Genomic DNA, 239,906 nt, shown 5'->3' with positions numbered 1-239,906 from the left:
GAAGACCTGTTGGTGACCTTCTGCTGCTGTTTTTTTCTTTGGTCGGGTTGTTGTCTCTTTGACACATTCCCCATTTCCATTCTCAATTTTATTATATTTTTAATATTTTTCCGAAACAATAAAAAAATACAATGTTTTGCTAACAAATAGGTGTGAACCTAAAGTTTTAATAAATTACAATAATGTTTATATTGTCTGCTGTTTTGTCGAGTTGTTGTCTTTTTGACATATTCCCCATGCCATTCTCAATTTTATGACTACTTTTATCAATGTTATTTTCTATCAAATAAATAAGAATTGACCGTCACAATGTTTTACATCCCTGTCACACGTTACTGGATAGCACGAACGAAATCGGATGACTAACGGATGAAAATAAAAGTTTTCCGTTGACAAAATTGTTATCCGTTGGGAGTCCATTGATGTAGTGACCAAAAAACGGGAACGTACCGGAACAGAACGGATGTCGAACGTATGTTGACTTCAAACGGGCGAGTATCGCATAAAACGGACACCTAACGGAAGCGTACCGGATAAAACGGATGAATAAGATGTACGGAAAAATTGAAGGCGACCATAATAATACATGTAAATTGGCATTTATCAAATTTCAGATTTGTTCATCATCCGTTATACGTCCAGTGGAAGTCCGTTTCCCATTCGTTCAACATCCGTTTTATCCATTTAACGTTCGGTAGAAGTCCGTTGGCGAATTTTTCTACCAGACCTTCTAACGGATACAAAACGGAAACGAAACGGACGAGTATCGTACTAAACGGACGCTTTATCCGTTGGAAGTCCGTTCAAAGTTTTGAACATGTTTTGAACGGACGTCGACGGATAAAACGTACGCTAAACGGACATTAAAAGGATGTGAACGGCCGTTAAACGGATAAGAACGGACGTCTTACGGACATGAACGGATTGAGAAAAAAAGTTATCCGAAAAGCCTCGGTCACACCTTACCGGATAAGACGAACAGCCGACTAACGGATGAAAATAAAAGTTGTCCGTTGACTAATTTGTTATCCGTTGGGAGTCCGTTGATGTACTGACCAAATAAAACGGAAACTAAAACGAATGCGTAACGGACATGCAACGGATATGCAACGTACGAGAAACAGAAACGTACCGGACAGAACGGATGCCGAACGTACATCTAACGGACAAGTACCGCATATAACGGGCACCTAAATAAAGCGTACCGGATAAAACGAATGAACAAGATACACGGAAAAATTAAATGCGACAATAATAATACATGTAAATTGCATTAATATTCAAAATTTTCTGTGTAACTGGTTTTGGTTTTTTCTTCATAATGCCGCCAAAGGGCAGTGTCTGGCCTGAATAAAAGCTGATTGATTGTGAAGACGCGCCCTTACTCTAAGATCGATTATGAATAATAAGAAGTCATGAACCTTAAGCAATCTAATTAGCATTTCTGACGCAAAATTTTTAATTGGCATTTATCCGTTTTAAATCTCTTGATCGTCCGTTTTATCCGTTATACGTCCGGTAGAAGTTCGTTTCATGCACATTCGTTCAACATCAGTTTCATCCGTTAGACGTCCGTTAGCAGTCCATTGGTGACTTTATCTGCCAGACCTCCAGCGGATGTATAACGGACAGGTAACGGATACAAAACGGAAACGAAACGGACGCCTACCAGACGTTCAACGGACACTTCATCCGTTGGATGTCCGTTCAAAGTTTCGAATATGCTCAAAATGTTCCATCAGAGAGAACAGACGTCGACGGATAAAACGTACGCTTAACGGACATGCAACGAATAAAACGTACGCTTAGCGGACATGCAACGAATAAAACGTACGCTTAACGGACATGCAACGGATATGGACGGACGTCTTAAACGGGTAAGAACGGACGTCTAACGGATAAGAACGGACGTCTAACGGACATTAACGGATTGAAAAACAGTTATCCGTTAGGCATTCGTTCGAGCTATCCGTTTAGGTGTGACCGAGGCTTTAGGCATCCGTTCGAGATATCCGTGAAGGTGTGATCGAGGATTAACAGTTAAAACAGTGCACTGTTAATTTGTGGGTTTGTTTTCGTATCAAATGAATACGTTTCGCTTCCCCCTTCTTTACAACATCCCTGTATTCAACACTTTTCATAAAGTATTTGTCATTGACAATACATAAGGAGCTGCTTAAGAAAATAAATGTCTTACAGTTCCCGTGCACATTATTTTGATGCGGCTTTAGTGTTTCTATGTTATTGATCATTAAGTCTTTTTTAATTTGTCAGTTCATGTCGTTGTGCGTGCTGTACACGTATGTGTTTCTTCTATCATTTTTTTTCAATATCTCTGTAAGTATCTTCTTGGTTTTTTTCCATTTTAAGATTACCAAACAAATTGTTTTCAATGTTGTTGGTTTTATTTTTGCAGTTTTCGAAAGTATCTACATTTTAATGATAATGATGTTTCAAATGTTCCCATCACTGAAAATAAGAAAACAATATAATACAGTTAAAGTTTCTTGTTTTTGTTTAAATTCGATGTTTTTAAATTCGTTTTGTTTTTCAACACTGTTTTTTTAGACATACATTCAATTTGTTTTTGAAATGTGTTTTAACGATTAAAATAGTCATTACATGTACCTTTAATACTGAGTAAAAGACTTGTTTTCTTCTTCCCTATTCTAAATATAAAATACTTGTATGTTTCTCTTTCAATACTATTTTTTTATATACATATACATGTATCATAAAAAATAATGTCCTTCGTCATATTGATTACAAATATTTAGTATTTCTGTTTAATTTATTCACCATTGATGCGTAGTTTAAAACATTATTTATTGTATAAACACGTGTCCGTTTTTCTCAAATTATTTTGAGTATGTGTGTGTTTTAACCTTTAGATGTGGCTTGAATTGTGTCGTTTGGTCGCTACCGTATTGATATAAATCACATATTCATACCTACATGTAAGTATGCTATACAGCAGTTTGAACTTTCGTGACATGCTGTTTATATTTATCTAATAGGTTTTGTAAATATTACAATGTACACAATAATGTGAACTATAGATAACATCTGTTGACAAATATAACTTTCTCGTTAACAATAGTCATTGATAGTTGATAGATTAATGAAGTTATGAGGCAGAATAAGTGACATATCAATAATAATGATAAAAGATAAATTAGCACTTAACATTTAATCTGTGATATACTCCAAAAAGCTTTGTTGGTTATACATGCAATATGTGTTTACTGATATTTATCAAATCTTTACTGTTCTATAATTATTTGACAAACTGTCTCGCCTCAATAACGTAATAATAAAGTCAATATTGCGATCTTTAAGTGGTACTTAACAAGTAAGGGACGTGCATACGATGGTACATGACCCTGGTTGGTGTTACAATTAAAGTATATGATCGGATGGGGTGGATCTGATTGATATAACTGGAAACAAATATGAATTGCTGTAGTATATAATTGACAGTAATGATTACAATCAGATTGATATTACACGTAACGTATTTATTCTGGTGCTGTTCTGATTGGTCACAAAAAACGTATTTGTTCTGATGCTGTTCTAATTTGTAACACGTAACGCATTTGATCTGATATTGTTCTGATTGGTAACAAGTAAAGCATTTGTTCTGGTATTGTTTTAATTGGTAACAAGTAACGCATTTGTTCTGTTATTGTTCTCATTGGTAACAAGTAACGCATTTGTTCTTGTGTAGTTCTGATTGGTAACACGTTACGCATTTGATCTGATATTGTTCTAATTGGTAACAAGTAACGCATTCGATCTGCTGTTGTTCTGATTGATAACAAGTAACGCATTCGATCCGCTGTTGTTCTGATTGATAACAAGTAACGCATTTGTTCTGGTATTGTTCTAATTGTTAACAAGTAACGCATTTGTTCTGGTATTGTTCTAATTGGTAACAAGTAACGCATTTGATCTGATATTGTTCTTATTCGTAACAAGTATCGCATTTGTTTTTGTGTAGTTCTGATTGGTAACACGTAACGCATTTGATCTGATATTGTTCTAATTGATAACAAGGAAAGCATTCGATCTGCTGTTGTTCTGATTGATAACAAGTAACGCATTTGTTCTGGTATTGTTCTAATTGGTAACAAGTAACGCATTTGTTCTGGTATTGTTCTAATTGGTAACAAGTAACGCATTTGATCTGATATTGTTCTAATTTGTAACAAGTAACGCATTTGTTCTTGTGTAGTTATGATTGGTAACACGTAACGCATTTGATCTGATATTGTTCTAATTGGTAACAAGTAACGCATTCGATCTGCTGTTGTTCTGATTGATAACAAGTAACGCATTCGATCTGCTGTTGTTCTGATTGATAACAAGTAAAGCATTTGTTCTGATATTGTTCTAATTGGTTACAAGTAACGCATTTGATCAGATATTGTTCTAATTGATAACAAGTAACGCATTTGATCTGATATTGTTCTAATTGATAACAAGTAACACATTCGATCTGCTGTTGTTCTGATTGATAACAAGTAACGCATTCGATCTGGTGTTATTATGATTGGTATAACAAGTAATGCATTTGTTCTGGTGTTGTTCTGGTTGGTTACCGTTTGTAACATGTAAAGAAACTCATCATAGATACCAGGACTACATTTTGTATTTACGCTAGACGCGCGTTCCGTCTACAAAAGACTCATAATTGACACTCGAATCCAAAAAGTTAAAAGGTCCAAATAAAGTACGAAGTGGAAGAGCAGTACGGACCAAAGTAACGCATTTAATCTGGTGCTGTTCTTATCGGTTACAAGTGACGCAAATCATCTTGGTTGGTTCCAATTGCTATTACATATTTGATGTTGTTCTGATTGATATAATAGAGAACACACGTACATAGTCTGTTACTGATATAGTTTATAATACAGGTTATACATATGCTCTGTAGTGGCTCTAAAAAAAATATAACAGGTAACATAGTAATGATCATAATGTTGTGGTTCTAAATTTTAATTCTTATCACATGTGATACATATAATATTTTTCAGTTACATAGTGTACTAAAGGGACCTAATACGATATATATGGGGTCAGTAAATTTGGTATAAGGATGAGAGCTAAGTTTAAATCTCTATATGCAATTAATAGACCCATATATATCGTATTGGGTAGCTATATCAATGTGTAACGAATTTATCCAACCTTCATTTTAAACTAACATGTGGTATTTTGATTAGAAAGTAGCTAACATGCAATTAAATTAGTATATAAACTGTAAAAGATTGAATCAACAACAACTAAAAAGCAATTGAATCAGAAGAAAACATTCCGCCTTTTCTTTGACAATTCAATGACTACGTGTTTTTGATCATCACGTGACCAAGCATGAAGGTGGTGTGTTTTCCAACAGGGACAGGAAAACTCGATGTTATGACTTATTTTGTATTTATTACTGAGTGTTTGTGGAGTTAAACATATTCATGAGTTCCAGTAACGTTTGTAACATCAGTATTTTACACGTAAAGTTGATATAACACTGTAGTAATGGTTTGTGGTTTGTTGTGAATAGTAATAGTAATAAACATTCGAGTACACCCAACCACGACAGTACCTGGTTTGTTTGTTTACATTGTGTCTCATTTGAAATTACTTTACACAGTCTTGCTAAAGATAAATACGATAGAGATTAATATTGAACTTTAAATGATGACTAGGAAGAAGACGAAACCAAGCACAAAACGCAAGCTTATGGATTCGTCACAGAATACCGATTCTTCGTTCGATTTAACTTCCAAACAGCCATACAAGAAATCAAATAAAAAACAAAATAAACAACAAAAGGCTAGTAATTCAGTCGATTATAGTGAACAAGGAAATATTTCGTCCCAGATGACACCTGACAATTTCATACAAAACCAAAAACAGCAAAGCAGCACACCATATCCGTATCCGTTCCCTCCCCCTTTTTCTGGACCCCAACCTGTGCATTTTAGCCAATTTACACCGCCCGTTGCGGATAGTAGTATTCTCAGTCATATTATGTACAGCATCAGTTCTATTGATTCTAGATTGAGTAAACTTGAAAGTATGGATAAAAAACTGGATAAATTTGACGGTCTTTGTGAGGCAGTTGATAGTTTATTCACCAGGGTTAAAACATCCGAATCTGATGTTAAAAAACTCACTACTCAAGTATCTGAATTAAATAATACGTGTGACAGTTTTAATATCAAACTTGACGAATTAAATGCAGAAAAGGATAGTTTGTGGATTGCACAGGCATCTGGGGGTTCTGGTAGTCCAGGAAAGGGGTCGAAATTAAAGAAAGAAATAGCTGAAATACATAAACAAAACAGCGAGTTAAAGTCTACCGTGTCCGATTTGCAATATGAGGCTACAAAAAACAATCTAATATTCTACGGTATTGTGGACATGCCAGGTGAGGATGTCCAACATCTGCTTAGTGGTTTCGTTCGCGATGAAATGGATGTTAAGACAAATATCAATTTCCGCAGCGTTCGACGTATGAATAGCAAATACAAGCCAAGGCCAATAATTGCAACTTTTGACAATTTTAAACAGCGTAAGGTAGTGAAGTCATCTGCTTACAAATTGAAGAGCTCTCCGTTCGGTCTCAGTGTACAGTATACACCAGCTGTTCTCGCTAAAAGAAAACAATTGCTCCCAATTCAAAGAGAAGCTCGTGCTCAACAAGCTAAAGCAGTGATGATCAGAGATAAACTGTATATAAATCACGAGCTTTTCGATCAGATTAAGCACAAACAATTCTTACCGAAAACGGAAACTCAGATACCGAATGAGAAGATCGATGTAGATACATGTACTGACAAGACAACTCATCAAACTGACGAGAAGCAGGCTACTACCAAAGAAGACTAGGATAGCGTTGGAGGTTTTGTGTCTCATTCAAAAAACTATGACAATTTGAAAGTAATTTCTTGGAACGTGAATGGTGGTATTCAAAATAAACTTGATAACATTGCATTTTTGAATTTTATTTGCACATATGATATAGTTTTTCTTACAGAATGTTGGTTTAAAAATGATTTTAGTTTTTCTATTCCTGGTTATGATTGTTTTTTGTATGCTAGACGCAAGTCTAAATCTACTCAAGGAGGAGGTATTGTAGTTTTAATAAAAGAGTGTTTTTCTAATAAAATTTCTATTGAAACATGTATTCATGATACAATTATATGGTTGAATATTGAAAAGGATATTGTTACAAGTGATAAAAACTTATTTATTGCCTGCGTTTATATACCCCCTGTCAAATCGAATTTTTATAAACTTTATAATTGTGATTTATTTGTTGATTTAGAAAATAGTATTGAACTTTACTCTTCACTTGGTGATGTTATACTTTTGGGTGATACAAACAGCCGAACTGGGGCAATAGATGACTTTGTGAGTAACGATAGTATTCATACTACTATAAGGAGTAGACTTGATGATATTTTTGATTATTCTGCTGATATAGAACTCAATGTAAGAAATAATCCTGACAACAATACGAACTGCTATGGTCCGAAACTTATCTCGCTATGTAAAGCCTCGGGTTTGAGAATATTGAATGGCCGGCATAAAAATGGTTTTGCGAATGATTTTACATTTTGTGGTGCGAATGGAATGAGCGTTATAGACTACCTATTAGTCCCAGTGTCACTTTTCCCGATAGTACGTCAACTTATTGTGTCTAATTTTACAACTTTTTCCGACCACGCATTTCTACATATACAACTTTCATTACTGTGTAACAAACAAAATTCAACACTGTATCCGGATGATGAAACCAGAGAGAATCTGTCGCAGGACAAATTTAAATGGAATGATGAATTAAAAGAACAATGTAGAGATTGTTTACTGAATAATATGGAAAAGATAAATATGTGTCGTGAACGCATTGACTTTGATGGGCAGCAATTACTCGACAATTCGTTGGCCGAATTCACTAGTACGTTAAATGACATTATGGCACCATTTTTTAAAAAGAGGTCAAACAATTATAAATCTGACAGATCTAATATTTGTGATGATAAACCTTGGTTTAACGCCCAGTGTAAAGACCTTCATCGCCGCTATATAAAATGTTTAAATATATTTAATAGACTAAAATCACAACTGAACCATAGTAATTTAATCCGAGCGAAAAAGGACTATAAAACACTAGAACGTCGCCTGAAACGAGAGTATATGCGCACCGAAGGAAACATGTTAGACATAATGAGACTTACAAACCCAAAATTGTTTTACAAGAAATTTAAAAGGAAAGCGTCTCCTAAACATGCTGTACCATTAAAGTTGTTCCATGAACATTTTAAGTCATTGTGCTCATCAGACACAGATGCTGTACTGGACGACAGCCAATTTGATAACACTGATGGTGAATGCGTCTATGAGGAACTTGATAGAGAAATTACAGAAAATGACATTTTGAAAGCTAGTCGTAACCTTAAACGTGATAAAAGTCATGGAGTTGATGGAATTCTTAACGAATATTTTATTGAATACAAAGATGTGTTTATGCCTGTATTACTGTACATTTTTAATGGAATTTTACAGTCCGGAATTTTCCCTACGGACTGGGCTAAAGCCATACTTATACCTATATTCAAGAAGGGTAATGTGCTTGATCCGAACAACTACAGAGGGATTAGTTTAGTCAGTAATTTTGGAAAGTTATTTACGTCCGTTCTCAATCAACGTTTAATAGACTGGTCAGAAACGTTTGATATTGTGACCGATGCCCAGTTCGGCTTTCGCCCCGGTCTGGGTACAGTAGATGCTATTTTTGCTCTTACATCATTAATTTTCAAATCTTTGTCAGCCAAAAATCGTTTTTATTGTTGTTTTGTAGACTACACAAAAGCTTTTGACACTGTTCAAAGATATATGTTATGGTATAAACTATCAAAAATTGGAATACAAGGTAAATTTTTAATGGTTATCAAAGCAATGTATTCTAATGTAACTTCTTGTGTAAGTGTTGATGGGTTCAATTCTGATTATTTTACTAATGAAGTAGGTTTGATGCAAGGTGAAGTCTTATCACCGATATTTTTTTCTATGCATGTCAATGATTGTGAAATGGCTTTTATAAATAGTGACTCTATTCCTTATGAGATGAAGGAACTAAATTTATTTTTACTAATGTACGCTGACGATATGGTTATTTTTTCAGAAACTGTATCTGGGTTACAAACATTACTTGATACTTTGTATGATTATACCTCCAAATGGTCACTTAGTGTAAATATAGCAAAAACGAAAATTGTTGTTTTTAGAAAGGGTGGTAAAATACATGACAATGAAAAATGGTATTATAATAACCAGGAAATAGAAGTTGTAGATAAGTTTAGTTATCTTGGTATTTTGTTAAATTTTAATGGTTAATATAATGTGTTACAGCAGAAACTCTCAGAACAGGGTAGAAAAGCTGTGTTTGCTGTAAGGAGAAATGTAAAAGATATATATTTGAATTTTGTAACTTTACTTTCACTTTTTGATACTTATATAAACAATGTACTTTGTTATGGTTGTGAAATTTGGGGTGCTCACAAGGCACCAGCTATAGAAAGGATACATCTGGGCTATTGTAAAAATATTATGAAAGTAAAAAGCTCCACTAGTAATGTCATGGTGTACTATGAGCTAGGTAGATTACCATTATTGCACACCAGAAAATGTCGAATGTTTAAATACTGGTTTAAGCTGTTATGTACTACAAACTGTATTTTGAAAAACTGTTACTTTTTTTTATATGACGATTTACAAAAATGTCCAAATAATAAGACAAATTGGTTGTTTTTTTATTAAAAATGAGTTGCTCAGCATAGGTTTAGGTGATATTTGGTATAATCAAGGTTTATTTTTAGATAGTAAGCTCTCCAGTAGTTTTTACTTGATAATTAAACAACGCCTGTTTGATTGTCTGAAGCAAGATTTTGACAGCCAAATGAATAATTTAATCAAATGTACAAGTTATAGATATATGGTTCAAAATTTTTGTTTACAAAATTATTTATGTAAACCAATACCAGTTATTTATAAGACATGTATTACCAAAATAAGACTTAGTAGTCATGATTTAGCTATAGAATGTGGTCGCTATTCTGCAATTCCAAGAAGTAATAGAATATGTAGTTTTTGTAAAAACGACATTGAAGATGAGATGCATTTTATTTTAAAATGTCCTACTTATCAAGGTCTTAGATCTTATTTTATAAAACCATATTATTGGAGAAAACCTTCTATGTATAAATATATACAATTAATGAGTTCTAATAATCTTAAAGAATTATGTAATTTGGGTAAATTTATATTTCGTGCACAAAAATTAAGATCTAACATGATGTAATATGTTTAACACATTACCTTCTGCTATCTATGTATACTTGTGTAGTTTATATGTTGTATGCCTATAGTTGTTATGACTTTGGTAAATAAAGATATATAATTAATCGCGTTAGTAACCAATGAATTTTGAAAAGGATTTTATCATTCAATTAACACACCATTGATTCTAAGAATGCAATTTTCATCAAAAGAAATTACGGCTTTACATATAACCCATCCCTTCATCTACTTTTTTATATAATTCAAAGGCACTAAATTGACACCATTCTGATAAAATTTTAAATTCAAAGATTTATTCTATACGAATAAAAACTAAAATAACAAATATAATTCGTCATTAGATATATCATTTCTTTTAAACTATTGTAGATAAATTGATATCGTGTTCTTAATTTATTATAAATCTTTTACGACACAACGAAGGAGTGAACTAACGAACTAACGAAGTTATAACGAAGTGGAATAATACAGATGACAAACTTATTTTTTTACTTCAAAAAGTAAACTGTAGAATTTGTAATTATACATTATCTTTATTTTTTTTGTCAGATCAGTTCTGCATTATAATTCAGTTTATTATATTATTTTCTTTTGTTGTTATTATTGTTATTATTAGCCTTTTTCGTAATCTAGATCAGTCGTGCTAGTCTTCTATCCATTTTTTTTCCGCTTCACATAAAGTAAATCTGAATATATGTATACAGGGACATTACCTCAACAGTCAGCTTACACCACTGTACAAACAAACCCAGCCTAATATGTAAGGCCTTTTCACAAACAGCCTGCATTCACTTTATAGATTTATTCTTTATGCAATTACAATTTTATGCCAATCTGTTTTACAAGAAGTTTTATCAATAACGATATGATAAAGAGACAATTAATACATTTACATCTATAATTGCTTATCATCGTTAATAGAAATTGAAATATTGCGAAAATTAACAGAAACCAGTATTTAATGTTTAGTTTCATTCATGATTATTTAACATCATTAACTAAACAGAATAAAAGTACAGAACAGATTATCCCCTTCATTGCTTGAACGGGATTTTATGCACTTTTGTTTCGTGACATTAAAGTGAAGATGAATGTGTAATCAATTATTTTTGCTATTTTTAATATCAAAGATACACTTTTATTATTTGTTTTGATTTGTTAAAGTGTCATTGTAATATTTGTTTTGATTTGTTAAAGTGTCATTGCAATATTTGTTTTGATTTTTTAAAGTGTCATTGCAGTATTTGTTTTGATTTGTTAAAGTGTCATTGCAATATTTGTTTTGATTTTTTAAAGTGTCATTGCAGTATTTGTCATCATTATATAATTGTTCCATATTCTGTATTTTGTGCAATATGTATCATTTTTCAGTAGCTTAATTAACGATTCCACATTATTGATCATTAATATACAATTATGTTTTTAAAACGACTGAAAATACATTTATTTATGCCTTTCTAAACAACTGCTAAAGGACAAGAAATAACAGTGATGATAAAAGAACTGTTATGTATCTTTCCTCTACTAATTATGCATTTATGTTGGTTTATGAAGGCTGGTGGTATCAAAAGAAGTACTCTTCATCTTTCCTTTTACAATGGCTCTTTTTATATCTGATCCAGTTTTGTTGAATTCATTAAGGTATTTTACTGTTCATTGTATTTATACTAAATATAAGCTTTGGCAGTTGCTAACATTTTTAAGTTAAAATATTCAGTCCATAAAAATCGCTATAATAAATACACAACTAAAAAAAGAAGAAGAAAAACGAGCATTTGCATGAGGTCTTAAACCTACAACATTAACGTTGCCTTGGAAATTAAATGTTTACGTACACGATTAACTTCTCGTGATTTTTCCCGCAGTGAATATAATGTTTTATCCAGAAAGATTACCTTTGCTATTTGCCAATGAGAACAAAGAAAAATTATAGCAGCATGGCCATATAATAAAGCCTTTTACATTTTATGTCTGTTTTTTTTGTTTACTACATATTAGATGACCTATATAAACATATTTATTTGTTTTACTCATAAAGGAAAGACGTATGTAGTAATAAAAACCTTAATTATATATAAGAAGATTTCCTGGTACTGTCTATGTTATATATTATAGGATTGCAATTCAATTCGTGTATTGTTTCCACTCCTGTTGAGATCTGTCTCGAAAGACGCATCACTTGTTTGTCAATCCTGTTTCCGTGCTTTTACTGTGTTGAAATTTGAAGTCGTAGGTACTGTATGGATGCTTTGACCATTTACTAATTGAATTCACTTATATTGAAATAAATTTCAAAATATGTAACTTTGAATGTTTTTAACTCATCATTTTGTTCTTATTATCTCATTTATATTTCAATGGGCCTGATTATTCAGTTAGAAAAGTACTCTAAGATTTTGTTATTTCAAGTTTGCAATATTCATACACGCACACACCTTATTGCAATTCGTCCGCCATTACTTGACATTACTGGGTTTCGGTAAAATTTTGACGTGATAACAGGAAATGTGTAACCTCCCAAAAAAAGGGATTGGTGTGTGACGTCAAACGTTCAAGTGTTGTAAATTATCGGGTCAGTTGTCGTGGATTCCTAAAAGGCAGTAAGTTCTATCTGGCTCTGCATGTACACTGAAATAATTGATGACGATCATAACATGTATGACATCGATATATTTATCAATTTTTTATATTATTTTCTCATCAATTCATTTAAATTAAGCACAGTGTGCCATTGTGACTTTCTTAAAATATGTCCTTGGGATAAATGGAACGGACAATTCTTGCCCAAAACGACATGCTTAATTCTAGACAACAACCCATTAGTATAAGTATGATAATATGTATAGATTATCGGGTTTTCTGCACATTGATATCATAAAATATCAGCCGCGAGCCACAATGTGAACCTTTTTGGCGAGTGAGCGCAGCGAACGTGCTAATAAGTTTCACATTGTGCCTAGAGACTGATATTTAACAATATCTATACAAAGAAAACCGGATTATTTCTTTATCGTTCTATTACTAGTCTTTTTCTCTTCCTTAGACAGTTTTACGCTTGACGGAAGCAAGCTTGATACCATCTCCTCTTGCAGTGTGACGTCGCTGATAACTTCCCCTCTAACATTGTGACGTCGCTGATAATGCCTGATCTCGTTTTGAAGTCTTAATACGAGAATTACGGAGCGACAGAGTAGGGTGATATAGGCTTAGGGAAGGACGGGAAATTCATGTAACAGGTACATAATACCATCAGTTCTAGTTGATGTAGCTTTCCATTTATTTAAATATATAATATATTACAAACAAAGTTGGAATGTGTTGTTAAATCTGTAGTTGTTTTATCACGCGTACGTTACAGTCAAGATTCAAATATTAAGATCTTCTTGTTTGCCATCATGTGTTTTGGGCTCTGCTTTTCTTTTATAAAAGTAATATTTGATAGGAAATACATGCACGTTGTATGTATTTGTAAGGTTTCCTAAAATGATATATTACTACCCTAATTTTAAAATTCTTAACATCGTCTTAAATTACTCTAAATAATTAACTTTTTTTTAGATAATAACCATTTTTATAATCAAATTTTTACAGATGTTGCTGTTAATTGTGTTTATATACCAATTGTGTTAAACTAACTGAAGTTATTGCAACAAGAATAGCATATTTTGGCGAACAAGTCTTGAACTACAATTCAGACGACCTTGAACTGCCATTGAAAGTCACAATAGCCATCTTTATTGTTCACCTTATTTATTGTGCCTTTTAGTACAATATATCCTCTGCCAAGTTATGAAAACAATTGTTCAAACATCGATACAACACGGAACCTTTTCAACATGTTCATTTAATGAACAACATTGATGTTAAATCAACTTTTTGGTACTTAAAAGATTTGTTTTTGCCCTTTTTGTTCTTAGATTGTTTGCCTCTATTTCTTTGTTTGGCGTAATCTATTTAGGTCATAGTAAAAATTAACTGTCAAAACTTGTTTCAGATTCAGGAAGTAATTGTCGTTTCTATTAGTCTTTAAAATACAATTTGATTTCAAAGTTTCTGCGATTTTCCATACTAATGCCGGTTTTCTGTTTAATTGATCGTTAGACATAATTTACCATTCCAATTGAAACTTTCCTCTACTGTTTGACAAGAACGGACAAAGACCTTGCATAATAATGAAAGATTCTAAAATACTATCTCTTTCCTCATTAATACCATAAAATTTACAATATTTATAGCATGTTTTTGCCGTTTTCAATATATAAAATTAGTTGTAGTCGTACTTATACCAAATGCACTTCCTTTACTTTGTCAATTTCTGTCATTCCCAGAAATTAAAATATTTTGTCTAATTAATTTCAAGGTTCTTGGTTTTCTTTTGATGGTGTATTACGACGCAAAGTTGTTTCAGTCACGGAAATCCTTAGTATAAAATGTGTCCTTTGAGCTTTAAAACTTAAAACAACAAGGTATTTAAACACTGCTCATGATTTTATCTGCATTTTTTATTGGAAATTTTTGATATACGGGAGTAGTTAAACATGATATTAAACATGGGCTACATATTGTAAAAATTATACTTTCTATCAGACCACTAACAACAACAACACATAACGATATTTCTCGACCAATATTTTTTCAAATAAAAAAGCACTTCTGGTTTTGGTAAATTGATACGCATTTTGTTTTTGTTTTTTATGTGATACAGATTATAACACAATGTTGACTGCTGTACCCCTATTTTTCTTTATATTTGAACCTATTGTGTCTATTTGTTTTGTTCACGCCTCATTTTCAATATAATGGAATTTGATGCGACTGTCATGCTAGTGAATGGTTAAGCTAGCTATAAAACCAGGTTCAATCAACCGTTTTTTACATACGAAAATGCCTGTTTCAAGTCAGAAATATAGCAGTTATTATATTTTCGTTTGATGTGTTTTATCTTTTGATTTTGCCATTTGATTAGGGACATTTTCCTCGGAGTTCAGTATATTTTGTGATTTTAAATTAACACATTACTACATTTGAACGTATATTAGAAGTAACATTAATGTCCTTGCCTCCTTTCGCTCTGAATTATAAAGGGTTTAGTTAGCATTGTACCCAATATACATGTTAAATACTGCTGCTTCAAATTTGTCGTCGTCGTCCGTAAAAACATATTGAACGTAAATTAGCTAAACTCATTTTTGTATTAAAAAGAAATGAAATTTTCATTTATCTCATGTTTATGCAATAGTTTTTTAACAATGTCAATACATCGGTGTTTAAAATATAATTACTAACAACCGATAGGTTTGATATCAACAAACATGTTTTTTCACATTGATAATTTATATAAGACGATTTTGTATGAATGCCAACGAGACAACTCTCCATCTAAATCATAATTTGTAAAAGTTAACCATTTTAGATAAAAGTACGGGCTTCAAAAGGGGCTTTGGCACACACCAAACAGCAAGCTTTAAGGGGTCACAAAAAAACTAGTGTAAAACCCTTCAAACGGGAAAATAAACCTTTATTTGATAGATAAATAATAAAAATGTCAAGTTACGATATCAAATTATGTTGCACTGGTTACTCTAAAGGGTATAAGGATTAATTATTGGAAGCTGGCTAGAAAAAAACAAATAGCACAATCAAATTCAAGCATTTTGTCATAACTATACAAAGAAATACACTAAAGCAAATGTTCATATCAAAATTTCCAACTTTAAGTTAGCTCACATTGATTAAACAAATACGATCAAGTATCAAATTGCAAAGATTTATTTTATAATCTCAGCCATGCACATGTTACGAAATGCGTTATACCAATAAAAATCACCAAAACATAACATATCTATATCAAGGTTATAAGATGTCTCAATAGATTTCTCATATCCACTTATTATCCAAAGTCGTATAATCATCTTAAAGAAAAAAGCAATGCAAGGAGACAAATATTTTTCATTGATTGGATCAAAACATTTCCAGCTTATAACACATTCGTATCTGCCTTGTGATATTGCCATGAATACTATGAAGTAACAAAGATCAACATTATAGAATGTAACAACTCTAATGGCAAAACAATTATTAAAGAAACCAGGATGAGCGTTTCGACCTCATAAGATCCATTGGCGACGTTATGCTTAAAACAGTTGAAAGCCAAATCAAAAACGAACTTGACGAGCACTTTTTACATTTAACTAGTTAACAATAAAATAGCAGATCACCTTTTACAAACATTATTTCAACTGCTCCAACGTGAAAATCAGTTGTATAAGTAGGATGCTTGGAATCTAGATTTAAAAAAAATCGTTTTAACAAAAAAGAAGTGCCTGAATCACGTTCTTGAATATGGAAGGTTATTTAGGCCGACATGTCGTGTTTTCTCGTGATTTTATTAATAATGAACCTTAGTTTTACACACAATAGAAGACTAATTAGTCCACATATGTTACTTCTGTTTTTCAAGAAATATCACAAGTCTGCTGAAATTCATGGGGGAAAATCACAGCGAAATATTTAAAGAGCATAAAAAGTACATACAAAGGGGAACAAGGACTTTAGTTTCGGTAAAATAAAATATAAATTTAGATTGTTTATGAATAGATATGAGATACATACAAAATGCGTTAATTCAGAAAAGTACCAAACAAGGCAAACATAAACGTTTGTTATTTATGAAAAGATTGAATTTTATTGAACCTGAATAAATAAGTTATTTTAATAACATTTGAATAACTCTTGGAAACAATAGTCAACTGACTAAATTTAGTTAAGTGTCAGCTGTACTGACAACTCGTAAGTTTTACAGCATGATGTCTGATCTGATGTAATTGTGATATTTTTTCTGTGCTTAGTGCTCTTTTTTGCTGTGACGTCATTTTTTTTTATTATCATGGTCTTTAATGCATAGTTGTTAAAACTCCCTTGGTACTTTTTTTTTATTTATAACATAAATAGCAAACATAGAAATAATGATTTTCAATCTTGAAACAGACTTTGAGCACTTCTTCTGTTGTAATTATCCACTCGGATTACAGAGTTTGTCAAGTATTTAGAAACTGCACTGTCAAAATGTCCAAAGGAACAAATCTGTAAAAAGTAAAACAAATGTCGATTAATCAGGTGCCTGTTATCTTAATTATATTTCTGATTTTGGATCGAATTTTAGCGGGGGACAATTATAACATTCCATCAAATATGTAAAACATAGAAATCTTACCTTGAAGAAAGAAGATAATGCTTTTTTTATGTAAGAGAAAAAAGGTGCTGTTTTGTATAATATACATATAATTGTAATACAGGAATATCGTCTTTCATGACGAAATACGTAAGATGAACGGATATGGAAGTGTAGTTTCTTAATACGTCCATGTATTCTGTTTTAACAGAAATAAGACATGAGACATAAAGCTTTCTTAGAGTTGGTCTAAGCAATACAATTTAAAACATACGCTCTGAGCTTTTAAATCCGACAGAACAAAAGAAGGCCAATAAAACACAAATAGCAAGTCATACATAGATACACATAAACATAGAGAGCAAATTAAAGTACATTTTAATATGTATACGTGTAACTTAACAAAATGCTTGAACAAAAAAAACATTTTAAACAGACCACTAAAGCATGCACTTGAGGTTGGCATGTTTTGTAGTGGGAGTTGAGAGACGAAAACAAGTACATTGATATATGCGAATGTAGAAATGTTAAGAAAGCTTGAAGCAAATTTACGATCAAAACAAAAGTTATATTGTACCGCGAATTTTAATTAGTCTTGTAACGTACATAGTTAAACAAATTGCATATGCTGGTTTTTTAGGGGAGGTAATTAAAAAGATTCTTATTTTACATGTTTTATGACTATAAATTATCTAGAAAAAGCAGTAAATATCTTATGGATAGGTTTATGTTGCCTATTAGAGTTGATTAACGTTTGAATCATGGCTTTGGTACTTCAATTTCATTTTTAATTTGCCGTAAGATGACGGCTTATAGGTGTAAAACAATTATTTCAATATATAAACACAAGTTGATGATAACCCACACAGAAAAATAATAAATAAACACACACACAAAATACGAAAAATTCTACTAAACTATAAATTTTACTAGCTTGCTCGATTGCTAATTATAATTCTCCAAAAAGATTGATATGACGAGCGATTTATCTTTTGCAAATAATTTGAAACCCTTTCGTTGCATCACTCACTAATAATGTATGACCTGGTGTCGACAAAAAAAACTTCATTCTGCTATTCTCTATAGTTAAAAGCCACATCTTTTTATCCAATTTTTGGTCGATTCCACCTTAATTAAATTTGCTTGATATAACGATAAGATCAACGTAGTATAAGGAACAGTAAATGGGCTATGTCATAGATTTTGGTATAAAGTTGCATACAATTTTGGCTCATTGAAATAAAACTGAACATCGAAAAAATAATGCTTTTATCTTGCCTTGTCTGAATTCTTTTTGATTTTATGTTTTTACAATACTAGGAGGTGAACATTTGTATATTCTTTTACAATACTAGGAGGTAAACATTTGTATACTAGTATTCTTTCACAATACTAGAAGGTAAACATTTGTATATTCTTTTACAATACTAGAAGGCAAACATTTGTATATTCTTTTACAATACTAGAAGGTAAACATTTGTATATTCTTTTACAATACTAGGAGGTAAAAATTTGTATATTTTTTTTACAAAACTAGGAGGTAAACATTTGTTTATATATTTTTACAAAACTGGGAGGTTAACATTTAAATATTCTTTTACAATACTAGGAGGTAAACATTTGTTAACTAGTATTCTTTTACAATACTAGAAGGTAAACAGTTGTATATTCTTTTACAATACTAGGAGGTAAACATTTGTATATTATTTTACAATACTAGGAGGTAAACATTTGTATATTCTTTTACAATACTAGAAGGTAAACATTTGTAAAGAATGCACATAATATAAGCAAAAACAATGTTTTGTATATTGCAAGAATTACAGATATTCCCCCAGAGACCAAGTGACGGAAATGTAAGTCACAGTAAGCAGTTATCAAAGGTACCAGGATTATAATTTAATGCACCAGAATCGCGTTTTGTCTACATAAATAAGACACGAAAAGGCCACCAACAATCAGTAAACCCATACTGTACAGTGAGCCAAATAAGCACTCACATGACAAAATGTTACGTGAAAACAAGTAAACCAACTACATAATAAATGTACAAAATATTATAATCTGGATCAATTATACCTTTGCAGATTCATATGGCTTTGAAAAGGTAATTGGAAATAAACACCAATCCTCAATTCAGAATATCATCTATTGAATGCTGACAATATACTCAAGGATTAGCAGCACAACAATATGTCAAATGAAGATAATGAAAATCAAGTTTTGTTCAATGACCTCAAAACTTGTGACAAATAATGTAAACTGGATAATGACCAATTACCGATTATCTACGAAATGGTGAATAAAAAATACGCTGATTAATAACCTCATGATATAAGGAAATCAATATGCATATATTCACGCTAGTTTTTATCCTGTAAAACGGCCATTTTAAGAGCAATTTGCATTAGGTGTCATAGTCTTTACTTGGTACCGAAAACAAATAACCTGAATAGTAGTGGTGATGTGACGACCCGGATGGTTTTGTGGTTAAAACGTATTCTCCAATAGAAAAATGCTGCTTTATTTGTTATAACTATCTAATTTTTAATGACGGGTTTTATATGTTGAAATCTTTGAAGATAGGTAAACACCAGACGGAGTAAATGAAATAAATAATATGTTATTGAAATATAATATTGTCTATCGATTGAAGCCAATCCATGATTCATGTATAAATTATTGCATAAAAGAAAATGTATGCGCACGACATTTACCATTTTTTAAATTGCAGTTCTTTCGAATGCAAGAACTTTTAAAACAAATTAACCTCATATATACCAGGTTTGAAATTTGCCAGATGTGTATTCCTTCTTTACAAGTCTCATTAGTGACACTCAAATAAAGGTTAAAAAGCCAAAATAAAGTGACCGTGTTATGTACATGTTTATGCTCCGTTTTCAAAGTCGCATTGTAACATTGAGATGATGGTATTTCTTCTTGACTGTTACGTTATTGTGCTGCAAATCCTTGCAAAAATTGGTTCCCGATTCTTTAGCTCAAGACACCAGAATGGTCATCTGATCTTTAAATTTAACGAATGTCTCAAATTCTCGGATCCGCGTTTGACCTATTGGAAAGATTCTAAACAGGATTTCTGTTTAGAAAAATACCAAACTCCGAGGTAAATTCAAAAAGTGGATATTCCTAAACATTATACCAAAAAATAACGTTAAACTATTTCAGGTAAAGGAAAGAATGGTAAACAACCGTTATCTCTGATTTCACAAATGCGTTTCAATATCTATTGCAAAGAATTTATAGATAATATCGTTCTCTTTTCTATTTCATAAGGTACGCTTTATGTCGTAAAATTGGACAGAAAGCTCTGAAAAGCATTGATTCATTATGAAGTCATTTAGGTCAACCTTGTCTGAGAAACTTGGCGAGATTTGTTTAAAGTACACATCCACAATTTCAACTAGACACTTTGAGGCAAAATGAATAATTCTAATCAAGGTGAAGTAAGATTTGGCATTAAATCAGAAATAGGATCTAATCATTAAAATAAAACACTAGCTTCGAGATGTATCATGTGAGATTGCAAGTCCATCAGCAGTTTTTACTCCTCTCATCTTAAATATAATTTTTTTAAAAAATCCTCCACCGACACCCAATTGCAACGACAGTGTCAATTTGTTGTAAATTTGACCATTGATTCATATTAGCGGAAACGTACTTAACTCAAGCTAAGTTACTTTATGTTTCTGTCTTTTTTTCGAGTAATATATATAATATATGGTTCTATCTGTTTAAATTTCAAAAAAAAGAAAACAATTCTATTAATGTGATTTTATCAACGTGTCCATTAATTTTTAAAGGCTAGGTAGGACCTTCGTTCTGCTAGAAGTGATATGTGACAGTTAACAACATCAATCGTAGAAATGAAAATAGGAATCACAATACCAAGGTGGCGACGAAAACCAATAAATAGAAGAAAGATAGACAACTTTCTAGAACGGCAAATGTAAAACGTTATACAGTCCATACTACATAAAAAAAACTAAAGATTAAGCGACAATAACTCAACTTAAAAAAAGCATGACCGCGTGTGCTTCTGAAAATCAGCGGTTAGTGCCAAATAAAAACATAGACTACTACTTGAGCATTCATAAGAAAAACATTGTAGTGCTTAACTTCCAAGATGGCACTATGAAAACAGTCCAAAATTCTAAAATACATGTCTGAAGGGTTTTAAAAAATTATTTTCAAGGATTACTGCCACTGTCATCCAATGCTTTATGTATTTTTTTCTAAGATTTAGATAAAAAAAAATGACCTTGGTTTTGATTTCAGACCTGTTGGTGACCTTCTGCTGTTATTATTGTTTTTTATATGGGCGGGTTGTTGTCTCTTTGACACATTCCCCATTCCCATTCTCAATTTTATAACATGATAAAACGGCATATTGAAATAATAATTGGCGATTAAAAGTCATTTCAAGTTCAAATTGGTCAAATAATCTCAAAAGCATCGTTTTAAGAATTATAAGTCAATAAGTCGACCTCATTTGAATCGATTTTTATCTAACCTTATTAATATAACATTTGATTGGTTATGCACGTGCCCAGCATGTTCAGTGATTGAAACGAATGTCAGCTGAACAAAATAAACTACCGAAGCCAAGTTAACTTCATATATGGTAATAATTTAGCCATCTTCATTGTGGAATAATATACATTATAATGTACGTCTACATTTCAAAATTATATTGAGATGTAAAGTTGTGCTCAATTATGTTTTCTGAAAATATACTCAGACTGTGTCACTGACTTACAAATCTAAATATATAACTAGGAAGAAATTATAGATCCACAATTATTTTCATTATCAACAAATTGTACGGAAAGAACTTTCTATTTTTGCAATGATACCTAAAATAGTTTGTGTATGATGAGTAATCATCTGGTACAATTCAGTGTATGTAAACTGGAGTATCATGGCGAGTATCACTACTTGTCGTTGAGCTATAACTGCTGACTCTTTGAGGGCACGTGAATAAACAGAATGATAAAAAACTTAAGCTATTTTGAATTTCATTGATTCTATATGACAATTTGCTTTCATCACAACTACATTATCATTATACAAAAACTCCAATTCGAACGTCACTGAGTACTAAATTCCAATCTTAGTATCTTGGTTAAGTTTATTTGCATGTTTTTATACATCTTACATTCTTTTGGCATTTATTTTACTATTGGATTGGTACTGGAGTTGTTTAAATATCTGACCCAAAAGCTTTGTCATCCAAGTCGCCAGTGCTCATGCACCAGTACAATTTAGATGATATTGTTGCATATACATTTTAAATGAATAAGATACCAAGATGATAGTGGATTCTCTTGGTCTATCAAACACACTAGTCTACATCATAGCCAAACATTAAAACGAGTAACAGCCAAACAAACACAAAGACACATTAAACATAAACCAACATATATTGAAACCCTAAGAAAACGAGGGCTAAATTAGTTCATTTAATTACATCATTTAGTCGAATTGACTTCAAAAGATTTTAAGCTATTTTCTAAGTCAGTTTTTTAGCATAAACAATTTGCTATCCAAACGTTTGGTGAAGGGCGTTTTTGATCAAGATAGTTCGTGAGAAACCTGTTTGGTGCTGTGTGAACGAATATCAGTTGAAACATACCATTGTGGTTTGTAGCAAATTGTAGAAAAGCTGTCGTGTGTATTTCTTACCATTTATTCATATATTGTGTCAAATTTTGTATTATTAATTTTATAAACATTTTTAATACAATTTTGTTATAAATTTGTGCGCACCAATGTTTTTTTTAAATAAAACAAGACTGTGTCACCGACTTACAATTATAAGCACACGAGGAAGTAATTGATCCATAATTATTGTCATTTTCCAACAAATTGTACGAAAAGAACTTTCTAAGTATGCAATTATTACCAAAGTAGTTGTATATCTGAATTGTATTTCAGGTTTATTTTTAAATTTGATTTCAACAATTTACACGCGTCATTAAGATTTTTAATATTCTTTTAACTAAATCTCATGGAAAATTATTAGACGTCAGCACATTCTAATTTAAGTGTTATATATAAGATAAAAAAAAAAGAATCCAGGAAAATAGTTAATGCGGTCATTACATGTATTACAAGATCGACACATTTGATTTACGAATAATGACGTTACATTTTGTAAGCATACTCAGGCATGACAAATGAATGCATATACCTCTACAACTCTGACTGATGGCTATACTCTAATTATTTACAAAGTCCCATCATTGAACTTTATTTTAATAAAATCCAATCTACAAATAATTATGTTGCTAAATATAGCTAAGGTTATCTATTCTGGGATTAGCTAGTCCTTAGTATTTCTAAAAATTCAAAGTTTTATAAACAGACAAGTTTTAATTTTGACCATATGAATGATAACTTATTCTAACATAGATGTGCTGACTACTGGTTTGGTAATACCCTCGGGAAGGGGTTTCAACCAGTACTGTTATTTACCTTGTGGTTTTAAATAATCTCATAAACGATACCTGGATAAAAGTTTGGTAAATAGTTATCAAAGGTACCAGGATTATGCCAGACGCGGGTTTTGTCGTAACCAAAATCATCAATGATGCTCAATTAAAACATATTTCAACAGGTCAAACATCTTCGGTTTTATGTGGTCATTTTTATAAATTTCCTAAACATAAAACTTTGAATTTTCGAAAAACTACGGATTTTCTTACCCCAGGAAAAGATTACCTTATGCGTATTTGGCACAACTTTTTGGAATTTTGGATCCTCAATGCTCTTCAACTTCGTACTTGTTTGACTTTATAAATATTTTGATATGAGCGTCACTGATGAGTCTTGTGTAGACGAAACGCGTGTCTGACGTACTAAATTATAATCCTGGTACCTTTAAGAACTATTTGGGGTATTTTTCTTTAACTGGATCGGAACTGATACTTGATGATTATCTGTTACAAGAGCGTATTTATTTAGGTATTTATTATACCCCCGATAAAAAAGGGGGTATACTGTTTAACCTCTGTCTGTTCATCCATCCATTCTCCCGTCAGTCCCATGAATATATTTCGTCGCATTTTTCTCAGGAACTACAATACAAGAATTTCTGAAATTTGGTTTCAGGGTTTATATAAGTTAGCTATACCGTGTGATGCGTTTTCAGATCATTCAACAACTTCCTGTTTACCGAACACTTGTATGATTTTACACATGATAGCCAAGTTGAAAATTTTCGTCACATTTTTCTCAGGAACTACAATACAAGGATTTCTGAAATTTTGTTTCAGGGTTAATATAAGTTAGCTATACCCTGTGATGCGTTTTTCGATCCATCACTCGACAACTCAATTTTATACTGTTATTATCATTCACCTGCGGCGGGGGTATCATTGGTGAGTAGTAGCTCGCAGTTTCACTTGTTGTTCCTGTACTGGTATATTTTAGATGAAACATTTTCCCCATGACTGTAAAATTTATGAAGAGAGATAATATACCAAGTTGGCAATGCATTTTCTGTCAATAAAATAGACAACACTATAGATAGAAATGTGAAACAAAATAATGAAATATTATACAGACAACAACAATGAATAGCGACAAAAACCTAAGAAAACGAAGGTTAGTTTATTCATGTGTTTTAATAACATCAATAAGTCCAATATATGATGTTACAAGCGACGTCAACATACGTATTTGTATGTTTTCAGCTTTTTTTATCACATATCTACTTCATTTACTTTAACAATTACATATTTTTGACACCAAACTTATGGATATGGAAATATTTTTCTTTTAGAAGCAGATTGTGAAAATCATATGGGTTTTTTGTTTGTTTTGTGTGGTGTTATTTTGTTATAAGTTTATTTGCCAGCTTGCGGCAACTTGTTTATTTGAACAAACAATAGCAAGAAAAACTAAGCTAAGAAAAATTATTATAGGTCAGTGTTTTCGTTTGTTTAAAAAAGCTTTAGATATCACATGAGGGAGTAACATTGTCTTTTTTTGTTCGTTGACCTGACCTTTTAAAGTGTGACGATGCCTTACGATGGCTAGATTAATATTTAGGACTTCATGTGCCTGAGGGAACTGGAATTGAAATATAATTAGTTTTCCTATTTTTCAATGAAATCATGATTTTAAGCCGAGCAGTAATTATTGAATGTTGTCCAAGTTATTTACCTTATACAGCTTCTTTCAATACTGTTTGACAAAGTATATGGGGACAACCGGAAGTGCTCAGATGAAGACATTACAGAATTAGTACACAAAAAGAATGTATTAGGATATCTAAACATAGATGGTTAAACAAGATTGCTTTATATCAAGATAGTTCCTCGCGGATCTGTGAGCAATGAAATTAAATTTTTCAGGTAATTGGGTAACTTTTTCAACATGATCAAGGTTAATTCCTTCAATGTAAACTGTAATTTCCCGTCTTTTACTATCTAGTATTTATCCAATGCCAGTGCGATTTACACAGCACTTCCTTAATGCTGAGAGGATAGAGTGTTGGTTTGCGTGTGTAACAATTTTTATGGCGAGGTGTATTTTTCGTTTTCTGATGAATTCAAAGCTTTAAGCAAATTGTCTAATGACTTAATGTAAGGAAGGATGTAAAGTCTAAGTGTTATCAGATAGTTATCTTAGTCTAAAATTGACATATTTGCACTTATAAAACAACAAGAAATTCTTTATTTTCCAACATGACCGCCACCATTTAACCGTATTTTTCATACATATAGACATTTATTCATATAATAACAGATATCACTATAATTAACAAATCGACGGAATCCTTACATTTCCCCAATGAAAACGCTTGGGGATATCACAAAAAACGATGTGGTATAAATAGTCTATGATTATGGTTTTATAACCAGGTTTAATCCACCATTTTCTACATTTGAAAATGCCTGCACCATGTGATTATGGACTTTCCTAATTGATTTTCCTCTGAGTTCATTATTTTTGTGATTTTACTTTTTATAATATAGAATTTAGTATTACCTGACCCAGGCCTAGCTTTTTTTTTTAATAATCTTTCAAAATGTTTCATATGTTGTCAACATAACTTGTTCACAATTTTCCACTTTCAAATCAAAATTAATTTAAAGGAAAAACAATAACCACGATGATGCACATTTATGTATCAAGTCAGGAATATGACAGTTGTTGTCCATTCGTTTGATGAGTTTTGTCATTTGATTTTGCCATTGGATCATGGTCTTTCCGATTGAATTTTCCTCTGAGTTCAGTATTTTGGTGATTTTACTTTCCATGGAGAACAGTAATATTAATTGTGCAATTGCAATAGAATCTACTAGAAGCTATGTCATATAACTATAAAGGTAAAAAAAATCCCTTTAATCGTTTACGTCGACTTTGTCAAAAACAAATGTTGCTAGGGCTTATAAAATTCACCATCTGAGATCATTTTAATCAGTAAAGTGTGGATAACTTTATCAACATGCTCAAGGTTAAACCCTTCATAGTATATTGACACTGGATGTAATTTACTATTTGATATTTGTATAATGTTAGTACAACCTTCCTGTATGCAGAAAGGAAAGAGTGTGTTTTTGCGTGTGTGACAATTTTTTACGGTCATGTATTTTTCGTTTTCCGATGATTTCAAAGCTTTCAGATAATCGTCTAATGACTTGATTAAAGCAAGGAAGTGTAGTATTGTATTTAATTTTCTATTTTAGTTCAACTTATAAAACAACAAAAAATCTTTCAATTGCAATATGACCTCCTCTCTTTAACCGTATAGAGAGAGAGACATTTACTTGAAACAAGTGTCATTCTACGTACAAATCGACGGACTCTTTATATTACCCAAAGAAACGAATACACCTTGACTAAAATAGCCAATGATTTAGGCTTCATTTCAAAGAACTGTGTACGACCTCACCGTGCCCTCTCTTTGAAAATTAAAAACCCGTTTAAATCAACTTTGTTCAAGGAATGTTAAAATATTGTTGATTTCAATGCATGGTAGTTAAGTTCTCTAAGGAAACTTTAAGTCACTTAGAGTATTTGTTGTGTTTGAATGCAGTAAAACTATTTTTATCCCAAAATTAATTACAAGGTTTTTTCAGGCGACAATAGTTTACCGATATTTAAAAAGTAAAATCACAAAAATACTGAACTTAGAGGAAAATCTAATAAAAAAAAAGTCCATAACAGTTATCAAAAGTACCAGGATTATTATTTAAAACGCAAGACGCGCGTTTCGTCTACATAAGACTCAACAGTGACGCTCTGATAAAAATGTTAAAAAGCCAAACAAATACAAAGTTGAAGAGCATTGAGGACCCAAAATTCCAAAAAGTTGTGCCAAATACGGCTAAGGTAATCTACTCCTGGGCTAAAAAAATCCTTAGTTTTTCAAAAAATTTAAAGTTTTGTTAACAGAAAATTTATAAAAATGACCATATAATTGATATTCATGTCAACACCGAAGTGCTGACTACTGGGCTGGTGATACCCTCGGGGACGAAACGTCCACCAGCAGTGGCATCGACCCAGTGGTGTAAATAGTTATCCAAAGTACCAGGATTATAATTTAAAACGCAAGACGCGCGTTTCGTCTACATAAGACTCATCAGTGACGCTCAGATCAAAATGTTAAAAAGCCAAACAAATACAAAGTTGAAGAGCATTGAGGACCCAAAATTCCAAAGAGTTGTGCCAAATACGGCTAAGGTAATCTATTCCTGGGGTAAGAAAATCCTTAGTTTTTTGAAAAATTTAAAGTTTTGTAAACAGAAAATTTATAAAAATGACCATATAATTGATATTCGGTGACGAAACGTCATAATCACATGGCAAAATCAAATGACAAAACACATCAAAAACGAATGGACCAAAACTGTCATATCCCTGACTTGGTACAGGCATTTTCAAATGTACAAAATGGTGGATTTAACCTGGTTTTATAGCGCTAAACTGCAAATTTCGGATATTGATAAAGAAGAGACAAAACAAGGAAACAAACAAGGGAATTCAATAACTCAAAAATGTCTGAGACCGGATGCATTGCTAGCGTAATGTTTGAATGCATATATACCAACAAGCATGCAAAGCCATCCTCAATCAAAATGATACAATGTGGAGTCAAAAGAATGTCATACCTTTTAGACTTTGAATATAATAATTTATACTGTACATTAATGACAAAACCACTGATTGTAAATGAAATTTTATTGTGTTTTTGCAAATGACTCTCAAATGAATAACAAAATTCAAAATGTACGTCACGAAAAGATTTAAAAGGATTTAAAAAAAATAAATCCACCTATTAAGCAAGTAATGCCAGTATGTAAGCTGGAGGGATCAGATGGAATTAAAAATGTTTTGTGGTGAAATACTTTTAAACGCGACACAGCTTTTGCATATATTCTAAAAAGGAACTTTTAGTTAAAATGAATTAGAATTTTCAAAGAACAACATACTGTAACTGAGGTTAAATTATGATTTTCGACTTTTCCATTTTTATTATTCCCTTCGTATTCCATCCTTTTTATTGTGTCTTTTTTGTTTGTTGATTTTAGTAACAGGTTACGTTAACATGATATAGATGCTTAGTTCTTTTGCAAAAATAAACTCAAATGTGTATTTTTTGTTGATGTTTTAATCACAAGTTTCGATATTATGATTTTCTCTTGGTATCCCATCTGGTTAATTATGTCCTTTTTCTTTCGGTCATTTAGTAAAAAGGGTACGGGTTTTTTTCAAAAATAAGCTAAAATATCTACTAAAAGAATTTCATTCTCAGTAAGAAAACAATTAATTTTCTCTAGAACTTCCAAAAACTTTTCCTCGCCCGTCAAAACTAGAAGGTTCAAGACGTTTTGTTTTATTGATGTATAAGATTTATGAATAATTTGCAAATTCACCTCTTCAGACTTTTTACTGTTTCCATATAAGATAATCTTAAGGATGTTTACCTCTGTGGAGCAGAAAATTTCTAGAATTTAACTATTTTCATCAACCTGATTATTAGGTTTATAAGAGTGTTAAAGAATAGTTGGTGAAGAAAAATCATATGGTGGAGCACTTCTTTTTTTATATTACCCTTTAAAAGTACCAAATTTTTATGAATTTCTCATTTTCATCAATTTTTACCCATTTTTGAGCTATTGTCGTGAAAAAAATCACAGTTCCACAATTAAACTTTTTTCCATACTTCTAAATAAAGGCAACAGTAGTATACCACTGTTCAAAACTCATAAATCCATGGACAAAAAACAAAATCGGGGTAACAAACTAAAACCGAGGGAAACGCATTAAATGTAAGAGGAGAACAACGACATAACACCGAAACGTAACACACACTAAAACGGACCAAGCATCAGATAAAAACACCACGAGAATAAAAAATATAACATGAAAACCAAATACATGAATTTGGGATAGACAAGTACCGTGCCACGTCTTATCTCAATATCTCAAAAATAAGAGAAAACACAAACGACTCAACGTTAAAATGCAACACACACATAAACGAACAATAATATAACAATGGCCATCTTCCTGACTTGGTACAGGACTCTTTTAAAGGGGAATAAAAGTGGTGGGTTGAACCTGGTTTTGTGGCATGCCAAACCTCGCACTTTAACGGCAAAGTTAAATATAACATTTAGGTGACAACATAATATTACAGGACTACAATACAAATAAATAGGAGAACATATTACACAAAGAAAAACATGATTAATAGATAACAAAAAGCATCAGGTTTAAAATTCAATACGCCAAAAACTCACCTTGTCCAATCAAAAATCAACAGTGACGCCCAGATATAAAAGATTGAAAGTGAAAAAAGTACAAAGTTGTACAGCACTGAAGATCAAAAGTTGAAAAGGTTTCGCCAAATACGGCATTGTTTTTATGCCCGGGATAAGAACATTCTTATTATATAGAACAATTCATGCTATTGCAAACAGTAAATTTTATCAAATGTATATGAAAGAGTTAACATAAAGAAACTAAAGTATTAACTAATTACACAAAACTAAACCCGAATACATAACGCCAAGATATAAAAGATCGAAAGTGAAAAAGGTACAAAGTTGTACAGCACTGAAGATCAAAAGTTGAAAAGGTTTTGCCAAATACGGCATTGTTTTTATGCCCGGGATAAGAACATCCTTATTATATAGAACAATTCATGCTATCGAAAACAGTAAATTTTAACAAATGAAAATGAAAGAGATATACATAATGAAACTGAAGTATTAACTTATTACAGAAAATTGAACCCGAATACATAATGCTATTAAAGTTTAACACAGAAAAGACACACCCGAATCAGTCCAGGCGTCAACGTAATTAAAAAAATGTGACCACACATACGATGACGAAACGGCAAAAACGTTATGCCACATTTGAATTTATGAAATTTAGAAACAGCATGACGTCACATATGAAAAACTGTCAAAGTGAGATAGAATTAGGATTGATTTAAGATTATATTAGAACTAAATACTGATAATTCATTTAAACAAAATGCATATTGCAATACTTATTAAAAAAACTTATTGCAATACTTATTCTAAAAACAATGAAGTGGATAAATCTGAATAAATTTAAGTTACAAAAAATATCGGTAGGTGTAAATATAAGGAAGTTTTATCATATTTTGAAGCTATTTTTGTGATAATTTCACAATTCTGTCAATTTTGTTAATTTGTGATTTTCCTCTGTTTTCAGAACAAAATGCATATTATTTCTACTTCTTTGTTATAAATGATTGAAAAAATACGTAAATAAGAAATTTGGAAAGAAAATAGTGGTATGGGATGTTTATGTTTCTGGTGAATTCATTTATTGTGTCCCTTACCCATTTTCTCAAAATTTTGGCTAAAAAAAACTAACTTGATTGGTAATAAAACTTAGTATTTAATACTCAAAAACTAATAATTGAAAATGCATAATTTGTGCACAGAGTTAAGTTTTTTTATTGCATTTTTTTATTTCATTGCTATTTTTCTTTTTGTCAGATATTTTGGAATGAAATCTAAAACGAGATTTCAATGAGACTGAACCGTCAGAAGAATACATCCTTAAGATTACGATTAAAACAAAAGATTAAGGCTTTAAACATGATATTGGTATCAACATTAGCAGTGTTTGCTTCAATTGTCAACACGATTGAAATATATGAATATCGATTTTTAGAAACAGAAAAATACCTTTCTTGCTGTTCAAAGGTCAAGCAAAAGGGCTGCGTCAAGATTACACGGTTTCTGGTTTGTAAAATTTGTGTCAAACTCATTTGATAAAAATTCGAAATAATGTCTGTGTACATCTATATTCGAAAATGCAGTAATAATAGAACAAATTTATAGATAACAAGCATTGTTTATCGATACTTGAGTTGTGGTTATTAATTTTTTAACTGAAGTTCGATTATTTAATGAGTTTCTGTTTCTTTTCAAATATCTTTCGATTATTTATTCAAAATATGGATAAAATAGTTTTGCCTCCAGTTTGAATAAGCATTAAATATTCTGATTATGTTGATATTATCTAAAGGAATTCAGGCACTAAAATGAAAAGATGCACAGTTTAGAAGTATAATTATGTGCATGTCATTCGTTGTATTCTAAATCTAAATTTGTTCTGTTAAACTTAGTTTTTGTGGCGAATCACGACAAACTGTATAAAATTGAACAATACTATATGCCAGTGTTACGGCTGCTGTTTGCGTTAAGAATTGATAGTTAGCTTTTAAAGGAGGACATCATTTAATGAAATTTCTTATACAGTCGGTTGCCAATTGATATGCGAACGTCGCTTCCATGTGATCTAGATATCGATGTAATTAGATGATCTATTATCAACAGTGTGTTGTCTAGCAATAATTGATGTAGATAAAATTTGTCAGCTTCCAACGTCAGTTAAAACACACCTAAAAGATAAAGATTAATCGAAAGGCTATTCAACTTATTGTTTTGTTCCAATCTGCGTGCCCATGTTAAGTTATTGATACTAAATTTGACATTTATATCTCGTTTGGGATTCCATAAAATCCTGAAAAGTATCATAATATCGACATATTTATCTGATGCAGCAAAACAAAACAGTTTACATTCCACTTTCTTATGGTTAATTTTAATATAGATCTCAACGGATTGTTAAAATACGGACTTTCATGTCAAATCTTATCAAAATTTATATTTCCTATTCTCTTAACTTATATTTTTATTCCAGATTATCTTGATTTTTAAATGATAACTTACAATTGAGAACACAAAAACAGAAGCAGTCATTGAGAAATCAGCTAGTCATACTCTTGTTAGCACTTTCAAAGATCACATTAAATACATACGGTAAGGTTTAACATGTGTGACAATAAGGATTGTCCTTGGCTGCATATATATTGTATCACAAACATCAGTTAGCACCCTTTACAATACAATAAAATATTTACAAGTAGCATTTCAAAGTTTACATGTACCAATATTTATTGTATAAATCAAACATTTACTTGTTTACCGATGTTCAAAATCTCGACAAATTTACATAGCAAATACAAATTAGGAGGAATCGCATGAATTCCCAAACGCGCGGTACCGATAAAACTGTCAGGGTCATCTGCAATGTAGGCATCACCCGATTTGCGAATTTTCACTCAGTCAAAATGTCAAAATTGGGAAAAAACACATTCGGTAACAGATCAGGCGGTTTTGCTGATTTAAAAAAAAATCTTTTCAAAGACAAACAAGTAAAGCATGCATATAGTATCGTACAGCGGGTTATTTTCGCAGATAGAACATAATAACTAACATAAATTCCGCCTATTTTAAAAACAAACCCGCTATACGCTCGTACGGTACTATATGCATGTTTTACTTGTTTGTCTTTGGACAAGATTCGTATGATTTCTGCTTCGAGTCAATTAGAAGTGGTGTATAATCAGTTCTCATTGAAAGACAAAGGTTCTAACAATACACACAACTCGAAAAAAATAGTACGATTCGATATTTGTAAAACCGAAACACGTTTCGTCTCCAAAAGACTGCATGATCCTCGAAGCATCATCAGTGAAACTCGACTTAGATAAATCAGGTACATTTTGCATCATTAGAACACTTACATGCTGTACTTTATGAACAATAATGTCGTTCATTTTTTTCCATTAAAGTGAACAGAATGCTAACATGGCGATGCCCACTTTGTAAGACAGTTGTATTCACCAATACATTAGATGTGCATAATAATTAATAAAATTATACTTTATCTGCAAAGCACATACAGCTTAAAGGATAGATTCATTAAAAATGATAAATATTTTAAATGCACAAAATATTCTTCAGGTTACAAACTATAAAAACAGAAAAGTGTACAATTTAATACAATATACAATTTGCGAGAAAAATATGATATTCTGAAAAGAACACAATAAGTGAAAATACATATTGTACTACATACATGCAATAAAAATGACTGATGATTTTCAAAATATATGCAAATTATTTTTTTTTTCAATAGTTGACACAGATAGCAATTTGAATAGTTTGTATGCTGGTTGATTTTTCCAAACCTGCTTGTTAAATATTACTCTCTGATCTAGCTTTCAAAGTATAAATTGATAATTATCTTCAATAAAGCTAGTGTTACAGTTTGTACATACATGTAATCTGCTAATTGTATTAACATTTAAGGTAGCACGGCATAATTTAGGTTGCTATTTTGTGTACCCTACTAAAGTCAATGTATCTGAACAGTGTGATAGGACACAAAATATGTATCAACTGAACATAGTTTCTCAAACTGTGGGATGGATCAGGTGTAGAAAAATATGTAATAATTCTAAATACAGATAAAATTGTTTTAGAAGAAAAAAACATTTTGTATTCACTGAACGATAAAAGACCTAAACGCACTAGTGGCATTAGGTTTTTAAAGATAGCAAAAAAGTAAATGGCCATGTCAACTATACAAATTCATTTCTCAGTTGTAAAATGAACTTACTTTAGTTAACTGTGAATATAGAATTTTTGACAGTGTTAGAAAGTGATGAAAATTCTAAGAAGGCTACTACCGTGCAATCTATAATACCTGTTAAATAACATTATAATATCGTCCTATTTAATTAACTTTTTTAATCATGAGCTCATGAGCTTACTGTCTACATGTATATCGGTTGTATGTTTAGTATAGCAGATACACTATTGTTTCAGTTAAGTGTGAAGGTTGGTACCTAGTAAAACGCGTTTGCACCATTCCTAAGTCAGGTCCCTAATTTTCAGTAGTAGTTGTTGTTTTAATTGATTCTTGTTTCTCGTTTATTATATTAATTAGACCTCTGGTTTTCCCGTTTGAATGGTTTTTTATTTATCAATTTTGGGGCCTTTATAGCTTGCTGTTCGTTGTGAGCCATGGCTCCTTGTTGCATAACTTACTCTTACCTATCATGGTTTGCTTTTACAAATTGTGACTTGGATGAAGAGATGTCGCATTGGCACTCATGTAACATCTTCTTATATCTATACATAAATTAAAAAAACAAAGCCTATGTCCTAAACATGTATCTTTAGATATTACATAATCTAGTACATTATTATAGACGCAGACATAAGTAAATTCATAATCCAAACATGTCTCATCTTAAAACCAATTATGTTTATCATCCAATCGTCTTTCCATTATCTCATCATAGAACTCCTTATTATAAAATTGCCTGTAGGCATAATTTTCAACTAATATTGTAACAGTCTATATTGCCTTTCAATAAACATAGTCAATATACTCAATCCACAATAAATCATATCAGTTTCATTTCATTTGCGACTTAAGGAATACAGATAATCGTTTTCGATATTTGTTACCATATCAAATCATAATAGGTCAGAGCAGTTATTATGATTTTTACATTAAAATCAAATAGAGACAACAAATTTGTTTAATAAGTAACGTTATAATAATGTTTTTGATTAGATAGGCTTATGTAGCTTTTTTATCGTGTTCTGAAAGCTTTTCTTGTTATTTGCAAAATTGCGACGTACATTGTATTATTGTATATTTGTTGAATATTCCAATAAAGTATCCACTAAGATACAATTAGTCTTCCGGTCATGTAGAAAACAACATACTTTTTTTTTATCAAAATTTAAATATAAATCATTCTTAGTTGTGGCGAGTTTTAAACAGGTAGTCTGTTCCAAGTCAGGAGTCTCTGGCTTTTGTTAGTCTTGTATTATTTTAATTTTAGTTTCTTGTGTATACAATTTGGAAATTAGTATGGCTTTCATTATCACTGAACTAGTAGGGGCCAGCTGAAGGACGCCTCCGGGTGCGAAGTTTCTCGATACATTGAAGACCTTTTGGTGACCTTCTGCTGTAGTTTTTTTCTACGGTCGGGTTGTTGTCTCTTTGACACATTCCCCATTTCCATTCTCAATCTTAGTATCAAGTATCAGCTATACATTCAGTGAATACGACCAATATCATCATAACAATTACGAAATAATAATTCAATTTAACATTTAAAGTTCATATTTTTTTTTTGGCATTTTGTTTTTAATTTAAAAACAAGTTTATTTAATCGTAGTCTATTTTAGTTGATATTTTAAAATGTCCTTTTTAAAGGAAACCGACGGGTGCAGCGCTAAAGCAAAATTTATCTATATACACATTAAGTATTTAAAAAGTGGGAACAGTTATTCGTGTGCATATCTTTTTAATAAAGATTTCATGGTAAATGAATTACCCTCATTCCCCACATTTTGTAAAAGTTCAAATCGAGATAACCTTGTTAAGCAGTTATGAAACTTAGATTTCGTGACTACACAAACAATCGTTACTAACATTTTAGCAACTGTCATAAAGTATTATTGTTTTTTGAATGAAAATCACAAAATAGACCAACATTGACGTACATAAATCAAAAAATGTAATGTACATAATGATTTAAGTAGATATTTTTCCTTTACTTGCACTATAAAATTGTGTCATATTTAGGTCTCATTAATTTTATGATTTTTCGTGGAAAACATTGACTATCTCATTACAGAAATGAAACAATCAAATTCGTTTCTGACAATTTCCCTGAAGAAAGAACCACGTCTCGATACTACTAGATGTAAACAAAGTGAAATGTAATAAATGTTATATCTAGATACCTAATAACATATAATATATCAATATTCTTCATTGCAGGCCATTCACCGAGATTTATAGACAATTTCCGATAAATATATGATACGGAATCAAATGGTCAACAGACAAAATGATATACTAACAGCCGTAATGACACTCTTGATAGCTATAAGGCGATAATGAGGCTTGCTTTCTGACCATCAGAACAAGAATGTAATTTGATTTTGGAACCCGTTCTGTGAAGCATTAACGGTATACATTAATGTAAATTGAATATTTATTCGTTTATCGACTATTCCCTGATTCCATGTAAACCAAAATAAGAACAAAACAAGATATTTTTCTCTTTGTTTAAAGGTAAAGAAAACAAAAGCTATGATAATGAAGATTAAAAACATGTTATAACAGTGATTGCTTTTAAATTTGTCCATCGCAGTGTGTCATACACCCTTAAAATCTCCGCTGTCTTTACCAAAACCATAAAATAATCTTCAACTAAGAAAATAACAAAAGAAACATTCTAGGATATCTTACTTCGTTTTTGTAATTTGAAGATATCGTCTTCAAGGACAATTCATACTTTTGAATGGTATGATCTTAAACGTAAACCATTTCACATTTAAAACATGAATGTGTTGAAGTCAATTTATTCAATTAACTCTGGTCAGTTTGCAAACATGGATATACCGTTGGCATAATCAGTTCATTTCGATCTCCACCGAATCTCAATGTCAAATTCTAGATAATTACTCAAATAATTAAGCAGACTTAAAATATTTGTTGTACTCTAATTCATTCAACACAGCCACCAAAAAATATATTGTGGGAGGACATCTTCATTGCGGAATGTAACGTTACAGGATAATGCTCTCGGGTTTTTTCCTGAGAAGTCGAATGTTTATTGCAAAAGGAAGGAGACTTATATTATACTCCAACAGTTCATAGTTTATTTAAGTATCCACTTCTGATTTATAACAACCATTTTTACAAAAAGTCTGAAACCAATCTTTAATTCCAAATAAAACTGATGTTAATTGTTTGGAAGAGGTTCGTGGAGCAATTTGAAGACCCAGTAGTATACAGTGTTAAGAGAGAACACTTTATCCTTTGTCGAATTTTCAAATAAAATTAACGGTACCAGTTTTCTTGCACCAGATGCGCATTTCGACAATACATGTCTCTTCAGTGATGCTCGTGGCCAAAATATTTGAAATCCAAAGCTTATATAAAAGATGAAGAGCTATAATCCAAAAGGCCAAAAAGTATAGCCAAATCAGTGAAAGGAATCAGAGCTTTGCATGAGGGAGATACATTCCTTAATTTCTAATATTTTGTAACAACAAATTTTAATAACACAAAAAATCCGTATTTTCATGCCAGTACCGAAGTACTGGCTACTGGGCTGGTGATACCCTCGGGGACTAATAGTCCACCAGCAGAGGCATTCAAAGGCACATGGAACCGAGCAATGGTTGGTCAGGACTTTATGTTGTTATGTAATTAATGATTTACTTTAACGGGTCATTATCTGAAAGAAAAAACTTTAATTCCATGTTTTACTGTTACACAATACAAGACAGAAAAACACTTTATATAACAATAAGTTTTTTAAACTGAGGGCAGAGTTCTCATTTTAACATGGCTTTTGAATATTGTAATATTGTAAATCGGTCATCTAGATTAATTCGTTGTTGTAATCTGTTTTGTTCTTATTTACATTTTTAATGGGTTTTTTTCAATTATAATTGCCTATATATACTGTAAATGTTTAATGACAATAAAATTAATTTGATTTATATCATGACATGCAACATACCAATTTTAATTAGAAAAACCTCGACCTTTGAAGAAAGTGATTTCCAAGAACTTTTGAATTTCCAGTTTTCATAGTGAATTTAACATCATAAAAATATAATGACAAAATACAATGAAATCTACAAAAGTGTTGAGCTTCAAAGAACATAATTGTTTGAATAATATTTATGATACCATATATCTCACTATTATTATATTCAGGGCATGCTAATAATTTTCCAGAAAAATATGAATATTTCTAAGTTCTGAGAATTATTATCAGTACTAAAAATATCTGACGAAAGTTTTTAAAAGTACTTTAATGTACCATTGAAGGTTTTTGTGTAATGTACAGGGTGGATATTTGTCAGTTCATCACAAGTGTAAGAAACACAAGTATTTAAAATTTGGACAATGCCAGAATGTAGAACTGTCAACATACAAAAGTCAGTACAAACATGAGAGAGCTGATACATGTTTATTATACTTAGAGTAATATTTTCTATAGACATCTTTAAAAAAAATAGTTTTTTTTCAATTTGTAGGAAGTTTGAATGTCGACATGTTTTAATGTATGTATTAACTTGAGACTTCTATACCCTTTGGTTTGTCTTCTGGATAATCACCACTTTCATCACGATGGATTGAATCACCTCAAGGGTTTGGGTAAAGATCAAAATAGCAAATCAATAGAAAACTTATGTACAACTTTTTTCTAATTTCTCTTCAACTAATGCTGTTTGGTCGCACAATAAAGTTTGTTTATTTATAAACAATGCTACTCAAAGATACCAAGATTGTAATTCGGTATGCCGGACGCCCGTTCCGTCTACGTGTTTACTCCTTCCGTCTATATGACATGACTCAAACTGCTTGGTATATATATGTAAATATTGACAATTATCTCAGAAACCAAAGAGTTACTCCAATTGTACTTACTTCGAGCAAATTTTGTTTTTGTTTTTTGATATAAACATGTTTTATATCTAGAGGTGGCGTGAATTAGATGTGGATACTTAAAAATTCCAAAGATCTTTTAGAGTACATACAATATAATTCTCTTTCATCTTGTAACAGTATAAAAACATTTGACTTTTCTACTCTTTACACAAGTATTCCACATTCTAAACTAAAAGACAAATTGAAATAGTTGGTATTACTTAGCTTCATAAAAAAGAATGGCCAACGTAGATATAAGTAGCTTGTCTTGGGAAAGAATAAATCCTACTTTGTAAAGGATCACTCTGATTCAAACAAAAAACGTCTCTGAAACTGAAATTACCAAGATGCTTGATTTTTTGATTGACAACATCTTTGTTACGTTTGAAGGACGTGTTTTTCAACAGACTGTCGGCATTCCAATGGGAACAAACTGTGCCCCTCTACTTGCCGAATTATTTCTTTATTATAATGAGGCTGACTTCATGCAGGAACTTCTTAGAAAGAAAGATAAGAAGTTAGCAATATCCTTTAACTCTACTTTCCGCTATATAGATGATGTTCTTTCACTAAATAATTCAAAATTTGGTGACTATGTGGAACGCATCTATCCCATTGAACAAGAGATAAAGAATACTACAGATACAGTTAAGTCGGCTTCGTTCTTGAGGGTCGGTTGAAAACAAAACTTTACGACAAAAGAGATGATTTCAGCTTTCCAATTATGAACTTTCCATTTCTAAGTAGCAAAATTCCAGCAGCACCTGCATACGGGGTATAGATCTCCCAATTGATACGATATTCCCGTGCTTGCATTTCCTATCATGATTTTCTTGATAGAGGGTTGCTGCTCACATGGAAGCTATTAAACCAATAGTTTCAAATGGTGAAGTTGAAATCATCCCTTTGTAAATTTTACGGACGCCATCACGAGTTGGTTAACCGTTATGGAATAACCGTTTCACAAATGATATTAGATATGTTTCTTACGTCGTAACTGCTATCCCCTTCCCTTTAATGAATGTGACCTACCGAATTATACTATTTACCTGATTTGATATCACATAAGCAACACGACGGGTGCCACATGTAGAGCAGGATTTTCTTACCCTTCCGGAGCACCTGAGATCACCCCTAGTTTTTGGTGGGATTCGTGTTGTTTATTCTTTGGTTTTCTATGTTGTGTCATGTGTACTATTGTTTGTCTGTTTGTCTTTCTCAATTTTAGCCATGGCGTTGTCAGTTTGTTCTAGATTTATGAGTTTGACTGTCCCTTTGGTATCTTTCGTCCCTCTTCTATACCAAGTCAGGAAAAGGGCCATTGTTATATTATAGTTCGTTTCTGTGTGTGTTTCATTTTAATGTTGTGTTTCTGTTGTGTCGTATTTTTCTTAAAGTTGATGCGTTTACCTCAGTTTTAGTTTGTTTTGTGTTTTTTAATGTGCTGTACGGCTTACTATCGACATATATATAGGAACTTCTTATCAACTTGTCCAAGACAAACTTGATACTAACCATGTTTCAAGAATTATCCTTCAGTTTCACGTACCGCTTTATAAAAAGTGTCTTTTCTTTGGATAATTTTTAATTACTATGTCAATCGATTATATCTTATTGAACTTGAAATAAATATTATAAAATGTAATGAGGTTAGATTCATATCTTGATTCACAAATTGATATGACAGATATAATTGTTTGAAAAGATTATCTACCTCACAATCACAAAGTACTCCAGGATGTTACTTTATATCACGATTCCCTTTAAAGAGAATTGAAGACCCCTTCCACATCATTGGTGGTAGTAATTACATTTAATTTTAAATTTGTGTGTTCAATGATTTAAAGTTCTTTATTTATCTAACATAACAGCTGTTTGGTTCCACCGCTAGTGAAGGTTTTGGGTTGTAAAGACGAAACGGAGTCTAGCGTAATACAATATATGCTTAAAGTATAATGCTATATATATATCTATGACATTTAAACAGCGGTATACTACTGTTGTCTTTAGGTCTACAACAGGGTTTTTTTCCGTTTGTGTTGAGCAGCAGTATCTAACTATGAGATGTAGTCCCTTTAACGAGATGCATGTACTAATGAACACATTTTGTTCTTAATAACATCATCATAGATACCAGGATTGAAAGATTCATTTTTCTTTCTCAATTGTGTGTTGCATTTGTTTATTTATGAAGTTCCACTGGCTTGAATGAGTAACAAAATGAGTTACACGCCAGGAAGGCAGATGAAAGTATATACGGATGATCTGACAGTATAGGAATTCGAGTCCAGATCGTTGTATCAGAAAACTTTTTTAAAAAAAATTATAGAAAATCTAAAACTACTGAAAATTTAAATACCATAAAAAGTACACGAAAAAAAAAGGAAACAAACAACTTTAATAGTTCACCGTCCTGCCTTTTTGCCAAACTAAAACTTAGGAGATTTAACTTTACCACTTGTTTTGATAGGCGAAAGGAAAGAAGAGTACGTAAACATGTGTAAATATGCTTTTCTTTGTTCTTGTCGAAGACTATTTTTTTGTTTTGTTGTTCGTCCGAATTTTTATGTGTTTCAGGTAGAGAGTCTTATATTGGGGTATATCGGTATGTGACTCTTGCATTGTGTGGTGTTTTTGGCGATTCCTGATATCCCTTTTATGTATTGAAGATAAAAATGCACGTGATAATCTTTCCGTTAATAAGATCAATATCATCATATTTTTAATAGAAAATGAAACAAAAAACGTTTGACCGTTTATGTTTTCATTTTGTCCTGACTTTGGAATCTTTCTTAAAATAACAATTTGTTTGCTCTTTGTTTTTCAATCTTTTTTTAGTTCGCGCACAAATTCATATTTAAGAAAACATTAAGGCTATTATTGAAATCAATTCGTAACATTTACTCGTTCGACTTTATTTTGTTTATCCCACCTACAATTTTACTCAATTAGTAGTTCCTTCCATCTTATTAAACACACCTTATAACTATCAAGTCACCAACCATAAGTGCAGAACAATCAGTTGTCAATTAGCATAAGGTCAAATATTCGGAAGCATTGCAGTGTACTTTCTTTGAGAATAAATACTTCATTTGGAATACAGAGCAATTGTTTGTCATTGTTTGATAAATTGAATTTCGGATGAATTCAATTTTGATGTTTCACAATTATTTAAATTATGTAATAGATTTTAATATCGAAGATGTCAATTTCCTGTTTGGAAAACTCCATCCCACCAAGACATGGTTGTATCTTTTTAGCAAGGGGCTCGATGGGGTTTACAGATCAGATAATAATAGGCAAAACACTAAAGAAGAGACAAAAAAGGTGCTAAAGAAAAGAGAATTAAAGGGTGCTAAACTATAACGAATAGGAAAATAATGGCTACAAAATATAGGGAATATTAAAAAATGACTTAAACATTTAAAGAATACAGATGATGAATGATCCCCATTCACACCCTCTTTTATATTGTCATGTTTTTTGCACTTGACATGTTTAAGCATGCAAAGATGAAATTAACATCGCTTCAATTAGCACATCTTTCTACGAATTTCGTAATTTCAGTAGTTATGTAATTATCCACTGTCAGAATGCCACATCACTTTGCAATATCTGGAAATCAATTTAGTTTTGTTTACAATATTTCTTTTGATATGCAAACATTTTTTTATCAGAAATTTAATTATAACATTATAAATGGTCTATTTTCTTGGAACATTTTCAGGTTCTTAGTTTTAAAAACTATGTCATGTCATATTGACCTTTAAGTGATATCTTATTTGCCTTCATTCATAGTTTCTTCCGCATTTTCAACAAATGTTAACATCTAAATTGACTGATAATTTCAAAACAATTATCCGCAAATGGTAAAGTACATTAAAGATAAAGTTAAAGTTCTAATACAATTCAAAGAATCAAAACCGGCAAAAACGGGTGTTTGATATAGCCACATACAAAATTAATGTATGTTTGAATCCATGAAATTAAAAATTAAAAAGTAAAAAGTATTTTACATCCTTCAATCATGGGGACAGTACCATTTTTTGTGCCCTCACCGTTTTTCTGTATTAGACGACCTGTTTTGTTTTTGATGGGGTTCGATTTGCTAGTCTTAAGTTCGTTTTCTAATATGTTGTGTTTTGTGCACTGTTTTTCTGTCTTTTCATAGTTTTTCGTGTTTTATCATGGCATTGTCAGTTTGTTTTCAACTTCAAGATCCTTTTTGTATCATTCGCCACTCTATAACTTAAGTAGTTCGTACCATGGCGTTAAATATTTTTTAAACTCGTGTTACATATATTAACATTTTAGAATTGCATAGCAAGTGAAATAACAATATTATTATGAATATTAACTATCAAATCTAAAACAGAGGGATTGCACCATCTTTTATATCGAATAGTGTCCTTTTTATTGTCAACTAATCTTGAAAACTGAAAGTGTTGCAATATAATCAAATCAGAAACATTTTACCTTAAAAATATTTTTATAACTATTGCAAGGAAAGTATATACTATTTCTGTATAATAACTGAATCTCCATAAGTGGATAATGCAATCGAAAGAAATAAAATGGAAAGGACTTGAGGTAAAATGACAAAGACATGAACATCTTTGCATTTCGGAGGTCAGAGATTCAATAGAAATCTATTCGTTTTATTAAATTCACAAATTTCACTTTCAATTTCTCTAATGCGTCTCTAGTCCTATTATTTTATTTATTTTACATCCATATTTGTCTATTTCTACAATTGAATTCCCTTATGGCACTCTCGTTCAATCTGCTTTTAAATTTGGTACAAAATCAAATCATAGTTTTGTGACATACATTTTTACCTCAAAGGCTAGCGTACATACCAGAATATCCCAGGGTAAATAGATTTGTCTTGTTTATATATATTTAAATACTAGTATATTATAATACTTTTTTAAATATAAATTCACTAGATTTTTTTTTAAGAATTAAGTTCTTGAGTCCAGACTTATCCCCATAAAAATCCGTAACGGATTATATTCTATATAGTTTCAAGAAAATGATTCTCATGTTTTGAATAGCGTAGGATTTTGTACGGAAACAATGCATACTTATCACATAGCCCTTTGTTATATAGTTCAACATTGTATCAAATGCAGAAAGCATGCATCTGAACACATTTAAGAAATGTACATAATTTTTATCTTACCCCGCCACATTATTTTCGTATGTGCCTGTCCCAAGTCAGGAGCCTATCATTCTGTGGTTGTCGTTTGTTGATGTCTTGCATATTTGCTTTCGTTCATTGTTACATGTATGTACATTAATTAGGCCGTTAGTGTTCTCGTTTGAATTGCTTTACATCTGTGATTTCGGGGTCTTTTACAGCTGACTATGCGGTATAGGCTTTGTTCATTGTTGAAGGCCCTACGGTGACATTTAGCTGTTAATTTGGTCTCTCGTAAATAGTTGTCTCATTGATTGGCAATCATTCCACATCTTTTATATAAATTACCCATTCCCTTTTCATATAAGAACAAATATTCAACATATTTTCGCAAAGTAAATTTATAAAGCATTTATTTGCTGAAACCTTCATGTTAACCGTTTCACATCCATGATCATGTTTTCAAATAGTCGTTTAGACCATACAAGTGTTACGTAAAGTAGGTTCATTCTTTAGATTTACGTTCTGCACCAAGTCAACTTCAATCTCAAATGTCTTGGCAAGGATGGGAAAACATTGAACTGAAAACGTATGTAAAATTACATAACCTCAAAACGAGGTAAACCGGATACACAGACATCTTAAGCATAAGATATGTCTGACAAGCATGTTATAAATCATGTATATACCGAAGTATTGACTACTGTTCTGTTGATGTATACACTCGCGGTGACTTACAATTCCGTCTAATATCCAGGAAAAACTTAATTGTGGGATTTTTTCCACATTTCCCCTACAAAAGATAGTATGAATAAAATAAATGTACAATATGTTTAAGATTGTCTGAATTTGTATATCCATTAATCATCATGGCTGGTAAGGTTAACGCTAAACATAAGCTGCAAGTAGTTGCAATATATTAGAAAGTATAACATATAGAACTATTTGACGTAAAAAAAAAGGTGCACTAGTATATCCTGTCTTAAATAATTGAATCTGTTCAGATGTTACAGCAGGGGTACAACATCAAATACAGGTTTTTATCAACAAATGCCTGCGCAAAATTTGTAAATTTTGGTGGCCAGAATTAGTAACAAATGCTTATGGGAAAGAACCAACCAGGAACCAGCAACTAAACAACTATAGAGGAGAACTTGGCAATGGATTGGGCATACTTTGAGGAAACCTGTAGGTACCATCACTAGACAGGCATTAGAATGGAATCCCCAAGGACATCGGAGACTGGGAAGACCATTTCACAGCTGGAGAAGATCAATGCACAAAGAGCTGGAGGAAATTGGATATACCTGGACCGAAGCAAAAGAATAGCCCAAAATAGAGTAAGATGGAAAGCGACTGTAGCAGCCCTATGTTCCACAAGGAGCGAAGAGGATTAAGTCAAGTAAGGCAAGATGTTACATTTAATATGTATGTTGGTTAGCGGACAGGTTTCTTCAATGAACTTGGCTATATCGTTGCGGCAGTATTGTTTAAATGCATGAGGACGGAGAGTATGTGTCGTAGTCCGTGTCGGCGTGAACCACCGACGTTGACACCTTAATTCGACAGGAAATTTCAGATTTAAAGATTTTCACTAGACTAAGTGTAATATTCTGAATTTTATCTTAAATAATGATAATAAGCTAAAATAAATTATAAAATTTGATTTAATTTTTGTAAATTTGTAAACTATTGTGAATAAACCTTTGGTTGAATTTCGATAAAAAAAAATATTGTTGATCTCATCCATGCAGAACATATTTGTGAAAATAGCAATACTAATAAAAAAAACAAGAAAATTACTTTTGGAAAGTGAAATATTTGAATAAAAAATTACACCTAATAGCAGTGGCGGAACCCCCCCCCCCCCCTCCCCACCACCTTTTTGACGATCAATGCATTTGAATAGGGACATGTAGTTGGAACCCCCACACCCTTTTTGTCCTGTTTTATGAACCCCCCTTTTTAAATGTCTGGATCCGCCACTGAACATATGGTTTTTTTTTGGTGATATGAATGTATGGAAAAGCATATTGTATGGTATTCAGATATTTTTGCAAAATAATTATACGTTGAACATGTTGAAGTTTTCTATTTTGTAAAGTTCATTCGTACACGTTTATTTGTATATAATGTACTTTGTATATCTCAACAATGTAAGTAATTCTTAAATGTCGCTTCTCTATGAGACGAGACCTTTTAGTTTTGAAAATAAACATGTAACTGGTTACTGAAAAGTCCTTTCAGCATGACCATCTTCACATCTAGCTCGGCAGAACGGAACTGCTAAGTGATAACGAAATAGACAGCTGTCTGTTTCAAACATTAAATTCGCCATGGACAAATAGCTGCTAAATAAGAATCAATGTTGATTTCATGTTCGTTTCATCAAATGTCCATTTCCCGTTATCAGACCATATATATTAAACTGTCGAAAGTAAATTACTGAGATTTTATTACCACAAATCACTGACAGTTTTGCCTATTTTAATCCGAAGCTAAAAGCTTGAAACCTATTACGTAGAAATGCAGTTTATGATCACGTAAATCAAATTGTTAGGCTTTGTTACAAAATAAAAGTTGTATTTAGATTGCTTATGATTAACAGTGATCGACATTACAATGATTCTACACTGCTGTGCATTTGTTTGTGTAAAACATTTAATTTCTATAGATTTGATATATTTTTTTAAGATTAATTAATGGTTAACCAAACTCCGAACTTTAATCTCACGTCCCTTGTTGTCAATTCTCTTGCTAGGTCTTATGAAGGATTATTTGTGTTATAAGTCCTTCGGTTTTTTTCTTTTTTTCATCATAAAAATGATAACATGTTCAAGGTCAACGAAATATCATAGTTAAATATTTGCGTTAAATCAGATTTACTCATTTATTAAATGTGACGAGACCAACTGAAGGTCAAAATCAAAACCATAAGAAAGACCGATAATAACGTGTACAAAAGATATAGACAAACAAATTAAATACAAGACCACCATGCTTGTAGTGAGTTATGTTTTGTATTACATGTAACTATGCCGTTGGTTTCTCTTTTGAATTAGTTCAAATTTTCTCATATCGTGACCTTTTATAGTTATTGCTGATACGAGTTTTGTTCATTGTTGAAGGTTGTGCGATGATCAGCAGTTGTTTTGCGTCATTTAGTATTCGGTAGATGGTAAATATCTTAATAATATTTTTTCATACACGACAATAAACAAGATATCTAGTGATCATTTACAAGTGATAAATACGATGAGTCCACTGTTCTATGTGACAAGTAACACATCATGTGATATACATGTAACGTTCAAAACAGAAAAATCAAAAATGGTTACAACACAGGAATCCGAATCTTGTTCAAAATGTATTTTTTTCAAGTATAATACAGTTTGTGTTGTCTTTTACATAAGTTCAAATGTTATATCATGCAATCATAAGATAAATTTGCATTAAATTGACACAAAATCTTGAATTCGGAATTTTACGGGTCAATTGGGAAAATTTTAGATATTTCCTGATTGGAAATAGGGCTAAAATAAAGACAGAAAATTACTATAAGTTATGAGAGACATGTTCGCTGTTTATATACCAAACATGATTTATATGGCGTCATTTTTCTTACAACTTGGGTTTGAAAATGGCAGATAAATGAAATAGATAGTTAGGAATTTCATTAAAATCCTTTGGCTGGAAATGAGAAGAGTTTAGTTAAATGCGATGTTGTAGATTTAATTCATTTAGTAAATGAAATATCGCTGACACAGACTGTTATTACATCTAACGTCTGTATAAAGGCATGTGTCCCTGACGCTGCTATTTTTCCTTGACCTTGAGAAAGAGTCTGAAAGTCATACACACAATATTTACCTACTGTCAATAATAAAAGCAGTAATAAATTCCAGGAGACATATGATGGACAAGTCTAAAATGATTCATTACTTTATCGGGACTAGTGATCAGGGAGCATCTTAAGATTATTGAACTTAATATTATGTGTATAAGGTTGATAAAGTGATACATCTTAAAACCCTGGCATCAGGCAGCACGTCATTTTCGCACAAACATTTGGAATGCTGTGTGATAGTGTTATTATGACGTGAGTTAACATTTGCCCTCCAAAACCATGAACTTGATCATAGGTACGCTCATAGTTAAACTTTATTAACTGACTGAAATATGCAAAGTGAGAAGTCGTATGGTATAGTAAAGTAGGAAAACACATAATCCTTAAAACATAATCATACGTGAAAATGAGACCAACAGCATATGACATATCAAAAACGAATGAATATAGAATTTAAAAATTAATAAAATTATTTGGAGGTCAAACATTATTGAAACGTCAGCCCATCGAAACAAAAAGACCAAAACAAATATAGATTCCAGAGTCTAGAAATCGTAAACCAACGTTTCAGAAACACCGAGTTATCTTAAGGAGAAAACTTATGAGAATATACCCTAGGATGTCTTAGACTCTGTACACCGACCAGTTTATATATCAAGTATTTTCGTATATCATACATATTTTTTAAGAAGCTATAAACCTTATACTTCTGCTAAATTCTAAAGTTTTAACAAGACTACTTGAACGTGCATTTGTCGCCTTGACCATACGACCCCGGGCATACGACGTACTTGCGCTGTCTTTATTCTAACCGTATCGTGTACAGGTACGAACAAACATTCTAGATACAAAGAAATCCTGATATATTAACGTGTTCACTGGAAAGAGATGACTTGTAATGCATTGAGCCAACTATTGATTTTAGCTTACCTTTTTTTGCTTGTCATGCATGCTAGAAATGGTATGAAATACGGCTCACTAAATAAAATGTCATTGTAAAAAAGGAAATACTGGCGACCAAAAGACATCAAAAGGTCATTTGAAGGTCTTCAACAAAAGACTTGAGTCTTGATGGTCTTTACCAATAGATTCTTATATTATAGAGAGAGATATATTTAAAATGCCAATTTTGTCGTACAAAGCGGCATAACTCTAGACTTTACTGGGGATTGTTAGAACGAATTTATGATATTCAAGGAGATACCAAAGAAGAAACCAAAACTCGTAAGTCGAAAAAAAGACCGACAAAATCATGGCAATGGGAAACGACGAAAATACAAAAATGTCTACAATACAATTTATTTAATACAAAAAGCTTACTAATAACTGGCGTCAGGTGTTCCGTTTGAGTAAGCTTATTACTACCTTAAGTTATCCATATTTTTAAAACACCAATCTTTAATTTGCTCATCGTAAACTCAGACTCGCTCTTTTGGTGTTGTCAAATGTACCACGTATAGTTTGAGCAATAGTTTCTTTTCTTTGTTTCGATGACGATATAACATATAATTTAACTACATGATATATCTCAATAATAAATGATCGTGCGGTCAGTCATTACACAATATATCAAAGATACCTTACAAGGTGCTGTTCAATATCGCAATGATGTGTTTAAATGACAATAATAAAAATTAAAAAAAAAAAAAAATTCCTTTGTAGGTTACCAAAACATTCGATTGATCGATTATGGTTTGCTTTACATCCGGTGGCAATGATCGATTATTGTTTGCTTTACATCCAGTGGCGATGACCGATTATTGTTTGCTTTACATCCAGTGGCAATGATCTATTATTGTTTGCTTTACATCCAGTGGCAATGATCGATTATTGTTTGCTTTACATCCAGTGGCAATGATCGATTATTGTTTGCTTTACATCCAGTGGCAACATTTCCATTCATGTTCGGACGATTCCGAACCATTGAAGCGTACAATAAGAGAAATACAAAGTTATTATGACGCGTTTAACAGAACTTTTCAATTCACAACTTATCTAAATGGCGTCGACCTAGCACGTATAGTTACCGAAGAATGAGCTAATTGAGGAATGTCCTTATTTAGATGCGTCTGTGGTTAAGGCCATGTTCCTAATCGACATACACCATTCCAAACAATTAACATATCAACAGTATTATATTGCATTGCTTTTTTGTGTCCATATTAGGAGGAGGGTTGGAGCAAAGACACTAGTATTACTCCGCCATAAATGATGTGCCTGTCCCAAGTCAGAAGTCTGAAATTCGTTGGTCGGCGTTTGTTGCTGTGTCACTTTGTTTTTCTTTAATTTAGTTTTTTCATTTGATTTTTTTACATTTATCTTTTCGGAGACTTTTATATTTATGGTATCTATGTGGTATGGGCCTTTCTCATTGTTCAAGACCGGAAGGTTACCTATAATTGTTTCATTTGGCATCATATCACATTTTATTTGTATATAAAAAGTAATTAAATCACAGATCTCTGGAACGGGAAAATGAGTTTGAGGTTATATTACATGTAGTATGTACTGCATCACATATGCCATTAAACCTATAAATAACCTCAGTACTGCGACTGCGGTACAAATACAATCTTGAAAACTCAGTCTATCTAATTGATAGGAAAAATTAGTTAAAGATAATGTGAAATGAGCAACCACCTGTATATATGGTTTTACCTACAAGAATGTAAACTTCAAGATTTGATATTAAATGCCAATCTACTTTTAAGAATCACAATGGTGAAATCTTAACAAACAAAAACCAACTCAAGTTTACATTTTTTTAAGTTCAAAATGTATTAAGGTGCACGAATATAACATTTATTTACTCCTCTAATTTGATATTTCAAGATATAATTTGGTTGAAATGCACTTAAAAATATTAATTATGGGGAGCTAACTCTACAATGTTCTATCATTCTAACCAATGGTCAACTCGAAAATAATTACCAGAAATTATGCAGAAAAAAAACATGCCATTTTATACTCAGTACGAGGGTAACTTCAAACTATTATGGGTTAATGTCGGCAGGTTTTTTCTGTTTTGAAATTCTTCTGATTGCCTTACATAGACCAACCCCTAATGTAATTTGTCTTATGATACTACTAAAGAAAAAGATAAATTTCATTTAGCCGAAACTCCTTTGAAAACATACACAGTAGTAAATGTTTGTGAATTGACGTATAAATGTAGTGTTTTGTACTTCCTAAATTTGTTTTTCAGACCATCTTTTTTCCACAGAAAACCATTATCGATCCGTGTCTTATACGTTTTCGTTTCATTAAGACACCAACAACAACAAAAATAACCATATGATTACACTTTTATTAAGAGAGGAGAAAGATACCAGAGGGACATTCAAACTCATAAGTAGAAAACAAACTGACCATTGGTTTTCCCGTTTGAATGGTTTTACACTGTAATTTTGGGGCCCATATAGCTTGTTGTTTGGTGTGAGCCAAGGCTCCGTGTTGAAGGCCGTACATTGACCTATAAGTGTTAATTTTTTTAAATTGTTATTTGGATGGAGAAATGTTTTATTAGCACTCACACCACATCTTCCTATATCTATTGACGACGCCATGGGTTAAAAATAAGAAAGAAAAAAGACAGACAGACAAACAATAGTACACAAATCAGAATTAAAAAACTAAAGACTAAGCAACACGAACCCCGTCAATAAAGGGGGAGATCTCAGGTGCTCTAGAAAGGGTAAGCAGATCCTGCTCCACATGCAGCACATGTTACGTTGATGAGTATTATTCTTCCATATCTGATGCAGTTCGAGGAAAATGAAGAAGAAAATGAAACCTGTGGTGAACTATTTACTCCTACGAATGTGTGCGCAAAGAAAAAGTTTGTCAATATGATTTTTTTTAATATACGTTAGAGATATTTATAAACAATTTTCAAATATAATATTGAATATCAAAATATGTACACATGACGAACTTCATATGGCATCTGAAACCTATAAATCTTAACTACAAAACAAAGTCATCATTTAACATACGAAATATTATTAAATTGACAGTGATTAATTTTAGTTAATAATTATATTTTTGTTCATATTTGACATTTAAGAATGTTCAAGCAAATCCTAATATACCAATGAATGGTGTTGTGAAATACGAAGCTTGCCTAGCATAGTGCTATATCAAACCTAAAATCAATTTGGTTAACATGGAAATCCTTATTGATTTATATTAGAAAAAAAAACATTAGTTTTAAAAAAAGAAACTGACTCTTTAATTCGCTTTTTTCGTAATTTTGCTGTAATTGTTTTCTTATGCGCACATTTTAGAGAAGCTCAAACAGTTGTAATGCAAAAAGATCCTATCAACTTATGCTAAGGTACACTGACAAATGACTTATTAAACACGACCTTACATAGTACCATCTCAAACTTCAGCAGATTCATCAATTAGTTTGCATAGTTAAATAGAAATACTGAAAACGAAACCATAACAGTCATTATAAACGCGATAATGGAATGTATTAATATATATTTATATAAATGTTGTACTATGTAATGTATACATGTTTTGTCAATGTAGTTATTTTGATGTCTGAAAAAGACTAGAATTATTAGTACATTGCCCATTGTTGACCTTGAGCTGGCGGTTTATCAGAATCGTCAAATGTCGGCTGAATATATCCAGACGAAGCCCCGGATGAAGATGATTCGGAATCGGATTCTGAATCATAACTACTACTGTTGTCGCTAGGTCTCTCCGTTCCGAAATTGATTACTCCAGTAACAGTTTCATATTGTAGCGATTTCTTCTCACTATTAGATTTTCGTTTGCTACTTTTTCGTTTTCCTTTTTTAGTATCAATTACTTGCTTGCTATATTCGTACGATGGAGGACCGTGTGATGGCATTTGTATCACACGTTCAATCATTTCTCCTTCAGGCATGGATCCTCTTACAATTTGAGATTGACTCAATGGTCTACCATGAACGCTCGGTCGATCGACAACACGAGTTACGGTAGGATAAGCATGTCTCTCTCGTACTACGGTAGGTCTTTCGACCATTTGTGTAACGATTGGTTGATCATGCTGGATGCTTCGAATGACAGGTTTATCAACTACCTTAGTTGAAGTTGGATATTTATGAAGCTCTTTTGCGACAAATGGTCGTTCCTGGACATTAGTTACAATTGGCTCGCCATGTTCAACAGTTCGAACAAGGGGCTGTTGTACGACCTTTGTTGACGTTGGATATTTATGTAGTTCCTTCATTACTACAGGCCTTTCTTGATAATCAGTAACAACTGGTTCCCTGTGCTCGATTGTTTTAATGACTGGTTTTTCGACTACTCTGGTAGCCGTTGGGTATCTGTGAACCTCCCTAGCAACGACTTCCCTCTGCTGAACATCTGTCACTAAGGGTTGATCATGTTCTACTGTTCTGATGACTGGCTTTTCTATTACTTGTCTAGAAGTTGGATATTTATGAAGTTCCTTTGTAATCACTTGTCTTTCTTGGTATTCAGTTACTATTGGCTGGTCATGCTCTACTTCTTTTACGACAGGAACGTCAACCTGTTTGGTGATTACTTTTTCAGGGTGTGTAACTTCTGCAATAACTGGTTCTTCGACAACTTGGGTGGCAGTGGGATATTTATGAATAATTTTCACAATGACTGGTTGCTTTTCAATCTGTGTAATGACTGGTTGATCGTGTGTTATTTCTTGTATAACTGGTATCATTTCTCTCTGAATGAGTTGTTGTGGTTGTTTTCTAACCATTTGTTGTTGCATTATTGGAACTATTTGTTTTTCATCGTATTCGATCTCACTTGGGGAGGTCACTTTGTATTTCCCGTCGCCGTCTTCATCTCCAAAATTTATCATTTTTCCCTAAACGAAATAAACAGTTCATTAATAGTTTTAAGAATCTTTAAGAGAGCAAACTAATACAATCCCACTCCCCATGTGGAACACTCTAAACTGGAAAAGCTTACTAGTAATTCTTATACTGTTGGGGTTTTTTGGTGTTTTTTTGTGGTGTACCTTTGAATTACAGTATGAATGCAAACAGCATGAAGGAAATTTTCTAAATCAAAGTGCTAGATAGAACCTGTGGAAAGATTGGAAGAGTAGTTTGAATAATTTCATATTAAGGTATTGGGGAGGGGGAGAAATAACATTAATAAAACAGTATTGCATAAACAGCAGGGTTCTAGCAGGAATAAAAGTGCTTTTCCAGTATGAAGATAAAATGAGCTCAAATTGAATAATATGGGTCTCTCTTAAAACTGCAGTTTATATCTTATCCAAATAATGGTGCCTGTTTTGAACGTTTAAAAAAAATGCAAATCAAAACTTCTTCTAGTAAATATTACCAATTCCTTGTAAGACAAGTTCTAGACCAACAGCTCAAAACTTTAAAGTGTCAACAAACATACTCTAACTAGAGACTCTTTAGAGCCTGTGTCGCTCACCTTGGTCTATGTGAATATCAATCAAAGGACACACATGGATTCATGACAAAATTGTGTTTTGGTGATGGTGATGTGTTTGTAGATCTTATTTTACTGAATATTCTTGCTGCTTACAATTATTTCTATTTATAATGAACTTGGCCCAGTAGTTACAATGGAAAATGTTCGTAAAGTTTTCAAATTTTATGAAAATTATTAAAAATTGACTATAAAGGGCAATAACTCCTTAGGAGTTCAATTGACCAGTTTGGTCATGTTGACTTATTTTTAGTTAGTTTGCTGTACATTATCGCTGTTTACTGTTTATCTCTATCTACAAAAATATTGAAGATAATAACCAAAACAGCAAAATTTCCTTAAATAACCAATTAAGGGGCAGCAACCTATCAACGGGTTGTCCGATTCATCTGAGAATTGCAGGACAGACAGATCTTGACCTGATAAACAATGTGCCCAATGTCAGATTTGCTCTCAAACTTTGGTTTTTGAGATATGATCCAAAACTGCATGTTATCCCTATGTTCTATTTTTAGCCATGGCGGTTATCTTGGTTGGTTGGCCGGGTCACCGGACACATTTTTTAAACTAGATACCCTAATGATGATTAGACTTTTGTTTAATTTGGCCCAGAAGTTATGGAGGAGAAGATTTTTGTAAAAGTTAACGACGACGGACGACGGACGACGGATGCAAAGAGATGAGAAAAGCTCACTTGGCCCTTCGGGTCCAGGTGAGCTAAAAATGTTGTTTGTGGCATTTTAGTTAGTTGAAACATAGGTTATATGACATTGAAGATTAAAAGTTGTAGAGTGCCTTTTGATCAATTTATAAAGTATTTATTCAGCACAAGGCATTGAAAATGTACTTTTTCAACGTAAACAAATTAAAAAACTTATTTTTGAAATGCAGATTTTTCTTGATATCAAGAATATATATTCACTTCTTATAAAAATTCAAATGACTAAAATAGACATAATGATTAATGGGGAATAAATTAATAAAAAAAAAATGGTTTGTTATAAATAAAGATTATAAAATTTTAAACTGTTTCAAGCCAATTTCTGATAAAAAAAAAAAAAAAGAAAAAGAAAAAGAAGTGAACTAACCTAAATTGTTGACTTATTACAGATGATTATATGAAATTTATCAAGTAAATTATAGGCCTAACTTGAATACCTTTTATATATTCATATTTATATTTATATTTATTTTTTTTAAAGATCGTGTTAATCCTTATTAAATTAATAATTTATCTTTCAGACATAAGTTACAGAATCACTTTAAGATAAGATAATTTTTATTAACCAATCATGGTGCCCAAAATTTGAGCTATACAATCAAATGAATGAATTACAAAATAAAGCACAGAAAATGATTAGAATGATTAAAGTACATTTAGATAACAAAAAACAAAAACAACACATGAATACACATTTACACTAATTAACTTGATATAAACCAAGTTATTGACAAAACATAGTTATGGGTGCCACTGTGACCTGGAGAAATAACATAATTCTTTATAGTACTTTATGTAATGTACATCAAAAGTAATAGGCAATAAATAAATCTATCATCCTTATATATCAAACATCTAATATATACATTTGTGTATTCTATATGAGGTCAAATATTTGTGTATTGAGATGTTTATTTGGTCTGTACAATTATGTAACACTGATGTTGATTAGTAATGTGGTCAATTTGATTGACAGTTTAGGAGGTGGGGCATTGTAATTTAAGGTCGACCTTGTCCCTGATTGTTTGGTGATAATGACAGTTGTCAATCATACTAGTATTGTATCAATACTCAATTACCTAATCAAAATGCTTTAAAAAAAAAGCCTGCACATCAACACACCTTAATTACATACATTCTTGAATGAACTGCTCCAAAAATATACCCATTTTTCACAGTTTATATGTGTATTATGTGCACATGTACATACATGAGAACTGTAGGGAACTATATTTTAATGTGAATACATGCAGTAAAAGTAGCTAACCTGTCGTGTTGTTAGGGAGGCCAGTGCCTAAGGAAAGATTTAGAACAAGTTCCAATCTTTCCAAAAACATATAAACATTGGGAGTTATATAGGTTCAAAATAGTAGCACATTCCTATTCTATGTAAAAATGAGAGCCTTGTGTATTCTGTGTAATCTGACCTACCTTTTCTTCATATCGAGGCACATCCAACATTTGTACTTGTCTATTGAATGAGGGCCTGGAAGCAGAAATGATGACAATGACTGCAGTGTATTTGCAAAATCAATTTTAAATGTTCTGCTAGATACAATTCTTCTTTTGCTATGTGTAACTGACTCTTTCTTGGTTATTTAAATTTTCTGTTTAAAGGTAGAAAACATTTAAACCCGCTGCATTCTTATGCCTGTCTTAAGGATATACTTAGTTGAGGTTTTGTATCAAATGTTCGGACTCCTTGGTGTTTTTCCATACAATATACAATGTAAAATATTTTGCCCCATAACACCCATTTATTTTTTCATATAAGACTAAATAGCTCATGAAACGCCATTAACCAATATTTAAGAAGATTCTTGATTTTCTTTCTTTTGTTTTGAGACCCAAATAATAACAATGTAAATATAAGGTAAAAGTCCGAGTCACCCTTTTCCCGCCATATTTTAAATCTCAAATATCTCGAAAAGGAGTTCCATGACCTATCAATATTTTTAGCTTATCTTTATCCTTAACTGATGCTCTACCAGCTTAAAGTATCAGTTTCAATTTCTTAATTTCTTAATTTTTACCTACCCTCACCGAAGTACAGCCTGTTGCTTTGTGGTTTGTATGTGTTTAACGTTTATCGCCCTTAATTTAAACATATTCATTTATAGTGGATTGGGAAACAAATTATTGAATCCCTTTCCACTTTGCGGGTGCGGGTGCAGGTGTTGCAATGCAGCAGCATTAACCTGCTCTCTTTTGATATCTATAAGGGTGTTTTACGTGCAAGAGATAACACTCTCTCTTATGACTGGTCAGCCATTTATCGTCCCATTCCGACGACTATCATCGTTTCCTCAAGATCATACTCGCGAATGATGTCAAGGGAGAGCCGAAAATTAAGACCCTGAATTTATTTCCCCATATGTATAGGGGTTTGGAACCAGGAACCATTGTGTTAGTAGTCCGATGCACTAACCACTACACCACAGGGCTCCTTTCTCGCCTTTAATATAGATTAGAACACTGGTTTTCCTGTTTAAATTGTTTTGCACTAGTCATTTCATTCACCAACATGAGCAGATGTATTCCTTATATAGTTAGATGCATGTTATGCAAGACAAGGACACAAATTCAAATTAATCGTGTGATTAAACTAAAATTTAGCCCTTTTTAAAGTAAACTCTACTTACCCAATTGTATTAATATCTGGGAAAAAAATAAAAGTCACCATTAAAAAAAAATATTATTATGTTTATCAGTTATAAAGTACAGTACCTAAAAAATTAATCTATTTAATATTATGTATACTGTGTTAAAACCAAACATAATGCAATTTGCCCTCTATAGATAAAGTAAAACTTATTGTGAATTTTTTTTTGATTCTTTCTATGGATGGAAATGGCTGAATCAGTTCGTTCATTGTTCAGTTTATAAAAAAAAGTTTCTAGTAAGTAAAAGTGGGCACTTTTTTTGAATGATCAAAATTTATCCAAAGACTGAATACATTAATGTATATTAACTCATATTGAAATTGTACACCACCTTTTAATATGAAGTTTGCTTTATTAACAGTATTCCTGGCGCATCTGAACCATAAATAATGTTTAGTTAATGTATTAACTCGGATCTGCATATTTTCGATCTTTACACAATTTAGTTGAGAACTTTCAAGTAAATAAATGATGTATTTTAAAATATTTCTTTTTCATTTTTTTAAACGAAAAAAAACCAATCATATTCTATTTTATTCATTTTACTACAGGTCTTATATAAATGACATGGACATCTGGATTGTATTATAATATTTTATTTGATGTCTAATTGATATTTGCTAAAACCGTGTGTAAAATAAATAAACTCATCATAGATACCAGGACTAAATTTAGGAAATATGCCAGACGCGCGTTTCGTCTTCAAAAGACTCATCAGTGACGCTCGAATCCAAAAAAGTTAAAAAGGCCAAACAAAGTACGAAGTTGTTTTATTTCTTGTATTGAAGTGTTTTCTCGGCTTTACAAAATTATTATATATAAATTAATGTGTATACGCTTATACACGATTTATTCTGAACTTTTTTACTATTTTCATGTTTATTTATTTATTTTCTGCTCATATCTGATAATATCCTTACCTCTTAACTGAATAGTGTCAGGGTTGTACATTCTAGGAGTATGATTATGTATTGATGAGGGCGCTTTGGAAACTCTCGAAATAACAGATTTTTCATCTTCCAAACGTTCATGTTCGATTTCTGATCTGTCAACTTTGTGTTTCCCACGAAGCCATTGACGTTTTGGAAACCAGTCGTTCCTATAAAAGAGAGAAAAAAAGTGTTTAATACTTGCTTATATTCCAACTTATACAATTGTGGTGAATCGAATACCTATTTTATTTCATCATGGTCTCTTCATAAAAATAAAGAGAAGATGTGGTATTATTGCCAATTAGACAACTCTCCATGGCCATCAGAAACAAAAAGAGCTATAGGTCACACTACGGCCTTCAACAATGAGCAAAGCCCATATCTTCAAAATCTTGTCAAGCTTGACTAGCTCATAGTATATATATAATAATGAGTACAAGATATATGATTGTTGTCGTAAGCTGTTTCGAGTTGTTTGTTAAAATGTTTAACATGATCTTCATCATGACTTGTAAATCTTTTCGTCTAGCAAGCCTTCGAGTTGTAGTCTTTACTGGTAGCGAACTTAAATTGTCATATTTTTTACTCCACAATTTATACATAAATACAAAGCCTCAGAGGTAAAAACCGTGAACACAATATCACTATACGTACCACACAAGTCCCAGCATACACACTACTAAAGCACCAATCAAAATAAAGAAAGCAATAACAGCAGCCACCACTAAACCAACCACTGGATCAGGATTTGACTCAGCCATCACATCTGTTATAGAATGTTAACATGTTAAATAGTGAAGACATTTAATTTAAATTACACACTCATCACAGCTATCAACAATTATCAACAAAAAACATTTCTTTAGTAGCTTTTGTTAATTTGTTTGTTATGTTGTTTTTCGCCGTTATTATTATTATTCTCTTGTATAAGATATGAACCAGAGTGCACACGCTGAAATGTCTCGCCTTCTTTACAACTCATTGATATTATATTGATAGTCCTAAATATAAAGCTTTATTACAACTGTCACATTAACTTAACATTAACCGAGAAAACTGAACATTGACCAATGAACCATTAAAATGAGCACAAGGTCAGATGAACCATGCCAGGCAAACATGTGCAGCTAACAATTCTTTCATACAAAATATAGTTGACCTATTGCTTATAGTTTAAGAAAAACAAACCAAAACACAAAAACTTTTTACTGAGCAATGAACGGTGAAAATGAGGACAAGGTCAAATCAAATAAAACCTGCGCGACTGACATATAGATCATAAAATATTTCCATACACCAAATATAGTTGACCAATTGCATTAAGTATTAGAAAAAAAGACAAAAACTAAAAAAAATAACTTTGACCACTACACCATGAAAATGAGGTCAAAGTCAGATGACACATTGCCAGCTAGACATGTGCACCTTACAATCATTTCATACACCAAATATGGAAGACCTATTGCATACTGTACCGTACATTGACCTACAATGGTTTACCTTTTCTTTAATTGTTATTTGGATGGAGAGTTGTCTCATTGGCACTCACTCCACATCTTCCTTTATCTATGTATAAGAAAAACAGAACAAAACACAAAAACTTACTATAACCACTGAAGTTTTGGGGAGATATAAATCCAGAAAAGTGGAAGACACCCATTTTTTTTTAATTGGTGCGTACAACAACAACCAGAAAATAGAAGAAAGTAGTTTGACGACAGAATTTCACAGCTTTTTATTATTCGTGATGTACTCGTGATGTACACCCCCTAGACCAAAAGTGAAGTAAAGAAAATCCGTGATTTCCTTTGATTTGCATGTTAAAACTAATATTTAGAACCTACAAGCCATTCTTTTTTCTTCTTTTTTTGAAAAGGGATGTCAGAAAACAGAGACAACTGTTACTTCAAGTGATACAAAGTCTCAGTTGAAAGTAAGATAAAAGTAAAGAGCGCACGAGTTGTAAACTTTAAATAATACAACTATTATAACGTAGACAAAGTATATGTGTAGTTTTTTTTTGATACTATACGCTTAGGGACGACATCAAAAGATCAATGTAAGATAAAAAATTTAAAAAAAAAACATAATTCAAAGTTTGGGGTGAAAAAGGTGGGGGTGAACTACTGCAAGATTTGGTTATCCGACCTTGATTTTTACATATATCCTTATGAGTCAATCAATTTTTCCAAAATTAAGTTAAGAGTGGGGTCAGTGAAAAAACTAAGTGAATTAAGTCTTCTTCTTCTTCTTTAGTTTCAGAAAACCATCAACATACAGATGTTTACTCTCCGGCGCATGCCTGGTAAAATTTTTCAAATTTATATATTTATAAATATAGTTATTAAAACATCAATTTTTTTTTGTATTCCATATTTTTGTAAATATTTGTAATATTATTATTTTTTTACAATTTTTTCTTTGCATTTAGGTTTTTCGTTTTTATTTTTATTTTTCTTATATTACATTTTTTATTTTTATTTTTAATTTAAGATTAAAACATGGTTGCCTGATTACTTCAGGTGTGGATATGTATCAAGGAGCACATCGTGCGTGAGTGCACCTTTGAATGTTTCTGTGGTAGTGTTTTTTTGTTATGACTGAGGATAGCTGTTCCATTCTTTAATTGTTTGACAAAAGAAGGAAAATTTGTAGCTGTCTTTGTTACATTGGATTCGTCTGTAAGCATCTTTGTTGGTGGATCTTGTGATGGATCCGGACTGACTCTTTTGTAATAGATTTTGGGAAGGAATGGCAGTATTTTCGTTTGCAATTTTGTGACACATTGTTAGCCTTGTTGTAAGTAGGCGTTCTTCAGGTTTGTCATTTCATGGTGTCTAGCAGCTCAGACACATTGCTGGTATTGTGATGTCTGTAACATGCATACATTGCCGCTTGTCTCTGTACTTTTTCTAATGATCGTATGTTTTCGTTTGTATAGGGGTCCCATACAGAACAGCAGTATTCTAATTTGGGGCAGGAGGATTTGTTTTCGATCGGTTATTTATTTTTGCAAACTAAGAGGACAGATAATTAATTTTCTGCACTATATTGAAGCAAGATTTTTCATTCTCATTATAGCAAGGGACCGATTTTTCATTTTCACAACTATATTTTTGATATTCGAAAATATACAATTTTTAAATTATTTGTTAATTATAAATAATACATATAGTATACATGGAATAGCCAAGTCATTATGTACCATTTAATTAGATTAACCACCCCCTCTGCAGAAATGAATCTTTTAAAATTCTCAACTGCATATACATGTATTGCATGCATACATAGTATTAAAGTTTAGTTATAACTAGGCACTTTTAAATGTATTGGCAAACATACTACGCCGAGCGGATCGAGGCAAAATAAAATTTGAAGGGTTTTGGAGCCACTGAAGGACCAAGAAGCTAAACAAATGATGCAAAAATCATGCTTGCTGGGTGTTGGTGTTACGAAATACCCTTTCATAATCTGAAAATGAAGTTTTGTTTTAATATTTTTTGACAATATTTTGGTCTCAAAGCAAAATGTATAAATTCAGTGTAAGACTGAAGTTTCTAGGGACATCAAAAGATCAATGTGCATGATGAAGCAAAAATGGAATTCACATAGTTAAGGGTGTGGCTGCTGGGGTTTTTTAAACTCATAATCAAATTCATAACAAAATTACTAGATTACAAAAGGAATGCAAAACTAACAGAATACAGGAGGACAATCAATGAACAAAAGACAAATAAATAAGAAACATTGATCCCGAAAACTCAAGGCTATAAGTCTAAGGGAAAACAGAACTTTCTTCTTGCAAGGCCGTGAACACAATTTGATATGGAGACAAGCGGTTGGTTTTGAAATTTCCTACATGTAGTTAACGGCCCTGTAAAAATAAAACTGATGTAAGGTTTCCTGAGACAATAAACCTCAAGTTAAATGAAACCAATTTTCAGACATTTCAAGTATATTCAAATAATATTCATACTTTTGTTATTAAAAAAATTGGGAAGTGTTTCCCGATTTTGTTAGGAAAAAAAGATGATTTATGAAGAATCTGGTGCCATCTCATACTTTCGATTAGATCTGCTGAGTTATTTATTTTCTATACATTGCAAGTCAGGTTATTTATTTTCAAACTACCACAGAACAAACCATTTATTTTTGTGTTTAGTAATTTATTTTCAAAATCTCCACCCCCCGCCCCCACCCCCAGAATATCAAATGGTCGTCCGATAATGATTTTTTTTAAGGAATATAATATTCTTTTTGATAGACTTTTGGATGTTTTTTATCCTTCATTGAACTTTTTATGTCGTCCCTTACAACATAAAGTAAATGTATGTGTGATGCAAACATATAAATTGGTACATACATTTTGAAAAGAAATTACAATAATTGTACATATTTATTTTCCAATAATAAAAATATATAATAATACAGACAAATCTCGAATTTAAGTACCGTTAAATGCAAACACTTATTTTTAAATTTAGAAATATTTAAATTGAAACTAAATACATATACTGAATCACCTTCAAAATCAAAAACCGGTTACTACCTTTAAAGCGTTGTAATGGTACGCCGATACATTGGAACCGTTGAAGTGAAACAAATCGACTATTTGTGAGGGGAAATCTCAAAATTGACAATACATTATGCTTTAATGTTCAGTCGATTTATATATAGCAGTTCATCCGTTATAACTTAGAAACAAATCATATTCCTTTAGTAAGTACAAGAATGTCAGAATGCTTTGGAGCACGTTTTCTTTAATTCTTTCTTCTTCTTTTTTTGCCACAAATCATAATATTGAAGAAGGTATTAAATTTAATTTATTTATAATATCACATGAAAAATGTCTTTGAAAGGATTGGTCAAATAACCCAAAGGTCATAAAATAGACTGTAAAGATCCAAGATGGAATTTTATATATAACTGTCTCTAATGTCATGATACACAAACTTCGTAGAAAGTTAACAATTAAAAAGTAACAAATATTGATCTCTTTTTTTTAATTAAAAACTTATTTACAATTAAAATTTGATAGCCGACGAAAATTATTTAGAAATGAGTAATTTTCAGAAGAAGAAAAAGTAAAATAAAAAATTAACAAAATAATAGAAAAACAGAAAAACAGTATTACATGATGTACATGATAGATTCAATATCAAATGTTGTATTACTGATATATGGCATATTGTTGTTATTTCATCTAGTACGCAATTTGAGTTTAACTTATGCTTTCTTCTTGATTAACAGAAAGGTATTTAGGGTAAATCAAGAAAATAATGTATTGGCTGTATACTTAAAGTTTTTCTAGGTAGCTCTAGCTGTTTAATCTTTTGAAACGTACCAAGTGAGATCAAGTGACAGTCTAGGTGTAAAATTACACAGTAATTATTTTCCTCTCTCTCTTTTTCTGTATATAATGACACTACCTTATACAGTTCAACGATAACTGTATATCTATAGCTACAACAAAACACAAGAAAACAAGAGAGGTCCTATATTTACCTCCAATAATTTTCAATTAGAGAACAGGAAGGGTCCAGCTCACCATGACGATATTTCAGAAACCCAGACTTGAATTCTCAGAAATGAAAATCATAGAATGTGTTATCAGTATTGTACAATGTAACACAATTTTGACAATTGAACATTCAACCCATGAAAAAAGCCAAAGACATTATATATATATATATCTAAGCAGTGCCATTAATTTTATAAATTCAAAAAGGTTAATTGCAAATCTATTTACCCGTGACTTACCTGGTAAAATAAGTAAAATCAATACACAAGAAAGAAAATTTGCTGTTGCCATTTTGATTTCGATTTCAAGTCAATACGTCCCAGGTAATCTATTCCTAATAAATGTACATTTCACTGCAACTAATTTCCTGAAATGATACCGTCCAGTCTCTAAGACTTTGATGTAAAAGGCCAGCAGGAAGTTACACCCAATTTTCAACTGTCCATTCTTTTCACGGTGACGAGTTTTAACACAATATACCCGTATTTAACCCGAAACCAATTATTCGTTCTATTGTTGTCCATTAGGGGAACATCTCAAACTACGTTTTAAAGGCTATTAGATATAAGTTGACTCAATTTCTTCTGGCTATTTGACTATTTGGCTATAATATTTGATTTAAATATATAGTAATTTAAAGTTAGAAAATACACCATTAGTATATACGACTTTTCCTTTATGTATCAAGTATCTCTCTATAATATGTGTTATTCAGGTTGATTTGCACCTCGGTCGTCATAAATTACATGGTATATATGCATATTTGATATATATAATTACATGTTACATTTTACATGAACATGGTATATTTCTAATACAATATCAATTGTACAACTTATAAATATCATTTTCATTAACGATTCATTTGATATGAAGTTTCGATATAAAGTATTCATGCACATAATTTTGAATGATTATTTTAAACTTCTATTTAAAAATGTAAGAATTTCAGTTATTTAACTAAAAACGATCTCAATTATATGCTCTACGATTTCGTCAGTCGGGAAACGCCTGGTTAAGGATAGGTTTTTAATTTACAAGTAATTTGATCTATTTATCTCATAATTATATTTGTTTCTGACATATGATACTTTTTATTTATGCTTTATCCAGTAGGCTATTTTCAATTAATAAAGTACAAAGGACTGGTAAAACATCACCAAGGGAACGACCATAAATATTCTGATTCCCAAATTGTGAAAAAAAACCAATTCTGTTCAAGCAGAGAAAAAAATAAAATATTCTGAATCTAGATTTTAGCAATACCTTACAGTGTCAAAAAAAAAGATTGATAGCGTTGAAAAAGTAAATGACATTGTTCGTGACATGTGCGGTAAAACAAAATAAGTTGATTCAAACTACAAACAATACCCCCTCCCCTTCATGGCAAATGCCGAGTGGCTCTTTAATTCAAGATTCGAAGACCAATACATTAGTTGCCTAAAATTATCTCAAAACTGAGCAGGACGGACCAGAAGTTAGGATGGAAGCGTTCAACCTCGTGAACGGGCGACAATTTAGTTGAGTTTCATTTTACACCCCACTATTCTTTTAGGGAATAAATAAACAGATATTTTTGATAAGTGTCTCCTTATCTGAAAAACATGGGTCTTCCACTAACACTCATACCAAAAGTAAAAACATAAATAAGCAAGAAAATACTGGTGTTTTTTGTATTGGCCCCTCGTTGACAAACGATATATAACCAAATCAAACAGTATTTCAGAGCGAGAAAACTTATGTTGAAGGCAAAGTTGTTAAAAGCCCATAAACAAAATCAGTGTTAATTATTTGTTCAGATATCACTATGCATATGGCATCCGAACTTTATATCTTGCTCAAATTTGCATTCATTATTTATTCATATACATAATTATATTATTTCAAAGTTGATACCCAGACCTACATGTGTGCATTGGTGGATCCAGGGGGAGGGGGCTCCGGGGGTTGGAACCCCCTTCTTTTGTGCCAATCAATGCATTTGAATGGGTACATATAGTTGGAATCCCCCCTTTTTGTCCTAGGTTGGGGAACCCCCCCCCCCCCTTTTTAAAATGGCTGGATCCGCCACTGTGTGGGTACATTTCATCTAGCATGTTTAAATTTAATAGTGCACACACACATTATAAGGAACATATATCACTGGGAGTTTAAAGTCCGGTTATAATAACTCAAGTTATTCCCAGGACCTAAACTACAATGGAATACATAGCTACATTGTATAAATCATAATACCTGTAGGAGAAAGTTACAGTATCTATAGAAAAGGATTAATATGACTTGTCTAACGAATTAACTTGTTATTGTCAAGGTGGTTTCAAATACGCAGACACACGTTTTAACAATAGAATTAATTATAAGCACAGTGAAATGTAAAAGATAAGATTTATGTATAAATTTTCACTTTAGCACTACAAATACGATTGTCTGACGTTAATGTATTCTATGCAGTTGTCCAAATCGTCCGGATTATAGATACACAATTCCTTTATTTTATAACACGACCAATCAACTACAAGATAAATTAAGCTAATCCACATGAAATATCATGATATATCAACAAACATTGATGTAAAGATATATTAATGAATGCGTGCAATTGATTGAAAAAAGAATCGTAGCCGCCCAAAGTCTTCTAAATCTTAAGCTTTTTGCTGAAGGATATTTATAAATAAGATAACAAATTCAGAGTATCATTCGCTCGGCTGTTGTTCATACACATAAGACCAGCGGTTTACATTGGTGGAAGACAGCATATACATATACAATGTTTTCATACAAGTTACATTTAATCTTTGAGCTACCATATATTTGTGGGTCTAAATAAACTTTTTAAAGGCAATAAGCTACACATGATCTATCTAGATTTCACTGCATTTAGCAAAATCTGATGCATAAATGGCATTCTCCGCTCAAGTGAATATTTTCTCTTATGGTGACACTTTTTATTTTTACAAACAAAAAATGTGTTCATCAATTCAAAAAATTTTAAATAATGTTTTATCAGGCGAGATAACTCAGATATTTTTGTTTCATGAAGGAAATTTAATTTACAATAAACTTGATGTGCAGCAAAAACGAGTATGGTGACCCATTTATATTTAAAAAAAACAATTCTGTGCTATCTTCTTATATTTTTGATTCTAATGTTTAGATTTCTTGATATAATCCTTACACAATCTAACAAAACAAAGGTTGATGGAAGTTTGTAACGACATTGACTGGCTATACAGCCCTAGCATGGGAAAAGGGGGGGGGCGGCTATCATTGGCGATCGGTCGCAACAAAACTGAACTTACTGTCTTTATCATGTGTTAATGTATATTTCTAATGGAATTTAAAGACGCTTTTAAAAAGAGAAGATACTATTATAAGTCAACACGTTATTGTGAGGAGCCCATATGTAAGAATATTGTGACCAACATTTTCATAGAACTCTTAGTCTGTAAGGCCTTGTTCAGAAGACGACATTTTTTCTCGTTTTAATTTGATAAATAATCCTAAAAGTAACATGTAGGTACATCTATATCAGCTAAATGAAATATGCACATTATATCCAACAAATTGTTCACTGCTATGCCGGATGTTATCTAAGGTTCAAATTCCATATTATATTTTGACCTATATTTCTATCGGTTCCTTATCATAGTAATTCCTAAATATGGCCATTTTGTTTACATCGTTGGTTTGTTGTGTTCTTATTATTTCAATATATCTGGGTAAGACATATGGAACTTTTCACGTTACCGACAGAAAGAAGACATTAATGCAAATAAAACGTCAAATTACAACTGTTAAAAAAACTGATAGGGAGGATAAAATCACGACATATCACACATCTAGTTTGTGATTTAACATGAAATACCGTTCATGCGGTCAATTTTGTTTTTACTGTTAATAAAATTTTACAAATTTATATTTGTACATCCCCAGGCATAGATGGTCTGATTATGTTTTCAATGCTTTTTAAACTTATCATTGATTTGTGCCACTGCTGATTCTTTATACATGTATGTTTACATCATGTTTATAACCAAGGTGTCTTTGGGAAATTGTTACCAATGACACTTCCTAGATGTGTTAAGTTTATTTTTTTCAACCATTAGCTCATTAGACAACAGTTGAGGGGGAGGACAGGGGTAAGGGAGACAGGGAGAAAGGGGGAAGGAGAAAGGGGGTGGGAGAAAGGAGAAAGGGGTAGGAGAAAGGAGAGGAAGGCTGGGAGGAAGGAGAAAGAATAAAAGTTGGAGAAAAAAATAAAATATGAAAAAATAAAATATTTCTCTTTTTTCCGGTAAATTAAAAAAAAAATAAGGAGAAGAGGGGTAGGAGAAAGGAGAAGAGGAATGGGAGAAGGGAGAAGGGTACCCCCTGTCCTCCCACTCACAGTTACTGTAAATTGGGTTTCAGATAAAGCGGAAAGTGAATGTGGTATATCAGATAAGTTACTGTAAATTGTGTTTGGGTTTCAGATAAAGCGGAAAGTGAATGTGGTATATCAGATAAGTTACTGTAAATTGTGTTTGGGTTTCAGATAAAGTAGAAAGTGAATGCGGTATATCAGATAAGTTACACTTGAGTCAACACAGAATTGTGGGAGGACAAGAGGCACAACCAGGAACCATACCATGGATAGTAAGAACACATTATATATATATTTAAGAGATGTGATATGAATTGCCAATAACAACAACTCTCAACCAGAGACCGAATCACGTAGAGACCCCTGGTTAGCAACAATATGTCATGCTTTTTATATTAAAAGATGATTATATATCAACATCAAATCTGAATAGCGAGGGTGTCACAAAAAAAATCTGACTCCCAGCTGACATATCAGATCAAGAACAAAATATATGACTCCCTGCTGACATAGCAGATCGAGCGAGCCAACATGAGTTACTCAAATCGTTTTCTTTATAACAGAAAAAAAGATTAACAATTTCCATGCACAATATTTCTAATGCTTGTCAAACATTTGTAAACTGTCTTCTTCTCCTCTAAAACTTAAAAGTTAACACAAATCTTCTGGAGATAAATAGACTTAGATGTTTTATTCTTATAATTCATGATGACCGGGTTGGGATGTATGAATAAAAGCTCTTACGTTGTATGATACCTTATTGCAATTCGTGCTAATATTTAATTGAATGAAATGTTACTTGATATACGTACGTGGCTTTTGGTTGAAAGAATACTAAGCGATTGTCACATATTAGATGTATAAGTCATGTCGGAAAAAATAGGCTTCCTGGAGCTTCTAATTCTGAAAAATGTTTCTGTTGTCATTTCAAAAAAAGAAATTTAAGTAATACTTCATGAATGAAAACATAAATGAATACACACTTTATTTAACATTCCAATCATATTTCCTTTCATTGTGTTTAACATTAACAATGAGATGTAAGACGGATGAACATTGACCCAGTCATCTTGAACGTAACCGTCGCACCTCACTGATATTCACTTATTAAAAGCTTTACAAAAATGTACATTTGACCCTTCTTCTCATTTAAAAAGAAACGGGACAAAAGTGAACTAGACAGGCCATCATATAACACGCTAGATTTTCTCCTATCTCTCTACGTGTTCAAATGGTTTTAAAAATCAGAACTATTTAAACCTGGCTTGACGGTAACCTATAGTTGTTAATTTCTGTGTCATTTGGTCTCTTGTGGCGAGTTGTCTCATTGGCAATCAACCACTTCTTCTCTTTTATATTTTGACATATCAGTTTCTTCGCGTTGTCTTAGATGGTTCGACCTTCATCAAACAGATTGAACAAACAAGATTATTTTTCGATAAAATTAAAAGTGTCATTTTTGGATAATCTTTCTTTTGCGTTATAAAAGTCGACAAATCGTCAATGAAATAATTTCCCTTCGTTACCTCTGGTAACATTTGTTAATGTTCAAGATATACTGTAATTATCCATGCATACCAAAACATGAAAAAGTTAAGTTCCTTTTTTACACAAGAGTATATGACTATTAGAAGAGATTCCAATGTGAAGACAATCTGCATGAACATTCGTTTACCGTAACTATGCAGCTGAAGCACGCCTCCCGGTGCGGGATTTTCTCGCTGTATTGAAGACTTATTGGTGGCATTCGGTTGTTTTCCGCTCGTTGGTCGGATTGTTGTCCCTTTGACACATTCCCCATTTCCAGTCTCAATTTTATCAAATTTGAGCCAACCATTTTCCTGAAACGTCCTTTTATGATATAGATGTATTTAATTCTATAGGTGATGCTGACAGAACTTGGAGATCACGTGTGTGGTGGAAGTATTATTGGAGACAGGTTGATATTAACTGCTGCTCACTGTTTTGAAGAGTAAGTAAGTACGTTTTGACCATTTATGTGGCAAGAGAGGGGCGAAAGATACCAGAGGGACATTCAAACTCATAGATCGAAAACAATGCCATGGCTAAAAAAGGAAAATGCAAACAGTTGCAATTCATTGATTTTTACTAAAAGCTGCTTTAAAAAAAAAGTCAAAACAAACATGATAAAAGAAACATTAATATAAGTAAAATTGGTTTATCTTAATATATTTCATACTGCCGATACTATTTAAAAGGTGTGTGATTTGTAATTGTAGGAGATTTTATTGTTAACAAACAAGGGGAAAAGAGTCTGATCTGTCAGCAAGCTTGAAAAGTTTGAAAAATGTCAAAATTAAATTTCCTGTTTACAAAACTTTGAATTTTTCAAAAGACTATGTATTTTCTTATCCCAGGAATACATTACCTTAGCTATATTTTAGAACAATGTTTTGGAATTTTGGGTTCTCAATGCTCTTCAACTTTGTACTTGTTTGGCTTTATAACTATTTTGATCTGAGCGTAACTGATGAGTCTTATGTAGACGAAACGCGCGTCTGGCGTAATAAATTATGATTCTGGTAACTTTTATAACTTTTAAATCAATCCGAACGTTGAATTTATTAATTCAATTGTTTCACGTTTTTTCATGTCTGAGCCTTTTATAGCTGACTATACTATATAGGTTTTGCTCATTGTGAAAGGACGTATAAACGACGATATAATAATTATATGGTTGTTTGAATGTGCTTCATTTGAACTCTATAAAGGGTAGTTATATCACTGGCAATCAAAGTACCACATCTCCTTATTTTATATAAACTGATAACAAAAACAAGTCAAGGCTTTGAAAGTCAGTGAGGATCAACACGGTTATATGATTATTTTTAAGTTGACTGTGAGGTCATTGTAAAAATTATTAAAGGCATAGACAAATTATGATTTATGCTTGGGCAACAATGTTTATTGGGTCTCACAAATCATGCATCCAAGCCGGAAAGCAACTAAAGTCTGCAAGAATCACAAAGGACAAATTACGATAATGCCTGTTTTACCCCCTCCCCCTTTTTTTCTCATTTTTCAAATTCTGTTGTGGAAAACTGCTTACTATGTTAAAACATTCCCTGATGTTTGAAGTTTCTTTGGGTGAACTTCAAAACCACTTATTTTCACAACTGGTTGGGGGGTACTTTTCTGTTATTATTCAAATATTGTAATTATTATTCATTTTGCAGGTGATTTTACAACAAATTGTTATTTTTTTAATGACTGCGCTAACGTGACCCAGGATTTTTTTTTCCAATGTCATAAAACCTTCTCTTTTTTTGCTGTCTAAATCGCCATATTTTTTCCGGGTCACGTACACGCACGCTATTAAATTTAAGAAACATTGACCAAGAATCGTTATTTTCCTTCTTTTGACATTTTTGATGCCCTTCTACCCCCTAACCTCACCCATTTTCTGAAATTAATGGTTTTGAAGTTCATCAAAACAAACTTAAAAACCAAAGAGAATATTTGACGTGATAAGTAGCTTTCAAAAGAAAATGAGAAAATAAGGGGGTCAAAAACAGGCCTTATCGTACCTTGTCCTTTCAAACGAATTATTACTTAATAGAGTAATTGTCTGTTTCATCACTTTGAAACTGTTAATAGTTTACTATTTTTTATATAAATAGCGGTAGCGTGCTCTACTCGATTGCGATTGGTTCCAAGTTCGTTCGTTCCTGACTGTGCCAATCCTAAGACTTCGAAATTGACTATTCGGCTCTGATTCAACATAATGTGATGGTTTAGGTAATATGTCTCCATATGGATTGTTCCGCGTTCGCCTATAAATTCCAGCTTAGTAAATCGATCTAGTATAGCTTGGCATTTTCTTATCCTGATATGCATGTAAAACTTGCCACTGGACGTTAAACACAAATCAATTATCCATATCTTTTTAGAATAATTTGTGGTATTGAGTCTATGTCACTTTTATTGCAGTAGGGTTAGTTTATCCGTTGGAAGATGGAAAGTCATTGCTGGGAAACATAATGTTGACAAAACTGACCCACATCAGAGAGAATATTCTGTACAAAAAATTATAATGCACTCGGCATACGATTCGCAAACTGTTGCGAATGACTTGGCCATTTTAGTGCTGCAAGACAGAATAATTTACGACGATTATATTAAACCTGCCTGCCTACCAGATGGTCATAACTATTACATAGGACAACATTGTATAACGGCTGGCTGGGGAGATACACAAGGTAAAACTTTGAATTATAACAGTTATGTGGCTTTTTTTTTAGCCACATCAGAATTATAATATTACGAACAATTATTTTTGGTGACACTTAAATTAAAATCATCATCCGTTCCTTTATCTGTTGAAATCATACTTAGATAAATGAATAACTAATTTTTAGAATGTGCTGTCACGCCCAAACAGGAACTTGAACAGAATAGTCAAAGACTCATAATGTCAACTTTGTCAAAGGTAGTTAATCAATTCCAAATTTAAATTTATCAACGTAAAATACAGGAAATGTACGTTATTAGTCAAGTCAGCATTGCTAGACTGAGTGATGATACCCTCCGGAAAAACGTCTGGAACTCGCGGTATCCACCCAGTTTATATTCAATAATATATGACCTCATGTGAGTTGAACAAAAAACAAAAAAAGACTATAAACGGGCGTTAAGCTGATAAGTTAAACCTCTAAACAATCATCTTCGCTAGCCAAGGGTTACGATCCACTCCCGCTCTCTTCACCCTTGGCGGATTGAGATAAAATTTCGGAGACACAAGGTAAGGATTTTTATTGGTTGCAGTCAAAACTCGCTGCATCCAATCAAAATGCGCCTATAACATGATCACGTGTAAATGTAGAAAGTGTTTGTAAACAATTGCCACGTGTTTTTTGTGCAACAAGCATTTACATTTCTAAACATACGACTATATTTAGTGAAAACATGAATGTTTTTAATCAACAAATAGAAGTTCCTGTGTATGTTTCATGCACAAATGCATGAATGTTTACGTATGCTTTCATTTCCGGCTTTACCAAGTGTGTAGAATCTAGACGCTACCGTGTTTTTACCTCCAAATTGAAGAGTTCAAGTGCTACTATTGGTCAAGACGGAATTAGCGTAATTTTTATCTTCCGATAGATGGCGCAACTTTGTTATCACAAATGATGGCTCAATCCACCAAGGGTGAAGAGAGCGGGAGTGGATCGTAACCCTTGGCTAGCGAAGATGCTAAACAATAAGCGAATCATGCTTTTTATCAACTCCTTGTTAAAATTAGATGTTGCAATTAAAAGTAATAAAGTTAACAAAACAATACGACTACGCTTCAACATTTTAAGAATTTCTTGGTTTATTGTTCTTTTTCTGTATTAAGATCGTACTGGTTGTTTTCGCGGTATCAATTACCGTTATTTAATTGTGCTTTAGTCTGTCTGTTGAAATATGATCTTATATACAATCATGTACATTCAAACCTTCATCATTAGCTACAGGGAACTTTGATGTCCTGAATCAAGTAGACTTAGCGATCATCTCTGACAGTTTATGTGTCAGACGTGACTGGTATGGAAGTGATTTCATCCCTCAGACAACATTCTGTGCAGGCTATTCTCAAGGTGGAAAAGATAGTTGTGGGGTATGTTACAGAAGCGTTTTAACAGATGATGCTCAACTATGTAATACAAATTATATACAAAAATGTCTTTTCGATTAATCCATTTGTTTTATCAAGAATAATTTACGAATGAGAAATCTTTAGTAGGTTCTGCATATCCTTCCAGAGCACCTGTGATAACAATCGGTTATCTAGTCTCGCTTTTTACTAGTTTTCCGTGGTTGATTGTCAGGTTTAGATTATTCTGCCTTATTTATTGGTCCTCCATGCTGACATTGCAGATATTGACAACAACTTCAGACATGTTTATAAATATTAGTTTTATTTATCGGATAATGTTCCAATACATACCGATATTTCTTTTTATCTCGTTAAATTCTAATGTTTGGCACATTTGTAGGGTGACAGTGGCGGACCGTTTACATGCAAGGTTGGAAGGAAATGGATTCAAATGGGTAAAGTTATAGAAAAAAGTATTTAAAAAAACATTTATATCCATCAAAGTAGATGTTGAAAATATTAACGATGCCAAATGTAGTTTTGGAAAATCGAAAACAAAATAAGACGTGTATGTCAGTGATACAGTGTAAATATAGATGGTGCAAATTCCAGTATTGTATAAGATATACCTGTTTGTGAAAAGTGAGTTAATGCAATGGGAATAAAAGTTCGGTGATTTCGTCTTCTGGCTACATAACGATACAGTGCGATTAATCATATGAGTTACATCCCCTTACACGTCCATACTTAATAAAAAAAAAAAATCCCCTGCATCCATATTCAAAATAAAACCATTAGGTAAGACAATAAAGATACTGTTTTGACATAGATTAAAACTCTTGCAATTTTAAATTGTGTTTTATGATTAAAACAAATTCTACAGCTATAGTTTATGATTCCGATATGAAATTTAGAGTTATAGACGCTAACTTACATGAGGTTCCATTATTCAAATTTCTGTTTTAAATAGTTCTTTTTTAACACGAATATGAAATAATATTTTCCTCGGTAGAACAACAAATCTTGAAATATTGAACGGACGCAAATATTGATGCATTTGTGTCACTGCTGATAACCAAGGGAATTTTCAATCTGATTTGATAATTTAGACTTTGCTCTGTTAGATTTGTTTGCACACGAACGACAAACAAACGGGACAAAGTGAAATATGAAGAGTTTGGGATATTCAGCAGCAACCCTCTCCTCAATTCTAAAATCTTATTTTCTGCAATAAGCAACACTACAAGCGTCATTAGAAGACCAGGAACTGCCTACCCTACATGTGTAACTGAGTTCACCCCAAGTTATAGTCAACTCATTGAAGAAATGATCACACCTCCCGGAAAATTCTAGCACTGGTTCTTTGATATCTGTCGATCACGCTACATGTAGAACGTTAATATTTATTTTCCTGGAACCTGGTTGATTTTTTTGTGTATCCTCCTCATATCAATACATCTAAACACTGTGATTGGCCAAAACAACAGCATCGAATAAACATATTAGTCCGAGCTGAGGGATACATCAGGTGTCGGGTAATATAAAATATGTTAACATATAGGTGAAAAGGAATTTTCAGTAAATAAATACACTTATCATAAATTCCAATATTAAATGGTATCAGTGTTAAAGAAACTGATGAAACTTCTAAAAAGACTACTCAGAAAATAATATCGATCCATCTACAACTGTGCATTGAAAAAGACAGCTGTGGTATTTTACAATGCATTAATTGTAATGAGGGTGGGCAGTACGCTAAAAAAATTAAACATTTGATTAAATATTTAAACAATTATTTGTATATTATAGGTGTTACGAGCTGGGGAATTCTATGTGGTGCACCTAAATGGCCAGGAATATATACAGACCTTACACGTTATATAAACTGGATTCGTGACCAAGCGCAAGTTGTCGGTCTCCATTTAGATTCTTGAGAACTATAGGAAGAGCAATTTTTGTGAGCAACAAGAAACTGAAGTTTAATCCAATTTTCCAAAAAAAAAGATTTATATTGTTGAACCTGGTATTCGAAAAAAAGAACATATCTACTATTCAGCTGTCTTTACTTTTTTGTTATTATTTATTTTAACAGACTGTAAATACATGTAGTTAAATCACAAAAATACTGAACTCCGAGGAAAATTCAAACCGGAAAGTCCCTAATCAAATGGCAAATTCAAAAGCTCAAACACATCAAACGAATGGATAACAACTGTCATATTCCTGACTTGGTTCCTACATTTTCTGATGTAATAATGGTGGATTGAACCTGGTTTAATAGCTAGCTAAACCTCTCACTTGTATGACATTCGCATCTAATTCCATTGTATTGACAACGATGCATGAACAAAACACACAGACATAATTAGTAAAAATGTCAAAAACACAGCAGTCAACATTGTGTTACAATCCCAATCACTAAGAAAAAAATCACAAATGGCACACTTGCCAACACGTAAATTTTAAAGTAAGTTATGAACACAAAAATAAAGGAGGTCTTAAACATTCATAGGTTTATTTGATGTTACCAACCAGATAACACACAATGACGAAGAATTCAAGCTTCATTCAATCATCCGAATAGCTTCGTTACGTGGGTTGTATAAGTTTCAATTGGTTTGAGCGAGTTTTATACACTAGTATAACATGTAAAGTAAACTATTAAACTATGAATTCGATGCATATTTGAATTGATTTAGTGAATTCTCTTACTTACTAGTCCGACACGAATGTGTGTCTTATATCTTAAATAAATTCACAAGGTTTCACTTCTTTACTCTTTGAACATTTGTTCTTCATCCGAATTGTTCGTTACTCTATAAAGGACAGATTAAACGAATTAAGTAAGCTTTGTTACACTAAAAACAAGAGGCTGCCAGAGCGACAGCAAACCGGATTTACTCATATTTATTCGTGTCCTGGCATTTTTCAATATCACAAGAACCATAACTTCTGAACAGAAAAAGTGAAAATCGCCATTATTGAACTTGACCTGAATTTTGTCATCAGTGAACAACATATTTGAATTTTCAAAGCTTTGGTTGAACGGTTCTTGAATAAATACAAGGACTCAACTTGAAACACCATTTTTCAATCTTTCAAAAATCATAACTCCTGAACGGTAGAAGTCAAAATCGTCAGTATTGCAATTGACCTCCATTTTGTCATCGGTAACAACATATTAAAATTTTGAAAGCTTTGGGTGAACAGTTCATGAGTAAATGCACCGACAGGACTGGAAATGCCCTTTTTCAATCTTTCACGAAATATAACTCCAGAACCGTAAAAGTTAAAATCGTCATTATTGAACTTGACCTCCATTGTGTTGTCAGTAACAACATAATAAAATTTTAAAAGCTTTGGTTAAACGGTTCATGAAGAAATGCACGGACAACATTTGGCTGCCGCCCTCCCGACCGTACATCCCCGAATCAATGACCGACATTTTTTGTCACCAAAATCTGGTTAAAAATGTTTTATGTACATAAATTGTTTTATAAAAAGACAAAATTCCCTTAAAACATCATCAAATAATAAATGGTTAAAACATTTTTTGAATGAAAATATCCGCGGTTTTCAATAACCATTGAGTATTTCTGGATAAGAACAATGAAACCTCTTAGATTTTTATAACCAGTGGTTAAACAAAAATTCAATGATATAGCCATAAAACCTTTAAATTATTTCCTTTTTCCTTTTCCTTTTACTTATCTCCTTATTTATTAATGACGGATTAGAAGGATTAACGCCTTACAACTTATATATATCAATTATGGTATACTGGTACTAAACCCCTATGTCATTTTTTTTGTTGTGTTTTTAAATGAAGCAATGTATATACATCTCATACTTTGCTGTATGGCATTCTGTTTCAATAAATTTTCTGTAAAAGCGTGTGTTGAGTATTATAATTAGTTTGATACTATAGCAAAAACGGTATATGAGTAGTTTCAAAGACTAAAAACGTGTAAACGATTTCAACAACCAAACCATTCTTCTTTAATATACGCCAAGTATAGTTTCTATGGCCTTATATTACTACAACTGGTAGTGTTTCATTCAGGATATCTTCACTTCTTAAGGGTTCGATTACGTTTATGTCTTCAGGAGTTTCGGGGGATTATATAATCGCATCATTGGCCTTTTGTCTTGAGTTTATCTTAGTACACAAGATTGTATGAAAGTGCTATGTCAAAAACTCAAGTATCGGAAGAAACAGGTATTCATTAACCAAAACACATACTAACTAAAATTCAAGAAAACCATTGGCATGATTTTATTTTGTACATTCAATAACAAACAAATATTCAACAATATTCAACAGTAAGACTATATTGTAACAATAAATTTAGATGCCACTTTAAAAACTGTAAATTTCAACTGTATACTTATTTAAGGCAATATATAGTTGGTATATTTTCATTAAGGTGTGATGTGTGACAATCGAAAATAAAGTCGCTATAAGATAAGATGTAACCCAAATGAAAGTCATGAAACAGGAAATAAATGAACAAATAAAATGTCTATTGCTTGGTGAAGTTGCCAGACAAAAAGATGATAGGAAAATTATTATTCGACTTAAATAAAGAATGTTAGGATTTTTTATATATGCATCTTAGTATAAGTAATAAATATCCAATGTGTAGCTTAAAATGATTTGTTTTTAATTTTATTTCAAGCGATATTTTTTTAGTGTAGCAACGTTTTCGCTAATACAAAAGTATGTTTGATTTTTCAATGACCCAATTAGCTTGCGTGAGCTGCGTAATCACAATTCCTTAGTTTACTTTTTAAATTATCAAAAAATTTCCAGAAATGTCAAATAGAAAATCATTCGGAAGAAGAGTCAAAGCTCTCACATTGAATAAGTATTATTGCCCTTTCAAAAAGTAGTCTTAAAATTACCAAATGTTGCACATATTCAAATTCAGAAGTACTGATTTGTGCTATCTTGTAATCACAATCAGATATTACCATAGAGGGAAAGGAGGAATATGTGAAGTTTTTTTTATAAAATTTTAAAAAGACAATACTATTTTTCTTTCTGATCCTGCTGATAAGCAAACAAAACAATGAAATGCAATGTTCAATTCGTTGATCATAAACTCATCATAGATACCAGAAATAAATTTTGTATTTACACCAGACCCCCATTTCGTCTACAAATTAAAGACTCATCATGCAGTGACGCTCGAATCCCAAAAAGTTAAAAAGGTCAGTACAGTATAGTAATATGATGTGCATGTATCTTATAGACTTAACTTTACATTGGAAAAATAATTTCAATTATATAATATGTATATTTTCTTTTTGCATTTATTTTTAATAATTTAACCTGATATTATAACGTTTAAACTTTACAACAATCATATCCTGAGTGATTCACACTAATTAATACTATAGATAAAACTTCGTTTCATGTTTATATTTAGATATATACATTGTGACCTATAAAAATATATATATGTATCACAAATACAGACACAAAATAACAATATCACATAATGTAATTTTACAATACACTTAAAGTGTATGTATGTAAACCTTCAGTAGTTGGAGTCTTTCTTATCATGTGTTAGTTTCTGACCAAGTATGTTTTTGGCTCAAAGGTTTAAAAGTATAGTTCCATGAGTACTTGGACAAACAGAACTTTGCATACTGATAAAACACTCATATGTGTACCTAATCTTACATGTTTTCAGGATCACATTTTGACATTTTTGAAATTGTACAAAATGTTTATGATTATAATTATATTCAACCACATCTTGCACTTGATGCTATTTGATATTATAAGACATCACATGATCGACTCATAATGTTTTGTTTTAGAATAGATTGATTATACAGGTTCCTTTTGTTAAGAGTTGAAACTACAATAGTTGCATCACAAGAGTTTACCAGAACCTTTCAATAGGAAATAAACCTAAGCCTTTTGTTCGACAACTGATACCAGCTCTGATATCATGATGAATATTTTCACTAAAAAAATGTTAACCTTTTACTTCAAATGTCTTCTTACTTAATACCGTTAAAATAAGTCTTACTTGCACTATGTAAAGCATAATTCTTTTTAAAAAAATGAAAAGACAACTCGATTAATATTTTTCACTCTTAAGAAATCAGTCATGATGGTGCTGATGATGCTGTTGATGATGATGATTGTAACCTTGATGTCTCAGTCCACTTATCAGCCAATGCATAATTCTTTCTTAATTATGTGAACAAAAAGTTTTAACCATAAAATAATGAAAATAAATGTATTGATATTTTTATCAGAAATGTGCTCAATTAAAAATGTCTATGGAATGTAAATCATATCTATCTGCTCTTTCAAATTTATGCATCTCCGTGTTTTGTAATTGATAATTGCATAATTTTTTGAAACAGCTGTGTTATAATCTTCAACAATCACGAATTTTATAAGTAGAATTTCCATAATTTTAAAAAGTATTCGTAACATCAATTTGCTCGTTTAATTTTTGTGACAAAAATAGCACTCAACAAAAAGTAAAATGCAGTCACCGCAAATAAAATTATATAACCTAAACCTAATGTACAATCAACACTTTCAAAATAATCAAGAATAATTCCTCCAGTTGGTGTTGCTATGGCATTTGGGAGGACTAAAGCTTGGTGCCATACTGCTATGTCTTTTGCTTTGTCTTTTTCATCAGGTAAAACGTCCATTACTAATGCAAAGTCAATCGACTGGAACGTTCCCAAACCCATTCCTTTAAAATAATATTGCGTTAGTCATATATTGCTGTAACTGTACAATAATGTAATTATCGGTGCAACAATGTTATTTTTATGACTTATCTTTAACATTTCCGATCTAAGATGTAATAAATAGTGGTTAACATGGTCATTTTTGTCTCGCCTACGAAAATATTCAAATAATGGAAGGCATATGGGTGCTTATCCGGCAGTGATGTTTTTAGGTCTACATTAACCTAACCTCGATCTCTCTTCATTGGACGGTCTTTATTGATCGGTTGTGAGGATTTCTTTTTCGTGTTTAGATTCGGTTCTCGGATACTATAAGCGGCACCTCAACGAAATTTGGTGTATGTTGTTATTTAAACTCTTGCAGAGTTCATATCACCTTGAACACATTTTCTTTGTTTATTGGTCTATCTTGCACGATTTCTTCGAGTTCTTTGATTTGTTATCAGCAATATGCGAATTGAATTTTCTTTATGCCAAGGTTCATCAGATTGTATTCATTTTAATAATCTTTGGTCAAAATATGAGATATCTCTTTTGAAAATGCGTCCATTCATATACTCACATACCTTTTTTATATGTCTTTGAACGTTCAATTGAACAGTTTCAGACAAGCAACGGAACTATTCTTAAAAAGGTATTTGTAATTCTATAGTCTCTGAAACTTTTTCAGTAATTAAATATATATATATACTTACCAAAGAAAAATGCTATAATAAACGCCATCCAAAAGGCGTTTTCACCATTGACAAATGTGAGGGCCGTGCAGCTTATACTCATCATTACAGCTGAAAGACGTACAGGTATTAGTTATATCGACTTAAAATAATAACAAAAATAATGTTATATTAATGTTTAGAGCAATGACTGAAGATAACCAACCTACTCTCATTATTGTATTAATTGAATGATTGATTAATTTGTGTTTAACGCCATTTTCAACACTATCATGGCGGTCAGTTTTTTATTGATAAAGAAAGCGGGTGTGCTGGAAAGAACTATCTACCTTCGGTAGCAAAACTAATAATCCTAGACAATTTAGATCGAGTCGAGTGCACCTTCCCAGAGCGGGATTCGAACTCACACCCTCAGTGTTGGTCGACAGTCTAGTAATAAAGTGGAGCGACTTGTTAGACAGCTAGGCCACCGAGGCTCCTATCATAATGTGACATTCCATTTGAAAAATAACAGGAATAACTAAAATACAACGGATCACATCAACTGTCGAGTCATAACAATCAGCATAACAAACGATGAGATCGGTCGACTAGATTTCAGAATGAGATGTGGTGGAGTCTAATAACTTAAATGTTTAACGTGTTCACCAAATTTTCGCCTTTGCAAATCTAATCCCTATTTTGAAACACAAAACACAACAGAAAAATCCTGCATAGTAAACTACAACCAGGACGACCACTAACTTGAACAGCAAGATATTAAAAATGCACATTATTTAGACAAAATGTAATCGCTACTACAGAAGTATAGATAAGTTATAGTTGCTCAAGAAAAATACTGGTATCCCAATGTCTTATAAAACTTGTACGAGGCTAGTAAGTCTTAAGAAAACGTTTCGTCTGACAATCGGAACAAGAAACCTATGTAACTGAGTCAGTGAGTATGCGACGCTTCTTGCTAAATGTAAGAAATTTGGGCGGTTTTAGTGCTTAATGTTTAAACCGATTTAACAACATATCAATAAAACTAAAGATAACTTAATATCAAGTTCGACAAAAACTGCATTTTCACACACTCAACGGGTATATTGAAATCAAGCTTTTTTTTTCTCAGGATTTTATGTTGTGGTAAAACCAGAAACACATACACTTAAAATTACTACTGATATGATTCTTTTTTAGGGCAGTATGTGCTAACGTGTGAATCGTAAACATATAATTTATGTTCTTACCTGCTATTATCACAATTATTTTTCGTTTGCCAATTCTGTCTGAAACAACTCCCATAATAACTGATCTGTAAATATAAACGATACGAATTATGTTGATGTTCTTACATGATTTTTATCTGGGGTGTATATCTCAAAGAATAAAAAAGAAACAAAAGATCGAAAGGATATAAGAAAAAGAAGGACCCAAACCAACAATGTACACATTGGAAGTATTCATGATTTATACTCATGCTTTTGATTATCTCTCTTTGACTTACGAATTATTCAAAACACTGAATTTTCTTCACAAAATCCTGACTGGCTCTTATATGCATAGTAACATAGTAATTCTTCTTTAAAAATGCACATTTTTTTTAAGGTTGAAGACCCATGGGTGGCCTTTGGGCTGTTTCGGCTATTTTGGTCGGATTCCCCATTTCCATTCTCGATTTTATAGATTATTTGCATTTTTTTTTACAATTACTTAGGAGCATTTTCAAAAAGCTTAACTTTCGGGCTCGGGAATCTGAACACCCCTTTTTGTTCGGAGGTCTTTTAATATCAATATTAACTTATCATTGAACTTTTACTATTACTAAGTTACTTACCCAACGGATGCTGAAAACAATAAAGGCAGTAAAATGAAAGCCACTGTCCTTGCAGCATTCCAACAAAAAGGCAACTGTATCATATCTGACACCCAATACTCCAGAAATCTATAGATATAAAATAAACCAAAGATATACAAACACGATCCTTTTGTATTACCTTTTGTTTTTTATAACCAGCTGATCTTACCTGGTTGTGTTCATTTTTGCGTAAGAAACCTAATACAATGACTACTGTTGGTTGTGGAGTTCTTTCAATTGGCCATTTTCTCTTTATTTAATCCAACTATTGATTGCATGTCAAGAAGTATGTTAAAGTTCCTTTTGCATATGTTGAATAAATTCCACATAGAACAATAGCTGTTGACATATTAAATAGAATTTGCTTTCAAAAAAGTTTTTTCCCTTGAGGTTCTTTCTTTTTTATTTTCTCGCTGTTGTTTGAAATCTGCCCATTAAACAACTTTTTAACCATTGGATTCCTTTGTCGTAGCATAATTGTGTATGTGTAGGTTTTTTTTAGGTTAATATTTTCTACCTTATTGTTTTGTAAATATGTTATACGATATAACATAATAGAATATCCCCGTCGATTCTAAAATTGGAATGTTATGAACATAGGAATGGTGCATCAAAAATATTGGATAAAGGTGAATATTTACCCTGTAACTGTGGATACACCTTGCTGCATTAGAAATCTTGTAATAAAAACCCATCTAAAATCATGTTCTGAAATGAGAAAAAATAAATATAATAAGCGTGCGATCAATACTTTCCAGATTTAATTGATAATGACTACTAGTATTTTTTAGACAACCGTAGAAACTTTATTTACCTTATAACTAATTTATATGAAGCTCAGGGCATTCCATTTATTATTCAGAATTTAATTTATATAACTCTTTATAAAACTGCTTGCTGTGTGCATTAATCTACGAACAAATGTTGTTGAAAATGAATAAGTTGAAATTGATGTTTGTGTGTTTTGCATTCCCTATATCTTGCTTAGGGAAAGAAAATTAGTATTTATGAAACGATTCACTCACCTTTAAGTGGCTGCCAAAATCCACAAAATATTGCAATACAACCTGAAATAAATAAATGTATGTTAGGAATAGCAAGATAGCACTAAAGTGTATAATGTGAAATCCCTAAAATTTCCTTTCAGTCAAAGTAAAATTGAACAAAACAATATTGCACATATGTGTTCTATTTTAATATAAATGAGGGGAAAAAAATAATACGACAGTACACTATTTAATATGAATTACATAAATATGTCACACATTTAGAATAATGCATTGTATCACTTTTGGAAGGATATCGAGGAAGAACAAAATTCTACTTCAAGACAACAACATGGGGAAAAAACCACAAGAAGACCCAAAAAGTCATTCAAACACGAAAAATGGTTTCGCAACATCACAAATCCCATAAGAACAAGGGGTGAACTCAGATACTTCGGAAAGATTGTAAGTTCCTCGTATACTTGTGTCTCAGGATCAACTGAGGGATATTATTTGAAAGATTTTATTAATTTTTTGGATGTCAAATGTCAAACGTAACAAACATTGAGCATAATTATACCCTCTCCCTTAAACTCAACATGTACATCTGTCTGTTATCAATATTGAGAATGGATCATTTCAACATGTTCATGACATTGTGGGACTGGTTTTTTAAGAGGTTCCACTTTTTAGAGAAAACACATACCAACTGGTTCGTTTACTACTTTTCCAGGATTTTCTGTTGTGGTAAAAACAGTTACACATACACTGATTATAACTACTGATATGGCTGTGGCATAAGCTCCTATAACACCAATTTCCTGTGAAAATAAATAAACACAATTTTATTTCAAATAAATACCTTCATCATATTCCATTATCGTATCGTAGTTACACTAATTCTAATATAATTCCGGGATAAATCAAATATAATACAGGGGATGAGTGTTATACTAATCCGAAATCAAATACGATTCTTATTGTAACAGATTTGTAAACTATATGATATGAATTAATAGGAATACGTACTGTAAAACACGTCCCAACGGCTGCTCCACTAACATTACCTAACAATATCATACAACCCATTACACCAGAATTAAAACCTGAAAATATAAAAACATATTTATTATGTTGATTATTTCGTCAAACTTTTGTTTTGTTCTTCGCTAACGGTAACTATATCTATTAATTAGATAATATTTTTCCTACATCCAATCAAATTGACCAAACTGTAATCTATGGAAATATATGGGGGTATATTTACTACAACATTAATTGTGTTTCAAATCCCTTTCTACAAGTCATTTTTATGTAAAACTAATGTCATGTAATTAGTCTTTTACGTATTTTAAAAAATGTCTTCCTTTTTTAACAAACAGTGGAAAATTTAATTGAAAAGTATTCTGAAAATCATAATTTGTAATAATTAAGAAACAAAAAACTGTTTAGACGAGAGATAACGCCGCTACTGATGTGTCTTTTGTAGACGAAATGCACGTCTGGCGCAAATACAAAATATCAATCCTAGTACCTATGGTGAGTTTGTTTCCATAAATGTGAGTAGAAGTATTCTCATAAAAGTGCTTGTAATTTTCTTTTGTAAACTATTTTTCTGCATTGATATGCTTACATGTTATATTAGAAAACTGCGTTATGAGTTGCTAACTTCTAAATGGTGTGTGCACAGAAAAAACTATTATCTCTTTGACAGCATACACTGATTTATTTACAATTTTAAAATAAGTAGTTGAACTCACATATATAACTCAAATTATTCATGATGCTTCTACGTAGCTCTTATGATTAAATTCGTGTCTCGGGTTGATATAAATGTAATTTTAAAATACCATATTCTATTCTCTATGAAATTGTTTTATTCCTATTACATGAATATTAATGGTATGTTATTGTTATTTAGTTAAACGTCTTTTAAATATTAACGACAATGTAAAAGAGGGACGAAAGATACCAAAGGGACAGTCAAACTCGTAAATCTAAAACAAACTGACAACGCCATGGCTAAAAATGAAAAAGACAAACAGAAAAACAATAGTACACATGACACAACATAGAAAACTAAAGAATAAACAACACGAACCCCACCAAAAACTAGGGGTGATCTCAGGTGCTCCTGAAGGTAAGCAGAAGGGTAAGCAGATACTGTTGGTATCTTATTACTATTATTGTATCTTAATGTTAAATTGCGTATCTACTATAATAATAGATGTTGGGATACAAAAGTCAAATAACAAAAATACCGAACTCAATAGAAAATTAAAAACGGCAATACCTTTATTAAAAGACAAAACCAAAATCGCATTGGAATGGAAAACCTAGAAACTATACGTCAAGACTATCAATTTTTCTTTGTTAAGTTGATACGGTATGTTTTTCAGCAAGTTCTTGGTATCTTCCGCAGAACTGTTTTAGAGAAATACGAGACGCTCTTTGAATTAACCCTGTTAACTATCTGCGCCGACACTTGTAACGTCGTTTTACAAAGTCTGAGTGGCAGCTGCTAGCTATTGAATACTGAATGAGTTGGGAAATGTATACCCCATATGCATGTAGAGTTGGTTTATTGCTAATAACGTGAGGGAAAGGAGTAGGTTCAGTAAAACCCATTTTTGACCCCAAAATTTTGCAGTTTCACAAAATTGTAAAAATGTAATCTTGAAGCTATTTATTGGAAAGTAGAATGCTTCTGCTTCATAAATATGGGCTGTTTTTAACCATGCAATGCACATGTATCGGGTACTAGCATCATTAAGTCATGCTAAATTACTAAAATCTTCACAATTTTAGCATTTTAATTAAATATTAGACGGTTTCTGTCTTAAATGAAAGTGGCCGCATTCGTGTTCATTCATAATATTTAAATGTAAGTTGTATTCGATGATGATACATAATATATATAAAGGTTGAGGATGAACACGGATGCGGCCACTTTCATTTTGACAAACATCATCTGAAAAGTGTCGTTTTTTTTGCATATTTGATAGATTTTTCATATTTAAGCTTGAATCGGATCGTTTTAAATTACTAAATCAATTGAAATAGACACTTAAGTGTTTAAACAGTGTCTAAAATCTTTCGGTAGATGAACTTGAAATTTGAGGCCAAAATTGTTGGTACCTTCAGTTCATTAGTATTTTAGTATAAATATGTAACTTTGTTAGATGTAATGGTGTTTTAATATTATTTTCATATTTTGTCGTCATTTTAATGTTTACTACAAAATAATAATTAATATGTCATTGTTATTTTCCCTATTTTATCTTCAATTCAACTGGTACATAACATGTGCTGAAAGGAAGTATTATATTTTTGGCATTTTGCTTTATACCTAAGTATTATATTTAAATTGACAAATTACAGACAAAGTCATAAATTTTATTACACTACAATGCATTATAATATTGCTAACAATACAAAAAGAGGGACGAAAGATACCAAAGGACAGTCAAACTCGTAAATCTAAAACAAACTGACAACGCCATGGCTAAAAATGAAAAAGACAAACAGAAAAACAATAGTACACATGACACAACATAGAAAACTAAAGAATAAACAACACGAACCCCACCAAAAACTAGGGGTTATATATCAATAAAACAATGTAGCAGTATTGTTTTATAATGACTGCAATTAATGTTCGATATTATCTTTTTTTGATGAATTGTGTATTTGAAACTCCCCCCCCCCTCCCCCTCAAATATATATATATATATATATATATTAGCTATTTACATTGTGATTGAACTTGAACTTTTTTTTTATAAATTTCAATAGTTAAACATAATTTTTCTGAAAAAAAATAGTTTGATTCCGCAGTAAACTGTTGGGTTTTGAATTAATTAGTAAGTATTTAAATTTTTTAAAACTGCAATGGCCTTTTTGCAGATGCAGTCAAGTTGAAACTTATCTTCGTTTCGCAACTACTGTGAATTCATTTATTTTCGTGGGTATCAATTTTCGTGAATTGAGTAAAACTCACATTTTCGTGGATATTTGAATTCAAGGTTTGCCGATTTCTGTGTACAAAGCGTAAAGAAAATTTGTAATGCGTTGAACATATGAATTCGTGGTTCACCTGAACCCACGAAAGCCACGAAAATTGGTATCCAACGAATAATAACGAATCCACAGTAATTGAACAGTACTTTAACTTTTGAAAACTGCGCTATGACTCAGTTTTGATGATTTTAAGTTACTAGTGTGCAAGATATGTTTATCAGGCAAAGAAAGATGACCATAAAAAGGTGAAGAGAAAGGGACAATTACAATTAGTTCAGTCAAACAACAAGAAAAAGAATTAAATTATTGAAGTTTTAACCTATCTACGAACCTCTCTGTGATGAATTTGATTTGTCAGCTATCAGTGCATTGTAAGGAACGTTTATTGTTGCAAACATGGCTGTCACCAGTAAGTAGAAAATTATATATAATGCTGAAAAATAACACATAAACTATTTAAAGAGAATAGATGTTCGTCTTTGTGCAATCTGAATAGTTATACAGTTTATAATTGTTCATTATAAAATTGGTACTGTTAATATCATTATAGGGATCTGAAAACATTCCGTTGAAGTCTCCATCTAAAAGGCATTTTTGATCCTCTGGATTTATCATTTAATTGGCTGATGTTATATTTAAAAGAGCGGGAAGTATAATGGAGTATTGTAAGGAGAGTTTTGACACATGATTATAATTCAGATAGATTTCAGTGAGAAATGGTTCTTAAATTCTGTCATTATGCAAATAGCAAGTGGGTATCAAAAGTTTATAGTATAAGTGAACTTAATTGACCATCATAATTAAGTTTATAGTAGCTATATACCTAGATCTCCAGGTGGCTCTGGGTCTAAATCTACAGCATTTCCGGACCCTGATACCAGCAAAGAACTTGGATTTCCATTATGTATGCGGTGAGTGTGCAAATTTGTTGTGCCATTGTAGTATGGTTTACATCTGTGTTCCACTAAATCCCTGTAACACTGTTAATATATATTAGAAAAAAACTTGTATGGTGTACATGTACAAATAATAATTAGGAATGTTATACTGTACGTTTTGTAGAGACACAGGGAACATTATTTTGCTTGATTTTTTTTAAATATACGGTACAGTAATTATAGTAGGTATTTAGGAAACAATGTAATTGTGTGGTAATTCGGATTTTGATGATCTTTTCGTTACAATCATAAAATATAAGATAAAATAAAATGTGTGAAGGTATATAAAGTAATGTAATGCATGTAATAAGCGACGACGAAAAACAAGCATATATTCCCCACAATAGTTATTCATTAAAAATTCGACAATAGAATTTGTTTAATATATTATTTTGTTATAAAAAGTTTAAAACATATTGTGAACTTTTTTAATGTTCTTTTATTAATACCACGAACACGTATTAGTTAAAATAATTTCTGTATATGAAATATCGAGCCCACAACCTTGAAGAAAGATGTTGAACTAGATTATGTTGTACATTGTTCATATAATTATTCATGTCTGTCATATATTGTATTGTATAAATAAGGTCGTTAATTTGATTTTTTTCACATTTTTCATGTGGAGGCCTTTATACCTGACTTTATATATAATACGGTGTTTTTCTCATTATTAGCTGTCTTTCATCATCGTCGTTTGAACTCTGTTGATATTTTAATCATTGCCGATCATAATCATTATTTTAGAATTTTTCACTGGACGGTCAATAACGAACAATGCACTGTTATATAAAAAAATTCAGATAAATTGTGTTTTCAATCACTAATTCTCGTTAATTTTCATTAAACTATATGATCAGAAAGGTCGATTTCATCTTTTTAGAGACATAAACTGTCTCTGAACTTACTCATTTGAGGTATCAAAAAATAATAAAAGAGCAAAATTACAGATATCAGGCTCAATAAACAGAAAATAAGGGATCTTGTCATATACGACACAAAATCCTGTAAAGTACAAAACCTGGATCAAAGAAAGAGCACTGTTTGTGTGTTCTGTCACCTGGACGTCAACGTGACGACATTGACGTCAGAGTTGTGTTTTATGCTCATTCTAATAAATTCTTATCAGTATTAACTTGTGTGTTTAAAACAATGTTTTTTTTATTTTAATACAAGTCAGAACTGGTATTAAACACATCAGAATTTTTACAAATTTTCTGACGAATCATACTCACAGTTCCATTTACTAATGTTGAGTTTGTGCCACGACTGAAAGTAAAACGATACTCATATGTTAAGTTTGTACAAAGCTTAAGGAAACGTCAAATTACATTAAAATATTTATACAAAAATTTATATAATGAAAAATAATACTGTGATCGACTATACGTCATATTACCTAATTTCTAGAAAATACAAATCTATAAAGGGAGAGTAACAGATGCTACATATAATCTTGTGTTTGGCGTTTTGTTCAACTTTTTAAACTGCTAATAACTTTGTTATATAGAATAATTTCAAATAGAAATAAATACTTACGATATTTTGATATGAGATGCACTCAATGCCATTCCAATTAGACCAATACTGTAATAGGGTTAAACAAAATACTTTATAAGCAGTACAGTGTATGATATAAGCCATTAAAGTTCTAGACGAAACTATGACTCATATGATGAGTTGAGAAACACAAATTCATCAAATCAAAGACACGAACAGATCATGATAAACATGTTTCTACTTACAAAGATATATAAGATGTTCAGATATAAGAAAGACAGGAGAGACATAGGGACTTTCTTAACAAATACTATATCTACTACAAAAAATTATAATTTTCCTAGTTTTCTCATAACAATTCAACAAATTGAGTTTCTAAATCCGCCTTTTTAATTTTGGTTTTATTATGATATTTTTAACAAGTTCTGAGAAAAAATACCCCAATATATTTACAATGATTAAAATATATGGTAAAAGGTTAAACCTGTTAACACATATGCTATTCATTTTTCCCAAAATAAATTCATTTAAATATTACGGTTGACGAATCTTTACACCACATCTTTATATCACAAGGGTGTGTTATTTGAGTGCTTACAGTCATTGTTCTCTAACATACATAGTACATCCTGGTTGTACATGTTTATCATTATACAATTTCATTGTCTATTGATTTACTAAAGTCTTGCTTAACTTGATCAGGTTTGAATATGCATGTAATATTTTATGCATGACCTTTAAGAATCAAATAAACTGATCATAGATGCCATACTCTGTACCAAGTCAGGAATATGACAGTTGTTGTCCATCTGTTTTATCATTTGATTTTTCCATTTGATTAGAGACTTTCCGTTTTGAATTTTCCTCCGAGTTCGGTATTTTTGTGATTTTTCTTTGCAATGTTGTACGCCAGACGCACGCTTCGTTTATAAAAGACTCATCGAAAAGTTAAAAAAAAATACAAATTAAAGTACGAAATTGAAGATCATTTAGATGTTACAAAATAGATGTGGGCCACAGTTCAATCAGAACACCTTAAAAATCGTCAAAAGACGTTTTGTCTGACAGGTCACCAGAAATTCTTTGACAATAGACAGGTATTTGAACAATATTTCAAGATCTCAATTGTCCAAACTTAACGAAAACAATTAACATGTAGAGGCACCAACTGTCCTTAACTACGACCACCTGCTTACCACGTCCAGCATGCTTAAATCAGACCAACTTGAATCTACAGCATCAACAGTATATGTTATGATTTTATTATAATACAGCTAATATATAACGTGTAATACAAACTTACCATAAACCTGTAGTACCAAAGATCATAATTGGACGTCTTTTACCAATCTGTAACGTTAGTCTGTCACTGGCCATACCAATACAAGGACTGAGGAAAAACGTTACAGCTGAAGTTGTCAAAAGTTCAAAAAATAAGTAATTATTTGTTATTGTTATATATATATAAATCAGTTACATGTTTAAGTTCGTCTAATCATGGGTGCATTGTCATTTTAAAATGATCACTATCGTGCTTTCTACTTTCAACATGCTTTTCTTTTGTCTTAGTAAAAAAGGAATAACCAAAGAAAAAATCGTTACAATATAAATCATTTTATCGACTGATTTTGAACAAATTTATGTTTTATTAAGCATGTTTAGATGTTTTCAACAATAAAAACTACATTTGCTTCTAATATTATAAAGTATTAATGCAAAATGCCAATTATAATGTGTTTTATTCACGTAAAGAAAATCAATTCTAAGAGTTATGTAAGTACAATTTACAGATTAAGATGTTTAAGGTTAAAAGGGAGAGTGAAAGCGCCATATGTTCTTTTATTGCATGTAATATTCACAAAACAAATTAAAACGTCAAAAGCATGTTCAGTAATGAATAATTTGTAAACTTGTTGGTTTAAATAGATTAAGATCGAATTATTTGTAATTGATCTACTGACCTGCGCCACCTGCAATCATTCCTCCTAACCAACGCCCTTTCGCAGCATCTCCGACCAAAGCATGGACTTGAGCTGGCACAACTGAAGTTGGTGTTTAAAAAATATATAAAAACTTGAATAAGATAGATTTTTATATTACTTTTTTAATTTCGTACTGCATTTTAGATCATTTAAAACGTTTTATCATTTGCAAACTATCGCATCATTAAACTATCATTACCAGGATATTATTTTTATTCAAAATGTTTTGTTTAAATCATCAATAATACCTGGCGGCTCATATTTGTGTTCGTCAGTAGGCATTTGTTTGCAAAAGACTCATCAGTGACGCTCGAATCAAAAAGGTTAAAAGGTAAACTATTGTTGGCTCTCATTAGGTATACTATGTAAGTATTACACGTCAAGACGTAATTAATCGATACTATATTAATGAATACAATGATATTTTGAAATATTATTATACCTAAGGACGCAATATGGATCATACTTCACAAACACAGCATCCAAGCAGTACATTTTTTTTCTACCCGGAAAAACACATATAGAGGAAGTTAAACATAAGACAAGAGTTTGAAACAATGAACACATACTACTATTGTGCATTTTTGGATTGATCCGATAGGAAAAGCGTAAATTTCTTCCTGTTTTTTCCTAATCTTTCTTTTTGAAGTTGTCATTTTTTAAGTATTATAAAACATATATGTGTAGATAAGAGTGTTAAAGTTGGTAATGCGGAAGATTTTATCAATATACACGTAAATGTATCAGACATTTTTATTCACTAGATTTATATTTCAATTTATAATCTCAAATCACAGTAGCCATATTCTGTATGTACCTGTCCTAAATCATGAGCCTGTAATTCAGTGGTTGTAATTAATTGCTGTGTATCAGATATTTTGTTCTTTCACTATTTTGTACATAGATTAGACAGTTAATTTTCGAGACCTTTTAGAGCTGAATATGCAGTCAGCGTTTTACTCCTGGTTGAATCCCCCTGCGGTGACCTATAGCTGTTAGATTCTGTGCCATTTTGATTCATGGTGAAAAGTTGTCTAATTTGCAATCATACCACACCACATCTTGTTATTTATATTGACTTTACTTGTTGTTATTTTATAATTGTTTGTGGCTCCCAACGTTTTGCAATGTAATCTCGTTCCATATATATTGGGGTTGAACAACAACGTAGATATATATTTTTTTTTTATCAAAATGAGCATCTAGTACGTTAACGAACAAGAGGCTGTCACAACGACAGCAAACCGGATTAATTAGCATTTATTTGTGTCCTGGCAATATCACAAGAACCATTACTGATGATTGGTGAAAGTGAAAATTGTCAATATCAAATTTGACCTCTATTTTGTCATCAGTATCAACATATTAAAATTTGAAAAGCTTAGATTGAATGGTTCGTGAGTAAATGCAACAACGTGAATGGAAACACCATTTTACGATCTTTCAAGAACCATAACTCCTGAACGGTAAAAGTCAAAATCGTCGTTATTGAACTTGACTTCTTTTTTGTCACCAGTAACAACATATTAAAATTTGAAAAGCTTTGGTTGAATGGTTCATGAGTTAATGCACGGACAACATTTGATTGCTGCCCGACCGACCGACCGACCGACCGACCGCCGAGCATCCCCAAATCAATAACCGACATTTTTGTCACAAAAATCCGGTTATTAAAAATGAGTTCAATATCATTCTACATACCTTCCACAGATAAGAGAAGAAACATCAAACTCAGCCCATACCAAGAGAGATTGAGCAAGAAGATACGTGGTTTACTCAGTACCTCTGGTTCATCGTGTAGTATCTTCTCCTTGTCATCATTTGCTCTGCAAGTGTAGTATCATCATTTTTACATTTGAAATTAACACGAAGAAAGCAAAGATTACAAAACTTCGTACCATGAGAAGTTATCTCTTATTTCGAGACTAAAACTAACGTAACGATTATGAATTTAACTGTAATCTCTATACTTTATGAAGATTCAGTGTAATGCATCTGCTTGAAGTAAATGAATGTTAGTCTGAATCGGTCATGGTCAGTCTTTCAGTCAATTTTTCGAACTTATTCAATGCAATAGATTCAGTACTGTGATGACAACTTGATTGTAGTCATTTCAGTACTCTTCAGTAGTTTTTCAGACAATCAGTATGTTGTTGGCATTACAAGTCCATAGAAAATTCAAAACAAACAGTCGTTTTGTAAATGGCAAAATCAACAGCTCAAGCTCTTCAGGCGAATGGAAAATAACTGTCATATTCCTGACTTGGTACAAGCATTTCCTTATGTATAAAAATATTGATTAAACCTAGTTTATTAAAAAATATATGTTAAAGCAACTATTGAGCAGTCGGAACGCATATTGTCTGGACTAATGAATTTACCACAGTTGATAAGTCTGAAAATGAGCTGAAAGTTTGAAATAACTTTAAATTTATTGTTCAGTCTTTGAAGAGTTGTTCAGATCAAAACGACCGTTTCAAGTACCAAGTCAGGAATATGACAGTTGTTATCCATTCGTTTGATATGTTTGGACTTTTGATTTTGCCTTTTTATTTTGGACTTTCCTTTTTGAATTTTCCTCGGAGTTCAGTATTTTTGTGTTTTTACTTTTTTCAAATGAAAGAAGGTTTACAAGTTACACCTTGTGAACACTGAGATTAGCAAAATTAAATATCTGGTTCTGCGTTGGAATCTCAACGTGGTACTGTTCATTGATTCAAGTACACGTCTGGTCAATCTTACTTTATTTACATCAAACATTTATATATTTTTATCAATACATTACATTGTCGAAAATTAATAAAAACATGTTATATGTACAAAAACTTAGATGGAAATTAAAACGCCATATTGCCCAATTTTTCACTTGCATAAGAAAATATGATTTCGACGTGATCGAATGAGATTATGGACTATTCATTTGTAACTTATTTTTCATGCTGCATGTTTAACTGCAAATGACTAATTCAAACAAACTGACAGATTAATTATATATGCGTCTTACCCTAGACTTGCATAATTCATGTCGTCAAAATTTATTTCACTGCTGATATCATGAAGAGGGAAGTAATGTAATATATAAATTTGGAAAATTTTCAAGTGAGTTTTGTGAAGTGGATGTCATAGTTATTTTTATATATACATGTATGTGAAAATTGTACATCATATGAATACACACACATATACACTCTATAAATATTTATAAAACAAAAGAAGAAACAGAGTAAACACGTAAACCTGTCCATTTCCACAGTTCCAATGTCACAAAATATTGATATATATTGAAAATGTCTGTGAATAGGGAAAACTTATTCGTCATTTCAGATATAAAAAAAACCAAAATAATTTGGAACACACAGTTTTGAAAGTATTAAATCAATTGATAATTTTTTGTGAAATTAAACAGAAATTGTTTGCGGAAAGAAGGGAGGACAATCAAAAGTACCATAAAAATGTATTTGCAATGTGTCTATAACAGTTAGATTAAGAGGGAAAACATCGTGCCTCTTTCGCAAGTCTCAGTTTCAAAGAATTTGAAAAGCACTGTTGTTCGCCTCTCAAGAGTTCAGTGCAAGTCTAATATTAAAATTAAACAATGCATTAATGGCGATAAACATCTAAGGAGAGTGGAAAGAAATCATGAGGGTGAACAAACTAATAATTGTACGAAAAAATATGCCATTTTTGAAACACTTTGAAAAATAATGGGGAATTTTGAATGACTTTGATTAGCGCATACAAACCTTCTTTTTTTTTTGCTACCTTTGAACAGTGTATGGAACCTTGCGCCTAACGGTAGAATGATTATGATTCTGTTAGTTTATGTTCAAAATTCTTATTTAAAGAAATGACCCTTTTCATCGCCGACGATTACATCCATATCAGTCATAGCTGGTATTTCATATCGCATTCCTTGTATCTATGCTGATACATGTACAATACCAATTAAGGTTGTCAGTTCCTTTACAAACAGCATATGACAAACAGAATTAAGATTAATTTGTACACCTCATCAAGATTAACAATTTGCTATCCGTAGATATACCCTGAAGCATATCCGTTTGTTCCACAACTTGCTGCGTGTTCAGATAATCATATAATACATACTGATTTTCTTCTGTGTAATATTTTGCTGGTTTCTGAGAGTCCAGAATGGTCATGTCAAGTTCTCCCTTCTTGCTCATCCCTAATAAAAGATAAATTTCGATATACGTAACATAGATAAGGCTTATATTATGGATTAATATAAGCTTATTTAAGTAAAATTACGTATGAGTATATTTAGTTTTAATATCACATAAGATGGCAAAGGATGACTACAATAATTAAAGAAGATAGGCAATGTTTATAACGACCACCTATGGAGGCCGCCATCTTGTATTGTTTGTTTGTTTTATTAGTAGTTTGCTTGTTGTTGTTTTTTTATTCAAATTTTAATACAAAATTAAGAACTTACTATTTATTTGCTTTCAAATGATCTTGCTTGGAAATATTTTTCCAAATTGAAGGAAAGTACGAATAAAGGAATTGTTAGTTTTGCAAGGATATGTAACTTTTCCAAAATATGTTCTATAAAAGAAATATAGGGAAACCCGATATATTTGCAGTTCAAGAAATCTTTCATTATTTCGATGTACAAAGTAAAGGGGAAAAAAAGAAATTCCCCTTTTTTGCAATCTATATATAACCAATAACAATAATTAGCATCCATTTTAACATCAATTTCTATTCTAAGATATAGTCATGTTTTTTATCAATATTGCTGTATATGATATGAGAAGTTAAATTTGAACATCATATTTCTTCTGAATAAGGTGATATACCACTATCATTCAACAATTTTTGATTATGTATACATGTATTTCTCTTTCTTGAATAATTGAATAATTAAGAAGAAATTGAAGTAACGTCATGCATTTAAGTGTTTAATATCCATTTTTTAATTAATTTTGATAATAAATTTTATATCTCAACAAATTATGTGATTTATTTGGCTGCACATATTACATTTCCTTCCGTGAACAGCGTTGCAAAGTGCATATCCTAATACCGTTTATCTCATTTTCATGAATAATTGAACAGTTGAGGGTAAACAAAACTCCATCAAAGATACAAGCTTTATGATGTCATACTCCTTTCGTCTACAAGACTCAACAGTGGTCGAGAATCGAATCAAAACAGTTGGAAAGTTCCAACATTTCCAAAAGGTTGTGCGAGAACTTTCTAACGTCCATATATTGCCCAAGGTAGAATGTCAAAAGGAGTATTTCTTTTCAAATCTACAGGCTTTCATGTAGTATTTAGAAATGAAATATTCCTATCAAGTAGCTTCTTTGATTAAAAATTTATAAAAATATTGATTTTGATCAAATCTGCTGACTCCATAACATATAAATCATTGTATATATGAGTACTTTTATATCGAATATATGTAATATGTTTTACTAAAATCAAATCAAAGTAACATTAAAGATTTTTTCCATATTTTTTCACTTTAATGATAAAGGATGCATCGAATGATTTTGAAATCTTTTGAATAGATTTGAATTTTATTTATCCATTAGCAATTATTTGACGGAAAACAAAATACTAAATCATTGTTAAGACAGTCAGTAACAGCTGTTTGACTTTGTCAGTCTGTTCGTCACTCTATCAATAATTATTGATTTTAGATAATTTATGACGCTTTACTATCTCGATTGATGCACAATATTTTTACTTTTTCTTACAATATGTCACATGATGGTTTTTTATATTTCAAAGATCAGTTAGAACGTATCATATTTACTTGACTAAGATAGATAGGCGGTATTCTTGATTTGAGTGATTTCGCGTTGTATTAGTAATTCGTAACCAATATCCAAACGTTTTAATTTGAGCATTTATGTGTGTTTCATACGAAACATGAAGCATATTATTTTTATAGTATATAATAAATATATCAAAGTCTACCATGAAGATAAACAGGCCTTTAAACATGTTGTACATATTGCACCATTTTTATGAATGAAAATCGTTAAATGTTAAATAATTCTATAAAGCAAACTGCAAAAAGAAACATTTTAAGGTTCATATGAACATAACATGCTATAGCATATTTAGTCACTTATCGTGAATACTTTGTTTTAAACTTAAATTTTGCAGCAATTGAAACTTTGTTTTTTTAAATGCAAATACAATTTGTTTACAAACTTTAAACTGAAATTGTACTTACATTTCAAATGTGATTTCTATAATGTCCAAATAAGGTTTTTTTTTTTAAATTACAGTAAAACATGAAAATGATTTTCTTAATTTAATGTTTTTCTGGTTAAAAAATATGTTCCAAATACGTACATTCATATTACATTTAAAAATAGATATACATGAATGCACATCATTTGACAAATTATTGATTAAAGTGGCTCATATAACAAAATAAATGTTTAAATTGCATTTCATAAGTTCAACTAGATATTACGGTGAAACAATACAAAGGTCGATAGGTTATATCATAATATCGTTTTATATCCTTATTTTCCATAATTTAAATCTCATATCCTCATTTATTTAAAGTAATAACCTGTACGCGGATTTGTTACAAGTACTAATACATGACCTTTTTTAATCAACAATGGTTTTGTCTGGTCTTGTGAGATGGTCGTGACTACACATGGATTACTACGGAAACTAATTTCCGGAGTCATGATTGCTCAAAACGTTTATACATTTTATACAAGCACAGGATATTTGTGAATTGAAAAAATCGACAAAACTCATTGTATGTTGTATGGGATCAACTAATTAGAATTGCTTAAAAAGTTTGTGATGACTTTACCAATATACTTCTTCCAGTATGATTGGTTGTAAGTAATGTTGCTGGAATAGGAATACCATGAAGAGGCGGATGCAGGATTTTTGAAAGGGTGGTATAATTTCGGACGCAAGAAATTAATAACGTGTTGTTTTCAATATTTCACATCACTGGGTCGATACCGATGCTGGTGGACTATCAGTCCCCGAGGGTATCATCAACTCAATACTCAGTATTTCGGTACTGACATGATTAAACAAACTTTTCTAAAATTGTCCGTTTATAAATTTATAAATTATTAAGAAACTAAGGTTTCAACTCCCTCAGGCAAAGTTGGCTTTAGATGAATTTGGCTATTTATTTTAGGTATTTTTGACATACAGCTCTTCAACGGTTTCGGTACTTATACATCTTCGGATTTCAAATGTTTAGCTTTGAGCGTTCCTGATGAAGGTAAATCCAGAAAAGCGCTTCGGACGCAAGAAATTAATAACGTGTTGTTTTCAATATATAATTCCTAACATTGATTGCATATCGCAGAGCAAAGCGGGACGAATAATGAGGATGCGTATACCCTCTACATCCCCATTTAGGTTCGACACCAATTAATATTGAATCAAAATTAAAAGGGAAAACTTGCAGTTATCATATATAATATTTACTGCTTTAGATGGTTATTGGTTATGCTTGTTGTTGATGTCGTTTGGTGACTATATATTGCTAATATTCATGTCATTTGGTCTTTGGTTGACAGTTATCAGTATCATTGGTATGATTATACCACTTCTACTGATTTTATATTTAAAACTGTAAAAGTCATCTTTAACTTTGGTACGAGAGGCATCGCTTCCAGCTTCGAGTCATCACAACTTTTTTAAAGAGAAGAATGTTTACTATCCTTACAACACACTCATATTTAATATAAAACACTTTAAGTTAAGTCCATATGATAATATATCCCAAAGATATGATATTTCCGCAGTGATGAATATGTTACCTCAGAAAAAAATATGCTCTACGGTTTCAGTTATAATCGTGTGACTTATGTCACCATATATGAATGTGACGTCAAACGCCTACTTTGAAAAATGTCAAATGTACAAACTTGAGAAATGTAACAAAGAAAATGTTCACAAATTATATTAAACGGACATTAATGTAAAGATACAGTGTTCCGAATTGCTAATTTAATTGAACCGTATGAGCTCAATAACGTTTTATTGCGGTGATTGTTTTCGCATTCTTATTTCGGTATAGGCCACTAAGTGAGTGTAACCGACTTCCAATAGCCTAACAGAATTAAACATTTAATGGAAGATCTCATTGCAATTATATGTATAACCCTTAGAAGCAATTGTATGTTTCCACTTTCTTACATGCTATTTTGTTTTAATCCATAAGTATACAACGGTATTCATGTGTACGAAGTGGTTTTCTGACATATAAACCAAAATTTAAGAATTTCAAAATCCATGTCATTCGCCTAATGATATTTTTGAGTTCACCGATAAAGAGATTCCCTTCTAAAATTACAAAAGAAGATGTAGGTTTCATGTAATAATCATCTTATATATATCTTATTTGCAATTTATGTTATAAAAAAATTTAACATTATAAATTTTAATTTTTAGCTGTAATTGGTACGAGCTAACTTTCTGTATGACTGCGTTAAAAATAAATTGTTATTTTAATTTCATCAATCTGATGAGTCAAACCATTTCCAACTGATTTTGGGAGTTTCTTCTATTTATAGCTGTCGCACCATGTCTCATGACGTTAGGAGAGGTGTTGTGTGCTCACAAAAATGTTTAACTCCGCTATACATCCTGTATATGCCTGCCCAAAATTAGGAGTCTGTAATGTTTTAGTTGTTTTCGATGATTGCTGCTTGTCATATTTGTTTTTCGATTATGGTTTTGCCATAAATCAGGCTGTTGGTTTTCACGTCCACTTTGTTTCACCATTTTGCGTCATTTTGAGCTCTTTTATAACTGTTTATTCGGAATGTATTTAGCTCAGTCGACAGGCCGAATGATATCTTATAGTTGCTTACATGAATGTCATTTGGACTCTGGTGGATAGTTGTCTAGAAGGCAAGCAACACTACATCGATCTTCTTATCTATATATATATTGTATGCGATATATTTGCATTATTGTGTTTTTCACAGTTTTTCGTGGGCAAAATTTTATTTTTTTATATTAATTGGTTCAATCAATTATTAATGAAAAGCAGATTAAAACAGGCGCCTCAAACTTGTAAGCACAAGAGTACTATGTGTTTTTTGTAGGTTTTAAAATAAAACGCACAAATGTAGGCTGGTAATAAGTTTGACAAATACGCATGCATTTTATAAACATAAAAAGGTACCGTTATTGTGTGGCATTATACTATTGGCAAATGTTGTTGAAGGCTTGTGTCATTAAAAAAAACCAACACTACTATAAAGTATTATATATAAGGAGACGAATATATTGCTTAAATCTCAATACATCTAAATGTCGCTGAAAAATCTCCTAATCTCAATATCGATCACTTTGTATCGTTCGTTAAACTCCATGGTTGCATGTCTTTTGCTAACATTATGAACAGTCTGACTAGCAACGTTCCAAGATGTTGAGACATCAGTGTGTGATCTGAACGAAACACGAACGACAATTACTGTAATTATCGAATAATTAAGACAAGTGCTTTAAAGATACATATGAGACAATCGGATTTACTAATTTATATCTTCGGCACATGTAATTGCTATGCAAAATCTATAGAATTTGTACTGAATGCATTAAAGAATGTAATGAAAGACGTCTCTTCAGAGTGGATAATTAAGGCTTTGTACGAAGACAGGTGAGAAGAGAATCCCAGTTAAATCAATACTATTAATGTTGTGAGGCTGTGATCTAATGGCATTAGGTATTTACAATGTTAGTCGAGAATTTACGAAAAACTAAGGATTTTCTTATCCCAGGCATAGATTACCTTAGCCGTATTTGGCATAACTTTTTTGGAATTTTGGATCCTCAATGCTCTTCAACTTTGTACTTGTTTGACTTTATAAATATTTTGATATGAGTGTCACTGATTATTCCTATGTAGACGAAACGCGCGTCTGGCGTACTAAATTATAAGTATGATCAAATGACAAAATAGCGATCTTTCTAAGGCAAGACAATTTTGCCCGTTTTCCTGCAGCCATATTTTTGGAAGATAAAATGAATTGGCTTTCAGCGAAAATTATTCTTAGCGCAAGTCGGACCTCCCAAGTACAACAATAAGAATACCACATTAACGACTGTTTATATTCACACTACTACCATGTTATACTTTGGTCAATACGCGTTCATAATGTTTCCAGTGAAATCTTATAAACAATGCTATAATTATGTATTCTATTGGAACAAATATTGTATAATCTTCATTCCGTTAGGAACAATTAATGCAATATTTTGTCCCAATGGAAATAATATTACAAAATATTTATTCCGTTTAACTGAAACTTTATTATGAACCCTCAATGACGTAAAGACTTTGCAAACAATGACCTACGAAAATATGCAACTTTCCATTTCGTTGCCACGTCAAATCAAAGTTATGAAGTTTCGAGTTTTGAAACAACAGACAATTCAAAAGTATGAAGAAGAAAAAAATGTAATATATAAGCATTGATCTCTATGTTCAAAGGGATTCGCACTGTTCATTGTCAGATGTCAGTTGTCAATGCAGGCTGTACTCGTAAGAGCTGTTTACTTCTTTCGCTTTAATCCCTCTTTCAAAGATCATCTTCGCAAACAAACATCTCATTTCAATAATTTATCTTTTGAAATCCCCCATCCTTCACATCATTCCATTTAGAAGCCTTTCCTATGTTTTTGTGTAAAATAGTGATAGCATTAAAAAAAATTGTAAATGTAATATCTCTTGTATTCTCACCAAACATTTCAAAGCGCCTTAAAATAAGGAGATGTGATAAGATTGCATATGAGACAACTTCAAAGACCGAGCATTGAAGGTTGTATGCAAAGTTGCTTGTTAATATACTATTCAAAAGGTTGAATGAAATAGTGATGAGAAAAGGTTATCAAAATAGAAACACATATATGCAGACAATGATCAAGAGCCAAGATCATGACGTGTAACTTTTGTCAGTCATATAAAGTATACTTTATTTGTAATATAGTGGTTAATGTTACCGTTTTATTTAAAATTAAGTATATTAAAATCATTGATTGATACATTCCAAGTTTTATGACAAATAAACTGATTCATGTTATATTAAGTATCATTTAAGATCGAATGTGTTTTTTTTCTCTCTCTAGTCTATTGATACAAAACAACAAAAAATAAAAAATAAATAATCTTTTTGATGTTACAAGATTTGATGAATAGAATGTCATTTCAGACTCCATTGTAATCTCTTCTTCAGTATTTATTTATAACTGAACAGATTTTATGTAAAAAACAAGTTAAGTCTTCTTGAAACTAAATGAATAGTACAACAATCTTACACAAAACTGATGGGTCTCAAAGGTGGTAGAAGGGACTAAAAGGGGAACAAGATACCAAAGGTACATTCAAAAACTATAAATCGACGTAGGCAGGTAACACCATGAACAAAAGGAGTACTAAGGGGAAAACAGCGGTGAATGAGGAGGCACTACATTAATAACACTAACCCAAACAAAATCGTGGGAGGAGGGGGCAAATGTTCTTCAGAACAGTATCTAGTTCCCAATCGACCAAAGGCAACCATCGTGTTAATGATAGCAGGGAACATATTTTATTTTTTGACACCATTTAAGGACAAGAGAACACGATTGAAGTTACGACAAATAAACCATGTACGTTGTCATCTGTGACGCAAACATTCCAAAACATTCATTCAAATCATGATGGGGTCTGTTAAGTTTTCGACGGAATGGCTTCAATTTTAGCATTTAGACTAAATAAGATTAATTGTTTGGTGTTTGATAAGTCATAAGTCAATGTTGGGGCTACTATACTGTTAATACAGTATTATAGTTCCAGGTCAGTGCAGGAAAGGAAGAATCACTAACGAAGTAAACACTCATTTCAGTTGGCCCCAATATGCGAACTTGTTAAAATATACGAGTCTTTGCGTACTGCAAAGGCATTTCCGTGCACTTCAATGACAAAGAAGGCATAGTGTCCCCCAAAAAAAAGTAACCTGGTTTTGTTTCTTTTTGAATTATTGTTAACTCCTTTTCCGATGCATCTGCGTTAACAGTTATTCACATAAATATATGATATGTATTATATGATAATGTGAGAGGTTTGTGCTTCGTTGTCGACATAATGTGTTAAATATATCTGCAAGCTATCGACTTATACTTAATATCGTGAAGTTATTACTTAACTTTGAGTTCCAATCATGGTGGGTTATATAAAAAAGATGTGGTATGATTGCCAATGAGACAACTATCCACAAAAGACAAAAATGACACAGACTTTAACAAATATAGGTCACCGTACGGCCTTCAACGATGAACAAAGCCCATACCGCATAGTCAGCTATAAAAGGCCCCGATAAGACAACGTAAAACATATGTTCATGTTGCTCTATGTGCTGTATCTGCTCCTTGTGAGATTTTTTAATATAAAACTTTGCAAACGTTATGTCTTTAAGGTACTCAATGATGGAATGAACCAAACATTTAAGTGAAGGTGTCCAAACTGACGGCAACACAGAGAGCGAATAGAATATATCACATTTCATAACTTAACTCTTCTACATATTTTAGCAGTTGATCATTTAAAGTTTCAAAAAGAAGTACAAAGGCTTAAGGCATCGACCTTATTGAGAACTTGTCTTTGTTTCATAAGAATTATTTACAGACTTGTAGTTGACTGTTCTGGACTAGCAAACTTTTGATTTGGAGAGTACTAGTTACAATTGTTTAAAAAAAACACGAATACCGGTAGTCCATTTAAAATCAAATTCTACGGTTTGTGTGTGTGTGCATGTGTGTCTGTATATGTTTGCAGTGTTCCCCGTTTGTGCGGACAGACTACAAACTACAATCGTGATAACTAAAAAAGATGTCTACAGACCTGTAATGGTTCTTAAAGGAATCGAGAACAAAGACATATAATTTAGTGATTTGAGTAACAATTACCAGAGTTGAAACTAATAATGATGAACATGTTCAAATGTAGGTGTGAACATGTGTGTAAAACAGACTGAAAGATTTATCAAACACAAAACGTGTTGTTAATGAAAACATGTTGTAACTGGTTCTTTTATTGATAAAATATTTACGTGATATTATCAAATTATGAACATAGATTTAGAATGTGTTTGTCTTGATATGAACAAGGAATTGTATTTTTAGATATATACAATTCATGTATATGACAGACTTTTTATTTACTTTTGCTTCTTTAGTTTTCTAAGCGAATTTTGTGTAAATCGAAGCAAAAACGGTGCGAGTGATCTTTTGAAAAGAATATCAAATTGGCTGTCAACAGCAGAAATCTTTATTACATAGCACTTTTTAACAATGTTACTTTCAACAACAATTTTATCGGCATATTATTGCGCAATAAATTTGGTTAACACTTTATTTCACAAATCTTTATACTTTTGTCCATTCTTCAAATATGAAGATATTTCATTAAGTTGTAATATAAAAAAGAAGATGTGGTATGATTGCCAATGAGACAACTATCCACTATCCACAAAAGACCAAAATGACACAAACATTAACAATTATAGGTCACCGTACGGTCTTCAACAATGAGCAAACCCCATACCGCATTTAGTCAGCTATAAAAGGCCCCGATAAGACAATGTAAAACAACTCAAAGGAGAAAACTAACGGCCTTATTTATTTTTAAAAATGAACGAAAAACAAATATGTTACACATAAACAAACGACAACCACTGAATTACAGGCTCCTGGCTTGGGACAGGGACATACATAAATAATGTGGCGGGGTTAAACATATAAGCGGGATCCCAACCCTCCCCCTAACCTGGGACAGTGGTATAACAGTACAAAATAAGAACGAACTATAAGAATCAGTTGAAAAAGGCTTAACTCATCAGATGAACAAAAATACAAGTGGACGTGGCCGGGTACTCATACATCCCGACACAAAAAGACACAATGAACAGATCTGAGAGTACTCGCAGTTATCTGACAGCTAGTTCAAAGCCATTAACAACTAATAAAAAAATCATGCCTCTAAGACTAAGCAATCAATCCGTACACATCCAACATACAATGGATTTAGTGTAAAGACGTCATAAACAGCCAGAGAAAACATGACCTTGTGCAATGCAAGTTGGTTTTATGAATATATTTGGACATTTTATATGCATTGTTAGTCAAACTATTGATATTTTTTGGTAGTTTGCTCTGACAGTTTTCCCAGTTGACAATGAATGCAAGAATTCAGCTTTGTTTGCATTTGGATTTGTTAATTTGTGGACGCTGGCACATAAACTTCTTTTTAGTTAATTAAGAAGAAATTTGAAACTTTTACATCATATATGAGAAAAAACATTGCATCAATACAACAGTACAAATAGTTTATTTACGTCTCTCCATAAACATCGCATCGTCCTTCATTCTGCATTCAATCAAAGAACTCGGCAGTAATTATGTACTGTTATTGCAGAAGTAGTCTTAATCAACCAATGTAAACACAACATGAATTATTTGCAAAAGAATGATAAACAAAGCATAGCAATTTGTAGATTTGTAGAAACATAACTATCATTCAGTAAAACTAAAGACGTGTAGCAATCAGCTGTCTCCAAACATGTCAATAAAATGTCACTACATAATCAAATTCTAATAAATTTAAAGAAACCTACCTCTTGATTTCTGTGACACTGATGTTAATGTTAGTTTTATATCTCACTACATCGCTTTCTTGATTAGCGTTGAAAGGAATAAAAAGTGCAGGTATTTCCCAAAATGTAAACAATCTCAGAATTTACATAGCTGTAACGCGGAGATGGTGATGGTATTGATCTATAAAAAATCAATTCTTCCAAGTCAGTTTCATACGCAACGTTTGTACATAGCATTGTTAATTTCATAAGGACAGATGTTACCCAATCGATATAAGTTTTGAAGAATTTATCACATATATAAATCAGGGCTGACGTAAATAATATAAGATCACTCTGTAAAGCAAATTTAATCAACGTGGTCTAATGACAATTACATAACGATATAAGTGTTTATAAGTATGGATCATGGATAGAATCCTTTAACATCTTGTGGATTTGGTGTCTAAACTTTAAAAGATTATGGTAGTACCGGATTCTAGTTTTAAAATGAATTGTACAAAATCGAACTCATTTTTTTTTTTAATCAAAGGTAGAATGTTGTGCATAGCAGAGACATGCCATACAATTATTATACGTCTCTGGTAGTATGGTATATAAGTCAGATCAAGTGACATATAGCTTGCAATCGTTGTATACACAAAATATGATTGACCTTTTGCTTCTTACTTTTAACAAAACGTTGACCAATGAACCATGAAAATGAGGTCAAGATCAGGGATGAGCTCCGTCAGATGGACATGTATACATAGGTATCTTAAGGATCGTTTTCAACTAATGATTTCAACTAGGTTTGGATGTCATTTGTATCCGTATTAACAGTCAGAAACTCATGGGTGATTGCAATTTATGTCGTTATGGTATTTTAAAATCAGATAAGTAACATGAACGAATAGCACATTGAAACTGTTGATAAATTGTCATAGTCTATATGAAGTTGTCAATAAATGTTATCTTTTGTCACGCATTTTGTGTTTGACTGATCTGCGTTAATTTTATAAGATTAAATAGGTATAACTACCTGGTGCAATTGGATTAAAGATCATCTATGCAAATTTTAAACATCAGACATAAAATGTCATGCTATAGATGAAAACCAATGGAAAAGAAAGGCAAGTATTTTTAAACCAAATAAAACGGACCGCTGGAAATGGTAAACTTCTTTTTATATCAAATATATTAACAGGTTACAGTTTCACAAGTTCATATATTTAAGAGTCCGCTGTAGCTTTCATCTTTAAAATATATACATACTGCCCACCACTCCATATATCAATATGAATGTGAGGCGGGACATTTTAGCGAAATTTTGAAAATTATTAGGAAATATTTTAGCGCCGACATTTATACAGAACATGTATATCACCAGATTATTTAGTTCACTTATATTCTAGATACATTGTACTAATATTAGTCTATGTATAAGCGAAAACTTACCTAGTTGAAGTTAATCACAAAGATCTATACGATGTATTGCTATGAAAAAGACATGATGTTGAACCCCTAAAAGTGTATATCAACAGCTTGTCTATTGTCATTAGATTGTGCGTATTGCATGTTTCAGTCGAAAACTGAACATGTTGATTTTGAGGCAAACGTTACGAAATCTATGAAAGACGTTTTCATAAAAAAAAATCCCTGAAAACTGTCTTGTATATGTCATCTAGCTCAAGCATAGCATTTCTTGATCATCATAGGTGGATTTGTTTTTTGTAGAATTGTTCAGGTCCAACCGTTGCAACAAGATAAAATACGTGTCGAATTTGAAGGATATCTCACAAAATATTAGTAATTGAACACTCACTTTTTTCCGCCTTTAAAGCTTACTTTGGGCTGAATTTCATATCGCCATTATTTTAATAGTAAGGTACAGATGATGTATCAAAAGCACATTACGTATTTTTACTGGGACATAAAATGTAACATTTGAGTTAACTTTTTTTACCTTAATTGTTGTATTAAAATGAAGGGTCCTCTGTCATTTCATGATAGGGATGAGCAGCTGAACGAGACATCTATTACCATATTTTTTAAATACATTAATTACACAGTACTCTATCATATATCTTTTGACAAATAATATACACATAGCAATCACGAACCATAGCAGTATTTCATGCAAGCCTGATACATTTAGATTGTGCAAACAGTTTGAGCATTTCATGACAATATATATACGGTGGTTTCAATGGCACATGCGGAAAAATTATAGACATCTGATTAGTTTCAGATCCTAATGATTCAATCAATCATCGACCCTGTAATATATTTCACACATTAACTTCTAGACCGTATCGTGAAGCTTATAATAATGACCCTTTCCAGAGGTACAGCCCTACAACATATAACATAGTAAGCATAGTAAGTGCTTAAACTGAAATGTTCTCCTTTTGTGTGATTTGTTGGAAGTAGTCAAACAATCATTTTAGATCAAAGCAAGATAAATCACAGATTGAATATGCGAAAACATATGATTTTGTCAGTTCAGCATGCTCAGTGTTCATTATAATTTGCATATAGTGTAACAGTTACTTCCCTTATCATCTGCAGTTTTTGGAAATATACACTCTCTTCCGTTACGAAATTTTCAAAGAAATTCAATTTACCTTCAAATGCTTTTATTGTAGTATTTGGGTTTATAAATATGTATAAAACTGTAATATTGATTAGACTAATAAAAAAATCATGTAAACAAAGTAAAAATGTTTACCTTTATGTAGTACTCAGTTTGAAATTATAGAAAAAGATTGTTTACCAAATGTAAATGTGATAAAACTCATGTCGGTGATAAACCGTATGTGGTAAAAGCAACTTTTGCAAATCCTACCTGTTGTAGGATAATAATAACTATCATAACAAGCATAGTCCAAAAATTAAGAGGCAAGCCAATAAGCTGAGCCTAAACTCGAAACTCGCATATTGGTAATGTAAAATACATAATTTAAACAAATGACACTTCTAAAGTTAGGTCATCGTGACGACCCTGACAGCTCATTATCAACAGATTAAGGGAGGGAGGGTTCAAAAGACCTGTGGACATTTAGACTGATGGACAGATATGTGGGGAGTAGGGGAAAAAACACATCTGGTGAAGATTCATAATTGACTAATCCACCTTCAAAATTATTGCTTAAATTTTCAAGTTATAAGGAAATTTATTAGCACAGCAACCAAATAAGTGACAGTGTAACATTCTGAGTCTCTTTTGACCATGCAACTGAAGCATAAGAATATTTCCTAATTAATTAATGCTATTAAATTAGGAAAATTGTACAATATTGCAAAGTTAAGGAATCAACTGAGAATTTGGGCTGTATGATTTTCCCTTTCCTCTTTATTTCTACAACACACTAAAATATTTCTTGCTGTATTGTATATGAATTCACTTTCTGTTGAATGTACTTGAATCAAGTTCGAACTACAAGTATTTCATAAACTTTAAGTTAACATAATCAACATGAATGAGATGACAGGCCAATGAACTCTGTCATCTCATTTAAACCCTCCAATCATTCTCACACTTAAGAAAGTTGACACATTGATAATAGTATCTGAGAAATGTACATAATCATTAACCAGATGCTCCACAGGGCGCAGCTTTATACAACCGCAGAGGTTGAACCCTGAACAGTTGGGGCAAGTATGGACACAACATTCAAGCTGGATTCAGCTCTAAATTTGGATTGTGATTAAATAGTTGACACAGCATAGGTTTCTGACACAGAATGAATGTAGTCTAATGAACATAAAAATTTGTTTTTGCCTTTTGAGTAATTCACTATGCTGTTGAATATTAATCCTCTAAAAAAAATGTTTGAAGAAATTTTCCAATTGAAAATTTCTTGCTATTGCACAATATTTTGCAATTAGATATTTCTTGCTATTGTACAATACTGTGCAATTGAAAATAATTGCTATTGCACAATACTGTGCAATTGAAGATTTCTTGCTATTACACAATACTGTTCAATTGAAGATTTCTTGCTATTGCTGAATACTGTGCAATTGAAAATTTCTTGCTATTGCACAATCCTTAAGATAATAATTTTGAATCCTGATTTGGACCAACTTGAAAACTGGGCCCATAATCAAAAATCTAAGTACATGTTTAGATTCAGCATATCAAAAAAGCCCAAGTATTTAATTTTTGTTAAAATCAAACTTAGTTTAATTTTGGACCCTTTGGACCTTAATGTAGACCAATTTGAAAACGGGACCAAAAATTAAGTATCTGCATACACAGTTAGATTTGGCATATCAAAGAACCCCAATTATTCAATTTTTGATAGAAATCAAACAAAGTTTAATTTTGGACCACGATTTGGGCCAACTTGAAAACTGGGTCAATAATCAAAAATCTAAGTACATTTTTAGATTCAGCATATCAAAGAACCCCAAGAATTCAATTTTTGTTAAAATCTAACTAAGTTTAATTTTGGACCCTTTGGACCTTAATGTAGACCAATTTGAAAACGGGACCAAAAATTAAGAATCTATATACACAGTTAGATTCAGCATATCAAAGAACCCCAATTATTCAATTTTTGGTGAAATCAAACAAAAGTTTAGTTGGGACCAAAACTCCCATAATCAATCCCAACCTTCCTTTTATAGTCATAAACCTTGTGTTAAAATTTCATAGATTTCTATTTACTTATACAAAAGTTATGGTGCGAAAACCAAGAAAAATGCTTATTTGGGCCCCTTTTTTGCCCCTAATTCCTAAACTGTTGGGATCTCAACTCCCAAAATCAATCCCAACCTTCCTTTTATAGTCATAAACCTTGTGTTAAAATTTCATAGATTTCTATTTACTTATACAAAAGTTATGGTGTGAAAACCAAGAAAAATGCTTATTTGGGCCCCTTTTTTGCCCCTAATTCCTAAACTGTTGGGATCTCAACTCCCAAAATCAATCCCAACCTTCCTTTTGTGTTCATTAACCTTGTGTTTTAATTTCATTGATTTTTATTCACTTATACTAAAGTTATTGTGCAAAAACCAAGAATAATGCTAATTTGGGCCCTTTGTTTTGGCCCCTTATTCCTAAACATTTAGAACCAAAACTCCCAAAGTCAATCCCAACCTGTCTTTTGTGGTCATAAACCTTGTGTCAAAATTCATAGCTTTCTATTTACTTAAAATAAAGTTATAGTGCGAAAACCAAGAAAATGCTTATTTGGGCCCTTTTTAGCCCCCAATTCCTAAACTGTTTGGACCAAAACTTCCAAAATCAATCCCAACCGTCCTTTTATGGTAATAAACCTTGTGTTTAAATTTTGTAGAATTCTATTTACTTCAACTAAAGTTATAGTGTGAAAACCAAAAATATTCGGACGACGAAGACGACACAGACGACAACGCCAAGGTGATATCAATACTAGTATACAACCAAAAAATTAAAATTTTTGCAGTCGTGTAAAAATTAACATTTGAAAAATTAATCATGAAAATGAGGTTCATTAAACATGCATGCTGTTAGACAAGAACAACATTTTTTTTCAACCTATTTTCATAAGCAACCGGATGTGAAATATTATGATTTGGTGGTATTACATCTGTATCTATAAAAATAATCATAAGAAAACTGAACTCCAAGAAAAATTCTGAGCAGAAAAATTCCCCAATCAAATTGCAAAAGCTCAAACACATCAAACGAATGAATAACAACGGAATGGAAACAGACCTAAGCCCGAAAACTTAACTGATATATTATGAGGTCAAGGTAAAGTAAGCCTTGTCTGACTGACATGTTAACCTTACATTTATTAAATATTTCAAATAAAGTAGTCTTATTACTCATTATATCTGAAAAATATTCTGTGATAAAAAGAAAATACTGTTTGTTTAAGTTTCATTTTCAAGTTTTACCTATTCTCTGCTTTTTCTGACCACTTGGATTTTTTTGTTGAATCAGCATGTGATTCTCATTCTATCATTGGTCAAAACTTAATAAAAATGTCCATGTTTCTTGCTTTTCTCTAAATTCCTTAATGACATCACATATTAAGAACATACTTTTGATCTTAACAGCTTGTGCAAATTTATAGATTAGTCAATATGCCTGTAGGCTATCTGGGTAGCTCATGTACTTTTATATCATTTAGTTTAATATGTATACTTATAGATTATCGTTGATTATCTCAACGAGATTGATTTTCTCGCTTGAGCTGGTACAGCGAAAGTGAGAAAAGAAATCGAGTTGAGATGACCAATGATAATCTGTTTATCGCTATTTTACCTATGACGACGTTGTCAATTTCAGTGTCAATTTCGTTAGCAACACCATGTGGCCTCCTAGTTTCTAGCAATAATTTTTTCATATCAAGCGAGAAGCATGATATGAAAATTATCACAAAAAAAGATCAAAGGAAAAATGCACAAAATAGCGATAATGTAATTTATGGGCTTTGCCTCTCTCTTGCTTTCATATAATTTTTGTATGTATGTACATATACATTTATATGTAATATTTATTGTGTATATCTCTATACCAATGTAATTTGTTTTGTTGAGAAATAAAGATATATATGAAAAAGAAAGATAAAATTGTGTACATATAGACTATAAATGATTAGAGAAACCAATTCCGCCATCAAATATTGTGCAATACATTTTTTTTCACTCTCAAAATTAAATGTTAATTATTTAAAGAACTCGGAAAGCCTCATGTTTTAAATATGTAGATAAATTAATTGTCTTTTAAAAGTGGAGAAATAAAACATCACATTTGATGCATTGGTAGAATCTACAAATATCCATTTTTAGACATTGTTAGGTGTGTGGTACCCCAGAATGTAGTTCCTATAGAAAACATGAAATTTTCAGGCCAAGACATGGAGAGACAAGTAACTATCTCACAATCATTATAGATTAATTTTAAGATAGATAAATCATACTTCATTTAATTCCCTATACATTTTACTAAATCAATATAAATATAAATTTACATATGAAAACATTCCATTTAACTCCCCTATTTTGTGCTTGGTCCTTTCACTATGTTATTTCTATCTATAGGGATAGACTTTTAGGAGTTAATAAGAAGTTAATTCATGCATAAAATTGAGAATGGAAATGGGGAATGTGTAAGAGACAACAACCCAACCATAGAAAAAACAACAGCAGAAGGTCACCAACAGGTCTTAAATGCAGCGAGAAATTCCCACACCCGGAGGCGTCCCCCAGCTGGCCCCCACATACATGTATGATCCTAGTGTCATTTATTCAAAAGATTTGCCACTTCATCCAATATATCCATACCTACTGCATGATCAACTATTTGCATATGTAAGCACCCATGAAATAGATAACGCTAGATTACAACTTCTGAAAGTATGTCACTGAAAATGGTGGGTTAATGGATATATAGCTATTGTTTTTGCTACAAGGGTTAGTAAGTGAATAAAGTGACATATTCCTGGAGTAACATAAGGAATCATATGCTGTATCTTATTTCCTCAGAGCACTTGTCCTAAAAAGCCCTTCAGTCATCAGTGCAATCTTGGGAAGATTTTACATTATACATTCCTTTTTGGGGGAAATTTGATATTACAACTTTGTTATAACACTAATATTGCCATAAATTTCAATTTTTAAATCATTATGGGAGTAATTTTTTGTATAGATATAACTCATCTTAACATTTGCCTATAATTCACCAAGGCTTGTATATAAATATTTTTTTAAATGCCATGAGGATTCAATCAACTGGAATATTTATAATGAGGACGGCTGCTCACTATACCAAGTATCCTGCTCAACTGTATCAATGTGGTCAAGAACAAAAGAAACAATAGTGTTTTCATAGTATTTTATTTTTCATGGAGAAGATCAGAAATTATTGTGGACGGAAACATCAATTTTCTATTACTTTCATTTTTCTTTATCACAACCATCAACAATAATATGAGTGCATAGAAAATGTAAACATAAATACCACTTAGTCAAAACAATTAGAAAACAGTACATTCAAAAAACATAAAATTAAACACACCACATTGTAAGACAAATTAATTTGTCATATGGTAAACACAACATTGTTAGACAAATTAATATGCCATACAGTAAGATAATAAGTTTCTAGAGATTCATTTTGATATAATTCAATAATTCATACTTATAATTTGTACAACCATAGTTAAATATAGGATGAAATCTTTACAAAATCTGCCATGAATAATATTATATTAAAAAAATCAAGTTTGATTATTCCAGAAAAATATATGAATGTCCAATTTAATTATGCAGCAAATTTTGATGGAGCTTTAATGAACATGTCCTAGTTAAGTATCTCTTTAACTTTTAGTGATGAATATTAGTACTAGCCATCATAGATTTTTGATTTAAAAACCATTTCAAAATTAATGGTATGAGATTTATTTTTAAGTTGTCAATAGATACAATTTGAAAAATTACAAGAAAGTCTTTGGTTACCTGCATTTGTCGCAACAGGCCATGTGCTTAAAACAAAACAGACATTTACGGTTTAGTTGACAGAGTGAAGGATATGTTTGTTCAATAACATTAATTTAAGAAAAAGCACATATTGGTGCACATCAGTGTGTGCAATGGAATTCCATTGACAGTTGTTTAAAGGAGAATTTGTGATAAGTGCCGGTTTTGGTCCAATTAAATTCGAAGATTAAAGATTGTATAATCTTTCACATAGCATTGTTATTGGTTCATAAATTATGAATATTCTTTTGGATATCAATATTTATATTTTCTCATTGGTCTTAGGGCTGTTTCAGGAATAAGTGTTTAATCATTTTTTATTTTCACATCTAAATAGTTGAATTTATCACAACTCTTCCTTAAATTGACAATCTATGTAAGTTTATATTTAAGGTATATAGATTTGGTTATGACAATTTCTAGAAAGTTTAGTAGGGTCAGATCGTGATATGTTTACATGTAGTTTATGGTATTCAAATATTTCAAGATGGATATAAATAAATGACAAATAAAAAATAAAAAAATCGAAGAGGTGAATTCAACAAAAATTGAATAGACTTTAAAATTTAATGGATCATTGTAAAAATACAACAGGTCACAACTAAAGAAGGTGTCTGACATCTTAAATGTTATACCTATAGCAATAGTGAACCTAGTACAAAGTGTTATATCACAGACACTTCAGGACGGAAGTAAAACAATTTGATAATAGCACTGTCTGTGGAAACAATGTAGTTGACAGTCTTACAGGCTAAAATATAGGTTCATAAAAAAATATTTGGAATAACATATTCACAATTGAATTTTCTTTAAAATAAAAAACAACAATTGTGTAATAATAAATGTATATCTATCTGTTTACACCAAAATAAATGATTACAAAACTTCTAAATATTTCAAACATTTATACAGGTTGGGTTAACTAACCTTTACCCAGACCAGATCTTGATATAAGAAAGAGATTGAAGCGTAACTTGAACTTTAGATGAATATGAATAACAAAAGCCTTCACTTTTTACTAAAAATTTTAGTATTGTCAAATTTACATAAATTTTAACTTATCGCAGTATCCAAAATGTAAGTGTTCAGCTCTGAGTCAGTTAACCCTAACACCATCTTAAAACAAGTCTATTCTATAATTTAAATGACGTTTATGTACATTATTACACAAAGTTAATTAATGACTTTATACTAAATTTGTTTTAAAACTGAAAATAGCATGAGCAAACACTTACTGTAAGTCATAAATTCTGATATAAAATTAATGAATTTGGTTTCTTCAATACAAAAATGTTGAATTCATTAGTATCACATATTCTAATAGCAATTAATAATTCTACCAATCACTCAAATGTAGATTCTCTCTTTGATCAACTTGCACATGCGCTTTAGGTGCCTATTTTATTAACAGGTCTGCTGATAAATCTGTGAATTTATCATCATTTAAATGGAAGTGAACCTGCTAAAAACATTTTATATTATCCATGACATTTTTTGTTCAAAGAAACAAAACAAGTATTATCTTTTAAACAAGTTTTTAAAAAAATCTGTGATTTATCAAAGGGAAATAACTACACAGTTTTTTTTAATTTCAAGGGCAGATAATAAAACTGGAACCCAAATTATAAACTATTTTCCAATACCAAAACAAAATGAAACAGGTATCCCAATTACTTTTAATTTGACTGAAATGGATTGATAAACAAATTAAAATATCATTCAAGAAGTAATTATTTTCTACAGATCATATTTTGCTAAATTAACTAATGAAAGAATAATTTTTCTCCAATAGAAAAGTTTCAAATCCCATGTTTTTATTTCGAAACAAGGTACAGTGCCTCATGTTGTTTATAGTTGATTTTTTTTAAAGAATCTGTAGAACATTAATATTAGTACCAATCTTGGTAAATGACATTTTACAGGGTGAGATACAGTCTGAAGAAATATGAAAAATACCAAATTTATAATTTCTATTTGGTGATTTAAGAACCTCTACATGTAAAACATAACATATTCTGAAATTCCAGAATTTCTAAAGTTTAATTACCACACTGAAAACACTTGAATGATTTCTTGTCATTTTTATCTTGTTATATTATAACATCTACAATGTACCCTTATCTTATAATTACAAAAAAAACGTCTAAACATAAACAAAGCAGATCTAATGTTAATAAAATCTTAACTATGATATGAGCAGAGTTGAACACAGCCTCAATGACTTTTTCTGGATTTCTAAGCTTTCAACTCACTTCAGCTGATCACAATAAAGAAATGCACACAAAAATGAAACACTCATAGCACTAGAAAAATATACAAATAAGCTATAAGCAAATGTCATCTTTACAAATGTCTTACTATAATTCACACAAAAACAATCTATTATATGAATTATATGATGTACATTGAAAAACATCAGTTTTTTTTAATCTTAGCAGAGACCTAGTACCAATATCAAACCTCTATCATTCAGTATAAAAGTCAACCACAATTCAAATAAAAATCATTCATACACTATATTATACAAGCAGTGCAATACATTTCAACAGCTGTGACAACAGGTTAGATAGACAGCATTCTCTCAGGTTAAAGAACAAATATTTTTTATCAATATAAAAAATAGATATATTTCTTGACAATTCATCTCAGAAGGCAGTAAGCAAAGATTTCAAGGTGTACTATTTGGTGATTTGCTGTTTAAATTTATTCAACATTGAATGATATGTGCTACAGTGTTCCAAAGACAACACTCCATAAATATGGCTGATGTAATTTTTGCCCATGGATGAATAGAAAAAGCTCAAATCTTTAAATGATAGTTTACTCTCTATGTACCAAGAATCTATTAAAAAACAAATTTACAATACCATAAACAAAATATATAATGATGTTTCAAAATAAAATATTTAAGTATAATGCAAAATATAAATAACGCATATTGGAATGTAAATAGATACATCAAGTTAATACATACAAATCAATAGATATGTGGTCCTAAATGTTATATAACACATTTTCATTTTTTCTTATTTTTTGGTAAAATCATATGTTTTGAATAATTATATCTTAAATACCATGTTATTTTACATTATTGTAAGCTTAGATTAATTTTTTTTCATGAGTACCAAAAATTTAAAAAAAATAGTAAAGTTGTGAATGCTGGATTTCCTGGTTTTGGTGTATTCTGCTTACAAACCAATAGGTAATTTGTGTTTTATTTTTCAACACTTAAATTGTTCTTACTTATCAACAAAATCCACAAAACAATCATGACTCTTGAATAGCAAAGAATCCAAAGTGGTATGCAATGTTCTTATCTTCAAACTGCTCAGTTTAAATAGTTTGAAGATGTTGCCTATGGTACATGGTTGTCAAATTCATAATAAACATTTTCATGTACAAAAAAAATATAAAAAAGTAACATGTATTGTTTAAATCCTTCACATAATATCAACTATCACAGTATACATAAACTTTGGATATTTATTCCAGATACAACCATTCTAAGTGTTATGCTTAAAAGATCAACAAGAATGTTATATGATGTATCTTCAGATTGTTAAATTGAACTTATGACAAGGCACGATACATCAGATAGTGCTGACCATTGGTTTATTCTTCAATTTGTTACAACAATTTCCAGCCAGAACATGATAATAAATAATTAAAAACATACACCTAAATCATACATCATCACCATAGTTTATTTGATCTACTACTTCTTCCTCAACAATTTCTCCGTCTTCTTCTCCCCCTCCGTACCCATTGATTGCCGTACTAGTAATTGTCTTTGGTAAGGGCATATCTAGTGCACGATAAACAGCTTCTATTGTCCTAATATTGACATAGTAAGCCATATTAACACTTGGAATTCTCATTCTCATCTCTTCCATAGCAGCTTGGGCCTAAAACACAAATGATTGTTTACTAATTTACATTGCTTTCGTTTTATTAACATTTATAGTCAATTTAAGAAATAATTTCATATTCACAAGAATTTTAAAAAACATATTTTTCTGAAATGAAACTCCTTTTGGTAAGATGGGTAAGTTGAAGTGTTTTGTTTTTTCCCTATTCCTTGAACATAGTTCTGACAAGTTCAAGCAATAATCATAATCGCCCCCCCCCCCCCCCTTTGGATCCACCTATGAGAAGCACTTGTATAGTAGCACTATACAAATCCTCAGTATTTCTTTTTTTCTTTTCTACAACAGTAAACATGGTAAAATGACCCCTGCAACTGAGGGAGGGTTGGTCCCAACCTGATAATAACGAACATAGGTCAAAGTATGGCCTTTTACACAGAGCTTTGATCAAGACCAACCAGTAAGCTATAAGGGACCATAACCTAGTATTGTACACAATTCGAACAGGAAAACCAACGATCTAAATTATATTTCCAAACGGGAAAATACCAATGAACCACACCAACAAAGGATAACTGCTGAAAGACAGACCCCTGAATCAACCAGGACAGGTGCACAAACCTGCAGCGGGTATGGCCGTCACCATACATTATAATTGCAGTTGAAGGCAAATCCTTTAGAAGTTCTTTGTACTTTATTTTAACAACAAACATTTTTTTATAGGGAATATAAGTTAATGGGAAAGAAACCAACTTTTTGTTTTGTACTGGTATTTCTGCTTTTAAGTCATAAGAAACCTCAAATAAAAAAAATATAATGCATATGTTTTTTATAACTCAATGGATAGTTTTTATTGTAAAACTTATGTACATATACTTTTTTCTGAAGAAAATTCTTTAATTCATTCATATTTAGAAGAAGTTTACTTTATTTGAATTGCTTCCTTCCAGCAAGCAATTCCCCCCCGATATATTTTCCGTATGCAAGGTGACCTCATTGTGACCCATCTCGTAAAAATCCGGTGACCACAATACGCATGGATGTCCTTAAAATAAACTATTATCGGAATTTTTATTTTTCATGCTGAAACAAATATTCTCGCAGATATTTACAGTGTTGTGGGGTGCTGATAGGTTTAAAATCGTTATATAACGGCTGGACTGTGATATTAAAAACAAATGTTGAGATCTTTTTATAATCTTTACAAAAAATCGGTGCAGGAAATGGACATGATTTCATTTCCGGATGCGGGAAGCGGGAATATAATAAAAATAAAAAAATTCTGTTTTGAAAAAAATAGGTGCGGGGGGGTCCGTCGAACAAGGAATCAAATTGGTGTGGCCTAATCAAAGAATTTAAATAAAAAATATATTCACTTTGTGACCAAACAACACAGATAATTAACTCATGGGCAACAAGCTTTCATGAATTATGTGTTGTTTGGTCACTTATTGAATTTTTTTCTATATTTGAATTCCTCTATTTACTTTTCTAAAAATATTACATTTCATGTCAATAAAACCATTGTCGTTAGTTGACAGGATCAACTTACACCAAATTCATACTAGATATCCAAAGGACCAATGATCTGGGGGGACCAGGTGACAAAACAAAACACAGCTAGACAACCAAAGGACAACCTTTTTGTGGACAGGATTCAAATCATATAATGAAGGCACTGCAAGGGACATTCAATTTTGTAAATTATGGTTTAATAGTAATAAAATTGTGAATCTAAGCTGTATGCATCTGCAAAGCAAACCTTAAATTCATATATATATATACTGATAAAGCACAAAGGTGTCAGTATTCACCTCAGAAACTAACAAAACCTTTGAATAGACTTATTAGGCAGGGATATAATTATGATACTGTTGTCAAGTCATTAAAGATTGCATATTTTGGCGTTAATATTGAGTCACTGATAAGGTCTTTGCATCGGAACTAAACACATTTATTCTAAAAACAGTTGTTGGCATGACACAGGTTATGTTCTTCTCATATATGTTATGATGGTATGATACTAAACCCCTAACGGGAAGGATTGTGCCTGATGTTCATATGATGAAATCATAATCTTTCAGTCAGTTTAATTGAAGTCTGGAGCTGGCATGTCAGTTTACTGCTAGTAGTCTGTTGTTATTTATGTATTATTGTCATTTTGTTTATTTTCTCTGGTTACATCTTCTGACATCAGACTCTGACTTCTCTTGAACTGAATTTTAATGTGCGTATTGTTATGCGTTTACCTTTCTACATTAGTTAGAGGTATAGGGGGAGGGTTGAGATCTCACAAACATGTTTAACCCCGCCGCATTTTTGCGCCTGTCCCAAGTCAGGAGCCTCTGGCCTTTGTTAGTCTTGTTTTATTTTAATTTTAGTTTCTTGTGTACAATTTGGAAATTAGTATGGCGTTCATTATCACTGAATTAGTATATATTTGTTTAGGGGCCAGATGTAGGACGCTTCCGGGTGCGGGAATTTCTCGCTACATTGAAGACCTGTTGGTGACCTTCTGCTGTTGTGATTTTTTATTTGGTCGGGTTGTTGTCTCTTTGACACATTCCCCATTTCTATTCTCAATTTTATGATAAACATTTCCGTGGCATATCAAACTTACAGCCTTCCATCGCTCACGTCTAGCATAATGTTCAATCATTAGTCCGTAGACATCTCCTACTCTGACTGCAGTATCTAAGCTTTGTTCCTCCAGTAATACTTGGCACTGCTTCACAGCTTCTTCTGGGTTGTCTTGATAGGCTCTGTAATATTTAGACACTAAATTATTACCTGTATTGAAGGACAATCTTTAAAAGTTCTCAGATAAGCACTCATTATTTTTCTAAAAGGTCTAATCAATCTATTGTATATCTTTTAATTTATTTTGAAAGAGAGAAAAAAAAATTGAAGTGAATATAAATTGAATCTCAACGCCCTGAAAGTTGGCAATCACTGATATAGAGAAAATATCTTATATCTCTGTTCTAAAAATTTATCAAGAGTTATCTAATATTCAAGCTGCAAAACTACAACTACAATATTTTAATTATTCTATAACTATTCCAAGTAATAGCCTGCTGACTATAATTGTACAACCTACCTTCTTGCAGTTACAAATTTTTTGATCAAAGCCATTTTGTTTTTAAGATGAGAGAGTTTCTCTTCCTGCATTATTTCATCAGTCATCTTAGCTTTACTTAAACATTTATATGCCTCTCCTAATGCACCAAGGGCTTTATCATAGTTCTGATACTCATCTATCTCAACCTAGAAATCAAAACTTCAATTGAATATGTGTTTGCAGTGTTTTAAATAAAACAAAGGAGTATGTTCGATAAGGTCCTAAAATGGCCCCCCTTTTTAGCGTAAATTTCAAATTCAGATTTATCGACCAATATCACAATAAATTATAGCTAATACATTGACTAGCTAGGATATAAACAATTTTGTTGAAAATTTTACGTTTCTGCGTTTCATTATGACGTCACAAGTTGTACTCATATTGATTTTTCACGAAAAAATCCATGAAAATGGGTAAATTTCCATAGATTATTGGACTGGAAACATAGAGCGCATACGTCGACAAGAAAGATCTTTTAAAATAATGTTTGTGAAGACATTTCACATGTCTTATTTGAATCTTAAGCTTGTTGACGCCTGCGCTTTATGTTTCCTGGTCCTTCATTTGGTTGAAATCTAGCTGATTTCGTCAAATTTCACCAAAATCCCTTATTTTGACCTTTTTTGGATGTAAAAATCAACATGTTAGAATTAAACTTTGACAAAAACAGTTCTGTTTAACTTTCTAACATGTCTTTAAGGCAACTTAAAACATTTATTGTCTTATAACTATGAACTTTATAATTGGGGCCAAATATGGCCCTTACCGAACTTACTCCTTTAAATGGAAAATATGTGCTTTTATTCATAAAATATAAGTTGAAAATATAAAGAGAAACAATATTTTAAAATACTTGTTTTTCATTACGCAGAAATTGAAAAACTAAGTGTAAATTACAAAATGTTTTGTGTGCAGATATCCAATTAGCATATGAATACTAATATTAAAGTATAATAATGTTTTATTGTTGCCAGGAAGTTCAGCTAAAAGAAAAAAAACAAGCAGTCATCTTAAACAAAATTAAAATGAATTATAACCCATTCATTTCTGACTTCTATACATTTCTTTTTCTCAATTTTATTAGGCAGGTTGAACCCAATGTCTTGCTTGCAATACTGTTAAATTCATACCTCAACCTGGAAATAAGAAATTTAAGTAAAAACCTGTAGGTTATACAGGACCCCTTCTAATAAAACAACATATTTATCCAATATTGTCTGACAAAACAAACTGAAATATATTATGTCAAACAAAAACATTTATACCATAGCACAAGCATCATAAAATCCTGCTAATGAGTCAAGAGCTCTGCCTTTGGTGTAGAATCCAATGATATTCTTCATGATCTCTGGGTCCTTTCTCCAGTCTAGGGACTGTAAGTAGTTAGCAGCCATTACATAAATCTCCTTCTGTCGGGACACGCCAGCAAAGAATACTATCTTCTCTGTGTCACCTGACTTCAGCAAGGCTTTCATTGCCTGTAATATAAGAGTATTGGTAAATTTTTTTCAATTTTTTACACTATCTTGTTACCAATAATGTGTTTTATAAACATTAACTTGAACCAGTAAATGCTCAGAAAAAAATCATGACTTTATATATTTGGACATCTAACAAATAAACAAATTGTTACACATTTTTAAAGAAATATTTTAATTACCTTAAGAAAAAAAGAAACTTTTAATATTAGTAATGTATGGTTTCCTCTATTTCAAAAACACTCAATGATCACAAATGTGTAATTTTTTCAGTCTAACAAAAATATTTTTTAACAAAAATTTTAAACAGAGTTTTATATTTTGCAAAAAGATATATAGTGATACGACTATAAATAAAACTGTAAATATACAGATATAGAACTAAAGGTAAAAGCTTGATCAAACAGTCTTCAGTGTTTACCATTTGTGATTTTGGGACCCTTTATCGTTGACTATGCTCTGCTCATTCTTGTAGGCCAAAAAGTCACCTTAAAGTTGTTAATTTCTGTGTCATTTGATCTCTTTTGTGAAGAGTTGTCTCATTGGTAATCATATCACATCTCATTTTTTATTAATTCTGTCTACTTGTTACCTTGATTTTGTTTCCAGCCTGAGTGAATTTCTTTGTAGCCAGATGGTATCCTCCTTGATGCATACAGACTTCAGCTATAGCTTCTAGAATCTTGATTCTCTCCATAGTATCAATACCAGCTTCATCTTTATCTGGGGTTAACTTCTCTGCTAAGTCCTCATTTATCTCAACATGCTGGTCCATACATATCTTTAGAGCTTCCCAATACTGTAATATATATATACCCAGATATAACTTTCTGGTTCTAACAACGTGATTTTAAATTATTTTTTATTTGTGAGAAGTTATAAAAGAACAGTGTTCTAATCTTGAGCACCATCAAATACATTGCAATTTCCACAATATTGAAAAACAGCGATACGAATTTTTGAATGCAAATATAGATTATATCAAAGCCTTTTAAACATTTAAAATTTAACTGTCCTCAGTGGAGAAATGTTATGTTGTATGAGATTTGGTGGTATAATATGTTTCTTAAATGATTTTTAGACGAAATGCAAACAAATTAAATCCTTCTTTTCCATTGATTTGCATAAAGATGTAATCTTTATATTAAGTAATGTCATAATAGGAGGGTCAGAGGACAGCAAGAAATTTTTATGTCATAATTGAATTTTTATCAATGAAGAAGTGAGATCAAACGAACCACATGTTAATCAAACAAAAATAATCAACAGGGCAGGAACGGATTAATCAGTTAAGAATTAGATAATACTAAGGAATCCTTTTGAAACTTACTTTCTTGCCAATAGCTAACAAGTCCACAGCTTTATCATATTGTCCATTCTCTAAGAAGAAATCACCACACCTCTGTAGAAGTTCTGGATCTGCTCTCTCATCAAGCTCTCCTGATATCAGCTGTAGTGCACCAAATTGTTTAGCTCTGAATGAAAGGTCCAAAGCTTTGGAAAAGTTTCCAGCCTATAAATATACATATAACAGTAATTAAACGATTCTTCAAACATATATTGCATATATTAACCTCAGTTAACTGTGGAATTCAGTATTTTTCAATGTACCAGATTGTAACCCCTTTAACCCTATTTATGAGCATATTATGTTTTATCAACAGATATAATTCAGAGCTTATTCCTGACTATTTCATGTATTGTAAACTTATTGATAATTTTGTTTTTAATTGACTGGAACAAGTTATAAAGCCATCATTCACAAAAACATGAAATTCTCTTCAATTCCCTTTTACAATGGTTAAATAATCAATAGTACAGCATGTACAGTAATATTTATTTTGATTAATTGGATATAGGAAGATGTGGTGTGAGTGCCAATGAGACAACTCTCCATCCAAATAATAATTTAAAAAGTAAACCATTATAGGTTAAAGTACGGCCTTCAACACAGAGCCTTGGCTCACACCAAACAACAAGCTATAAAGGGCCCCAAAATTACTAGTGTAAAACCATTCAAACGGGAAAACCAACGGTCTAATATTTCAATTTTGACATACCTTGTGGTACAACATAACTGCTTTGTCCTGTGATCCATGTTTCTGTTCATAATACCGAGCTGCCTCCATCATGTCCTCAGGTCGTCCTAACAATGCCAGATTCATCAACTGATCTTCATATCCATGTTCCTGGGGGAAAAGGAAGCAGAAAACATTAAGAATAAAACACAGAATATTTAAACTTTTTCCTTCTTTGAAAATGTTACAGATTAGCTATAAGAGGACAAATATTTGAAAATAATATTTTTTGATCTTAAAGTTTTTTTTCTGTAATGAAATGAAATATGCATACAAACAAGAGTCTTTAAATAATATAAAATTGTGATTTTTTTTTTAAAATACATACTGTGGATTCATTTATTTTCATTGATACATCTTTTTCATGGATTGTTGATTCAATGGTGTTGCAAAAATTTGCATGTAAGTATAAATACATTTTGGTACTTCATTGAAATGTTACATAACCCAAAGAAAACCCTGTGGTCAGTATTCTCAAATAAATATGATTAACAGTATAATAGTTTTGTTAAAGAGGAATATCTTCAGATAATATACCAATACATTCATGTAACCCTGAAAATGTTATAAATGAACATTGATTTGTCGGCAGCTAACAAGTACATTCTTACCTTGCATAACCTGATAGCATTACCAAATGCCTGTGCTCTCTGGAAGAAATGTATGGCTTCTTTGATCTGGTCCTGGTTTTCAAACTGTCTACCTAGATGGTAACAGGCAGCTTTGTCCCCTGTTTCATTACAGATTTCTGCAGCTTTTTCCATATTTCCACAGTAACAATAGACTCTGACTAGAGAAAGGTAGTCCTGGGCATTCTCATAATACTGCAGGGCAGTTTCCATTTCACCTGTACTCTCCATGTACTGTGCCCACCATTTGTGTAGGGCCCTACATTAAATTAAAGTAGTTTTTGGAAATTGCATAAAATAAACAGAGGTATCATTCAACTAGAATAAACAGTGGTATCCTCCTCACACAGAAAAACAAGAGGTATCATTTCCTCAAATTAAATCATTTGCTACATACTTGTGACATTGTGTATAATTTACTGGCAAAAAAGTAAAGTATAAATTATTACTGTAAATTCAGAAATTAATGCAAGGTTTTTATTATTGCGAAAAATGCGACTGAGTTGTAAACGCAATAATTTAAACTCGCATTTTGAAATATTTTATATGAATTTAACAGGATATTTCTCAAAGTTGTAAAAATTAAAATCGCATTTAAGTCTAAAATGACTAAATCTCAATAATAAATGCTCCCAATAATTTCTGAATTTACAGTACCTAACTATTCCAAATTTTGAATTATTGATTGTTCTTAATCTATCTAGTATTCACAAATCTTATTTTTCATTTAAAACCTCAAATTGTGTACTGGATATTTGACATTTTGAAAGTCAAAATATGAAAATAGACCTTTCAAAACATGAAAAAATTAAAAGCATATAGCTTTGTCAGCTCTAAAGCATATCAACAACTCTTTAAATTATTTCACATTAGTTATTACATGGTCTAAAGTATCACAAAGTAATTTGATCAAAAATAAAATAAAAAAGTAATTTAATTGAAACACTCAAAAAATAATTAAACAACTGATAAATTAAATATGATGTTTTATTTAAGACAGTGATGTTTTTAAGGTTCACAACCTATGTACAGTAAACTATAAGTTTTATATACATGTTAAGGTGGTATGGGAGTCTAAAATAAAAATGATAGAATTTGTTCATACTTTGCCAAAATGTAGTATCTATTGATATATGTTGAAAAATATAATAAAAATGATAGGTCACCAGGCATTTTCTCGAACTACAGGACGTGACAAAATGACACAATTTGTATGGATTATACAAGAAAAAACACCATATTGTGATGGGAAACTAAACAAAATGATAGAATTGTTAAACACTTAAGGAAAAGACAGCTTTGAGACAATGCTTTGAGAATATCAAAAGAAAAGATAGGGTCACCGTACGTTTTTTCAGGCTAAAATACAAAATAGGAAAATTCCATGAACAATCTTTCAGAAAATGTACTGTTTTAGAGTTACCTCCCCTTGAAATGCCAATTTTGAAAAATTTAAAAACAACCAAAAATAATCAAAATTTGCAAAAATATAAATATTTATAAGTTATATTCTTATAAATACGTTCCTTTAAATAAAAATTCACATTAAATATCTGAATTCCTGCATCAAATTTTGCAAACTTGATAGAAAATCTGGACCTTTGGACCTCTGGACCTGTTTTTTACAATCCAAGATGGAGGAAGACACCCATACCACCTTAAATGAGAATTTAAACTGTACACTGCATACCTGTCTTTATGTCGACTAATATATTGTTCCAAGGCATCTGGTTCCTCAAATAACATTCTTGGGACTTCAAATCTATGTGTATCAGATTTCTCAAAACTACAAAATACATGTGAAGTTTTTATTTTAAAATATCTTGTATTGGAAGGAAAAAAATACACCATTTAAAAATACAAGAGATTTCTACGCAGTTGATAAATAGCTGTGTACGGCAAAAAAGTCACCTTAAAGTATCAAAGCTTTCTGGCAAACACTCTCAAAGGAGTTGTATTCAATAGGTTTCATTGGGTTAAAAGAGTAAATCTGTTACTCATGAAGAAATTGTTGTTATGATAGTAAAACAAAAAGTCCCATAACTCTGATAAATATTAATTAAAAGATGATGTATATAATACATTCATATAAAGTATTTTTGTGACATAATTAAACATTATACAGATAATATTGAATCTTTGTATTAATATAAGGCTTACTTTGGTATAGCTTCAGATAATTCTCCATTTGTTTCTAGATGCTTGGCATAGTTATAATATGTTGTACGGAGATGTATCCTATCATAGGTTTCTGCTGTTTCCAAAGCCTGCAAAAATAAATGTTTGTATCTAAAATCTTAATGCTAAAGCTTAGATTCAAATAATTTTTATTTGGTTATATATCATTTCAAAATACTGAAAGTTCAATAAAACTATAAACCACTGATATAAATTAAAAAATAATGCCACTAACTGTCAGGACTGGGCCTTTTTCTTTTAATTGTTATACATTTTGACATGCATGGATATTTTTATAGTAAGGGTTTTGCTGAGGGCTGTATAGTTACCTATAGTTCTCTTTCTTTTGGTCTCTGGTAGGCACTTGTCTCACTGGCAATGTTATCACATCTCATTATTCTATTTATGCAAAAAAAATTGAAGCACTTACCTAAACAGCTAAAAGAGTGTGTCTGAGCAAGAACTATGTGGCAATTGCAAAGTAATTCTCAAACTAGCCTACAAATGATCTTACCTTTTTCCACTGCCCTGTTGACTGATAAAATTCATTTAACAAATCATATCTTTTACAGTTCTTCAGTAACCTTTCAGCATCCTCCTGTAAAGTGTAGAATACTTATGTTATAACAATCAAATTATAAATTAAATCTTATATGATTAATGTTCTTCATTCTATTGTTATAACTCCTTATTATCCAATTAAGAAAATGCAGCATGATAGACATGGATGAAAGTTAAACTCATTTTAAAATAAATAAATCTTTACAAAAACTTTGTTACATGTTAAAATAAGAATTCTAACATGACGTCCTTATAACGCTTTGAGTTCACAAGGAGACACCTATGGTAAAATATGAATATATTGCATGGGCTGTTCCAATCGTACTCCCACGTCATATGCTTTTATATGAATGAGCTTCCCAACGTCATAGAAAGATGATGTCAGAATATGAGCATTTTATGGGAAAATATTTGACTCCACCTCGACTCCTAGAGCGCTTTGATCCATGAGAATTGCCGTATTTGCCCTATTAGAATCGAAATAATTCATGGGGGCTTGAATCTATCTTGATTTTACCACGGGTTGGCCTTTAATGCCGATATTTTATCCCTCTCTATCGCTAAGGGACAACCCGTGGTAAAATCACAATATATATTCAAGCCCCCATGAATCATTTCTTAAATAAAATGTTAGTTAATATCATACCAAAATTATTATCCTTAATCTTTGATTTAATGGGAAGAATATCCTACTACACTTAACATATTTTACTTATTTACAGATATGTTTTAATATTAAGAACTTTTCAAGACTTTTTTTAATCATATATTCATTAATGGCTAAGATAAATAATTTTCTAATTTTTTTAAGCTATTTCTTACTTTCTCACAGTATTGACGTTCTTCAGAAAACTGATGTGTATAAACCTACCTTTAATCCTAGCTGCATGGCTAGAACTGCTACCTTGGCATCTAATTCTGGTTCTTTCATTGCTTCTCTCAGAGCTTTAGCACCTCTAGCATTACCCATGTTACCCAGACATACACTAGCAACATCAAGTCTTCTACTCTTTACACACATCTTGGCCATATTCTCCCACACTGATTCACTGTAACAAAATGAAAGTAAAATAATTTAAAATAAATTGAAAATGCATCCATGGGACCACAGATGCCCCCGATTGTTAATATGCATGAGTCAACATCCACATACAGATGCAGGGGTTCCGCGTATTTAAGACTGTTTTGTTGTAATAAGCATTGTGTATAAGTTTCATAATATTTCATTGAGTTCAATTAAAGTAAGAGAACAAATAATTTTTATGTTTATAAAGGGGCATAACTCATTATGAGTTAAAGTGATGCCACCTAATTTTGAAATCAAACTGTGTTTTGTGGTAATAAGCATTGTGTAAAAGTTCAAAAACATTTGGTTGAGGCAAACTTGTAAGATCAGAAAGGTTCAGGATGGATAGACAAGATAGACATGGGTAAAAATGAATGCCCACTCAGCTACAGTAGGGGCATGATGGAAAAAACTGAAAGCGCTTTGTAAGAATTAAATTACTAAAACTAGGTCATGTGTTTTTTTTTTTAGTAAAGAAAACCTTCTGTGAACTAAATTTAAGTCATTTATCGTGTCCTGAAAATATGGACACTAACTATGTTATAAAAAATTTATGTCAAAATTACATAGAAAACATGTCGATAATTGGCATGCTGTTTTGCATTCTGATAAATCTATATCGGGTAGAGGTGGCAATAAGCTACGAACTTACAGACTGTTAAAGGAAAATTTTGAACCAGAGGAATACTGCAAAATAGCTTTACCCTTCAGTCACAGAAGTGCTTTCGCCAAATTTAGATGTGGTGTTGCTCCCCTTAGAATTGAAACAGGGAGATATGAAAATATTGTTTTAGAAAATAGAGTGTGCCATATATGTGACGTTTTTATTGAAGATGAAGCGCATGTTTTATTAAGATGTCCTCTTTATGACGATTTTAGAAACCATTTATATCATGTTGCTGAAACTTTTAATGATAATTTTAATACTTTAGATGATAATCAAAAGATAGTGTTTTTATTCTCAGATGTAAATATGATTCGTGTGTGTGCCAAAACCTGTCATTTAATTTTAAAAAGACGTAGAAATTTTATATATTGTACATAGTATTTTATTTCATATTATGTATTATTATTATCTATGCATTTTAATAGTCTCTTATAATTCTGTATAGAATGGCTCTCATTTTATTTAGTGTTATTGTACAATGTTACTATTGTATAAAGATTGATTGTACTTGTTGGGAGATGAGACTTTAATAAAACATTGAATTGAATTGAATTGTGTAATGGAAAGAAACTAGTACTCCTGTAACCAATGCTGAAAAAGAAAGATTGATCACTGTAAAAACAAGAAGAGGTATCAGATGTAAGGGTTATTTTCACCGGTGTAAAATTTAGTGATAAGGTATACAAAATATTTTTAGAAGTCATTATTTTGGTTGATACAATACTTTTATCAATACCATTGCACATGTTGCATGGGAACTTTTAAATCGGAAGAATTTGTATTAGCAATTGTGTTCTATCCATTGTGATTCTGATGAATGTAAATAGCAAAATGTCAAAATAGTTATTTTCTAACTTCTTGCAATTTTATTTTCATGGATGACTCTTAAAAAGAAGAACAGCGAAAATATTAAACTTTCTACACAAAGATAGCTCCAACTTGTGTATTAAACGTAATTTCAAACTTTTACATATGATGATGCCAAAAGCAGCAGGCCTAAGTCTCACTTATGTGACTTTTTTATCAGGTGGGACCAAACATAATGTGAAAGCATTTTTTGTAATGAACATTGCTTTTAATGTTTGAGGAACCACAATTTTTTAACTATTTTATACTATATTCATGTTTGTCGACAATTGAATATGCCTACCTTTTTATTAATTTAATTGCTTTAAATGCCTCATCCATATTTCCTATTGTTAAATAGAAACTAAAGTTTAACATAGCATCTTTTGTATTCTTATCACTCTTTTCTAAGCCAACAAAATCTCTCATGGTTTTTCTAGCTACTAATCTTGGAGAAGCTCCCTCAGCCTTGACTACATTCTCTGGGAGTTCCTCATCCTTCTTCAATGTTTCAGACTGAAAAATATACAAAAGTATTTTTTAATGATTTTAATTCCAGTATCACATTAGTCGGTGTTGTTTCCATCATAACTTCATCTAATATATGTAATCACATTGACATTTTTCTATTCATACTAATGATGTTTAAATCATTAAAAAAAAATTATTATATGAATTTAATAATTAAACTTTTCGTCCTGAAAGTCTATGAAATATTATCAAGGGATACTATAAAGCCAAATATTTACTACATTAGTCATTCAATTTGGGCATTTATTATTTGCCTATATAGCAATTTAAGTTTGAATACTTTATAATTAGCTCCTGCTCATAGCTAACTATTTAGCTTACACAATCTATGCCAGAATCATACAAACACACTATACATGAAAATGCAGTTAAATATTTGGCAGAATGTTTGTTCCAAAGCACCCAGTATGCATTCGTTAATTTTCTTAACATAGGGAAAGATGATATGTCAATCACATTGTTCATTAATTTTTGATTTTTTAACAAGAGGCAAATTTAACCTAATAAATTGATATTCACATACTTATGCACTTATTAAAAAAAAAATCGGCATAAAACTTATTGTTGCATACTAAAGCTTTTGCCTAAAAAAAACCTGAAGATTATATATTTTGAAAAACCATTCCACATAAACCTGCAAGTTTATGTATTCTGAGTCAACATTTCAAAACGTGTAAAATTCTTTCCTAGCTATAATAAAATACATAGCAGTTCTATCAAACACACAACCTTTTGTGCACCATTTTTTCATTTTTGTAAACATGAAAAAAATCATAATTTCATGCCCTCAAATCAAACAAAAAAATCTTACACAGTGCAAAATTAGTGACTTATTCCCTCAAGGTCTTATCATGCTACAACCATTCAAGTAACTCTCCGTTTTCATAATTTAATAGACCTTTTAATTTTTTATCTTGTAGAACTTTATCTAATAATGAACCATATCTATAAAATGATAAATGAACTTTTAAAACACTTTTCGATATAAAACTGAATTTCTGAACATCAAAGGATCTTGGCTAATGTGAAGGTCAGGATTATACAGTGCAACCACAACAAAAGGTAGTACAGTATTGGGTGGTTTTTTTTGGAAAGATTTTTCATTCCTCTAGTTGAAAAACATCATCTCCAATGGATGCGGTTGGTAGTTCAAAAACAAAATCAACCAAAAACATGGTGTCAATTTTACCTGAAGGTGACTTGACTATAGTTGTTTAATGTATCATAGTGCAAACAATTCTCCAGCACATTTTAATGGTTATCTATTTAATTTAACATGTTTAAGAGGCAAATATTTTTTTTACTTTCAAAAGACATTAAAATCATGTATATGTACTTGAAATTACACTTTTTATAAACATATATCATATTTTTATCAAATGCTCATGTTTACAAAACATATTATTATTAAAACATATATTGGTCAAACTTTTCAATTGTTTAAACGTTGAGTTACTTGGATAAACAGAATGGTTGTAACCATGTGTATGAACAATGGTGACAAAACTCAATATACTACTACATCATGATGATAAATGCTTACTCCTTCTGGATCATTGGCACTCTGTTAAAATATGTGATGCTTTAGGGACAACATCAAAAGATCGATGTAGGATAAAAAAAACTTAAATCAAATAGTTTGGGGGTTCAACATTGCTGCAAGTTTTGTTAATCCAAAATCGATTTTACATATAAACATATGGGTAAATCATTTTTTCCCAAATTAAGTAAAGAAGGGGGGTAGGGGGGGTCAGTGAAAAAACTATGTGAATTAAGTTTTTTATCCTACATTGAACTTTTGATGTTGTCCCTTACTAGATATTTGTACTATTTGTACATTATACTGCATTTTATATAATACTGCATTATAACAATCAAATACATAATTTCGAACATCCGGGTATTGGACTACAGAGTTACTTCCCTTTACATTGTTGTTACTATGAGCGGTGAAGCGATCCGCCATTGTTATTGCAAGTTTCGATACATACACAACGTTTATTGCACCTTTCTGTAAAAATAAAGAACTGACAACATGCCCAAAACATGCTGTGCAGTTGGTTGTCAAAACCACAATATGATGTTAAAGTCTTTATCGTTCCATAAATTTCCTAAAGACCAAGAACGCTTTAATCTGTGGTTGACTGCATTGAAAAGAGACCGACCAGACGGCACACCTTGGATTCCTACTAAGAACTCAGTAGTGTGTAATGCACATTTTATTTCTGGTATGTTTATTTGTTTATTTTATTTATGAATTCTGAATTTTGTCTTCTTTTTTTTCGTACCAAGGATGTATATATCAGTTGTACATGTATGATGTATGTCCTTGATTATTTATATTTATTTGCTTCTGTTCATTGATGTTCAAAGTCTCATTCACAGATATTATATTCTGTCAGACATTTGAGACAGAGTTGTTGTATTCCATATATATTTAAAATATAAGTAAACTAAACTGAAGGTAATTGTCATGATTCTCCTGACCTACATGTATATTTTTAAATTATTTTTTTTCATTTACAAACACCTTTTTTTCTAAGCAGCCTTTTTTCTATGTTTTTAGAAGACATTACTTGACAAATATTTTGTTTTTTTGCACTTGTAGGAAAACCATCAAGTGATCAAACTCACCCAGATTATGTTCCAACTACAACACTAATGTAAGCTCAAAGAAACAGCAACAGCAGAAACTTCAGAGGCATGCTAATGCATTGAAAAGGAAGCATGAAACAACGCCTATAGTAAATCAGGTGTCAGAGTGCAAGAAACTAATGCTATCTCCAAAACAGCTATTTCCAGGAAATGAGGAAAACATACAGCCGATGTATATAGCAGAACCAATTTCTTCTTATATAAATAGGCACGGCTTTAACAAACCAACAGAACAACCTGAGCGTGAAATGTTCTTCAAAGAAATTAGCAATTTACGTGATGAAAAGGATAATATTTTGATTGAGAACCAAAGTTTACATGATCAACTAGTGAAATCGCAGTTAAACTCAGCTTGTGTTGAAAACAATGACCAGAAATGTAAATATTTTACTGGACTCTCTTGGACTGTGTTTATGAGTGTAAATACCTACTTGTCTCAATTCTTGACAAGGACTCCTCTTACTGACACTTTTTCACTAAGAGATCAAATGTTTACAACTTTAATAAAGCTACGGTTAGACATACCATTTGAATTCATAGCTCATCACAGAGGTATTGCATTATCAACAATAAACAATATTTTCTGGCGCTGGATTAATCTAATGTATGCAAAGATGGACTTCCTTATTCACTGGCCAGATCGAGAAACAATTCAACAGACTACTCCGGGTATTTTTAAGGCTAAATTCCCAAGACTCACATCAATTGTGGATTGTTTTGAAATTTTTATTGAACGCCCAAAAAACCTACAGGCAAGAGCTAAAGTGTATTCAAATTACAAAAAACATAGCACTGTCAAGTTTTTCATTGCATGCAACCCATTAGGAGTTGTTACTTTCCTATCAAATGCATGGGGTGGTAGAGTGTCGGATAATGAACTTGTGCGCTCTTGTGGTTTTATTGATCGTAAATACCATCACCCAGGTGATCAAATTCTGGCAGATAGGGGCTTCCTTCTTCAAGATGACTTTGCAACAGAGTGCTCAGCTGAACTACTTATACCAGCCTTTACGAAAGGAAAAAAACAATTACCTGCCAAAGATGTTGAAACTTCACGAAAGCTAGCAAGTGTGAGGATTCACATTGAAAGAGTTATTGGAGTAATGAAGAATCGTTATACCATTTTGAAAGGGACTTTGAATATTGTTTTAGTGAAATCTTTGAATGATGAAGTTGAAGAATCTTGTTTTACGTCAATTGACAAAATTGTCAGAGTGTGTGCATCCCTAACTAATCTTGGTGATGGAATTGTATATTCAGAAAACTGAAATATTTTACTCTGAACTGAAGATGTTTTAATGTAATACATTTTTTAGTACAATTAAAACACAATTATGTATTTATCTTATCTCATCAATACGTTGATTTTGCATATAATTATGTAGATCTACATAAATTAAAAACTAATTCAACAAAGTAATTTATTGAAAACTGGCTACTTAAAATTATTGTCCAGTGGCAAATATTTTATGCATGCTAAGGACAATAAAAGAAAAGTCTAAAATATCACAGTCTGTATAATGTATACAATGTAAAGTTATATAACAACAAACAATTGAGATATTAAAACAAGGAAATAGTTCAGAACTATATGCATCATCTATTTGGAATATAACACAAATTTTACACATATATATATAAATTCATGTACAAAGGCAGGTTCCTACTGTTTTTTACAATATGAGCAGTACCAGGTAAACTTTGGTACTCTTTTCATCTTAATGCAATCCAGATGAAACCACTTATATTTACAGTTCTGGTTGTCACAACCTATCATGTTGCCATCTTCAGGCGTCTGACATATACAAAATAATTCATCATTTGATATAGGCTTTTCCGTTGGTGATGAAATCTTTCTTGTAAGAAGTTCAGGCACAACTGCATTAATAAAAAAATTATGTGATTTCTCTAGCATTGTTTTGATGAATTCATCATCTTTGGTAACATTGCTGACAACAGTGAATTTTTCACCCCATACCACAAAAAAGGATGTGTTCATGTTGTGCACATACATTTGCAGTTGAACCTGGCTATAATACTGATGAGTTTTTTTCAGTTCATGGTCCGTTGTAAGACAGGTATTGGGGTCTGCAAGAAACTCAGGAAGTAGACTTGATCTATATTTGTATGGACATTTCACTTCCAATACACTACTTCCATGGCAGTCACATTTTGCTATTCCATCTGCACTGACACCAATATATGGATAATTCAAATCAATCAAAAAACCTGCTTTCTTTACACAAAAGTTTTGATGGTCAGTACACATTACCTGTTGAAATTCTTTAATGGCACTTATCTCGTGTTCACGTCCCCAGATAACTGCTGGTACATTTAGTGGTTTTGGTGCTGGGTCACAGATTTTCTTCAACAGAGATGTTGAGGGATTTTCAAGGGTTGTATGTAATACATTGTGCACTGTTGATGATGTAATTCGGCCTACACGTTGGTCATACCATGTCATAGAGCTGCTCTGGGCTGTTGTGCAGTCATATATATACCTTGACACTTCATATGATATTGTCATAGAGTCAGCAATACCTTTGCATTTATCATATAATTCATCTATGCTAAGCTTAATATTATCAGGATGATACCAGTCTTTGAGTGCTGCTGGAATTTTGGGGGTATTAACTGTTGGTGTTGTCCAATGAAAGTCAGTTGAATACCCATTAAATGTGCATAGAACAATTGGTTTTGTTGTACATCCTTTTAGTGAATCTAATAGTTGCTGCTTTTGATTATCATTTGCTGGGGTAAATTTCCGGTTACGATTTCTTTTACGAGACTTGGCTTTCAAAACAGTACTTGCTTTGTAAAACTTTATTTTAGAAATTGGGTCTGGTAAAACTTTCTTTACAAAATCAGCATTCCATTTACATGGTTCTTCAGTGCATGCTTTCCTTGTGTAACCAAGTCTGCCTGCTGCTTCAATTTTAAACAGGAGTGCTGCAACATGGGAACATACCTCTGATAACCTGATAAAAAAACAACATTAAAATAAATATTTATAGAAATTATTCAATATTCTTGTAAAACTATATTGTTTTTAAAATTTTTAATTATTTTGAAGTTCATTTTTTCATAATTGCACATTTATACATAAAAGGTAGAAAGATTAACGAAACAGAGCCTACAAATGCAGACAATAAATTGTTATTTAAATAATATTGTTAATGTTAAGATAAAAGATTGATGTCTTGATTCTTGGAATACTTCTCGCTGGACTGACACATGTATGTGTATATTAACCCATCATCATCAGTTATTAGGTATTTGATTTTCAAATAAATGTGCAATGAGCTATAAGGAAAGAATAAAGCCAGTTAATAGCATAAGTAAATGCTTACCCAGCCATGCAGTCACAGTGGGCTGCAACAACAGTTCCACTAGAATTTACTGCAACCCATGGGTGATGTGGATCTTCATTAACTCTCTGAGATGGTTTAACGTCAGCTTTCAGGATAAATGGGGCCCCTTTTTCTGTTAGGTAGTGAAATACAGTTTGAACCCATCCAGAAATAAAGAAATTGTGTGCTTCTAGGCTTTTGAAAGCTTTCATGCTTTCCCTTGTGTAAACACCTGTAATTACAAAAACTTTATAAGTATTGTGTTCATTTATGTGTGTGTACACTTGGATCAATAACTAGTATAAAACACTCACTAAAAGTCTGGAGATTAAAATTGAACTAAACAGTTATTTGAGATATGTATGACCTGCAAGTACTTTAAAAAATTTGACTCTTTCAGATTTTTTTTTGAAAGCCACTTGTGACTTACAGTTTCCTTTTCCAGAATTATACCTATAGTTTCAGTCGTCCATTTATACATCTCGAGTTATACATATGCAGGGGGAAATAAGTTTGTCTTATTTTATTGCCTTCATACTTTTTTTAGGGAAATTTAATATAATAAGATAAATCTTTTTAATTATCTGATCAATACTTTTTTATTACTAAACCTAAATTAAGAATTTTGCCAATTACTGAATTAGATTCAATAAACAACTAAGACAGGTGACTGATTTACACAGGATGTCTAGATCTGTATTGACATATCTATTTCACATGGCAAGGTAAATTCAAGACACACACAGATTAAACAAGACAGAACAACAGGGGATATGCCTGTAATGTTAAAAATAACTTCATCAATTACCTGTTAGGAAATTTTAACAGAAAACAGATGCCCCCTCCCCTATTATTATTTGAACTTGGTCTAATAAAGAGTTATTATTATCATACAAGTACACTTAGTAAAGAGTCATTATAAATTATTTATGATAATGAGAACTAACTAATTGAAACATACACATTAATTTGAAGGTCCGTAAATTTTGGAAGACTTTTGATTTTTTTTCTATTTAAAAAATTACTTTCAAAAAATATTTGGTAATTAACAGTTTAGTTTTATTTAAGAATAAATAATCTTAAAAGTATGATTTAGATTTAAGGTTGTTATTCTCTTCATGAGACAAACTATACAAATCCCTGCTACACCCAAATCATTTTTTTTTCAAATCACGCTTGACAAGTGTCTTACGAAATTAAAAAAAAAACTGTCTATTACAAGACAAGACAAAGACAAATTTTGAATTAAGAAAAAGGATTTGTTTAGGTACATGCATTTTGTTTAATCTAATCAAAATTCACGGCAAAAAAAGATATAAAAAAATAATTTGACAATATATTTTCATTTATTTTTAAATTTCAATTCGGTATTTCTTGATTTAAATGGGAAAAAAATAAAATAAGTTAATGTTTGGTATATAAACTAAAATATAAACATTTATAATGTTCAGTAACTATATATGTATAAATTAAGCTAACAGGGGGGAAAAGCGGAAGAAAAGCAAAATCTTCAAATTGAATGCAAATACCTGGGCTGTCAATAAGGTATGAATACACATCACCCCATTGCACATCTGGCCATTTACAGGGATTATTCTGCCAAACGCCAGCGGGTAACTTGTAAGGACACTCTTTACAACTAATTAAATCCAATTTGCACTGATAACGACTTAATGCTTCACCATTTAAACTCTCTTGATAATTGTACGACATTGTAACACCTGATTAATAATTAGACTAATCTCACACTTGCTAATTAACCTTGTTTATATAGATATCTTACCTATGATGCCCCATTACTTATAATGGTATCTATGGTAAAGCTTCACCCCTCAAAGATGGCGGATTCGGTAACTAACCGGTAGTGACATCACGACGAAATTAAGTATTGGTAGTAATGATAAACAATGCAGTCAGGCTGTAGCCATTTCCACTGAAGGTAAAGTGATCTTCTATTCAGGAGATCGTTAAAGGGAGATAAATCAAAATTTAGTGATTGCAAGTGATTAATAAGGGGTAATTGCAAATGTTTTTCAGACAGGTAAGTACAGATTATGATAAAAATAAACAATGTACAGTAACATGAGTAAGTTTGGATTAATAATCAAGAAGGTCCTGTGTGGATAGTTTTATCATTGCAATCATACCATATCGCTTTGTTTTATACTTAAACCATACTCTCAATAACTAAAGTCTTACAGATTATTCATTGAATCACAGTAAAATGTTAATACACACATATATTTCCTCAAAATATTAAAGGAATTGGGAAATTAAGTTTGTTTTTAACACTGAATACTACATAGGAATTACAGAACAGATTCACAGTTTGTGGGCAAAACAAAATAGGGTATTTTTATATATGTTGACAGTTAAATTTTGTGTACATAAACAGACAGGTATTTAAATGTACACAGATATATATTCACCAACAAACTACTACATACATTAATTTTTGTAAAAGTTGATTCCTAAAATCAAAAGTACAGCCTTATTTATAACAAGGGAATGACATAAGTATTTCATGTCTCTACAACTGAAATCAAATTTGAATATTGATATACGAAGATGTGAGCGCCAATGAGAAAACTCTCTGTCCAAATTGGTATATATAATATACTATCCATGTATAATTCATTCTATTTAATAATAATCATTTCATCATGTAATAAAATAAAACAAGAATGTGTCCTCAGTACACTAATGCCCCACTCGCAATATTATTTTCTATGTTCAGTGGACCGTGACATTAGGATAAAAACTCTAATTTGGAAGATCATATCATAAGGAACACGTGTACTAAGTTTGAAGTCAATTGGACTTCAACTTCATTAAAAACTACCTTGACCAAAAACTTTAACCTGAAGCGGGACAGACGGACGGATGAACGGACGCACAGACCAGAAAACATAATGCCCCTCTACTATCATAGGTGGGGTATAAAAATCTTTTACTGTCTATTTATTATGAATCATCTCATGCATATATAAAGTGTCTGGTTTGAAGAAACCTTTTACATATATGGTATAAATTAAAATAGTTAGCTCTGAACAGCACAGAAAATATGTACTCATCTAGTTGAAACACTATTTTTTAAGATAGTAATTTTCGAAAAAAGTTCAATTATAAAATATAATAATGAACAAGAACAAGCTGAATCAGCTGTTAAATAATTTTAAAACACATAATATTTTGGATATTTCAGTTTTAAGATGAGTGTTTGTTCTCAGACCTACAACCTCTTATCTAAAAAGAATATACAACAATAAAAGCAGTCTACATTTTCAATACAATAATACTATTTTTTCTGCAATAATGAAAAGAATTCAAATAATATTTTAAACCACTATTCTAACTTTAATAAAAGATGATAAAATTTTACATTTAGAGAAATAAAATACTTACTGTTACTTTGTATGACTAATATATATCATGACAAAATAATAGTAATATATATACATATAGAAAAACAAGAATGTGTTAATAGTACATGGATACCCCACTTGTTGTCTCATTTCTATGTTCAGTGGACCATGAATTTAGAGTCAAAACTCTAATTTTGCATTGAAATTAGAAAGATCATAGTGTAGGGAACATGAGTACTAAGTTTCAAGTTGGTTGGACTTAAACTTCAACAAAAACTACCTTTAACATAAAATTTACCCTGAAGGGGGACAAAAGGACAAATGAACTGATGAACAAACTGACGGATGCACAGACTGAAAAACATAATGCTCTAGGTGGCATAAAAAATCAAATTCAAAACCTTGATAATTTTTTACAATATTGGAGGTCAATTTTAAACCTCAATTTCTTTGATTTTTTTAACAGATGTTAAAATTAATTGTTTAGGCATTTCAAATAACATTATTGACCTTGCATGTTCATACACTTAATGTAGATTGCAAAATTTATTAAAATCAAATCTATGTGTGTGTTTGATCTTATATGGTTACAGCTTGTACAATTTCAGAATGATTGAGGGGGTGCAGAACAACTTAGGGAGTTGACTCTTTAAAATTCAGCTGAATGATCTAGTCACATACTGCTAGTCATGAGATATCAAGATTCACAATAATAAAAATTAATATCTGTCAAACTGCTATATATCCAAAAAAAATATTTCTGTAAACAGTGCAGTTCAAATTTCTTAAAGTTTTGTAAATTTTTGTCAACAGTGCAGTATTAATATTTTATCAAAATTTTATGAAAATTAAAAGAGCCAAATCTATTTTAGTCAAAAGTATTGGTTGCCCCCTGAAATTTATAAGTAAAATCCAAGAAAAACATCTTCAAATGAAATTTTGATGAGTCATTTTTTCCCATTTACAACTTTTTATTGATATTTTTTATGTTCATGCATATGCTGATAGTATGCCCTTTACATTATATAACATACAAAATCCATTCCAATCTTTGTTTACCTTTTTAACAAAGTAGTAATATGGCACTTCTACACCAAGTAACGCTTGGAACTGTTCTGGCATTGGGAAACTATCCTGTATCAATGTTCCATTCTCAGGGGTAGAGAATAACGAAACAATCATAACTTCAACCTAAAATAGAAAAAAAACGCTCTGTATTCAGCTGTCTTAGGTCTAATCCATCAAAACGAATATAAGAGGTCATGAGGGAAGTTAATTTTTGCCCATGGGTAATGAGTCATTACCAGTTGTATGTGTTCTGTTAATTTTTTTATTTTCATGGGTACTTATCTTCTTGGATTGAAGAAAACTTATTTATTGTAGACATTTGATTTCATGGTTTTCAAAATTCTGCATTTAAACTTACAGCAAAATTTGTATTTCACTTTACATTTAAATTCGTGATTTTTCTTTACCCACGAAATCTACGAATATTGCTTTAAGCCAATTATAGTGACTTTACAGTGTTTGATTTATGCCAAACTTATAAAGAAAGTATGTTGGGTGTGGGTAACTTCTGTTATTTCGTTGTAGGTTCATCATTTTTATATACATGACCAACTTTTAGAGAGTACCATAATGTCTACTTGTCTGGTTCCCTTTACACTGTTTACACAATGACAGGTATTCAGGTCATGTTCCCATCATGCATTACAAACATTATGACTTACAGGTCCTTCATCCATTGATTTAGACAGTGAGTGAGTCTTCTTCTCTTCCTTCTCTTTCTTCTCAAAAGCACTAGCCAGTACTTGAGCCTGACATATAATTAACTTTGGTTCTGTATGATCCCAGTGATGAGATATGGGAGTTCTACCTGCTATATCTTTAGCAGCTTGGGTTTTCCCTCTGTAATGTAGTAGATCGAATATATTACATATAATTCTAATATGATTGGCATATCTATAAATACTTGAATTGCATTGGTCAATTAGAATTTTTCTCTTGGTTTACACTTTAATAAACCATGTTTCCAAAACTACTTTCATAATCTATTCATGTGCGATACATATCCTTGCAGGAATACTTTAATTTTCAGCAAATTGAGATTAAAAAACAAATGCATAACAGTTGTTTCTATTCTAATGCATAAAGAACAAAAAAACAATAAAATAAATAAATGTACTTTAGCTTCAAAGATGTATAAAAATAAAATTTAAATAAATTCCGCAAAATTTCATGAAGGAATTGGTAAATTTACGTCATGGTCAAACAAGACGTCATACGAATGAAAACTTCTAAGGGTAAGATTATTTTGTTACATGTGCGCTTCAAATTCAGATAATATCTCATTAAAATGAAGTTTCAGAGGTAGGTGTTATTTTATTTTAAATTCTGTTGCATTTATGTAACATTTATGGACATTAGAAAGTCAATATTAGTCCAGTCAAATTTATAAGATTTAACCTCAAACTAATTGCAACAGAAAATATTTTAGTTCTAATCTATAGCATTATGCCCTTTATATACACAGAAAAAAGTCCCATATAATCTAACTTTAGGAAAACTCAAAATCAGCATTTTTAAATTCCTATGGAAATTATCATTGGAAGGGGAGATAGCTCTTGCAAAAAGAGTCTTTTTCGGTTAGTTTTTGGTTGTTTTTCTTGAAATTTATGTAAAGTATAATTCTTTGATGGTGTTGTATGTTTGTATTTGACTAAATTATACAATCTTCTGCTCATAAAATGTACAAAACCAAAGTGTTATGGGTAGTTTTATTTTTTTCATACATTTTTCATTCAAGAAGTTGCAAATTTGAAGCTTTGTAACCATTTTGAAAAAATAATGTAAAAAATTGGTATTGGTATTGTTTATATTTGTATAATATATTTTTTCAGCAACTTGCTTATCTAAAGAAACTTCAAACAATAAAAAGAAGAATACATGCTTAATTGTTTTTTATTTAATTTGAGATTCTTTACCTTGACATGTTGAAAAATTCAATAAATGGTCAACTAATGAATTACGAAATCTAGATTATAGCTTAGTAAAATGTATATGAAAACACCTTTAGAGTTGTTTGTTATTCTCTAAAGGTCTGCTAAAAAATCAAGAATCAATACATTCTGATGACTAGAAGCAGTAAAATTATAATTTTGTATCAATTTTAAGTGATATTTCTGCCTTTTTTGCAAGAGTTATCTCCCTTTTCAATGCAAATCTCCATAGGAATTTTAAATGGTGATTTTTTCAGTCTTCCTTAAGTAAGATTTTATGGGACTTATTTCTGTGTATAGTTGGGGTATAATGCTAAAGATTAACACTTAAAAATCTTCTGTTGCAAATACTTTTGGGTTACGGTCAAATTTATGCTAGATTGACTGGACTATATGGCAGCCAACTCCTTAGTTACGACCTGTCAGTTGTGCATGTGATGGTGATTATAGTAACCTTTTAACACAGAAAATGTTAATAAAAATTTAGACTATTTGGCTTCAGAATTATAAGGAGGTTGTTGATGTGTAAACCGGGGCTCTTCCTTACTAACTGTACAAGTCTGAAGGACTTTTATTTAGTTTGTGAGTTAATCGCCCCGGTTAACACATCAATAACCTCTAGAAAACATGTGTTTTAATCTATAACAACTGAAAGTAGTTCAATTTTACCAAAAAATATATAATATATCTTTTGGAATTTTGTAAAGTAATCTTGCTTATTATTAAACATAGACTTATGCTAATAAATGTATGCTAGATTATTTAAGGAGATTGACAAAACAACAGTACCAATTTATGGTATTTTATTTTTGTAATGATTTTTAAACTTTGTAGGTAAAGGTTGAGAGGTCAATAGAATCATTAAGCTCTAGTTTGAGTAAACATAAGTAACACAACAAAACAAAAGCAAAGTTCATTTCTAGTATTGTAAGAGGCAATGCATGTATCATATCTGTGATAGTAGGTCTATGAATTTATAGTAGACCAAGGATAAAATTTACCTTTCAGCATCATTTGTATCAACCTCTAACCCTTCTATCTGTTCTGGTGGATAATCATCCTGTTCCCCTCTTCCTGACTCAAAGTTAAAGAAAGTCACTGTATCTGTCTCTACATCCCAGAAATATAACTTGGGATCCACATGGCCATCATGCTAAAAAAAACATATTTCATTTAATAGTTTAAGACACTTATTTTTTTTTAACATAACATGCATCTCAGGTTAACTCTCATAAGGTTAATTTGTATTCATAAAGAAATGAAATTTAAATTAAAAAAAATATCTAAAACTTGGAATAATAAAACCAATCCAATTTTCTAGGGAAACACTGCTGGTATATAAGACCTCGGCTAAAATAATATCAACAAGATCCCAAAATGAGATTTTGTTGCCAGTATTTGCAATTTTGCATTAAACTGAAGAAGTTTGAAGCTCTAAAACAAATATTTAAGACAAATTCAATAATATAAATACTGATAGAGACAGACTAATGTTTTGAAAACATTTCATAAACATGTTTAACCCCACCGCATTTTTGGGACTGTCCCAAGTCAGGAGCCTCTGGTCTTTGTTAGCCTTGAATTAATTTTAATTTTAGTTTCTTGTGTACAATTTGGAGTTAAGTATGGCGTTCATTATCACTGAACTAGTATATATTTGTTTAGGGACCAGCTGAAGGACGCCTCCAGGTGCGGGAATTTCTCGCTACATTGAAGACCTGTTGGGGACCTTCTGCTGTTGTCTTTTCTATGGTCAGGTTGTTGTCTCTTTGACACATTCCCTTTTCTATTCACAATTTTATCCAAACAGTGTTATTTAATAAATTTTCAAATTCAAAGGGCCAAACCAGTGCCTTATCATCATTTTTTTTCCTTTCATATTTTGTACATATATGAAGAGACTCTTACCATCCTGACCATGAGACTGACTTTTGTCCCATTACAGTTACATTTACATGAGACAATACCACCAAACCCTGGTATCACTTCACTGAGGTTCTTAGGCTGACTATGAGCTTTGGCTTCCCTGTAATCAAATAATATATGTGTTACTGCAAATATGGTTTCAGAAATCTTTTACTTTACTGAGTAACAAGGAGCGTGATAACAGTGTATATTGTGCTATTACCATCAAAGATTTTAAATAATAGGTCAAAATAAATTTAACTTTTCAGTTCATAAATATAAATTTTAGTTTTACCCTACAAATATCTAACATCAAACTTGGAAAAATTGCACGAAATGTAAGTAAATAATTTAACAAAGACACAGAAGTTGGAATACTGTCCAAAATAGAAGATAGTAAACAGAATGAACTTTGGTTGTATATAGTTACTATAGTAACCATGGCAATGTAACTTTACCTTCTAGAGAGATCATAAACTCTAACAATTCCATTACTTGTAGCTATAACCAGATAGTTGGCACATACATCTATACTGGCAGGCTGTCCTTCTACTTCATTGAAATTCAATACTTGTTTTACGGTTCCCTACAATATGAAAAATACATTATTATGATAAAATTGAGAATGGAAATGGGGAATGTGTCAAAGAGACAACAACCCGACCAAAATAAAAAAATACAACAGCAGAAGGTCACCAACAGGTCTTCAATGTAGCGAGAAATTCCCGCACCCGGAGGCGTCCTTCAGCTGGCCCCTAAACAAATATATACTAGTTCAGTGATAATGAACGCCATCTAAAGTTAGTTTGGTATTCTGATTTGCAAATTCTTTCTCGACAAGTCTTAATATTATAGAACGTTGTTCAAAGATTTTAAAAATAGGGGTTTGTTTAAAGTTTGTTAACAAACTGAATAGCAGCTGATAGAGGAAATGGATCATCCTTCCTTACGCCTATATCACCCTGGTCGAGCTGTAACCAGTTTTGAGACAAGAGCATTTATTATCAGACGTCACAATGTCTGAGGAAATGTTATCAAGCTTGCTATTGCCAAGTGATAATCTGTCTCAAGGGAGAATGAAAAGATCAGTAATAGAACTATAAACTGATACTGTAAACAAACTTTTATTCGCGGATACTTTATTTCACGTTTTACCCTTTGAAAATTATTTCGCGGCTACTTAATTTTGCGATTTTCTCATTTCTGGATTAAGTTTAATAAGGAAAGATCTAAGTTCTACATATCGTGACGATTTATATTCGCATTTATTTTCTACTTGCAAAAGTCGCGAAAATAAATCGCTCGCAAAAATAAGTTGGTTTACAGTAATCAGGTTTTCTTCGTACCTTAAAATATCAACTGCTCAACACAATGTGGAGCTTTTTAGCTTGTTTGGTGCCTTCACACCCAAAAATGTTCAAGGCTGATATTTTACGATATTGATGTGCAAAAACCTGATTATCTATACTTAATCTATTTTTGTTATTGGACCTGAATTACAAAAAAAAAAATTCAATGAATTTTTTTTTTTTTTTTACATTTTTTAAGGAAATTGTGCAAGATTTAAAAAAAAATCATTCAATACTCTACCTGATGAGTTCTAACTTGTACTTTCCCTGGTTCTATGCAATACACATTTTGCTCATATAAGCAAACCTCCATAGCTTCAGTTGTAAATGTTCCTGAAATATTAATTTTAAGATTCTAAATCTTGTAACATTTAACTGGGCTGAAATATAGAATATTAAACTGTTAACCCAGTTAGAATATTCAAAATTATTGAAAGTAGAAATAAATCACAGTTTTATTCAAATAAAATAAAATTTTACATATTATACATTTTACAAATCATTATCGAAAATGAAGTAGGGGAAATTCGCCTAATTGCGGACACTTTTTAAAATCTGGAAGTTTGGATACCGTGGAGGCCAAATGCGGACATACTGGTGGTTGCACTGGACAGGAAAGGATAGAGGGGTATCAAACGGACTATTTCCCGCGGTTTTATGTCACCTCTCTTGATTGGTAGATTGAAAATACTTAAAACCCGCGGAAATGCGCTGTCGTGTAAATGCGGACATAGGGAGTTAAAATACGGACACATTGTCGTCAAATTGCGGACACTTATTTTTTTAACTACACTTGCCATTCAAAACGAAATTTCTATGTCTTTCTATACCTTTCATGAATACCCTTTCATTGCATCTTAAACCATGTTTTCGCACGTAAACTTGTAATACACGTGGAAAGGTGAAATAATAATAATCAAAAGTATAAATATCTCAAAAATGTAAATTATTAAATGATATAAGAAGCAGGTGCTATTTACAAGCAGGAGCTATTTTGTGCTGACCGTGACAAATTCTTTTGTGCCTATTGTCTATCAAGATGCATACATGTACATGCAAATATACATGATGCTTTGGTGATTTCAAATCGCATGGTATTCGTTTCTATCATTTTTTAGTTTCATAATCACTTTAAAATCAAGTAGTTCTAGAGGATAAGACGTCTTTGGGCTTGATATTTATTTGGTAACACTCCTCAATGTGGAGCCCTGCTGATTGTAATTGTATCTTTATTTCCAATTTTTTGTTTTTATTTTATTTCATTTTTACAAGTTGATCGTTTATATCAATATACAATGTTATTTCCATTGTTTTATGCAATGAAGGTCTACATATAATAGTAATGCTGCAATAGTAATGCTGCAGCTGATTTAATAAGTTTATGTAAATAAATCAAGAGAAAAAACTTCGGTTTCTCTATAGTACAATTTGAATAAAATTTGGATCTATTATAATTTTCATTCGTATAGTTCTGGACAAAATATTCAATTTCATGATGTTTGATGTATAGGGAAAACGGTAGTATTACATTTTCCCAGCATTAGGTTGGCCTTTTGTGTACCCAAGACAGGGCGTAGGAAGTCAACTTAAGAACGCTGTGATTGGATGTATTAAAGGGTACAAGATATTATTTTATTTATCTATTAATAACTACAGTGTGTATAAATTTTAGAACCTATTGAAATATTTTCTAGAGAATTATTCGAAAATGTTGCATAATTAGTAAAGGTTGAATCAAGTGCATTTGGTTACTATGCAATTATTCTAAAAATAGTAAAATCACGTGAAGGCCGCGTGGAGTCTGCATGCACAAAGCGTGATAGATATTGTTCGGAACCAAATTGCGTTCTGAAATTCTCTTGACTTTTTATTACTTTAACGTATTCCCAATCATTTATTTATTTAGTATATTGATATATAATAAAGCCGGACGAAAGTTCATTCGGTTGTTTCGGGATTGTTCTTAAATACTCGGATACATCGGGATTTTTCAATCTCAAAATTCTGAAAATCAAGTGAAGGCTGCTTGGAGTTTGCATGCAGCAAAAAAAGTGAAACCTTTGGGGGAACAACGTAAAAGTAGCATGTTCTGACAGAATATTAGACTTAAGTGAAATGTTTTTGACATCTCTTTTGAAAAAGGTCAAAATGGCTGCCGTTGATATGGACACAGCAAAATTTGAAAAGTGAAGCATTTGCGGCCTTCAACAATGAGAAAAATCACATGCATTATATTTAGTTCGAATTTGTTCAAAAAATATGAAAAGTGAAGCATTTACGGCCTTCAACAATGAGCGAAACCAAATGCATTATATTTAGAAGTTGCTCTAAAAAATATGTAAAATGAAGCATTTTCGACCTTCACCAATGAGCTAATAGCAACTGTTGCTTAAAGACTGTTTCGATGGAAGTCGCGAATTTCTGTATGCTTCCCATTATCATGTCATTGGTCTGTATTCATTATTTTTGTTCTATTTTTTATATTGGGGTATAACAGCGTATAGTATGCATTTACAGTTTAAGATGCCATAAATAAATAAATATAGATTAACTTCTGACACTACAAATTCTGTTAATAAGATATTTATTTAGGCGCTCCATATAAATAACATGATAAGAATCAATCAAGTTCATATGGACAGGTTACTCTGACATTTTTCTATAAATAGAGAATCAGGTGAAAGCTGCATGGGTTCTTATTATAGGACATTAATCACGACCAGGTCAAAAATGTTGCATAATTAGTAAAGGTTGAATCAAGTGCATTTGGTTACTATGCAATTATTCTAAAAATAGTAAAATCACGTGAAGGCCGCGTGGAGTCTGCATGCACAAAGCGTGATAGATATTGTTCGGAACCAAATTGCGTTCTGAAATTCTCTTGACTTCTTATTACTTTAACGTATTCCCAATCATTTATTTATTTAGTATATTGATATATAATAAAGCCGGACGAAAGTTCATTCGGTTGTTTCGGGATTGTTCTTAAATACTCGGATACATCGGGATTTTTCAATCTCAAAATTCTGAAAATCAAGTGAAGGCTGCTTGGAGTTTGCATGCAGCAAAAAAAGTGAAACCTTTGGGGGAACAACGTAAAAGTAGCATGTTCTGACAGAATATTAGACTTAAGTGAAATGTTTTTGACATCTCTTTTGAAAAAGGTCAAAATGGCTGCCGTTGATATGGACACAGCAAAATTTGAAAAGTGAAGCATTTGCGGCCTTCAACAATGAGAAAAATCACATGTATTATATTTAGTTCGAATTTGTTAAAAAAATATGAAAAGTGAAGCATTTACGGCCTTCAACAATGAGCGAAACCAAATGCATTATATTTAGAAGTTGCTCTAAAAAATATGTAAAATGAAGCATTTTCGACCTTCACCAATGAGCTAATAGCAACTGTTGCTTAAAGACTGTTTCGATGGAAGTCGCGAATTTCTGTATGCTTCCCATTATCATGTCATTGGTCTGTATTCATTATTTTTGTTCTATTTTTTATATTGGGGTATAACAGCGTATAGTATGCATTTACAGTTTAAGATGCCATAAATAAATAAATATAGATTAACTTCTGACACTACAAATTCTGTTAATAAGATATTTATTTAGGCGCTCCATATAAATAACATGATAAGAATCAATCAAGTTCATATGGACAGGTTACTCTGACATTTTTCTATAAATAGAGAATCAGGTGAAAGCTGCATGGGTTCTTATTATAGGACATTAATCACGACCAGGTCAAAAATGTTGCATAATTAGTAAAGGTTGAATCAAGTGCATTTGGTTACTATGCAATTATTCTAAAAATAGTAAAATCACGTGAAGGCCGCGTGGAGTCTGCATGCACAAAGCGTGATAGATATTGTTCGGAACCAAATTGCGTTCTGAAATTCTCTTGACTTTTTATTACTTTAACGTATTCCCAATCATTTATTTATTTAGTATAATAAAGCCGGACGAAAGTTCATTCGGTTGTTTCGGGATTGTTCTTAAATACTCGGATACATCGGGATTTTTCAATCTCAAAATTCTGAAAATCAAGTGAAGGCTGCTTGGAGTTTGCATGCAGCAAAAAAAGTGAAACCTTTGGGGGAACAACGTAAAAGTAGCATGTTCTGACAGAATATTAGACTTAAGTGAAATGTTTTTGACATCTCTTTTGAAAAAGGTCAAAATGGCTGCCGTTGATATGGACACAGCAAAATTTGAAAAGTGAAGCATTTGCGGCCTTCAACAATGAGAAAAATCACATGCATTATATTTAGTTCGAATTTGTTCAAAAAATATGAAAAGTGAAGCATTTACGGCCTTCAACAATGAGCGAAACCAAATGCATTATATTTAGAAGTTGCTCTAAAAAATATGTAAAATGAAGCATTTTCGACCTTCATCAATGAGCTAATAGCAACTGTTGCTTAAAGACTGTTTCGATGGAAGTCGCGAATTTCTGTATGCTTCCCATTATCATGTCATTGGTCTGTATTCATTATTTTTGTTCTATTTTTTATATTGGGGTATAACAGCGTATAGTATGCATTTACAGTTTAAGATGCCATAAATAAATAAATATAGATTAACTTCTGACACTACAAATTCTGTTAATAAGATATTTATTTAGGCGCTCCATATAAATAACATGATAAGAATCAATCAAGTTCATATGGACAGGTTACTCTGACATTTTTCTATAAATAGAGAATCAGGTGAAAGCTGCATGGGTTCTTATTATAGGACATTAATCACGACCAGGTCAAAAATGTTGCATAATTAGTAAAGGTTGAATCAAGTGCATTTGGTTACTATGCAATTATTCTAAAAATAGTAAAATCACGTGAAGGCCGCGTGGAGTCTGCATGCACAAAGCGTGATAGATATTGTTCGGAACCAAATTGCGTTCTGAAATTCTCTTGACTTTTTATTACTTTAACGTATTCCCAATCATTTATTTATTTAGTATATTGATATATAATAAAGCCGGACGAAAGTTCATTCGGTTGTTTCGGGATTGTTCTTAAATACTCGGATACATCGGGATTTTTCAATCTCAAAATTCTGAAAATCAAGTGAAGGCTGCTTGGAGTTTGCATGCAGCAAAAAAAGTGAAACCTTTGGGGGAACAACGTAAAAGTAGCATGTTCTGACAGAATATTAGACTTAAGTGAAATGTTTTTGACATCTCTTTTGAAAAAGGTCAAAATGGCTGCCGTTGATATGGACACAGCAAAATTTGAAAAGTGAAGCATTTGCGGCCTTCAACAATGAGAAAAATCACATGTATTATATTTAGTTCGAATTTGTTCAAAAAATATGAAAAGTGAAGCATTTACGGCCTTCAACAATGAGCGAAACCAAATGCATTATATTTAGAAGTTGCTCTAAAAAATATGTAAAATGAAGCATTTTCGACCTTCACCAATGAGCTAATAGCAACTGTTGCTTAAAGACTGTTTCGATGGAAGTCGCGAATTTCTGTATGCTTCCCATTATCATGTCATTGGTCTGTATTCATTATTTTTGTTCTATTTTTTATATTGGGGTATAACAGCGTATAGTATGCATTTACAGTTTAAGATGCCATAAATAAATAAATATAGATTAACTTCTGACACTACAAATTCTGTTAATAAGATATTTATTTAGGCGCTCCATATAAATAACATGATAAGAATCAATCAAGTTCATATGGACAGGTTACTCTGACATTTTTCTATAAATAGAGAATCAGGTGAAAGCTGCATGGGTTCTTATTATAGGACATTAATCACGACCAGGTCAAAAATGTTGCATAATTAGTAAAGGTTGAATCAAGTGCATTTGGTTACTATGCAATTATTCTAAAAATAGTAAAATCACGTGAAGGCCGCGTGGAGTCTGCATGCACAAAGCGTGATAGATATTGTTCGGAACCAAATTGCGTTCTGAAATTCTCTTGACTTTTTATTACTTTAACGTATTCCCAATCATTTATTTATTTAGTATAATAAAGCCGGACGAAAGTTCATTCGGTTGTTTCGGGATTGTTCTTAAATACTCGGATACATCGGGATTTTTCAATCTCAAAATTCTGAAAATCAAGTGAAGGCTGCTTGGAGTTTGCATGCAGCAAAAAAAGTGAAACCTTTGGGGGAACAACGTAAAAGTAGCATGTTCTGACAGAATATTAGACTTAAGTGAAATGTTTTTGACATCTCTTTTGAAAAAGGTCAAAATGGCTGCCGTTGATATGGACACAGCAAAATTTGAAAAGTGAAGCATTTGCGGCCTTCAACAATGAGAAAAATCACATGCATTATATTTAGTTCGAATTTGTTCAAAAAATATGAAAAGTGAAGCATTTACGGCCTTCAACAATGAGCGAAACCAAATGCATTATATTTAGAAGTTGCTCTAAAAAATATGTAAAATGAAGCATTTTCGACCTTCATCAATGAGCTAATAGCAACTGTTGCTTAAAGACTGTTTCGATGGAAGTCGCGAATTTCTGTATGCTTCCCATTATCATGTCATTGGTCTGTATTCATTATTTTTGTTCTATTTTTTATATTGGGGTATAACAGCGTATAGTATGCATTTACAGTTTAAGATGCCATAAATAAATAAATATAGATTAACTTCTGACACTACAAATTCTGTTAATAAGATATTTATTTAGGCGCTCCATATAAATAACATGATAAGAATCAATCAAGTTCATATGGACAGGTTACTCTGACATTTTTCTATAAATAGAGAATCAGGTGAAAGCTGCATGGGTTCTTATTATAGGACATTAATCACGACCAGGTCAAAAATGTTGCATAATTAGTAAAGGTTGAATCAAGTGCATTTGGTTACTATGCAATTATTCTAAAAATAGTAAAATCACGTGAAGGCCGCGTGGAGTCTGCATGCACAAAGCGTGATAGATATTGTTCGGAACCAAATTGCGTTCTGAAATTCTCTTGACTTTTTATTACTTTAACGTATTCCCAATCATTTATTTATTTAGTATATTGATATATAATTTTATTTTTTTTGTTATATGTTTTCTGTTTTTTTTTGGGTCGATTTTTTTTTCTCAGTATCTTTGAATTTTTCACACTAGCTGTTTTTAGATAAAATGAATAGCGTATGAAGAACATGTGTGGTACCTCGTGCTGGTTCTTATACTATGGTGTTGTTTCATTCATATTTTACGTAGAATAAGACACAGACTTCAGATGAATTATAGGACGATGCCTTTAAGATTGTTATGCACACAGTTTGACAATATATGTATAGAAATCGATTCAGTTTTGTCTTTGTTCTTTTCATACAAAAATATTTCAAATTTCATTTAAATAGAGGAAAAGTAAACAGGGATAAACATAGATGGGTTTAGACATAATTACAAGGCAAGATACAAAATTACTTATCCATCGGCCTGTCTATTCAAGATTCATTCACCAATTTATCTTAAATGTACTTTGATGGATAGTGATCATACACAACCTTTTTAAATCCCAATTGAAGAATCTCCATTAATTTCGATTTTCTTGTGGCGCATTTCTATTTTTTTTTAAATGACCGATGGTGTCTTTTCTTAACTTTGTCAGTTTCCTTGTTTATGTTTGTTTTCCGATTCATCGGATTTTTTTCATGACAGAGACGGACAGACAGACAGACGAATGAATAAACAATGCCATTACTATTGTACGCTTGCAGGAAGTCAAAAGAGATCATTAAAGCCGATGAAATGGTATTTAATTTGATCATATTTTAAAAAGTTTTATATACTGAATCATTCCTCCAAAATAATGTCCTTGATATAAATAAGTTCGTATGTCTCTTCTGTATTAAAAATGTCCAACTCTTTATCTCTTCTACCTAATTGTCTAGCAATAAACACAATGCTGCTGGGTTCATTTTCTTTATCACTTTCAATCATTTCGCATAGTAGTGTTAATACATATACATGTTTTGATAAACATAATAATTTCATGAATAAACAGCAAACAGCATCATTTTCAAACAGCCACTCTTCTTCGAGAAATTGTTGCAATTAAATTTTGGCAAATATTTTAGGTACATTTGATTTCATTCCATTTGCTTTTGCAAAAAGTCCGAAACCTGTAGACATTCTGTAATGACAGAGAGAGATAGACTTAAAAACCCAGCTTTGAGCAGGACGTTTTTCATTTTTTTACCTAGTGAAGATGTGTGCAATTTGGTGTCTATTCTAAACATGCATGTATTTTAAGTCATTGCCTGACTAATCAGCCCTTACATATTTGATGTGGGGTTCGTGCTGTTTATTCTTTAGTTTTCTACGTTGTGTCATGTGTACTATTGTTTAACTCATTTATAGCCATTGCGTGGTCAGTTTATTATCGATTTATGAATTTGAATCTCGCTCTGGTATTTTTTTTTATCTTTATTAATGTCCCTCTGGTATCTTTCGTCTCTCTTTTACCATCAATTGTCACACTGAGAAATGAAATTAGAGAGTATATATGTCTCTGGTATAGTACAGTAAAATTAAACAGTTATAGGAAGTATAGATCAAAAAAATTTCAACTATTTATTTTATTATTGTAGTAAGGTATAAAAATCATGAAAAGTAATATTTTAATATGTATTTGCATTCTATTTGCTTTCGATTTAATCTTTTTTACCCCAAAAACATAAATATAAGGAACAATTTTGAATGCTGACAAAAAACAGGAAGTAACTTCAGTTGTTTATAACACACAGTGTAATTATCTACAACTTAAAGCTAATTAAGGTACTTGTTAATTAACAGAGTGTTTGACACCAAAGCTGCCAAGTGAAGCCATGCACTCAATAGGTCACTTAGTTTGACAGTTTACACAGCTAGCTGAACTTCCTGTTCATGGAAGAATTACGAATTTGCCGGTTTTTCCAAGGAAATTCACTTACGAAATAAATCTAAAGGCTATTAAAAAATCCATGTGAAAATGGGTCATTTTCGAAATTTCTTCAGGATTATTCAATGACCCGGCGGGTCTCCGGGATGACCCCTCAGATGATTGGGAAATTCTCGGGTCAGCAGTCAGTTGACAGGTATGCAATTGTAGTAAAAATCAGACTACCAAATGCATATAATATTTGTAATTTGAACAATAAAATAAAAACAAATCAACCCAAATCTTTATTGAGATCATATTTATGTATCTGATTCGCATTATTACTGTATATATACAAATGTATAAAGATACTAAGATAATTTTGCGTATGTTCCACATCATGGTATTGACATCGCACCACTACACATGGTGTTCAAAAAATCTTGTGTCCGCATTTCGGCTATCACATTATTTTCGGTAGTGTAAATGCGGACACTTGCTTTTCCATATTTTGTAATCATATTTAGACAAATCAGTAAAAAGAGTAAACAGAAATGTGTTCTTGAATATAATACGCAATTGCCTTTTTCTTTTCAACACATGAGATTACCATAATTACATGAATAAATGTGTATTGACTGTGACACGATGACTTTGGATTTTTCCCAAATTTCCCGGGTTTCGAACATGTTGGCATAAGCTATTTATAGCATGTACTTTCCATCACATGGCATGAAAGTAAATCGTAAGTTATGAACATGATATTATCATTGCAACAAAATAAAGCGTCAATAAAAAACAAAACCCTTTTTTTCATATATTTATTTTCTTTATTTTCCTCAAAATTTTATTGAAAAGTGTGAAATTCGTTTTCCGTCCGCATATCCCCGCTGTCCGCAATTAGGCGAATTTCCCCTATGACAAATCTTTTCCAATTGATTTCAATCAATAATTTGTATACAGATTTTTACGCACCCTAATGAAATTAGTAAAAACTAACAATTGATATATCATGCATGAAAAAAATGAATACCTGCAGCTTTTATTGATGCTTTGTCTTGAGCATAGTCATATGTAATTACTCTTCTACCATTCCACAAAGCCAAGGCATCCTAAAGAGAAAGCAAAATTTGAGCAAAAGTATATTCAATTTTGTAATATAATACAGTTTTACTGTTTTTTTCAGTTAGTGTTTCAATTGAGGATTTAAAATTGTGATTACAAGAAAATAACTAACAGGCGAGGTGGTTAGAACTGTCAACTTCCATCAATGTTGGGTCCTCTTTTTCTATTTCTTCATTTTGACTTTTGTTATTGTATAGATTCCTTGCAAATGTCACAGAATTAAAAACAGAATGATCTTTTTGGTGAAACAATAATAATAAAGGTCTAACTATTTAAAAAAATAAATATGAATAAAATTTGGAAATGTTAATGTGAAAATTGCAATTGGATAGTTGTCAAAAACAGTAGAACGGGTGTAATAATTCTTAATAGCACTATTTGAATCTTGCATATTTTTCTAAATATTTCAAAATCCCAATAATAAATGCCCACAAAAATTTCAAAACTTACAATACACTGTTTATTCAAAACTGCTTAAAACTTTTTCCTCCTCACCATAACTAAACTCACTACAATAATAACTTTAGTTTCATTACCTTTGTTGTGTAGATGCCTTTGACCTGTATTTCTGTTTTTAGATCATGGTGCTGTCCTGTAGCAAACATCTCTACCGATAAAGAACTAGGACCGTACTGTACAACAGCCGTCTGAAATAACAGATAGTTCAGAATACAGAACATAACATTACAAAAGTTTAAAACATAGAGTAAACAAAGACATGAATCTATTAATCAATCAACATAATTGTTTTGTCTTTTAACATTTTAAGGATGTACACCTCTGAGGAGCCAAAAATATCTAGAATTAAACTTTTTTTCTTAACCTGATTTTCAGGTTGATAAGACTGCAACAAAATAATTGGTGAAGAAAAAATCATATGGTGGTGCACTTTTTTTTTTGCTACGGCCCTTTAAAAATGGCCAATTTTGATAATTTTTCAATTTTCATCAATTTTTACCTATTTTGGGGCTATTATCGTGAAATTTGCCTCTGAAAATGATATGGATGAACATGATTCTTGTGAAATCATTTTTTGTATCCCTCACCTATTTTCTCTAAATTTTGGCTAAAAATACTGACTAGATTGGTCATAAAATTTGAAAACTGGATTACTCAAAAACCATTCATTGTAATTATAAATACACATTTTTTTTTCACAGAGTTATGTTTGATTATAATTTTTTAAAATTCTTTGATATTTTCCACTTTGTATCACATGTTTTGAAAATAATTCAAGAACGAGATTTCAACGAGACTGAAACAGACTGAAAAGTCAGAAGAATACATCCATAATACCATGATTATCAAATTTATATTTAATTGAATTTTCAAAACCATTGTAATTGTACATGTTATAATTAGTCTCGGTTTTCATCCTTAATATTAAAAAGCAAAAACCACTAAATAAAAAGGAATAAGGAAAAAGTAAGCAAAATAAAATAATATGTAACAAAATTAAGTCACATAGATTTACTAATCTTTACTAAGAAAGGTAACTCTTACCTGATCTTTATAGCCAGAACTCATGGTATGTTCACTCAACATAAATACATTGGCTATTGTGTTTACTGCTAGGAGGTTCTTGCTGGATCCCCACTGAAACATCATAGAGGATGTTAAATCAACTTGTTCAATTACAAACATGTGTGTGTCATTTGGATTTCAAGAATTTAAGCTTTGAGCCTACCCAAGAAGGTTAGTAACAAAAACCACCACTTTTATACAATCATGAATTAAGTGTTCACAAAAATGACTGGCATATTAAATCATTATCCTGGTAACTTTGATAACTATATACAGGATATAAAGTTTACAATTTTTATCAAGACTTGAACTATCTTAGTTCTTCAGCAAAATTATAAATAGCAAAGAATAAGAGACTGTGGTATTGTCATTAAATGCCTCGGACTGGTGCATTATATTGATGACCAGCATTATAGATATTTAAATTCAATGATAACTGTTTTAATATCTACGCAAAAATGAAGTATTGTTTTAGAAATCCAGCAAATTCTATAAGATGTCATTACATTCCAACTATGTCACAGAATAAATATTTACTCATTGATTTTGTTTACCTCTACTTGTCTTATAGAACCTTCTACAGTTGCTGGTGCCTGTAACTTCCACTTTTGTTCCCCCTCAACTTTCTTTCCACCAATAGGTGGCGACCATTTCCATAAGGCTATGTCACCCATATTAGTACCTCCAGCCAGCATTCCTATAATTACAAATGATTTCCTCATCAAAATGAAACTATTTTCTCACCATAGGACTAGATCAATGTAGAAACATTATCAATTGAAACTATGTATGGTTAAGCAACACATGTACATATGCGAGTAATGCCTTTGACAGTTTGTAAATCTTTTTTGTAAATAAGTTACTATCAATATCTCATTATAAATAATGCCAGATGTTCTTTAAACTTCATAGCCCGTGTGTTCTGCTGTTTCTGCATCAACATTTTGAAGGAACCTAGTGTTTTTTACCTTTTTTGTGTGTAAAATGCATTTATCTTAAAAGGATATTTTGGGGTTATTTCAGCTTATTTTCAAATTCTTTGTTTTTATTTTATAGTTTCTAATCATTTTTTTTCTCTTGACTGATGCTTAATTTTTTAATGTACTCAACATCTTTTCCAAAAGTGTACATACAACAAGAACGATTACTTATATTAATTTAAATTACAGTAAAATCAAAAAATGTTTGTACACATAAAATATATACAACACACCTTTCTCCTGACTATATGAAATACACATAACATTTTCATTTGGATCATAGCTGTTGTGTCCATCTAGTGATAAGATGTAATTATCTTCATTATCTAAATCCCACATTCTGAAAAGATATTGTAATACACATTTAACTAATGGAATTTAAAATGATTTGCTTATTCAATACTATTCAAAAACTTAATAACAATAAACAATAAGTATTAATCATGAAGTATCAGGCTCTAATACTTTGGTACTAAGTTCTTCATTTCATTGGTAGCTTTCAGAAAATATCAATATTTTAACCTTTGATTAATGGGAAATCCTGATTTATACTGCAAATATGCTATTTGTGCAATCAAATTGCATTGACCATATATTCATTTGTGATATACAACCAGAGACTGTATATTGCCTTCTTTATGACATTGGCATTGCCTTTCCTTAAGGGTTTTTTATGATGTCAAAAAGAATACCATCAATATTTCATTTTGAATAGTTGTAAACGTTGTATTACAAAGTGAATAGGCATACATAATTTAGAAATCTAAATTTTTATTATATCTGTAAAGAGGATTATCTATTTCCTTTTTTTCAAGGACAGATATTGTTTTTTATAATAAACCTACCTGACTGCTCCTTCACCAGTAGCTGTTGCCAGTATGCCTTTCCCAGCCCATATAACTGTTGGGTTATCTCCCTTGCCAGACATCTTCACCTAAAAGACAAAACTAATCCAGTCAATTTTACATCACAAAAAGATACTAACTCGAATAATTGAAGCCCTTTCTGTGTCCGATGTTCTCCCACACAAGGGCTTGAACTCCTTGTGATCATTGGCCGCGTCGCCTGCTCTCTGTGAGAGAGAGCCAATCGGCGGCGATCAGACTAATGAGTCTGCGCATCTGTCTAGTAATTGTCTTACCAAAAACGTGTGTTCAATTAACACAAATCCGATAATAATTAATTAACATTAATTAACATCAGTTAACATCAGTTAACATCATTTAACATCAATCAACATCTGGAACTCCTCCTTCCTTAGCTGCCAATTTAAATCTAAATTCCCATATTGCATAGCGGTTTGAATTTTCCCGTTGACGGTCTTGATCAAGGAAGACGTTCAGGCGTTAATGTAGCCTTCGTAGATCAGCAGAATATAACGACTGAATTATTCGGGTTAAAAAAGATACTAGCAAAGTCATAATTTTGGAACAGGAATATCAAGGAGTTCATATATTTGATTCATAATGGCAAAACTTAACTAAAATAGCTTACATATGGTTTTATAATAATTATTGTTGTATATTTGTAATAATTTAGCTATAAAATTAAATGACAGTCAGATGTGAAATAAATTGGATATTGTTAATGATATGGATGACTTCATTTTTAAAACACATTTTTACAAGTTTCCCTATTGTGGCCCGAGAACACAGTTATTTCGTAATAATTACATAAGATGTATGTTTCATTATAATACTTTATTCTGATTAGCTAACTGCACATCACGCGTTATTCCGTAAGCAGTTGCATTGCTCAATACAACTTTTCATTCATGATAACACGTGGTCCAACAATAAAGTGCACAGGTGAATTAAATTAAAAAAATACATAAAATTCGTGTTTTTATGATCATAGATAAAAAATGTAATTATAAGTATTGAATGCTTCTCTTTGTAACTTTATAGGGTTGTAAAAGCGTTGACCGTGCGCACATTTTTAGAATGAAGCGCTTCCGTGCTTCATACAAAATGTACTTCGGTCACCGCTTTTACACCCCAATAAATTTACAAAAAGAAACATTCAATTCTTAAGTGCATTTCTTTTAGACAATAAATTCAAATTAAAAAAACCGCACCTGCTCTTTCTCAAAAATATTTTTACAGTGTAGTGTACTACCAGTGAGACAAATAATATCAAAATTATAGAAACTTCTCCCAGCTCTAACTCAAAATATTGACAATTCTGTGTTAAGGGGGTGTAAAATTCAGTTCGACAGCTTCAGACGTGATAAAATTTGACCTTTTAGAACTGGACCAATTCACTACTTAACATAAAGTTTCAGCACCCAAATTTTTTTGACATGTAATTACATCCCCCTTCTTAATATTTCATGCATTTAATATAAATAAATAAATTGGGAAAGTGTATTAAATAAAACATGCAAGTTATACACTGTTTACACTAGGGACTATATTCGTAGACAACGAAAACCAAAGGACGATAACTGTGTCCTTGGACCTAATAGGACAGAAAGACTTGACCAATCTTTATAAAACTTTGCATAACCTAAGCTCAGGCAATAATAAGATAGTTTGCCAAGTTTCATGGCCATATGTCATATATAACAGAAACTATGGTCATTTTAGTATTGACATTTGGATGTTTATTTTTGACGTATAAATTAAATATCTTCAACTGTCAAGATTTTGGCCTAAAAACTTGAAATTTTGCAAAAATTTGCTTTTAAATGCTCTTAAATATTAGACATTAAGTATTAAAAGCATCTGCATACTCATTTTATTTATCAGATGTATTGTATTTATTCCAAAGTCAAATTTATATGCGCCTATGCCTGAAAATAGAGATTTTCCAATTCAGGGAAGCCTTATATAAATATGCATTTTTCTCAGCCAATTTGAAGTTTTTGAAGTTTTTTAAGCTTAAATTATTCTTTCATATATATTAAATGTACTTTAAATGTATAGAAAAGTTACAAAAAGTATACCACATGAGTATAAAATGGTCTTGGAGCATGTAGTACTGAGAATTATTTAGAGTCAATGTAGGCGGTAGTCCATATTGACATATAAAAATGCACACAGAAGCTATCAAAAGTGAAAATGTGTTACGTTTTGTTCATTTCTATGCTAAGGTGTTATGATACAAAAAACAATATGGTCTGACGGCCTGTTTTTTCACTTTTCGATGGAAAACTTGCATTTAGTTTTAGTCTCAATAGGCATAAATTTTGACCACTTACTATCATACAGGAAAAAACAAATGGTAGCCTTTAAAGGAGTAAGGTGTACTGAATATAGTTAAATACTTTTTTTACAGATTTAGTGAAATATTTGTGATGGACTACAGATTTGATGTACAAAGCGCTTCACATTTTACATACATCAATTAGGCCGTTTAACCAGGGCCATGAATACAAAATATGCTGCACTTTTTTCTGTGATAATCTACTTTTAACTTTATTCTGAGTTCACAAATGGTTAATTTAATTTGATTTAAGCATAGAAACACAAATGTCAGAATCAAAAAAGCTGTCAGATAGAAAGTCTGCATGCCTCTTAGGCATAAAATGTAAACTGCTTTAAAATGCTTATTAGAGCCGTAGAATGCCAAAATGACACTTTTTAACAGAATTTCTGTAAACCAAAGATGTAAATCCTTTACTTTATTGAGTTTGACAAATTGAAACCAGCAAATCATTCAGGAAAGTTCCCAAAGTACAGAATCTAGATTTCAGGAATCCATCTCTTAGGCCCGAGAACACAGTTATTTCGTAGTGCATTTCTTTTAGACAATAAATTCAAATTAAAAAAATCGCACCTGCTCTTTCTCAAAAATATTTTTACAGTGTAGTGTACTACCAGTGAGACAAATAATATCAAAATTATAGAAACTTCTCCCAGCTCTAACTCAAAATATTGACAATTCTGTGTTAAGGTGGTGTAAAATTCAGTTCAACAGCTTCAGACGTGATAAAATTTGACCTTTTAGAACTGGACCAATTCACTACTTAACATAAAGTTTCAGCACCCAAATTTTTTTGACATGTAATTACATCCCCCTTCTTAATATTTCATGCATTTAATATAAATAAATAAATTGGGAAAGTGTATTAAATAAAACATGCAAGTTATACACTGTTTACACTAGGGACTATATTCGTAGACAACGAAAACCAAAGGACGATAACTGTGTCCTTGGACCAACGGGAAAATGCTCTAATATTTAAGAATTTTCGTTAATTTTCTCTATTGAGATGGGGAGTACAAAAAAACATGTAAAATATGAAAATTTTTGTTGAATATTTTACAAAGTTAATTCAAATGTAGTTTCTTCATTTTATAACAACTACATCATACTTTAAGTATTTCTTTTGCATCCCCTTCTGGTAGAATTGCATGTTGTGTTAGAATCAGATTCTCTGTAACAGTGATTAAGACATTCTTCTCTTCATAAAACAAAAGTTTTAATATAGGTCCATCAGCTGTGAATATCTGTGTACACTGTCCAGATTCTCCAACAAAATAAACACCACCTAAAAAATACATAATTTTTAAATATCACTGTCTTCATTTCTGAAAAGATATAAAAACTACAAAATAATTTGGGAATACAAAGGGGACAATCAAAATTAATGGCAAAAAAAAGATGTTAGATGAAAAGATAAAGAAGTCCAAATAACACTGCATATTGAACACTAAAGATTGAGTTACAGGAAACTCCACCAACTATTTAAATTAACAATGCAATGGGATAATATCATTTTTCAATCTGCTGAAAAAAAATCCGTTTTCTTGTTTTATGTCAAAATGTATGTCATGAGGCATTTAGACATTCTTTCATTGTTCAGAAATCTATTAAATTAATTTTTTACATGTTACAAGTAAAAATTATCACCTAATTGGGTTATACAACTTATGCTTATTCTTTTTTCTTTTACCAAAAGGGGAAGGTTTCACTATAATCATGATAATTGTAATATTTAAACAAATGATGTTATATTACCTGAAGCACCACCTAAGTAGAATGTCATACTTTCTGAGGAACCAAAGGGAGAGCCTCCCATTTTAATACTATTACTTTTTCCGCTCTTCTTCCAGTTGAACATATCCAAAGCACTCTCATCACCACTGACTGCAGCCTTGGCTAGCTGACTTATATCTCTGTAAAATCAAATAAATACAATTGGAATAGATTCCTCATTATAGGTTATAGCAAATAACCACTGACTGCAGCCTTGGCTAGCTGACTTATATCTCTGTAAAATCAAATAAATACATTTGGAATAGATTCCTCATTATAGGTTATAGCAAATAACCACTGACTGCAGCCTTGGCTAGCTGACTTATATCTCTGTAAAATCAAATAAATACATTTGGAATAGATTCCTCATTATAGGTTATAGCAAATAACCACTGACTGCAGCCTTGGCTAGCTGACTTATATCTCTGTAAAATCAAATAAATACATTTGGAATAGATTCCTCATTATAGGTTATAGCAAATAACCACTGACTGCAGCCTTGGCTAGCTGACTTATATCTCTGTAAAATCAAATAAATACATTTGGAATAGATTCCTCATTATAGGTTATAGCAAATAACCACTGACTGCAGCCTTGGCTAGCTGACTTATATCTCTGTAAAATCAAATAAATACATTTGGAATAGATTCCTCATTATAGGTTATAGCAAATAACCACTGACTGCAGCCTTGGCTAGCTGACTTATATCTCTGTAAAATCAAATAAATACATTTGGAATAGATTCCTCATTTTAGGTTATAGCAAATAATATTAAAACAAACATTAAAATAATATATACAATTTTCATTTATATCTTCTCTTAATTCAACATGTTTAAATTTCTTTCATTTTTATGAAAAGTCTTACAGAAATTTGTTTTTTCATATTTAAATTACTTTCTAATGTAAATTATCCCAGCCTAACTTTCTATTTTTTTTCCTTCAAAGTTATGAGAAAGATTTAGTGTTTACAATGCCCGATGAAGAATTGTTGCAATTATGGTAATGTAAGAAGGAAGGGAAACAGTATGAGAATCTATGTCTCAAAAAATACCTACAAACACTTGACAAACTAAAACATAAGAACAGCTAAACCGTAGATATGCCATATGTTTAGACAGAATTGTTATCTATAAATATAAAATTGAGAATGGAAATGGGGAATGTGTCAAAGAGACAACAACCCGACCAAATAAAAAAACACAACAGCAGAAGGTCACCAACAGGTCTTCAATGTAGCGAGAAATTCCCGCACCCGGAGGCGTCCTTCAGCTGGCCCCTAAACAAATATATACTAGTTCAGTGATAATGAACACCATACTAATTTCCAAATTGTACACAAGAAACTAAAATTAAAATAATACAAGACTTACAAAGACTATAAATATACATGTATAGCATGGCCATGAACAAAAGAACCAATTACTTCTTATAATGTAAATAATCTAAACCAAGTATAAATTATCAAAAAAAAAATATGGTGTGATGTAAATGTTACTTACGTGGCTGGATCTTGTGGTGGTATTGGTTTACATAAGATCTTGTTTAATGGTTCCTGAACATGATGTTGGTGGAGGGGATTCTGTTGCAATCTACCTTTACTGTCAGCTTTCCATACCATAACTACTCCTGACTATAAACAGATAATATATCAAGCTCAATATTCATTACCTATAAATGTCAAAGCCACATATTTTCCCCTTTTAGCTTTACTATGATTACATACATGTATGACCTCCATATGAAGATTAAAGGCAACAGTAGTATACTGCTGTTCAAAACTCATAAATCCATGGACAAAAAAACTAAATCGAGGTAACAAACTAAAACCGAGGGAAACGAATTAAATATAAGAGAACAAAGACATAACACCGAAACGTAACACACACAGAAACAGACCAAGCATCAGACAAAACACCACGAGAATAATAAATATAACATGAAAACCAAATACATGAATTTGGGATAGACAAGTACCGTGCCACGTCTTATTTCAATATCTCAAAAATAAGAGAAAACACAAACGACTCAACGTTAAAATGCAACACACACTGAAACTACCACATCAGTTTGCTTCCATGCACTTCATATTAAAGAAATAAGTCAACATTTTAAACCAATAGCCTAGATATTTCGGATATGTAAGATAAAATGCAACGGTTTAGTAATGTGAAAATTCTGTTACAATTATACTATACTCTTCCCCATCCATACCTTATCTCCAGAAGTCAAGCGAGTACCATTACTACTCCATTCCAGCACAGTAATGGGGGTTTTATGTAGAGGTAATCCCTCAAACAATTCTCCATCAGCACTATTCCAAATAAGTAGTTCTCCATTATCCCAGCCAACTGCTATGATCTTTTTGTTAGGATGCCATGCACTGGATGTGGCTTGACAACTTCTCTGAAGCGCAACATTAAGTAACTGTTCTCCCTGATTTGAGAAAAAAGTATAACAAATATATTACAATGTATAAAATGACATGACTTTTTATGTAAACAAATAATTCTGAGAAAATGATTTTGCAATATTAATGTAACAGCGTTTATACTGAAATTAAACACATGATTTATGCTAGATTACAATATACTAGAAATCTGAGGATAACAATATTTTGCACGCAGGTATATACATGAATGTATGTAATAAAATGGAAATGGGGAATGCGTCAAAGAGAGAACAACCCGACCATAGAGCAGAGTATAAATACATCAAACCTCAATCATCTTATGATTGTTTTCTTCTGTTGTTTTTAACACTATGTGAATAATAAATAATTTGCAATGTTTTTTCCTGGCAAGTTTAAATACCAAATCTGAAAAAGAAGTCTTGTTTAGGGGCCAGTTGTAGCCTCATTCTAGTTGTAGATTTTCTTGCAATGTTGATGACCCATTGCAAGTTATTCAATTTTTTATTTTATGATTTACCTCTTCCATATACAGATGGACAGCACCACCTGAAGCATCACTGTAAGTATTAACAGCCAGATGAGGAGAACCACTATACCATGATACATCAGTATTAATCCCCTGAGCATCGGTCTTTAACCGATGGTCAAAATAAACAGCCATTCTTGTTTTCTAATCTTTCTAACTCTGCAAAACAAACAAAAACAACTTTCAAATAAAAAAAAAATCACATCCAGACTAAAAAACATGCACCAAGGACACTTATGTGTGCAATTGTTTGAATTAAGCCTATCTGATTGATATTTTATAGTTCATCTTTCTTTCTATGTTCATGATCATGTGATGTTATACTTTTGTTTCAGAAAAGGGAGAAGGCTTGGTAATTTTAAAACGTTTAATCCCGTTGCAAATGTTTGAACTTGTCCTAAGACAAGAATCTGTTGTACAGTAGTTGTTGTCTGATTATGTATTTCATACGTGTTTCTCTTCTGTATATAGATTAGACTGGGGTTTTCCCCGTTTGAATGGTTTAACACTAGTAATTTTCAGGGACCTTTATAGCTTGCTGTTCGCCTTGAGCCAAGTCTTTAGTGAGAACCCTGAGTACCTTGACCTATAATAATAATGGTTTACTTTTATAAAGTATTACTTGGATGGAGATTTGTCTCATTGTTTTTATTATCACAGTATTGCAGACTCAAACAAGCTAGAACGAATTCAAAGAAAAGTAGCACGCTTTATAACAGGCGATTACCAATGATTACAGAACTAGAGTAGATGGCTGCATAACAAACATGCTTAGGCCAAAAAAAAATATATGTCTGTTTCCTGTTTCTCCACCAACCCTGACTCAAACCCCTGACCCTAGATCTTTTTATTCAAATCCGGAAAAATATCGTTTCCAGTCCGGAAAAATATCGTTTCCAGTCCGGAAAAATATCATTTCCGGTCTGGAAAAATCGTTTCCGGTCCAATCCAGATCCGTATCTTACTATGCCCAAACAAAATATGGCTGCTCCCAGCACAAAGTGCTACAATTAAGATGGCAGGATTATTAAAAGCTTCTTTAAAGGGATTAAATCATTTTGGGGTACAGGACCCTTACCAAACATGACATTTAACCGACTGCAAATCTGACAGTGAGTGAAAAAATAATAATAAAAAAAAAATTTAAAAAAATCCCGACCTACTGACCCTGATTTGTTCGCCTTGGCAGCAGGATACAGACATATATTTTTTTTTTGGCCTTACAAAATTAGAGCTGCAGGAACTACAATTGAGACGCAAGAGCCAAAAGCTTATATTTTTGTACAAGGTGGTTGAGGTGCTGGTTTTTGCTATTGATCCAGACGACTTCCTCAAATCAGCAAGACGAAGACGAAAACATCACAGCTTAAAAGTTTGACAACTATCAAGCTACAAACATAGTTGAAAAACAAGTGAGGAACAATACAATCATTACAATGTGTTTTGACATTCCTACTAGTAAAACACTGCAACATTCAAATTCATTATTTGTGTCCACAATAGTAAATTGGAACTATACTAGCTATCTAGAAGACACTATTGTTCGTGCAACAAGTGTAGAGAGCTTTAAAGTAGTCCAAGATTACTCTGACGTCCAACGGCTGTTTTGCCTGAAAGCTTGGGCCGTGGGACAACTAAATGAAAAATGAACAGATTGATGCCCGATTTATATAATTCTAAGGCCGTCAGTCGGCACAAGAAGCGACGAAGCAGCGCATCTATTTTGGGTGGGCAAATATCTACTTTTGATGTCCCACAGCCCCAGCTTGTCTGGCAAAACAGCCGTTGGACGTCTGAGAATTCTCGGACTAGCTTTAAAGCTGCTCTCACAAAACATCAATAAATAGACAGCGCCTTCACTTCTGTTGTATAAAAGCCAGAATAGGTAGCTACGAAATACCCTTACAGATACATCACTTCAAAAATTATAGAAAAAGCAATAAATTAACTCAAATTTTGTCATTCAAAATGTATCGTGTTCCGCTTATAAAGTACTAAAGATTGTTCTGTCTTTTGTTCCATTCTGTCGTTGATAACATTTGTTATTAAAAGCCTACAAAAGATTAATCGAGAAAATTTTGCAAATGCTAACATGTAACGAAGAATTTAGTCCCCCCTTTTTTTTGCGACATGTTTACACGATATTTTGATCAGATTCGGCGGATTTAAAATTATAAAAACCAGTGAAAATGTACACTCATATGTAGATCTTTAAATTTTTTGAGGCTGATCGTATGCAATCATACAAGAAAGATGTTGTTTCCCTGGATACTGTGATGCTATTTCATAGGAAATTCAACTATGTGCTCCATTTTGAAAAATATTTCAGCAATGCATTGTGGGACTTGTTAAAAAGCGTAAACAAATCTAAACAAACTTTTTTCTATTCAAATAAAACTATAAAAAAATCGTAAATAATTTGAAATTTGATGTTTCTTCGTGATATTAGCAATAGTTTCCTTAAAATAACAAAAAAATATAAAAAAAAATCTTCTGTATCCCGAATTTTATACTGATACCGGATCACATTAAAACAAGCATTAGCTTTCTGAAAAACCTTAGCTAAAACGGTATCATATATAATGCTACAAAAAAAAAGAAACCCATGGGTTAAAAGGTTAAATACTATTATTCAAAACTTAGGTTTATCTTATTTGTCAAAAAAATGATAACCTTACTATTAAACCCCTGTTTGGTTTTATAAAACAAAGACTATATTTTTCAGGAACAACTTGGCACGCAAATATTTCAGCATCCCCTAAATCTGAGACTACTATAACTTTTCCAGAGTGTTTACAAAATGAGTGAACGGGCAGGTTATGTTGATGCTTTAAAAAATAGATCAGATCGATCATCATTATGTTAATTAAGAGTTAGTGCTCATAACCTTGCCATTGAAAGAGGAAGATATTTAAAAATGCCCAGAGATCAGAGAATTTGTGAAATCAGTAAACGTGGCGAAATTGAAAATGAACAGAACATGTTGCTACACTGCAGCAGTTACTCCAGTATTAGAGAGACTTTTGTATTAAAAATGTTCAAAATTACAGGGAAAAGTGTAACCACATTGTGCGATAAAAATAAAATAAATCTTATACTTAATAATACATCTTATACGGCACTAAAATTATCTTCCTCTTTCGTAACAAATTGTTTAAATGCAAGAAGTAATCTATTGTAATAGATTTTCATTATACCTTTAATCGTTTATTCACATATATATGTATATATATATATATACGAGTCTAAATTGAAAACTACGTTCATATATATATATATATAATTGTTTGTATTTTACTACCATGTATAGCAAATTGTTTATCCATTCGGTCATTACCATTTATTGTAAATGCATTTGTGCCAATAAAATATTGTCTATTGTCTATTGTCTATATTTCCATTCGGTTATTCCATTTGATGAATTAACTTCAACCTAAACGTTCAATGATCGAAAACGGTAAAATCAAAATAACTATAGCTTAAATTTTTGAATATGTAACGAGCTGCATATATATGACAAAAGCTAAACGGTAGATTTCAGTGATAGTAACTAAGAAAAAAAGGGAGAGAAAAAGGGGGGGGGGTTCCTACAAGGGAATATTTGTATCTAATAAACTCTAAATTAGAAAGTTTAAATGTAATTTTAAGAGGGAAAAAAAAAACAAATGAAAGGCATATTGTGAATGGTCTTTCTTCCTTTGTTCCGTGAGGAAATCTCGCAAATATCTGGTTTACCGTCAAACATGTGTCTGTTTGTTGTTTCTCACGGTGACGTTTACTTCATAATTTCATATTGAAGCACATGTAATGCACACGTTACAATTGTTTTAGAACATAGAGTTAAAGTTTTATGTCATGCAGAATAAAGTATAGAAAAGCAAAAAAAAATCAGACACAAATAACTAGATGGAAAAAGACAAAATGATCTGATTTTCTGTACCTCTAATATTTAAACTGAAAAAATGTCTTCACTGGGTACGCTCGAGCTGAAACCTACACTTTTCATGTTAGCAGGGGTAATACTTTTAATTTTGTAATCATGTTTTTTTCGCATTGGATTATTTAAAGACCCTGTCATAGGTTCACACGAAGTATTGCTTTTCAAAGACATGTCTTCTAAGTTAACGAATGCTGTAACCACTCTAATGGTCATTGCTGTACAATCCGGCGGCACGTTATATCTACAATCAAGGGATGAGCAATAGCAAAGGTCCAGTGAAAATTAAAAAAAAGAAAACGTAGAGTATTTTTAATTTTTATATATTTATGGTATTAATTTAAGCCGTCGTCCATAAATTTCTATTAAACATAGTTAGGGAATCCATCAGCTTTATCCTCCGAAACTGGAAAAATAAACAAAGTTTAAAAGGAGAAGGTCGACCGGTAAGGACCGATTTTGGCCTCAAATTTCAGGTTCATCTGACGAAAGATTTTGATCTCTTTTTAAACATTTAAGTGTCTATTCGATTTGAATCAGTTACACGAAAACCGTCTAAAATTTAACAAAAATGATAGAATTGTGAAGATTTCAGTAATTAAGCGTGACTTAATGGTGCTAGTACTCGATATATATGCATTGTATTGCCAAAAAAAAACCATATTTATGTAACAGAAGCATTCTACTGTCCAATAAATAACTAAAAGTTTACATTATAACAAATTTGTAAAACTGCTATATTTTTAAACCATATTTATGTAACAGAAGCATTCTACTGTCCAATAAATAACTAAAAGTTTACATTATAACAAATTTGTAAAACTGCTATATTTTGGGGCCAAAAAGGGGTCTTACCGGACCTACTCATTTCAAAAATTCTTTTGATTTTTTTTGTCTGATATTTATTTGAATATTTGTTACATGACACCAAATTGACGAATTCAGTAATAGTGTCAAATTAAAAAAAATATGATTCTATTTCATTATTCACTTTTCAATTTGAATACCGAAGTATGGCTATTTCATTATTCATTATTCATCGAATAGATAATAATGAACTATTTCCTTATTCATTATTGAATTTGGAAAAATAAAAAATGTATAATGGACGTACTTTAGCGCAGAATTCATATATGTGATTATACAAGTTCGTTTTTTATGTCCCATTTATGGGCATTATGTTTTCTAGTCTGTGCGTCCGTCTGTTCGTTCGTCTGTTCGTCCGTCCGTCTGTCTGAAATACACAATTGCATATTGATATTTTGAGGTACCGAAATACAATGTTAACGTAACGTTTTCATTGGTTAACTTTGTATTCTCAGATGGCGTCTCGAAAAATTTTCTGATTGTGACGTTAACGTTCCTAGCAGCAACCAGTCTTATTCTGTGTTTGTCAGAGAGATACCACGATTTAAAGATGATGAAAAGCTTCCTAATTCTGTTGTGTGTTCTAATACAACTGACTGTCATCAATAAAAATACTACCTCAAGGTAAGTCAATATTTCTTTTAAAAGGATCTATTTCTAATTTTGCTTGCTCTAGCATATTTTTGTCGATTAAAAAAAGATACTCTTTCAGTTGTTATATATATATGTGTTTCTCGGTTGTCTCGTGGAAATGCAAGATGAGTTTTAAAAGTAAACTAATCAGTCCGACACTTTGAAGAGGATCTTTTTGAACTGATATTTTATCGTTTATAAGTTAATTTTTGCAATAGAATATAAACCAACCTAAAACATCGAAGTAAGTCCTAATTGACAGTCTCTTGGTTTCAGGCTAAAGATCCAGTCATACAGCATTGTCACAGCACGTGATCTCCAAAAGGATGGTACAAACAAGGTAAGATGACTATGATAAGTACATGTATTGTCTATTACATATATAGTGTCCGATAAAACTTGAATTCCATATGACATGCAGTCAAAATAAGTATGGAATAGTTTTTCTCAGTGAATTTATATACGCTCTTATTAAAGTCACGAACCTCAAATTAAAAAAAGAAAATGATGCATATATATGTTTTTATATCAAAATGGATATTTGTCATTATTAAACTTATGTACATGTACTTTTTCTGAAGAAAATTCTTTCGTTTGTCCACATTTATAAGAAGTTTTACTTTTTATTAATTGCTTGCTTTCAGGAAGCAATTCGCCGACATATTTTCAGTATTCAAAGTGACCTTAGCGTGACCTCACTCGTACACATGCAGTGATCGCAATACGCATGGATCTGTCACAGAAATAAACTATTATATCATTTGATTGTGCATGCTGATGCTATACACGTCCTCAATATCTTTGCTTCTTTGTTGATTGTTTACTATAAGGTGACACTCGGTAAACTACGGCTTCAAATCACGACAATTAATGAGCAGCCATATTTTCACTTCATAGCAGACGGAGAGAGAAAACAATGTCAATTATACGATATTTTTACGGGGAAAATGATAAAATCATGGATAGAAGACTAAGTTTATGATACATGTATATACATGCATTTGTTCAAGAATTGGATAAATATTATTTTACACCAGTCACTCGTTTCATATGACTAGATTTTTTTATTATTTCTAGTTCGACCTTTTTGTTGAGTTGCTTAATAAACTTAAGGCGTATTTGTTAGTGCAAAACCAGTTTTAGTTTGTTAAACTTTCCATTTGTTAATGAGAACCAGTTTGAAACTAGTTTCGAACCTAAACTGGTTTGCCGTTTGTTATTCTCAAACCCAAACTGGTTCCAGAAACTATTCAAACCATGTCCAAGGGTGGTTTGTGGTTTCGGTTTAGGGTTTACAATGGCGGCAATGTTGATACAGTGTAGTGGTCGCAAAAATTTTTATGCAGATTCTATGGTCAAATTGATCTTTTTAGTGGATTTTCAATACTAATGTACTAGTATCACCTTTTTGTGTTTGGTGTTTTTTAACTTCACATAGTTTTATATAGATAATTAATGTTAATTCTGAACACTATATGCATTTGTTTTGTCATTTATTTGTTTCTGTTATTGCTATTTTTCTCAGTCTGGCAGTTACTTTCTTGTAAACATTGACAATTAAAAAAGTTTTAAATTGTTAATTTTTATTTGTTGTAAATTGGAAAATAATGAGATGACGATTAATGTTTATGAGATAATAATCAGATAAATAAGTGTAAGCATTACTAGAATTCATAACTGAAAAAAAATGAAAAAGCCTATGAGAACAAAAGCTTATGAAATTGTTAGAATTGTTAAAATTTGTGATTAAGTCGTCATTTCTAACTCAGTGATTTTTGGTATTTATGTTGTTGCATTAAGATAAGCACAACTCATTTTGAAATAAAAAAAAAAGAATTGGCTCCATTCTCGAATTGGTATGAACACTGAAACATTTGACAGGTACCATGTTGAAGTTAATTGTGATTAGGTATGGTGAACCACCTTTGATAATTCATTGATATTGGTATACAGTGTGCAAATCTCTTTTAAACAGAGATTGTTATAATTTGACTGGGTGTGTCTGTCAGTATTTTACCAATAATTATTAAAATATTTTTTTATTTTTATGTCTAAATTCTAAGCAAAAATACACCTTTCTCTCTGCAGCGTCAAGGATTATTCAACACAAGTTTTTTTATGCTAATTTTTGACGCCCAGTGACAAATATTTCATGCATGTTCAGGAAAACACGAGATTAAAAGTCTGGTATATAATGTAAGAATCAAGAGATGTGATATTATTGCTAATGAGGCAGCTAACCAAATATGAAGTGGATGTAAGCAATTATAGGCAACCTTAAGGCCTTCGACAATGACGAAAACCAGATACTTTAAAGTCGTCTATAAAAGGACATGAAAAGGAAACATTCAAATGAAAAAAACTAACGGCCTAACTATACAAAACAAAACAATTTACAAAATATCAAATGTGAGTTGAGACATAACCAACGACTACCACTAAACAGGTTCATAAAGAATATGGCAGGGGTTGATATTATAACGAAGATGTGGTATGTTTGCCAATGAGACAAGTCTTTAAAGAGACCAAATGAAACAGCATAGGTCATCATATAGCCCTCAACAATAAGCAAAGCTCATACCACATATAGTCGGCTATAAAAGAATCAGAAATCACAAATGTAAAACCATTCAAATGAGAAAACTAAAAGCCTAATTAATGTACAAAATAAAGCGAACGAACACAGTAACAAACGACAACCACTGACTTACAGGTTCCTGACTTTGGATTGGCACATGCATACAGAATGAGGCGGGTTTAAACATGTACAAAGCACTCAATCCTCCCTAAAGCTGAAACAGTAGTGTGGCAGTACAAAAAGAAAAGAAACCGACCAACTAACATTAAGGCAATACTCAAAGCATACAACTAAAAGTATTTGCAACTATTAGAAGTTTGTTCAAAGCTAGCTGCAAGTGGTACTGCAATAAATATTGTTCCCCAGACTGAAGCGTCTGCTGTACGTTGTATCCTTACATATACATTCATATACAATAAAAGACTTTGAAAAGTCGTAGTGAAAAAGTTTTGACCATCAAATTTTTGTATAAGAAATAATAGTTAGGACTAAAAGATTTTCTTTCGGACCATCAGACAAAAATGATTTTGAGAACTTTTTGATATCTTTGCTTTATACAAAAAAAAATCACTTCGGTTACTTGAAAAAAAAAGATGACCTCAGTTTTTGATCAGCCATTTTCACAGGCACTTGTCCCAGGCACTTGCCCCAGGCACCTGTCTCAGTTTCATGTCATCGAACATAACAAAATTGTTATTTTATTGATTTTGTGTAGAATATCTTCAGAAGAGGTCCAAATTCATTTTTTTTGGATTCTTTACCAAAAGACATTCTAGAGATGTACAGAAGAGACCAACCGTGATGCCCAAGTAGTTTTGACATCATGTTTTTTAGATAAACTTTACATTTGTTGAAAAATATCTCAACCAAAACCAGTTTTGAAACCTAAACCAAAACCAATCAAAACCAGTTTTAAACCAAAACCTAAAACTAAAACCAGTTTTTCTGTAACAAATTCGCCTTAATGTGCATGGTATTTTTCTTATTCCTTTATGTAAGAAAACGCCATAGTGACTTTGACATACCATATATAAAATTGAGAATGGAAGATTGTATATTTGTTCTATGTTTAATTTCTTTCATGATATCTGACGCCTTAGAGTTTGCTGCTATAACTTTATCAATTCTTTTCAGATTGGTTTGAACTTCATGGATGTACTATTGGTGTTTATGTGCTTTATTGTTTCTTACGTTGTATTCGAAAGATACAGATTCAACAACAAATTGGGGAAACGTAGGTTTACTTTTAAATAATCAAATCTTAAGTCTTTCATTCAAACTTGAAATTATAATTTATTTATCAGATTTAATTTTTATAGTAATGACATAAATCTTGTAAAATAAGTCATGCAACATTTATATTTTTGCATTTTTTTTATTGTTTACCTTATTATTTACATCGTTTGTTTCAAAAAATGAATATGTTCTTATGGCAAGCCGTTTAGATATTTATTCTTACTTCAAATATCTCATGAAACTATATCTTATATAGTTATATATTTTTTATAAGATATTTGATATAGTTTATAAGCTATTCTCATTTAATTTTCTTTATAAGATATCTTCTGAATTATGTGATATATCTTATAAAGTAAATAAGATATCTCATATAAAATATGCTTATAAGATATCTTTTAAACTTTAGGAGATATCTTATAAACTTTATGAGATATATCATATAACAATAAAGATATCTTACATAATACTTGTAATATAATATATAAGATATCTTATAAAGATGAAATCATATAAGATATCTTATACACTTTATGAGATATATAATAAATCATTAAAGATATCTTACATGATATAATATATAAGATATCTGATACACAAAGAAGATATCTTATATATTATAGGTGATATCTTGAAATTCGAATAAATTGTAAAACGGCTTGCCATATGTTCTAACCAATTTAATAAAACTAAATTTTTTTTGCAGAAGTTCAACTGTTGAGGAGAAATTCAGTGAACCACGATGTATTGATCAGTAGATTATCCCCCTTTCTCGAAGGTATGTATTTTAACTTAATATTCTTTTAAAATACCTTTGCTTGTGAAGACAGTTTCTCTTTAATGTGTTGATCGGTTGAGGTCTCCTTAAAGTTTATTGTTTATAATTATCTATATAAAAATAAGAAGATGCGATAAAAATGAGGTATTTCTACACCACAGACCAAATGATACAGCTATAGGCCACCCTTACGGTCTTCAGCGAGGAACAAAACCCATTCCGCATTTTCAGCTATTAAAGGCCATGAAATTAAATGTGAAATAGTTCAAACAAGAAAACTAATGGCATGGGTGGTGTTCTCGAAGTTATCTTAGGCTTAGGACGTGTCCTAAGACCATCTTATGACAAGTCTTTGTCTTAAGTAGTGTTCTCGAAGCTCTCATAGCTTAGGATTTATCACATTGTTCGCACATAGGATATGTTTAGGACGTCCTAACATAAGATGTGTCTGAGATGGCTTTGAGACACAACTTGATAGTGTCCTAAGTCGATCCTAAGTCCATCCTAAAATGGTTCTTATCTATGACTTAGGACGAATCTTACGATACACCCCAGGTTTATGTACAAAATAATGAATGAAAAGTAAATTTGACATATCTTTGACATGCATATTTTCATATTAAGCATATTTTCATATGAAGCATATATTATACTTATATATTCATATTAAGCATATTTTCATATTAAACATATTTTCGTATTTAGCATATTTTCATATTAAGCATATTTTAGGCTTAAAAGTACTGTGTTATGTCGCCGTTGTTTGAGTTGACAATTCGTGTAGACAGACCCGGCTTCTATTTTAAATTTCTTTAATCTAATCAGATTTAAAATCCTTTTTTGACAATCTTTATGTATTTTTTTTTCAGACTCTCGAAGCAGAAATTCAGGGATTGAAATGCCTTTGAGAAAACTGAATAGAAGTATAGATTATTTAGTCTCAGATATAAAAAGCCACAACAGTGAACTGGAAAAAATTCAAACCCAATTTACAAGTTTCAAAGTAGAATGGCTTGAGCAATCCAAACTGTACGTAAACATACCGGAAAGTGTTATAGTATCCAGCATTGAAGCTCCACAGATAGCAAGCGAACTGGAGAGTCTGAGAGATTATATAGGTATTTTATTTTTATTTTACAAGATTGATCGTTTATATAAATATACAGCGTTAATTTCCATTGTTTAACGAGAGCGTACATTTTAAATGAATAAAATGAATGAAAACTACGGTTTCTTGTTTGTGCATTGTGATAAAAAGTTCGTATGTATAATTACTTTCATTTGTTTCTTACTCTGTCTTGTATTGTTCTCTTCGTACTTTTGCAAATATTCAATTTCATGACTGCATCAAGTGTTTCTATCAGTTTACCATAGTGATATCACATGGTAAGGTTAGAAATTAATTGTAAACCCTAGTTTTAAGATCCGATTTTCGATTAACAGTGGTAAGGTAATCGTTGCAAAAAATCCTGCTCAAACTTTTGTGAAAGACGTTTTAACTTTGAATTGTTGCGAGAGTTTATGTTCTATGTTGAAGGCACTTGCATATAGTGACCTGAAATACAAGTACTGTTCTATTGAGTTTAGATACATGTCTTCTGTTTCTGTCCCTGACCTATGTTTGCTGTATTCGGCATGTGTAGTGCATCATGCTATGAGACATTGATACGTTATGAAATTTCGTGCAGGACTGCTTTGTGGGTTTTTTTTGGCATGGAACTCCTGACCAGACTATGACTTTTTGACTCTTGACCTATGCAGTGTGGGTGTATCATCATGATGTATACAGTGTGTTCCTTTGTATATTACCCTGACCTAGAAATATAATTCTAAATTGACCTAGCTTGCTTCTGAATATGTAGCATGAAGATGTATTGTCATAAGATGTCTTGTGGCACGAGAAACTTTATATGATCTTGACCTTTGCCCTCATTGTACAACTTGTATATTATGTTTGAAGTATATGGAGAATCTTCTGATTGCACTCATATCTAATATTTTTATATTTTTATTAAATATTTAGTTATATTTGTATATTTTTAATTATAAGATCGGTTTTATGTATTGGAGTTTGAACTAGTACACATTTTGAAGTCCGCCGCCGGGCGAGGGATTTTCTCACTTTGTTAAAAACCCATTGGTGACCTTTGACTGCTTTTTGCTTTTTTTGTCATGTTACTGTCTCTTAAACACATTTCACATTTCTATTCTCAATTTTTGATATGAAGAATGTTTTGATCAAATGAAAACTAAATCTTTTTATTGCTGTGAAAATTAGAAAGAATATTTACTGCTCTAGTAGCACCATGTACTGCAAGTTGTGATAGATTGATAATTCAAAATGGTTCAATCATTTTACCTTGGATTTCATTTGATGGACATGTTGATATGGATAGTCTGTTTAAGCATCTTAAAAATCACATGAAGGTATACGCATGTCAATAAACTGAACTCAGTGCGAAGAACCTTTAAAGTACACTTAGACAAAGAGCTCAATCTAGTGAAACACTTTTTTATGCTGGTCACTCACTGTCTGTTATCAAACTGCACCGCAATCCTAAAAAAATATGCAAGTTAATTCTAATAGAAGTAGAAGCCAAAGGAAGTAAATAAACCGTTTACTGAAATAAATGTACAATATGTCTATGGGCCATAGATGCCCCTGCTTGTGAAAAGAAAACACAAGTAAACTCCACATATAGAAACAGGGTTCACGTAATTTTGACTGTTAATTGACCATAAGCATTGTGTATAAGTTTCAAAACATTTGGTTGAGGCAACTAAAGTTAAAGAACAGAAACAACAGATTAAGCATGATCTTTCCTATCTTTAGTCTACGTGTTGATATCTGTATCATTAGTACTAGTAGTACCAACTTCTTATATCTAATAACTCTTGAACAGTAACACCACCAAATATCGAACTTGATAGAGCGTGTTATGGGGTAATACGCATTACGTATAAGGTTTATAAAATTTGATTGAGTCAAACTTATTTAAAAGAACGAAAACGCTAATTCAGCATTTTCTATGTTTTTAAAGGAACATGATAACTGTTGAACGGTAAAAGTGACGCTACCAAATTTCAAATTCATTTTTTTTGTATGTGGAAATAACCATTGTCCCAGCTAGGTTAGGGAGATGGTGAAGACCCCGCTAACATGTTCAACCCCACCCTATATTTAGTATGCATGTGCCAGTCGCAAGTCAGTGGCCTATACATTTGTCCATTGCTTTCCTCGTTTGAATTTCGTTTTATCGTGTTTTTTTCTATGTTGTGATGTTATAATAATGTTTCATCCAGCTGCAAATGTTTGCACCTGTCCTAAGTCAGGAATCTGATGTACAGTAGTTATCGTTTGTTTGTGTAATTTATACGTTTTTCTCGTTTCTCGTTTTTTTATTTAGATTAGACCGTTGGTTTTCTCCATTGAATTGTTTTACACTAGTAGTTTTGGGGACCTTTATAGCTTGTGATTCGGTGAGAGCAAAGGCTCCGTATGAAGGCCGTACATTGACCTATAATGGTTTACTTTTATAAATTGTTATTTGGATATAGAGATTTGTCTCATTGGCACTCATACAACATCTTCTATACCTATTTGCTCATTGTTGAAAGCCGTATGGTGACATATAGTTGTTAATTTCTGTGCTACCTGGTCTCTTGTGGAGAGTTCTTCTTTGGCGCTCATGCCACATGAGGTGAAAGGTGGGGATCCTGCTAGCATGTTTAATCCGCCGCATTCTGTTTGTATGTACCTGTCCCAAGTCAGGAGACTCTAATTCATGAATTGTCGTTTGTTTATGTGTTACATATTTGTTTTTGTTCATTTTTTGTACATAATTTGTCCGTTTCTTTCTCAGTGCTTTTTATAACTGACTATGCAGTACGGACTTTGCTCATTGTCGAAGGCCGTAGGGTGACTTATAGCTGTTAATTTCTGTATCATTTAGTCTTTTTTGGAGTGTTCTTATTGGCACTTATGACACATCTTCTTTTTATTTTGTGTATAAGTTTTGTAGTATTTGGTTGAGGCCACTAAAGTTAAAACAACGGAACCCTTTTTTTTTTTACGTTCGGGACGAACGGACTAGAGTAACTCCGCAGTTTATGTTCCTTTTCTATGGTACCAACACAGAAGTTCTGACTAGTGTGCTGGTGCTACGCATTCCACCAGCACTGTCATTAATACACACACACACACAATTTTATTATAAAAATATTCAATCTTCATTTTGAAGTGATTCTTTTTGGCCTATAATGATTATATGCATGCCTTAATAATATTTCACAAGTAGTATCAAATTTGACAAATTTATTGTTATATTTTATAACTTATTTTTCAATTAAACTTAAATTGATCATCACTTTCTTTTTAAATGTCTTTTAAGATTCCGTTTTGAACAAAACGATTTGTTACATATTATATACTTCACACGTATTTCTATCAAATCTGATATTATTACAAAGCGGCTATTAAATAAAATGCATTCGAACTTTAAATGTGCATTTAAATATATATGCAATTCGTCAACTGGTGAAGTGGCTAGATGCATATATCGTTGGCCAATTGAACGACAGGTCTCCAAATTTTGTTGTTTTAAAACGTCTAGAAATATTAAAGGAAATAAATAAAAACAGAACGACTGAATTAAATAAAATAATGTTCGATATAATTAACCATTTCGATTTATTTTTAAAATCTAAACGATGCTTTATTTTTATCTAGTTTCCTAATCATTAGAATGAGAAAATAAATACCTTACAGCTTCTTTAACCGTCGATCCTGAAATGTTTAATGTTATAAAACAATTTTAGCGTCTTTGACCTACTTTACCTTTTTATTCGGATACTTGTGGTTATCTTCTTCAAGTTCAACGGGAACATTAGAATAATCTAGAAAAGAACCCAGATGGAACCAGGAATTCGGGTTGCTATAACCAAACAACCCGGATGTTGAACCAGTTACCATGGTTTCGAACCAAAGAACCAAGGTTCAGAACCAAACAACCCAGATGGAACCAGGGTTTAGAACCAGAGTGCCCGGATAGAACCTTATTGCATTCGGAATTCTCATGACTTTTTATACCTTCAACGTATTTTCCAAATCATTTATTTATTTAGTATATTTATATATAATTTTAACAACCTTACAAATATTGTAGATAAACGAGTTCTACAGGTAATGTTAATTTTATATGAGACATAATCATACATGGATTACGTTCATATAATTGGTGGCCTTCGGCTTTTGTTTGCTCTTTGGTCGGTCGTTGTCTCTTTGACACATTCCCCATTTCCATTCTCAATTTCATGCTCAGATACTTTTGAATTTAACATTTTTGTTTTGTTTTAGAGATCAAGAATGGTAATGGAATATACTAGCTAACTCTTGGTTATAATCTTATTTTTCTTCTTCAGAAGACGCATTAGACAAATTCAGAGTAGCAATGGAGAGCAATCGGTCTTCATTAGACACAGCAAAATCAGCTGTTGAACAGTTGTTAATATCAGAAGGTAATTTCTAATTTTATTATACTGATTATCATCTTATTTTCATACTTTTATAAGTCTCCAATATTCAAAATTATGAAATTAGATGGTCCGTTAACAGGTTAACAACACCTCGCTTTTGGCCAAAAAACAGTTGACAAAAAATTCAAAAAGGCAGATAACAATTAACAAAGTGGGTTGCAAACAGTTAACAGCTTTAATTGTTCTAAGATAACAGCTAACAACACCTTCAAAAGGGCCATAACAGGTTAACACAAATAGGTATCCCCCAACCCCTACCACCTCTTTACAGTTATAGGTTGAAGCACGGCTTTCAACACGAAGCCTTGACATGAATTTCACTCGCATCAATTTTTTGAAGAATCTATATTTTTTTTATTACACACTCAACTATACTTTCGTATTAAGAATTTACACGTACATGTACAGATTGATACATTTAAAGAAATCTAAGATGGATATGTTAAGAGTGTTCCTATACGTTCCATTATATTGAATAATTATTATGATATAGTTGTATTTAATATGTACACTTGATTTGTAGGAATTTAAAGGATTGGAACCAAAGAAGACGGTAGTTATTAAATAAAACATTCCATTGCATAAACTAGTTACAATCTATTCTGCCAAAATATGTTTTTTCAAAATTACTTTAAAACTGAAGACTCATACAATTTTAAGCACTTCAGAAACTGGGTAGTACTAGTGCCATGCGATTCAGCATCTGTTTTTGTATCCACTGTGAAATGTCACGTATAACATACTTCGGGATTAACAAGTATTGTGGAATGCTTTTTGTCCTTATCTTTTTCTTTTACCATTGTTCTGTCTATCTTCTCTTCTCTTTTTCCTTCTAGCAAAAGACAGAACGACAAGAATAGATTATCTGGGTTTTCCACACATTGATATTGTAAAATATCAGCCGCGAGCCACAATGTTAACCTTTTTAACGACGGTGAGTGCAGCGACACATCGTGTCGAGCGGCTGATATTTTACGATATCTATACGAAAAAAATATATATTTTTCTATTCCGAATATCTAATAATTTCAAATTATTTTGATTTTCAATTTATCAAAAATAGATGCATTTGTTTATTCTATATCGTTGTTGTGTTATGAGTCATTTTTTTTTATATTGATAATTCTTATCAATTAGAGAGTATACGTAGTTTGGAAAAGAAATAATGAAGGATGAATCAGTTCTGTTTACATTACATATTGTTAATTTATATCCGAACAAGTATACCAATGTTTGACAAGTTATAAGTTACTAAAGTTTTAACGTATAACCACCTACTGAGACAGTTTGCTTCATAGACAACAAGAAAAACGAAATGTTATAGCTATTTTTGTGATGTTAAACATTCAAAGTTACTTTCGGTCAATGTTACATTTTTGATTGTTTCAGAAAAAAATATGTTACGATCGTTTAGTAACATTTTCACTTTTATGCGATTGTCATTTCAATCAAAATCTTAAAACATATCTATATTATTTTGGGCTTAATGATGTTAGTGTATATGTGTTGTGTGCTTTGGTATTCACAGGCTTTGACAACAACTAGTGTATATTTATTTCCCGCTATAGAATAGACTTAGGTTATACTATTTATTCAAAATGATTGTTTATGAGGTGACATAAGGAAAGAGGGGGGGGGGGGGGGGGGGTTGACTAGTGTTGCTCGTCCGCAATTCTGGATACGTAACATGAGATAAAGAAGGAGTCAGATGGAACAAAAAATGATACTTAAAACAGAGAAGGAGTCAGATGGGGAAACGCGATACGTATAATAGGAAATTTGTATCTGTTTAAATAATTTAACTAATGAAATAAATCTGAATACTCGTTTATTTGTCATATTTGCTAATAATTTGGTCTTCTTGTTTTTGGCATTTCATTATTAAATATAGAAGGTGAAAACATAGCGAACACTTTCTACTATTTCCTAAAATGTATGCATGTTCGTTTTGAAAGACTTGCACGAATGAGAACAGATGGTGTCTTAAAAATTAATGTTTTAGAAATACATGTTCGATGCATATTTAATGAACACATTTTGACAAGTAACTGTTCGTGACAGATGCCGCGACATATTATATTAGAAGGTTTACATGACTAGACGTTTCTCACAAATTTACATTACAAACAACATCTATTCAATATACATCTTAAAGGCATATGCACTCCGGAAGTTTCTATATTAAAAGATATAGACATTACAAAAGGACATCTTCGGGTAACTAATTCAAAATTTGACACGTTTGCTAGAACAACACATTACTTTTGATTTTGTATGCTAAAGCAAAACCCGATTTTTCGTTTGTGTACCTTAGAGCAACATTGTTGTTGTTATATGTCACAAACTGTAAAGTTTATATGGCAATACAACTTTGAATTGAATTGATATGCATGATTTATAAGGCAGATGCTATATTCAGACATAAAAACTGTCATTTCCGACCGTGACTCAATCACTCACTCACTATGTCTTTCCACAATAAAATCTTGCTTGCCAGTTGCATAAGATATCCATATGACCAGAGACATTATAAAACATTTAATAATTCTCTGATCTGACTATATATATATATACATAATTGCCATACATTGGACGCATAACATTACAATACAGTGCACCACAACCGACAAACAAACAAGAGTCAAAATTCAATTACGACAATTAAACTTGTTTTTGGCCTCTGACTTAGCTGTCATGGTGTCTTAATCTAAACTGCCAAAGTCAACCATATCCGATGAAGTCACATAGAAAGATCACACTTTTTTAAACAACTGAAAAGGAAAGACATAAAATCACACGAGAAACAAATAGTACCATTGTAGCGTGCAATACAATAGTTTTCCTGTCTAGACAAGTTAAATTTCAAATACAAGTATATAAACGCTCGCCAAGCCTCGTCGTTTTTAAATTTGAAACTTGACCGACTCGAAATCACACTCGATACAGTAAAATGTAATTAGAATACAAAAAAGATCGTGACTGATAAAGGAAAGAATAATCTTTCCGCACGGCAATGCTAACGAAAAAGATTCGGTCAACATCCATGGTTTTTAGAAACATAATACTAAGCTATCCTTGTTGGCAGCAATTAGTACATTACTCATTTCATAATAGGCCCATAGCCAACAGTTGCGTTTAAAAAAATACTCTGGTTAAGACGCATGCATTAGTGAAATTATCAGGCAATTATTACATGACATATCATAATCTATACAATTTGATAGAATACCTTACTAAAGATTTTACAATAAAAAGTAAGTAGACGTACTTTAACCGCCATTTCCAGTAAAGTAACATTACAGAAAGCACCATTTATGGTATGGTCTCATAACATTTGTATTACTTTATGACTTCACGGACCAATTTAGCAGACGACGAGACGGAAAAACGACTTCCGCTTTGGGGTATATTTTAAAGACAATGGGAGTTTTACATTTACCGAACGACTGTTGTAATTGACAGAATTTCCGTTGACGTATACTGCCAGGATTTATTGATGGAAGGACAAAATTTTTAAATGCGATTAATATTTTAAATAGTGTTCTTGCACTAAATGTGTGGTCGATTAAGTAGTGTCAAAAACCGATTGTAAATTGAAGTAAATGATAATAATTAAGCGACTTCAAATCAAATGTACTTTCACCAGTTGCTAGAGTGCAATGCTCTTTTTAGTTCTAAGAGTCATTCAAATCGTCATTGTGACAAGCTATGATTGGATTAAAGATGTCAACCAAGTCATTGTTTTTCAGACGCAGTTTGAATCCCACCTTCACCCCCTTTGTAGATTGTTTGATTATTTTGGGTATTTAACGTCACTTTCATGACTATTGAGTTTATCGATCCAAGAGGTCAGATTTTTATTGGTGATCCGATGGTGCGGAGGAAGCCGGAGAGTACACAGGAAAACTGACAAACCAATAATCACAAAAAATGAGAGTCAAATGCACCTACCACGTGAGGTGTTTGAATCCACAACTTCAGTGCTGACAGTCTAGGGGTTCATTACATGAACTTGGCTACTTAGACCACTGGGCTACAGAGGACCCAGCTATGGCTAAAGGGTTCTATTGACGGTCACCGTGATGAATACGGATTCAATTAGGTCATGCTACTGAGATATTATGGCATATTATTTAAAGCAATTAATTATTTCAATATCTCGTAGGTAATGCCGTTTTAAATTTTGTGATTCCTATATAATATAGGCAATACATATCTATGTGTTAACACTGTAAATAGTCTTATTTTCGCATTTTTGTAGTGTCAAATCATACTTTGAATAAATCTGAACAATTTGAAACTGTTCAAGTAATCATCTTCTAATATAGGATTACATTCAGACTATTAGAAATTGAACTCTTATTGCACAAAGACACATCGTGAGGATGTATTAAATAGCTTCAGATGTAGAAGAATTGAAAACTGGGAATGGACACCAACTAGTTGAACATATATCAACCTTCTAATCGTGCAAATACCAGCTTAACAACGAGAGACACAAGCTATTACCACTACCACCTTCAGCAGCAGAAATCACAGAAGATGGTGACTGGACTCAAACTATTACTGAACAACCTTTCCTACTTTGAGATGTTAACACCAATGGAACCACTACGAAACAGAAGGTCATATAACAACAAATCATTTAGAAAGTTTAGGCATATTAAAATAAAGAAGTAAGTAAAGGCTTCTCCCCAAACATCTTCAGCATGATAAAGTTGTTGAGACAAGAAGAAGCTTTCCATGCTTTCACACTTATCCAATACAGAGCCGGCGGTAAACGTGTTCCAAAAAAGAGGAAATACAGGGAAATAGATGACAGACTGCAAACACTGAAAACAAGGTTACAAAATGACGAGCTAACTCCAGTCGAGTATGGAGACGTGCTTCTCATATCATGCACATTGATTTAGACTTTGTATTATCTTGTATACATATACATCAATCTTATTAAAATAAGTTCTCATCACTTGCTCCTCGATTTTTTATATGTCGACACGGCGACATATAAAAAATCGAGGAGCAATTGATGAGAACTTATTTTAATAAGATTGTATATACATATATGTCCAATTAAGTGCAATGTACGTAATATTGTGTGAGTGCTATGTTTAATGTCAATTTAGCGTACTTTTGGTGCTTTGATTAGTGTAACTCAAAATTCAGTGCGTTGATTCAAAGAATAATTATTTCAAGTAATATTAATTACATGTACTTGTATATATTAATGTTTGCAACTGAATTATTGCAACAGCTTATGAATAATATTATGTCTATACATTCGAATTCATATTGTGCTTTTAGATAAAAAAAATTACACAAAATATGCTATGAAATTATTAGATAAAATATTGTAATATAAACTAATTTTTTTCTTTATTTTCCACAAGAATTACCTGGATTTACCTTGATTCATTAGTTTAGTGTCGTTACAACATAATCCCACTACATAATCTCATTGTTTACATAAAAGTTCTGGTAACTCTAACATAAATTTTACTATTTGACCTATAAATTCAAATTGAGACATAGCCAGAATAAACCCTTTAGTTTATTCAATCGTACAGAGAAACTATAAAAAAATTAAAATAGACATTTTTGACATATTTTTAATTTACTCAAGAAGGTATACAATTGGGCTATATATTTTTTGTGCCATACTTTTTATATCCAGTTTTGCTGCTGTGTATCGACCTGAAGAGTTAAATTCTATTCAAATAATTTTCTATAGTTTGTTCTTATGTTGGACGTTCGCACTGTCCAAGGTAAAGAAAAAAAGGGGAAAAGGGGGGGGGGGTATTCCAGCAAACATGTTTTACCTCGCTACATTATGTGTGTGCCTTTTTTTAAGTCAAAAGCCTATTATAGTTCAATGGTTGTTGTTGGTTTATGTCTATCATATTTCATTTTCATACATTGATTTGTTATAAATTGCTTTGGAGTTCGGTATTTTTGTTTTACTTTTTGTCAGCCACTTCATTTGAACTATGGTGGATAGTTGTCCAATTGTTAATCCTTATTTTACATACTTTGATTTCAGATACTAGAGTGAATGTTCCAATATAAAAGGCTTCTGATTGTATACTCCAGACGAGCGTTCCTCATCACATATATCAGGCCTAGTATGATTGTATACTCCAGACGAGCGTTCCTCATAAAAAATACCAATCCTTGTATTATTGTGTACTCCAGACGAGCGTTGATCATAAAAAATACCAGGCCTAGTATGATTGTGTACTCCAGAGGAGCGTTCCTCATCACAGATATCAGGCCGTGTATGATTGTGTACTCCAGACGAGCGTTCCTCATCACATATATCAGGCCTAGTATGATTGTATACTCCAGACGAGCGTTCCTCATCAAAGATACTAGGCCTTGTATGATTGTGTACTCCAGACGAGTGTTCCTCATAAAAAATACCAATCCTTGTATTATTGTGTACTCCAGACGAGCGTTGATCATAAAAAATACCAGGCCTAGTATTATTGTGTAAACCAGACGAGCGTCCTTCATAAAAAATAGCATTTCTCATCAAGAAAACCAGGCCTAATATAATTGTGTAATCCAGAGGAGCGTTCCTCATCACATATATCAGGCCTAGTGTGATTGTGTACTCCAGACGTGCGTTCCTAATCACAGATATCAGGCTTTGTATGATTGTGAACTCCAGACGAGCGTTCCTCATCAAAGATACTAGGCATAGTATGGTTGTGTACTCCAGACGTGCATTCCTCATCACAGATATCAGGCCTTGTATGATTGTGTACTCCAGACGAGCGTTCCTCATCACAGATATCAGGCCTTGTATGATTGTGTGCCCCAGACGAGCGTTCCTCATCAAAGATACTAGTCCTTGTATGATTGTGTACTCCAGACGAGCGTTCCTCATCAAAGATACTAGGCCTTGTATGATTGTGTACTCTAGACGAGCGTCATTCATCAAAGATATCAGGCCTAGTGTGATTGTGTACTCCAGACGTACGTTCCTCATCACATATATCAGGCCTAGTATTATTGTGTACACCAGACGAGCGTCCCTCATAAAAAATACCAGACCTTGTATGATTGTGTAATCCAGATGAGCGTTCCTCATAAAAAATGATTGTTTACTCCTGACGAGCATTTCTCATCAAGAAAACCAGGCCTAATATAATTGTGTACTCCAGAGGAGCGTTCCTCATCACAGATATCAGGCCTAGTATGTATGTGTACTCTAGACGAGCGTTCTTCATCAAAGATATCAGACCTAGTGTGATTGTGTACTCCAGACGTGCGTTCCTCATCACAGGTATCAGGCTTTGTATGATTGTGAACTCCAGACGAGCGTTCCTCATCAAAGATGCTAGGCATAGTATGGTTGTGTACTCCAGACGTGCGTTCCTCATCACATATATCAGGCCTTGTATGGTTGTGTTCTCCAGACGCACGTTCCTCATCACAGATATTAGGCCATGTATGAGTGTGTACTCTAGACGCGCGTTCCTTATCACAACTATCAGGCATTATATGATTGTGTACTCTGGACGAGCGTTCCTCATCAAAGATATTAGGTCTTGAATGATTGTGTACTCCAGACGACCGTTCCGTTAAAGATATGAGTCCGTGTATGATTGTGTACTCCAGACGTGCATTCCTCATCACAGATATCAGGTCTTGTATGATTGTGTACTCCAGACGAGCGTTCCCCGTCAAAGATATGAGGCCGTGTATGATTGTGTACTCCAGAGGAGCGTTCCTCATCACAGATATCAGGCCGTGTATGATTGTGTACTCCAGACGAGCGTTCCTCATCACAGATATCAGGCCTTGTATGATTGTGTACTCCAGACGCGCGTTCCTCATTTAAGATACGAGGCCTAGTATGATTGTATATTCCAGACGAGCGTTCCTTATCAAAACTATCAGCCCTTGTATGAATGTGTACTCCAGATGAGCGTTCCTCAAAGAGACTAGGCCTAGTATATTTGTGTTCTCCAGACGAGCGTTCCTCATCAAAAATACCAGGCCTAGTATTATTGTGTACTCCAAACGAGCGTTCCTCCTAAGAAAATACCAGGCCTAGTATTATTGTGTACTCCAGACGAGCATTCCTCAAAGAGACTAGGCCAAGTATATTTGAGTTCTCCAGACGAGCGTTCCTCATCAAAAGTACCAGGCCTAGTATCATTGTGTACTCCGAACGAGCGTTCCTCCTAAAAAATACCAGGCCTAGTATTATTGTGTACTCCGAATGAGCGTTCCGCATAAAAAATACAAGGTCTTGTATGATTGTGTACTCCTGACGACCGTTCCTCATCAAAGTGACCAGGCTTAGGGTGCTATAAACAGTTTCGTATAAAAAAACAAAAAAACTAGGGGTTATTACCCGAATAAAAATAGATATGGAGGGAGGTCCCTTTTTATGAACATAATTGGTGAAAAAGTATTATGTTTTTTTTTTGTATTTGGCTGTAAAAATATGTTAATTTACTTCAATTAAAGCAAGTTGAATGATTAAAATAATTTAAAAAATAAGATTAAATATACATGCGTTGAGGGGAGACAACACTGTAAACAGTCTGTTTTTTTGGCAGTGAAAATTTAAAACTTATTTGCAGCCACTGCAGCTCTTTTCGGAGCAGGCGAACGTTCCCTGAAGCATGATTTTTTTGAAAGACCAGGTCACTGGACACATTTTTAAATTTTTAAACTAGATACCCCAATGATGATTGTGTCCAAGTTTGGTGAAATTTGGCATGGTACTCTCAGAGGAGATTTTTGTAAAAGTTAACGACGACGGACTCAGGACGACGACGACGAACGCCAAGTGATGGGAAAAGCTCACTTGGCCCTTTGGGCAAGGTGACCTAAAAAGGGCCAAATAAAGAATGAAGTTTATTGAAGGGCATTGATGACCAAAAATTAGAAATGGTTTTGCTAGATACAGGTAAGGTAATATATTCCTGCATTGGGGTAGAGAACCCTTAGTATTGCAAACAGTTAATTTATAATATGTTTCCTTATCAATAATCACAATATAAATATTAGCTTTTATATCCAGACGTAGTCTTCTTTAATTTCACAGGACTTCGGAGGGTTCCAATTTAAAAGAAAACAAATAATGTTTTAGTTTTCTGTCATGCCTATCGAGCTAGGACTCAACATTTTTTACATTATCTTTGTGCTCTTGGAATGTCTCTGTACCTTCCCAATTCAATGCCTAGGGAATGATCACTCAGTCTAAATTTATAAGAACTAGACCCAACCGTGACTTATTACAGTTAATTGACTCTCTGGTGTCTTATAATCTTCCTCATTGCCTAGACAAGGATGTTTAAAATAGATTTATGGGGAAATAATTCTACACACACAAATAGGATTCTTTTCGCAGCTATTTAAATAATTTAATACCACTAGACCGTTAAACAGGTATTTAAAAAAATTTTTTTTTTTACATATGGTTATTTGGATTTCGCATGGACAATACATTTGTCACTCTCTATTGACCTTTATCAATTGACAACTACAATACAGTTGTGTAAGGTTAAAATGTGAAATCGATTTTTCGTACGTTTAAAAATAAATTTGAAATAGACTATATAAAGGGTATATACCGGTATCCAAGATAAACTTATCTTATGGCTTACTCGATCTCTGTATTTATTATAAACTACAATTGGACTCCGAATAGATATAAACATTGGCCACGTTATTTTATTTCCTGGTAGTAGGACTTGTTCAACAGAAGAAACTTTAACAAGCACAGTTCGTTTACGCTACAAAGGGATCGAATGACAATCGACTGAAATGAAGGTTTTTGTTTCATGTTTATTTATGTGACATATGTTACTGTATACTACAACCGGATCTATTGTTTAAACAGGATCGTTTATTAAAGTCACTTACAAAATGGATAATCAAATAAAGTTGGTTACTAAATTTCTAAAATTAAAACGTGAAGCAAAATTAAAAGGAATTTCTGATGATCAAGTCTATAAGATTTTCAAAGAGGAAAAAGATTTAAATCAAAACGAACAAAAACCCAAAGTTGACGAAAGAATTAAAAAGCGCAATCTTAGACTGATTTTCTTAGGAGGGATACTTCCTATTATATTCGGAGTTTTGTTTATGTTTTACAACCAGAAGGAAGATTTTATCCACTCAATCACAGAAGCTAGATGTGCAGTAGACAATTCCGGAATGTTTATAGAAGTTGCAAGACCTCTAACTAACTGTGAAATGTGCCGAAATTTACACCAAGTGCCTAATGAATATGAAATTTCTGTAGAAGATTTCTCAAAGAAATACGCTTATACTGCAGTGCCGGTGCTAATAAAAGATGCAACGAAAAACTGGACCGCCATGAACACTTTCAGTTACGACTTTTTAAAAGAACTGTATGTCAATACGACAGATGCCTTTGAAGTTACTGAAGAAGAATGTCAGTTCTTCCCTTACAAAACAGACTTTGAAACTTTAGAAGATGCCTTCAATATGACTGATGACAGAGCTCACTTTAAAGAGGGAGAAAAAACGTGGTACTTTGGGTGGTAAGAATTTAAAGTACATATTTCATAGGCGGATCCAGGGAGGGGGGCTTTGGACCCGGTCCCCCTTTTGTGGGAACAATTTGGTTGATTTTATAGAGAATCACTGAATCATGCCTGGAGCGGGACCCCTCAGGTTAGTCAGTGACCCCCCCCCCCCCCCCCCACCCACACACACACAATTTACAAAAAGTTCTGGATCCGCCACTGAATTTTCTAGTATGTTCAACTTGGCTGATATTTCCCTAGTTGTTTATATGAATTGAGTTTATAAGTTCCGAATACGTGTAGTCATTTCCATAGAATATGTGTTTGAACAGTTGTTTTTCATTTTCCGTTGGTTGCGGCACTGGTTTGTGAACATTTTGTGAACAGCTTGCACACTGTAATTTGTTTTAGATTAAGTGTTAATAAGGTGATAGCTCGTATCATTTAAAATACGTGAACATAATAGCAGCATTCAAAAGTTTTGTTGTTGATCACGTAGTTTTTTTTTATATACCAGAGAACACAAGATAACATCTTAATAGTTTTTTTTTCTCTCGGTTCAAGTTCGACTCTAATGCACAGAGATATTTCGAAAAAAAAAATGTATTTCCGTTCGATTCACGTACCAAATTCGGTAAACTACATGGAAACTAAATACTCTAACAGTTTGTCTTAATTGGATGAAAGTTTATATGTTAGAACTTGTTGATTACATTCTTTCTATCGAAGCTATATATAATTCTTTGTAAATTCATTAAATTTCCCAATTAAAGATGCATGAAACATCAATAATATTCTTTTTTTCCTTTTATGATATAAAATCGATAAATCGGAAGTGAATATCTAAGTAATGTCATGGTGAAAAATATACCGAATTCTTGTGTCCCTATAAATGTATAATTTTCCTAATTTACGTTTGCTTTTTAAATGAATTTACTATTAACTATTTTTGTGCATATAAAAAATAGTAAATAGCAAAAGCAATAAAAAGCATTTGTAAATTATGAAATATATGCATTATAGGAACAGAAGAATTCGGTCTAGGTGTAAAACAGATTGAAAAAACGTTTCTACGTCTCAACCTTACTCAATAACAAACAGGGTAATTATACTATTCTTCAGTGCATCCATTAATGTGGTACCAAACACCTTCACTAAAATCAAAAGCTATAACACACCAAACGAAAGGATAATAACTGTCATAATCCTCACTTGGTCCAGGCATTTTTTTTGATGTCGTAAATGTTGGATTAAACCTGGTTTTAAAGCTAGCTAACCTCTCACTTGTATGACAATCGCATCAAATTCCATTATATTGACAATGATGTGTGAACAAAACAAAAAACAAACAAAAAAGGTAAAAAAACTCAAAAATAGGGAACGGCAGTCAACATTGTGTTATAATCTTAATTATATAAAAAAAAATCTGTAAAAAAGGAGCACTTAATTCCCGATGTAGTCCTTAAACACTAACCAGCAGCTCGTACGTCCAAAAAATGGTATTCGTTTTCTAGAAACTTGAGTTTTCCCCAAACAAGTGTTATGAATATCGTACACATTGCTTATTACCACAAGACATAGATCAAGTTTGAATTTGGGTGGCGTCACTATTTCTGTATCACCGTTATAGAGTTATGCTCCTTTAAAAATGAAAAAAAATAATACTGAATTTCGCTTCCTTTTCGAACTTTATCTTATCTAAATTAGATGTAATACAACCTAATTATACACACTGGTTATTACCACAAAACTCAGATCAAACACGAATTTAGGAAGCATCAATATTACCGTTCATATAGTAATGCTGTCTTTTATAACATTATATGCTAGTGGAGGCATCATCATCAAGGACACATTTTTAAAAATTATATTCTAAAAAACATGATATAAACTACATTTTGACAAATCACTGAAAACTAAGTTGTTTTAAATTTACACCCTCCCTCCCTACAGTCTTCATTAACTGAAGAAGAAAAAAATACGGGTGAACATTTTCCAAATTGCATCATTATTAACATGTTCCAACACCTCTGTATTTTAACATGTATTAAGATTGATTTCATATTTATTTTTTTTCGTCAAAATATTGTATTGGAAACATATGTAGTTATATAATCTTAGCTAGTCTTACATACATATACACCTGTTACGGTATTGTGTCATCAGTTTTAACATGAATATACACTTTACAAATTGATGTTAGTGTTTGTTTTGACATAATTCACTCGAAGAAGCTAATAGGTTGACACTGAGGGGATTTTATTCAAAGCGGGTTACGCTTAAAGTATGACAGAACCACTATGTTATGAAAAATATATATATAAAAACATAGATGACAGATTTCATTTAAAAAATAAGAAGATGTAGTGTGATTGTCATTCAGAAAACTGTCCATCATCAATAAGAATTTTATACAGTATGTTTTGCGACGTATATATATCTAGCATAAGTGTGGCGCGGTTCATACGCTTTTTTGCGAATTGTAAGCACATTATGGTTTACTATATAGTAGTCATAGTTTCAGGATTTATTCTCTTTTATAACCCTTTTCGCTGACGAATTCGGCAAATTTTATAAACCTAAGGTTGCATTTTCCTACTCTTTGCATGGTTTAGTTTTTATTAGACCCCTCACCCCTCTATGACTGTCCATATACCCTCTTAGCGATTGTAAGTCAAAAGAGACACATTAAACATGGGGAAACCGTTTCATAATTTGATTTGTGAATAAAAATTATTGAAAGATACCACAAAGCATCTCTTACATTAAAAAAAATTGAATAAATTGCACCCAAATCATTGAAAACAAGTATAACAAAAAATGATACGATATCATATATATTAAACCATTACAAAGGCCATCGTTTTATTTTCCCTACTTAACATAGAGCGAAGAGAATCAGATTCGGTAGTATTGTAAAAAGAGTAAGCAATTGGTAAACAATTTGAGGAAAATATACTTTAATCGCTCGAATCAATATCATTTTTATTTAAAAATTTCTATTTTGTTCATTTTAGGAGTAACTGTCATCCTGATATATCAACGATTTTACGAAAACATTACAACCGACCGTATTTTTTACCAAATGATTCCGAATCCAGTTCTTTAGATTGGATATTTATGGGAGGATCTGGTCTTGGTGCTTTTGTTCATGTAAGTTTTGCTATAAATAAATCGCTGCACCTAGACTGACATGGTAATAATGTACAAATACGAGATGCAGATATGATCAGCTATATACTAGCTATAGTGTAATAATGCGTAATTATAGTATTGGGCGTTTTTGTGGAGTATCTAATATAAAGCATTGATGGTATTCGTTCATTCCCTTTAGGCCATATAAGAAATACAAAATGAAAAGAACATGATAAATAACTTCATGTGTCCGTCAAGCGCTTTTCTGGATTTACCTTTATTAGTGACGCTCAAAGCCAGATATATAAAAGACTAGAATGTATAAGTACCAAAACATTTGAAGAGCTATATGACAAAAAAATATACTTAAAAATAGCCAAATCCATCTACAAATGTAAGGTCAACTTTGCCTGAGGAAGTAAAAACGGCATAGTTTCTTGAAAATTAAAGAAAAATATAAATGGACAATTTTGGAAAGGTTTGTTAAAATCATGTCAATAAAAACTGGAATACCGAAGTACTGGCTGCTGAGCTAATGATACCCACGGCATTTTAAAAGAAAGTAGTTAGCGGAGAAAACACACCAAACTTATACAGGATTTGTTCTAAGGCCAAATAAAATATTATGGTGGTTCCAGTTACATTTAAAAAAAAAGCTAGAGAAGGTGACTTAGACAGTGCTTAATGAAAAATGACAAAACAATCTGTCCTGTAGGTTATTATTAAGACTAAATAGTAGGGTACGTTGGGTATGGGGAAACACATATATATTTTTATTTGGCCTAATTACATAGATAATCTGACAAAATATGCAGATTTTACTTATATCTGTCCCCACATCCTAAGTTGTGTATTTCCTTAAACATCTAGGCTTCCGTTTGGTGTTAAGTATTTATTTTTATGGTGTAGTTATTAAAATGTTTGATTGCAGTTTTCGTGATCTTTATCTTTAACAACAATGAACAATGTAAAAGGATATCTCATTTGAATATGTACACGTCAACAAATGTACGTAATAGTACACATTTTTATTTGGTTAAAGTATTATGTGTTAAAACTACATGCACAACATTGAACTTCATACCAAATAGAGGCTGACAACGCGAATTGTACATTTCAAAGTTTTTGGTCTTCTTTATCCTGAAACTAATAATTAAATCAGGATGCCGCCTCCAATTACGTACTTAAATAGTGCACCTGTACTCTAATTTGTCAATCATTTCTTTAACTAAACATTTATTCACTCACTTTCATTCTTGGTCGTTTATGTCTTTGTTTATAGATGCTGTAACTAGGATTGTCAATAAAAAGAACAATCACTGCGACATAAAGCAGTCATGGATGAATTTAGTTTCTAAAAATACACCTATTAGCAATGCTACACTAAAAATACACCGATTAGTAATGCCACATTTTATAATCTATATTAAATAGCATGTTCACTTTGTAACTTAGTACGAAAGCAATAGAAACAGTCGCATCAACGTTTAAATCAATTTTATATTTTGTTATCTTGGAAGCTATTAGGAAAACAAGTGAATGATAGCTCCAAAAGAATATTTGTTTAAACTGAATTGTGGTTAAAGGGACACTGTCACGACATAAAGACAGAAAGCACAACATCTCTTTTTGTTTTCCTAAGTTATTACTTAGGCATACACCCCCATCTTTAAATTATTGATTTACAGAGGTGCAAAGTTGTTGGAAGAAATAATAATTGACTACAGAATTAAGTTCATTAGAGATATTTTCAAAATAAAAAAATTGCAATACCTTTATATAAACAAGTACATCATATTTCTTTTCAGTTAGATTATGTACAAAGGCCATCATGGCAGGCTCAGATTTCTGGCAAAAAGACGTGGACTTTGGTCCCAACACCAGAGTGTGAGGATATTTGTCATTCAATGAATGTCACAGTTCATAAAGGGGACATCTGTGAGTATATCTGTCATACAATGAAGGTGACAGTTCATTAAGGGGACATCTGTGAGTATATCTGTCATACAATCATTATCACAGTTTTTAAAGGGGACATATGTGAGTATATCTGTCATACAATCATTGTCACAGTTTAAAGGGGACATCTGTGAGTATATCTGTCATACAATGAATGTCACAGTTTAAAGGGGACATCTGTGAGTATATCTGTCATACAATTATTGTCACAGTTTTTAAAGGGGACAGCTGTGAGTATATCAATCATATTATGCATGTCACAGTTCATAAAGGGTACATCTGTGAGTATATCTGTCATACAATGAATGTGACAGTTCATAAAGGGGTAACAACTGTGAGTATATATGTCATACAATGAATGTCACAGTTCATACAGGTGACATCTGTGAGTATATCCGTAATACAATGAATGTCACAGTTCATAAAGGTGATATATGTGAGTATATCTGTCATATAATGAATGTCACAGTTCATAAAGGTGATATCTGTGAGTATATCTGTCATACACATGATACAATGAATGTCTCAGTTCATAAAGGGCTCATCTGTGAGTATATAGACACAAAATAAATGTCAGTTCATAAAGGGGACATCTGTGAGTATATCTGTCGTACAATGAATGTCACAGTTCATAAAGGGGATATCTGTGAGTATATCCGTAAAACAATGAATGTCACAGTTCATAAAGGTGATATCTGTGAGTATATCTGTCATACAATAAATGTAACAGTTCATAAAGTAGACATTTGTGAGTACTAATATATCCGTCTTTCAATAAATGTCACAGTTCATAAAGGGGACATGTGTGCGTACTAGTATATCCGTCAAACAATGAATGCCACAGTTCATAAAGGACGATATGTGAGTACTAGTATACATGTATATGTTATTCAATAAATGTCACTGTTCATAAAAGAGACATTTGAGAGTACGTGTGAAACCGTCATACAATGAATGCAACAGTCCATAAAATTGACATATGTGAGTACTAGTATAGCCGTCATACAATGAATGTCACCGTTCACAAAGGGGATATGTGTGAGTATATCTGTCATACAATGAATGGCACAGTTCATGTCGAGTACCATAACCTTACTCAGACCAAAAATTCTTGACTTGAGATTCCGAGAACTATACTTCGAGCAATAAGTCAAGTTTTATGATCCGAGAGCCCGAATATTTCAAACGAACGCGCTGGAATATTTCATTTATATCGGTATATATATTTCCTATTAAAACCTTTTTTTAATCAATGTTTTATATACATGTACTTTGGTTATTTCTTGTCCAAATTTGATTAATTGTTGGCCAAAAATATAGTGTCTGCAGTTTCCTGCGATAATACTTAATATATTAAAATCGTTGTTTGTTTATAAAGATAAATGAATTTCTGTACGAAAAAAACCCAAACATATTACTACATATGAAAACAATATTTGTTTATAAATAATGATTTGTCTGGAATGGCGTGTCATAAAAATATTTCATTTTATCAATAAAAAATGAATAATGATTTCTTAGTAATGACGTGTCATACACGCATTCTATGATACAAAAAAAAGTTTAACAGTTCATCAAAATTTCGCCTAAAAGAAGTTCTTGATAATGTGAAAAAAATTGTTTTATACGAAATATGTCGGGGGTATTTCCGAGTGGTTAAACACTTTGACCTAAAAATGTATGTATAGGTGTTCTATATTTTATTTATATTTTTACAATGCTGAGGATAAAAACTTTTTTTTCTGTTTTATTCTTACAATGCTTCTGACAGACTGATTGAGCGTAAAATCACTGTTATCGAAAACCGATGATAAACCAGTAAGTTGTAAACAATTTGGAAAGAATGGGAGTCACTGTATATGACATACAAACTTTTAGTCAAATGTATCAAATATGGTCATGGATATTACACATTAAATAAAATAAAACTTTTCATTCTTTTTCAGTTGTGGTAGACACAAACCAATGGTACCATTCTACTTTCATTCACCCCGGAGAAGTTAGCATTACAATTGGATCTGAATATGACTGACGTGTTTTACAGTAAAACATCATGTTTCTTTTGTTCGAACTTATTTTAATACAAAAATGAATGCTAAAATTAAAATAAAACCTTAACTATTTTAATTGATAAACTATAGCTTGATTGAACAGCTGCTTCTCACGGTGTAAGGATACACTATAGGAACATAAGTACCTGAACAGCAATGATACGTCCGTTTTTATAAGTGGAGAGTAAAATTATCTTCTGACTCAAATACGAATCTCATTGAAAGTAATTTGAATAATATTATGAATATATGATATTATATATTTTAAAATTGTGTACCACATGCGAAAGTGCTCATTAAATATATTTTCTGATTTGAAATTTTATTATGTTTTTTCTTTGCTACAGATCGTGTTTTCTGTACATTCCCAATCATTGCATATAGATCCAAGGAATTATACAATTCCTTGATAGATCTAATAAGACTAATTCCATTTGACTGCGAACAATTTCTAAAGAGTAAGATGATATATAAAAAAAAGTTCACTAATTACTAGACTCAATCTGAACTCCCTCCCCAATCCGTTAAGATATATTTTAAACAAGTCGGTGGCCAGATAAAGCTGTTCCTACACTTCACATTTGATTTGTGTCATAACTTCCAACAATAAAAACAAATCAAGACTATAATTTCACCATATTTATTAATTTCGCAAAAAACTTGTTTAGAATTTTAAACCCAAAGAATATGAACTAAGTTCCTTCTCTGACTTCTTTGTATACAATAGAATTCCATGAAATGCACTATTTAGAAACGCAAGACACACAAGCCATTTATTCATTTGAAACACAAACACGTATCCTCTCTATTCTATCTGTTTAATAACTTTTCTTCAGAAATGCAAGGACAGATAGCACAAATTGAGATGACAAGAAAATGGAACATTTACTAGTCTGTTTAGATATTAATAAAGCCTTAAGATATACAACTGTCTTGAGGCTTCCTTGCAAGATTAATTACAGTTTATTAGCGATTTCAGATAAATTTTAATTTTTTCTAAAACAATTTTCATACGGAGATTTTTTACTTGTACCACTATGTTATCGTAAGTAATATTGGCTTTCTGGACCGATTTTGTTGGTGCCTCTTGTTTTTTACCGATCGATATACAAACAGTGTTGGTTGACAGCTCACGAATAAAACAGCTGCAAGTTATAGAACTTAAGGTTTGCACTCTGTCCGTCTATGTCCATTCGTCAATCCGACAAATCAGTTTTCCGCAATTTCCTCCTATACACAGAAAAAAGTTAAGCACCCCTACGTTTTTTCGAATTGACAAATATTACGATAAGGGACATGGGATCCTGGGACGATTGGTGCCATAATTAGTAATGCAGACTGTAAGGACATACCATTAGCTTGAAGAAATACACGGCAACAAATTACAACGAAAATGAAAATTTTTATAAATAGATTGTCACAAACCACAAGTTCAGTTTAAACACTAAAAAGTGTCCATTTTAAGTATGGACCTTCTGAGTTCGTTATGCATGATACTGATGTCATTTCACTTAGAAAACGTCCATTATAAGTTCGTTAACGTTATTCATAGTTCAGTATTTCAATATCGGGTGAAACCACCATGTGATTGGATGCAGGCCTCAACCCTGCGTCTCATCACTCCAGTTAGTCGTCGGATTTCCTGCAGTCGTATTTGCCGCCATTGCCGGTTCAACGCTGCTTCCAACTGACGTAAATTTTTTACAGGTGGTTCAGTGGCCTGTACCCGACGGACTAACGTGTCCCAAATATGCTATATCAGATTTAAATCCGGGCTCATGGCAGGCTATGGAAGAGCAGTTACTACTTCGCCTTGCAGAAATGCGTTAACCGTCCTTGAACGATGCGGCCTAGCGTTGTCATTCATAAATACAGGTCTTGCAGCTAATGGGTGGTTATCAAAATGGGGTTCAACTACTGGCCGGAGAACGTCTCTGATGTATTGATCACCATTAAGGTTTCCTCGTATAGTGACCAAGTCCAATTTGCAGTCATGAAAGATGCATCCCCATACCATCACAGAGCCTCCACCTTAAGAGACAGTTGCTTTGATGTTCCTTTGGGGTATATGCTGTATTTTATGTCTCCAAACTCTCAATCTTCCATCTGTTACATGCAGTAGAAACCGGCTTTCGTCTGACTAATGAATCTTGCGCCAATTCCTCAAGTTTCAACCACGAAGAGATAAGCACCATGCCAAACGCGTTTTTTGATGTCGGTTAGTTTACATGGGACGTCTTATTACCCTTTTTGACTTCAGTCCTGCTGATTTCAACCGGTTCCTCAAGGATCTGGTTGATAGCTGTCTATGAGGTAACCATTCTCTTAAGAACATGACTTGTTGCGAATTGCATACGTCTAACCAGGCGTTGCAGTGTCATGTCTTCACGCTGCGATGTTAACAATGGACTACCGGATCTTGACAAGGCTTTAACGTGATTGGTTTGGATGTGTTTCCGCACAAGACTGCTGACTACAGTATAATGGTAGCCCATCTGACGTCCAATGGCTTTATAAGATAACCCTGATGACTCCAGGCCGATAATCTGCCATCTTTGAGCTTTCGATATTCGTCTTCATACCATGTTTCACATGTGTGAATAAATTTTTCAAATCGCCGGACTTAAATACTCAAATTTGAAGCGCGGGGAAACTGAATTTTGAAATTTGAATTGGAGGCATGGTTCACGTGCATGATACGTCGATTTCTTAATAACCGGTCAACCTGTATGGTCACATCTTTTTACAGGAACATTGATCTTGTTAAAATAAATTATTAAATTCAAATTAATATTTTGGTAAAGAAAAATATAATGCAATATATCAGGGGGTGCTTAATTTTTTTCTTTGTGTATATGTGCGTATAGATCAATAATTGATGGATATCTGCACCTATTAGTGTAAATAGGGGGGGGGGGGGGGGCGGGTAAGTCAATGATTGATTTGATATTTGGTATAAACATGATATAGTTGTATGAAAAGATCAAATTTGAATTTTGTTCCGGTCTAATGATTTTGTGCAGAGTTATGGCCCTTGAACTTAAAAAATACACGCAAGTTATCAGTTTTCCGAATCATAAAGATATAGATTTGATATTTGGTATATAGTTTTACCATGACAAGTCACAGATCAAGTTCTAATTTTCTTAGGTTCGGATGATATTTTGTGCAGAGGTCTAGTCCTTGGACTTAGAATATTCACTCAAATTATCAGTTTTCCACATTTTTTGTTATGCTTGATGATATTGATTTAAAATTTCTTAAAAGATCATGTCTTTGTATAGATTACGTGAGCCTAATTAATTTTTAGCAGGTAGGGGACCATGTTTTGCCATGCAAAACTCTCAGAATGCTTGTATCAATGCTTTTGCCAAATAAAGGATTAAATTTTTATTGCAGATTTGTGGAAAAAATCAGACAAATGTATTCTCAACTTGACTGTAGTCGTTCCGATTAAGAATAACTTTCTTGTGAATTGTAGAAATTTTACTGTCCTCCTTACGTACAACAATGGTATACCTACATCTTATTTTAGGATAATCCCTGTGACACGTCCACATGTGCATCATCTGCCGATTCTGGACTTCCATTTTTAACTCGGAAGGAATTAAAATAATAAAATTTGTCAGATTGTGTAATAATGGCCCGAGAACACAAATTTCGTAGTGCATTTCTCTTAGAGACCTTAGACAATTAATTCAAATTTAAAAAATCGCACCTGCTCTTTCTCAAAAAGATTTTTACAGAGTAGTGTTCTACCAGTGAGACAAATAATATCAAAATTACAGAAACTTCTACCAGCTCTAACTCAAAATAATGAGGGCCGGGTGTAAAATTCAGTTTGACAGCTTCAAACGTGATAAAATTTGAGCAGCCAATTTTTTTAAGCACGTAATTACATCCCCCCACTTAATATTATCAAGAAATAAATTGGGAAAGTATATCAAATAAAACATGCAAGTTATACAATTTTTACACTAGGGACCAAAGGACGATATATAACTGTGTTCTTGGACCTAATGACATTTGGTGACTTCATTGTATGTAGATATGAAGTCGACCTTTATTCTCTAGTTCATTTCGGATATATAATAGACCTATACACTTTTTGTAATGTTATTTCAAGAAAGTAAATTATATTTTAACATCAGATGGTGCAACAATGACAAGTTTAATCATTTATAATCATTTCTGCTTTATAAACACAATGTGTGTCCAAAGTCTGTTGATAGTGAACCATCTGTCCACCGAGATCATCTAATAATTAAAAAAAAACCCGATACCATATACATTCCTCAAGGTTATTTATTTTGTCTTCAAATATTTTCTATATCGTATCTTATTATGTCTATTATAGATTTAAATTCATTTAATAATTTCTCATTTATCACGACTAAGTGTAATGGTTTCCTATAATAAATCAGTTTTCTACACTACCACTGAGTTTCATTTGGCCAATACTTACCGTAATAGAAGACATTTGAAATATGATATTTTGTTTTAGAGGAAAGTGGAATCACATTGATATCACGTGGTTGAAATTAGTGATATTTGTAAACATCTTAATGGCTTCTAGATTTGAAAAAAAGTGGAACTGACTTTAAAAGAACACCAACAAAGTTATATTATAAAAGATGACTTTTTTTTTATCTTCATCAAAGCCGATTTCTTTTGTAATTACTCATCTGTTGTAAATCATAATTCTTGCAGTGTGAAGAGTATAAGGTTCTCTGCAAGGATTAACAAATCCTTTAGACGTAAACGATCTATCTCAGAGCTTGTATTAATTAAAGTCAAAAGAAACCTCAAATCAAACGAATTTCATTAATCATCAGTCATATCCCGGACAGGTAAGAACTCAAAATTAGATAATGTCTCATCGGTCAACTTAGCGAAATGGCGATACTTGGAAATACGAGTAGGTTATGCTTCTGCACGATAAAGCGTGCTAACTTGTTTAAAATTGTTCTTCGTACGTTTTCAAATCTATTATTTAGTTAAAGTCAAAGCTCTGATTTTTTTTTATCTGTTATATTATAATTTTGTCTCGGTGGGGCTCGAAGGGCCCCATATGAGCTTATGCCATCACTTGGCGTCCGTCGTCGTCCGTCGTCTCTCGTTGGCGTCGTCGGCGTCGTTTGTCGTCGTAAACTATTTAAAAAATCTTTTTCTCTGAAACTACTAGGCCAAATACCTTCAAACGTTAACTAGATATCCCTTAGGTAAGGGATATCTAGTCTGTGAATTGTATCCGAAGTTTTATTAAAAAAATAACATGGCCGCTATAGCTAAAGATAGAACATGAGGGTCAAATGCAGTTTTTGGCTGTCTACATCTCATAAACTAGAGCTTTTATAGCAAATCTGACAAGATCTATCAGTCCTGAATTTCAGACAAATCGAACAATCCGTAATTGGGTTGCTGCCACTAAATTGGTAGTTTTAAGGAAATTTTGCAGTTTTTGTAATTGTCTTGAATATCATTATAGATAGATAAAATCTGAAGGCAGCAATACGTTTCAGCTATGTACGAAAACTCTACAAAAAAGATAATATAATCTTAATTGTCAAATGACCCCTTAAGGAGTTATTGCCCTTTAAAGACAATATTTTACACAATTTGTTCATCAAGCTTGCTAACATTTAAAATCTGCTCCTCTGAAACTAGTGTGCTTAATTCTTCTTAACTAAGAATGAATATTGTGTCCAAATTTGCCCCAACAGTAGTGTTGTATGCATTTTATGACCCCGACCTCGGACGCGGACGCTATATTTGGACCTTTGCGCATGCGCCGACGCTATATTTTGGCCTTAGAGTGGACGTCATAGTTGACTCTGAAATCTAAGAGTATGACCCCAAACCTCGGACGCGGACGCTATATTTGGACCTGTGCGCATGCGCCGACGCTATATTTGGGCCTAAGCGTAGATGCCGTAGTTGACTGAAATCTAAGGGTATGACTCACACACCGACGCCATATTTAGGCCTTCGCGCGGACGCGAGCGCTATAGTTCGACCTGCGTGCGGACGCGAACACTATATTTGGACCTTCACGCGGACATCGGGACACCAACTCCATATTTGGACCTGAAATCAGGACGCGAGACGTTATAGTTAGACCTGCGCGCGTACACTCACGCTATTTTTGGGCCTCAGCACGGACATTAGAGTTGGACTTGACATGGGGATGCATACCTAAGGATATGACTCACACGAACGCCGTATGTGGATGCATAGGCTATAGTTGGGCTTAGACACGGACGCTATACCTTAATGTTGGACCAAGCTACCCTCCACGGAGGACGTTACGTCACACCCTAGAAAGTGGTGTTCGGATAAATCTCTCTCACACTTCCAGATACCAGATTTGGTTCAGGACTTGAGACCTGTTACATATGTTTTGTATGAAGCATAAAACACACCTCTAGATGAGTGTGTCATATCAGCGTATAGACTCGGTCTGAATTGGCCAATCAATCTCTGTTTTATTTCTTTTTTAATATCGGAACTCTTGATATCACCCTGCGCATTTCAGACAAGTATGATGAACAGAATGATTGTAATGGGAATATGATTGTCTGATGAGATAATCTTACCATGGTATTATTTATTATCGTCTGCGTCGTCGTCGTCCGAAGACACATTTGGTTTCCGGACAATAACTTTAGTTTACGTGAATGGATCTCTTTGAAATTGAATAAGAAGGTGTAATACCTCAAATGAAAGGTTGGTTTAATTTTGGGGATGATGGTTTTAACCGTTGAGGAATAAGGGCCTCCTAAAAGGGACCCAAAACAAGCATTTTTCTACTTACAGGATACTAACTTGTGCATAAGTATTTCAATTGCTCTGAAATTGTACCACAATGTTTGATATCACATGAAGAAGGTTTGAATCATTTTGCGGGTTATGGTGACAACAATTTAGGAATTAAGGACCAAAAAGCAGCCAAAAACAAGCATTTTTCTAGTTTCCAGACGGTTCTCTACACGGTTCTCTCCATACTACAAATCAAAGGCTGGGATCGAGTTTAGGTGTTATTGCTCCAAGGGCGGGATTCCAAAAAAATATGGACTTTCCAATATGTGTATGGAGTTAAAAAATTTCAAATTTTTAATAGTTTCTTTAATTGCACAGTATTGCGCAATAAATTTGTAGAATTCTGACATTTGTTTTGTGTCAGAAACCTATATTATGTCAAAAATTTGATCACAATCCAAATTCAGAGCGTATCAAGCTTGAATAGTGTGTCCATATTTGCCCCAACTGTTCAGGGTTGTGCGGTCGTATCAGGCTGCGCCCAGCGAAACATTTTTTAAAATGGTTATTTTCTTAAATAGTATTGAAGGTAAAGATAAACTAAAAAAAAAAAAATGTTCAGCAAAGTAAGATCTACAAAACAGTTTAATATGACCAAAGTTGTCAATTGAACCCTCAAGGAGTTATTGCCCTTTAAAGACAATTTTACACAATTTGTTTATCAAGTTTGCCAAGCTTTAAAAATCTTCCCAGCTGAAACTATATGCCTAATACTTCTTAAATTTAAACGAATGTTCCGTAGGAATCTTGATTATGAATTGTATCCGAATTTTTTATCCATCAACAAACATGGCTGCCACGGTTAAAAAAATTCAGATGGGTCAAATACAGTTTTTTGCTTATATCTCAGAAACTAAAACATTTAGAGCAAATCTGACAGTGGGTTAAATGGTTGTAAAGTCAAGATCTATCAGCCCTGAAAATTTCAGACAAACCGAACACACCATTTTTTGGTTGCTGACACTACATTGATTATTTTCGGTTTTTGGTTATCATCGTGAATATTATAAACTAGATAAATTGTAAACAGCAAAAATGTGCAGCAAAGTAAGATCTACAAAACAGAGAGCCTCTCGTTAATTTGATCAACTAACTCTTCCACGTTTGTATAAGTTTTGGTAACCTGAAGGGTTAGGAAGAACATAAGGTGGCCGTTAACTTTTTTGGAAAGGGGAGGGGAGTATAGTCCAGTTTTTCATACTTTCGACCGGAAAGGTGAGGGGGGGGGGGGGGGGGGGCACTAGCTTTTTATACAAAAAAAAAACTTTCTTGGTGAGAAAAAGTTCCACCCAAACGGAATAAAATGTAGTATGCTGTTGTTCATTTAGTGTCGTAGGGAGCCTGAAGGAATTCTTGCCTTTTTTGTAATACTATTAATGACAGTGAAATAGTGAAATAACGATATTCGCTTTTAGCAGCCAATATGGTTAACTTTTGTCAAAATGAGCTAAGAAACATCGATAATGAATTATTGACTTGCAAGTTAATAATTTGAAATCATTATACTGTATTCGTGTGACATTCAATTTAACCCATTAGCAAGAGATGTGTTACGCATAAATAATGCATGTCATTTGAAGGAAAGAATGTTAACATTAAAAGTATAAAAACAAAGAGAAATCATTTGATTGACTGACTCGATTCACTAAAAGTCATTGTTGTACAGGTCAAACGATGATTAACATATATCTTATACCTATAGTATGAAACTAAACAGACCTAGACAAATTCAATTACACGAGTTTGTTTTCTATTTATATACATATGTACATGTTAAAAACTACGTTCAAACCTATGACTGCTATATATAGCTAGATTACCGTCGGCGATCTTCGGACGTCAACTTGATAGTTAATTAGATGGGGTCTACACTAAAATGCGCACGAAAGGATGATACATATTATCGAGCATATGACTTGTGAATTGTTTATTTTTAACTTTTTTTTATATTTTGGAAATACGTTTTAGTATGTTCTTAATCAAATATGAGAATTTAAGTCAAATCTTTGAACATAGGCTTGACAGTCAATTCATACTGCATTTGAATTAGACAATATCAATAATTTTCTACAAAACATACATGTCATACAAAACATAAAAAAAACACGAATAAGAATTAAAAAACAGGCATAATTTTTGAAAATATTTATATATAACTATGAAGTTTTTGTAAGATGATAAGAATAATCATTTCAGGTCAATAACTTTTATTATGCAATACAGTAGGAACAATAAGTAGCTAAGTATACAGTACAAAGAAAGATAACTCTGATCATATTAGACGACAGTATCAACTAGTTATTGTCTTGCTGGTCCTTTTTTAAAATTTAAAGTTTATAATAAGTTTCAAGATAATAGGCAAAAAAATGTGAAATACAAAAAAACAATCGGAATTCGAAGTTATCATCTTTCTGAACATGTATACCCCAGTAAGATATACTCTATTTATAGCGGTTTTCGTGATAATGGAAAAACTGTCATTTTAAAATAATGTTCTATTCTAGCCATTGTCAGCCATGCATGTTTATTAGCAAGCGAGGATTCTATTACGAATATTGTGTTTTATTGAATAGGACAATACTTATTTTTTTAGTGATAAAGCTACGTTTTCAATGTTATCATAGTATGTGATTTCGCTTAACCTTAAACATTCAAATAATTTGGCTGAAAAACTGACAAAATTATGTTGTGTCAATGAGTTTATCTGATGTAACCAATATTTTAAATTAGTTTATGTGTTTTAATCTTTCATAATACACACCTTTTATACTGAAATAGTTAATATTTCATGATATTAGCTGGAACGTAAGATAGAATTTTTAAAATGAAAACTTACCATATTGGAGACACTTTAAACATAAGATAAGATAGGAGACTGAAATTCAGTAATTCGTTTCTTTATGTGTTTTATAATTGTTTTTCGTTAATTTAGGCTGTTAGTTTTTTCGTTTGCATTTGTTATTTCGGGGCCTTTCATATCTGACTATGCAGAATGGGTTTTTTGTTCATTGTCGAAGGCCGTACGGTGACCTAACGTTGTTATTTTCTGTGTCATTGTCTCATTGGCAATCATACCACATCTTCTTTATATTTATGTCATACCCAAAGAATCCAAACATATACATAGGACAAGTTATCATAAATACCACTCTCTGTACTTGAAATCATTATCGACCATATATTTAATCTCGTAGAACAAAAGCTAAACTTATTTTGATTTATAAGATTAATGGGGAGTAAGTCGAAGTCACCAATGACGTCCTGACTCAATCTGATAAGTATACTAGAGCACACCATAAATTTATGCATATTTATACAAATAAAGACTGTTTAAGTCATCTTTTTTTCCAAAGCACTATTGCTGTCTGAAACAATCTCCCAGAAGCAATGTGCATGTCACCCTCCCTAGAATCCTTCAAAGGTGGTATCTCCGCCTTAACATTTGGAGGATCCTGTTTGGCTAATTAATTATTGTATTCAAGCCACTGTAATAATGTGAATATGATTAACATTAAGCTACAACTAGTGTTATTTTAAATTGTAATTGAACTGTGGCAAATATTTTTATTTTGTTATAACACAAATTTCGACCTTCATTTGCATGTAAAACACGGACGAAAGATACCAAACTCAAATCTAAAAGAAACTGACAACGCCATGAAAAAGACAAACAGACAAACAATAGTACACATGACACAACATAGAAAACTAAAGAATAAACAACATGAATCCCACCAAAAACTAGGGGTGATCGCAGGTGCTCCGGAAGGGTACGCAGATCCTGCTCCACATGTGGCATCCGTCGTGTTGCTTATGTGATACCAAATCCGGTAAATAACCTAGTTCGGTCGGCCATATTCATGAAAGGGAAGGGGATTGTAGTTACGACGTAAGGAACATATCCGATATCGTTTGTGAAACGGTTAAGCGTTTAAATAGCGCCACAGCTCCGGGATATTCCACACTCGGGCACCGGCGTCTTTCCCGTACCAGGAAGAAGAAGATATTAAGTCAGTGGTTTTTAGTGTTATTTGATCGGTAACGTATACACTACTTTTCCTTTCTTTAAAACTACTTAATCTATTATCGCTTGAATAAAAAAGATGCACATTTACCAGAAGGGTGTCAAGCAAATAACAACACACCGTAACTTTTGAGTTAGTCCGATTGAAGATACATTTTACAAACTACCGCTGCGTCAATACATGTACCTCTGACAGTAGACTTTTAATCTCGAGGGTATCATAATACTAGTAACCAATACTGTAGTACTGGCATTGGAAGGATACCTTTTGGGTCTTTTTGGTATTATCTTCTCTTTTTAATGTTTGTATAAGGTTTTGAATTTTAAATGAACATACATATGAATTGTTCAACATTTCGACTCATGCGTAAAAAAATATTGGGTTATCCTTCTTACAATGTGTATTACATTTAAAAAAAAAAAATTTTGCATTATCTTTTTTTTTATGAAACAAACTGTAAATCATTAAGCAGTTTCATATTCAATTCGTGATTAACATTAATAGACCAATGTCTAATGAAGGCAAACCAAGTTCCCTTTTGAAAGAATGAATTAGACCAGAGCATAATATTGTACGTAAAACATTGTTCAACGGGGAACCAGTCTTCGCATTGCCACTAGATCTATTTACTATTGAAGATGTCATCACCGATAATGATCAAAACCGTGAAGTTCCGTTTCTTAGAAATGTAGTCATTTACTATACGACTCCGATGGTTCGTATCATTAGCATTGAATGTTTTTTGTCGGATATTTTTTTTTATTGTCAATGTTGAACAGTGATAGTTAAAAAAATCCAATAAAAAACGTTGACTGCAGATGATATGGACCTTCGTAGTCTTACATCATATGAGTACTCAGAAATGGAACCCTTAATCGAACTCTTAGATTGTGAAAACAGCTGTTAAGCCTTCCAAGATACATTGACTTAATTAAACACGTGTACTGGTATCACTGGTTTTTATAATAAGAACGAATGCCAGTATGCCGTTTTCTGTCATGTTGGAATTTAACGAAAACCAAGCAGCAATCTATAATACCACATCTTCTTTTTCATGTATACAACCGGGTACAATGTTTGGAAAAGGGCAGTTAGAATTTTACAGTATATTCTGGATAAAAATGCCTTGTGGAAACATGATTGAAGAGACAATTGACCATTATTTATTGTAGAAAAAAAAAATACAATCAGTTATCCTTCAACCATCGATTGCTATTTGAATGTTTTGATATACTTGGTCTGTAATCTAGTATTTATAATTGTTTTTTGTTTATATTATATGCTTCAATCAAGGCTTTCATTTTCTGTTTTGAATGATTTTCCTTTTTGTAATCAAGCAGCTGTATAGTTAACTATGGCCATATGGCGACCTCTATTCGTTTGCATCCTTGTGTTTTGGACATTGTTAGATAAAGTGTATTCATTGTATATAGAATCATATTCAAAACAGTGCAGTCCTGGCCATTGATTGACGACCTAAATTATCCCATTGACTGGGACAGATAAAATGAACGTTTGTCGGTAACAATCACTGCTCACTATGAACTTGTTAAAGACACTGAATCTGTGTTTAAATTCTATAATAAGTAAGAAGTGAGCAATGGTCGTTACAGACAAACGTTCACCTAATCTGTCCCAGTCAATGGGTTAATTTAGGCCGTCAATCAATGGCCAGGACCACACTGTTTTGAATATGATTCTACAACTATATTTTACATTTATTTACAAAATAATGTTGAATAAGGTCAAATTAGTATTACTGGAAATTTTATGTTCATTTACGAATGGTGCACAGTGATGGCTAATAGACTACACATTGTTAGCAGACAGAAACCATGGAAGACTTTTAAAAGAAAGGAAAAACCAAACGAGCAACATTCCGTGTTTTCTTTTCACATCAGGAAAATGAGAATCGAATTTGGTCGGTATCATCGGATATACAGGGAATTTTTTCTACTTTTTTTGTCTTACCTTGATCATATACGGAGACGTTGCCGGTGATTTTACTCATTCTTAAACTGGAGTAAAACATTAACAAAATATGATAGGGGTAAGAAAATAAGGAAGTTGCTGTTGCACTTTTAAGTTTTGACCTCACATTCCACCATCTCTTCCATTAGATGTCAAAATACATTTTGTCATTCTGTCGTAAGGCTAGTCACCTCAGTATGTTTCACACGTTGGTTGATATTTCAAGATGGAATAAATACTAAAATGAAAATGAACTGTTATACTTTAATTCAAAATTCAAATGCATCACTACTATATTTAATCCTTCAAACTATTTGGAATACTACTCTTACAGAAGTTAAATTGCACATAGCTTGTCTCAAGTGGTTTGACGTAATAAACATGATCAAGAAATACAATTTTCAAAAGCTTTGTACTTTTCCATTATATAAGTTACAACAAAGAAAGAATCTAATCAGATGTGAATTAATTACAAATGTTTCTGAACAACAATCGTTCCAAGAGTTATAATTACATGATGCTATTTCTATGTATTATTACAAGAAAACATAAGGAATACACTTATTTAAATAAATTCATTGCGCACTCTTTGTGTTTTTTTTTGTTTTGCAAGGTTAGACTGTACTTTCATGTTTTAGATATAAGAAGTTGTGGTATGAGTGCCAATTAGAACTCTTCATCCAAGTCACAATTCATAAAAGTAAAGCATTATAGATCAAGGTACGGTCTTCAATAAGGAGCATAGGCTCACATCGAACAGCAAGCTATAAAGGGCCCAACAATTACTAGTGTAAAACCACTCAAACAGGAAAACCAACGGTCTAAGCTATATAAAAAAAAACGAGAAACGTGAAACACTTATGAACCACATAAACATATGACAGGTGCAAACAATAATTTGCAGCGGGATTAAACGTTTTAATGGTACCAAACCTTCGCCCTTTTCTGAAACAATAGTATAACATCACAACATAGGACAACATGTTTGTGACGTATCTTCTGAGGTTTAAGTCTGAAGTTCTTCCAATCGACTGGCAAAGTAGTCATCATACAATTATATTTAATTTCATCGCAATCTACATCTGAGTCATCAGAAGTGTTTAAACCATTGTCATGATAACCACGCGGTAAGTTTTCGGACTGAACAAAACGACAGTGATCTGCATGCATTGATATGACCATTTCTCGAAACCTGCCATTAAAGGCAGCAAGCTTGTTCACAATAGAAATATCGGTTCTATTTTTTCGTAATGATGTCCATTTTGAAACGATTTTAAAGGATTTTGCAATTTTCGATGCCAGTGCGAATATATTTGGATTTAAGTTCCACTGAAATTCAAATTGTTTCGTCCGAAATGGAATCGCTTTTCAAAGATTTCCGTTGAGTTTCGAGATCGGACTTTATTCTCTGCAACAGAAATTACTTTGCTACCATCTGATATTATTTTGTCATTTTGGTCCTGCATTTTCAGAAGCTGATCCTTTTTTGATAATGTTTATTTGTTTATTTCTCTGCTAATTTTTTGAAAATCCATGATAAAATCATGCCAAAAATGATTTGCCGGAAATTCAGCAACTGCTTCGTCTATAGAATTCAGATTTTCACAGGACCGATGTTTCTCTGACAGACAATGATCGCCGCGATATAGCCTTTTTGTGCTAATGCGGCGTTAAGCAACCAACAATCAATCAATCTCTGACAGACAAATAACACAGCCTCATAATGAATGATCTACACAAATCATAGCAAGAAGTTTTCTTTGATATGGTGATGTTTGAAACATGACAGCTCAACCTGGGACGCACTTAGTTTAGGAAAGTGTATTCCAAACTTACAAACATCTGTAACGGCATACGCAGTCGAATTCTGTACGCACCGATGGAAATGTGTAAACATGACAAACAGTATGCTTCATCGCAATCACAAAACCAGACGTCGGGCCTTTATATTATTGCCAATGCGACTCCAAGGACCATACAATTCTCAGCAACTGACATTAATGACATCATTAACTCATTCACTGGACCATTAGTCTGTCTTTTCTTCTGTGAATCCACAGAAAACGGCACACGACATGCTGGACATGAGAAAAAAACGACTGTTAGCATGACTTGCGCCCACCATAGATTATACGATTGTTTTTAATATAAAAAAAGAATATTTGGTAGGATTGCCAATGAGACAAGCATGCATGTCGAACAGAACGTGTTGGCAGGACAATTTCACAGGCATTATAAATTTCTCTAACTTCTAAGCAAATTACACTATCAGAAATCCAAGCTGTTTGAACAGATTCATCTAAAGGTGCAGCTGTAGCTATAATATTACCGATAAACTTACCTATTGAATTCTTGCTAAATATTGGAAAGAAAGGCCCCCCTTTATTATTATATTGCCCCCCCCCCCCAAAAAAAAAAACAACATACAGTGAAAACCTACCTGAGACCGCTTAAATTAGGATGGGACCCCCCTGTACTTCTAATGTCCCCAAAATTCGACGAAATCATAGACTCTGTATATATAAAGATGGTATCAAAAGGTTTTCCCCAAAAATGTCATCTTCGATATCAACGGAGGGCTTATATTTTTAATTTTCAGCAGAAAATGGTAGACTGTCCATTTGGTATCTTCTGGTTCTCCTTTTCTTTCTTTCTCAGGCTGATAGGATTTTCTATCAGTGGGTAAGCCTAAGTACTTAAAGTGTTTATTCGGTTTATTGGTTACGGTGTAAATGTTAATTCTTGTCCGTCTATTATTAGCGTGATTGTACTTTTGTTATAGTTTTAAACAAAGATATGTTTTATGATTGCCGACGAGACAACTATCCACCAGAGTTCAGTTAAACAGAATTTAACATAAGCAGCAGTAGTTTACCGATGTTCGAATCTCACATATATTGAAATGACAAATTAATGTTTCAAGGTAAAATAGAAACTGTGGGAAATTGAACGAATTTCATGCTGATTTACACTCGGACAATAAGTCACAATCGGGGAAAGGGCACGATCGAAAACAATAAAGATCAGAGGATTATTATGATATCGAATCTTTTATTCACACAACTAAAGGTCACCCATGGTAAAATGGCTGCCATTCGGTATATCGTGATATAATAAGTAACGGTGGTCAAGTATTGCGATTGGATCGTGAACGATTTGATGTCGGACCATGCATGAATACAGTTAGATCCAATTTCAATCTAAAATATTTAAAAAAAAAAATCGTCTGTTTCATACATTGGTGAAACTATTTAAAAGATAATGCTTCTGCCAATAGGTAACTATTCCCCAGTGACACCAAGGTAATATAAAATGCAGTTATTTTCAAGAAAACACTAAAGGCGAAAAAAAACCCTATGTAGATTTTTAAACAAAAAGTATATGGCCGAAGTCTTATCATCTGCTTAATTCAAAACCAAATCGATAGTTTATCAGATAGAAGAGTTAGATATAACTATTTACATTTTGTATAGCGGTCAGATTATTTAAGGTAGAGTCATGGTATTTCGCCATCTTGGATTGTAAAATCACCGTACAAAATCGGTCTAGTTATTTGGCTAAATCAGCAAATTTGGAAACAGATTTGTAATTTAATGGTACTAGACTGTTTATTTATATAAAGAAAACCTGTGAATTTATTGTATTATTCAAAATATTTAAAAAAAAATGTCAACCTTTTTGGTTTGTAAAATCCTTTTTTTTCAAATGAGCTATTTAAAGGGGAGATAACTCTTTTAGTACACAATTTATACTGGACTAATAGGGATATTTTTTTATTTTTACTATGTTCTCTTTAAATTTGTTCTTAAAACAGTATGAAACCTATCTTCTTATAATTTATTTCAAAATTCTATGGAATAGAATTTTTTTTATGCACTCTTATGTGTTTTTTTTCATGAACAAACTAACCAAATTAAGGCAATTTTCAACGACTCAAAGCTATATTCCAAATAGTTTACAGCAATGTATTCAAATATAAAAGGATGTTATTCTTTTAACACCAGGATGTAAGTAAATTACATTTGTTAGTGTGTTGTGTTAAAAGTTAAAACGTCGTTTGGACAGTTAGCGCATTTCAATTCAAATTAGAAATGACATTAGGACGTAAAACGTTTCGAATGCGAAATGAAACTAATTCGAATTACGTATGAACTCAGCATCGGGTAGATAGATGCCTTTGTATATTCCAAATAGTTTACAGCAATGTATTCAAATATTAAAATCGTATTTTTAATGCAAATTGAATAGTTTGAATTATCCAATTCGAATCAATTCGAATTAAAAAGGAAGAGTGTGTGAACGCGATTGGCGAATTCGATTCGCATTCGATTCGCATTTAATTTGCATTCGATTTGCATTCGATTCGAATTCAATTCGAACTAAATGTACGTGTGAACGAGGCATACATTTATTCTAACTAAATCAAACATTCATGGAAGACAAAACGATAATTGGTTTCGAATCTGATTTCTACAGATTATCCTATACTTCACTTTAGTGTATCAAACGCTTGAAACCACATCTCTCTGCAATCGTTTTGATTTATTATGTAAATTCGATTGATACATCGATAACCGACAATCAAAGCAAGGAGTAATGCTCGTTAAATGGTCAGTAATGAACTTGAATGAAACCTAGTGCTAAAATTTAATCAAGTAATCATTCTCAGCTACACGTTTTGGCGTTATCTAAATCTGATGAATGGAAACTAGTATTGTCTCTGTCTGACATTATGGCGTAATGTTTTCCTGCGGGACAGTTGTCTGCACTAACATAGACAAGATAACACCAGTGACAGGAAATACGAGTGTTCTCTCGTATTACTTAGGATTACTAAGTCATGTTAGTATACGTTCATTTGTATACCTAGAAGTCTTCTATGTTTGATAACTGTTTGAAGGAGTCACAAAGCTAACGATATGAAAACCAAAGACATCTAATTTTAAAAGGTCAATATCATAATAATTTCATAGTAAAAGAAAATATTTTTACCGTATGTTTTAAACGTCAAGTGTGGAAAAAAAAATAACAGACTACAAAACATGTCTACGTAGCACCAGAGACAAAGTCCCTTCACATTAAAAGTCATTCAGATCGAACAAAAGAGAACCAGTGACGAACTTGCTGAAGTAGGACAGACACACGTTCGTGGACAGGATTGAACTTTTTTTTTTCATTTCATAAATCTCCCTTAGTACGGTGGCAGAATGCGGCCATGAAAGAAAAAAACTATGTTGTTCCCTCAATATACTATGTCGTTCCCTCAAGATGCTATGTCGTTCCCTCAAGATAGTTATCTCGTTCTCTCAAGAAGATATGTAGTTCCCTCAAGATGATAGTTCGTTCCCTCAAGATGATAGTTCGTTCCCTCAAGATATCATGTCGTTCCCTCAAGATATTATGTCGTTCCCTCCAGATACTATGTTTTCCCCTCAAGATGATATGTCGTTCCCTCAAGATGCTATGTTGTTCCCTCGAGATAGTTATCTCGTTCCCTCAACATAGCAATTTCAATACAATTTTAAAACTATGTTGAGGGAACAACATAGCATCTTGAGGGAACGTCATAACATCTTGAGCTTTTGTCCATTATGTCATGCTATTATTTTAGGTCCCTTTTTGATTCTAACTATCTTCATCTGCTCCGGCGTTTGTACATAATTGGGTTTCTAATATTCGGTTTTGAGCGTTCCGGATAAAGACAAACTAGAAAAATGCTTAAAACGCATACAATTTATAAAGTGTTATTTACATAAATTTCTAAAAAAACATGAATAATTATGGAGTGTGTGTTACATATAAACTCGTTATGACGGAGAAGAAAATAATGGCGACTGACAGGATTGCGATGATGTTACATTCCGACAGTTAAAAGCACTAAAGTATAAAAGTACATTTCCACAATGAGTTGACACTTGTATACATTAAAGTTCCAGACATTTACATTGAATCTGATTGAATTTATATGTTCATGTCACAATAATCACGCAAAGGACAGAAATATAAATGACTAATTATAAAGGTGCAAAAGATTTCCTTGCACTTCATAGATATTATTTACGCGGCACTATTTAACTTTATCAGACAATATCTCGTGAGAAACAGTAAAGTTTATAAATGATTCTGGATTTATCAAACTTTTAAGTATAACAAGTACATTGTAGTCTTAAATAGTTCCGCTGAATAAAGTTCGTGTCAGAGTAATTTACAAAACAACATTTCACTGAAATTGCAGTATCACAGCTGTGTGTCCATTGAAGTTCGATTCACTTTCTCCATAAGGAGAGAAGATGATATTGTCGACATTTACAACTCAGATTCCATGATCGTCAGAAAGGAAGATACACCCAAATAATGTATGTCAACTAATTTTTCATACTGTTATATAATACAAACTGGTATTATACTTGTGTTTAAAGAACAAATACGCAAAGCAATTGCAAAATGGTAAAGAAAAAAATGTGAATGCTTTCGTGTTCGTTAATTATTAAAAAAAGATAAAACAAAATGTCGGCTATTTGTTATGTACCTGCACGAACAGCTTATTTCTTGATTACCTCCGTTAGGGAATCTTACAGTTAACGATTGAAAAAAAGAAAAGGATGAGTTAACAATAATATGTTCCCTAACCATCTGAATGTAAAACCGTGATTTGGTTGCCAATTAGACCCAACAAAAACAAAAGGACAACATGGACAAGAGTGTTAACAAATGAAGGTCGACCACCGTTTTGAAAGTCTTCAAATATGAATAAAACCTGCACCATAGAGTAAGGTATACAGGTCTACAGGATAATAATATGAGTAAAAAACAACGACCTGATCTAAGATGAATACATTATCAAAATAATGAATTTGAAATATTTACGTCAGACAGAAACCACAAAGCACAACTGAATAACAGATTCCTGCTTTGTAATAGGCACATATATAATATAACGGGATTACAGATATGTGCGTGCTCGACTTTCCGCAGCTTCGTCCAAGGGACAGCGGCGAAAAGGTGCTTCATTAGAATAAATTGTAACATCAGTATTTAGTCCTTGTATCTATGATGAGTTTATTGAAAACAGCTTGATACGATTTGGACAGATTTATAGTATACAAATAAAAAAAAAAAAACTTGCAAAAAGACAAAAAGAGGTAACGTACGGATATGCGAGTATTGCACTCAAGTTTCTTGATCCACACATTAATATTTATTTGGTTCATGAATGTATTTATCGATTAATGATATATTTCTATTTTTGAAATTTTATTTAGAATACTTCTGTTGTCGAAAGTTCAGATCAGAGCCGGCCTTACCGGCTATATATACAAGTAAACGTGAATAATCATTTATGATTCTAAATTGTTTGAAATCAAACGCTGGTTATGCAATCCGTTTTCTTCGTAGTAGTTATAATTCTAAATCATGCGATAATCTAAAAATACTTGAATGTGCCGGATTGGTCCATTAGAATATTTTTTCTTGATTTACAATACCATAGAATGGGTTCCAAGAAAGTTGAAAATTGATCCCGAAATTTAACAAATAGTTTGGTTAACATGGTTGGGGATGATTAAACAATTTTTAAACAGGTATAATGTAAATAATGGATGCTGACTCACAAACTGTTTTTAGTTAATATGTGTTAATCGGCCCAGTTTACACTTCAATGACGTACAGACAAATGTGTTCCAATCCTTAAACGCCCGTTTGGGTTTTTTCTGCGGCATTTACATTGCCACGGTCACTGCTCCTTAACATTATTTGAAACGTGTAATTTGTATATCTACTACTGTTATTAGTTTGCTTGGTGCAATTATCGCATGCGTGAGGAGTAATTTTTCAACTTAATTTCGGCTTCATTCAATGAATATATCAATTTATTTGACGTTGTAATTGAATTCTTATCATCACGTACAATATGACTAATGATATGTATTAACCTATTACTGGATAGATGATGCTGAATTTAGAGACAGTTTGTTTTTCTTATTGTCGCTATAAATGTGATAAATGTCATGCTAACGGTCTATTTCAGTCATTTGTTTTTATAGCAAATCTCGGTTTCTCTAAGATTTAGCCTACTTTTTAAGAACGAGTTCCCTTACAATGTTTCCTGAGATCAGCGAAATATATTCTTAGATGCATATTTGGAATTTTGATAAAACATCAATCCTAATTCTAAGTAATTGAATGGAAAGATCTTCGTCTGATACTGGAAGGAAGTCACCTAGATTTTGTTCTCAACGATCAACTCTCTTTATACTATTTATAGGTTGCAAACAAATCGAAATTAAAATACCTAAAAATACATATTTTTCCCCCATACAACCAAGCCTTACTGTATAAATTCTCTAAGGAATATTGATTTTAAGTATTTGGGGTAAATATTTAAGAACATTTCATTTCAATTAGAGCTGCACGTTTATTCATTTACATAGAATCATTTTCATAACAGCTTGGACAACTGCAATATTATGTTGGAAATGCTACTGAATCATTTACCTTTATTTTATTTAATCGGTTATCGGTAACAGTGATTTTATGCTCACTCAGTCTGTCAAAGGCCTTCCAATGGAGATTAAGATAGAATAAAGGGGTAAAGTACACGTAGTTGTTCGAGAAGAAAAAAAACCAACAAAAACTTAGGTATTCAATATTTAAATTAACAGATAAGGTTTATACCTCTTCTTATTATTCGTATTATTTGATTTAGGCGTTTAGAACCTTTGGCGACCCCACATTTTAAATGTTTAAGTGATTTTTTTACATGGAAGCAACAATTTAACAACACAAAAGAAAAAAAGGAAAATAATACAGACCAACTATAATAGCACCGAGTCTAGAGAAGAGAGGTGGAATATGCGACAGGAATAGTCTAACTAATAAATCGAAAAAAAATTGACGATGCCATGGCAAGAATCGAAAAGATGGCCCAATAACTGACAAATAACATAACATAGAAAACCAAAGAATGAGTCAACACAATAAGCCTGTACCTTCAACGCCAATTCGTCAAATACGTCATAACAGCTGACAAGGTATGAGTGTATACTACAACCCTTCTGGATATTGAAGGATTCATATTAAGCCTTGTATTTGTGTGTAAACAGCCAAATAGAAAACTAATTTTAGCATCACTTTAAGCCAAACATAATTATGATATTATGGTCGAAAAAATTAAATATAGTCAATTAGATAAACTAGAAAAATAGAAAGAGTAATTTTAGCATCATTTTAAGACAAATATAATTATAAATTTGTATTCGAAAAAAAAATGTAATATAGTCAATTAAATATAGTGTTCTCACGCCTCTTATAAAACAATTTTTCTCTGTCAATAAATCTCCTGCTTCACATTTTCTAAAAGGATGTTCCGTAGGAAACCTTGACTCATTACGGAGGAAACAAATGTAATCAAAATGCCATAGTAATTTCCGTTTATATTTATATGTGTATACATTAATTACATGTTCTAGATTATTTTCTATGCATTTCTGACAGTCGAAATTAAATTTATCTAAGACATCCGTTAAAAGATAACATTATTATAGCAATTTATCGGTGTGGATTGGACAAAAGAATTTTTATAACCCAGAAAAGGAACTGCATGGTATCTTTGTGTATTATTATTTTCATACCTAAAATATCATGAAATCCTTAAAAATGCAAATGCCATTTGGATAAATTGCGTACTAAGTTATTTCTATTTATTACTTCTTGCATGTATATTTTTCATATTTCATATCATTACACAGTTTGAGTTCTTTGGGCTTTATTTGATACGGTATTGTTGTTTTGTTTAATTTGCAGTTGTGTTTATATTATTATATTATTATTATAAAATGAAGTAATTTTTTACTTTCACTGAATGTTCTCGTATGTTATCTATGCAGCATTTGTCAGTCCACTGAACGCGATTTAAAAGGAGGCATCGTTTAGGTCTCAACAATTGATATAACCCCGCTACACATTTATGTGCCAAGCCAGGGACATCGTCTGTTAGTGTAGTTGTCTTTTGTCATATATACTAGTATTGATGACGTAGTAATTTGGTGATGCCGGTAAATTTGTCATATACTAGTATTGATGACGTAGTAATTTGGTGATGCTGGTAAATTTGCCCAATACTAGTATTGATGACTAGTAATTTGGTGTTGCTGGTAAATTTTTCATATACTAGTATTGATGACGTAGTAATTTGGTGATGCTGGTAAATTTGTCATATACTAGTATTGATGACGTAGTAATTTGGTGTTGCTGGTTAATTTATCATATACTAGTATTGATGACGTAGTAATTTGGTGATGCTGGTAAATTTGCCAAATACTAGTATTGATGACTAGTAATTTGGTGATGCTGGTAAATTTGTCATATACTAGTATTGATGACGTAGTAATTTGGTGTTGCTGGTAAATCTTTCGGCTACATTATATCTAAAAGATCATTCAACACGTATTTAGACTCTTGGCCATGTATTCTAATGGCTTGACATGCTGAATTACCAGCATCTTTTTGTGTTTTTTTTTGTATTTGTGTCTCACTTGTTAACCCCACGCTTTTAACATACAAGTTTTTGCTAATTAATGGCAATCACTCCCTCCTGCATGGTTTTAATCAAAGGGAACTATAGGTTTAGCGATTTAGATTTGGAATATATGTACTATACTTGACAAATCTCTTTGTTACAAACACATATTTTAGTTTACATTGGAGTCTGTTTTCTCGTCAACATACCGAAAACACAATAAAAGACAAAAACGTCTTTTAACATTGAACAAATGAAAGCTGTTGCTGCTCTTTATTTAATTTTCCAAGATCAATTGGATTGAAACTTATGAAGTGAAACAATTGCTAAATTTGCATTACCCACTTATAATTGTCAAGACGTGTCTGTCGTTCAATATAAACAACATAGTTTTCAAAGAAAAGCTGTTTGCAAAGGTTTTCATTTAATTTGGTTCGTTGTAAAAATTGTTTATCTTCAACCTAACATTCGATCTATCTACAAAACATTAAAATGGTTGAGTCTATTTATTTCATGAGAGACAAAAAAAATAAATTACAAGAACAAACAAAGAACATAAATCAACAGAGAATCATCATGGTGTTTACAAGAAAAAATGTTCTGAAGTTCTACAATATGGTTAACTGTTTCTGAATTGACTCTTGTTCAGATGCATTGCACCCCAAATCTAGAATATACTGTAATGGTTAGTTCATATAACCTTTGCTAGACATGTTTGATGATTGCAAGTCTTAGAGTAAACTCAGAATCTTAACATTACGCAGGTTCATGAAATAATATATTCACAAATAACATCTGAGGTACTAATTTTAAAAATCCAAAACCTTATACAAAAGTTGAGGAGATATATAATTTACCAAGCAGCAGCAACGATCAATGCAATGGGAGTAATAACGTTACCGACACTCATGTTATTTTGTTGTCCATTCGTTTTTGATATGTTTTGTCATTTAATTTTGCAATGTGATTAGGGACTTTCCAATTTGAATTTATTCTGAGCTCAGTATTTTTGTGATTTTACTTGTTACTGCACTAGTTATGCATTTCACTGTTCATTGAGACAAAAATAGTTGAATCCTAATGAAACATTGAAATGCTTATTAAACACAAAAAGACATTTAGTATAGTCAGCATTCGTACAAGGAACTAGAGCTCCACACGAGAGAGGTATAGTTCTAATTCAAAATTCATCGTTTAGAGTTAAAGGTAAAAAGTGCTGCATGAGTTAAAATATTATATCATGGTAAGGATCTTTAGACTTTAGAAAAAACCCAACATAAAATGGGTAACAGCTTAGCCTGCATGTGCTAGTGGGTTTAAATTTTACCAAAACAATTATATATTTACTATGAGGACCAGTGAAGACTCAATCTGAATAACTGTGCGAATGGAAAGTTGTGTGACTATATAGCGCATGTAAGACAAGCATTTGGATCTTGAAAGAAACATGATTCTATTACGATCCTCTAAGCGGAAGAGAAATGCCACTAGATTGCGTGTTTGATCACATCGATTAAGAATTGGACAAGGGTTCTTATCAGGGACCTGTTCGACAAAATATTTCAGGTGATCATCAAATGAAATCGATGATTAAAACATTTATATTTCCATTCACATCATCTCAAAATAAGTAAAAAGTATAAATAGAGCTATATCTGTTTGTTTATTGACCAGTGAAGGGCAAATATTGATCTGCACGAGGCATGGAAGTACCTAGAGCTATCATACTAAAATAGCCTTCTGTGGATTCATTTATTTTTGTCGGTATCAATATTCGTGCATTTTCGTGAATATTTAAATACGTGGTTTAAGCAAAGTCTGTATACATTCCTTTCGAAAATTTGTAACTCGTTGAACATTTAAATTCGTTGTTCCCCTGTACCAACGTAATCTACGAAAACTAGTATCCAGCAAATGTAAAGGAACCCAAAGTATATGATTCAGACAAAAAGGAATATTTCCATACATATTTATCATTTTTCTATATGACTATGTTTTTGAGTATGCTGCTTGCAAGCTTATTTAATGGATATATTACGTCTTCTTTATTTTTAAATTGAAGAACATGCACCCAATATGCTCTAAGCAATTCCAAACAAACCTTATAAGTGCACTGTTAACCAGTTTAATAGGTCTCGTCCAAAGACATTAAATAATCAACAGTGCAGTATAAGGTGATCTTTAGTTTAATTAAAAGTCCTATATATTTTACATTATTTGCATTTCTTATCACAACTCTACAGACGGTTAAACCATCGCAAAAACACTAATTCTTAGGAAACTATAAGTACAGAAAGTGATGCGATTCATTTCGAATTCCCTATTTAATATCATTAACCGATTTTTAATGTCTTTAAGCGCATATAATTGTTATTTCAGACATAACATCGTTAATCCTATTATATGGCGACAACAACAGAATAAATAAGAAAAGAAGTCTATTTCGCTTCTGGTGTACAAAGGCAAAATCATTCTCAAACAAGAACGGCTCAACAGTCTCCTACTTAATGTCAAAATTTCTCTGACGGCAATGGGTTCTTTCCAAGAAGAAGGAACCTGCAGCTGTCTAACTTTTAATTTGTTTAAATATAGTTCATTATTTGAAAAGGAATTTTAAATATGATTTTTACACGAATTTTTTTTTTATAGAGATGGTGACCGTCCTTCATGTCGTTGACGTCATCAATGAAAAGTTCTTGCTATTCAAACATGTTTCCAAAAACTAATTTCCACCTTTCCACAAAGTGTGTTATAGCAACTGTAACTCTTACTTGACTCAGTTTAAACTAGTCTGTAGTTTCGTTGCAATCGAGATCTGGCTTTATAGAACGTTTGCAAAGTTGTTTTTTTCCAAATTGGTAGCATCTGATCCTTTTCGTGATTTTGGAAATGTCTTGTAAAATTATATACTTTTGGTAACGATGATGGAGATATTGAATGTTTTTGTAAATTTACTCGCTGCACGTACGAGTAGAAGTTGAAGAGTAATCCAGAAAGGGACCAGCTTAGGGTATCTTTTCATTTGGTAGAAATCCTTAATATTTCGAAATATTCGACGTTTTGTAAACAGTTAATTTTTGATTATGAACTTATCAAAGCTAATTCGTTTCAATACAGAAGTGTTGACTATTGTGCTGGTGATAGAAATATATAATTATGTTCAATAGAATTTGTGTTGTGATTGATATTATCATTTTTATTCCCAAAATACAACAACTGCAGTTTGAAGTCATCTTTGGACATTTACATGTTTGTTACAAGTTCTCGATAAAAGCTGTCATTATTTGATTGTGAAATTGGTCCTTACGTAAAATAAATTTAGAAAAAAACTGATCTCCTTTAATCACTGCAAGATGTCCTTTTTATGTATTGGTTTTTAAAACATTTTCAGTGACCACTTTTATTGTTTGTTTAAAATGTTGAAATTACATATTCATTACATACATGCATTGTATTCAATGTAGACGATGATGAAGCCACGGTATTGTCTATTCACGGTGGGGTTTATTTTGATTTATACATCAATAGGACCTCAACCTTTGTAAAAAATATATAATACACACTGTAGTTATCAAAACAACTTAAAAAAAGAAAATGATTTAACTTCAATGGTATGCATATATCAAAAGCTCTATACAGTACGTAGCGAATCAAACTAAGCCTCAAACCAATCTGGATTACCTGTCATTATATACTTATATTGAGATATTTTGTTGCAGAACGATGGGTCATTCTTTTGAAGAATCAACCCGGACGATATCAAATTTCAAAGAAATATGCTTCAATGCATAGACTAATGACACGAAGGAGGTCATTTTTTTCCTGGTTAATATGTAAATTATAATTTACTGAAACATTTAATTCGTTTGATAGTTATATAGCGTGTTGTTGCAAATTGGGGATTTACTTTGTGATATTCCATCTTTGATAAGTTTAAGGCAGAAACAATATTTTCTCCATTTATTTGACTGAAATACTAAAAATCGTAAAACAAAACCACCAAAAAAACCGTTCGAAACAAATAATGCAATGTTTTGTTAGTTTATCGCTACACTAAAGGAACATTATGTGAGTTGAATCTTGTAAGCAAAACGATTCATAACACTTTTACAACCAGCCAGATAACACACATTCGTGTGTATGATTTAAAAAGTCTAACTCATTCACACTGCATTTGAAATCATACTTTGACTTACATGTATGGATATTCTGTTTTCGTGTTACATATATAGTAATAAAATTAACGGTACAAATTTTCTTGCACCAGATGCGCATTTCGACAATACATGTCTCTTCAGTGATGCTCGTGGCCAAAATATTTGAAATCCAAAGCTTATTTAAAAGATGAAGAGCAATAAGGTCCAAAAAGTTTAGCCAAATCCGTGAAAGGAATCAGAGCTTTGCATGAGAGAGATACATTCCTTAATTTTTAATAATTTCTAATATTTTGTAACAGCAAATTTTAATAACACAAAAAAAATCGTATTTTCATGCCAGTACCGAAGTACTGTACCGAAATACCTGGCTGGTGATACCCTCGGGGACTAATAGTCCACCAGCAGAGGCAATGACCCAGTGGTAGTAATACATTTAACGGTACCAATACACCTAATCGCTATTTAGTCCATTCCGAAAAAAAAACAGTCATTTATTCGTTCATTGTGTAATCATACGTTTTTTGATTGAGTTAAGTCTGCCAATTGATATTTTATCGTATGTTTTTCTATGTTGTGATGTTATGCTATTGTTTCAGAAAAAGGGAGAAGGTTTGGATCCATTAAAACGTTTAATCCCGCTGCAAATGTTTGCACCTGTCCTAAGTCAGAAATCTGATGTACAGTAGTTGTCGTTTGTTTATGTAATATTTACGTGTTTCTCGTTTCTCGTTTTGTTTATATAGATTAGACCGTTGGTTTTCTCGTTTGAATGGTTTTACACTAGTAATTTTGGGGCCCTTTATAGCTTGTTGTTCGGTGTGAGCCAAGGCTCCGTGTTGAAGGCCGTACTTTAACCTATTATGGTTTACTTTTTAAAATGTTATTTGGATGGAGAGTTGTCTCATTGGCACTCACACCACATCTTCCTATATCTATTTATACAACTTCCTGTTTGGGTCACCGGCCGAAAATGGAGGTCATTAGTAGTGAGATGAGGGAGAAAAAACTTTAGAAAGTGATCATCAAGAAACTTTGATATAGTATGATCCACTTGTTTCGAAATTAAAATTGAAATAAAAAAAATATTTTGTTTGAAGTATTTACGGTAGTTTAAACAGGTCACATTGAAAAGTATCATGCATGGTGAATTGTTTAAACAGGGTCCCAGATAGCTTCAACTTATCCAGAGTGGAATAAATAGCGATAAGGTGTTTTTTCTTACACCAGATACGCATTTCGACAATACATGTCTCTTCAGTGATGCTCGTGGCCAAAATATTTGAAATCCAAAGCTTATAAAAAACATGAAGTGCTATAATCCAAAAGGTCCAAAAAGTATAGCCAAATCCGTGAAAGGAATCAGAGCTTTGCATGAGAGAGATGCATTCCTTAATTTATGATAGTTTCTAATATTTTGTAACAGCAAATTTTAATAAAACAAAAAATCCGTATTTTCATGCCAGTACCGAAGTACTGGCTACTGGGCTGGTGATACCCTCGGGGACTTATACAATGCAATAGTCCACCAGCAGAGGCATCGACCCAGCGGTAGTAAGAACGTTAACGGTACCAATGTTCTTGCACCAGATACGCATTTCGACAATACATGTCTCTTCATTGATGCTCGTGGCCAAAATATTTGAAATCCAAAGCTTATGTAAAATATGAAGAGCTATTATCCAAATGGTCCAAAAAGTATAGCCAAATCCGTGAAAGGAATCAGAGCCTGCACGAGAGAGATGCATTCCTTAATTTATAATAATTTCTAATATTTTGTAACAGCAAATTTTAATCACACAAAAAATCCGTGGTACCGAAGTACTGGCTACTGGGCTGGTGATACCCTCGGGGACTAATAGTCCACCAGCAGAGGCATCGACCCAGTGGTAGTAATACAATTATCGGTACCAATTTTCTTGCACCAGATGCGCATTTCGGCAATACATGTCTCTTCAGTGATGCCCGTGGCCAAAATATTTGAAATCCAAAGCTTATATAAGAGATGAAGAGCTATAATCCAAAAGGTCCAAAATGTATAGCCAAATCCGTGACAGGAAGCAGAGCTTTGCATGAGGGAGATACATTCCTTAATTTATAATAATTTCTAATATTTTGTAACAGCAAATCTTAATAACACAGAAAATCCGTATTTTCATGCCAGTACCGAAGTACGGGCAACTGGGCTGGTGATACCCTCGGGGACTAATACAATGTAATAGTCCACCAGCAGAGGCATTGACCCTGTGGTAGTAATATTTAGGTGGTGTTTATTCGACAGGAAAGAATATGCATTATCTATAACATAAAATCCCTAAATGAAAAAAATAATAATGTTCAACACTAACCTTAATCCCCTTTCCAAACAAAAAAAAAACACCCTTAACCAACAAAAGAAATAAAGCCATCTTAAATATATGATATCATTGACAATATATATTGGTATAAACTGAGGTAATAATTTCAAAAGTTTGGTCAGAAGGAGATATTTGAACATCGTTTGTATTCATGAAATATAGGCCGCGAGAGAGAAGACATTTGATATTTACATCAGACATGGCATACAAAGAAGACATTTGATATTTACATCAGACATGGCATACAAAGAAGACATTTGATATTTACATCAGACATGGCATACAAAGAAGACATTTGATATTTACATCAGACATGGCATACAAAGAAGACATTTGATATTTACATCAGACATGGCATACAAAGAAGACATTTGATATTTACATCAGACATGGCATACAAAGAAGACATTTGATATTTACATCAGACATGGCATACAAAGAAGACATTTGATATTTACATCAGACATGGCATACAAAGAAGACATTTGATATTTACATCAGACATGGCATACAAAGAAGACATTTGATATTTACATCAGACATGGCATACAAAGAAGACATTTGATATTTACATCAGACATGGCATACAAAGAAGACATTTGATATTTACATCAGACATGGCATACAAAGAAGACATTTGATATTTACATCAGACATGGCATACAAAGAAGACATTTGATATTTACATCAGACATGGCATACAAAGAAGACATTTGATATTTACATCAGACATGGCATACAAAGAAGACATTTGATATTTACATCAGACATGGCATACAAAGAAGACATTTGATATTTACATCAGACATGGCATACAAAGAAGACATTTGATATTTACATCAGACATGGCATACAAAGAAGACATTTGATATTTACATCAGACATGGCATACAAAGAAGACATTTGATATTTACATCAGACATGGCATACAAAGAAGACATTTGATATTTACATCAGACATGGCATACAAAGAAGACATTTGATATTTACATCAGACATGGCATACAAAGAAGACATTTGATATTTACATCAGACATGGCATACAAAGAAGACATTTGATATTTACATCAGACATGGCATACAAAGAAGACATTTGATATTTACATCAGACATGGCATACAAAGAAGACATTTGATATTTACATCAGACATGGCATACAAAGAAGACATTTGATATTTACATCAGACATCGCATACAAAGAAGACATTTGATATTTACATAAGACATGGCATACAAAGATGACATTTGATATTTACATCAGACATGGCATACAAAGATGACATTTGATATTTACATCAGACATGGCATACAAAGATGACATTTGATATTTACATCAGACATGGCATACAAAGATGACATTTGATATTTACATCAGACATGGCATACAAAGATGACATTTGATATTTACATCAGACATGGCATACAAAGATGACATTTGATATTTACATCAGACATGGCATACAAAGATGAACATTCTGGTTTAATACTAAATTGGTTCTACTTTATTCTTGCTTAATCGAGATTTAAAAAAATAGTTTAAATGCATTTTCATAGAATATTCTCTGAAACTGGAATTCTGAGTTTAAATTTGAAACACGTAACAGTACTTAATCTTATATTTAAACACTTAAACAATAAGTTTTGATTTGACCACTTTTCTAATCACGATCAAAAGTATTTAAAATATCGCAAGAGATCAAAACAAAATATCAGAATTTATTAAAAGTCATGAAAATGCAGATCAACGATTTTAAAAAGCAATTTTATCTTTAGAAAACTGTCTTAATTAAGCATATTAAGTCTCTTTTTACCAATTACAAAAATTTTCCTACTAATAACACATTTTTCAATCAAAACTAACATTAACGGACGAAACATGATATGCATCCTCAAACTTACAAATATCAATTGTAACAGTAAACTTATTTGTTGTGCATAAAGTGACTAGACATTTAGTCACTATTATAATCGTTTGATATACCCGTCTTGGAGTTCGGTATTTTTGTTATATTTTTTTGATGGATTTCTTTTTTCTTTGTTTTTGGTTGTTTTCTAACGTAGTATCTGTTTACTTTCTACTTACGAGTCTCGATTTTCCTTCTAAATACGGATCCAGGATTTTGAAATTTGCGTACCCTAGTTAGCTAACGTTTGAATTGATGCTTGAAAAAAAATTTATGCATTTATCATCTACTCTAAATTTAGCTTAATAAGAGGAGAGGGCGTCCGCCTGTCCCCTTACTCCGACCCAGCCTTTATATCTTCTATACTTTTTATTTCTTAACAGGTATTATAAGTTACATAGTGTGCTAGTGACCTAATACGGTATATTTGGGATCAGTAAATTCCATGTGGAGTGAGAGCGAAGCTCGAATCCCCATAAGGAATTTTACTGACCCCATATATAGCACACTATGTAACGAATTTATCTTACCGACTATCTGAACGTGTGAAATTAAGACTAGTGATTTTCAAAATGAGCAAGTCTTCAAAACTGTTAGCATTAAGAAAATACTTCCATTAATCCTACAAATACAGATGCCAACAATAAAATCTAGTATGGTTTAAATGTTATTATGAATTTATTTCAATCTAAAATCATCAATTTCTTCGTCTGTTGGAAATTTTAAGATTTTTTCTCAGTACCGTTTTGTTTTTATAAAGGGACATAACACCATTATTAACCGTGTATGAAATAAGCCCCGCCCCTTCCTACCTAATATGGAATATAAAGGGATGTAACTCCACTACTAACCGTGTATGAGATAAGCCCCGCCTCCCTTCTAACCTAATATCAAATATACACGGTTTGCACGCGGATGCTTTTAACCAATCATATTCATGGGAATGCGTAGGATGTAAGATAACAAATGTTATTTCAATGCCATCCGTGATTTATCAGGCACATATTTAGTACATTTAAATCTTCAATCAATTTGAGATTTTATTTGTTTTTAAATGGAAATCCAAAAAAAAATAAACAACAATTCAAAACTTTCAATGTTATATAAAGTTCGTTTAATGGAATATTTTTGCTATAGGAATTTACTGAACAACTTGACAATAAAAGACGTATTACTGAATTTTTACTACTTGCCTTTTCAGGTTATGATTGATAAAACATCGCATATATTCATAAATTGCAGATCAAATTAAGGTTTTGGACTACTTCTAATCAAAACAGATAAACAACCAACTTAGACCCATCCCCCAACAGAAAAGGATTTATGTCGGGTTTACATCGAAACCCATAAAATCGGAATAAGACACAAAAATACAGAACAAAAGAAAAACTAAATGTCAAATATTACATCATAGTTGTCCTCTTTTGTAATAAAGTCTCATTGTGGTTGAGTGTTTAGAAAATGCACTTTACATCAAAGTGCAGTCGTGATTCCTTCTGGAATTGTTTACTTTAAATAATATTGGTTATTGTGTATAAATCGGCCAGAGCTGACGAACTCCTCTAAGACATTAAGTAACGTTTACTGTTCATTGTAGGCTGATATGAATGGGAATCCAGTAAACAAAGAAGTGGAAGATACCAAGGGGACAAAATTTATTATTGTAGACAAACTTACCCCGCCATAACAAAACATGGAAGACAATAAAAGGACAAACAAGTCAAAAGAACACTTCATAAAATCAAGACGTCGCAACCCTATCAAAATCTATTGGGGATATTTGATTCCTCAAATGATAAGCAGATCGGTTCTACAAGTAACATCCGTTATAAGTACAAATTGTTTAATTTAGCCAAAGTCATATTTGCCTAGTGGTATATGATAGTGGTAGTGTTGCAAATGATATAAATGCATTATGACATGTGAATAAATGGTTAATACATTATCAATGATATTTCATGTATACTGCCTGGTATATTTGACAGACGCATTTTTTTTCTGCAAAGGACTCACACGTGCCGGTCAGATTAAAATCAAACGTGAAGTTTTATATATATGTATAAATGTGTCGGTTCTTATACAAATTATTATAATGAAAATAAAACCTCAGCAATCCCCTTTATGTACACTTTTTCGTATCAATGTTTTATCTTTACCAAGTTTATTTAAACAGATCTTCAAATGAAATTATGATTTGAGTTATGTTTTTCCATCATCTTTGATTAGAAGTGACCAATTGATTCAGAAAATTGACTAAACTAAGATTAACAGATTGGCACTCATACCACATTCTGTATTTTTTTACAGATAAATTAGTTTGTCGTCAGTAGCCAGTTCTTTTGTCTAACGTGCTTGCATATTCATTGTTAAAAAATCTTCAAGTTGATTGCAATCTTTATAAGAGTCGACATTCACGGAATGGAGTGATACATTTTCATCTGTTCTTTCCTAACACACGAAAGATCATACCCTAAAGTTGACTACATTTTAGTTTTATACGAAAATATTGATAATCATTCAACTCTTCATCAGATTGGGATTCTACGATAAACCAAAGTATAAGTAAATACTAACATACAGCTGTTGCAGTTTCTGTTACCAAAATACAGGTAGGTTTCCGCGATGTGGTAATAAGTTTTATTTATCAACAAACTAGCACTTTGCAGGTTTTGAATTTAAGTTTTACGACAGTAGGTCTCGATAGAAACCGGTTGGGTAGGGGCTTTGTATACATAACATTCATTTCAATCAAACACATTGAATGCTTGTGTACTCGTAAATTTCTTTTCACTTAACCACATTTAATTCTTTAGCCAATGCATACTATCTTAATTATTCTTAATTAATCTTAAAATATTCTTAATGAGTTGTTCGTAGTTGTTTTTGTTTTTTTGGCATTTTATTCGGAAGAGTCGGATGATAGGTTTTGATGTACTAAAAGTAGTTTGCACTGTAAAGCTTTTTTTCGCTGTTCTTGGTTTTCCCTTTTATGCATTACAGATAATCCCTTGTGTATATGTTTATAAATAGTATGCATCAATATCAGGAATCAAAACACAAATAAAATACTAAATCAGAAAAACAGTGGATAATTGTAAGTATTTCATATGCCTAATACATCTAGTTTACATCAAAATTAGAAACAGTTATAAAATCAACAATCACAATATTTGTGAATGACTCACTAAAATAAGTTTCCTCCTAGGAAAATTACTTTCCATAAAACTTGTACAGAATATGAAAAGTAAACTGACATTTATCTACAGAAATGTTTTGTAAGACGCAAATACTAGATGGTTTTATATAGGATGTTTTAAATAAAATACCGACTATACCAAGGGGACAATAAAAACACATAAGTTGAGAGGAACTAAAAATGCTATTACAAAAGCCAGGCAAACAAATTCATAGAACACTCCATGAAAAACTATGGAGCACTATACTAGAGTGATCAATACAAATCTCACCAAAACTGGTGAAAATCTGAGTTGCCTTATAAGGGTGAGCAAATTTTGCTCCTCTAATCTAATCACACTCTTCTTGTTGCCCATGGTATACTTGTGACACATATATTAATAAAGGTTAACCAACTTGTGATTGTGTCCGTAACACATTCGACGGGATGACTTCAATGCTACCACTTGAAAACCATGCTTAACAAGCTTTGAGGAAGAATGTTTACCCATGAAATGTCTAGAACATTGGAGCTATAATTTATCGACATAATTATCACTTAACCACAAAATTTGTTCTAACATCAGCACCACAATAGGTGCCACTTGTGAAGCAGCTCTGTGTACAAGTACAGCAAATAGAACAAAGAGACCATTAAACACTTTACAGAAAACTAAAAGTTGAGCACTTTTCAGTTTATTTATTTTAAATAAAACTTGATAATTGCATTTGGTGAATATCACAATCAAGGAAAAGGACCTCACGTTGATTACACTGTTCATTTACTTTCACTATCACTAGCTAATGAAAAAAACAGTATGAGCACAGTTTGAATGTTATTTTAGGTTAACAAGATATGTTTTAACGTATAACATTAAGTGATATAATCGCTTAGTAGCATTTGCATATATACATATAGATTGCAAGGGGTTCCTAAATAAAATGTAAGTGAACTTATGTTGTTTACAATTTTATTTTATTTGTTCGACCTCATGATGTACTGAATTTATAAAATAAACTATGAATAAAAAGCTTTAAAGGAATGTAAATTTATCTGGCTTTTAATTTGTCATTGCATTTATTTTAACAAAAAAATACAACCACCTTGATGACGATTTAATTACTGGAGGGCCATCCAGCAGACAAAGATATATCAAGAGCAACTGGATTATCTATATAAATTTTCCAAGTTCAGTCGCAATACACAAAAGTACCACGCTCAGTCTGTTATATATGAAATGACGCTCGTTCAATAAGTCTTTCTGAAATTAAACGATAAATGAAAAGCATCAGAATATATTCATCATGGAAAAACTTGATGGCTTGTAAATTCTATAGGTTTGGTCAAGCTGTGTAAGGTTTAAATTCAAATGGCAATCAACATGAGGTTAAATGCATGGACTGAAGTTTCGCGGGCTAAACTAATTAACGTATGAAAATAACCAGTAAAAAATGAATCGAACAGTCCGTCAATTAAATCCTACCAAATTTTATAATTTCAGGAACAGACTGTTACATTTTAACTAAAATAAATCCCATTATCTATATATACCTAATAAACTGAGAGGTAATACAATAAGAGGCCGCTCAGTTTTAAGTCATCACGAATAACTTTGAAAGTACTTTATTCAGTAAAAACATAGGGGAAAGTCGTACACATTGTAACATAAATGCTTCTTATCACACCACAAAAGACAATTAAGCAACTCTGAGACATGAATTTTTAGCAAAGAAATGAAAGATTGCATGACATTAATTTGATTTACTTCTAATGACTATTTTTAATAGCATTAACCCATTTTAAATGCCTTGAAGTGCATAAGATGATTATTTTAGACGTTTAAAGTACACTGAGTAATGTAGCTTATTAAGTTGATAACTGTAGAATAAAAACGATAATAAAAACAGCTTCTTTTGCAGTTTTTGTCAACAATATAGATTTGAAAAAGTGAAAATTTACTTTATAAGATATTGTGTTTTGGTTTCTTTATAAAATTGAGATATCTGCGTAAATTATACTTTAAAAATACTGAAAATAATTAGAAGACAGAATTTGATTGTTTCTCAGCTTGATTCCAATTAAAGTTTTGATTTTGATGTGATCGGGTTAATCAAATAAATAAAACAGCTAATCTTGTTTTTGATCTTTTTATTACAGCAAACTGTCTTTACCATGTGGCCTAGTGGCATTCAACAGCGGAAATGCTTTTGATATTGGTGATACGTTTTACAGTGTATTTGTGCAAATGCTGAACAAAGAATGAATCTACTAAAACAATGATTTCAGTACTTAAATTGATGGGGACGTGAACAATGCATGAACTAGACATAATAGCAAAATATAACATATATAACGGAATATATGATG

General features: G+C 32.0%; 6 protein-coding genes across 10 annotated transcripts; 3 read left to right on the top strand and 3 right to left on the bottom strand.

Moving 5' to 3' along the window:
• Nucleotides 1-52,846: 52,846 nt before the first annotated feature.
• LOC134724625 (uncharacterized) lies at nt 52,847-65,197 on the bottom strand. The gene is made up of 6 exons (XM_063587765.1): nt 64,905-65,197; nt 59,799-59,910; nt 59,133-59,311; nt 58,192-58,207; nt 56,981-57,035; nt 52,847-54,226 (listed from the first exon to the last, which is right to left on the bottom strand). Exons 1-6 carry the CDS (start codon nt 64,954-64,956, stop codon nt 52,946-52,948), a joined length of 1,695 nt encoding a protein of 564 aa, XP_063443835.1. The 5' UTR covers nt 64,957-65,197; the 3' UTR covers nt 52,847-52,945.
• Nucleotides 65,198-68,298: 3,101 nt separating this feature from the next.
• Nucleotides 68,299-76,587, top strand: LOC134726817 (prostasin-like). Its single transcript, XM_063591226.1, has 7 exons — nt 68,299-68,384; nt 69,200-69,300; nt 70,912-71,000; nt 72,980-73,248; nt 74,500-74,648; nt 75,028-75,082; nt 76,437-76,587. The coding sequence occupies exons 1-7, from the start codon at nt 68,327-68,329 to the stop codon at nt 76,559-76,561; spliced, it is 846 nt and encodes a 281-aa protein (XP_063447296.1). The 5' UTR covers nt 68,299-68,326; the 3' UTR covers nt 76,562-76,587.
• Nucleotides 76,588-78,888: 2,301 nt separating this feature from the next.
• Nucleotides 78,889-108,166, bottom strand: LOC134724624 (uncharacterized). Of its 3 annotated transcripts, none has more exons than XM_063587762.1 (17): nt 107,933-108,166; nt 97,407-97,485; nt 95,001-95,125; nt 93,279-93,359; nt 92,621-92,726; nt 91,357-91,404; nt 91,053-91,086; nt 89,703-89,859; nt 89,211-89,312; nt 85,889-85,965; nt 85,566-85,680; nt 84,899-84,940; nt 84,515-84,581; nt 83,853-83,960; nt 83,266-83,330; nt 82,055-82,144; nt 78,889-81,361 (listed from the first exon to the last, which is right to left on the bottom strand). In XM_063587762.1, the coding sequence occupies exons 2-17, from the start codon at nt 97,481-97,483 to the stop codon at nt 81,090-81,092; spliced, it is 1,566 nt and encodes a 521-aa protein (XP_063443832.1). In that variant the 5' UTR covers nt 97,484-97,485; nt 107,933-108,166; the 3' UTR covers nt 78,889-81,089. The 3 variants fall into 3 exon arrangements, with proteins under 3 accessions (XP_063443832.1, XP_063443833.1, XP_063443834.1); XM_063587763.1 differs by lacking the exon at nt 107,933-108,166 and adding an exon at nt 99,514-99,630; XM_063587764.1 differs by lacking the exons at nt 97,407-97,485; nt 107,933-108,166 and adding an exon at nt 96,304-96,376.
• Nucleotides 108,167-115,709: 7,543 nt separating this feature from the next.
• Nucleotides 115,710-171,734, bottom strand: LOC134724623 (intraflagellar transport protein 140 homolog). Of its 3 annotated transcripts, none has more exons than XM_063587758.1 (32): nt 171,642-171,734; nt 169,387-169,554; nt 168,671-168,892; nt 167,959-168,089; nt 166,440-166,597; nt 165,794-165,969; nt 162,320-162,408; nt 161,708-161,814; nt 161,049-161,191; nt 160,474-160,566; nt 159,507-159,617; nt 158,879-158,957; nt 149,254-149,345; nt 148,122-148,249; nt 147,667-147,784; nt 146,760-146,911; nt 144,490-144,667; nt 143,819-143,950; nt 141,842-141,865; nt 133,163-133,374; nt 131,151-131,328; nt 130,233-130,316; nt 129,701-129,807; nt 129,231-129,326; nt 127,523-127,799; nt 126,894-127,022; nt 126,164-126,346; nt 125,426-125,632; nt 124,621-124,833; nt 123,335-123,501; nt 122,855-122,996; nt 115,710-120,273 (listed from the first exon to the last, which is right to left on the bottom strand). In XM_063587758.1, exons 2-32 carry the CDS (start codon nt 169,528-169,530, stop codon nt 120,052-120,054), a joined length of 4,494 nt encoding a protein of 1,497 aa, XP_063443828.1. In that variant the 5' UTR covers nt 169,531-169,554; nt 171,642-171,734; the 3' UTR covers nt 115,710-120,051. The 3 variants fall into 3 exon arrangements, with proteins under 3 accessions (XP_063443828.1, XP_063443829.1, XP_063443830.1); XM_063587759.1 differs by having other exon boundaries at nt 171,591-171,709; XM_063587760.1 differs by lacking the exon at nt 141,842-141,865.
• Nucleotides 171,735-174,601: 2,867 nt separating this feature from the next.
• Nucleotides 174,602-185,643, top strand: LOC134726815 (uncharacterized). The gene is made up of 6 exons (XM_063591225.1): nt 174,602-174,823; nt 178,545-178,644; nt 179,353-179,424; nt 180,294-180,542; nt 184,846-184,941; nt 185,483-185,643. Exons 2-6 carry the CDS (start codon nt 178,560-178,562, stop codon nt 185,488-185,490), a joined length of 510 nt encoding a protein of 169 aa, XP_063447295.1. The 5' UTR covers nt 174,602-174,823; nt 178,545-178,559; the 3' UTR covers nt 185,491-185,643.
• Nucleotides 185,644-194,532: 8,889 nt separating this feature from the next.
• LOC134724622 (uncharacterized) lies at nt 194,533-202,931 on the top strand. The gene is made up of 4 exons (XM_063587757.1): nt 194,533-195,488; nt 198,491-198,626; nt 200,417-200,546; nt 202,514-202,931. The coding sequence occupies exons 1-4, from the start codon at nt 194,848-194,850 to the stop codon at nt 202,597-202,599; spliced, it is 993 nt and encodes a 330-aa protein (XP_063443827.1). The 5' UTR covers nt 194,533-194,847; the 3' UTR covers nt 202,600-202,931.
• The last annotated feature ends 36,975 nt before the right edge of the window (nt 202,932-239,906 follow it).

The sequence above is a fragment of the Mytilus trossulus genome, chromosome 7 (genome assembly GCF_036588685.1).
Source record: "Mytilus trossulus isolate FHL-02 chromosome 7, PNRI_Mtr1.1.1.hap1, whole genome shotgun sequence".
NCBI lineage: Eukaryota > Metazoa > Mollusca > Bivalvia > Mytilida > Mytilidae > Mytilus > Mytilus trossulus.
The sequence above is the reverse complement of the archived record's forward strand: the minus strand, read 5'-3'. Positions and strand labels throughout refer to the sequence as shown.

Excerpts from the sequence above, each read along its gene's own strand:
- LOC134724624 (XM_063587762.1), bottom strand. The coding sequence starts at position 97,483 with ATGAGCAAGAAGGGAGAACTTGACATGACCATTCTGGACTCTCAGAAA. Across the intron at positions 89,860-91,052 it reads CAACATTAGTAAATGGAACT|TGTTACAGGGATTTAGTGGA; the intron begins GTGAGTATGATT and ends ATATATTAACAG. Across the intron at positions 89,313-89,702 it reads AGAGCCACCTGGAGATCTAG|CATTATATATAATTTTCTAC; the intron begins GTATATAGCTAC and ends GTTATTTTTCAG.
- LOC134726817 (XM_063591226.1), top strand. The coding sequence starts at position 68,327 with ATGGCCATTTTGTTTACATCGTTGGTTTGTTGTGTTCTTATTATTTCA. Across the intron at positions 71,001-72,979 it reads GCTGCTCACTGTTTTGAAGA|TAGGGTTAGTTTATCCGTTG; the intron begins GTAAGTAAGTAC and ends CTTTTATTGCAG. Across the intron at positions 73,249-74,499 it reads TGGCTGGGGAGATACACAAG|CTACAGGGAACTTTGATGTC; the intron begins GTAAAACTTTGA and ends CTTCATCATTAG.
- LOC134724622 (XM_063587757.1), top strand. The coding sequence starts at position 194,848 with ATGGATAATCAAATAAAGTTGGTTACTAAATTTCTAAAATTAAAACGT. Across the intron at positions 195,489-198,490 it reads AAAACGTGGTACTTTGGGTG|GAGTAACTGTCATCCTGATA; the intron begins GTAAGAATTTAA and ends TGTTCATTTTAG. Across the intron at positions 200,547-202,513 it reads AGTTCATAAAGGGGACATCT|TTGTGGTAGACACAAACCAA; the intron begins GTGAGTATATCT and ends ATTCTTTTTCAG.
- LOC134726815 (XM_063591225.1), top strand. The coding sequence starts at position 178,560 with ATGGATGTACTATTGGTGTTTATGTGCTTTATTGTTTCTTACGTTGTA. Across the intron at positions 179,425-180,293 it reads ATTATCCCCCTTTCTCGAAG|ACTCTCGAAGCAGAAATTCA; the intron begins GTATGTATTTTA and ends TTTTTTTTTCAG. Across the intron at positions 180,543-184,845 it reads GAGTCTGAGAGATTATATAG|AAGACGCATTAGACAAATTC; the intron begins GTATTTTATTTT and ends TTTCTTCTTCAG.
- LOC134724623 (XM_063587758.1), bottom strand. The coding sequence starts at position 169,530 with ATGGCTGTTTATTTTGACCATCGGTTAAAGACCGATGCTCAGGGGATT. Across the intron at positions 129,808-130,232 it reads CAACAGGGCAGTGGAAAAAG|GCTTTGGAAACAGCAGAAAC; the intron begins GTAAGATCATTT and ends TTATTTTTGCAG. Across the intron at positions 124,834-125,425 it reads AGGCTGGAAACAAAATCAAG|GCAATGAAAGCCTTGCTGAA; the intron begins GTAACAAGTAGA and ends CTTATATTACAG.
- LOC134724625 (XM_063587765.1), bottom strand. The coding sequence starts at position 64,956 with ATGGCAACAGCAAATTTTCTTTCTTGTGTATTGATTTTACTTATTTTA. Across the intron at positions 59,911-64,904 it reads GATTTTACTTATTTTACCAG|ATGTGATGGCTGAGTCAAAT; the intron begins GTAAGTCACGGG and ends ATTCTATAACAG. Across the intron at positions 59,312-59,798 it reads TGTATGCTGGGACTTGTGTG|GAACGACTGGTTTCCAAAAC; the intron begins GTACGTATAGTG and ends TCTCTTTTATAG.